Consider the following 288,358-nt stretch of genomic DNA (forward strand, 5'->3'; position numbering starts at 1 on the left):
AAAACAAAAACTTAAAAGTGACTACAGAAACATCAAGGAAAAGTGGAAGTGGTTCGACCAAATGGGCGTTATCTAAACCGGCGAGCAATGGGAGGGAGAGTGCCCTGGACTGAGCCACGACGGAGGATGGAACATTTTGTTACGTTAAATCTATACTTTGCTTGAAAGCTTTACTTTATTTAGTTGAATTTTTTATTTTTTTTAATTAGTCTAAAACAACCAGGCCAATTTAACTGTTACACTTGTGTAAAACCAGCATGCAACAACTGCTTTATGCAGCACAACGAGCTAGTAGCTAACAGCTAGCGGTTGTTATTGTTTTTGTCAGTTTGTGTCATGTTTAAGATGATGTCATGGCAGTAGAGGTGGCGCAATTATGACGATCATCCTATAATCCCACCCACGTTGAGGGGCACTAAACTGCAGTGGAAATGCAAGCTCAGAAAAGTAAAGCGAGTAGAGTTGAGTCGAACTATAACGTGCAGTGGAAAAGTGCCATAAGAGGTTTGTGTGTGAGTGTGTATTGTGTGTGTGATCTATGCCAGTGTGTAGTCAAACTGGCCCTTCTCGAGGCCGTCCAGGCCGTCAGCCCAGGTGGAGGTGGGCATGCTGCGGTAGGGGTCCAGCAGGATGCGGAAACAGCGCACGATCAGCATACAGAGGAAGACAAAGAGGAAAATGACGAAGGCAAAGGTGGTCTTCTGCTCCAGGGTCATGCCAGCTGCCGCGGGACCCCCCGTCTGGAGGGAGGAGGTGAACGACTCGGCCTCCATCAGCCAGGAGAACTGCATCGGCTCGTCCCACAGCAGACGCTCGCGCATCCTCACGTGCATGGGCCCCACATCCTCCACAGAGACCGTATCTGTACAGAGACACGCACACTTAACACTTCCAGTAGAACAGCAGCGACAGCGAATATCCAGTGTATGTGTGCAACAATGAATAAAGAGGAAATATAGACATTATTTTCAATACATTCTGAAGAAAAATGTATACAAATGTTCTGTGAAAAGTATTTTAGAAAGTAACTTAGAAATGAATTAGTAATGTAATAAACTTTTATACTAAGCAATCAGTAAAGTATCAAGATTAAATTTTTAAACAAGTATCCTGTCATTTGAAGTGGATTACTTCCTTGTTGTAACTTGATCAAAAGTATCAATCCTCACATAAAAATATAGATCCTATATTAAACTAGTGGTTTTATTATTAATTCACCATGAAAATGAATGTGTATAATATTCCTCAGAGTAAAAAAATTATCTTGGCAAACATTTACAACTTCTCCCATCAATCACAGGCAGTGCTCTTTTAAAACATCTTCTGGAGTTCTATCACACAAAGTAACGTTGATGTTACAGATATTAATGGGTCTGTGTGTTTGTTATAAGTTAATTTAAAAAGAATCTTTGACTCAACTGATTCGTTCACAACACTGAATCATTCAAAACACGATTGAGTATTGCTGTGAGATGCGCTATGGCTATGCTGTGATCTTTGTTTGGATTCATCGCATCTATTTTCGCTGCTAAAATAGACCAAAACAGTCATTATTTCGTCTAAAATGTAAGTGACTTAATATTATTAACTTGTTTGTTGAACTGTCATATGAAATCAGTGTCACATTTTCAATCGTGAGGTGATGGTAAATTAAGTGATGGTCAATTGTCAGCTCTCTTGGTCGTCAGGTCGTGTGATGTATGTTGCTGAACTGTATTCAAATGTTATAAATATAAAAACACCACATTTTGAAATTTAACTGCAGTATGTCAATTTAGTTTATTTCTGTGTGCTGCGCTCATAGACTTTAGAAAACGGCGCTCATTTGTTTGATTTCAACCTGTCTTTGCAAGGCCGTGAAACTCATATTTTGCTCCTTGCAGACAAAGTGCATGCCTTCACACAAAAACTAGACCTCTGGCATGGCCGCATCAGTCGAGGGAACTGCGCCATGTTCCCCAGCCTTGCAGACTTTGTCACTGATGCAGGCACGTCACACGATTTCTCCTCCCTATTTCAATCAGCGTCTGAGCACCTGTCAGCAATGAGAAAACAATTTGCGACGTATTTTAAAGAGGATTATCGCTCTTATGCGTGGGTTCGAGATCCGTTTGTGTGCAGCAAACAAGCTATCAATTGATATGCAGGAACAGCTTATTGAGCTGAAGAGTGACAGTAGACTGAAGGAACTCTTTAGCTCCTGCCCTCTTTCGTCATTCTGGGCAGCATTGATGCAGGAATAGCCTGAACTCTGTGACGTCGCCTTGAAGATTCTCCTTCCTTTCGCGTCGACATATTTGTGTGAGGCAGGATTCTCAAAAATGACTGCACTCAAAACGAAATACCGCAATCGTGCACAAATCGAGGATGATTTGAGGCTATGTTTATCAAACATTGAGCCAAGAATTGAGGATCTTTGCAAGGCAAAGCAGGCTCAGGTCTCACATTAACATCACCTACCAGCAAGCTTCTGTAAAAATGCAGATGATGCCTACTATTAGGCCTAGTAATAATAACAATAATAAAGCATAAATTAATATCAGAGGTCTGGTGCCAATTCCCAATTATAGCAATAGCCTAGTAATGATAATAGGCCTGCTGATGATAATAATAATAATAATAATAATAACAACAATAAAGCATGTAACCTCATATAATTATATAGCAATAGCCTAGTAATGATGATAGGCCTACTACTACTCATAATAATAATAATAATAATGCCTGCAAGCTTACATTAGATGTCTGGTGCTACTGCCAATTATAATAATAATAATAATAATAACAACAATAAAGCATGGGGCGGGGCGCGGGGCACTGGGGCCCCAACTGCAATGAACCAGCTTTGGGGGGGCCCAGCTTGCAAAAGGTTGAGAACCCCTGTGTTAAAAGATCAAGGAAAATTTGATTCCTTATGTTATGAGTCCTTTAAAAAGCAAATATCTTCAGTGAGACACTTACCTTTTGAGAAGTCAAAGGGCCAATCCGTAAATGTCCAAATATTCACTGTTTCAAAAGATGAAATATGTGTGCTAATATGATTATAGTGTGAATAAATCACTTACTAAACTTAAAGTAAAGTTATAGCCAATTTTATAATTTTGTTGCTATGATGACATAACACCATACAGCAAGCAACTTTAAACAGCTCAAATAATACATGAGATTTAATAGAAACATTTATGTAAGTCCTTTTCTAAAATTAAGCTTCACATTCTGCCAATAAATCCTCCAAGTATTGGGCCAATTCACTTCCCTTGTAAATGCCTGACTTTATGATTTTTTAAGGTTGAGTTTGAAATGACATGCTACCATACTGCTCTTACTATTTCTACTAAAGATAGTTGGAGTAGTATAGGTAAAATGCCCTTCCAAACTTAGCTTTAAAGAAAAGGAGGGATGAGTCGAAATAATTTTTTGTTGTAATCAATACAATGCCATAAATGTCACAGTAATACAACGGAAGCAAGGATGCAAGTCACTCTTTTAATGTGAGAGGTCAGAACACACGAAACAGTACAAAATAACGGGAGGGGCTGGAGAAGAGTGAAGGAGTGAATCCAGTGCAGGTGGAATCCGGATGAGACGAACTATGAAGACATCGAACAGGAACAGGGACACGAACCAGAAAGATAGCGGACAGGAATACAACCGAACAAACACTGAGGACATCAAACCAACGATCTGACAAAGAGAGGAGATAGAGATGAGTATAAATGCATGGTGGTAATAAGCAGCAGCTGGTGCAGGGAATGAGGTCAGCTGGCACGCTGATCAGTGGAACGAGTGGTAACACCCACTAACACATGCTCACACACACACAGAACAACAATAAAACGGGACATGAAGGAAACAGCGAATTCATGAATCGTGACAGTACCCCCCCTCCTAGGAATGCCTCCTGGCATCCCCAGACTCCCTTACCTGTCGATTGTAATCATCAATAAGGGAATGATCCAGGACGTCTCTAGCAGGCACCCAACTTCTCTCCTCCGGACCGTAACCTTCCCAGTCCACCAAGTACTGGATTCTGCGTCCCCTCCGCCTAGAGTCCAGAATACGGTCAACCGAATAAGTGGGTTCCCCTTCTACGAGTTGCGGCGGTGGGGGAACCGGGGCTGGCGGGTTAATGCGAGAATAAAAAACGAGTTTGATTTTGGATACATGAAACACGGGATGAATTCTCCTGTACACTGGAGGAAGATTGAGGCGGACTGCCACCGGACTAATGATCTTGGTGACAGCGAACGGGCCAATGAATTTAGGGGCAAGTTTATTAGAAACGGAGCGGAGAGGAATGTTCTTGGTAGAAAGCCACACTTTGGAACCGACGACGTATATGGGAGGTCTCGACCGGTGGCGATCGGCCTTGGCCTTGGTGCCCGCTCCCGCTTGGAGTAGAGTCTCACAAGCTCTAGTCCAAGTGTGACGACACCTCTGGACGAAAGCGTGAGCTGAGGGGACCGCGACTTCGGACTCCAGACTAGGAAAAATTGGTGGCTGGTAATCTAGACTACACTCAAACGGAGATAGGCCCGTGGATGATACTGGTAATGAATTGTGGGCGTACGCCACCATAGACAATTGTTGGCTCCATGAGGAAGGATTCTTGGAGACCAGACATCGCAACGCTCTTTCCAGATCCTGGTTGGCTCTCTCTGTTTGACCATTGCTCTGGGGATGAAACCCTGAGGACAGACTAACAGTCGCACCCAGTAATCTACAAAACTCTTGCCAAAATTTGGACACAAACTGGGGACCTCTGTCGGAAACCATGTCCATCGGGAGGCCATGTAGCCGAAAGACGTGGTTGACGACTGTAATCGCTGTCTCCTTGGCTGAGGGTAATTTGGGCAAGGGAATGAAGTGGGCCGCCTTCGAGAACCGGTTTCACCACGGTCAAAACTACCGTGTTACCCTGAGAGGGTGGGAGGGCGGTGACGAAATCTAGCGCGATATGAGACCAGGGTCTCGAAGGGACCGGCAGCGGTTGGAGGAGCCCGTCTGGTGGTCGATTGGAGGTCTTACCAGTGGCACAAACTGAGCAAGCCAAAACAAAACTGTGAACGTCGCGAGCCATACGAGGCCACCAAAATCGTTGTTTGACTAAAGATGTAGTGCGACTAACTCCTGGGTGACAGGCCACATTGGAACAATGCCCCCACTGAATGACGTCGGACCGTAATCCCTCCGGCACAAATAAACGGTTCGGTGGACAGCCGACCGGAGGCGTTACCCCTTGTAAGGCCGTCTTGACCTTCGATTCGACCTCCTATGTGAGTGTAGAGATAATTAAGGTCTCTGGAAAAATGCACTCGGGAGTAGACGGGCGATCGGAATGGTCAAAAATGCGCGATAAAGAATCAGGTTTGATGTTCTTGGAACCTGGGTGGTACGAGAGAGTAAAGTCAAAACGTCCGAAAAAAAGTGCCCACCGAGCCTGCCTAGAGTTCAATCTTTTAGCGGTTCTAATGTATTCCAGATTCTTATGGTTGGTCCAGACGATAAAGGGTACCCCCGACCCTTCTAACCAGTGACGCCATTCTTCCAACGCTAACTTGACTGCCAACAACTCTCTATTACCAATATCATAATTACGTTCGGCGGGTGACAGACGGTGAGAAAAAAACGCGCACGGATGCATTCTGTCGTCAGAAGGAAAACGTTGGGATAACACTGCACCTACCCCCACCTCTGACGCATCGACCTCCATCACGAACTGACATGATAAATCAGGGGTAACCAGGATGGGGGCCGAAACGAAGCGGCCTTTCAGTTTGGCAAACGCAGCCTCAGCTGCGTCTGACCACCTGAACGTGGTTCTGGGGGAGGTCAAGGCGATCAGAGGCGAGGCCAGTTGGCTGAAATAGCGAATAAACCGCCGGTAAAAATTAGCGAACCCCAGAAACCTCTGTAGGGCCTCACGGGAGTCCGGACTTGGCCAATCTACCACAGCCTTAACCTTCTCAGGATCCATACGCATTCCCTCAGATGACACAATATACCCTAAGAAGGGAACCGACTGTGCATGAAAAGCGCATTTGTCCACCTTGACAAAAAGCCCATTCTCTAGGAGCCTCTGAAGCACTCGTCGAACGTGCTGCACGTGTTCCTGGAGAGAAGAAGAAAAAATCAATATGTCATCCAGGTAGACATACATGAACTGGTCGAACATATCTCGCAGCACGTCATTGACGAGTGCCTGGAAGACTGCTGGGGAGTTGGACAAGCCGAAAGGCATGACCAAGTATTCAAAGTGCCCCCTGGGGGTATTAAAAGCAGTCTTCCATTCATCCCCCTTCCTAATGCGGACCAAATGATAAGCATTACGTAAATCCAATTTTGTGAAGACCGACGCTCCCTGCAACCTCTCGAAGGCTGAAGACATCAGTGGCAAAGGGTAAGTATTCTTTACCGTGATGCTGTTCAGCCCCCAGTAGTCAATACAAGGTCGCAGGGATCCGTCCTTCTTCCCCACAAAAAAGAACCCCGCTGGAGAAGAGGAAGGACGGATGAACCCCGCTGCTAGAGAATCAGAAATATATTTCTCCATAGCCTCTCTTTCTGGAACAGAAAGTGAATATAATTTGCCCTTAGGCGGAGACGTACCTGGCAGTAACTCTATAGCACAGTCATAGGGATGATGCGGAGGGAGGGAAGCAGCACGAGACTTACTGAACACTTCCTTCAGGTCTAGGTACTCTGTGGGCACATTTGACAAATCCACTGCTACCTCCTGAAATGAAGAGACAGAAACAAACGGACAAGCAGACACAAGACAGGACTCATGACATTTATTGCTCCACTCTGATACTGATCTCTGCCGCCAGTCTATCTTGGGATTGTGTTCAATGAGCCAGGGGTGTCCTAAGACAATAGATGCAAGGGGGGAGTCCAGAATATAAAAGGAGATGGTTTCAGTGTGGTTGCCAGATACGCAGAGTGTGATGGGTCCAGTGGTGAATGAGATAGTGGGAAGTGCTTGGCCGTTGAGAGCTTGAACTGCGATGGTGTGGGTGAGAGGCAGAAGGGGAACCTGATTCTTGATTGCAAAGGAGTAATCCATGAAATTACCTTCTGCCCCGGAGTCCAGTAGTGCTTGACAGTCGAGGGATTGGGCTGCCCATCGTAGTCTTACCGGGAGGAGCATAGATGTTGACGAGGTCTTCTCAGCGGAGAGGCTACTGTCGGGTGAGATCTCCGCTGAGAAGACCTCGTCAACATCTATGCTGGTCCAACACATATGGACGAAGCATCCAGGACCCCTTGGCGTCACTTATTGACACACTGGGTATACCTTTGGCGTCATTTTTCAAAGTGCAGGGTAGTCCAATAGAACCAGAGCCTGTAGCGTTGAAATTTGACGTCTTGGGCTGCGAATGGGTCGAGAGTCGAGACTGCAATAAATAAAAATAAAAAGGAATAGGCTACAATAAATGATCTATGCCAGGGCTAGTATAATGGTGGCCCCCAGATCATCTTTATCTGGCCCTCCAACTGTTTTTTTATGTTTAAAAACCCTCACAATCTGATATCAAAGTGCCCTCTCAGCAAAGGTTTAGCGCGTTCATAGGCAAACGCATTCATCGGTGAGTTTAACCGCATTCATCGGTGAGTTTAACAATATAGAAGTCTATCGGACTACCCTGCACGTTGAAAAATGATGCCAAAGGTATACCCAGTGCGTCAATAAGTGACGCCAAAGGGTCCTGGCCAAGCGTCCATATGTGACGAGTTGGGGTGTGAGAATGTGTTGTACATTTATCTCAGACAGATTGAAGAATTAAATTGCAAAATGGATTTCTTTGGACTAGGCAATATATTGCCTTCTAAAGTCACTTTTTGAATTGTCTTTGCAATGCTTTACTCATCTACCACAAGTATGTAATGCATTTTAATTATCTGAATAATCATATTTATTACATAATATATTTTAAATAATTACGTATATATATATTTATTTAATCAGTATTTATTTATTTTAATTTGGGGTCTTTCTCTGCAAATATTAACATATATACAATTAATTGCAATTAATTTGATTAATCCACACATCATGCAAATGAATTCAATCAAAACAATTAAAAATGTTAAACGACTGACAGCCCCAATATTAACATGAAGAAAGTTACTTTCGAGACTGTCATGAACTCAGTTCCCAGCAGGCACAGCATCATCCAAACACCCCGGACTCAAATTCCCATGCACCACCTCGATCCCAATCACCTGAGTTCTGATCAGCCTCACCTGCACATCATCACCACAGCTATCAACGCAAATGTGGCAGGGCGGAGGGCAGGGCCGGGTCGTGATCCTACACACCCGGTCCCGTATTAGGCTAATTATGCCTCCGTGAGGTTTAAAGGTCGACTGCAGAGGGCTGTGCGGGAGAGAGAGATCGTTAGCGGACATGTCCGTCATGTGTGTTTGTGTTGTCTTTTAAGTTTTCCATTAAACTATGATTTATATCGTCAAGCCGGTTCTCGCCTCCTCCTTTCCCATCCTTTAACTGTTTTACATTGGTGCTGAAACCCGGGAAGGAGGAGGGATACGCCGTAGTAGAGTTCTCGCCACTACCATCCACCCCAACGGAGCAGCCGCGGCCATCTGCCGGGGGACGAGGAGCCCAGCCACCTGAGCGAGGATGATGGCCGCCGACCGCGAGGGGAGGAGGGGCTCCTAGCCGACCGCCTGGAGCGAGAGAACCGCTGCCAGGGGTGGAGGAGTCGCCTACCGGCCGCTGAAACGCGGCGGGGTTTAAGACCGCCGACCGCGAGCGGGAGGGGCTCACTGCCGACCGCCTGGAGCGAGAGAACCGCTGCCAGGGGCGGGGAGACCCCTTCTAGTCCCCGAGAACGCGGCGGGTGTTCCGTCCGCCAGGGGCTGGAGGACTGCCTCGGATCCGCCCGAGAGGCGCGGCTGTCGTCCGACAAAGGGTGGAGGAGTGGCCGAGGAACAAGCTGCGGCGTATCTGAGAACTGGCGAGTAAGTTTTTTTTTTTGCATCTCTCTCTCTCTCTCTCTCTCACTGTCGCTCTGCGTTGGCCTTTATCCTCTTTTAAATTGTATAGTTTTTTTGGGGGTACTACACTGTTACAGGAGTACCCTCCCATTTTAATCATTTCTGTTTCCCTCCCTTGTCCCCTCCCTCGTCCAGGTAGATGGGGATGACCTGCCGGCAGTCAGCGGAAGGCGCCTCCCCCAGGGAAAGGGGGGTGTACGTCAGGCCGGGGCTCCCCAGCCTGAGAGAACGAGGGAGGAATGTGGCAGGGCGGAGGGCGGGCCGGGTCGTGATCCTACACACCCGGTCCCGTATTAGGCTAATTATGCCTCCGTGAGGTTTAAAGGTCGACTGCAGAGGGCTGTGCGGGAGAGAGAGATCGTTAGCGGACATGTCCGTCATGTGTGTTTGTGTTGTCTTTTAAGTTTTCCATTAAACTATGATTTATATCGTCAAGCCGGTTCTCGCCTCCTCCTTTCCCATCCTTTAACTGTTTTACAGCAAACTTTATAAGAGACTCTGTCACTTTCAGTAACTGCAAAGCATAAGCTCATTTCCCTTGTGTTTGACGTTACCAAGCTTACCATATTCTGCCTGATTCTCATATCATTCGCCTGTTTATTGACTATGAGATTGTCTCAAGCCTGTTTACCTCTGTTCGATGATCGCCTGATCTTCTGCCTGTACTCTTTATTGGATTTTGTCTGACTTCTGAATTGTACTGTTGCCTAATCTTCATTAAAACTGCATCCTACTCTCCTGTTGATAATTCCTGACAGAATTCTTCACAGATTCTCATAGATGCAGCAGGCAATATGGAGTGGAAACAAGCTTTCACACATCATGGATAGTTAATGGAACAACAACAGAAATACCTCACTGATCTCAATGCCAAGGTTGATCTCATCACACAAGCTATCTCTGCATTACCTCCACCCACATGGACCATGGGCCCGACAAATTCTCAGGTTATGTTTCTCAGTGCAAAGGCTTTTACAACAATGCTCATTGTATTTCTCCAGTCAAGAAGGAATGTCTGAGCCTAATAAGATTGCATGTTTTATTAACCTATGCCTTATTGTGGGCATCTGTCTTATGGGAAAGAGGAGGAGAATCTGTTTCCTCGTATCAACACTTCACTGAACTATTTAGACGTGTGCTTGATCAATCACCTGATGGCAGAGAAATGGGGGAGAAACTCTCACCGTGAGTCTGATAATGCCTTTAATTTCCGAACAATCACCGCTGGAAGTGGTTTTAATGACACTGCGCTAAAGTCCATATTTCGTCAAGGTTTAAACCCAGAGATCTTAACCGAGCTGTCATGCAGAGCTGAACAACTTTCCCTTGAATTACTCATTGCTCTATCCATTCGTCTTGATCTTTTGCTCTTAAATCGTCCTTTGCCTATTGTCAAGAAGACACTGCAACCTCCTAACGAAACCATGGAACCCATGAAAATCAGACAAGAAAGACTAAATGAAGCTGAAAGTGAAAGACGATGCAGGGAACACTGTTTTTACTGCGGAAAACCACATCATCTCATTGATAAGTGTGCTCTTCGCGCTTCCTCTGGCAAAACCATGGACAACATTCCCAATGCCCACTTAAAGCCGGTAAGTCTTTTCCATGTTACTGTCGACAGAACTTTTATGTTACCTGTTACTCTACGATATTCTGAAGGGTCTTCTGTTTAAACAGCGATGATCGACTCTTCATCAATCATGAGACTGTTCAGAAATTATACATACCTACGGAGCCATTGTTACAACCCAGAATTATTCAGACCATTGATGGAGGACCTATTGGAGATGGCGTCATAACTCTTCGCACTAAGCCACTCATGCTTCAGGTCAGCACTCTTCAAAATGAACACATCGCCTTATTAGTCACCGCCTCTCCGAACCATCCTGTTATTCTTGGTTGGAACTACATAATCCGCAGCTCTCTTGATCAGATTGACAACTTACCCATTGGTCTTCATATTGTCATGTCCATTGCTTTCAACTACCCAAGTTCACTATTTGAACCACGGGCATAGAAAGTCCAGAGTTTCAAATCCCCACTGAATATCAAGATCTGGGTGAGATTTTTTTTTCCAAGACTAAGGCCTCGGTTCTACCTCCACATCATTCCCATGACTGTGCCATAGAACTTCTTCCTGGAATGACTCCCCCTCATGGTCGAGTATACCCTTTTGCAGTGTCTGAACAGACACCCATGGAAGAATATATACGAGAAGCCCTCCAACAGGGATATATTCGGCCATCCACATCATCCTTTGTGGAAAAGAAGGGAGCTGGAATCAGGCTATGTATTGACTACAGGGGCCTCAACCAATGCACAGGATATACTGTTATCCTCTGCCCCTAGTACCTTCTGCCTTAGAGGCATTGCATTCTGTCCAATGGTTCACGAAGCTAGATCTCTGCAGTGCCGATAACCTGTTCCACATTAGACAAGGCGACGAGTGGAAGACCACTTTTAGCACCACCTAAGGTCACCATCAGTACTGCATGATGCCTTATGGAATCGCTAACACCCCCTCTGTCTTCCAGTGTCTCATCAATGATGTACTAAGGGACATGCTAGGAAAATTTGTAATAGCCTACATCAATTACATTTTTATATATTTACCATCCCTTGAGTCTTACGTTCACCATGTCTGCCAAGTTCTTCAATGCCTCTTGAAGCACCAACTCTACATTAAAGGAGAGAAATGTGAATTCCACAAACAAATTGTGTCCTTTTTGGTCTACGTCTTTAGTCCCAGTGGGATCTTCATGGATCCATCCAAGATCACTGCAGTAACCGAATGGCCAACTCCTCGAACTGCCAAAGACCTTCAAAGAATCCTAGGTTTTGCTCATTTTTATTGATGCTTCATTCATGGTTTTAGCTCCATCGCCAATCCCCTCACATCTCTACAACAAGGGAAATCTAAGCACCTAACTTGGAACCCCGCTGCTGATCACGCTTTGAGTCTACTAAAAGCTGCATGCACCACCCTCAAGCATCCTGACCCATCTAAACCCTTCATCATATAAGTTGATGCTTCTGAAACTGGAGTAGGTGCTGTGCTTTCTCAGCGATTCGGAGACAAACCCAAACTTCACCCAGTTGCTTTCTTCTCCAGGAAACTATCTTCAACAATGGGACTATGAAATCAGTAATCGAGAACTACTGGCTTTGAAACTAGCTCTAAAGGAGTGGCAATATATAGCTGAGCATCCTTTATGTGTACACTAGCCACAAGAACCTTGAATACTAACTGCCAAGCGTATGAACCCACGTCAAGCTAGATGGTCTCTTTTATTTGCATTTTACACAGTCCTATCACCCAGGCTCCAAGAATGGTAAGGCCAATGCCTTATCTTGCATGCATGCCTCTGAACCCCAAGTCACAAGTGAGGGATTTATCTTACCTCCCTCCTATGTAGTGGGTGCCATCGATTGGGAGTTAGATTAAGAAATATCTACAGTACCACATTATCAGAAACCTACCTCATGTCTGTCCAATAAGTTCTTTGTTCCACCCAGACTGATGGTTAAGGTTATCACTTGGGCACATGCCTTCATTGCCACTGGCCACCCAGGCATGCAGCAAACTTACCATCTACTGCAAGGAAAGTATTGGTGGCCTAATATGGTAGCAGACATTCGAGTTGTTTCTTCTTGCTCCACTTGTGCCTAAACTAAAGTGCCCAGAATCCTGTCTGTAGGTAAATTCCTACCATTGCCTGCACCTCAACATTCTTGGTCTCATATATCCATTGACTTTCTGACAGACCTACCTGCATCTCAGGGAAAAACCACAATCCTAGTTGTCATAGACACTTTTTCAAAGTCCCTTGGCCTTATTCCACTCCCTAACCTGCCATCTGCTTCGAGACAGCAGAGCTCCTCTTTGAGCACGTGTTCTGCTACTTCAGAATACCTGAACACATGGTCCACTGTTCACCTCTCATGTCTGGACTAGCTTCATGGAGAGGATGGGGGTCACCATAAATCTCACGTATCATCCTCTAGCTAATGGCCAGGTAGAATGTGCTAACCAACAGAATGTACAATTTCACTATTCCTTTTGCTCCTCAAGTCAAGGAGATTGGGCAAATTTCTTAATATGTGCGGAGTATGCCCAAAATTTCCTTTGCCACTAAACCACACAGCTCACCCCTTTCCAATGCATCCTAGGATACTAACCTCCCCTACTGCCCTGGAACAATGACCCATCTGACTCTCCTGCGGTGGATCATTGGTTCCAACGTAGCGAACAGGTATGGGAGACAACTCCTCAATGCCTAGAACAAGTTGCCCAAGTAAATAAATCTTTCGTTGACCAGCACTGTAGTTAGACCCCTCAATATCAGCCAGGAGACCAAGTGTGGTTGGCCACCTATGACATTTGACACCCCTATGCCTGTAAGAAACTCTGTCCCAGATATATTGGTCCCTATAAAAACCTGAAACAAATCAACAATGTAACCTACAGACTCGACCCACATCGACATTCCCGCCTTGCACCACCCTTACATGTTTTCCGGTTGAAACTGGTAGTCCCGGGTCCACTAGTGACTGACATCCCACCTGCCACCCCCCTTACACAAAGGCCAAACTGCATATTTAGTCAAGGCAACCGACTTGAATATCTGGTCGATTGGGAGGCATATGGACCAGAGGAACAGCCTTGGGTATCATCACAAGACATTTTTGAACCCAACCTCCACTGAGAATTACATGACAGACACCCTGAATGCCCTGGTCCTCGCCCTAGGGGGAGACCTAGGAGAAATAGTGCTCCCAGGAGATGCAGTCACAGCAGCACCCAAACATGGCCACCCCAGACTCAAATTCTCATGCACCATCTCGATCCCAATCTGATCAGCCTCACCTGCACATCATCACTACAGCTATCACCGCACCCTTTTTAAGAGACTATGTCACATTCAGTCACTGCGAAGTATACCCTAATTTCCCTTGTGTTTGACATTACCAAGCTTACTAAATTCTGCCTGATTCTCTGACATTATCCTTTGCCTGTTTATTGACTACGAGATTGTCTCAAGCCTATTTACCTCTATTCGAGGATCGCCTGAACTTCTGTCTGTACTCTCTGTTGGATTTAGCCTGATGTCTGAATTGTACTGTTGCCTAATCTTAATTAAAACTGCCCTACTGCACTTGCATCCTACTCTGATTGATAATTCCTGACAATAACTGCATTAATTAACCTTATTAAGAACTCAAAGCTGATTCAAGCTATGCATAATTCCAATATTTCTGTATTCTGGAAAAAAACTGATAAGAGACAGTTAATGAACTGTCATTTTTTCAAGTGACCGATTTGGAATGCAATAAAATGAGTGGAACAAAAATGGAACAATCATCTCTTGTGAAATTAATTGCTATGGTACCATTACAGTGATGAATCAAACATGAATGTCATTTAAAATCAACCCTCAATGGGAATTTCAGATCCTCAGATGTCTCTGGAAGTCAAAGCTTTGAAGCTGAAGGCCAAGGTCAAACAATAAACAACACAAGAGAAGAATTTTGACAGCACATCAGACAGCCCAACATTAAAGGAATATTCCATGTTCAATACAAGTGAAGCTCAATTGACAGCATTTGTGACATAATTAGATTAGATTCCTTTATTGTCATTGTTACATGTACAATTAAATTTTGTGTTGCTCAAAACAAAATACAAAATATACATAGAAAATGTGCCATTCAAGCACTATAAATAAATGTAAGTACAATAAATACACTATATATATATATATATATATATATATATATATATATATACACACACATATGGACCTATGTACACATATATATTCATGTACATACATATACACACACATACATCCATTCACCCACAAGCATTCACTCATGTATACATGTACATTTTCTTTATGTAATTGAGTTGAGGGAGGATATAGCTCTTAGAAAAAAATATTCCTCAATCTTTTTGTTCATGTGTGCAGTGTCCTATAACGTCTTCCAAATGGTAGAAGCTCAAACATGTAGTGTCCAGGGTTAGTTGGGTCCCCGACAATGCTTCTGGCTTTTTTCTGCAGCCTGTTAACACCGACCTCACCCAGGTTAGGGAGCTCAGATCCGATCACCTGCTGCGCCACATTCACCACATGCTGAATATCTCTTCAGTCAGCAGGCGTGCAGCTGGCATACCACACTGTGGCACAGTAGGAGAGAATATTTTCCACAATACAGTACAGCGGTAAAAGTTGATGACTAGTTGTTGAGGTAGTTGTGCTTTTTTCAGTTTCCATGAATGAACAGTCTCTGTGGTGGCAGCTTTTTTTTTAGCATTGCATATCTATCTGTTTTCAGCTTTTAATCTTTAATCTCTGCCGTTTTTCAGTGCGCATCTGTTTTTTTTCCGCATTCCACGATTTAACAGCATTTCTATTTTTATCATGATTAAACTGCGCGCACTTACAGTGCGAACCTGTTTTCTCCTCTGTGTTATACAGATTATTGCATCGATCTCAAAGCACCGCTTATCAAGAACAACCATAACAACAAACAATAGCGTGAGGGATTCACATCAATCTCAATCCCTCACCGCTCAGGATATTGCTTCCTGCATTACATGCCACATGTTCAATATAGTTTCTTCAATATAGTGATTTACATGTAATAAATGTAAGGAATCAGGCTATAGTCTCTATGAATGAGTAAGAGACATGCATCCGAACGCTAGTGGAGGTCAGTGAGAAAGAGAAGCCGCTACAGATGAAGTCGGATGTTTACATACACTTAGGTTTTTTAACCACTCCACAGATTTAATATTAGCAAACTATAGTTTTGGCAAGTTGTTTATGACATCTACTTGACATCTACTTGCATGACACAAGTAATTCTTCCAACAATTGTTTACAGACAGACTGTTTCACACTTAATTGACTATATCACAATTCCAGTGGGTCAGAAGTGCACAGTTACACTACATTAACTGTGCATTTAATTAGACTGAAAAATTCCAGAAAATGATGTCAAGCCATTAGACAATTAACCAATTACCTTCTGATAGGAGGTGTACTGAATTGGAGGTGTAATTGTGGCTGTATTTTAAGGCCTACCTTCAAAATCAGTGCCTCTTTGCTTGACATCATGGAAAATCAAAAGAAATCAGCCAAGACTTCAGAAAAAAAAATATGGACTTTCACAAGTCTAGTTCATCCTTGGGAGCAATTTTCAAACACCTAAAGGTACCATGTTCATCTGTACAAACATTAGTACACAAGTATAAACACCATGGGACACGCAGCCATCGTACCGCTCAGGAAGGAGACGCATTCTGTCTCCTAGAGATTAATGTTATTTGGTGCGAAAAGTGCAAATCAATCACAGAAAAACAGCAAAGGACCTTGTGAAGATGCTGGAGGAAACAGGTAGACTAGTATCTACATCCACAGTAAAATGAGTCCTATAGCGATATAACCTGAAAGGCTGCTCAGCAAGGAAGCCAATGCTCCAAAACTGCCATAAAAAAGCCAGACTACAGTTTGCACATGCACATGAGGACAAAGATTTGACTTTTTGTAGAAATGTCCTCTGGTCTAATGAAACAAATATTTAACTGTTTGGCCATCCCGAACACGAAGCATGTTGGTGGCAGAGTAATGTTGTGGGGGTGCTTTGCTGCAAGAGGGACTGGTGCACTTCACAAAATAGATGGCATAATGAGGAAGGAAAATTATATGGATATATTGAAGCAAAATCTCAAGACATCAGCCAGGAAATTAAAGCTTCTAAATGGACAATGACCCTAAGCATACCTCCAAAGTTGTGTCAAAATGTGCTTAAGGACAACAAAGTCAAGGTATTTGAGTGGTCATCACAAAAACCTGACCTCAATCCAATACAATATTTGTTGGCAGAACTGAAAAAGCATGTGTGAGCAAGGAGACCTACAAACCTGACTCAGTTACACCATATAATATGGCGCCACAGACGGCCGCCTCGGTGTGTGTTGTTTTGTTATGTTTTGTGTTTTAACTCTGTTTTTTCTTCTCCCTACACTGGAAATTTTGGACAGTCTGGTCAAAGGTGCGCTCACCTTTGCTCATGCATTGAAACGGCGAAGGAGAGGGAAACGGGCTGGTGCGCTTGTGCGTCTTCGCCAGCGAGGATTACACACACCGTTACCGGGAATATTTCTCTCTAAAGTGCGTTCACTGCCCAACAAACTGGATGAATTACAACTGCTGTTGGGGAAAAACAGGGACTTTTCTTCATCTACTGTTTTGTGCTTCACGGAGACGTGGCTTTGTGGATTAATACCGAACTCTGCGCTGCTGCTGGCAGGCTTCCAAATTTACAGAGCGGACAGAGACACAGAACTTTCTGGCAAAACTAAAGGTGGAGGAATCTGTTTATACATCGACAGTGGTTGGTGCAACGATGTGACAGTGATCCAGCAGCACTGTTCTCCTGACCTGGGATCTTTCTTCATAAACTGTAAGCCTTTTTATTCACCCCGTGAGTTTGCTTCATTCATTCTGGTCGGTGTTTACATTCCGCCGCGGGCCAACGTGCAGGTCGCACAGTGCATGCTCGCCGACCAGATACTGTGTGTGGAGATGACCAACCCGGACTCTTTAGTTATTGTCCTTGGTGACTTTAACAAAGGAAACCTCACTCATGAACTCCCTAAATTCAGACAGTTTATTAAATGCCCGACCAGAGAGGAGAACATTCTGGATCACTGTTACACCACAGTCAGGAATGCTTATCATGCCGTCCCCCGTGCTGCACTGGGACACTCTGACCATGTCATGTTCCACCTGATTCCTGCATACAGGCAGAAACTAAAACTCTGCAAACCTGTAATGAGGACATCAAGGAAGTGGACCAGTGAGGCTGTGGAGGATCTCCAGACGTGTTTGGACTCTACTGACTGGAATGTGTTCAGGACTGCTACAAACAGTCTGGATGAGTACACAGAGGCTGTGACGTCAAATATCAGCCTCTGTGAAGACTGTTGTATTCCATCACGCACCAGGGTGAGTTATAACAATGACAAACCCTAGTTTACAGCCAAACTCAGAAGGTTAAGGTTTGACAAGGAAGAGGCCTTCAGGAGTAGGGACAAAGACAGATTTAAAGGAGGCGAAGTACAAGTTTAGCAAGGCTAAACGACGGTACTCTGAGAAGCTCCAACACCAGCTCTCAGCCAACGACTCTGCGTCTGTCTGGAAAAGGCTCAGGCAAATCACCAACTACAAGCCTAAAGCCTCCCAGGCCATCAACGACCGACGCCTAGCCAACGACCTGAATGAGTTCTACTGCCGCTTTGAAAGACAAAGGGACAGTCCTGTAACCGTTCCCCATGACACCTCTCAACAAAGGGACAGTCCTGAAACCATCCCGCATGACACCTTCCAACAGCTCCAGCTACAATGCATCACCTCCACCTCCCCCACCTCAGCAGGGGCCTGGGCACCGCCACCGATGCCTACCTTAAAAGTACCCCCTCCACCCCCCCCACCCACCTCAGTGACGACTCTTTCCCTCCATGAGAGGGACGTCTACAAACTCTTCAGGAGAGAGGACAGAACCACCGGAAAGCTGCTGGACCGGATCCAGCTAGAAGCACTGCGCTGATCAGCTGTCTCCAGTGTTCACAGACATTTTCAACACCTCACTGGAGACATGTCATGTGCCAGCCTGCTTCAAGTCCTCAACTATCATCCCTGTTCATAAGAAGTCAAGGACCACATGACTTAACGACTTCAGAACCGTCACCCTGACCTCTGTGGTTATGAAGTCCTTTGAGCGCCTTGTGCTTTCACACCTCAAAGACATCACTGAGCCCCTCCTGGACCCCCTGCAGTTTGCATACAGAGCCAACAGGTCTGTAGACGATGCAGTCAACTTGGCCCTCCACTACATCCTCCAGCACCTGGACTCTGCAGGAACCTACGCCAGGATCCTGTTTGTGGATTTCAGCTCTGCCTTTAACACCATCATCCCGGCTCTGCTCCAGGATAAGCTCTCCCAGCTAAGTGTGCCTGACTCCACCTGCAGGTGGATCACTGACTTCCTGTCTGACAGGAAGCAGCATGTGAAACTTGGGAAACATGTCACGGACTCACAGACCATTAGCCCTGGATCCACCCAGAGCTGTGTTCTTTCTCCTCTGCTCTTCTCCCTGTACACTAACAGCTGCACCTCCAGTCACCAGTCCGTCAAGCTTCTGAAGTTTGCGGACGACACCTCCCTCATCGGACTCATCTCTGATGGTGATGAATCCGCCTACAGGTGGGAGGTTGACCACCTGGTGCAATCAAAACAACCTTGAGCTCAACACTCTAAAGACAGTGGAGATGGTTGTGGACTTCAGGAACAACTCAGCCTCAACTGCACCTGAACCCATCACCCTCTGCGACTCCACAATTCACACTGTGGAGTCTTTCTGCTTCCTGGGAACTATCATCTCCCAGGACCTCATGTGGGAGCTGAACATCAGCTCCCTCATCAAGAAAGCACAACAGAGAATGTACTTCCTGCAACAGCTGAAAAAATTCAACCTGCCAAAGACAATGACGGTGCACTTCTACACAGCCATTATCGAGTCCATCCTCACATCCTCCATCACTATCTGGTACGCTGCTACTACTGCCAAGGACAAGGGCAGACTGCAGCGTGTCATCCGGTCTGCAGAGAAAGTGATCCAGGACCCTGAAGCGTGCTGGAAAGATTGTGGCTGATCTCTCCCACCCCGGCCACAATCTCTTTGAGACACTCCCCTCTGGCAGAAGGCTGAGGTCCATCAGGACAAAAACCTCACGCCACAAGAACAGGTTTCTTCCCATCTGCCACTTGCCTTATCAACAAGGCCTGGTACCCACACTGACCCTCTCCACACTCCACCTCTGGCTCTACATGCCACTGTACTTACTCTGCTGTACTGCTCTCTTTTATTTTATTCTTACTTTTAACATATACTGTGTGGACATATTTATATTTATATTGCTTATATTTTAATACTTGTTTCCTATATTTAGAAATTGTGTGACACGCACCTACAACCCCAAAACAAATTCCTTGTATGCATAAAAAAACTTACTTGGTAATAAAGCTTTTTCTGATTCTGATTCAATTCTGTATGGAAGAATGGGCCATAATTCCAGCAACTTATTGTAAGAAGCTTGTGGAAGACTACCCAAATGTTTGACCCAAGTTAAACAATTTAAAGCCAATTTTACCAAATACTAACCAAGTGTATGTAAACTTCTTACCCACCGGGAATGTGATGAAAAAATTAAAAGCTGAAATAAATAATTCTCTCTACTTTTATCCTGACATTTCACATTCTTAAAATAAAGTAGTGATCCTAACTGACCTAAGACAATGTTTTCCTGGATTATTTTCTAGGGGGCAACCAAAAATGCTCTCAGCAGTCCGAACTGTCCTCTGTAGTCTTCTGATGTCTGATTTCATAGCCTTTTTCACAATGTGTGTCTCCTACTTCAGGTCCTGTGAGATGGTGGTGCCCAGGAACCTGAATGACTCAACTGCTGCCACAGAGCTGTTTAATGGTGAGGGGAGTCAGTGTTGGGGTGTTCCTCCTAAAGTCCACAATCATCTCCACTGTTTTGAGCATGTTCAGCTCCAGGTTGTTATGATTGCACCAGTGAGCCAGCCATTCAAACTCCTTTCTGTATGCAGACTCAATGTCATCTTGGATGAGGCCAATGACAGTGGTGTCATCTACAAACTTCAGGAGTTTGACAGAAGAGGGGTCCTTGGTGGTGCAGTCATTGGTGTAGAGGGAGAAGAGTAGTGTGGAGAGCACACATCCCTGGGGGGCACCAGTGCTGATTGTACAGGTGATGGAAGTGAATTTCCCCTGTCTCACAAGCTACTGCCTGTCCGTCAGAAAGCTGGAAATCCACTGACAGATAAACATGGGAAAATTGGAAATCGTGATATACGATTTCCAATTTTAATTCTGATTATTTTAATTTTATCAGTAAAGAAGGAATGTATGAAGTCATTATTATTGTAATGCGATGGAATATCTGGTTCAGTTGAGGCCTCATGCAGTGTATCATAATTTTCCTCATGAGCAGCTTCAATCCTTTGCTGTCATGAAGAGCTAACAAAACTTATCAAAACATCAAAAGCCAGAACATATCTGTTAGATCCCAGGGCTCCAGACTGCGACTAAAATGTGACCAAAAATAATTGACTGTGACAATAATTTGAAATCTAGATGCCATTGGCACCAGTTGGGTCGTGTGCATTCATAAGTGGTTTCCTCAGATATTATCTTGTGAGTTATTGAATACATTTTTAGAATGCGCACAACCAGTGTGTTTCGCACCACTTTTCACCCGTTCTGTTACTGAAGAGCTTGCTGCACCACATGCAACAAAAAACCCAGTGCGAGAGAGTAGAACAAATGACATTGAACCTTGAGTCTTTTTCATGAATCACCCGAAAAGTACTGAGGGTTTGCAGTTTGAATAAGATTCACTTCCTTAGCGAATCAGCCATCAGTGGACTCATAACTGGGAGTGCAGACATTTCAAAATAAGAGTCCCATGTGTATTTTGGGCTTCTTTATAATTAAAAGCAAAGTACTGTTTGTATACCAATTGTTTTCTTCTTCTTGTAATTATTGATTGGGATTAGAGTAGCACAATAAACTGCATCTGGGATTTCATTCAATTTGCACTCCTGTAGTCTCTGTGTCTGGGCCATCTAGTTACAGTAAATAAAGATTAAGGCAATACTCAGGGTTGAGGAGTAACGGAATACATGTAACAGGATTACATATTTAAAATACAAAATATAAGTAACTGTATTCCACTACAGTTACAATTTAAATAATTGGTAATTAGTATACAGTTACATTAAAAAAAAATTTGATTACTGAAGAGATTACTTTGCATTTTATTGTAATTTGTTTAATTTAATATTTAGTCCTTTCAGATGGAAAACATTTGAACACTTTCTTATGATGTATTATATTCAAAGGAGCAGACAGAGAAGTCATCACACTGGTCAAAACCCAATTCTTTACGTACTTATCCTCCAAATTTATGACCTCCCCATCTCCCAAAATACAGAGTCTGGAGCGCACTTTACGACACCCCCAAAAAACATGGGTTTTGTCTCCATCTTCTGAATAGCATCGCAGCAGGTGGATGTGTCTTTAAGACCAAGTCTATACAATTTAGAAAGGGTCCATTTAGCGAACTTCACACAGGGAGGGAAGGAGGACACAGAAAATTTGGGACTTGAACTCAAAGGTAAGACTTCACAGCACACTAGCGCTTACAATAACTAGTAGATTTTCAGCTTCACAATAACTAGTAGCTTTTCAGCTTCACAGATGCGATTATAGCTCCACAATGTCTGGACCCAGACTCTCTCACCGCTGGTGCTGGCATGGCCTGTTTTATGCTGCCCACCACAAGTTCACTACAATTAGAAACAGGTGTTAAACTATCATCTAGCTCAGGTGTATGCACCCTTACTGCTTTCTCTCTCTCCAGATGGATGCTCGACCACGTCCACACTGCCACAGTCCAATAAAATCTATGTAAAATTTTAAATTGCATAAGGCACACCCTTGCATCACTAGGTGCAGACTTGACGTTTTTTTAGAATCCTAGCCCACACTCCCTCCTCCAATAACAAATTTAAATCTTCCTCCCTTAATCTTTTGAGAGAATTTCAATCTCCGTCCCCTAGACTCTGAAAATAACTCATGACATTTTCCAAAAGCAGTAATCACCTCTCCCAGAGTATCTGCTGCTTTAGGTGGGGGTGTGCTACTCCCAAAAACAGTGCAGACCAGGTGGCGCTGCTGTAAAAACATATAGAATTGAGATCTGTGAATCCCAAAAAGTTTAATAAGATTTTCAAAAGATCTCAATACTCCAGTCTCATATAGGTCACCAAGTGTATTAACCCCCCTAACAATCCAGTCTGACCAACAGAAAGGGGACTTATTAATACATAGTTTAATACACAGGGTTCAGCCATATGCTCAAGGCAACGTTTAACCTTTACCAGCCGGAGCGTTCAAATTTGGGAACAATTATTCCCATGGTTCCTGTCTCAATATCTTTGCTGTCCAATCACCAATTTTATTTCGGAAAACTGCAAGATACTCATGACAATATAAGCTAAAAGCACACATGATTGGTTAAGGGGTTACTGGGCGTGAATAATAAATGTATCATCATCATCGTCATCCTTCATTTGCCTGGGCGGAGACAGAGAGGATGCCCCAGGAGATTACCTCCAGTGTTGGACTTACTGTTTCAAATTGAAAACTGAGGTGATCTTTCAAGGTAAGACAAGTTATTTAACATGTGTTGTCAAAATATAGTTATGAAATATAGTTACTAAACATTTAGTTATGAAACATTTGTTTGTAGGAGTAATGCTAGTAATTTCTGAAAAAAATAACATGACCATCAGCATTCATCGGACAGGCAGCTAGCCTCTATTTTTAAGCACATTTCTGTGAAACTTGCTAAATAAACATTAGTTAGCAATACTATGTACATTTTGGATGGATAGAGACTATGGCTCCCTGCTCAGCACCCTCAAGAGGAGGCAGCTGATGAGCTTAGGTTCATAGCAGAGGAGGTGTGGCATGAGGGCATGAGCACACAGGAGAAAGATCTGCTGGACCAGGATCAACTGCAGGAAGACCAGGACCACGAGTAGATGGAGGATGAGATGGAACCTCATCTCCAGCCAAGACCATCAACTGTGGGTGGGGTTCTAAATTATGGGTAACTGCAACATCAGACTCTGGGAATATTCTCAAAATTAATGTTTACACAGGTAGTCATGATGGGCGTGTCACTGACTTGGCCACCAAAGTAGTTGAATCATTAATGCAGCCATTCAAAGACCAGGGCCACAATGTTTGGTTTGACAACTTTTACACATCCCCAGCTCTTATGGTTTTGTTTTAAAAAGTTATTGTTAGAAATAGGAACTAATGCCTGTGGGACATGCAGGGTGAATCATAAACGGTTTCCTGCAGAATTTAAAGACATCAAAAGATGGGAACGCAAGGCAGCTCTTGGGGATATGAGATGGTATAGGATAGAGGGGAATATACTTGTAATTCAGTGGAAGGACAAGCGTTCAGTTACATGCCTCTTCAATTTCCACAATACGAATGGCTCAACCAAAATGACTAGGTTTGTAAAAACTTATGGTGACTGGACAAAAGAAGTAGCCCTCCAGCCCACTGTCATCAGCGATTACAACAAAAAAATGGGCAGTGTTGATATGTCAAACCAAATGATAAAATCTTACGATGTCCTAAAAAAACTCAGAAGTGGTGGAAGACTCTTTTTTTCACTTCATAGACATTGCCGTTGTCAATAGTTTAATATTGTTTGAGGAATGGCAACACATTCATGTGGCACCAGGGGATGAGCGTAGACCAGTAAACTTAACCCAGATAGATTACAGAGAAAAGCTGGCTCATCAGCTGGGAGGTATCGATTTTCAAGCAAGTTTCCCTTTGCATACACTAAAGCCTGTAGTCCCACCTTCGACATCACTACACACAGCCCATGTCCCTAAATTTGAAGAGTCCTCTAAGAGATGTTGGCTATGCTATTGGAAAAGTAGAACTGAAAATAAAACTAAAGTATCTTTTTTTTGCACGCCAGAAAGTAATGGTAAAAGACTTTGCTTTGTTCGCGATAGGAAATGTTTTCAGTCTTGGCACTCAGCCGAGTATGACCAGTTTCACGAAGAGGCCTAGGTTGGGCTGTGTTTACTGGTGTTATCATCCTCCCCTCTTTTCTCTCTCACTACAGGTATTGCAGTTGTTGAGTATTTATTAATTTATATATATTCTGTTCCTGCACTATTTAAAAACATGTATTTACTGTACATTTATTTAAGTTTGATTTTGTATGTTTTGCTGTGTAATTCTAATGTTCAAATTAAATAAAGTGTGTGTTTTATTGAACACATAAAATGTATATTTAAGTGTTTGTGTCTTCCAATTTGTTACGATCCCATGTTGTCTGCCCCGTGTTTTCTGTTTCACTCGTCACTGATCACGCTCCATGTCACGTTTTCCTTGTTGTCCGCCCCGTGTTTCACTGTCCTTGTATAAAATACACTTCCCTTCATTCCCGATCCTCTTCACTGCCGCCTCTGTGTTACTGTCCACACCTGTTTGTTATTTTGTTATCATCGTGTCTGGTTATTTAAACCCCGCTGTTTTTCCTTTCCTTTGTCGATTGTTGAATGTTGATGTTTTGTTCATGTTCGCTGCCCCTGTATCTTCTTGTTCGCTCGAGGTTTCCTTGTCCTTGGGGATGTTTTTGCCCCTCTATGTTCTCCCGTGTTTTAGTTTCCTTTTCCCATTGTGGACCTTTTATTTTGTTCCTGTGTTTGTATAGTTATTATTTGTTTGTTAATAAAGCCGCGATTGGATCCGCACCTCCCGTCTGCCTTCTCCTCCTTCCCACACACGCTGTTACGAATGGAGGCAGACGAGGAGAGCGGATCTAAATGCAAACTACTTTATTTAATTTAGACAATAAACAAACACAAAGGAAAAACCCTCAATGGGGAAATAAACACAAGACTGAGGAAAACGGGCAGGGAACACACAAACCAGGCTAACAACATTCAACGATAGACAGTGACTAACCAAACAGACAGGGTATAAATACGTGGACATGGGAAGACAGGAACCAATGAACAAACAGAACTCAAACAAGATAACTAGGTGATAAACTAAAACAAAAGACAACTAACGAGGGCAGGTGAAAACAATGAACAACGAACACGAACGCTAACAGGGAGACTGTGGAGCTAAACAAAGGACAAAAGTGAAAACTACGGAAAACAAAAGGGACAAAAATGGCAAACAAAAGGGCAACAATGAAACAAGACATGGTAACCCTAACATAGCCCCCCCTCAAGGATCGGATTCCAGACGATCAAAAATAACAGAACAAAAAACAGGAAGAACAAATGTCCATTGACTGGGGGGGAAGCTTGTGGTGGGCAGACAGACCAAGGGGAGCAACGAAGGGCAGACAGGCAGTCCAGAGGGCAACGAGGGGCAGACAGACAGTCCAGGGGGCAACGAGGGGCAGACAGGCAGTCCAGGGGGCAACAAGGGGCAGACAGGCAGTCCAGGGGGCAACAAGGGGCAGACAGGGAAAAGGGACCGGTTCGGGGGGCCTGGGAGGTGGCCACAGGACAGGGACAGGTCGAGGAGGCCTGGGAGACGGCCACAAGACGGGGACAGGTCGAGGAGGCCTGGGAGGCGGCCTTGGGACAGGGACAGGTCTAGGTGGTCTGGGAGCTGGCCACAGGGCAAGGGTAGGTTCAGGAGGCCTGGGAGCTGGCCACAGGGCAAGGACAGGTTGAGGAGGCCTGGGAGACGGCCACAAGACGGGGACAGGTCGAGGAGGCCTGGGGGCGGCCTTTGGACAGGGACAGGTCTAGGTGGTCTGGGAGATGGCCGCAGAGCAGGGGCCGGCCCAGGGGACCTGGGAGGAGGCCATCGGACAGGGACAGGTCCTGGAGGCGGAGCCGTAGGAGGCTCGGGAGGCGGAGCCGTAGGAGGCTCAGGAGGCGGAGCCGTGGGAGGCTCAGGAGGCGGAGCCATAGGAGGCGGAGCTGTAGGAGGCTCAGGAGGTGGAGCCAGGAGGCGGAGCCGGGAGAGGCTCGGGAGGTGGAGCCGGGAGAGGCTCAGGAGGCTCAGGAGGTGGAGCCGAGGGAGGAAATGGCCTAGGAGGCTCACTAGGCGGAGCTGAGGGAGGCTCAGGAGGCAGAGCCGTAGGACGCTCTAGAGGCGGAGCCCTAGTAGGCTCTGGAGTCCCTGGGCACTGAGCCGTAGGAGGCTCGAGATGCGGAGCCGTAGGAGGCTCGGGGGGCAGAGCCGTAGGAAGCTCGGGAGGCAGAGCCGTAGGAAGCTCGGGAGGCGGAGCCCTAGAAGGCTCGGGAGGCTCTGGGAGCAGAGCCGTAGGGGGCTCTAGGGGCGGAGACCTGGAAGGCTCTGGAGGCGGAGCCGAGGGAGGCTCGGGAGACGGAGCTGAGGAAGGCTCTACAGGCGGAGCCCTAGAAGGCTCTGGAGTCTCTGGGAGCAGAGCCGTAGGAGGCTCGGGAGGCGGAGCCGAAGGAGGCTCGGGAGGTGGAGCCAAAGGAGGCTCGAGAGGCGGAGCCCTAGAAAGCTCTGGAGTCTCTGGGAGCAGAGCCATAGGAGGCTCGGGAGTCGGAGCCGTAGGAGGCTCTGGAGGTGGAGCCGTAGGAGGCTCGGGGAGAAGGGCCGTGGAAGACTCGAGAGGCTCTGGAGGCGGAGCCCTGGAAGGCTCGAGAGGCTTGAGAGGCGGAGCCCTGGAAGGCCCGAGAGGCTTGAGAGGCGGAGCCCTGGAAGGCCCGAGAGGCTTGCGAGGCGGAGCCCTGGGAGGTTCGAGAGGCTTGAGGGGCAGAGCCCTGGGAGGCTCGAGAGGAGGAGTCCTGGAAGGCTCGAGAGGCTTGAGAGGTGGAGCCCTGGGAGGCTCGAGAGGAGGAGCCCTGGAAGGCTCAAGAGGAGGAGCCCTGGGAGGCTTGAGAGGTGGGGCCCTGGGAGGCCCGAGAGGAGCCCTGGGAGGCTCGAGAGACTTGAGAGGCAGAGCCCTGGAAGACTCGGGAGGTGGAGCTCTGGGAAGCTCGAGAGGAGCCCTGGAAGACTCGGTAGGCGGAGCTCTGGAAAGCTTGGAAGGCGAAGCTCTGGAAAGCTCGGGAGGCTCGGAAGGCGGAGCTCTGGAAAGCTCGGGAGGCTTGAGAGGCGGAGCCCTGGGAGGCTCGAGAGGCGGAGCTCAGAAGGCGGAGCTCTGGAAAGCTCGGGAGGCGGAGCTCTGGAACGCTTGGGAGGCGGAGCTCTGGAAAGCTCGGAAGGAGGAGCCCTGGGAGGCTCGAGGGGTGCTGGCTCTTGGACGGTCATGGCTACTGGCACTGGCTCTTGGACGGTCATGGCGACTGGCGCTGCCTCTTGGACGGTCATGGCTACTGGCACTGGGACGGACAAGACCACAGGCGCTGGCTCAGGGACGGTCGAGGCTACAGGCGCTGGCTCACTGACGTCGGAGGCTACATGCGCTGGCTCAGGGGCAGTCGAGGCTACAGGCGCTGGCTCACTGACGTCGGAGGCTACATGCGCTGGCTCACTGATGTCGGAGGCTACAGGCATTGGCTCGCTGATGTCGGAGGCTACTGGCGCTGGCTTGCTGACGTCGGAGACTACAGGTGCTGGCTCACTGACGTCAGAGGCTACAGGCGCTGGCTCACAGACATCGGAGGCTACTGCCGCTGGCTCGCTGACGGCTGAGGCGACAGGCGCTGGCTCACTGACATCGGGGGCTAACGGCTCGCCGACCGTGGCAGGCGTGGGCTCTGGCTCGCTGGCCGTGGCAGGCGTGGGCTCTGGCTCGCTGGCCATGGCAGGCATGGGCTCTGGCTCGCTGGCCGTGGCAGGTGTGGGCTCTGGCTCGCTGACCGTGGCAGGCGGAGACTGGGGAGCAGAAGCCTTTCCTCTTCTCCACCTCCTCCTCCGGGCGGACGAAGCTGGCAACGCTGGCTCTGGGAATGACGAGGCTGGCAAGGCTGGCTCGTTGGCCGTGGCAGGCACGGAAAGCCCAGAAGCGTAAACCGAGATCGAGAGAGGTGGTTCCCCGGCAACGAGTTCTTTCAAGACTAGACTCACATACTCCTTCCATGTGAGGTCTCCGGGGTCCAGCAATTCCCTCTGCCGGTGCCTTGGTAGCCCGATCCGGTAGATGGTCTTGAGGGATGTGTCGTCAAAGCCGGTGTGGATGGCAACAGTGGAAAAAAAGTGGGAGTACTCGCGGTAGGTCAGATCCGCCTGGGCCAGTTCCATAAAGAAAGCTGCTAGATCCATATTTGGGTGGTCTATCGTTCTGTTACGAATGGAGGCAGACGAGGAGAGCGGATCTAAATGCAAACTACTTTATTTAATTTAGACAATAAACAAACACAAAGGAAAAACCCTCAATGGGGAAATAAACACAAGACTGAGGAAAACGGGCAGGGAACACACAAACCAGGCTAACAACATTCAACGATAGACAGTGACTAACCAAACAGACAGGGTATAAATACGTGGACATGGGAAGACAGGAACCAATGAACAAACAGAACTCAAACAAGATAACTAGGTGATAAACTAAAACAAAAGACAACTAACGAGGGCAGGTGAAAACAATGAACAACGAACACGAACGCTAACAGGGAGACTGTGGAGCTAAACAATGGACAAAATTGAAAACTACGGAAAACAAAAGGGACAAAAATGGCAAACAAAAGGGCAACAGTGAAACAAGACATGGTAACCCTAACATAGCCCCCCCTCAAGGATCGGATTCCAGACGATCAAAAATAACAGAACAAAAAACAGGAAGAACAAATGTCCATTGACTGGGGGGGAAGCTTGTGGTGGGCAGACAGACCAAGGGGAGCAACGAAGGGCAGACAGGCAGTCCAGAGGGCAACGAGGGGCAGACAGACAGTCCAGGGGGCAACGAGGGGCAGACAAGCAGTCCAGGGGGCAACAAGGGGCAGGATGGCAGTCCAGGGGGCAACAAGGGGCAGACAGGGAAAAGGGACCGGTTCGGGGGGCCTGGGAGGTGGCCACAGGACAGGGACAGGTCGAGGAGGCCTGGGAGATGGCCACAAGACGGGGACAGGTCGAGGAGGCCTGGGAGGCGGCCTTGGGACAAGGACAGGTCTAGGTGGTCTGGGAGCTGGCCACAGGGCAAGGGTAGGTTCAGGAGGCCTGGGAGCTGGCCACAGGGCAAGGACAGGTTGAGGAGGCCTGGGAGACGGCCACAAGACGGGGACAGGTCGAGGAGGCCTGGGGGGGCGGCCTTTGGACAGAGACAGGTCTAGGTGGTCTGGGAGATGGCCGCCGAGCAGGGGCCGGCCCAGGGGACCTGGGAGGAGGCCATCGGACAGGGACAGGTCCCGGAGGCGGAGCCGTAGGAGGCTCGGGAGGCGGAGCCGTAGGAGGCTCAGGAGGCGGAGCCGTGGGAGGCTCGGGAGGCGGAGCCGTAGGAGGCTCAGGAGGCAGAGCTGTAGGAGGCTCAGGAGGCGGAGCCGGGAGAGGCTCGGGAGGCGGAGCCGGGAGAGGCTCGGGAGGCTCAGGAGGTGGAGCCGAGAGAGGCGATGGCCTAGGAGGCTCACTAGGCGGAGCTGAGGGAGGCTCAGGAGGCAGAGCCGTAGGACGCTCTAGAGGCGGAGCCCTAGTAGGCTCTGGAGTCCCTGGACGCTGAGCCGTAGGAGGCTCGGGTGGCGGAGCCGTAGGAGGCTCGGGAGGCAGAGCCGTAGGAATCTCGGAAGGCGGAGCCGTAGGAAAACAAAAGGGACAAAAATGGCAAACAAAAGGGCAACAGTGAAACAAGACAAGGTAACCCTAACACACGCATAACACAGATGCAATCTCAATTTATTATTAAAGGTGCTCAAAAGGAGAATTTGAGGAGTGGCTATATGAAATGTATCTTAACATTCTAAATATTGGTTTTATTCCGTTTTCCCACTAATCACTAGAATGGTCATAACTTTAAAACAATAGATTATATTTCTAATCTGTCTGCTACAGCCGTGGCCAAAAGTATTGGTAGTGACATACATTTTGTGTTTTGCAAAGTTTGCTGCTTCAGTATTTGTAGATTATTTTTTCACATGTTTCTATGGTATACTGGAAAACAATGATAAGCATTTCATAAGTTTTAAAGGTTTTTATTGGCAAAAACATTCAATATATGCAGAGAGTCAATATTTACAGTGTTGACCCTTGTTCTTCATAACCTCTGCATTTCACTCTGGCATGCTGGACATCAGCTTCTGGGCCAAATCCTGACTGATGGCGATCCATTGTTGCCTTATCAGTGCTCGGAGTTGATCACGATTTGTGGGCTTCTGCTTGTCCACTTGCCTTTTGAGGATTGACCACAGGTTCTCTATGGGATTAAGATCCGGGGAGTGGCCTGGCCACGGATCCAAAATTTAAATGTAACGATCTCTGAGACACTTCATTATCACTCTTGCCTTGTGACATGGTGCTCCATCATGCTGGAAAATGCACGGATCATCACAAAATTGCTCCTGGATCGTTGGGAGAAGTTGCTCTTGCAGGACGTTTTGATACCATTCTTTATTCATGGCCGTGTTTTTGGGCAGAATTGTGAGAGAGCCCACTTCCTTGGATGAAAAGCAACTTCACACATGGATGGTCTCAGGATGCATAACTGTTGGCATGACACAGGACTCATGGTAGCATTCACCTTTTCTTCTCCGGACTATCGACTTTCCAGATGTCCCAAATAGTCGGAAGGGGTCTCAATCAGAGCAAATAACTTTGCACCAGTCTTCTGCTGTCTAATCCTTGTACTACCTGCAGAATTTCAGTCCTTGATGTTTTTCTTGGAGAGAAGTGGCTTATTTGCTGCCTTTCTTGACACCAGGCCATTGTCCAATAGTCTTCACCACACTGTGCGCGCAGATGCACTCACACCAACCTGAGACTGAATTCATAATAATTAAACAAAATATTAAGTAGGCCTAGCCCACCTTTGTCAATTGGCCTGTGGAACTAACTGAAATGTAACCTGGGATGCTTACCATTTCAAATGAAGGACTTCGCTATGCTATCAAATTGCTTGAAATAAGAGAGGGGGACATCTACCGGGAAAGATTGTAACAGGTTGATCAATTTTGGAGTACGATTCATTTTTATAGCATTAACCTTCCCAATTACAGATAAATGTAATGAAGCCCACCAACCCACATTGCTAGAAAACCTTTTTATTAAGGGATCAAAATTAACTCTGACTAAATAAGACAAATTTGCTGGGAATAAATGCCCAAGTACTTAATGCCCTGTTTGGGCCACTGGAAGGCACCGGATGAAAAGCAGTTACTGGGCAGTACGCTGTCAGAGCCAAATCTGTTTAAAGCAAAAGCTTATGTTCCATACCCCTCCACCACCACCCCTGGAAAATCATCTTCCCTTCTTACTGTTGCTGCTAATGGTTCCAGGGCTAGACAGAACTATAATGGGGAAAGAAGGCAACCCTGTTAGGTGCCCCTATCCAGATTAAAATAATCTGAAATGAATCCATTTGTCTGTACCACTGCTACGGCATGTCTATAAAGTAACTTAATCCATCCAATAAAAGTATTCCATGAGATAGCAGTGACCAGAGTCTGATCATTCGCCACTGACCACATAATATTGATGAGACACCTAATGTTATCAGAAGAGCTGCAGCCCAAAACAAACTCTACCTGGTCTGTATGTATAAGAGATTTCATAACTTTTATTAATTGGTTAGCCAAAATGTTTGAAAATATTTTAACATCTAGCTGGATCAGGGAAATTGGACGTTAGCTCTTACACTCGCTTGGATCTTTGTCTTTTTTAAGAATCAGACTGATCCGGACATGTGTAATGGTTGGCGGAAGCTCCCCATTCTTTAATGATTCTGTATAAACTTTTAACAAATGTGGGGACAGTTCTGTAGCATAAGATCTAAAACACTCGGCGGCAAAGCCATCTGGCCCCAGAGCCTTGCCTATAGGCAAGGACTTAATTACTTCGTCAAGATCCTCCAAGGTTATCTCAGAATCAAGAGACATTTTTTGCTCTGTCGTCAATTTAGAGAGTTCAAATGGTTCCACAATGTTTCTAATATCTTCAAAAGTAGATGAAGACATGGAACTATAGAGATCAAGATAGAATTCTTTAAAAGTTTATTAATATCAATGGCTGAGGTAAATATTTCACCACCAGCAGATTTCACTGTGGGAATGGTTGAAAAAGACTCTCTGTTTTATATATCTAGCCAAAAGTTTCCCTGCATTGTCCCCCGACTCAAAGTATGACTGTCTTGCCCTGAATAGCCAAAACTCCACCTTCTGCGACAAAATAGTATTATATCTGTATTTCAATCGGGTCAATTCACTGAGGCCTTCAGACGTCATTTGGCGCTTCAGCTCTCCCTTAGCACTTTTAATATAACCTTTAAACTCCACAAGTTCTTGTGCGTTGAATGTTTTGTGAATGAAGCATACTGTATGATCTGGCCCCTAAGAACTGCCTTAAGTGCCTCCCAAGCCACGCCCACAGAGGATAATGTGGACCAGTTGGTCTCCATATAAACATTGATTCAGTTGTCAACATTTGATTGAATTCAGGATTTTGCAAAATGATACATTTAAGCACCTACTATATGATTTCTTTTTCTCTGTCTGTAGCAATACCTCTAAACTCATCAGAAAGTGATCTGAGACTAAAATGTTTTCTTTTCAGCAATCCACAACAGATGAAATGAGGGACTTAGATATATATAAAAAAAATCTATTCAAGAATAAATCTTATGGACTGATGAAAAAAAAATTATAGTCCCTACCAGATGGGTTCAATAGTCTCCAAAAATCTGTAAGACCAAGATTTTTTACACATCCTGTGAAGCGTCAATGTTGCTCTAGGGGACTTACACACTTCTGCTTCACTATGATCAAGGACCGAGTCCATCAAAAGATTAAAGTCTCCTGTCAATATTATATCATGAGTGGTGCCAGCGGCTTGCAATATCCCTTCAAGATCTATAAAAAAAACCCTGATCATCAGCGTTAAGTGCGTAAATATTAGCCAAAATCAACCTTTGCCCCTGAATTTCAGCTACAACAATTATGACTCTACCTAATTTATCTTTAATCAGTTTTAGACATTTTAATTGTAGATGTTTACTTATCAATGTAATGACTCCCCTGCTCTTACTTGAGCCAGCACTAAAGCAAACATGTCCACCCCATATCTTCCCAAAATGTTCAGCTTCCTGCAGGGAAAGATGCGTTTCTCTAAGAAACACTATATCATATTTCTTACGTTTAAGAAAAGAAATAACCATACTTCTATTTAAGGGGTGCCCAATACCCATTCTATGTGGAGAGAGACAATCCACTCATATTAACATTTGACATTTTGACATATTAGAAAAAATGTATTGGGTGTCAAAAAACAAATTCCATACACTAGCGGAACCAGCACAAAAAAAAAGTTTCCTCGGACAGTCAAACGAATGATCAGTGAGCCAGCTGTTCCAACAGCAGATGACGTAATCATTCCAATGGCAAAAATACTCTGCAAAACTAACTCTAGCCAATAGGAGGCATAAGCACAGAGAATGAGCAGATTCATCCACAACTGATCCGAATGAGTGTTATTTCACAAAACAAACTGCAACCGCTAAGCGGAACCAGCACAAAAAGAAACAATAAAGGCACCCAGCTTCCTCGAACGGCCAAAGGCATTCAGTGAGACAGTCCACTTGAGAATGAGAAACACACCATAACTTCCTCCATCCATTGATTTTATGAAAGACATCGCTAGATGTGGGCATAGAAATATTTTGAACAATTCTTAGAATCTATTCTCAATATAGCCGGAACTTCAGTATAAAAGCAACCCTTAGTTGATGCAAACGTTTCTTGAAGGAGTGTTATTCCACAAAAGATACTCTACTCTACTGATTTTGACTCTACTCACCCTAGCAACCAAGCCAATTGGTTGCTTAGGATGCCTGACTGGATTTACTCAGCACGCCCTGGATTAGAATTTGCGACTGTGTGTCTATACTTGCTGAGCTACCCAGGCCCCCGATCTTGTTTCTGAACAGCAATCTAAATCAAGCAATTCTGTGATTTGGTGACTAAAAACAGCCATTTGGCTCCTTAATGTTTCAGTTTAGGTTTAGGTCCTAAGTCATTTTTTTTTTGTCTGGAGCCCTGGATCCAATACCACCTAAGCTCTTAAAAGAGGTATTCCCTGTAATCTCAGAACCTCTTCTTAATATTATTAACCCCTCGCTATCTTTACAAAATGTCCCAAGAAACTTTAAAATGGCACTTATCAAACCACTTATTAAGAAGCATCAGCTTGATCCTGGAGAATTGGCCGATTTCAAATCTCCCATTTATGTCAAAAATACTGGAAAAGGTAGTGTCCTACCAACTATGTTCATTTCTACAAAGATAAAGTATATATGAGAAATTTTAGTCAGGATTTAAGCCCCACCACAATACAGAGACTGCACTTTAAGAGTTAATAATGACTTGCTCCCATCATCTGATCGCAGCTACATTTCTCTTCTAGTTCTTTTAGATCATAGTTCTGCCTCCGACACCATAGATCACAACATTCTCTTGAATAGGCTTGAGAATTATGTTGGCATTTGTGGCCTTGCATTAGAATGGTTTAGGTCCTATTTAGTAGACCACTACCACTTTGTCTATGCAAAAGAAGAATTGTGAAATCAAACAAAAGTTAAGTAAGGAGTGCCACAGGGATCAGTTTTAGGGCCTATGCTTTTCTCCTTATTTATGCTTCCCCTGGGAGATATTATCAGGAATCATGGAAAATGTTTCCACTGTGACCTAACTTAATATTTCTTAGAAACTCTATGAAATTTCACAATGCTCCAAATTAGCAGTGTATCAATGAAATCAAAGATATTAAGTGTTATATTTGATACCAATGTATCCTTTGAAATTCTAATTTCCAAAGTTTGTAGAACAGCATTCTTCCACCTCAGAAATATTGCTAAGTTACGTGCTATCTGTTGCTGATGCTGTAAAACTAATTCATGCATTCATGATCTCAAGACTAGATTATTGTAATACATTAGTGGGAGGATGTCCAGCAATTTCAACAAATAAACTTCAATTGGTTCAAAATGCAGCAGCTATAGTGCTGACTAGAATCAAGAAATATGATCATATTAGCACAATTTTATCATTGTTTATCATTTATATTAATTTTAAACTTTTGTTAACTATGTACAAAGCTTTGAATGGTCTAGCCCTTCTACCATACTATATTCCATCATGGTCATTATGATCGAATAATTCTGGCCTGTTTATAGTTCCTAGAATATAAAAATCCACAAAAGGAGATAGATCCTTTTCCAATTTGGCTACTAAACTATGGAATAGTCTCCCTAACACCGTTCAGGACACAGACACACTCACTGAGTTTAAGTCTAGACTAAAGGCTCATCTATTTAGCCAGGCATACACCTAATTTATTCATCAACTCATAATTAGGCCGTTTTAGTTAGGTCTGCCAGAACTAGAAACATTTATCATGATCTATAACTCTGCAAAAAATGTAATGGCATCTACGCTAATATTACTCTATTTGTATACCTGTCGCAACCTTGGTATTCCTATTCTGAGGTTACAAGAACTGGCCAGATCCAGCTCCATTTCTGCTTGGTGTCAGACTCCACTGCTATGTATCTGTGAGTGATGATGACTAAATGCAGCCAGTGCCAGCCAGACATCACTTCAGTCTATTACGCTGGACTTCAAAGGACGAACTAATGCCAACTCTAACCATAAGACACAGGATACATCATATGTCATTGCCTGAACCTTGGACTTAGGATAGACCTCACCAAAATGACCGGCTGGTTGAACTGCGATGCACCTCACTCATCTCTGCCTGCATCACCTTGGTCTAATCATGACATCCACTGCACATAAATAAGTAATATTGGCATTATAATCATGCTGTTAGCCAGAGGGGAACTGGTCCCCACAGTGAGCCTTGTTTCTCCCAAGGTTTTTTCTCCATTAACCAACATTTTATGGAGTTTTGTGTTCCTTGCCACAGTCGCCTTCGGCTTGCTCACTGAGGTTCTAAATACAAGATAGATAGATACTGCATTTTCATTTTCTGTTAATGCACGATTTTCTGTAAAGCTGTTTAGAAACTATGTGTTTTGTGAAAAACGCTATACAAATAAAAATGACTTGACTTCATAACTATAGGTGTAAGGGCAACCAGGCCTTGAGGAGTGTTCTGACCTCGTTGTTAAACCAAGGTTTCTGATTGGAGAATGCTATTACTGTCTTTTTTTGTTGTCACTATATCGGTGAAAAAGTTTATGTTTGCCAGAACTGATGAGGCATATTCTTCTCCATCCACTGTTTGTGCAAAAATTTCCCATTTTGTATTTTCAAAGCAGCCTAGTAAAGCTGAAATGCTTCCCTCATTCCATACTTGTCCTTATATCTGACTTAGCTCTGCTGCTTTGTCACCACTGCTGAACAATGGTTTGTAGGCTGGTATAAGAAACAGTGAAAGATGGTCTGTCAGTCCAAGATTTGGAGATGGTGAATCTTTGTAAGCGTATGGTATATACTTGATCCAAGATGTTTTCCCCTCTTTTAGCAAAATTCACATTATGATAGAATTTAGGTAAAACTATCCTCAGGTTTGCATGGTTAAAGTCCCCAGCTTCTATGATAATGCTGTCAGGGTATGCAGTTAATTGTTGATTTATGACATCATGCAGCTTCTCCAGAGCAAGCTTGGTCTTAGCTTGTGTGGGCACATATGCAGCAGTAATAATAACAGAAGTAAATTCCCTTGGCAGGAAGATCGGTCTGCATTTAAGCATTAAAAACTCAACATCCTGAGAGCAGTGTTTCCCAATTATTACTGAATCTGTAAACCAGTTGTAATTAATGTAAATGCAAACTCTCCAACCTGTTTTTTCCAGAGTCTGATGTTCTGTCTCTTCGGTAAACAGAGTGGCCTGCTAAAGCTATACCATATGGGATGCTTTCATCCAGTCAAGTCTCTGTAAAAATCATCACACAGCTGTCCACGTTCTCCGTTGAAATCCTCAGTCTTATTTCATACATCTTTTTAGATATTGACCAGGAATTTGTGAGGAAGAGACAAGGCACGGCTTTGATTAGCTTTAAGCTTAGCTTGTATACTGGTCTCCTCTCTCGGTGTGGCCTGCGCTGCCCCGCTGGGGGAATGGTAATAATCTCTCCGGTGGTATGGAGTTTGGTTTGTTAGCTGCAAAATTCAAACATAATTCTTTAAAGGATAGATATTCCGATCATTTGTAGATCTTCCAAGCCTCAAATCCGAGTACATTTAGACAGACAATTAAAAGTATACATACATACATATTTTTTTCCATTGTTAAATACAATTTTCCCTTTATCATTAAAATTTGCCTATTCTGTTACATGTCTCACAAAAAGCACCATGGTAATACACTGGTTTAATTATTTATCTTCATACATGGTCTGACATAACCCAATGTTTTTGACATGTGTCATAGTAAAACCATTGTATTTTTAAAAGTACCTTGACATACTATGACAGTATCATGAAATATGAACATGATCAATCATTCAGTATCATGGCATTACCCTGGTAACGTGGTGCACAGTGCGAAGGCACGATGAGAAAGTGCGATTGACTGTCTTCTGCAAATGCAACAGTGTCCTTGAATAACGTACAACATGTGAGTAAGAGCAGTCGGTGGAGTTTCTAGTGCTCCCCTAGGGTATGATGTTGCCCCTCTAGGGAGTTGATGTCCTACGCAGACTGCGTAATATGTGTATATGGAGCTGCGGTACTGTGGAAGCGTAATGGTATTTTTCTGAAATTGATTAGTCTAATGGCTCATTAGTTACAACAAAACCAAACTGCCTTTGGCTGAACCTGACAGCTCCTTCAGTTTATGTCAATTTTCTATAAAAGACTAATTAAACTTAACACTGCCCCAGGGGCTAAAGCGGTATGTGTCTCAGAGCATATAAACAAGTGTGACATTCATTTATATCCAGGAGAGGTCGCCAGAAGCCAGTTGTAAAAATAATTGTTTTCAGATGAACAGGGTGTAAAACAGTGAAAGAAATGTTTATTTTATTTAATCTACCCCCAACCAAAACCCAAATCTAACCCTAAATTAGTAGAGGCAATGTTAGGAATAAAAATGCAACCTCCTTTTCACGCTCGTGATTGTTTATACAAACGTGATTACTTCCTCGTTTGAATGGGGATTGAACGGTGGCCTCCCATGCAACTGACGAAACATGCAACCAGTCCTACCACGAGGGAAAGTAATTGTTGATGAGCCATTCATGTCCGATGTGAGATAGGGCATGTTAGTGAGTCAGCATACTGTTGCCGATCCTAGGGTACCGGAACTTTCAGAAACAGCATGCCGACATCCTGTGAGATCATGTTGCACAATACATGGAGTGTACTTCTTATCTGACCTGTTACTCGTCTCATGTAACAGCACTTCAGTGTTCCAGGGTGAATTCAAAACTGCATTTTTTTGCTTTCTTGAAGGGCACTACTGCGGGAGGTGATGCCAAGCGAAAGCAATATTTGAGAAAATTAATCTTTCCTCAGAGGGCCTTGCCAAAAATTGTTAGCAAATGGTACATAGCCTACATACAGAAATTCAGAGTTCCCACTTCAAGGGCTCTGCACTTCAGACTGAGTATAGGGCATAGGGAGGATCACTTGCGATTGTAATCCTGCACCCGATCTGCTGTAGCACTGTAAAGGGATTTAGACGGAGGGGATTTAAAAGGATTTAGGAGGTGAGAACCGGCAGATAGATAAAATCACTTACTAACTGCATCTGTGTAAAATGATAGCTAATTTTACAACTTCGTTGGTTGCCATGATGATGTAATTTTAACAAACCCTAAAAAGACCTTAAAAATTATGATTTAAAATCAAATAATTCATTAGTTTTAACAGAACAATTAATGCAAGTGCTTTTATAAAATGAAAAGCTTCACATTTCTGCCTTTAAACCCTCCCAAAATTTGCCACATTCACTTTCATTTGTAAGTGTCTCACTGTAACCTCAATTTGTACTTTTTTAAAAAAATTTAAGAGAGGGACGAGTCGAATTCTTTTTTTGTGGTAATCAATATTATTCCACAAATGCTGTTCATTGAGCTTAACTTGTCTTGAACCCGGAATATTCCTTTAACACCTGAAGTCATCCTTCACGGACACTGTCACCTTCTGAGTGTGTGTGGTCATCAAAGTTGACTAATGAGGTGCAAGTGTTCAGGCAACACTTTAATATGATGCCTAAAACATCATCACATACTGTATATACAAACCACCTCATGAGAGGTTATTTAAATCAAACTTCACTGTTAAATGTTAAAACATTTTCAGCATGTTAAATGTATAAATATTTTGTGTTTATATATATATATATATATATATATATATATATATATATATATATATATATATATATATATATATATATATTCTCTTGTGAATATACTTTTTTAAATACACTGGTTTATATACACAATTTAGAGATATGAGGATGACCTGATGAGATGCTCTGCAGTTTGTGAAAGTTACTGCAGCATGTTTTATAATGTTCATACACATTAACGCTAAAGATCGACCGCAAACCTGCATGAAATAAATAAAACAAATTGATCAAATGTCCATCACCCCGAATTCTAACCTGTAACCAATACCTGCTGTTATAGGCTGTGTGTGTGTGTGTGTGTGTGTGTGTGTGTGTGTGTGTGTGTGTGTGTGTGTGTGTTACAGATAAGGACATATTACAGATAAAACATGAACAGATCGAATGAACAGATATCACTTGTTCAACTGAATGAGAATATAGAATATAAATACAGACTGATAATAAAGCACAATGTGAACATGAACTTAATTGTGTTTGTGTGTGAGCCTACACCCTTTTACTGCAGTCCGATAGAGTGAAACAGTCTCATCTGTCTTCAGACTCATCTCCATCAGCAGCTGCATTATTCTGTGGGAATATGAGGATTATTGATCTATAATAATCCATCACATGAGCGCTGTCTGTCACTGCGGCATATCCTCATGATCACTCAACAAGTGAGACGACACACACCGACTGAACAGAAGAAATGTCAATTACATTTTTTTCACTCGTACCTTTGTCTCCTTGTGAGAACGTGGGATCCATTTCCACAGTTCCAGTCAGATCCAGCGGGATTCGCCCATTCTACCGTCACATCCACGGACACCGGTAAACCGACACCGAACGATTCTCTTTCGCAGCTGAAAATGATGACAGGAATATCCGGATTAGTGGAGAAGCGCGAACGCGACGCCTCAGCGGCGTGTGTGTGTGTGTGTGTGTGTGTGTGTGTGTGTGTGTGTGTGTGTGTGTGTGTGTGTGTGTGTGTGTGTGGCTTTGAATCGCTCGGACCGAATCATTCTGAACCAAACGATTCGATTGAATCAAATCAAACTCCAAACTAATTTTCTGTATTCATTTATGCACTTATTTACATAACCCATCCTAAAAACTACCAACACCTTTGAATTACGTGTGAAATGAATCACTGAATCACTTATCACGTTTGTGTGTGTGTGTGTGTGTGCGTGTCCCTCAAATGTCCCCATAAGGATAGTAAAACTCGAAATGTTTTATGTTGTGTGGACATTTTGTTGGTCCCCATGAGGAAAACAGCTTATAAATCATACTAAATTATGTTTTTGGAAAATGTAAAAATGCAGAAAATTTTCTGTGAGGGTTAGGTTTAGGGGTAGGGTTAGGTTTAGGGGATAGAATTTATAGTTTGTACAGTATAAAAACCATTATGTCTATGGAAAGTCCCCATAAAACATGGAAACACAACATGTGTGTGTGTGTGTGTGTGTGTGTGTGTGTGTGTGTGTGTGTGTGTGTGTGTGTACTGTGTGTGTGTGTGTGTGTGTGTGTGTATGTGTATGTGTATGTGTGTGTGTGTGTGTGTGTGTGTGTGTGTGTGTGTGTGTGTGTGTGTAAAATATTAATACATTTATGGTTTACAGAGTGTGGGCATGACCACTTCCAGTTTCGGCGGCTGCTGGTCCAGAGACCTCTAAAAAATTTATTTTTATATTAGGTGTTTACAGAAAAGAGATTTAAAATGTATTGTAGCATCGCAATAAAGACACACAAGGCAGATCTCATAAACAGTGTGTTTACTTAAGGCTGTTGTCGGCCACAGCCATGCCGTACACTCTGTAAATGTTTAGAGAAATACACTTAAAATGGTGAACTCTATTAGCCCAACGTCTCCTCCATGCACACATACACAAAACATTCTGGAATAGCGATCAATGTAAGACATTACAACCCAGTAAAATGTATAACACAAATTCCTCTTATTAGTTAGAATAAGACCATAAACAACATGTCAACAGGTTACAGTATGTATGCAGTTACATCAATGAATATGATGGTCAGAAAATATAATAAACATCAGAAACAACAAAAGCCCAACTAAGTTTCTGTGAAAATGCATTAATAAAGCTAAGGCTTGGATACAGATTTATTAAAGGGTTAGTTCACCCAAAATTAAAAATGATCCCATAATTTACTCACTCTCAAGCCATCCTAGGTGTAAATGACTTTCTTCTTTCAGCCAAACACAATCAGAGTTATATAAAAAAATATCCTGGCTCTTCCAAGCTTTATAATGGGAGTGAATGCTACCTTAGATTTTGAAGCCCAAAAAAGTGCATCCATCCATCAAAAAAGTAATCCATAGGGTTAATAAATGCCTTCTGGAGCAAAGCGATGCGTTTTGCACACCAACCAGGAACTCCGGGAGATGGAGGAGGCCGCAGCAGTGGCACAAACAAAAGAATCTGGTAGACGGAGAGTACGGGAGACATGGTGGTGCTCATGCAGGAAATACGAGGAAATGCCAACAGAGGCTGAGAGTTTTTGCTGGATGATTTTAATGACTGGATAGACGCATGAACGCACCATTTTAAGACTAATACGAATCTACAGTATAGCTAAAATAAATCACTTGTTTTCACCGTTTTCCTTTGCTGTAAATAACGCTTCCAATTCCAATTCGTCTCTTCTCACCGGAGCTTGCGCTATGCCTATGTCATACGCCGGAACTCGACACTCTTTTGAACACGCGGATGGCCGTAATTTGGTATAAGGAATTTACAGTGAGAACTATTTTAGAGCATTAATCTAGGTTAATGTTTCATTTAAATATACCCTTACAAAAATATCTGCATTATAATGAAGTACAACTGCATTATCACTACAGTACAGTGAAGTATTACTGTACATTTACATTATAATGAAGTATGAATGGAATATAACTGCAGATTAGTGTTGATACACTGAACTGCATAAATTCTGCACTTGTATCACATTGTACTGCAGTTATGCTGCATTGTGCAACACATATCTTGCAGTTACAGAACTATGAACAAGAGTCTGGTACGGTATTGAATTTTTACTGCAGAATAATGTAGTAACAGTGCAGTAAGAAAAAGCACATAGTTTTAAGGGACTTTATACATCTTACACATGTTTTGCAAAATGAACCAATTAGATTTGAAAGTAATATTCCTGGTTACTCTCAAGACAATAACTAGTCATTCCTAGATGTAGAACATCAGACTAAAAATGATGGCTTAAATATTGCAGTTAGTTGTAGTGAATGTGGAAAGTTGTAGTAAATGTAGGCAAATTATATTTCAAAGACTGAATTAGGTATCACATACTACCATACTACATTTAAAAATATGGCAGAAATAGCAGGCTAAGAATAGGATGGCAGTATGTGATTTTGCATTCAGTCCTTGTGTTTACTGAGTACTAAGCTAAAATAGCAACTCTTTCATGCCTCAGTAGGCTATATTATTTTAGAAATAACAGTTCATCATACTATTATGGAAAACCATGACATTAACATCACATAGTTTAATTCAAACAGACATTTTATTTTTCACATTACAAAATTAAATTTAAGAGATCTGCAGCCCTCTATGTACACAGAAATATTTGTGTGTGTGTGTGTGTGTGTGTGTGTGTGTTTGTGTGTGTGTGTGTGTGTGTGTGTGTACAGTATACATTCTTTCTTCACTTCAGGATTCAAACAGCACCAAATAAAAACCCATCAAACATCTCAAGCCTGTAAGTTGGTGGACATGGTCTCTCATTATACCTTGTGACAATACCTCAGCTTTTCACTAATGCCTTTGACATAACTGACCACCTCTCAAGTCCTCTCTCCACATCTTGAAACATGAATGGTGGCGAGGAAAACTCATGAAATCAAAAAAGATTTTTCCCAAAAGATTTATTTGATCCTCCTCACATTTACTGTGTCACACTAATTAGTATTTGTTAATCACATTCAAAAAGTATTTGGTAAGGGCAAAACGACAATACCATCTTTCCTTTTTGCAATTTCTATACTGTGACAGGGCGGAGGGCGGGGCCGGGTTGTGATTATACACACCTGATCCCTTATCAGGCTAATTAAGCCTCCGAGAGGGATAAATGCCGACTGCGGAAGGTGGTGCGACGAGAGAGAGATCGTTTGTGGTCAGCTGACCGCCGTGTGTGTTTGTGTCGTTTGTTTAAGTTTTTCATTAAACTGTTTTCCTTGCCCGTCTAAATCCTTTACACTGGTGCCGAATCCCGGGAAGGAGGAGGGATACGCCGTAGTAGAGCTCTCACCACTACCATCCACCCCAAAGGAGCAGCCGCGGGGGGAGAAGGAGCTCCTAACCGACTGCCTGGAGTGGTCAGGGCCGCTGCCAGGGGCGGAGGAGTCCCCTACCAGCCGCTGAAGCGGGGAGGGGCTCGCTGCCGACCGCCTGGAGCGGGAGAACTGCTGGCAGGGGCGGGGTAGAACCATTCTGTTCCCCGAGAACACGGCAGGGTGTTCCGTCCACCAGGGGCTGGAGGACTGCCTCCGATATGCCCAGGGAGGCACGGCTGTCATCTGTTAGAGGGTGGAGGAGTGGCCGAGGACCAAGCTACGCGTATCGGAGAACTGCGAGTGTTTTTTTTTTTCCATCTCTCTCTCCTCTCTCTCTCTCTCACTGCCGCTACGCGTTGGCCTTTTCCCTCTCTTTTAAATTTTACAGTGGTTTTTTTTTGGGGGGCTCCCCATTATGTTTTTCACATTTTCTGTGGTATACTGGAAAACAATGATAAACATGTCATGAGTTTTAAAGGTTTTTATTGGCAAAAACATTCAACATATGCAAAAAGTCAATATTTACAGTGTTGGCCCTTGTTCTTTATAACCTCTTCAATTCGCTCTTGCATGCTGGACATCAGCTTCTGGGCCAAATCCTGACTGATGGCGATCCATTCTTGCCTTATTAGTGCTTGGAGTTGATCACGATTTGTGGGCTTCTGCTGGTCCACTTGCCTTTTGAGGATTGACCACAGGTTCTCTATGGGATTAAGATCTGGGGAGTTGCCTGGCCACGGATCCAAAATTCAATGTAATGATCTCCGAGCCACTTCATTATTACTCTTGCCTTGTGACATGGTGCTCCATCATGCTGGAAAATGCACAGATCATTACCAAATTGCTCCTGGATCGTTGGGAGAAGTTGCGCTTGCAGGACATTTCGATACCATTCTTTATTCATGGCAGTGTTTTTGGGCAGAATTGTGAGAGTGCCCACTTCCTTGGATGAAATGCAACCCCACACATGGATGGTCTCAGGATGCTTCACTGTTGGAACGACACAGGACTCGTGGTAGTGCTCACCTTTTCTTCTCCAGATGTCCCAAACAGTCAGAACGGGTCTTCATCAGAGAAAATAACTTTGCACCAGTCTTCTGCTGTCCAATCCTTGTACCTCCTGCAGAATTTCAGTCTGTCCTTGATGTTTTTCTTGGAGAGAAGTGGCTTCTTTGCTGCCCGTCTTGACACCAGGCCATTGTCCAAAAGTCTTCGCCTCACTGTGCATGCAGATGCACTCACACCAACCTGCTACCAATATTGAGCAGGCCCTGCACTGTTGGAGACACTATTCCATAGCTGACTCCTCAGGAGGAGATGATCCTGACGCTTGCTGGACACTGTGGGACGTCCTGAAGCCTTCTTCACTGCAGTTGAACCTCTCTCCTTGAAGTTCTTGATGATCCGGTAAATGGTTCTTTCAGGTGCAATATTCTTTGCAGCAATTTCCTTGCACATAAGGACATTTTGATGCAAAGCGATGATGGCTGCACAATCTCTGTAGAGGTAAACATTGCGAACAAGAACACAATGATTGGAAGCAATTCTTCCCTCCTTTTATAGCAATGAGTCTGCTCTTATAATCCAATCAGAATGATAGAGTGATTTCACCTGACTAGTACACATTCACACTTTCCCAGGTGCTGCTGATATGATTAGTGAAATTATGTTTGCTGGTCATTTTGTGCCAGGGCCAAAAAACAGTGAAATTTGGGTTTTTATGATAAAGTTAATTCTTTTGGCCAATGAAGCATTTTGCACTTGCATCTGCATCTGATCACTCTGCACAATAATCTAGAAACAATGTGAATCAACACCACAACAACTGAAGCAGAAAACTTTGTGAATCACAAAATGTATGTCACTGCCAATACATTTGGCCACGGCTGTACATACTCTGTTCGATTTTTGAGAAATGGTAGGACTTCATTTGTTAACCTCACCAGTAAATCTGGTTGTTTGTGGATGGACAGTGTCTGAACAACAATGCTGTGTTAAATGTTTGCAACTTGTTGTCCAATGGTTACCAAGGAATTACATCTTGAATATTATCTTGAGTCAAACTCACTAGTGGAGTATAGTGTCCCATCACAAATAAACCTCTGGATGTATGTGGTTTGATTTTGTTCTGTACAAATTCCAGAATTCTGCAGTAAGATTTTATGAGACAATGGTAACTCTTTCACTTGACCATGACCAAAAAACATTGACCTGTGACATGTTTTTGCATAAGGAGTAACCCCAAAGTACTGATGAAACATATTGGTGTGCTGGGGAGTCTACTGAGGTGTAAACTTACGATAATGTTTTTAGCTCCTTCAGTCTTGTTAGATTTTGAGTTATTTGCAATGGTACATGTTGTGTTCCACTGAAAATGTTTTGCAATCTGCCATTAGGTCCTTCAAAGCCAAATGTTGATGTTAAGGACAAACGGCAATGCCTCCTGACACTCTCAGCTAAGTGGGTGAGGAGATGAATGTTGAAAGTTAGTAGCATCCAATGGTTGAAATAGTGTGTTGGTGTTAAACCCATCAATACAAATGGAGAGATTAGAAGAAATGTTCTCTGCTCACTCCCTTTCCACTATCTCACTAGTTTATCTCACTAGGTGGCCACACTGATTTTAAACATTTGTCTATATCTTCCATGACACTTGGACTTTTGACATTTACTGCTGGCACATTTTTGTGAAACCACATGCCTATTATTTGGCATACTACTCCAAGAATCACAGTGTGAACAGTCTGGAACAAAACATTCTGCCATGTCAAAACACTGTAATGTTGACAAAAGGTTCAGTCCTTTAACACCATTGACTGTGTTGTTTACAGAAGCCACTTCAGCATCATGAATCAAGCCTTCGTGTGTTCTCAGACTGGGTAAAGCTAGTTAGAGTGGATAGACATTGACTGACCAGCATTTACTGAAAAAATTCAACTTTATCATGGAGCGTGTCGTGGAATATCGCGATGAATCTCTCTAAGTTGCAAGAAAACTCTCGGAGTCTTGAGTTCCAGATGCCAAAATTGTAGTTTATTGAACACCAACAAACATGAGACCGGCCAGCTGTCCGTTCTGACCGTCTTAGTCCAAAACCTCCTCTTCTATACAGTTTGTTATCTGGCATTACCTCATTTATGTGCCCCTTTGTTATTTTTGTAACCAATGGATACTATTTGCCACCATTATCTCACAGAGCCTTTTGATATCTTTTTACTGGTAGAAACTTGGCTTTAGTCTATCTTCAAGGTCCTTAGTCTCATTATTTTGTTACAGCTGGGTGCTCTTTGTGGCCTCTGCAGCATCAACACTTTTAGTAACCTCATATGCTCTCTCCTGGGTCACACAAAGGCCAGGAAACTCATATAAGTATTTTGATATATAAGAAACATACTAGAATATTGAAAAATATACTATAAGCGGCAATCGGACACAATAAGCAGTGGATTGAGTGAGCTATATAAGAGTGAAAATGGAACTCTGATTTTTATAACTACATCAGTTTTTCGCTCATGCCTGACAAGCAATTTTGGGGGTCAAAATATGTCACTTGGGAAGGCACTGACCACTAATGGCCACCCCTGGTGACAGCCCTGAATCTTGAAACTATCCTGATTGAAAATAAGCGGCTGGCGTTGGGAATTGGAGTTGACTCCAAAAAACTTGAAATTGAACACCACTAATTGAATGACTCAACAAGACCAACGCTCCTGCTCTCCTGAGGGACTTTTCCTCCAGAGAACATACTCCTTCTCATTTGTTCCACTTGTGAATGGCTTTCGGGTTTAATTTTGACATATCTTTGTCTCTTATCTCTGATACTTCACATATATGAATGGTGTCGTCAGTGAAGAAATCAACCAATGTGTATTTTGTATCCATCCTGCAGGTTAGTGACGTACAAACTAGGGATGGGCAATTGTACCCGAGTACTTGAGTACTCGAACGTGACAGCAACCATCGATCATAAAAACAATGATTGTGTGAGTTTAAAAAAAGACATTTCTCTTTTTTCTGATTGGTTATAGCTAAATGTTGGGCGGCACCTTGAGCTCTGATTGGTTAGCGTTGCCAGAGCATGCGGTCCAAAGCCTACCACAAGTACAATGCGTTATCATCTAGTATTTGTACATAAAATGTCTTCCGATACCAGAGAGGCAACTCAGACGAGCATCGCATCTTTTACTGTCAGACAGAAATGCAACGCAGCCAGAGCTGAAAAGATTACACAACTAATCACCGAAATGGTAGCGAAAGATTTGCTGCCCATTAGTTTCGTCGAAGGAGAAGGGTTTAAAGAATTGATGCATTATGTTGAGCCCCAGTATAACGTCCCATCGCGCAAAACAGTCACGGGAAGAATAGATGCTCTATATGAAAAGACTGCTTCTTCACTGAAAGACAGACTGTCAAAGATAGCGAAGATGGCTATCACAACGGACTCATGGACCTCGCTGACCACGGAATCCTATATAACACTAACTTGCCATTACATTGCTGAATGGGAAATTCATAGTTCAGTGTTAGAGACGCGCAGTTTTGGCGAACGACACACCGCTGTGAACATAGCCAACTACCTTAAAGATGCAACAGAACAGTGGCTGTCAAGCTCGGAGAAGGTAATTGCGTGTGTTCATGATAACGCTAGTAACATGGTTTTGGCAAATCGAGATCTTTGGGAATCAGTGCCCTGCTTCGCACACACCCTGCAGCTAGCCAACGAAGGATTCAGCGTTGCTTCTGTAAAAAGCATGATAGCTGCCAGCAGCCGGTTGGTGGCACATTTTCACCACAGCACAGTAGCTACAGCGGCACTTCGTCTGAAACTTATCCAGTACTGTCGCACGCGGTGGAATTCTGTCTGCAACATGTTCAAGCGTCTTTTGGAACAGAGATGGACTGTGTGCACTGTTCTGTCAGATCGCAATATTACAAAACTTGCAGATGCGAAGACACTTGACTTGAAAGATGAGCACTGGCAGATTGTAGAAGAACTGATACCCGTTCTTCAGTCTCTGAAGTGCGCCACAACAACAATGTGCAGTGAGACGCATGTTTGCGTTTCGATGGTCTATCCGATCACACATAGCCTCATCAATAAACACCTAAACACACAGACCGGTGAGTCTCCAAGAGTGTCGGAGTTCAAGACAGCCGTGGCAGAATCTCCGAAACGGCGCATAGTCACTGTTGCCGAGGATGCTGAGAAAGTTGCTCTACCTCTGATTGCGGCAACATTGGATCCAAGACACAAACATCTGAGGTTTCTTGAGACAGAGCTTCGAGAGAGGGTAAAGGAGAATCTGAAACAGCTTTACGACACAGTTACAAATTCTGTCACACCCATTCAAAGTGACTCTCAGCCTGATCGAGAAGCAATTACGGCGCTCGACACACTTTTTGGTGAAGATTACGGCGTGAGTGATTTTTGTTCGCGCGACACCGAAATAGAAATCTTTTGATGAAAATATCCTTTAAATTTGATCCATAATTCATCAATAATCATCGTTTGTTGTTCAGTAATTTAAGTCAGTTTTACTCTGACTAAAATGTCGTAGTTTTAGCCTATAGGCTATATAGGCGATGTCAGCAATCACTTAATAAAGTAGATGAAAGTACTGTAATGTAATCAGCAATATACATAACATTATGAGAACACCATAGAATGTTGTGAATTATTTTTGCTTTGCTTGCCCGTGTTTCAGCGCACTGTTAGAAGAGCGCATCCACAACGGATTTACACTCTCCGGCTATAGCACGTAACTGCGTTTGCATCCTTTTGTGTAGATACAAGTTGTAATGTTACGTTTATGTTGTGTATCTAGTATGTCTGATTAATCTCATAGGATGTGTCATAGAATGGGCTTCAGTTTACTGGTGTTCATTTATTCTTCAGCTTCACCTCATGCAGCTATTCTATTTCAGATGTTTCTTTTTCTATAACATTGATGCGGCATAAGCAGTGTTATTTTTTATAGTCATATGTTCATGTTTTCAAAGACATTTTTCATGTCAATATTTGTCAACATGAATTTTCGTAACAATCTTAAAATATTTTCATTATCTCCATGACGGAAATACCCCCCCTCCCCCGAGTACTCGAGTACTCGTTTTTTGAAACATATCAATGATCGAAATAAGAATAGACAAAAATGCCCATCCCTAGTACAAACTGACAGCGGGCCGACCATTAGTATCACGGCACGAGCAAGATGCAGCAGGCCGTTTTCACACTTCTGCGTTTCTCTTCCGGGGTAAACTTACCTCAAAAACGACCATTGAAATCAAAGTCTTCACACAAATTGAATAGCGTGTAAATATTTGATGTGACTTTTTGCTTTGTTGTCGACTCTACAGAGCTCTAATTAGGATCATGATTAACTTTGAGGAAGACATAAAGTGACTGAATCCAGTCTATTCAGTGAGAAATTCAGGCTGGTACTAATCCTAGACTACATCAGTTATAAATAACTTGTGAATTTGCTATAATTTCATTCTCTGTGTCTGTTTAAAAATTATTCTACTGTAAAATTATTTCAGTATGTTTTAAATAGGGATGTGCTATGTTACTGTTTTTAATATTAGTTTAACCGCAAGGTTATTTGGTTTTTAGATGGGGGTCGGGACGCTGGGAAATGGGAATAAATAAGTTTTTGCAATGATATTTGTCAAAGACAACTCATAATAAAAGTAAATAAAGTGCACAGTGCAATCAGCCTATATAGCACAATACATGGATCTTCAAATGATAAAATCACTCATATTAAATTCAAACAAAAATAATCAAATGGTCACTGCCTGTATGCGCTCTGCCCAGTGAGGTTCACTTGTCCGCGAGGCAGCAAACTCCAGTTTTACCATGTGCGTGGAGTTACGCTGCTGCGGTTTAATAGTGTAAGTATGCATGCCAGAGCAAAATGGGAAAAACACCATCCCCGTCTTATCATTTATCAAGCGCTGAAACTTTGAAAAACAACCTGGAATCCTGTTTAACAGTGTAACAGTCACATGAAGTCTGCTCTCCAACATGTAGGCCTACTTCTTCAGAACGCAGCAGAATGAATGAAACATAACACAGGTGTCTCGAGATGTGTTTATAAAAACTTAAATTCTTTTTAATTTGACACTTGTATCATGCAGCGGTCCTGCACAAGATGCTGAAAGGATAAAAAACAGCAAGATGCAGCACAAAGATGAAAGATGATCATCCAGCATGTTTATAGTATAGAATAACAGCACAGATGCATGCCAAACAAGTATGAACAGCCCCTGAGTCGCCTTATACTTGAAAATCTGATGCAAAGAGCCTGAAACCCGATGGCTTGACGGGTCCCGTCAGGCTCGTGTCAGGATAATGGTGTTTAACTCTGTGCTTAACATGTGAATTCGCTGCTTGTGATAGAGTGTAAGTGGAGTTCTCATGGAGTGGAAGAAAACAACGACACTCTAACTTTCAAAAACTCCGTTCCTCACTCAAGGCAAAATCATGCCACTCCACTCACATACTCTGCTCCGGTATAAGCCATTTATATAAGGTACCAGATATTTTAGCGTTACAAAACTCCACATTATGCTGCTTTATTTTACAGGCTGGGAACATATGTCATCATGTTATTATCATTAATCATTATTTTCATAAGCACATAGTTTTACAGTTTATCGCATTTTGCCATCGTTTTATCACACACTATTCTCTGGGAAATGTTGCTTTAACTTATTATTTTCATCTTGAAAAAATTATAAACATGTTATTTCCTCTGTTCTTGTCAGAGAGCATTCTCTCTTTCTTAGTGGTGTATAGTAAATAAACGTTGTTTACACTGGAGACAAGAATCCCTGCATCTCATTACGCTGTCTGTAAAGTAAGAAGCAGATTGCATTATGTCTCTCCAATACAACACACAGTAGCAAGTGAATGATCCACTTACACTTTTAATATTACTGCTTACGTTAGAAAATTACCCAACATTGGGATATTATTCTGCTGCACATCCTGTGGTTGTGTGATTGTTTATAAACGGTCAATGACAGTGGAATTTTGTCACATTTGCCTGAAATCCCGCCTCCTGCTTACTTGCGGATTGAAAAATAAGGTGGACTGCTTCAGAAGAAAAACCAATGTAAACCAATGGAGTCTTATGAATTACTTTTATGTTTCTTTTATTTCATTTTTGGACCTTCTGAGTTTTCTCGACTTCCAGATGAGGTCTTCGTCTGTGCGCATCATTAGCGTATGTGCCTGTCATTGACTGTATTAAAAGAGTATCACAAACCTGTTGTTTTGGGCATGCATTGTATGTGTTTTTATATACTTGCGGTCAGAAGAGTATACTTTGAAAGGCAACATGGACTATCGGGTGCAAGCTGATCAGACAAAGACAAAAGTACAAAAGTACAAAGACAAAGTATACCCGGGCTTTTAGCTTCCTTCCTAGACTAGTCCTTCTGAGGCATAAGCGCCATCTCACCATTCAGCGCTAGAATGAGATGGTCTAGTAAGAGCACACGTCATAAAGGTTTCCGCCTCCACGGTCACAACAGAAAAACTTTGAAGATAGAACAAGTGGCATCAAAGATGTTACAGTTGCTCACTCTGACAAGCTCTGCAGAACTGTCCATAGGAATGAATGGAAGATTGCTGTGAAAGATGTGGTTTTTGGCAAAATATTCTCATAAACATAATGGATAATATTTTTATGTGGGCTGATATGAAGAGTGACATTGTAATGCATATTTATCAGAAGTTTTTTGGTAAAATAATTCTTAAATTACAATTTGATTAAAAACTGTGGAGACAGTGAATCAAGGGAAACGATTATTACAGTCACTTACGTTAGTGAATAGAGCTGTTTATAACGTCTCACACACTGTGTTTATAACACACTCGTTTTGATGCTGTGAACTGTTTATTAACTATCGCTTTTACTATGATTGAATCAATACATGAATTAATTAATGTTCAGTTATAGCTTTAATTTACCTTGGAGCAAATGTATTGGGCAAGTGCATAGGGTGGCATCGCTTCGGGGCCACCGATCTTCAGAGCCAATTTTAGCATGTGTTAAATCTGTGTCGGACAAAATGCGCTCTGTGCTTTCCTATAACGCTTTGTGGTGCCCCCCACGGAACATAGACTATTTACTAAATGCCTAACTACCATACTGCTCTTACTGTTTCTGTTAAACAACAGTTTGGCAAAAACAGTGAGATATTATGCCACTGTGAACCCGACCAAAGCGTGCAGGGCTTGTAAATCAGAGCGATGCCCGATGCATGAATTAATCAGTCTTTTGAGTCGGTTCTTCTCAATGAATTTGTCTAACGTGCGGGCTGAATCGTTTGAAGCTCTTTGTCATGCAGTAAAACAGTAAAGGGATGCTTTAGAAGTGGATATGTACTTACAATTCATTGAAAGAAAACCTGCTACTGCATTCCGTCATTTGCCAGTGATGAAGAAGGTCATGTGCAAGTTCAGTCTGTGATCGAGTGTCTATGTCAATTAAAGACATTTTTAAACTAAAAGTGTATCAAAATTTTCACATTACATGAAAGCACTTAAAAGTACCAAACAGTAATGTCTCGCCTAGGGTGCCAAATGGGGTAGGAACGGCACTGTTCATTTGGGAATGAGAGTGTAAAGGGTTTAATGGAAAGGAGGAGGCAAGATCTGGCTTGACAATATAAATAACAGTTTAATATAAAACTCAACCAAAAAGACAAACACACAAAGGTGTTGGACAGCTGTCCATAAATCTTTTTCTCTGTCCCACTGCAGTCTTCAGTCGGCCTTTATCCCTTGATTAGCCTGATTAGGGCCCGGGTGTGTGGAATCACGACACGCCCTCCGCCCTGCTACATTCCTCCCTCGTTCTCTCAGGCCGGGTACACCCCCCCTTCTTTCCCTGGGGAGGGGCGTGCCTTACGCCCCATCTGCCAGCAGGTTATCCCAGTCTACCTGGATGAGGGAGGGGACAAGGGGAGAGAAACACCATAACGGCGATCTTGCCAAATTAACAAAACATTTAAAAAAAGAGAAGGAAAGGCCAACATGGAGCTGCAGTGGGAGAGAGAGGAGAGAGAGAGAGAGAGAGAGAGAGAGAGAGAAACACTTACTCGCCGGTTCTCCGATACACCGTAACTTGCTCGGCCACTCCTCCAACCTCCAATGGACGACAGCCGCGCCTCCCCGAGCGGATCGGAGGCAGTCTTCCAGCCCCTTGTGGATGGAACACCCCGCCGCATTCTCAGGAAACCGAAGGGGTCTCCCCCGCCCCTGGTAGCTGTTCTCCCGCTCCAGGTGGTCGGCCAGGAACCCCTCCCCACTCGCGGTCACCGGTCTCATACCCCGTCGTGTTTCAACGGCTGGTAGGGGTCTCCTCCACCCCTGGCAACGGCCCAGTCCGCTCCTGTTGGTCGGTTAGGAGCTCCTTCTCCCTTCGCGGTCAGGGGCCATTCATCTGCTCTCAGGCGGCCGGGCTCTTCCGTACCCCAGCAGATGGCCGCGGCTGCTCCATTGGGGTGGATGGTAGTGGCGAGGACTCTACTACGGCGCATCCCTCCTCCTTCTCGGGTTTTGGCACAAGTGTAAAGGGGTTAATGGAAAGGAGGTGACGAGAACCAGCTTTACAATATAAATAATAGTTTAATATAAAACTCAACCAAAAAGAAAAACACACACACAAAGGTGTCAGACAGCTGTCCATAAATCTCTCTCTCTCTGTCCCACTGCAGTCCCCAGTCGGCCTTTATCCCTCTCTGAGGCTTGATTAGCATGATTAGGGTCTGGGTGTGTGGAATCATGACCCGGCCACGCCCTCTGCTCTGCTACAGAGAGCTGACACAGTTTAATCAATAACATGCCCTTCTTAAGATTTATTTAAAGATTATTTAAAAAAAGAAAGAAAAACACTGCTTGTATCCTCTCAGGGTAACTCATGTTAATATTAAAAATGACCCAGCAACAACGTGTTTTAAATTTTTTTAATTATTTTGATAAAATCCCACTCAAAAGTAATAAAACACTCATTACTTTCATAGGCTGTCATTGGAAAATAACAAACGCGTGTCAGAGTAATGGCGGCAGGGCAACAGTTGCTAAGACAGGATTGGTCAGAGGCACTTTTATGGTGGGACTTAGTGAAGGGTCATTTGTGCCAATCCTCTACTACGGTGGTTCTGAACCTTTTTTTTTTTTATGAAAGCGGAGACTTTGTTGTGCCAAATAATGCTTAATTTACTCAATGATTGCATAATTTTAAAGTGTTGTTAAACAATTCAGCAGGCTTATGCATCATGAATGTGAGACCATACCTTGCATTTTTTTATTCAAGCAGGTGGGGGGTTATATCTGGGGCCTATAAAATGAAAATCTATTTTTAAATCTATGTTAATCTATTCATTTTTTTATATAGTTTTAGCTGTGGTATTTGTAACAAGACCAGAGTAAACACATGGAAGAATGGATCTTCTTCACTACCATGTTAGATGTAACATGATTTCTATAAAGCAAACTATGGGATATTGTAATCAGAAACAGTAGACCTACTCTAAACACATGTAAAAACAATAAATACAAAATATAAATATTTATAAGTTGTAACAAAAAATTATTATAATCCCTCACTCCCCTAATGTAGCCAATGACAAATTGAATAGAGCTGAAGTAGTGATGTGATAATATTTTTATCAATATATTTCTGCCCAAAGTACAGTTAGTGTAACTATAGTAAATTCAAGGGTTGTGATGTAGAATTCTGTGTTGAATTCAAATGGTTTCCACATCTCGCGTCTAGCTTCTCATTGATACTCACAAAGCTGCGAGTTTAAGAGCTCGAGATTTAAGAGCTTTGTGCTCGTGCTGCTCTGTCCATTGAGCCGTATCCATCTACAGAGCCAAACAGGTGCATTAGTCGAGGTTGTCTCTGCCTGTGTATTTGACGCTGCTAAACCAGATACTTCAGATGTGTCACTAGACCTCAGAAAATCAGATGAACCACAGTACAAATGCGTACCAACCCGTTTAATTGAAAACCAACTGATATACTCCAAGTCTAGATAAACATTTTAATGCAAAGAGAAACTTAGATTTGATTATTATGACTGGTAATCGCCCCTCATTTGTAACCTAACACCCCACACTCTACTAATTTGTTCCCAGCGCCCCTTGTATCCTTTGAACACCCATGTTGAGAACCCCTGCTCTACAAGTTCTGTGCAGAAAAAACCAGGACAGAGCACAGTCGTGTAATAGCACGCAGAAGGACTCGTTTTCTGGCAAAACATTTATACAAAAATTGCAATTTGGACATGTGCAAGGGATTGTGGGTGATTGAAGTTTGCAAAGGATGCACTCCTCCAAAATATAGTGAATGAAGTGTGCTGAAGAGGCTGTCTTCCAAAGGTCCTCACAACTGAGACAGCCTTCGATGGTGCTTGATGACATGGCAGATATCCAGCCTATCTAGGCTGCAGCTTTCTGATTGAAAAGCATCGTTTCTTTGTGTGACTGAATGACTGCATTTTTGGCACCCAAATAGAGTTGACTATATCGCCAAGCATTCTGAAACACTTGGGACTTTAGTAGAATCCTGTTTATTATGTTGTGCATGAAGAATTGAGCAATGAAGTCAAGGGAAGTCTCTCTTGTGTGTAATGTATTTCAGAATAGATCTCAGGAAAGCTTCTACTCTGTAATCTATCAAAAACCTTTATAATTATCTTTAACATCTTATTTTATCATTTCATTTTCTCAAGTGTAGGTTATGTGAATCTATGTAATGTTTTAATGAGTGTTACGAGGAGCTGTAGCATCAGCTCTCAGTTGCAGATGATGAGAAATCAGCCTCATGCCTTGTTTATGTTCAGCTCTGGTTGTCAGGTGGAGATTCTTCTGCTCATCTGCACAGCTCAAGGCTGTCTGTGCTGTTATAGGCAGCAGGTATGAGACATGCATGCAGACAGACAGTAATTACATTTCCAGCCAGAGGCACACTGGCTTTGAGTACCAGACGGAGATGTGAACTGACTGGAAAAAACATTGCAATGCCTGTCCCAGAACAATATGTGAAGTTTCTCCATGATACATTGTTAAGCATCTGTTAACAGCAGGTGTCTTGCTAACATATTGGTAGTTTGTGTTCCTACATATTGCCATGTAGCTCTAGACTGGTTGCCCACTGATGCTAAGCAGGGTTGAGGCTGGTCAGTACCTGGATGGGAGACCTCCTGGGGAAAATTAAGATTACTGTTGGAAAAGATATTAGGGAGGCCAGCAGGGGATGCTCACCCTCCAGTCTTTGTGGGTCCTAATGCCCCAGTATAATGATGGGGACAGAATCCTCCCTGACCTTGCACAGCACCCATGCAAGAAGGCTCACTGGGGAAAATGTGTACTTGCGCAGCCCATGCATATCTTTGGTCTCAAGTCTGGGGCCACTGTTGAAGCGGTCTCATATGCATCAACCCCAGTGGCGCAACTGCCGCGGAGAACGCCATATGCCCCAGGAGCCTCTGGAAATGTTAGAGGAACTGCCGTGCCTGGCTTGAACAAGGTGTGGCATTTCAGCACTGACTGTGCGCACTCGTTAGTGAAGTGCGCTACCATTGAGACTGAGTCTATCTCTGAGAAAAGAGATGCTCTGAACCGGGGCGAGCTTGCTCTTTTCCCAGTTGACCTGAAGCCCTGGGCGGCTAAGGTGCCTGAGCACCTGGTCCCTGTGAGTGGGCCCGTTGAGTATGCGGATGCCCACTTCCTCTGGCGGGTGCAAGAGCTGCCTCTGCGACCTTCGTGAGGATGTGTGGGGACAGGGACACGCCGAAGGGGAGGACCTTGTGCTGATATGCCTGGCCATCGAACGTGAACCGTAGAAAGGGTCGGTGTCGGGGCAAGATAGAGACGTGGAAGTATGCATCCTTAAGGTCTACCGCTGCAAACTAATCTTGATGCCGGACACAAGTTAAGATCTATCTTTGCGTGAGCATTTTGAACAGGAGTTTGTGCAAGGCCCGGTTGAAAACTCACAAGTCCAAGATCGGTCGTAAGCCGCCGCCTTTCTTAGGTATGATGAAGTAAGGGCTGTAGAGACCCTTCTTCATCTCAGCTGGAGTGACAGGCTCTATCGCATCTTTAGGTAGAAGGATCGCGATCTCCGCATGCAGGGTTTTGGTGTCTTCGCCGTGCACCGAAGTAAAGTGGACGGCGGTGAAAAAGGGGGCGCGGGCCTGGCGAACTGAATCGCATAGCTGAGTCGGATGGTCCAGGCAGTGAAAGCCACGCGTCCAAGCTCCGTGCGAGGGGCACTAAGGGGATGATCATTTTCGACGTACCTGGTGAGGCTTCGCAGCAGGCGGGGCAGGTAATGTGGCATTGGGAGGCAAAAGAGCGTCCTGAGGCTCTGGTGCTGAGAGAAGACTCAAGCTCTTACCTTGCTCCGCACACCCGTCAGGGGGCGGGTAGTGATTGAGGAGGAGGTCCCATGTAGGCATCCTCTGGACTCATCAGAACCGGCCGGCCAGGGGGCAGCCGCCATGGGTCCGGAGGCGGTGGGGTCTGCATCCGGGGTACCGGGACTGCTGAAGTGATGCAACTAAAGAGTTTAAAAAATCATTTTATGTTAGCTAGCTAGTTATTAATTTATAGAAACGGCACTTCTGCATTTATAAAGTTAGAGATAGCTCAGCTAGTTTTGTAAGCTAGCAACCAAACACAGCCAGTTTAGCTACCAACGCTTACCTAGCAACCAACTCTCTGCTCATTCTGAGACCTTTCGTTGTAAAGCTGTTTCGTCTGAGGCCGTTTTGCCATACGTTGGATAATGCAATTGCATAGATTTGACAGAGGTTTTCCTGAGTCCTGATGGCTTTTCATCTGATGTCTGAGCTTTCCCTGGTTGGAATATTCTATATCTAGAGACGCAGCTTATCGTTTTTCATTTAGGATGTTTGGTAAAAACATGAAACATGACACCTTTGTTAGCACTGGCCTAAGCTCTGGAGAGCATGAGAAAACACCTGCCCATTTGAAAAAAAAAAATATATATATATATATATATATATATCTTAGCTCAGTAGGTCCTTAAAATGCAAGAGAATGGAGATTTCTCTTTGAAACTCCAAAAATTACAGACAGTCAGCATAAACGTCATCCATACGACTACAGCGGTTAAATGAATGTCTTCTAAAGTGACATGATCACTTTTGCTATGAAAAAGATCATTTTTAACTCTAAATCATGCTTCTGGTCAGGAGGAAGATCCAAAGTAAGATATGCCTATAATAATCATAATTCTATTGTCTGTAATCCACCAATTAACTCTTTTATACACCCATCTTTGCAGTTGTATCAGTGTCATCATAAAATACATTGACAGAGTGTAATTGGTGCATATTATAGCCATGTACAATGTGTTAGCAGATTATCACTATGTATTCAACAAGACAATTTACACATTATCTACAGCATATATATTACTTTAAATCAAGTAGTTAAAACACTGATCTCGTGTGAATTCTTCTCATAGAACGATGCAGGAAATCATTGAAAACACATTTTAATATCATATTAGTTAATGTTTTACAAGTAGTGTATTTAAATGCTGCTCTAAAATGCCTCCCACAGTGGTGGTGTGGTGGGTGTCTACATTTTTGCAAACAGTACGTTGTTGCTCAGCTGTTTCGAACTTCTTTGGCTCTGAGTGAAGAACAAAGAAGCACTTTGCTATGAGTGTGTGTTCTTTAAAAAAATTACCTAAACATTTCTTAAAGGGGTCCATATGCTTTATGCATAATATTCCAGGTTTTCTGGAGTCATACAGGGGGTTTTGGTGAGAAGTAATTTTTCAGTGAAAAACTTGACATCCATTGCATGTTCATGAGCATTATGAATCTTGTCCACTGTGACTCACATGTTTATGCAATAACTTGTGTTGTTATTCATTAAAACCCACTGTGCCCCTGTGAATGAGCTTCTCGTAAAGTGCTCATGAAACTGCTGAAAAGACGGACTGGACTATTCATTAAAATGTTTCCTTTCATATTCTGCATAAGAAAGAAAGTCACATGGGTTACAAGGGTGAGTGAATTATGACTGAAAATTAAAGTAAATTAGTGTGTGTGACTGTGTGTGTGTGTGTGTGTGTGTGTGTGTGTGTGTGTGTGTGTGTGTGTGTGTGTGTGTGTGTGTGTGTGTGTGTGCGCACTCCTGCAGGATCAGTGACAGGATGTGCTGCTGCTGTGATTATCTGTAGATTTGGGTTGTGACCTTCACACTTCTCAGCAGCTCTGAGTACATCTGTTCAGACCATCACAGATCAGCATTAGCACTACAGCCTCCTGTGAAAACACTGTTTGTTCTTACATTACACTGAAAAATAGCATGGGGATAACAGATATAATCCAAATTGAAAAGATATAATGCACATATAATGCAGACTTAGCTACACTGTAAAACATGGTCTCCTAAAATAGTACCTGTGGAGGCGAGTGTGGGGTCGAGCATTCGCCTGGGGAGAGAAGAAGCAGGAAGGGTTTTCACCTGAGATGAATTGCTGGTAATTGCTGATTCTTTTTTCACAAAGATGGGGAAATAAAAGGGGCCAGACCTCAGCGTGATGGAGAGAGAACCAGAGCTCAAAATTACTCCCGAAGTGTCAAGGGCCCTTTGAGGTCACATTAAGTCGATTATGAGGTAAATAGATGTTTAGGTGTGACTAATGTTACGTCCTAGGGCATACTTCCTTTATTTGTTTATTATAGGGGAGACTGGGTACAGTTGTAACACTTGCTTCAGCACCTGTAACTCACTCTTTAATTTTTGAACTAGAGGTCTCAGACTTTTATCCAAAGTACCAGTGGTGGAGAGAGTACTGATTTTTTTTTTTCACTTAAGTAATATTACTGCTACTGAAGAAATTATTCTCTTGAGTACAAGTAGAAGTACTAAAAAATATTATGACTGACGTAAGAGTAAATAAGTAGCTTGCAGAAAAACTACTCAACTACAGCTCCTACAAGTTACTTTACTTTTTTGAAAAAAAGAATCTCTAACCAGGATATGTAGGGAAGTGGACAGCCAGATGCACAACAAAAAGACAAGTAAATCACAGTCTCTAGTTTGAGAAACAGTCTCCTCACAGATCCTAAACTAGCAGATTCTAAATGCCAAAGACCTGCACTGCTGCAACAGAAGTCTTAGACAAACAGAATATTTTAAGAATACCATATTCTTTAAGTAGAAATGGCCATTTGTAACATTCTAAATGTCTCTAAATCATCTCTAAACTACATAATGTGCATTGTGACTGAAACACATTCTCATTATTATATACAGGTGAAACTCGAAAAATTAGAATATCGTGCAAAAGTTCATTAATTTCAGTAATTCAACTTAAAAGGTGAAACTAATATATTATATAGATTCATTACAAGAAAAGTAAGATATTTCAAGCCTTTATTTGATATAATTTTGATGATTATGGCTTACAGCTTATGAAAACCCCAAATTCAGAATCTCAGAAAATTAGAATATTGTGAAAAGGTTCAGTATTGTAGGCTCAAAGTGTCACACTCTAATCAGCTAAACACCTGCAAAGGGTTCCTGAGCCTTTAAATGGTCTCTCAGTCTGGTTCAGTTGAATTCACAATCATGGGGAAGACTGCTGACCTGACAGTTGTGCAGAAAACCATCATTGACACCCTCCACAAGGAGGGAAAGCCTCAAAAGGTAATTGCAAAAGAAGTTGGATGTTCTCAAAGTGCTGTATCAAAGCACATTAATAGAAAGTTAAGTGGAAGGGAAAAGTGTGGAAGAAAAAGGTGCACAAGCAGCAGGGATGACCGTAGCCTGGAGAGGATTGTCAGGAAAAGGCCATTCAAATGTGTGGGGAGCTTCACAAGGAGTGGACTGAGGCTGGAGTTACTGCATCAAGAGCCACCACACACAGACGGGTCCTGGACATGGGCTTCAAATGTCAAACGTCTTACCTGGGCTAAAGAAAAAAAGAACTGGTCTGTTGCTCAGTGGTCCAAAGTCCTCTTTTCTGATGAGAGCAAATCTTGCATCTCATTTGGAAACCAAGGTCCCAGAGTCTGGAGGAAGAATGGAGAGGCACACAATCCAAGATGCTTGAAGTCCAGTGTGAAGTTTCCACAGACTGTGTTGGTTTGGGGAGCCATGTCATCGGCTGGTGTTGGTCCACTGTGCTTTATTAAGTCCAGAGTCAACGCAGCCGTCTACGGGACATTTTAGAGCACTTCATGCTTCCTTCAGCAGACAAGCTTTATGGAGATGCTGACTTCATTTTCCAGCAGGACTTGGCACCTGCCCACACTGCCAAAAGTACCAAAACCTGGTTCAATGACCATGGTATTACTGTGCTTGATTGGCCAGCAAACTTCGCCTGACCTGAACCCCATAGAGAATCTATGGGGCATTATAAGAGAAAGATGAGAGACATGAGACCAAACAATGCAGAAGAGCTGAAGGCCGCTATTGAAGCATCTTGGTCTTCCATAACACCTCAGCAGTGCCACAGGCTGATAGCATCCATGCCACGCCGCATTGAGGCAGTAATTAATGCAAAAGGGGCCCAAACCAAGTACTGAGTACATATGCATGATTATACTTTTCAGAGGGCCGACATTTCTGTATTTTAAATCCTTTTTTTATTGATTTCATGTAATATTCTAATTTTCTGAGATTCTGAATTTGGGGTTTTCATAAGCTGTAAGCCATAATCATCAAAATTATATCAAATAAAGGCTTGAAATATCTTACTTTGCTTGTAATGAGTCTATATAATATATTAGTTTCACCTTTTAAGTTGAATTACTGAAATTAATGAACTTTTGCACGATATTCAAATTTTTCGAGTTTCACCTGTATATATTCTCATTCACTTATGTCCAAGTATTTTGGCTATTAAGTTAACATACTGTACAAAACTAACATATTGCAATATCATAGAGGAGGAAATGTATCCTCTATGATATTGCAGTAATTTTCCAGATATGGAATGATATTATTAAGCAAACTATTATCTACTCCTACATGCCAACTGAATAAAGCAAACATAAACATTTCACAGTGTTTAGTGAGAGATATGATTGATTCAAACACTAAAAGTGGCTGTTCTGTATATGTATTTATTGTATTACAGTTATAATAATAAAGTCTTAATTAACATGATGGTTATTTAGCATATTGAGATATTAATATTAAGTAAATTGTAGCATTTGTTTACATTATGTTTTGTGATTTCTCATACCTGTTGTAACACATGATGGGGTAAGTTGTAAAAATTTGATGAAAGAAGAAAAAACAGAGGCCACACCTTGCAATATGCTTCAAGAGAAAACCTGAGTACATAGTAATGAATTATCAAACCAAACAAAAGTAAAATATGGAGTGCCACAGGGATCAGTTTTAGGGCCTCTCCTTTTCTCCATGTATATGCTTCCCCTGGGAGATATTATCAGGAATCGTGGAATAAGTTTCCACTGCTATGCCGACGATACACAACTTTATATTACTTCAAAACCTGATGAGATTTCACAATTCTCAAAATTAGCAGAGTGTATTAATGAAATAAAAGATTGGATGGCCAGAAACTTCCTTCTACTCAATTCAGACATAACAGAGGTTCTAATTATTGGACCAAAAAACTCAAAAAAATAAGACACTAAATTATAATTTGACTCTTGATGGATGTAGTGTTAGGTATATCATCTTCAACAGCGAAGAACTTAGGTGTTATATTTGATACCAATCTGTCCTTTGAAAATCAAATTACAAATGTTTGTAGAACAGCATTCTTCCACCTAAGAAATATTGCTAAATTAAGGCATATGCTCTCGGTTGCTGATGCCGAAAAACTAATTCATGCGTTCATGACCTCAAGACTAGATTATTGTAATGCATTACTGGGAGGATGTCCAGCAAGATCAATAAATAAACTTCAATTGGTTCAAAATGCAGCAGCCAGATTGCTGACGAGAACCAAGAAATATGATCATATTAGCCCCATTTTATCATCGTTACATTGGCTACCTGTTAAATTTCATATTCATTTTAAAATTCTGTTAACTAAATACAAATCTTTGAATGGTCTAGCTCCGCAGTACTTAAGTGATCTTCTACCACGCTATATTCCAACACGTTCATTAAGATCGCAAAATTCTGGCCTATTAATAGTTCCAAGAATATCAAAATCCACTAAAGGAGGAAGATCCTTTTCATATTTGGCTCCTAAACTATGGAATAGTCACCCAAACACTGTTCGAGATGCAGACACACTCTCTCAGTTTAAGTCTAGACTAAAGACTCATCTATTTAGCCAGGCATACACCTAATTTATCCTCCAACCCACAATTAGGCTGCTTTAGTTTAGTCTGCCGGAACCAGAAACCAGAAACAGTGATCATGATCTCTAACTCTAAATTGAATGGCATCTATGCTTATATTATTTTATTTGTTTCCCTGTCTCAACCTCGGGACTCCTATCCTGAGGTCACCAGAACCGGTTGGATCCAGCACCATTGATGCTTCATGTTGGACTCCACTGCTACATGTCGCAGAATGATGATGACTGAATGCAGCCGGTGCCAGCCAAACATCACTTCAATCTATTATGACGGACTTCAGAGGATGAAATTATGCCAACTCCAACCTGCATCACCTCGGTCTATTGATGGACTACGATCTTGAAATGGAATGCATAGACTAACTATTGCCAACAAAAGCCAATTAACAAGGACAAATTCATGGAGTCAGTCCATAATACAGGTCTGCTGCCTGAGTCAAATATTCAGCTAACACTTCCTCCTGCACCTCAGAGAAAACTTTGTTGCTGCTCCAGTAACCTACAATGGACCCTTTCTGCAGTAATTTGCAGTATCTGCTCAGTGTTACATGGCAGCAGAGGTGGGTAGAGTAGCCAAAAACTGTACTCAAGTAAAAGTACAATTACTTCAAAAAAATAATTACTCAAGTAGAATTAAAAGTACTAACATAAATAATTACTTGAGTAAGAGTAAGAAAGTATCAGACACCCTTTCCACTGGCTTCCCATATAGTGTCAACTTCTCAACATCAATCTTTTTTCTTATTTGTAAAGATCATATAGCAGGACTTACTCATTGACAGCTTAAACCCCCATTTATATGACCATTTTTCCACAATCTTTATTGCTTCTCTTAATTTTCCTATTACATATTTCACATTTCTTCCCCTTATCCATATAGCCCCACCCTCAAGTAGTGAGTAACTCATTACTTTCACAAATGACATGATAGACATTTACTCCCCTATATTCCATTACATAATACACATTGAACATGTACTACAGAATTATTATTATTCATGGAAATTCTCTCATCATTCACCAAACCCATATGATTTTTTCTTCCATGCAACACAATAAGTAGATATTAGACAGAATGTTTGCCCGAGTCACTATTTACTTTCTGTGAATGTTTTTATTTCCTCCACATTTTGAAAGTGAATGGGGACTGAGACTGTCAGTCACTAACATTCTGTCTAACATATTTTGTGTTCCACATAATACAAAGCATCACACTGGTTTGGAACCACATGAGGGTAGAGAAATGTTGACAGAATATTACATTCTGGCTGAGCCATCTCTTTAAAGAGATAGTTTAACCAAAAATGAAAATTCTCTCATAATTGTCTCACCCTCATGCCACACCAGATGTGTATGACTTCCTTTCTTCTGCAGAAAACAAATTCAGATTTTAAAAGAATATTTTAGCTCTGTAGGCCAAAATGTTGATGCTCCAAAAAGCACATAAATGTAGAATAAAAGTTATCCATAAGACCCAGTGTTTAAATCCATATCTTCAGAAGTGCTATGATAGGTGTGGGTGAGAAACTGATCAATATTTGTCATTTCTTGCTAGAAAGCAGGGGTTGATATGCAGAGAATAATGTGATTCACTAAAAACAAAAGAAGAATGTGAAAGTGATCTGTTTCTCATCCACACCTATCACATTGCTTCTGAAGATATTGATTTAACCACACTTATTGGTTAAAGTCTTATTGATTATTTTTATGCTGACTTATGTGTGTTTGTTTAGCTTTAAAATGTTGCCACCCATTCACTTGCATTGTCTGGACCAAAAGAGCTGAGAAATTCTTCTAAAAATCTTCATTTCAGTTCATCAGATGAAAGAAAGTCATACACATCTGCGGTGACATGAGTAAATAATGAGAATTGTAATTTTGGGGTGAATTATCCCTTTTAGGGCTCTTGTCAAATCTGGATGAATTTGTCAATAAGAGGTTTGGAAACATTTCTAGTAATTATTACATTGAAAATGTGAAAATGTCCCACAAGGACATTATATATAATGCTGAAATATAAACCAAAGCAAGATCATGCTTTATTAATGCCTTCTTTCACTATTTCATAGCTTTTAAAGTCCTGTGTGGATTCTTATTTCAGTGTAGTTAAAGTTTTCAGTGTCATAAGTATTTAGATCATTAGTTCTGTACAGCAGTACCGCAGCTCTCTAAATGCAGAGTATGCAGCCTACGTAGGGCATCAACTCTGGTCACGGAACACTCGCTGTGTCTGAAACCGCCCCTTATCCACTATATAGTGCACTATTTCGAGTGTCCACTATTTTGTAGGAGTGTCTGAACTGTGAGCCACTCGTTCCCTACTTTTGTTCAGTCGTTCTTACCCACAATGCACTCTAATTTCAAGTATACATTTGATGTACACTCGATAATAGTTAATTTCCCACAATCCACCACTGGGAATATGTACGAGCTGGGAGTTTACTGCTTCCTTCATTCATGCTGAATGTAGTAAATTACTTTTTGACAAATCATTTCTTGATTAAAATAACATAATATCATATAGAGAGACAAAACATACAGATACATTTTAAAATGTACTCTTTATTTGATCAAATGTGTTTATTCTTTATATTAACACATAGTATATCATTTCAAATGTGACGTTGTTTCTGCGACAGCCCCAGAGCTCCGACATTCATGTCTGAATTCACTAATTTCGTTCACTTACTGCTGCGATATAGTGCACTAACTGCCATTCAATATAAAGGAAATAGTGAATGAGAGAACAATTATGGAACAGCCACTCTCTTCACCATATGTTTGCCTCGCACCCGCATATCTCGCTGTGCACGTGCAGAAATGCTGTCTGTTCACACTTAAGTTGTTGATCACGCGAATGGCAGTGATTTACACTTAACTTGGATGTTTACATGGATTTATACCGTTAATCCGCTTGAAGTAGCCGTAATAGTTTCCAGTACCCCCACAAGGGCATGGGGTAAATGCATAAATACTGCTTATGACATGCGGGACGTGGGACAAAGTGCACTGATATATTACTGCACTGATTTAAAAATGTACATTAAAAAACTGATGTCATAAGAGCCCAGTTACAGAATCCCCCTGAAAATGAAAATCTCATTACACAGAAAAGCCCGTGTTAGAATTAGAGCCAAAATTTACCTCAGCGTGCTGCTTTAAATTAGAGCTGTGATTTTAATCTTGAAATATCCGCTTGTCTTGGTGTTAAATGAAGGCATTGCATGACTAAACTATAAGTTTTTTCACTGTGCAGAGCGATGAAAGTGTTTCACTTTGAAGAGTTTGATGCTGCTGCAGTGACTGAGTGACAGTCTGTGACAGCATCTCAGCACGTGCAGCTGTGTGAACTACTGCTCTCGTAAAAGTTCCATTCAATAATCTCTCAATAAATTACACATTCATTCAAATTAAACCCAGTAATGTAACGACAGTAACGCCACACATTGTAAAGAAGTAAAAGTTAAATAATTTAATTAGAAATGTATTTGAGTGAGAGTAAAAAGTGCCCACTTTTAAACCTACTCTAAAAGTATTTTTTTCCCAAAAAGTTATTCAAGTAAATGTAATGGAGTAAATGAAGCACGTTACTACCCACCTCTGCATGGCAGATCCCATGTGCCTTCGCAACTGATCTGACTGACTTGCCCTTATTTGTGACCTCATCAAATGCTTTTTTAAAACATTGGCAGCACACCTGTCTGTCTTTTCCACTGCCTATGCATTCTGTGAAATAATTAAAAACAAGAAAATGTTATTAGTTGTTTGTAAGGGGATGGTTGTAACACTTTTTAAAGATGTATTACAACCCACCCCTGTCAGCCATTGTTTTGCTAGCTGAATTAGCATAGCTGTATGAAATTGTGAAGGGAAAAATGCAATACATTTTGCCTGAGAAACTACAATTTAATATAATGAAAGTCATATGATATTAAGTACTAAACAAAATATAGTCTTCGTCAAAAAATTTACTCTATTGAATCTGCATGTGCCTATTTCCAGCCTTGAAAACCACCTTGTGGGATCAGGTAGGAAGTTGGAAAACACTGAAATAATCATGAGTCCTATCTTATCCCTGACTGGTGGAATTGGTGGTGTTACAACCATAATAGTAATAGACTTTTCTAATGATAGTATATATGTGGTGGGTATTGTGTTAGTGTTTTGTTGTGTCTCTCTCTCTCTCTCTCTCTCTCTCTCTCTCTCTCATATATATATCTCATGCAAAGCTTAATGGACACCAGCTGACTCTGGTTACCATCAACTGCTGATTGGCTACTGCAGGGAAAGTCTGTAGACAAAGCTGCAGAGAAAACTCAGTTTGGAGAGGTAGCTTTGCAAGCCACTGGGTATTCAGCCCCAGGACCAGATTAATTAAGTTATGACATGTTTAGATAGATGCCTGTGGAATTGTTGAAGATCATACAGAGTGTTACGTTCCTGTGTTGTCTGCCCTTTGTTCTCGGTTTCACTATCACGATTATTTCACGTTTCCTTGTTGTCCGCTCCGTATTTTTCATCTCACCCGTCACCGATCGAGATCCATGTCACGTTTTCCCTGTTGTCCGCCCTGAGTCTCACTGTCCGTGTGTTAAACTACATTTCCCACAATTCCCGGCCTCCCTCACTGCCTGCACTCATCATTGTTTCCACCTGTGTCTCGTTCAGTCTCCACTCTGTCTGTGTATTTAAACCCCGGTTCTTTGTGTAGTCTCTCTCGATTGTTGTTCGTTTCTTGAATGTCGTCTAGCCTGGTCTGTGTCCCTTACCCGAGTTCTTAGTTTTGTTTGAATTTTGTTTCCTCGTGTTTAATCTGTTTCATTGTGTTTTAGTTTCCTGTTTTCCCATCGTGGACTTTCATTTGTGTTTACCTTTGATTTCTTATGTGTTTATCCCAATAAAACCGCATTTGGATCCGCACCTCTTGTCCTTCTTCAACACCCATCATAACACAGAGACTCTTTAATAAAATATGGAGTTCAGTTATACTGAACGTATAGAAAGTGGCAATAATATTACCATTCAACAAACCAGGGAAAGATCCTGCTAATCTGGGAAATTATAGGCCCATAGCTTTTACCTCACATTTATGTAAATGGATGGAGAAATAATAGTAAGTAGATTAACATATGTTCTGGAACAGAGAGTAATATTATGCAAGTATCAGTTTGGATTTAGAAAAGGAAGATCCCCAACTGACGCTCTTGTTCAAGTAATTCATGAAGTGGAAAAGTCTATGAAAATGAAAGAGTTAATGGCAATAGTTTATTTTGACATTGAAAAGGCATACGATTCCATGCAGAGGGAAGGGTGGCCCATTAAATTAAGTAATCTGGGTATGGGAGGGAGATTATATAATTGGATACTAGACTTTTTATCAGCCAGGAAAACTAAAGTCAAGGTTGGGGAGGAAGTGTCTAAGGACATTGAAATTGATAATGGTATCCCACAGGGTAGTGTAATCAGTCATATACTGTTTAATATCATGATAAATGACATTTTCTCAGATCTTGAAGGATGTATCAAATCTGCATTATATGCAGATGGTGGGGCTAAATGGATAAGGGGAAGAAATGTGAAATATGTAATAGGAAAATTAAGAGAAGCAATAAAGATTGTGGAAAAATGGTCATATAAATGGGGGTTTAAGCTGTCAATGAGTAAGTCCTGCTATATGATCTTTACAAATAAGAAAAAAGATTGATGTTGAGAAGTTGACACTATATGGGAAGCCAGTGGAGTGGGTGTCTGAGTTTAAGTACTTAGGACTTTGGCTAGATGATAAATACACATGGAAAGTGCATATTAAATATATAGAATCAAAACGTAAGAAAGTAATACATTTACCTAGAGTAGTGGCTGGATCTGATTGGGGGGCTGATAAGCAGTCACTAATGGATATATATACAGAGCTATTATGAGATCAAGAATTGATTATGGATATATAGTCTATGGAGCAGCATCTAAAACAATACTACTAAAAATAGACAGATTACAGTATAGAGCTCTACAGCTCTTTCTTGGAGCCATAAAGTCAACCCCCATTAATGCTGTTCTAATAGAAGCAGGTGAAATACCATTGAAGCTCAGAAGAGAAAAAATAATTAAAAGATCTGGAGAGGAAAACCCTCATAGATAACAATTAGAACTGTTGGGAATATGACAAATTTAAGAAAAGTGGATTTGGATGGTCAACGTAAGGAAGAGCTAGGGAATATGGCTTGGAGTCTATAGAGTTCACTAGCACTACCCCAATTAGTAATGTTCCACCATGGCTTTATCCAGCAACAGAAGTAGATATCAAAATATTAGAGAAGAAGAGAGAATGGCAAACTAATGAAGTGGGTTACAATGCAAGTTCATATGTAAGATATAAGTATTTAAACTACCTTAAAATTTACACAGATGGGTCAAAGAATAAGCAAGGGGGTGTGGGAATCTGGGTATACATTCCTGAGTTTAAAATATCCATAGCTAAAAGACTTTCTGATTGTTTATCAGTGTACACGGGAGAATTAGTGGCAATTATAATAGGGTTCCAATGGGTTGAAGAGGTTAAACCGGACAGGGTGGTAATATGCTCTGATTCAATTGCTGTTTTGGGAAGCATCCAATTGAGGAAAAGTGATAGAGAAGATCTTATCATAGAGATATTCCAAAATATGTTTAGGATCCATAGAGATGGTATTGATGTGCAGTTTTGTATGGTGCCAGCTCATGAGGGTCTGGAAGGAAATGAGGGAGCTGACTTGCTCGCAAAAAAAAAGCCTTACAAAAGGAAATTGCTGTATCAATTACTTTAGGAAAATGAGAAGGAAAAGCCCTGATTAAGAATAAAGGTATGGAAATTTGGCAGGAAAAGTGGTATGAAGATCTGAAAGGAAGGAGATATTATACAATTCAAACATCTGTTAAAATTAAGATCTATAAAGAAAGGAACAGAAGAGAGGAAATAATAATCACAAGACTTAGACTAGATCACTCAGGATTAAATAGTACGTTGGCTGTTCTAGGGAAAGGAAATAGTATTAAGTGTGATAACTGCGGAGATAAAGAAAATGTAGATCATGCCATCATGCATTGTTCCATATATGAATCTGACAGAAGAAACTTACACGACAAAGTAAGACAAACAGGACGGCCATGGGATCTAAAAGTGAATTGGGAACAGAAGGGGAGGAAGAAGGGGTAAGAGAGATCAGGAGGGCACTTTTTACATTTTTAAAATGCACTAGATTGAGTAATAGAACATGAGATAAATGACATGGTGATGCACACCCTTGTACAGTAGGTGGCGTTATGCACCTTTAAATGTTGGATGCGATCCACCAAAAAACGAAGAGAGATAGAGAGAGAAAGAGAGAGAGAGAGTTTGGAGAGGCACAAAGCACAGTAGGGATTGTAAGAAATAAGTGAGTAGGAGAGAGCAAGTAATAATAAGCAGGCCAAGAATGGTTCATTAATGGTACACATCACATCATGGGAAAACATCCAACAGGTCTGTGCAATCAGTGCCAGAAATATGAGACAGTGGAACATGATCTTATGTCATGTGTGAAATTCAATCAAGAAAGACAAGAATTGTTGATACAGCTACGGGAAATGGGACAGATAGAGGACAATGTTTAAGGTATACTAGAATGTGCAGACAGTAAACAAGAGGCAGTGTCTATTTAATTAAAAAAAAAGACTGGAATGGACAAGCAACTTAAAAAAACAAATGGTTCTAGATAAGAGGAGAACAGAAGATGGCAGTAATGCAACAGTCCGGATGCCAACTGCCATAAGAAGAAGTTTGGAGAGGCCTTTTTTTTTTTTTTTTGCCATTGCCAGACTTTAGCAAGTGTGCCATTGATGCCCCTGTTGTTGTTGTTGTTATCACTGTTAGTGTAAAAATTGTTGTTCACTTAAGCAGATTAAGTAAACTTGTTTCTATTTCCTGTTTTACTTGCTAAGCATATATTGTTACCCAGAAGTGAGAGATTAAGTTAGAATTGTTTTTGGAAGCAGTAGGTAGGTGGGTGCAATTTTTGTTAATGTTTAACTTTTTTTTTTTTTCTTGTTGTTTCTTGGTTAGAAAGGCAGTTGGGTAAGAGTTTTGTAATTTATCTTGAAAGCTTAAGTACTCCCTAAAAGTCAGAAGAACTTTAGCTGCCTTCATTTGCTTTTGGAATCATCGTAAATACGAGTTTCCCACTCGGAACTTGCACATGTACACTCAAAATATTTTAGCCTATTTTTAAGATTTATTCATTTCAAGTTAATAACAAATGTAATTGAATTGAATAGTCTTGAAGAAAATGTAATTAATAAAACTTGCATTTAAGATTTATACATTTTATTTTGTTAAAGATTAGGCAATTCAATTAGATGGAAATGTGTTATTAAATTGAAATGGATACATCTTAAAAATAGGCTAAAATATGTTTTTGAGTGAATGACTTCTCAAGTTGTAATTACGACTAGGAAATTCTGAAATGATTAAAAAAAATAATATTCCGAGATAGGAGTCCTAAGCTGTCAACATGGTGGAGGAGGGTACACTTTCTATAGTGAATGACCATAGACTGTAAAAGAAGATGGACGACGCCCCTTCGCTCTTTTCCATTGGTGAGAACTGAAGCCGCCAGTGTCCCGATATGGCGCTGACATCTTGGGACTTGAGTCTGCGCAGTTGCCATTTCGGGACCAGACCTGCGCAGTAGTGAGCAGGAAGTAAAGCTGCGAAATCAAGGCCCCGCCCTCACTTTTGAATTATGACAGTGTGAAATAATGAATTATAGAAATTTTGATATTAAATTTAAAGCTCCAATCTCCTCAGTCCTCCGAAGATTCCGAAAAAAAAGTCAGTTGGTGCTTCAGTGACTACTTCGCTCAGAGAACCTGTCAATCACAGCTGTCAATCATGATGTCACAGCACCGATTTTTATAGCATCAAATAACTAAAAACAAACTTATTTTGAAAACAAACACTTGAAATGACATCAACGTGATAGAAACGACAGTAAATGACAGAAACTATCTTTGGAAAAAAGATATGTGAAGTGTAATTGAATTGTTTAGTTGGCCTCACGTCCCGTTGAACAACATGGGGAGGCGGGGCTTATGACCTATACTAGGACCAGTCACCGGGGGGCTATCGAGATGTTTTGGCTTCACTTTTGAGGGCTTGTGCGGCACACTTGTGAATGACCGGTTTTGACCATTTGTCTAAATACAGCTAATTGTTAGTGTTTGCTGTTTTGGTCATATTCATTTATGTACATTCACAACCATTCTATGCATGTTGTGAGTGTGTGTGTGTGTGTGTGTGTGTGTATGTGTATATATATAGCTTGATTTTGACCAAAATTGCATTATCGTCAGCAAGCTAACTGAATGATATGTATTATGGTGTCAAAATAAGAGTTCCTCAAGAAATATGTATGAATGAACCTGGAGTCGTACATGATTTCTGCTCTTTCCGACTACAAATCATGTGAACGCAACATACACGTGATTACCAGGAGGACAATTCTGACAGCACATGAAGGCAGCATTAATGTTTGATATTTTGGCCTGGTGACCTTCTGAAGCCCTTTGGAAGCTTACCTTTTTTGTTGAACTTCAAATAAATCTTACTTTTGTATCTTTTTTAAAATTATATTTTATATATTTTGTACTTTTCCTTGTTACTCCTTCCCCAAAAATGCATTAAACAGCAGCAAAGACATTTAAAAACTAAAGATTCTAAATATAACATTGTATTATATTCCCTGACTTCTGTAATATAATGGGTGTCAGATAGCGGCAGAGGCTGAGCTGCAATATAAAAATGATGCGTCACTTAACAGACTGTTATAAATGTTCTTTGGAGCTGCTTTTATTTTCCTCCCCAGATGAGTCTTGGTTCCTCGAGGTTTCTTTCTCATCTATTTTTTTTCTAAGTATTTTCAATCCACATTTTCTCAAACTGTCTGAAAGTGTGAAAAAAAATCCACATTTATTATCTCAGAAATCACCCACTGTTCTGATCTCCACACACTATTCATGATAAACTGATAAATGATGAACTCTTCTGCCACAAGAATGTAAAGCATTTTAATTATCTGACTTTTTTTATTTATATATAATTTTTTTATATTTAAAGATAGCTATGTATAATTATTTCATCATTATATATTGAATTATTGTTATATGAGGGGCTTTCTCAGCAAAAATATGTATATGCGATTAATCGCGATTAATTAATCGGGACGCCATGTAATTAATTCGATTAAAAATGTTAAGCGATTGACAGCCCTAGATTAAACATAAAGCAGCAGTAGAACCAAATGCCTGGAATATTAAAGGAACAGTTCACCCAAAAATGAAAATTCTCTCTGTCTCCTAGAAATTAACAGTTTGCTGTAAAAAGTGCAAATTGGCCATAATGACTATTTTTATGTTTGGAGGAAAAAGGGTGAGGCTTGCAAGCTGAAGAACACCATCCCAACCATGAAGCATGGGGGTGGCATCATCATGTTGTGGGGGTGCTTTGTTGCAGGAGGGACTGGTGCATGAGGAACTAAAATTATGTGGATATATTGAAGCAACATCTCAAGTGTCAGCCTGAAAGTTAAAGCTTGGCCGCAAATGGGTCTTCCAGCCCTGGCCTCAATCCGATATGTAGGCAGAACTGAAAAAGCTAGTGTGAGCAAGGTGCACTATAAACCTGACTCAGTTACACCAGTTCTGTCTGGAAGAATGGGCCAAAATTCAAGCAACTTCTTGTGAAAAGTTCATGGAAGGCAACCCAAAATGTTTGGCCCAAGTTAAACAATTAAAAGGAAATGCTACCAAATACTAACAAAGTGTATATAAACTTCTGATCCACTGTGAATGTGATGAAAGAAATAAAAGCTGAATTAAATCATTCTCTCTACTATTATTCTGACATTTCACATTCTTAAAATAAAGTAGTGATCCTAACTGACCTAAGACAGGGAATGGGAAAAACTGAGTTTAAATGTATTTGGCTAAGGTGCATGTGAACTTCTGACTTCAACTGTATGTATCTGTTCTGAGTGTATTGCATGCAGCCCCCAGTGTGTCATTTGTTCTCTAATGAGGTGTTGATATGTTGTAAAACCTTGTAGATTTGCAGTTGTTTTCTTAATGTATCAATACATTGTTTTATTGTGTATGTATGCTCCTTTGTATTCTTTGTACCAATTTTCATTTTGCCTGAAGCTTGACATCATGTCTTATAACCACTTATTATATCATGATTGTTTAAATGAAGCTGGCTTTAATCACTTTATTTAAAGTAGACAAAGGCCACTCATAAGATGCTAAACAAAATCTATACAAGCCTGAAACACCCAACGAGTCAATACCATAAAACTGTCATTAGAGTGCACATCATACTACACAGAGCTTAAAACACAAAGGGACTTCTCCCAGAGCTCATGCAGAGAGATCGTGCACTATGCATGGCTGTGCTCATTGATAAGGGTTAGGGTTAGGGTGAATAAAATAAAATGGCATTATTAAAAGAGCAAAATGGCACGTTAAATGTTTCCCCAAACATTACTGTCCAGTAATAATACTTTTTCCAGAGCCCTTTCAAGAAGAGTTGTGTTCACACGATGCATCATCAAAAACTGTCCATTTAAATGAAAGACAGGAATGTCATATTTGTATCTGTCCAACCAGACACTGTTCTCTGGAAGAGTGATGTCAACCTGCTGTAAATGAAACTGATATAACAAACAATTACATAATGAAATGTGAATATTGGTCATTGAATTCTTTTTACATTAACTGATTTAATACATTAAACAAATATAACTTCTGTAAACCTGTACCTGTCTCACCTTGTGTTTATATGGCTCAAGCTCCTCTTTTGCTTCCTCACACAAAGGGCATGGATCCTGAAAACAGACAGATATTGTTTTATAACTGGATTCTGTATCACCCCTGTGGCTATGTTCAGAAGAAAAGAATACGTCAAAAGTAAAATTAGCGCTGTTAATAATTACTTGAGTAAGAGTAAAAAAAGTATCCAATTAAAACAATACTCAAGTAGCGAGTAACTAATTACTTTAATATGTAACATAACGGATGTTTCATCTCCAATATTACATTACATATGTTTGACATGTATTACATAATTATAATAACAATAACAAGTTAATAATAATAATAATAATGATTATTATTATTATTGTATTGTCAAGACAGAATGTTAACCTCAGTCATCATTTACTTTCACTGCATGTTTTTTCCCCCATTTTAAAAGGGAACGGTGACGGAGACCATCAGTCTCTAACATTTTGTCTAACATATTTTTGGTTCCATGAATACAGAAAGTCACACAGGTGTGGAACAACATGAGGGTGGGGAAATGATGATAGAACATAAATATATGGTTGAAATATCACTTGTCAGATTTGGATGATAATAAATTAGAAGAGAAATGTATAAATCTCTCAAGTAATTATTATGGTGAAAAACATGATCATACTTTATTAATGGCATCCTCAGCTATTTCAAAAGTCCTACCACTTTTTAATGTCCAGCATAGATTCTTAGTTCAGTTACAGTATTTTCAGTATAGAACGAATTTATATCATTAGTTTTGTACAGTAAGGGTAAACTGCACCTTATCTCTATATTTGGAAGCATGTCAAAGCCTTACTTAAGTTTGTTCTCTGTTGTCCATGAGAAAAACGTGCCGCATCTGTCAAACGCGTAGTAACTGTGCAGTACGCATGCGCAGAGATGCGCTCCAGGAGTCACGAAAAGAACATTGCCCACTGTACCGAAGTAAAATAAAACTACGAGTAAATAGTACCCACTATTAAACCTGCTTTAAATGTACTCAAGTACAGTGCTGTGATACTGCACACATATGATACTACACTGATCTCAGTCCATTGTATTTCAATAAAAGAACATCTTTTTTTGAATTATTATTTTATCAGTGACACAAGTTCAGAAGTTCTACACAAAACTGAATTAAATGCATTTTGTAGTATGCAGTATGTTAGTATTCCAGTCTTTTGGCAGCACACTGAAACATTGCCACATTTATTAGAAATGAGAATTAATTTTCATCTGTACCTTGGTGAAGAGTGTGAGGACGGGCAGCTGTCTGATGACATGACAAACCTTCTGAGTGTCTTTAAACAGCTTCTGCGACAGCAACATGACTGTAAGTGACATTGGGGATCAACACATAATTATTCAGTACTTTACACTTATGGACATTAAAGGTCACTACAGGCTGAAATGTAGTGCCCTAAATTACTGTCTTAAATTCTAGTGAGATGCCTGCCTAGACAGCACGTCTATATAATCAGCACACTAGTATTTGGGCCACAGCGAGTGTTTGTGAGTACGCATTAAATACCGCTCGTCAGTTACTCTTTATGAGATATATGTAGATGCTCTATTAAATTATGGTTATTACAAGGCACATGAACATATTAAAAACAAACTCTTACCGTCGTAATCACGCGACGGAAGCTGTTGAGAGGAAATGGGCGTGTCCAGGAGGAGAGTTTCCAGCTGAGTTCACGTTTGTGATTGGGCAACCAGTTGTCGATCAAATGTATCTGTGTAGATTGTTAAAGTTTATTTTTATATTTTTATTTTAATAATGCAAACAAAAATACAGAGGTACACTTCCGCGTTCGATAAATACATAAATACTAACACAAGAGGACAGGACTTACATGATCTTAATAAATTAATTTTTTTTTTGAAAAAACAAAAATCACTAAAGATATTTTAAGGCATTTGAATTGTTTTATAAATTACTTTTATCTCTGTCATTGTTTATATGACATGTACTGGTCTTTTGTGTTTTTGTCTTGACATTTAAATTGCTGCCATTTATAAAGAGGGAAGGGTTTAATGATGGCTTCTCTTTAACCCCAAATCATTTGAAGCTAAACTGAATGCAAGTAAACAATTAGGCCTATTTATTTATTTATTTTTATAAAAGGGTGGTGTGTGAAAAATGTGAGTATAACAAGATTACACTTAATGTTATGCATTTTAAAATTAAAATAGGCCTAGCTTTGTAATAGTTTCCAACACCATGAACCTTAAAACTAAATCTGTAAATAGATAGTCCAGAATCAGAGCACAGAATTTCTAACATGATTTTATTGTTTCCTGCAATTTTACACGACTGGATTAGTGTACAACCCAAACAATGATGCACTTATTAAAATATTGATTATTCTTTAAATATAATCTAGAAGCTAAATGTACCCAATCTTTAGGCATTTCCCGAAGTAATGTTAAAAATAGCTGTGTGTCTTGTTCTTTCCCCGTAACAACACTCAGAACAGAGCGCTTGAATTTCTACATCTGCTCTCTAGATGGCGCCTCTTCAACTCGCATGAAAACAAAGTTGAACGTGTTTATAGAGCACAACAACGCCATGTCATTATTTAATTTAATTGACTTAAACTTATGTACACTCGACAGCAGTTCATTAACAATCAGTGAATATAGCTCTTTTGGTCATTAGACGATAAATCACCAATTACACGATTATAAAACACTAATAAGCAGTGGATTTATTAACCGAATCTCAGGCGCGTTCTCCACAGAACAGCGGTTCCTATTGGCTGTCCGCCGATGACGTCAGGATAGCGGCAGCGTTCCAGACGCGTCGCGTTTCATGAGGATTTGAAGGTGCGCGATCGGAATCATTATTCTCTCACAGCAGCGGAAAAACTGCGAATTCGTTCAATAAATTACTTTTCTGTTCTGTGAAACTATTTTAAAGAAAGAGACGCTCACTTTAAGAGCATTCCATGTGTTTGGACCAGACGGACATTTTTGTTTAGAAGAGGTGAGTTTTTATTTTCATCACTTTAAAAGTGACTAAATCACTTTAATTCATATTCTAAACCTTTCTACTGCACGAACTCAAAATAACACAATTATTATCATACGATAAGATTAAATACATCGGATTTCATCGTACATATAATTTCAGGTGTTGTTTAAATTAGTTTACCTTATGAATGTTTTTAGGTGCATGTTTTAGGGTTATTATTATTATTTTATCTCATTATTACATTTCTGGAAGAATTTGATCTTATTTGTTCCTTGGCTGAAACATTGGCTTGTGTATCACATCAGTAAATCAATAAGGCTTAGGGAAATTTTGTGTATGTTTGTGGTTGTTTGTGTGTGTGTGTGTGTGCATGTGAGTTTTTGTGTGTGTGTGTGTGTGTGTGTGTGTGTGCATGTGAGTTTGTGTGTGTGAGTTTGTGTGTGTGCATGTGAGTTTGTGTGTGTGTGTGTGTGTGTGTGTGTGTGTATGAGAGTTTGTGTGTTATACAGTATGTAAATTGTAATTTCAGCTTGTAAGAAATTAATTGTAGAAATCCATAATAGTGTTTTGAACAGGAGTGAATGACAGATCATTGTGGAATTCTGCTAGTGAAAATGATATTAAAGATATCAAGAATTATGTTTTTTACTAGTTGAAATTCTATTTTAGATATCAAGAATGTGTATTTCTGCGAGCGACGTCACAATTTTTTTAATCAAGAATTAACATTTTTACTAGAGCAAATGTAATTATTGATATAAAAAATCAGCATTTTCACTAGAAGTGATTTCACTGCTGATCTCAAGAATAAGCGAAAATGTATTTATAGAAATCTATAATTCATTTCCTGCACATTACATTTTTCCAGAGGTCATGGGGTGTTTAAGGCACTATTCTTTATAAAGAAATATACATATTATGAAATGTGCCATACAAATACATTGAAAAGAAAAAAAGAAAAGAAATTATAGGTACAAGAGTCGAAAAATTAGGCTGGAATGCATGTGTGTGCTGCTGCATTCAGAGGCAGTCACATGAGTGTGACACACACACACACACACACACACACACACACACAAACAAACACACACACACACATATAAAGATAATGCATATCATAGTGGTGCCATCTACAAACTTGATTATGATGTTGGAATTATGGATGGGTTTGCAGTCGTACGTGAAGAGGACGTATTGAAGGGGGCCAAGGCCATGGCCGTAACTACCATTGAGGACACCGAGATCATGTCCTCTGTATTTTTTTCTTGAAGTGTCGTTTCATTGTGAAGTGAAAATAGCCGACGAGACAATTATCCTTGCATCAACGGAAAGTCCCGTAGGCCTACTTGCAGATACCGATGTCATGTCAAAACGAAAATAGTCGGCTGTAGCGGAGTGTTTCCTAAACCAATTAAAGAATTCAACGCAGTGTCTCGCACAGCTCACATAAACTCACATAAACTTGAACTTCAAATGTAAGTTTATGTGAGCTGTGCGAGACACTGCGTTGCGTTATCACAAAAGAGTCCTGCAAAGGTGGGATGCTTCTGGCCACAGAAGAATAGTTACTTGATTTGATAAAAGGTGAGACTGAATTACTGAACGCTAAAGGTATTCTTTATTATTTTATGTATTGTATGTATACATTGCAGTACAGGTGTTGTATCAACATGTGAGTCAACTGAACTGATAATGGAAATATTTTTCTATCACTTTGTCACGTTCCTGTGTTGTCTGCCCTATGTTCTCTGTTTCACCCATCACGTTTATGTCACGTTTCCTTGTTGTCTGCTCCGTGTTTTCCGTTTCACCCGTCACCGATCCCGTTCCATGTCACGCTTTCCCTGTTGTCCGCCCTGAGTCTCACTGTCCGTGTGTAAAACTACAATTCCCACAATTCCTGGCCTCTCACTGCCTGCACTCTTCATTGTTCTCACCTGTGTCTGGTTTAGTCTTCATTGTGTTTGTGTATTTAACCCTGTTTGTTTCTCCTTTCCCCTGTCGGTCTTTGTTGTATGTAGATGCCTGTTTCCCATGTTTCCATCGTTGTTTTCGCCACAGTTATCCCCGTGTATGCCTTCCGTGTTATGTTAACCCTTTGTTTGCCTTTCGTGTTTTGTTTACCTTTTCCCATCGTGGATGTTTCCTTTGTTCGTGTTCTTTTGTGTTGCATTTTATTTTTAATAAACCTTGCTGCGTTTAGATCCTCGTCCCGTGTCTACCTTCACCGTCATTCGTGACACACTTACAGTTAGTGGTGAGAACCCAAGTCCATTTCAGAGGATGCATACACACTAATATAGTATATTGTATAATATAATGTAGTGTACACTACAAATGGATCGCCACCATTTCAGAGGTTGCACAAGAAGCCACAACTACCTATAGGTAATATTTCAAACAGTTCACACCCAGATACAGGAAAACACACACACACACACACACACGGTGCACAGTTTGCACATGTTGTTATGGAAAATAAATATGTTGTCAGCCAAACGTATTTATCAAGTGTGTATTTATTTATTTTTATTTTTTGGGGGGCGCGTTATTTTTGACCTTGGTATTTGAAAAATCCTGGTTACGGCCTTGGCCAAGGGTTGACTGGGAAGAGAAATCGGCCCGGGATATTACATAGAAACTAGGGATGGGCATTTTGGTAATTTTGTCTACTCGAGTACTCAGACTAATTACTCGAGTACTTGTCAAGTACTTGAGGGTGATTACATGTTCATAACTGTATATATAATAACATGTCTGACAAACGTCTATGGCTGCCGCATTGTGACTTGTTGTCCCAGTGTATCGTCTGTTCATTATTATAGGCTGTTATAAAACAGTATGTTACAAAATGTACAAAAGATTGCATAATCGTATTTTGATTATGCAATAAAAATGTGGCTCTGTCTAGCTGTTTGAAACACTCGCCTGCTGTATATGCGTTGCTTCAGCACATTGAGTCATCTGCTACATGCGCTTGGTGTATGTCCAAATGTTTGCTCTTTGAGGAAAGCCGCAATCCTCTGTATTTTTGTTGCTGTGCCTAACCCTAGCTCAGAAAGTATGAATTTCCACCATTCAACTGGGGAAAGTGTGGAATGACACTTTATATTGGACATCTAACTTAAAAACTCATGCAGAAATCTTCAACTCCCATCTCGTTGAGATGCATGTGCGTGTTACTTCACGCAGCCAGGGAGGTTTACAGTCAGTGACAAACATTTACTTTTATTAAATAATATCCAGTAATGATTCAAAGTTCTTACATGAAATGAAAATTAAATGTGTTTAGCAAACGTTTTGCAGAGACAGGTGTTCAAAACACGGTTAATTACACTCTCTTTTGATTATCGTAATGATAGCATTGCAGTGTTGTCAGTTTGGTTGCTATGAGATGTTTCTGACAATGAATGTACCCCTCAAACCACAATGTAATCAATCGTAAAATTAAAAATAAGATCTGCATAACACAGTGGCTCATTTCAGCTTATTGTAGCCCATTCAGCTCGTTTCACGACCGGCCCAGTTTTCCCGATGGTCTCCCAATTGCACAGGTGTGTTGAGGCCAAGTTTGTTTAGTTTGATAGCCAGCTTGTTGGGGGGATGGTGTTAAAAGCAGAACTATAATCAATGAACAGAATCCAGACATAACTGTTATGCTGTTCCAAGTGTGACAGGGTAGTGTGAAGGACCAGTGAGACAGCCTCCTCAGTTGACCTGTTTGCCCTGTGAACAAACTGGTATTGATCAAGGGAAGGGGGTATGTTAGTTTTAAGTCTCTCTAAGCACTTCATATTTATGGGGGTCAAGGCCACTGGGTGATAATCATTCAGGGACCTGACTGCTATCTGTTTTGAACAGGGATGATTGTAGCAGATTTGGGGCAGGTAGGAACAGTGGCCTGTTCCAAAGAGATGTTAAACAGGCTGGTGAACTGCTGTCAGCTGTCCCACACAGTGCTTCAGGACCAGTCCAGGAGCCCCATCAGGCCCAGCGACTTTATTGTGGTTGATGTGGCTAAAGGCCGGTCTCAGCTCGTGGGAGTTCAGCACCAGTGCACATGATGGAACCTCTTGCAGTGTAGGCTTGGTGATGGGTTGGTGATGGGTTCACAAACCTTGTGAAGAAGAAGAGATTCAGATCATCAGGGAGGAAAGAGTTTGCTGTGTAGGTTGAACAGGTGTTGTTACTTTTATAGTCTGTGATGAACTTAATGCCCTGCCACATACGCCAGGAGCCTGAGTTATTAAAGTGCTCCTGTATTCACATTTTGTAGCAGCACTTCGCCTCCCTAATGCCTTTGCTCAGATTGGACCTAGCTGGTTTATAAGCATCTGGATCTCCTTCATGGAAAGAATTGTAACATACCTTCAACAGGTTTTTAACATCTCTGTTCATCAATGGTTTCTGGATGGGGATTGTACTCTTAACAGTGATAAAAATGTCCATACAGATGTTAAAGTAGGCTGAAATGGAGAGGCATATGTGTTTAGGTCCATGTGGTTGTTCTGAGTAGCTTCCCATTTGAAAAGATCCTTGTCTGTGTTGTCGAAGCAGTCCTGTACTTTAGTCATGGCACCCTCTGGCCATACTCTTAACAGTCTGCACAGTGGGCTTTGACCTGGTAATGAGAGTTTTGTATGCCGGTGTCAGGACAAAAATAATGTTATCAGACCGGCCGAGGTGGGGAGATGGTGACGCTTTGTAGGCATTCGTTACGTCGCAATAGATATGGTCCAGCGTGCTATTTCCTCTGGTTGGGAAGTCAACAAACTGATAGAATTTGGGTAGCACAGTCTTAAGTTTAGTGTGATTAAAGTCCCCCGCTATGATAAACCCAACGTCTGGTTGAGAGTTTTTGCAATCCGTTTGTAATATCTTGCAGTTTAGCCAGTGCTAACTTAGCATTAGCTTACAGAGGGGTGTAAACAGCAGTGAAACACTACTGTAAATTCTCTTGGCAGATGGAAAGGTCTACAATTCACCGTTATAAATTCTAAATCCAGGGAGCAAAATTGTTCAATAATATCTGTGGCGGTGCACCAAGCATTGCGTACATATATGCACACTCTGCTGCCTTTGTCCCTACTGGATTCAGTGGAATGAGCCGAACGATAAACAGTCCGGCCCCCTAGTTTGATAGCCGCATCAGGGATGTTAGCATTCAGCCAGGTCTCTGTGAAAAATTTGACAAAGCTGTTCATCCTGTTCTAAGGAATCCTCAGTCTTAAATCATCTGTCTTGTAGACTATGGACTGGGTGTTTGCAACGAACAGGCTGGGTAGAGTTAGCTTGTTCGGGGAGCACTTTAGCCTAGCAGAATGCCAGCTCACTTGCCCCGCTTCTGCTTCCTCTCTCGCCTCCACCTGCGGCGCCTACATTAGTTTATCATTAAACTATTATTTATATCGTCAAGCCGGTTCTCGCCTCCTCCTTTCCATTGAGCCTTTTACAGTTGTTTAAAGTAAAATAAAGGAAAAATAATGGCATCTAAGTGGAGAGTTCCGGGCCGCTGCATCCATGCGTGCCGCCATCAACTAGTAACCTAATGTGTTTACTTGTGAAAGCTACTTTTAGTAAATATAAGTTGTAGCTGGTTTCAGTGATTGGTGTTTGTGGTCATTATTCTGATTGTTAGTAAGCATATCAGTTTCTTGCGTGTATGTTGTGGTGCTGTGACTGACCATATGATGATGAGAATATCTCTGTTTGTTTAGGATTGTACTAGATTCTCCAGCTGCTTGCAATAAAGCAGCATTATTCCTGATCATAATTACAGGGTTTGTCATAAACCAATGTTTCCAAAAGACAAAAATAAAAGCCAGAAGCTGAGAAAGTAGAAACACTTCACATTCTTCTACTGTATGTTTGGATGTGTAGTTGTACTTCATATTGAAGTTGACCACGTATTGCAGTCGCTTTCCCTCTGAGCTAATGGAGATAAATTAATATCCATTAATGTTTGTACATTTCAAACATCACATTGATGTATTTTAATGAAGGGTTGATTTGTTGACTTTTAGACTCCAGAATCAGTTTGATTTGCTCTGTGAAGTGTTGTGAGTTTCTCATATTGTTGTGTTTGTTCATTGGCATTGATGCCGTCTTGTTGTTATTAAGAAAGAAGGCGATCGTTAAAACACCTGTTTTGGAGTAAAACCAAAGCACAAACTGAGCTGTGTTGATTGACAGTGACGTGTGTTTATTGGGCAGTTTGAGAGAAATGCTGTGACGTCAACAGGGCCGTATTAACACACGGGCTAACCTGGGTCAATCACGGTATTCTCCCCCGTCTACGTTCTCAGGAGAGCGTGTATGTAAATGCATTCAGCAGGAGACACTGATGTAAACACAGAGAAGGTACACAATGGCTGAACCCTTCCGTGTTGCGCATGGTCTTCGAGTGACAGCATTTACTTTTTTTTATTTTCTTAATACTTTGTTTTAAAGAACTTGTAATAAGTTGGTAATACTTGGTTAGTCATCATTTATTTGTAATTATTTAAATATGTAGGTAAAATTATCTTTTTAAAAAATTCAGATAGAGTTCATTATAATCATTTTTACTGGTACACGTATTAATCTTTGATGCAAGTATATGTATACATGCCACAAAATCAGTGGGCATGTTGTAATTACTATTTGGGGAAAATATCTGTTTTCCAGTGGACTTTTTTTAATAATAGGATCAAATGTGCAGATTCAATGAATATCAAACTTTTTTGGCAAGAGAAACTTAAGTGTACATTGTCAATGTATTATTAGACACTATACATACAGATATAAAACATATTGAATGCTGAAGTTTAACATCTCAAAATTTTTATTTTCTCTGGCTGCCATTCAGTCTCTACAAATATACCTGGCTGCAGCTTGATGAACAGGTCCTTCTCAGTCTCGTGCACATGCTGGGTCTCACTTTCACGCTTTCACTTTTGAAACTGGTTTAGATGAATGTGAGTGAGCAATTTTCATGCAATGCATAGAGATACAGTACCTTACAGTACCATATCTCTCGCTTTATGTCCAAATATTCCAGAGTTGTTGCTGTGCTTGCTTCCTTCACTATCCATCCATCCATCCATCCATCCATCTATCCACCTGCAGCTGAATTGGGATGCAATAGTGGGGTTTCCCTCTTACGTAAAACTCTGTAGTTCGATGTACAAGCGCATATACGTGAACGTTAGGGAAAGTCGATATTTTACATTTGTGTGTAGAAATGGGTATAGTTTATAGTGTATGTGATTTTACCATTGGACTCCCAGAAATGTTGAATTCTTTCAACTGTGTTGACTTCTTGTTGGGCTCCATCTTATGATGTTTATTATCCGGTCTGTTCACGCAAATGCACATCCTCAAACACACATCAGAACGGTGCTTATGCGTTTATATGACCACATTATGCCGTGTTCTCTGAGAGAAATCACTGTAAGGGATCTACGGTTTGGGGTATGGAAAATGAGGAGACAGGGAGCAGTGACATACTTCAGGTAGCTTTTATTCTCTCTTTTCAGTTCGTTTGAGTGCCGTCTTCTCACGGCTTTCTTATTCCTCAGTTTCAAAGCAACAAAAACTCTCAAATAGCTTTTCCAATAATTCAGCTTAACAACAATAGTAATATAATAATCATAAAACACACAAAAAGGCACGCCAGTCACTGCGCTCTGGTGTCATTCTCTCTCTGCCTTCCTCTGGCGTGTTTGGCTGTTTTAAGTTATCTCTCTGCTATCACTGTTATGAGAAACAGCTGTTAGAAATTATATGAACCAGCTTGATGAACCACACCACACCCTCTCCCACAGACAGACACGACCATGCCCCCATCACCACAATCAGAAGTTTTGACATGCCTTGACATTTGTGCTTTTTTCAGTTGCTTAAAGTATTTAATTTGTAACGTAGTTCAATGGAAAGGAGGAGGCGAGAATAAACTTAAACAGAAGACACAAACACACATGACGGACATGTCCGTAAACTAACTATCTCTCCCGCACAATCCTTTGCAGTCGGCCTTTATCCCTCTCGGAGGCTTGATTAGCCTGAAAAGGAACCGGGTGTACCCCTTCCACAATATGAATGGCTGATAACACTGTATTCAGCACAAACTGCGCTACAATAATATGTGAGCAACATATGTGTACATGTTTGTATTTTTGAGAAAATAATGTTTGTGCGTGGTTTTTAAAAAAAATTTAAGTAATTGAAATAAGACCATATAACACATACTAAACATTTGTCCACAAGCCTTTTGAGAACTGGATCTTGTAGCCTAGAGTTTTTGCTACAAAATGATGTGAAAACCATCCTGATCATTCATTCATACAAAACAATATAGTAATTGAACTTTTGTAAGACACTTTTAGTGTTAGAAAGGTCATATGCGAGGAGGGGTGAACTATCATGAATATTGATGTGTAAATCACACCTGAGGAGACAAAGACCCCTCCCCTGGGCCTATCAATGAGGAATGTGACAGAAAGAGAATGAATGTGAGGAGACTTAATGATCAAAATCAAGTTTTAAGTTAAAAGAAGTAATCTGACTATACATTTTCTTTACATAAAGACTTAATTATAGACCTACACTACTGTTTAAAAGAAGTCTCTTCTGCTCAACAAGACTGCATTTATTTGATCCAAAATACAGTAAAAACTGTGATATTGTGAACTCTTTTTTACAATTTAAAAGAACAGTTTTCTATTTGAATATATTGGAAAATGCAATTTGTGATCAAAGCTGAATTTTCAGCATTATTACTGCAGTCTTCAGTGTCACATGATCATTCAGAAATAATTATAATATGCAGATTTTCTAATATGGGCGTATTTAAAGTGCATTTTACTCATTTAACCTGAACACATATTTTCAAGCACAAGCTTTGTTGATGATGAGGCAGCATAAACACTAGATAAAATATAATCTAAACATTCATATTATTTTTATATCATATTACATATCATATTTATATCATACAGCATACAATTTAAATACCTGCTTTAACCGAAACAGCATTTAAATGTAACTAAAACTTGCTTATTTGGACATATTTAAATGTCAATACTCTGAATCCTGGCTGGCAAGTCTGGAAACAGTCCCACTAGTAAAATATGTATATGTTTATATAAAATAGCATGTCAACTAATGAAAACTAAATGACTTACTCATCCGAAATTTTATCCTCGGCTGGATCAAGTCTCTCTTCAAAATGCAAACGTTCATCCTGCTCTTCTTCTGAGGAAAATGTGGACTCTTCCTCACCTGTGTATCGTGCTGTCTTCCAAACGTGCAAAAAAGTGAATGAACTTGATGCTTTTTACGGCACAGTCGGGGGCGTTTACCATTTGCATTGATCTTCTCAGCACATTAGTGTATCAATAGCGCCCTCTGCTGGTGGGTGTGAACCAGGAGAAATTGTACATCGCTTTGTTTCATACAGATTACATTGCAGGCAGGGGCGAAAATTTCATCAAAATGTTGGGGGGGACAATAAACATAACAATTCTCAAGAGCGATTTTTGAAGGGGACACCAAGGGTTTTTTTGTTGTTGCCCCGTTTGCATTTGTATTATTTTATTTCTTAAGCAATTATTTTAAGAATAGATCATTATATTATTTACAATACACATATTTTAAGGATATTTTAGGGGGACAACCCTCAGATGGGGGGGGGACCCCCCCGTGATTTCCACCTATGATTGCAGGAGAATATTTGTTTGAATTGTTTTATTTAAAAGTGGACATTTGAAGCTTTCTTTAGACATATGTTTCATGTTTGTGTGATAAGTATTCGCAGAGTTTCAGTTCATTTTTGTGACGTGTTTCTGAAATATGCTCATGAACACAGAGACTGCTGAAAGCTCACCCTTTTTATTTTCTTTATTTTACAAAAGCACAATGTTTTGTTGTTATTGTGAGTGTACACAAATAAAAGTAGACCCTTTATAGTCTCTAATGATGTCTTACACTTATCTGTATGCCCCAAAATGACATAACCAGATACAGTATCACAAGCCTTTTCAACATTTAATAATGTGCAAGAGATGAATTTTGGATATCTATAATTCGTATTAAAATGTGTACATTTTCACTAGTTAAAATTCTAATTCCTGATATCAGCAATGGAATTTCAACTTGTAAAAAAAACATAATTTTTATATCTGTAACTGCATATTCACAATATCTGTCATTTACTCCTGTTCAAAATGCATTTACAGATATCTACATTTAATTTCTTGTTAAAAATTAAAAAATGTATTTACTAGTAAAAACAATTTTTTTTATATCAGTTACATTGTTACTGCTTCAAAAATCAATTCCTTATATAAACAATTCAACTAGAATAATTCTCATTTTTGATATCTGTAAATTTATTTCAATATGTTTCAATATGCTATTTTATATTTCAGATATCTGGAAATTGATTTTAGATATCACTAAACAGTAGAAAAGCAATTTAAGATATATTAAAAGACTTTCTTACTAGTTACAATCACATGACAGAGACTGTATCTGTAATTGACATCACCATTGGTGAAAGAAATTTGGATTAATAATCGATAGATACAGAGATTTATAAGAGATCTAGAGATCTGTCCACATTATAACTCAAATAAACTATTCAGATGCGATCACGCTTAAATCTCATGTATTTACTAGTTGCAATGAATAAAGGAGCAGCATTTACATTTAATTATTCAGATCGTTATCGCAGTGCATCATGTGTGTGAGTTTTGCTCTTTGGCTGAACTGGTTCCCTCACAGATAAAGCATGTCATGTTATATTTCCCTTTGAGTGTCTGAGAGCTCTTGAAGTGAATGTAGCAGACACAACACTCATTTCCTGCTTATGTCGTGTGCAGGGCTTATTATGCTCTTGATGTGTGGAGCTCAACATACACATGACACTCTGTACATCTGCAAAAACCATGAGCAATAAAACCTGAGCACATTACAATTTACAGAAATACAGGATGAATGACTCTGAATAAGTGTTCATGTGTTCATTTGAGCTGAAGGAGACAGATGCAGTGATCACTGAGGCCGTCTGAAGCTCAGGAACACCTGTTTCCATCAACTGTTCTGAAGAAAGTCTAGAGAGGACACACTTTATTGCTGTTGTGTGTTCATGAGCCCCTTGTGTAGTGTTACATTCTCCATACACTTACACACGCCATACAACATTATACAAGACTGTCATCTGCACATGTTGCTCATCACAGTGTACAGACTGCAGCCATGTAATAACATGCATGAATTAGCTTCTTTTAATTCTGTCAAATATTATTTTCTCAGCTGAATTTGTAGAGATCATCTAGTTGACATTGACAGATGTTTATGTGTGTTTATTCAACTTCAGGCACTTTTAGCCTTGTGGATTTCTAGACTGTCTCGTTAACACATTTTTCACACTCTCGCTCGTTTTTGTACATTCATAACAGGAGATTAATGGAATTCAAGTCATGAAAATTAATCTCTAGCATAACTCAAATTCTGTATTGTGTTTAATAGAATTACATGCTGGAAATGATGCTGATAGAAATTGTATTTTTAACAGGTGCGCGGGGTGCTCATCCCTTTTCAGCTACGATCACCAAACTTTGTACACATATAGATCTCATCAAGCCAGACAAATTTCACACTGACAGTCATAGGCTCTGCCCAACAGGAAGTTGGTAAATTTGGATTGTTTGAAAAATGCATGCTCTGGAATTTGAAATACTCTTCCTAGGGATTTCATGTTACAGGTACCAAATGTGGGCGACATCATGCCATACATTGACTATGCTAAATTGCAAACTGATTTTTGATATATTGAATGGTGTTGCCATGGCAACGTGATAAAATAATGTCAAAAAATCAAAATGGAGTCTGTCATTGCTGCTTGAAGTAATATTTTTTCTTAGTTTTGTCTCATATTTCATCTCACGCATGCTCTTCACTCACACCTTTGTCCACTTGACAAGTACACCAAATTTTGAACAAAACTTTATTATGGCTGAAAATACATTTTTGGAAAATGTATAGAAATTATTTTCAGGCAATAAACATTGAAATCAGTTTGATACTGTGTGTGAACAGAGTCGTAATATTAACGGTTTGAGCACGTATGAGGTCAGAATGCGCTGACATAAGACGGAGGTGATTCAGATACTCTGGAGTCGAAAAATATCATCAATTTGGACTGATAATGAAATAATTTGATTTAGTCAGAGGATATAAAAAATATTTGCTATTTTAGAATTTGATGGGGTCTGGGTAGCTCAGCGAGTATTGACGCTGACTACCACCCCTGGAGTCACGAGTTCGAATCCAGGGCGTGCTGAGTGACTCCAGCCAGGTCAACCAAATTGGCCCCCCTAGCCCAGTTGCTAGGGAGGGTAGAGTCACATGGGGTAATCTCCTCGTGGTCACTATAATATGTGGTTCTAAGCTCTCAGTGGGCGTGTGCGAGTTGTGCTTGGATGCCACGGAGAATAGCTTGAAGCCTCCACATGCGCTTTGTCTCCATGGTAACGCGCTCAACAAGCCACTTGATAAGATGCGCGGATTGACGGTCTCAGACACGGAGGCAACTGAGAATCGTTGTCCGCCACCTGGATTGAGGCGAGTCACTACGCCACCATGAGGACTTAGTGTGCATTGGGCATTCCAAATTGTGGAGAAAAGGGGAGAATTTGTTTTTATTTGAGGGGTCCGCATATATTTTTATTTTAGTAAAGATGACAAGTATGAATAAATAAAAATGCAAACATCCCTACATCACAAGACCGCTAAGCGCACCGTTTGTTGTCTCACGGGATGCATTCTTGTGTTCCATCGGCGCTATTTTTAATGGTCGGTCTACATATGTACATAGACATCAGATGGATGCTTTTAGTGCATCCTGCTGGTTTTCAGCATCATAAACAGTGTTTTTTTAGGAAGCTGTGTCAAGTTTTTAAGTCAGTTTTAACATGACCTTTAACAAAAGAAAAGTTTATTTGTTTAAATAAATATCAGCCCCTGGGCAGTTTTGGCTGTAATCAGATAACAAAGTAATTAGTTACTGTATTCTAATTATTTTTTAGTAAAACAAAAACACTTTACATTTTTTATTCTTGTAATCAGATTCTAATTACTCACTTTTAATTAGTGTGCAGCATTAAAAAATGAGGTGTTATAGACAATATTTAGAATTTGTTGTGTGGGAAAACAAACTATCCTATATGTTTTTTTAGAAAGTAACTTAAAAGTAAAGAAATTTGTAATATGATTATGTTCTCAATTAAATAATCAAGAAAGTAAACTGATTAAAATTTTGTAGAAGTAACTAGTAATTTGTTGTGGATTACTTATTTTGAGTAACTTACCCAACTTTGCCCTTGGGACATGATTCATGAACACTCCTATACTGTACATATGCTAGAGGCATGATTGTGATTGCCAACTCTGTCATTCATCAAGTTAGTCGTGTTGTAAGAGGAAAATTTGGGGACATACACTCTCTCCACTCTGGAATGACTTAAGAGGCTTGAGAGACTCTTGAGTTTTGGTTACCTAATGTTTAGTGCTGTAGAAATCCCCCCAAAGGCGCCTGAATGGCCGAGCCTCTTGTGTGTGTGTACGGCCGCAGTTGTTGCGAGTGCAGCTGTGTGGCATTAACTCTCACTGAAACTGATGTTGGATAGCACTGCTATTACCATTAAGTGCCTGCAAACACACTGGGTCACAGAGTCAACTTTCACAGAGGTCATCCTACACCCTCATTTACAGCTACACACAGATATTCCTACAGTGGTGCCAGGTTGTTAATACTACACTAGAGACACTAAATCAAGTGTCCTCTCATGTGAATGTTTGTTATCTGTTTTAGTTGTTGGTTAGGTGTTGTGAATACTGTATATTGTAGAAAAATGAAAATTCATTGTGTTGATGGTGTAGTGGAATAAGGACAAACAGGATATTGTGAATATGGATGCCCCTGACAGGTGTCCTGAAAGATCTTTAGCAGGGTGTGAATAACAAGGTCATAATTCCATCTTAAACTCCCCTTCAGGAAGTCCAAATAAATGGCTTTGGGGCCTTAAAAGGTAGTTCATATCTAATATTGAAATTGCATATTCACATTCAGAGAGTAACTTTGTTATAAATATGATCATTCTGATTTGACTTGAATGCATCATTTAAAGGGATGGTTCATTTAAAAATGAAAATTCTCTCATAATTTTCTCACCCTCTTTCGATCCAAGATGTGTATGACTGTAATGTTTTTTTCTGCAGAACACAAACAAAAAAAGATTTTCACAAGAATATTACTGTTATATGACTTTTAAAGCTCCAAAAAGCACATAAATGCAGCATAAGAGTAATCCATAAGACTCTAGTGGTTTCATCAATGTCTTCTGAATAGATCAAATTTGTTTTACGGTGAGAATAGACCAAAATAACTCCTTTTTGACTATAAATTTTGACATTAGCAGCCTAGATTTCAAGTTCTGTTACACTTCCTATAGCGCCACCTAGGGCTCCGCGCATGCCTCAAGCACTAGAAAGTGGAATCGAGCTTGAAATCATAATCGTGCCTAGAGATTGAAATGGCAAGATAAACAGAGAAAATTAGTGACAAAATGGTTTGTTTTCAAAGCCAAGAATTGTATCGAGGCACAGATCTGGGGAAGGGTACAGAAACATTTCTGCAGCATTGAAGGTCCCAAGGAGCACAGTGGCCTCCATCATCCGTAAATGGAAGAAGTTTGGAACCACCAGGACTCTTCCTAGAGCTGGCCGCCCAACCAAACTGAGCGATCGGGGAGAATGGCCTTAGTCAGGGAGGTGACCAAGAACCCGATGGTCAGTCTGACAGAGCTTCAGCATTTCTCTGTGTAGAGAGGAGAACCTTCCAGAAGAACAAACCATCTCTGCAGCACTCCACCAATCAGGCAGAGTGGCCAGACGGAAGCCACTCCTCAGTAAAAGGCACATGACAGCCCACCTGGAGTTTGCCTTAAGGCACCAGAAGGACTCTCAGACCATGAGAAACAAAATTCTCTGGTCTGATGAAACAAAGATTGAACTCTTTGGCCTGAATGGCAAGATTCATGTCTGGAGGAAACCAGGCACCGCTCATCACCTGGCCAATACCATCCCTACAGTGAAGTATGGTGGTGGCAGCATCATGCTGTGGGGATGTTTTTCAGTGGCAGGAACTGGGAGACTAGTCAGGAACGAGGGAAAGATGAATGCAGCAATGTACAGAGACATCATTGATGAAAACCTGCTCCAGAGCACTCTGGACCTCAGACAGGTGTGAAGGTTCATCTTCCAACAGGACAATGACCCTAAACACACAGCCAAGATAACAAAGGAGTGGCTACGGGACAACTCTGTGAATGTCCTTGAGTGGCCCAGCCAGAGCCCAGACTTGAACCCGATTGAACATCTCTGGAGAGATCTGAAAATGGCTGTGCACCGACGCTCCCCATCCAACCTGATGGAGCTTGAGATGTCCTGCAAAGAAGAATGGGAGAAACTGCCCAAAAATAGGTGTGCCAAGCTTGTAGCATCATACACAAAAAGACTTGAAGCTGTAATTGGTGCCAAAGGTGCTTCAACAAAGTATTGAGCAAAGTATTGAGCAAAGGCTGTGATTTTTTTTATTTTTTTATTTTTAATAAATTTGCATTATTGAATAAGGCTGTAACATAACAAAATGTGGAAAAAGTGGAGTGCTGTGAATACTTTCCGGATGCACTGTACCTGGATGTTCAATAAGTTAATCTGCTGATAACTGGTGTTATTGAAGAGGCTTGATTTAACTCCATTGAATATCCATTGCATATACATCGGCTTTTAGGAACATCATTTTGAAGCTGGACTCCTCAATGACATGCATCATTTAAACATTTATATAAGAGACATTTAAATAGCATAATCTTGCTCATTGGCCACATGCTGTGGCACATCTGTCAGTATGATGGAGATGATGGCTCAGTCTGTGCAGGTTTGTTTTACATGTGATGTATTTATATATATCAGTGTCAGCTGGTGCTTATCATAAGTAGGGAATCACAGAAGCTTCACAAACTGCTGCTCAAATGGTGCAATTTCTAAACAAATATCTTTAGGTTAAATAAGCTCAAAACTGTTTTTGCAACAAAACAAAAAATGTCTGCAAAGTATGACTCAAACCATCTTAGCGTATTTTCTTTGATGCCCAGGTCAGAGAGGGTGGAAATAAAATCTGGTGGTTCACTGTGTCGAAAGCAGCAGACAAGTCAAGGAGGATGAATACAGATCATTTGGAGTTCGCTCTCGCCAGTTGCAGGGTTTTAGCTACTGACAAGTGGGCAGTCTCTGTTGAGTGTACTTTTTACTTCTTTACCTCATAGAAATCTAATGGTACAGAAATGTGACATAGAATATTGTTGAAACATAGCTTCAGCAGCGCTCTATGGACCATGTGTCTACTGACTTCTATGGACATTTATTCATTTGGTAGACGCTTTTATCCAAAGTCAGTCAGACAAAATTGCCATTCTACAAAGTTTCACTAGCATCAGAATAGTATTCAAAAAAGATTAAAGTGCAACAAGAATTATTATTTTTTGTGACTGGTTAAGTGCTCTTGGAAAAGATGTGTTTTTAGCCATTTTTTGACAGAAAGTGAGTCAGATTCACGGATGGAGTTGGGAAGGTCATTCCACCAACGTGGTATGATGAAACTGAAAGTCCGGGAAAGTTCTTTAGCCGACTGCAGGCTTCTAGTGGGTGTGTAACTCTGATTTTAGGTATGCTGGAGCAGACCTAGTGACTGTTCTGTATGCCAGCATTAGAGCCTTGAATTTGAAATGTGCATCAACCAGCAGCCAGTGGAGAGAGACAAAGATTGGTGTAATATATGCTCTCTTTGGTTCATTAAAGACCAGACATGCTGCTGCATTCTGGATCATTTTCAGAGGACTAGTTGCACATGCAGGAAGGCCTGCAATGAGAGCATTACAGTAGTCCAGTCTAGTTATGACAAGTGACTGAACAAGCAGTTGTGTGGCATGTTCAGATAGTATGGGTCTTATCTTCCTGATATTGTAGAGTGTAAATCTACATGATCCTGCGGTCTTTGAGATGTGGTCTGTGAAATTTTGCTTGTCATCAATGGTTACCCCTAGATATCTGACCGTTTTGGAAGGCGATACTGTAGTTGCACCCAGCTACACGGTGAAGTTGTGTTCAACAGCATGGTTGGCTGGAAAGGCAAGGAGTTCGGTCTTGGCTGGGTTAAATTGCAGGTGGTGTTCCTTCGTCCAGGCCAAGATGTCTGCCAGGCAGGCAGACATTCGAGCAGTCATGGTGGTGTCGTTGGGCTGGAAAGATAAGTAGAGTTGCATGTCGTCAGCGTAGCAGTGGTAAGAGAAACTTTATGCTTGAATGATGGGTCCCAGTGATGTTGTGTATATAGAGAAGAGAAGTGGCCCAAGCACCGAACCCTGAAAGGTACCCCAGTAAGTAGCTGACGTGGCTTGGACACCTCACCTCTCCAGGCTACATTGAAAGGCCTACCTGAGATAAAGGAATTAATTAGGAATTATATCTGGTGGAGACACATTGATGTGGTCAAGTGTAAATGGAATGGGCTTATTCATCGGATCGCAATCCGATCAGTAAAAAGGTATTAAGTGACCAAATGTAAATACCCCCTTCATGTCCTGCTGCTCTACATGCTCAACAACATCACAATCAACATGACTGAATTCTGACATTTATTTATTTCAACCAATGTTAGATGGACATAAATATCATAATGTGTCTGTACTAAACACTCTGTACTTAGTTAGATTACAGCCCATGAACTTCTCACATATTTATGATGTTGCTGTGTTTGTGTGAAGGTGTTTGCTGTAATGATGTCAACCTGTACTCCTCTTTTATTGGCTGTCTCATGCTGTGTGATCGTGGTGACATCATCACTCAACCTCGACGACCCCAATGTCTGCAGTCACTGGGAGAGGTGACACACACACACACGCACACACAAACGTTGTATCGTTCACATGTGTGTGGTCCCATTACTGCAGCACAAATGTCTGAGAGCAGCAGTTGTGTGTATTTAAAAGTGTATCAATATGAACTTGTTCAGAATCTAAATAGCATCATATATTTGATGAGTATGTGTGTGGGCTCCTAATGCTCCAAATGACATATAGAAACACACACACACACACACACACACACACACACACACACAGAGTACTGACATTAAAGCAGCTCTGTATGTAGTGATGTAGACACCTGTCTGTCTGTCTTTGTGTATTTGTTTGATATTCATACAGTTCCAGAAATGATCTGCTGCTCAGTTACAGCCACAAAAGCTCATGTGTTATTACAGTGAGAACAGTTGTGTCTACCGGCTGTGTTTAGAGACATTTATATGCAAGAAGAGCATTACACGCTTATAAATGAGTAATATCGTTAGAAATAGCTACAACCAAATCAATTATTGCTTTATTATTATTATTATTATCATTAAGTGTGAAAAGCCGTATAGGCTCCCAGTGATGCCCGGCATCTGGGTGGGACCCAAAATTAGATATTTACAGCTTCTCGTCCAATGAACATCAATCATAGGTATGCTATAGACTCCCATTGAAGCATGGCTTCAGTAGCGATCTATGTGTGTCCACTGACTGCTTGTGTAGAAAAAAGTGGACTGCGTTACTTCAAGAACAGTATGCTAGTAATGTGTGATATTTGACAGTTTTACTCAGTAAAGTATTGAAATAACTAATGTTATTTAACTGAACATAAATTAAACATGTTATTGATGCATTTTTTATGATGTTTTAGGGGAAGCCATGCTTCATGTGCAGTCTTAAAGAAACCGCTACTGTGTATAATCTGCTAATAATACATTATTTAGTTAATTGTGGCATCTGCTATTTTAATCTCTATTATTTATTTAATGAATTGCAACCCTAATTCTACAGTAATCATTAGAGTAGATTAGTGTAAGAATAATAAACCATATTACTAGGCCGCTGAATAGTTTATTCTGATTTTATCAAAGCATGGATTTTACCATGGCTATTGGGATTTTACTCCATGTTGTGTCTAGAAGCACCCTTTGACCTGTGGTAAAAGCATTCTGGTTCAATGTTTAATGTCTTTTACTCCAACCGTCTGTGTGCTGAATCACAATGATGTACGAAAGCAGTATTACTACAGTTAAACAGCACCGGACTGTAAATATCTTGAGGAACACACACACACACACATTAGCTGTGTTGTACAGTCACACATTCTGTGCATTAGGAAACACTCTCAGCTAACAGCTGTTCCCACACGTTACTGTGTGAACGTGAATCTAGCTGGGAAACAAACCCACAGCTTTGTTCCTTTCAATCTGCTTTTATGGAGTTCTGAGCCGTTCCTTAATTTGGCCACGGACATCTCCTGCCTGTTAAAACTGTGTGTGTGTGTGTGTGTGTGTGTGTGTGTGTGTGTGTGTGTGTGTTTTTGCTCTTTTGAGGTGAAGGAACTTGCTTGTTGAAAGCTAATTCAATTAATCTAAAGGATAAGAACCCAGAGTTTGTTTTAAAATGTTTAAGAGCTGAGTTTGCAATGGTTACTGCAACAAAGTCTGAATCACAGTTTCAGTACATTTACCATCAGACTCAGCGATTACATTTTTAACAGAAAAGTATGATAGATCAATGGTTTGTTGGTACAATTTTATTGTACATTTTTTTAAATATTTGCTGTGATAATCAACCCCAAAACAATTTAAATGTAACAGGGGGAAATGTCTTTGCAAAATCATGTTTTGAAAAATAAATGTCAAGCGTCAATTATAATGTGTGATTTAAAACAGGACATTGGGATATTGATTGTTACTGCAAGAATTTACACCATTATCAATTAAAAATATATGAAATCCAAACAGACTGTGACAAAGTTGAATATGTTTCTTTTTTTATGTATAAATGCAGAAAGATTTCTATCTGGGACAGTGTTAAGGTTTGGGATTTAATTAATCTGGAGTACATGGAAAATAATTGAACAAAAGAATTCTATGGGATATCCTAATTTCCATGGAGAAATAAGCATGTTTGTGCGTGTGTGTGTGTGTGTGTGTGTGTGCGTGTGCGTGTGCGTGTGCGTGCGTGTGCGCGTGCGTGTGTGTGTGTGTGCGTGTGCGTGTGCGTGTGTGTGTGTGTGCGTGCGCGCGCATGTGCAGTTACTCTGTCACCGTGCAGGAGTCGTACATGCACCCATTTGATCAGGTCTTCTACACCAGCTGTGCAGACATCCTCAACTGGTTTAAATGCACTCAACACAGGTGTGTGAGCATGAAATCACTTCACTACACACATTTCATAAAGAGAAAGTTGTTAATAGTTTCACAAGTTGAGAATATTCAATGATTTGTAAATAATTAATCATATATTCTTGAAAAATAAATGTATTAATGACAAAGTTGCACAAAAGATAAATATTTGCATCTATCTGCGTTTGCCGGGTGTTTAAGGGTGAGCTACAGGATGGCGTACCGCAGGGGTGAGAAGACGATGCATCGACGCAAGTCTCAGTGCTGCTCGGGATTCTACGAGAGCAGAGACATATGTGTCCGTGAGTATTACTGCTGTGCTTACTGTATTTACACCTGCAATATACGCCAAACAGCACTGTCAATCCATCTCCTGTTCATCAGAATATAGTCAAATACATCTTTCATCCAAAGCAGTAATGATCTGAACCACAGCAGGAGTCTTCATGAGGTCGATGGATGGATGGATGGATGGATGGATAGATGTGGCTGTTAGATCTTTTATATGATGAAAAATCTTTTATTCAGTGAATATGAGAAGTGAGTAGTGCAGCAGCTGAAAGAGACGTTTATGGGGTCTGAAAGAATCTGTTGTATTTATAGTGTCTGTAATCACATGCTGCATCTCCACATCACTGAACTACTGTTAAAGAAAGGGAAACTTGAATGCCTTTCTAATGAGTATGTGATGAGGAGGAGGGTGTGGCTGGGCCGTGATGGGGCATGGCAGTATGAATCAGCTGATCAGCGGGAGATCGAGATAAGGGGCAGCCGGAGAAGCCGGTTCGAGTGAGATGCACGTGGCCGTGTTGTGTGTTTGTTTTATGTTGAGTTTTGCATTAAAACTTTGTTGACTGTTCAGCCAGTTCCTGCCTCACTTTTATCCAAAGTGACTGACGAAGACTTTCCTCATTGACTAACGCTTGGTCGACTATTAGGGGAAAGCCCTAGTTTGAATTTAGCTTTTAGAAATTTAAGTACTGGAATATCTGTAAAATCAGCATGTTTTGTTGAAAAGTGCTTAAAATTAACACAGTAAACTTCAGAAACTTGAGATGCCTGAGAAACGCATACATTTTCAGACTTGTAAATATTCTTCACGTCACTTGTAATGCAAGCCGTGAACAGAGAATTACTGTATATGAAAGCTCAGAATTCTTCTGTGAAAGTTGTGCTGGAAAAAGTACTTGAAAGTCCTTGATTTTCATTAATTGATGCCTGTATGAACCCTGGTTAGTGAATTTGCTGCTCACTTACAGAACACAATCATCAGGAGAGAAAATGGATTTGCAAAATTGAAAGATAGTTGAAGACCAAACATTTACAGAGGTTGCAAGATGCAGAAAGGCCAGCTAGAAGAGTATTGCAGTAGTCCAGTCTAGAGATGACAAGAGCCTAGACATGGAGTTGTGCAGCATGATCAGATAAGAAGGCGGATTCTCCTGATATTTTACAGTGCAAATCTGCATGACTGGGTGATCATTCCAATGTGGTCCATAAAGTTTAGCTGGTCATCAAACACTATACCCTGGTTTATGGCAAACCTGCTTTGATGTTGTCGGTATTGCAGTGTGTGTGATGAGGAGGAGGGCGTGAGGGTACACGGCCAGTGCTGAATCAGCTGATCAGCAGGAAACCTTGATAAAGGGGAGCCAGAGATGCCAGTTTTACCGTTAAACTCTATGTTGACTGTTCAGCCAGTTCTGCCTCCTCCTTGCCCGTCCTTTACCTGTTAAACAGTGGTAGGACAATCCATGTGCATTGATGATCCTGTATGTCCCAGTGATATTTTGGAATGAAAAAGAGGCACTGAACCCTGAGGTACCCCCTTGGTTAGTTGATGTGATTAAGACACTGCTCCCCTCCAAGATAGCCTGAGAGTTCTACATGTGAAGTGTCATGATGTTCAGAGGATAGGATGATCTGGTGAGTCAGGCAGCAGAATGAGAACACAATTTGAAGGCAGTTCACACCAGCCGCGGGTTTCAATTTAACAGGATTGACATTTACATAAAAGGCTCTGTTTCGTTGAGCAGATTGTTCATTTCTCAGAATGGTAACATGCTTTCAATGATTCCTGACATACTGATATCAGTTTGAATGTTTGTGAGTATTTGAGAGACAGTTCTGGTTCCAGTGTTTAGCAGCCTCCTTTCCAAATGATAACAGGTTCCAATTAAATAAAATAATGATTAAAAACTTTCTTTTTAAAATGGTAGTACTTGTACTAAGGATTGGTGATTAACAGTTGCAGTGTTGCCAGATCACACAAAGAAACAAGCGACCTGATAGACTAAACATCCCTTCAATGACACGAATGGTATAAAGCTCCGAGATCACATCTGATTTTCCACAACTCATGTGTCTGGAGTTCTTTGTATACTGAATGTTCATGTATGACAGACATTGTATCAATGTTTTGTCCGCGGAACAATCTGTAAACTCTTTAAACTGCAGAACAGCCCATAGAAGACACTGTAAGTCTATCCCTCAAAGCCTCATTGTCATTCCCATTAAAAATCAAAGATGGCGCTGCTGTGAATAAGGTCACACGTTTAATTGCAGCTGGTATTAATTAGCAACATGACACTGTCGTGCATGTTGGTGGTACACTGTAAAAAATGACCAGGATTTTACCAGATTTACCAGTAGTTTCTTACAATAAAATACTGTATTCAGAATTTTATTGTAAAAATGAATACAGGCTAGGTCATTTTAATTTTCGAACATTTCACACTGCATTGTGGGATAATGGTGTTTAATTTGAAGTCACTATTTTGGTGTTTAGTGTTCCCTTTGGATGGGAACTTTGACTTAATGGTTTCTAACTAATTTTCAAACAAAAAAGAACACAATATATTGCACTGAGATGCGTGGAAAATATCAGTTCAACTTAGTGATTGACTTCAGTTTTGGTCACAATTTGAAATCACCACTATTTGGTGCAATTAAAAGTGAAGCATTGTTAATGAGGGAGGAATGCATGCAACACTATAATTACTTTTGTCTCTCACAGATTTTGTTTGGGACCTGTCAATCAGCCATGCAAAGAAATCCACTCTTAGCATTCAAAACTCAACAATAGTGACAATTAGTGAACATTGCACTTTAGAAATATATATATTTAGTAATTGACATTCTACAGCACAACACTGCAAATTCCAGTAATTCCCTGGCACTGTTCACTGCAAAGTCACAGTATACAGTTGTCTATTAATTGTGATCAATTGTAGAAACACTGCTGTAAAATATACCATGAACGTCATGCAACTAGTAGCCAGGAATTTAGGAACAGCGGTGCTCCCTGGTTTTTACGTTTTAGTGCACTGGGACAGTTTTGCGGACGAGACAGCCCTTGAAACATCCGATTCCCTGATCAGTGCCCTGACTACTGAACTAGGGAGCTGATTGAGGTGTATCTTGTTCCCATGTGTTTGATTAGGGTTGGATTTAAACTCCTCATCACTTAAAGCCCTCCAGGAGCAGAGTTTCATATCCCTGTGTCTGTTCTGCTGTAAAACGTTTCGCCTTTATGAATGTGGTTCTTTTCCTGCTTTATTATGTTTGAAAATAGTCACCTCACTTTGTAGCTAAATTTGCTGGGCTCATTGATATCATGATCTCAGCAGCATGTGTGTGTGTGGTTTCAAGTGGTTTCTCCTCATGTTTGTTTTGTGTTCTCCTCATTGAAGGGCTGTAATGTGATCAGACTCTCTCTTGTTTTCGCTTCAGCTCACTGTGCTGAGAAATGTGTCAATGGCCGCTGCATGGCCCCCAACACCTGTCATTGTGAGCCGGGCTGGGGCGGAGCCGACTGCTCCAGTGGTGAGTACTGCAGCTGTGCCCGTCTGTCTCTAACACACACACAAACTCTCTCTCATCTAGTGAGCATCAGCTGGGTTTTTAAGCGTTTTGAAGAATATACTGTAGTTAATCAGTCTTGTTCCTCAAAACACTACAGTCTCTATTATTTTATTGATGAGTTCTTCATCTGTAGAGTTTTACATGTAAGATGTGCAGCGTTTGCTGAAAGACTGCACGAGAAGCACAGCTTTCCTTAAATTTCATAAGAAATAAAGCAATGACGAGCAATCTACTTAATTACACATGAATCTTTGTACATTTCCATATTTTAGCAAATAAAAGTGTCAGATATTGCACATCAGTATTACACTGTTTGATCAAGTAATGTCATTTTGACATTCCATTTTATTCCTTTATGAATATGTCCATAGAAGTCAGTGGACTCACGGCCCATAGAGAGTTTTTCAATGGGAGTCTATCTGCACCATTAAATTTCATTGAAATAAAGACTTTTCTTGCCCAGACGCCGTGCTTCTACGGGAACTTCATGAGCTCTATTTGCATTGGCTTTTCTCTTTGTCCAGATTTCAGCATTTTCAGCCCCATGAGCACAAACGAAACTGCCATTGCAAAGGGAATTTAACAGGGTACTAATGATGTCTTGGTATATAGGCTAATAAGTTATGGCAGCAAAATGAGCCATTATGCTTAGCATGTTCTTCCAATGCAGATGCTACAGACTTCTGCTTCGCAGCTTATTCCCATTACCAAGCACTGAAATATCAATAACAACGGTCAAAAACGAGTGAATAGTCTTTGTATTTAATTAACGTAAATCAGTTGCTCACTAAAGGCCGAGTGTTGACATTCCATTCCGATGGCAAACCCTGAATAGATAAGTACACAATCACACACATTTATGTTGAAGTTACTGGGCTCTAGCACTCGCTGCATGCACCCTTGTGTGTGTGTGTGTGTGTGTGTGTGTGTGTGTGTGTGTGCTGTGAGAGAGAGAGAGAGAGAGAGAGAGAGAGAATTCACGTATATGGTGCACTAGATTTAATTACGTATTTTGTTGAGCATTTCAATATGGATGTTTAGGGAATCTAGAAATCCACACTGGTCACTTTTTAAGGTTCAAAAAAAGGGGAAACATCCATGAAAAGAGGACGTATGGTCATAATAGGTTCCTTTTAAAACTCTTCAGTACCTTTGCATTATTTGTGCATTAATAAGTACCGCCTTCTCACACACTCTGCAGAGAATAACTTGGTCTCTCCCTCATTCACATACACACACTCACAGCACGACAAGAGATATTACCACACATGTGGTAAAAGGCCCCAGGTGGGTTATATTGATATTGTGTAGATACCGGGGCAATAGATATAGGGCGCAATTTGTCAACTTATTAGAATACTTTTAAGGCAGCGAGATGCTTTTTGAGGAACAAATGAAGATAATACTTACTCAAAATAACTACATTTGATATTTTATTACATACAAGTATTTTAAAACCAAATGAATCTCCATTGTGATTGGATAAGTCAATGTGAGCAAACTTTGAACATTTTTCATGACAAATCTATTCCACCACTTAATAAACACGGTGTGTTTAATAGGGACCGTTAGCAGCTGATCATTCCATGTCTTGTGTTTCGTGTGAGCGCACAGATCCGGTTAGTTACCACCGTGCACTCTTCGGTCGATCTTGTTCGTGTTTGTTTTGGTCAAAGTGTGTTTACGTTTCTCCCTCATGTGTGTCAGGTGCCGCTGGCACGCGGAATCAGCTTTTCCATGGGAACCCTGATTGTTGCCTCGTACGAAAGTGAATGACTTTAACTCCCATAGAGAAAACATAAACCAACAAACCATGTTATTATCACTTTTCATAATTTGAACTCCTTACCCAACCCCTAAACCTAATGATTAATTCATGATTTTAATAAGAAAATAGTGAACCACATAAGAAAGAAAATGTTGGGGTTTGGAACAATACAAGGGAAGCTGGTTGGAATGAAAGTTGTACATTTTCTCATCTCACTGTAGCAAGGCATACTCTGATGCTTGACGACACTAAAGCTCTGAATCCCAACATGTATAAATCCTCACCCATTGGATGGATTTTGCTGATTGTTTTTAATGTCACTTATGAGATTTCAAGTTGTTTTTGACTCTTTGGTTTATCAAAGTGTCTCGTGCAGTCAGCGCTGAAGTGACTTTAATTTCCTCTGAACACTCTTTGTATTTGGACTTTCTGGGCCACAGAACACCAACAAAACACCCTCACTGGATTGAGGTTGAAGGAATGATGAAGGAGAAAAGGCCTTTCTTCATCAAAACAAAGAGAGCTGCATGATTGGCCAGAGAGGCAGGAAATGACCTCAGGGCTCAGATCATGTGATGTGAGATATAGGCCAGAGCATGACAACAACACAACATCCTCAAATACACTTGACCGACCTTAAGCTCTTCCTTCAGCTTGTGCAGATTGAAGCATTCACCATCTCGTACCATCTGCATGATGAGTACATCTCAGTGTTCAACTCCTCCTTTACAAGCACATCTGTACACAACATCTCCATAACCATTGTCATTTATTGTAGGCTACATCACAGGCCTTTTTTATCTATCCTATAGCCATATTTCTACATCATAGCTCTCCTGGAGTAACAGCTGTCATATTAGATCAATGGCTAATGCATGACCGCATGTCGTGAAATAAGCACAACTTCTCATAGATTTGGCTTAACCAAACTTTTAATTATTTTTAACAATGTCCTGACTGTTTTAATATGTTAAGTACATTTTACATGGTGAAATCCATTTAGAACAGGCTGGGTTGCTCTATTGGTCCTGCACTATTCATTCAGTTGTTTTCAGTAAATAAACATGTATTCACTAAAGGTGAATGTGTGTCATGTTCTATATTTAATGTACAATGATCATAATGCAAGGTGATTTTCAGCATAATTTAGTGTCGGATTTGTAAAAAGTATTTTAAATTGGTCGTTTTTTTACTTATTTCTGAAGGTTGGTTTCTTTTTAGACTAGTCGACTTCAAAATTTGAAACACAGAAACACTTTGAAATTAGTCGTTCAGCACATCCGTACTGTGAACAAGCTTCTCCCAAAGCGCTCATGAACACACAATAGACGTCAAGATTTTCACTGGAAAATGATTAAATTTGGTTGTTTCTCACCAAAACTATATTGTATGTCTTCTATATTTGGAATCTGATGAGTCACATGGACTGTTTTTTTGTTTTTTTTAATACACTTTTGGGTCCTTTTTCAGGCTTTAAATTTAGTTTCTATCAACTTCCATTATGTTGAAAAGACTGGCCAAGAGCCATATAAAAAGTCATGAGGTTTTATAATAATGTACGGGTGAGTAAATTATGACAGAATTGTTCTTTTTCAGTGATCTATTGTCTGTTTTGTCTGTGTCAAGCTAGATTATGTCAGTCTCCACAGAACAAACACAATGTTTAATATTTCCCAATTGTATTGTCATACTGTATGTAATTAATCGTTTTTTGTCACGTTAGGCATTTTTATGTGTCTATGCTTTTCTATGATATACTGAAGAAGGCATAGCATTGGCTCAAAATTCAATAAAGTAAAGAAATAAAAGAAACAAAATGCACATCCTAAATACATAATAACAAAATGGGGTAGCTTTTTTTATGCCAAGTTTATTTAATGATTTCCCAGTTTTTGGTATTTTATTGACAGCATACCCTCAAGCTGGCATGAACAAAAACCTTATGATCATGTTGCCATAATGCAATAATGCAATTTGCTTACTTTTGATTAGTGACCTAGTCAACTTTTTTTCAAATACATCATGTTGATTTCAAGGTTTAAATGAAAAAAATAATGTGGCATCAGACTTTTGCCACCACTTTATATGAATGTATAAATCCACCCATCCATTAATTTCCATCACTTATCCATGTCTGAGTCATGGTGGCAGCAGGCTAAGCTGAGCAGCCCATGTGTTTTTTTTCTCTGGCCACATCCTCCAGCTCCTTCTGGGGGATCCCAAGTAATTCCCAGGCCATCCAAGTGATATAATCCTCCAGCGTGTTCTGGGTTTGCCATGGGGTCTGCTCCCAGTTAGACATGCAAGGAAAACCTCAACAGGGAAATGTCCAGGAGGCATCCCCACCAGATGACTGAACCACCTCAACTGGCTCCTTTCAAATTAAGGAGCAGCGGATAACTCTGAGCTTCTCCAGAACTTAGTTTAAACCCAGCAACCCTGCGAAGAAAGCTCATTTTAACCACTTGTATCTACATTCATATTCTTTCAATTAGCAGCTAAAGTTCATGACCATAGGTGAGGGTTGGAACAGATCAGCTGGTAAATGCTGAGAGGTGCTGACTCTCAGAAAAATGATGCCAACAGTGCAACATCATCTGCAAATAGCAGAGATGCAATCCTGAGGCCCCCAAAATGGACACACTCTGACAGCCTTAGCGAAGTCCAAAACCCACTCGGAAAAATCTTAACTTACTGCTGATAATGCGAACACAGCTCTTGCACTAGTTATACAAGGCCCGGCCGACATGCATTGGCGGCCCCGGTACCCCATACCCCACTTGACCTCCTGGGGAACGCAGCCATAAGCCTTTTCCAAGTCCGCAAAACACATGTACACTGAATGAGCAACCTTCCATGCCTTGCAAGGATAAAAACAGAATCCACAATGCTCTTCCTCAAGCTGAGGTTCGACAATTGTCCATAGTCTCCTTTACAGCTCCCTAGCAAAGGCTTTCCCAAGTAAGCTGAGAAGTGTGATCCCTCTGTAAATGTAAAACACTTTCCAGTCCCCCTTTTTAAAAATAGGACCCAACACACCTATTTGTCAATCACCAGGTACTGTCCCCGATTTCCCCATGATTCTTCAAAGGCATCACGTGGAGACATGTTCCACTGACAGACAATATCACCAGGCAAGGTCAGCACTTCCCCACACTGACTAATAACAGCCTGGTCAAAAATCTGCCTCCCTTGCTTAAGCCATCTGGGGCTGACCAAAAATCATCTAATCATCAATCATCTTCCCAAACTCCTTTCACACCCAAGTTTTCACTTCCGCAACTAACACAGCTTCTGGTGTGCCACTACCTGTTATCTGAATCAGGAGTCCCTCAGGCCAACCTATATGGAAAGGTCTCCTTCTTCAGCCTAAAGGCTTCCCTCACAGCTGGTGTCCACCATAGGGTTCTTGGGTTGCCGCAGACACCAACAACCTTCCAGCCACAGCTCCCAGCAGACGTTTCCATGAAGGAGGCTTTAAACAGGATCCATTCACTGGAAGTGGTACTTGAGACAAGATCCTCTACCAAAGGTTCTCAGTTCACTATCACAATCCTTTAGGTTTGCCAGGTCTGTCCGGCAGCCTCCACAGCATCTGACACAACCCACCACCAGGTGGTGATCATCTGACAGCTTTGTTCCTCTCTTTACCCAAGAGTCCAAAATCATACATCTGCATGTCTGATGATAAAACAATAAAGTTGAACATTGTCCTTTGGCCTAAGATGTTTTGGTACAGAGAACACTTCTGAACAACCTTATGTTTAAACATGGTGTTTGTTAAGGCCAATCCTTGATAAGCACAGAAGTCCAATAACTAGACATCGCTCTGGTTCAGATCAGGCAGACCATCCCTTACAACAACTCCTTTCTGGGATTCTCCTGTAGTCACCCACATGGGTGTTGAAGTTACCCACTGGTTGCACAGGTTTCCTACATCTCTCCTTGCAGCTGGTAAGCTTACAAGGACACAGCCCAACATTGTTTCTTTAGCCAACCAGGCGCTTGTCTTCGAGCTCCTCCCCTAGGCCTGGCTCCAGGAGAGGGTCCCGGTTTTCTTGATCCGGACGAGGAATCCGTCTTGCCTGTTGGCCACATCATAGGTGACTTTTAGATCACTCTTTGTCTGGTCTCTCCCCTGCGACCAATTTGTCAAGGAAGGCCCTACAAGAAATTAATGCTCCTGACAACACGGCTTCCAGGGTCACTGGGGTGCTCAAACATCTTCACCTCTGTAAGGTGGCGATCCACGTAGAGATGAATGTATGAATACAATTTTTTTAAATGCTGTAACTGGTCACCATTTCTTTTAACTTCCCCCCCCCACACCATTTTTAATCAACTTTTAGCTTTTTGCTGTTCACTTAAGTAGTGAAAAATGTATTTTTATAAAGTAGAAATATTCCATGTAGTCTCTCAATTAATATGAGCTCATGGAAACTGCATAATTAATAATTATAAAGAATTATCAACAAGCTGTTTAGAACATCTATAGATCAAGTATAGCTGTCATAGCGCAGGACATTTCATGTCAACTATCTATTTTCAGTGTAAAAATGGATTGATTTGGTTTATTATAATGTTTGTGTATCAGTACAGTGATAAATATGCAGTGCTGCAGATGTATTATTACAAATGCACTGTGATATTCTGTTGTATTTTGATGTGATACACTACATTAGCTTTTATCTAAATGTTTTGATTGTAGTCATACCTAAACATGTTTTTCACCCTCCAAGCATTTAATGTAGTAATCATTATGTGTTTGTGTAGCGTGTGACAGCAGCCACTGGGGTCCTCACTGCAGTAACCGCTGTCAGTGTCAGAACGGCGCGCTGTGTAATCCCATCACTGGAGCATGCATCTGTGCATCCGGGTACCGCGGATGGCGCTGCGAGCAGCTCTGTGATCACGGCACCTACGGTAACAACTGCCAACAGACGTGCCAGTGCCAGAACAATGCCACATGTCACCACATCACAGGGGAGTGTGTGTGCAGCCCAGGTTACACGGGAGCATTGTGAGTGTTACCTGCACACACACATAGAAACACATGACTGAAGTGTATCTGACTGACAGAAGTGTGTGTTGTTTTTGTGCAGCTGTGAGGATCTGTGTCCTCCAGGTAAACATGGGCTTCAGTGTGAGGAACGCTGCCCGTGTCAGAAAGGCGGTGTGTGTCATCATGTGACGGGAGAGTGTTCATGTCCTGCCGGCTGGATGGTACAAAACACACACCTTTAGGAATAGTATAACTGAAAAAAATTAAATAGTTTTGACCTGCTTTGTTTAAAATTTAACAATAACAATGTTGTGTTATATTATATAAGCTGTAAAAGTGCTTTTAGGCACAACACATAGTGGACTAAATATATTTACCATATAACATGCCCTCAAGCGCATTATTGATTTTTTAAAACAGTTACTACATAATCCTTTTGAAGTCTCCTATGTGTCATCCTTCCGCTTGAAGATACTGGGTTGTTTAATTCATTAAACAGTTGCTCCACTTTTGCCTGCAGTATCTCAGCGCATCTCTGTGTGTGTTCAGGGGACAGTGTGTGGTCAGCCGTGTCCTGCAGGGCGTTTTGGTAAAAACTGTTCACAGGAGTGTCAGTGTCATAATGGAGGAAGCTGCTCGCCATCCACTGGACACTGTGTTTGCACTGCAGGATACACTGGAGACAGGTCAGTAAACACACACACATTAGACTACGTCTCATAATTAGCCACTTTTAAGGGGGTCGCACACCGGACATGTCTGGCGGCGACATGGCGCTCTCTAAAATTCGAAATAACTGTTTTCAATGAAGGTACGCACACCGGACGGGTCTGGCGGCAACATTTTGCACTCTAAAATTCGAAAGAACTGTTTTCAATGAAGGTACGCACACAGGACGGGTCTGGCGGCAACATGGCGCTCTCTAAAATTCAAAAGAACTGTTTTCAATGAAGATACGCACACAGGACGGGTCTGGCGGCGACATGGTGCTCTCTAAAATTCGAAATAACTGTTTTCAATGAAGGTACGCACACCGGACGGGTCTGGCGGCAACATTTTGCACTCTAAAATTCGAAAGAACTGTTTTCAATGAAGGTACGCACACAGGACGGGTCTGGCGGCGACATGGCGCTCTTTAAAATTCGAAAGAACTGTTTTCAATGAAGGTACGCACACCGGACGGGTCTGGCGGCGATATGGCGCTCTCTAAAATTCGAAAGAACTGTTTTCAATGAAGGTACGCACACCGGACGGGTCTGGCGGCGACATGGCGCTCTTTAAAATTCGAAAGAACTGTTTTCAATGAAGGTACGCACACAGGACGGGTCTGGCGGCGACATGGCGCTCTTTAAAATTCGAAAGAACTGTTTTCAATGAAGGTACGCACACCGGACGGGTCTGGCGGCGACATTCCGCACTCTAAAATTCTAAAGAACTGTTTTCAATGAAGGTACGCACACCGGACGGGTCTGGCGGCGACATTCCGCACTCTAAAATTCTAAAGAACTGTTTTCAATGAAGGTACGCACACAGGACGGGTCTGGCGGCGACATTCCGCACTCTAAAATTCTAAAGAACTGTTTTCAATGAAGGTACGCACACAGGACCGGGTCTGGCGCGACATTTCGCACTATAAAATTCGAAAGAACTGTTTTCAATGAAGGTACGCACACAGGGCCGGGTCTGGCGGCGACATTCCGCACTCTAAAATTCTAAAGAACTGTTTTCAATGAAGGTACGCACACAGGACGGGTCTGGCGGCTGACATTTCGCACTATAAAATTCGAAAGAACTGTTTTCAATGAAGGTACGCATACAGGGCCGGGTCTGGCGCGACATTCCGCACTCTAAAATTCGAAAGAACTGTTTTCAATGAAGGTACGCACACAGGACGGGTCTGGCGGCGACATTCCGCACTCTAAAATTCGAAAGAATTATTTTCAATGAAGGTACGCACACAGGACGGGTCTGGCGGCGACATTTTGCACTCTAAAATTCTAAAGAACTGTTTTCAATGAAGGTACGCACACCGGACGGGTCTGGCGGCGACATGGTGCTCTCTAAAATTCTAAAGAACTGTTTTCAATGAAGGTACGCACACTGGACGGGCCTGGCGGTGACATTTTGCACTCTAAAATTCTAAAGAACTGTTTTCAATGAAGGTACGCACACCAGACGGGTCTGGCGGCGACATGGTGCTCTCTAAAATTAGAAAGAACTGTTTTCAATGAAGGTACGCACACCGGACAGGTCTGGCGGCGACATTCCGCACTCTAAAATTCTAAAGAACTGTTTTCAATGAAGGTACGCACACAGGACGAGTCTGGCGGCGACATTCCGCACTCTAAAATTCGAAAGAACTGTTTTCAATGAAGGTACGCACACAGGACAGGTCTGGCGGCAACATTTCGCACTCTAAAATTCTAAAGAACTGTTTTCAATGAAGGTACGCACACAGGACGAGTCTGGCGGCGACATTCCGCACTCTAAAATTCTAAAGAACTGTTTTCAATGAAGGTACGCACACAGGACGGGTCTGGCGGCAACATTTTGCACTCTAAAATTCTAAAGAACTGTTTTCAATGAAGGTACGCACACAGGACAGGTCTGGCGGCAACATGGCACTCTCTAAAATTCTAAAGAACTGTTTTCAATGAAGGTACGCACACAGGACGGGTCTGGCGGCGACATGGTGCTCTTTAAAATTCGAAAGAACTGTTTTCAATGAAGGTACGCACACCGGACGGGTCTGGCGGCGACATTCCGCACTCTAAAATTCTAAAGAACTGTTTTCAATGAAGGTACGCACACAGGACGGGTCTGGCGGCAACATTTCGCACTCTAAAATTCTAAAGAACTGTTTTCAATGAAGGTACGCACACAGGACGGGTCTGGCGGCAACATTCCGCACTCTAAAATTCTAAAGAACTGTTTTCAATGAAGGTACGCACACAGGACGGGTCTGGCGGCGACATTCCGCACTCTAAAATTCTAAAGAACTGTTTTCAATGAAGGTACGCACACAGGACGGGTCTGGCGGCGACATTCCGCACTCTAAAATTCTAAAGAACTGTTTTCAATGAAGGTACGCACACAGGACGGGTCTGGCGGCGACATTTTGCACTCTAAAATTCGAAAGAACTGTTTTCAATGAAGGTACGCACACAGGACGGGTCTGGCGGCGACATTTTGCACTCTAAAATTCGAAAGAACTGTTTTCAATGAAGGTACGCACACAGGACGGGTCTGGCGGCGACATTCCGCGACTCTAAAATTCGAAAGAACTGTTTTCAATGAAGGTACGCACACAGGACGGGTCTGGCGGCGACATTCCGCACTCTAAAATTCGAAAGAACTGTTTTCAATGAAGGTACGCACACAGGACGGGTCTGGCGGCGACATTCCGCACTCTAAAATTCGAAAGAACTGTTTTCAATGAAGGTACGCACACAGGACGGGTCTGGCGGCGACATTCCGCACTCTAAAATTCGAAAGAACTGTTTTCAATGAAGGTACGCACACAGGACGGGTCTGGCGGCAACATGGCGCTCTCTAAAATTCTAAAGATCTGTTTTCAATGAAGGTACGCACACAGGACGAGTCTGGCGGCGACATGGTGCTCTTTAAAATTCAAAAGAACTGTTTTCAATGAAGGTACGCACACCGGACGTGTCTGGCGGCGACATGGTGCTCTTTAAAATTCGAAAGAACTGTTTTCAATGAAGGTACGCACACAGGACGGGTCTGGCGGCGACATGGTGCTCTTTAAAATTCGAAAGAACTGTTTTCAATGAAGGTACGCACACGAGACGGGTCTGGCGGCGACATTCCGCACTCTAAAATTCTAAAGAACTGTTTTCAATGAAGGTACGCACACAGGACGGGTCTGGCGGCAACATTTTGCACTCTAAAATTCTAAAGAACTGTTTTCAATGAAGGTACGCACACAGGACGGGTCTGGCGGCGACATTCCGCACTCTAAAATTCGAAAGAATTATTTTCAATGAAGGTACGCACACAGGACGGGTCTGGCGGCGACATTCCGCACTCTAAAATTCTAAAGAACTGTTTTCAATGAAGGTACGCACACAGGACGGGTCTGGCGGCGACATTCCGCACTCTAAAATTCTAAAGAACTGTTTTCAATGAAGGTACGCACACAGGACGGGTCTGGCGGCGACATTCCGCACTCTAAAATTCTAAAGAACTGTTTTCAATGAATGTACGCACACAGGACGGGTCTGGCGGCGACATTTCGCACTCTAAAATTCTAAAGAACTGTTTTCAATGAAGGTACGCACACCGGACGGGCCTGGCGGCGACATTTTGCACTCTAAAATTCTAAAGAACTGTTTTCAATGAAGGTACGCACACCGGACGGGCCTGGCGGCGACATTTTGCACTCTAAAATTCTAAAGAACTGTTTTCAATGAAGGTACGCACACCGCCACCGCTGCTCGGCATCTGTCATCGGCGCCCAGCTACGACTCCGGAGGCTGATAACATTTCTGCCACGCCACAGAGCGCACCTCTCAAACTTATTTATAAGTTTTGTGAGAATCGGCCACACGGTGGTGCTATAATAAACTCCTGATCTCTATAAGCTAGAAAAAATGTTGTAGTTTCTCTGAATCCATCAGTGCAACCAAATCATATATTCACATGAATTTCTATTTCCTCGAAACTTTTTTGATTTCGATATTTTTGAAAAACCTACTTTTTCTAACTCGTCCTAGGCCGTCTCCCCAACTCACAAGAAATGTTGTATACATCATCTACGGACACCTCCCCCGACAAAATTTTAGGCTATATTTGTATATTTTTTATATGAGTGTAGCAGATAGTGAAGGAATGTAGATAGTGCTGAAATTGTTTAAACTCATATTCACTGAATGATGTAATGATGGTCACACACACATCATTAGTTCACAGAAACACCAACAACACTTGTGGCCTTCTGACCAACTGGAACAAGTGACATAGCATTATCAAATACACACATATCAGCCAGAAATAAAAGTTTTTTTGTTTTATCTAAAGTGCTGCATTTCTCTTTCTGGTATTGTTTAGCATTCTTCTGTGAAAGACAGAACTACTTCAGTCAGTGTAACAACCGGATGTAGACTCTTGATATTAACATTTCAAACTGACACGGATGCAGAATAAGTGTGTAGAATAAGAATGAGTGTGTTCTCTGGAGCAGCAATAGAAAGTTTATGTGTAATTACAGTATGAGTGAGTATGCAGCATATATTTAAACTGCAGGAATAGAAACTCAAGTGCACTTTTATGAGTTAATAAGAGCTTTGGCTTCAGCAGACGTCACTGTTACCTCCAATCTACCCTCATTTCACCACACCCTACCGCCCAGAAAATGATCACATCACAGCCGCAGGCAGGAGCCCACCAGACTGTGTGTGTGTGTGTGTGTGCTCTATAGATTTGTCTCCAGAAGTTAGCTAAATCTGTCAATTTAGGGACATTTGAAGTCCTCATTTAGGAAATCTATTCATGAATAAAGCAAATAATATTTAATAAAATTCTTAAAAAGTGTACTTTTACCAAAGAGTGTTTTCAAGCAATACTCGTGAGAAAAGAGCAAGTAACCCAAACTCATGTTGGGGTTCTTCAGTCTGTCGTCAGATTATTCATGTTTAAGTCATCTGCTAATGAACCAGATAACCCGGCCCACATTCATGAGCAGCATATTTCACAGGAGCCATCATACGGCACTCAATATATCAGGACATCTGCTCTGTAGAGACTGAGAGATCATCTAGAGAGAGTTCACAGAACATATAAACACACATACTTAATGCCACTACGAGGGAAAACTGCTTTTTTACTGTAACTATAGACAATATGTCCTCTGAATGCATTTTAAGGTTGAAATACTGTTTAAATTTATTCACAAATTCTAAATATATTACAATACATACGGTTAATTGCTATATGTACATATACATCGTGTTATAGAAATATATCTTAGTCAACAAACTACTTTTCATAATTACTGATCGGCAACAAATGGTGTGAAATGATATTATAACAACACAAATGATTTTAATAACTCTGGACATCACACTCTAACAGATGCAGTGACCATAAACTCAATGACGGTGTTGTATTTGATGAGTGGTTTAAGTGCACTTAACAGACTCTGAAGTACACTACACTGTCATTAAGTTTATGGTCACTGCATCTGTTAAAGTGTGATGTTCAGTGTTGTGTGATGAATGTTCTGGAAGATTCATAATCACTGAATCACTGACATTAGTGCTGTTGAGTGAGGATTTCCTAAAATACCAGTGGTTTACCTTCACACCCAAAAAATGATTTTTTGCATGTTGCTCAGTTTACATAATTCAAATGAAATAAAGCGGCACAATTCTAGAACATTTTGGCTTAACTTGATTTCATTTCGTGAATGAGTTTGCCAATCAAGAAAGCGGAAAGTGTGACTGGTAAACATTTAATTATGTGTTGAGAAACCCTTTCTGAATTATTCATTAAAAACCCAACCCTGTTTAGTTTTTTGTTTTTCCCATTTTTCTCCCCCAATTTGGAATGGCCAATTCCCAATGCATTTTAAGTCCTCGTGGGGGCATAGTGGCTCGCCTCATTCTGGGTGGCGGAGGATGAATCTCAGTTGCCTTCACGTCTAAGACAGTCAATCCGCGCATCTTATCACATGGCTTGTTGAGCGCATTACCGACGAGACATAGCACGTGTGGAGGCACAACTCACCACGCGCCCCACTGAGAGCGAACCACATTATAGGAACCACGAGGAGGTTACTCCATGTGACTCTACCCTCCCTAGCAACCGGGCCAATTTGGTTGCTTAGGAGACCTGGAGTCACTCAGCACACCCTGGATTCCAACTCGCGAACTCCAGGGGTGGTAGTTAGCATCAATACTTGCTGAGCTACCCAGACCCCATTTGTTGACCACTAGTCTGAAAATGTATCCAAGTACTTTGTATCTGAAGTTTGAAAATATGATTTCTTCAAAGTTTTGTTGTGTGTGTTTGCAGGTGTCAGGATCAGTGTCTGGTGGGCACGTATGGTGTGGGCTGCAGTCAGTCGTGTCACTGTGTGAATGGAGCGCAGTGTTATCACATAAGCGGCGAGTGTCTGTGTGAGGCGGGTTACACCGGCGAGAGCTGCGAGCAGCGCGTCTGTCCTGACGGACTGTATGGACTCAAGTGTGACAGGAAGTGCCCGTGTCACGCCAGTAACACACGCAGGTTACACGCACCTGTTCTCATCATACACTGATTACAGTTCACATGAAGAAAAGGGAATATTTACTGCACACTTCTGCTGATGTTTTTTCATGTACACAGACACAACTCAAAGATTGTCTAGGCTCAGTTCTGTGCATTTTTTCATTGAGTCATTGGCATTCTAGTGCACATGACTACATTCTATGTAAATAAGGCTTACTGTACATTGTGCTTTATTCACAAAACTCAGCACTATTTTTTTGTCTAGCATTATTTTTGCCTGCTAGAAACTGAATTTTGTTTCAAAGGGATGTTTTAACATATTTTCAAATGACCATAACAGCAGTAATCGATCAACTGATTGAACTAAGTGCTATAACAATACAGTATATCCACAAACATGGTGTACATAAAGAGCATTTTACACCCATTCAAACTTCTGAACACCTAAAACTCAGGGGCAGGGCTCATGTGGTACCATTTGAAAGTTTAGAATCAGAACTTTTCACAGAACTCAATCGCTTTTCCATTTATGTTTCATAAAATATCAACATAATACCTGAAAACCACTACATTGCAAATCAGTGCCCCCCTGTGTTGATGATGTAGAAATATGATTAGGAATATAAACTTTTTCAGATAGCACTAAAACAGTCATGTCATCTCTTACGTTAGTATTCTTTCTTCAAAATGACCCATTTTTCACTTGTCTGTGAGCTTGCTTGGGTAAATCGTCTAAAGTTATGTCTCAGTTGTTCAGAACATCAAAATCTGCAGTCCAGTAGAAAAAGCATGATAAACAAATCAATCATTAGCAAAATATTTAACAGACTCCAGATGGTGAAATAATATACATCTCTTGGTGTTCCAACAACACTCATATTAAGCTTCTAGTCCACTCAGAGGCCGAGATATTCAATGAAACATTGGGGAAGGTGCGTGGGATCACAAAATAGACTGAATGTCTATGGACAAGCACATGCTTGTACTCGGCTGCATTACAGAGCCATCTGCATTTCACATCTGTATATTGTGATGGAAGGTGATAGATGAAAAAATCTTTTTCCTAGTACTGACTGCCATCTAGTGGAAAGAACCAAGAATTTGTGCAGGCATAAGTGCAAATAGAGCCTGAATCACAAGCTTTCAATGACAGGATTAAAATAAATAAGGTATGTTTGTAATAAAATTGTAAACATGTACAATATTATTTATTATTTATTTTAATATGGCAGGTTTTCTGTAAATAGAGACCAATATTTGGGTGTAAACCATGCAGGCAGCAGACAATATATGAAATATAGCTGAAGAGGTTGAAAAGAAAATTCAGGATAACAGTGGAGCAACAGTGCAGGCAGCGCATGCGAATGAAGCATACTCGTGTTCTTCTGTGCATGCATTTGGGTGTTCATCATTTGAAATGAAGTGAAAGTGCTGATCAGAGAGGAGCTTGAGATCTGGGTTTGGGGGAAAGTTTGTGTGTGTGATGTGTGTGTGTTTAGAGACACACAGTTGCTCATTGTTTAGATCAGACAGACATGCACAGCTGACTCAGCGCATGTGTTGCATGTGACTGCAGCTGCTGCAGACGAACTGAAAGCGATTGCACAGCTGTGCTGCTGACAGGTATGGATATTCAGACCTATTCTGGACTTCAAAGCTAACAGACATGAACTAAAATCCACAAAACCACAATTTTGGGGTCTTTGAAAAAAAAAAAAACACAGTAAAGTTGAGGAAAAATGACAAATGTTTAAAGATTCTCTAAAGTCTTGAGGAAAAGTTACTCTTATGCTTTAAATAGTAAACACTCGATGGTAATTGACGGTTGAATAATGTGGTCTGTGTCTGTCTCTCAGCTGTCAGCCTATGTCGGGCGAGTGTTCATGTGAGTCGGGCTGGTCTGGTTTGTACTGTAATGAGACGTGTGCTCCTGGTTTCCATGGTGAGGCATGTCAGGAGGTGTGTCGCTGTCAGAACGGTGCCGACTGTCACAGTGTAACGGGGGAGTGTGTCTGTGCGCCGGGATTCAAGGTACACACACATCATCTCACATATATTGTATGGTAAAGTGAAGCGTTTATATACAGTAAGTGTGTGTGTTGACAGGGCACAGACTGCTCGTCGTCCTGCCCCGCCGGCACGTATGGCAGCAACTGCACTTCTGTGTGCTCCTGTAAGAACGCAGCCGTCTGCTCACCCATAGATGGATCATGCTCCTGTCAAGCAGGTAACTTTATGTGTTTGTAACAGTGATGTGTTACATTATTACATTACTGTGAATAATAAGTAACTAATTACTGTATGTTCCATAGTGATGAGGAGTAACTAACTAAAAGTAGCATCACTACTAACTTACTACATTTTAAGTAGTGTGACAGTAGCTTTTTTTAGTAAATTTTTACAATTGTGTCGTTTTTCCAATAGCGAGCTACATTTTCTAGCGAGTAGCGCATTCGTCACATTGTCTTGTGAACGCAGCAGTGGAGCAGAGGGAGTAATCAAACACACACAACTTAACCGTCCTCTCTCTCATGTAGCGCTAGGAAACACAAATCATTCAAGTGAATCACTTCTTTTGTACAGTTCAAGTAAAATGAACAGGTTAAAATAAATGATTCCCTTTTATTTAGTGTTGAGATCTCGTATCACTTTAGCCCCACACAGCCTTAAAGGGACTTTGCACTACTTTTTTAAGCATAATATTTAGTGAATTGCTGCTTTTCTATGAAATAGGGTGTTTTGTAGTTTATTAGTGGATGTCAAGTAGAGGTAGATTGATATAATCTGTGCAATAGATGCTGATGTTTTTAATTACAATTCCTCATTTATAAACCTCATATGTTGATATATATATATATATATATATATATATATATATATATATATATATATATATATATATATACACTGGCAGCCAAAAGTTTGGAATAATGTACAGATTTTGCCTTTTCAGAAGGAAACTGGAACTTTAATTCATCAAAGTGGCATTCAACTGTTCGCATTGTATAGTCAGGACATTACTGATGTAAAAATCAGCACCATCACTTTTTGAAAAAATACATTTTGTATCAAATCTAGACAGCAGCCATCACTCCAACACTTTATCCTTGAGTAATCATGCTAAATTGATAATTTGGTCGTAGAAAATCACTTGTCATTATTTCAAACACAGTTGAAAGATATTTGGTTCATTCAATGAAGCTCAACATTGTCTCTGTGTTTGTTATTGAGTTGCCACAGTGTGCAATAGACTGGCATGTCTTAAGGTCAATATTAGGTCAAAAATGGCAAAAAAAGAAACATGTGTCTCTAGAAACTCGTCAGTCAACCATTGTTTTGAGGAATGAAGGCTATACAATACTTGAAATTGCCAAAAACTGAAGATTTCATACAAAAGTGTACATTACAGTCTTCAAAGACAAAGCACAACTGTCTCTAACAAGGACAGAAAGAGATGTGTAATGTCAGATGTACAACTAAACAAGAGGAAACAAGTACATCAGAGTCTCTAGTTTGAGAAATAGACGCCTCACATGTCCTCCGCTGACAGCTTCATTGAATTCTACTCGCTCAACACCAGTTTCATGTACAACAGTAAAGGGAAGAATTGCAAAGAAAAAGCCACTTTTGAAACAGAAAAACAAAAAGAAAAGGTCAGAGTGGGCAAAGAAACACATTGGACAACAGATAATTGGAAACGAGTGTTATGGATCTTAGCCTCATTGTGATTTTGTGGGATCAGTTAGACTGTAAGGTGTGTGAGAAGTGCCCAACAAGACAGCCACATCTATGGCAAGAGCTACAGGAAGTGTGTGGTGAAATGTCACCTGAGTATCTGGACAAACTGACCACTAGAATAACAAGGATCTGTAAAGCTGTCATTGCTGCACGTGGAGGACGTTGATGAGAAATCTTTGAAGTAGTTTAAGGAGTTCTGGACATTTGTACATTTGTAATAGACATTTTTCACGTTATTGATGTCCTGAATATACATTGTGATCAGTTGAATGCCACTTTTGTGAATAAAATGACCAATTTCTTTCCATAACGGCAAAATCTGTACATTATTCCAAACTTTTGGCTGCCAGTGGGGGTTTAAAGCTGTTTAAAGAATAAACTCTTATTAATATATATAACTATCAGGTGATATTATTGTATTCTGCCATCTGGCAGAATTAATTAATATCATCTGATTGATGTTTATCTAAATATCTAATATCTAATAGTTTCTTCTTTAAACAGCTTCAATGTAATTAGCTACTTTTTGTTAGTAACTGTCTCATGATCTTTTCGCGGTGCTCTCACTCAGGTTGGCATGGGGTGGATTGCTCTATTAACTGCCCCAGTGGCACGTGGGGTTTAAGCTGTAACCTGACGTGTATGTGTGGTAACGGCGGTGCTTGTAGCGCTCTGGACGGCAGGTGTACATGTACTGCAGGCTGGAGAGGAGACCGCTGTCACCTGCACTGTCAGGTCAGATCATCCACAACATCACAAACATCACACCTGATCACATGCTGCATCATTTATATCAGTGCTTCTCAACCTTTTTAACTCACTGTCCAAGATGATGTTCCAAGGCCCCCCCCATCCTGCTGTAACTAGGAGTGTCACCAGTTATTTCAGGAACTGGGAGTTTATGTGTTATAGACCTAAATCAATTACTAGTTCATTAATTGGAGTCCCTATCAAATTACAAATGCTCATGAATTTATGATACAACTGCATTTCCACTGGAACCACATATTAACCATTTTGATACTGATTTTCCAACATAAAAAAAAAATATATATATATATATTTTTCATAATTCAACAAATTCTAAATGTTCCTATGCTTCACATGTTGAACCGGCAATTTGGACTAAACGTCAGCACATTTTTAAGTGTACCCATGGATGGACAATGCAAGCATATCCCATGTTATTCTGCTAATAAAGTCCTGTAGGCCTATCACATTTGTAACATTTGGATTAATACATTTGAAAGTGAAGATTAACACAATGTTTGGTCTAAATACAAATAAACTGTACAGAAAATTGTACTGTGGGGGGGCAGTGCTGCAAAACTCATGAATATTAATTATACTATGCACAGATAAATATTCTTTGAAATGACCTGTTTTATAAACAGTCATTCTTAATGACCGATTCAAGCACCCAAATAAATATTTCACATAATATGGTAATTTCATCACTCTTGGGATGTTTTTAATCAGTAGATTAATTCATAGATCAGCACTTTTTGACAAGTATTTGCCATTAGTTTTTAGAGGTTTTGAATTCTAATTTGCCCAAATATAAATTTTTATTGTAATAAAACAAGACTGCATCTTTATGTCAGTGGATAAAATGCAATAAAAGATGTGGGCCGACGAGAGTAGCGGAAACACAGACACTATTATAGACTGTTCTGTATATGAAAGAACAGCAAACTCCGAAATTCAGACAGCGACAACCACAAACTCTTCACTCCAGCAGCAGAAACCCAGAGAAAAAAGTCCATATGTGCCTGAGCGCCAGTGAATCAGACGACACAGTTCACAAACACCCGTCTCCCATTGCGCAATCCAAACATGGAACACAGTTTTTTAGGGAGGAATCACACTGCGCACCTGTGCACCCCATCAACTATCAGCTCACCTGGATTCTGCACACCTGAGAGCGTTTAAGAGAGAGGGAGAAAAGGAGAAAAAGACAACACATTCTACATACACACAAACAATATGGTCGAGAAGATCATCTCAATGGAGGACACTTAAAAGAGCAAAACTGCGGACACTAAACAACACTGGTAACGAACACTTCTCATAACATTCAAAATAACTCATTCCAGCACCGGATCACCAGTCAAAACACACACAGATGAAATTGAAACTCCAACTCAAGAACTGGAGATGTTTCATCTGGATTATAAACATACCTGACGAAGCTATTTCAAAAAGTGTCGAGAACACGTCTCATCTGTCTCAACCCATAACTGAGTGATGTATCTAATAATCATTCAGTGAATACTTGGAAACAACTGTGAAATTGATCTTTTACCACTTTTTTCCACGTATTTGTCCATGTGGTCATTGTTGTTGAGGAAATTAAGCTCATCAACCCGAGAGTGCCCAAACACAGGCTGTCTCGTTTGGAAGGCTGTGTGCTAGGTAGGATGCGTCCATGGTTGTCATGACAACACGCCACTCTTTAACAAGCGCAAGTGCTTTGAGTGAAAAGGGAAAAAGGCCCTTTGGAAGGGAATGTATGAGGTACATTTTAGGAGAGTTATAATGATGTGGAGAAAATAAAATAGATTTTACAGTTGTACTTTTAGTCTAATACTTTATTTTAATTATATATTAATATAATTATCCATATTATATACTATGCACCTATCTACTGAGGTACTTAAATTTGGGAATTAACATTCCTTGCATTTGAACATCATATTTACGAGCAAATTGGTGTCTTTTTTTTACATTTCCGATGAAGCAAAGAATTTTGGGTTATGAGTGCCCACGACAGATACACCTCATGCATCCTCTGAATTCGTCTGATGTTGATGACTCGTCTGGGCTGCCACCTTCAGGTCTGCTCACCCGGTCTGAGGCTGACGCGCAGATGTGCGCTATGCTTTCCCGGGCATTCATGAACACAAGGCTGAACTGGAAACCCCCCTCACAGTTACTTGATCGGTTCCTCTGGTCAGGGCGCCGCTCATAGCCACGCTCCACCCCCGGTTCCGTTCTTTCCAGAAGTACATGACGAGCTGACACGGTCGTGGAGGGCACCTTTTACTGCCCAGAACGGCCCCTTCGCTCGTCCGCTTTCTCAACGCCTCGTCTCCCAGCTTGGCCACTTCGCCCAACAGTTTTCGGTGGTGAAAAAGCAGATGGCACATCTTGCCGTGGCACCGCTAAACCAGCGCGCCCCACCTGCTCGCCGAGGGCATACCCTTGCAGCTAAAAAACAGGTAGCTCCGCCTCAACCCGGGCCCAGCTCTCAGCCCCAGCGTCGAGCACCTCGCAGGCAGCGTACGCCTCCCGTCTCCAGGACCACTTCCAGGACCAGTAAAGCTCCGAAGCGCTCCTGAGACGGGCAACCCAGGCAGTCAGACGTTCGCTCCGGAGCTGGTACCAAGACCAATAAAAAGCCATTTCCTCACTCCCTGGGTCATCCAGCCGGTGTGCGCCATTCTCACGGCACCCCGGCCCCAAAACTCTAGATTCCCGGCTCCCCGGACGCAGTTCCCTCGCCTCCAGACTCCCGTCCCTCCAGCCGAGATGGAGAAGGGTTTCTACAGACCTTACTTCATTGTACCCAAAAAAAGCGCCGGGTTGCGACCAATCTTGGACCTGCAAGTTCTCAACCGGGCCTTACACAGACTCCCGTTAAAAATGCTCACGCAGAAAAAGATTCTTACCTGCATTCAACAGCTAGATTGGTCGTGGCGGTAGACCTGAAGGAGGCGTACTTCCATGTCTCCATTCTGCCTCGACACTGACCCTTCTTACGGTTCGCGTTCGACAGCCTAGCGTATCAGTACAAGGTCGCAGAGGCTGCTCTTGCCCCGCTAAGGGAAGTGGGCATCCGCATACTCAACTACCTCAATGACTGGCTCATTCTTGCTCACTCTCGAGAGTTACTGTGTGCTCACAGAGACCAGGTGCTCAGGCACCTCAGCCGTCTAGGGCTTCAGGTCAACTGGGAAAAGAGCAAGCTCGTACCGGTTCAGAGTATCTCTTTTCTCGGCATGGAGTTGTTGGACTCACGAACGCTTCAAGACGTGCCTGTCACAGCGGTTCCTCTAAAACTATTCCAGAGGCTCTTGGGGCATATGGCATCCTTAGCCACGGCCGCGCCGCTTGGGTTGATGCATATCAACTGCCTAGAGTTGTTGGCTGTACGGAGGTTTCTCCAACTAATCCGGGGAAAGCACATCTTGATCCGTTCAGACAACACCGCGACGGTGGCGTACAGAAATCGTCATGGCGGCGTGCGCTCTCGTTATGTCTCACCTCACCTGCCATCTCCTCCTTTGGAGTCAGCCACGACTCAGGTCGCTGCACGTCACTAACATCCCTGGCAACCGCAACACAACGGCGGACACACTGTGCAAATTGGTGTTCTTCTCGAGCTGTCCCCCTCCACCTTGAAGGTGAATCTTACACATCTTGAAGCTTATCACACCCAGGCCGTGCCCGCCCCCTTGTGTGTTCGAGCACACTCTGAAAAGGGTGGCATCCTCGTGGGCACTGGCCCATGGCACCACTTTAGCAGACATCTGCAGAGCAGTGGGCTGGGCAACACCCAATATCTTTGGCAGATTTTAAAATCTCAGGGTTGAGTCGGTCTCGTCCCGTGTTTTGTCAGGTCCGAGCCGGTTGAACTCGGTAACGCGGCACAACCGACCGGGTGTTCACTGGGTGAAGGGCGCACACAGCACCTTTCACCCAGTGCGCCTTCTATCACAGGTTAGCCACTAAGCGTTGCACCCTGGATGTTCTCCCCCTAGCCTTCTGGTCGGCGAATTCAGCAGAGCAATTTGCGGCCAGACCCACTACGAGTCACAGGTGCTCTATACTGGGGTCGGGCTCCACGGGCTTAGTTCCCTTTTCAGGCAAACTCCCCGTGATGTATTTCCCACGGTACGGCCCCCCTGTCGGCGGACCCGTCTTTTCCCCCTGAAAGAATAGGACCAGGAAAGACCGCCTTCCCCGACGCATTTCATAGCGTTAAGATAGCCCCAGCCGCTTCACGTCCTATGTGAGAGACATGGTGAGAGAAAAGACGCGGCTGCCGGGCTTGCTCCCATGCAAGTCATGTAGCAACTGTTCCCCCCCTCAGGGGTCCGGGGAACCTAAGGTCTGTATGTGACACCTCCTTGGAGGGCGTTGGGGAGGGCTACGTGCAGCCGACACAGTTGCCTCTAGCATGCAGTAGCTTGCTTGCACCTGTGTCAGCAGTTCACGTAACACGGTCAGTGCGTGGCGTTTTTATATGGGACCCCTTGTGTCACTTCATTCGACACAACGTCGAGTGAGTGACAGAAGGGGAACGTCATGGTTACTGTTGTAACCTTCGTTCCCTGAGGGGACGTAGTGTCTCTCCTGCCACAGCGCTAGACCTACCACTGTAAACGGCCGTACCTTATTTTCGGCTCCTCAGTGCAAAATCCTGACTTGCACTCGCTGCCCTGCTTCCCTTATATACCCGTATGTCCGGGGCGGGGCATGCAAATTCTGAGGTTCAGAGGTACATTTGGCATCCCAGGAAGACCCCTTGTGTCACTTAATTCGACACAATGTCACATTCCTTCCCTCGGGGAACGGAGGTTACAACAGTAACCATGACGTTTTTATACATGATTTCTTGATATATTTTTGTGTTCATCCAAATCAAAATCTCCCAAACAGAATAGACATTCAGACTCTAATGAAGGATTTAATCTGCTGTAATCCGGGGCACAAGTCCATCTTCCGTGTACTGTATGTAGGCACACATATTTTATAGTTTATTTTATAATTATTTATTTTTGTTTATTTCCTATTGCTGTGCTGCCCATTTTTAAATAGCACAATTTGTGTTATCCTGACTTCCCTTGTCAAGGTAGAGAATTACGTTACAAGTGCTAGCAGTTTTCAGTCAGAAATTTAACACACAATGTTCTGTATAATCAAATGTACTAGCGTGCATGCTTCAGTTTAAATGAGTGTTCTGGGGCGATATGTTTGTTTGTTCTGCGTCATGGTGTTTTGACGTGTTTTAGATATGTTTTTTACAATATGATGAATATGACATGCCCCCAAGACCCCCCACAGCAAACAAAATGAAAATTAAGTAAAGTGTCGATTAAACGATTACAGAATTGTAATATTTTAACGTTTAGCCTTGGTTAAAAGTCCGGCCTGTATTGGCCATTGGTCTCTAAAGTTGTTGATGTGTAAAAGAACCACACTCTTGATAGATATTTTCCATAGAAATACAAACAAATACAAAACCTATGAATAACACAAACCTCATCAATTATAAAACAAACAATATTTATTTAACTCTAAACCATGACCACAACACTCAACACAAGTGTTTTCCTGTGAATTTTGTGTTTGTGTTCAAATACATTTAAATGACAATGTAATAAAATGTTACCAAAAAAAATCCTTGTGCAAAATCTCCTATTTTTGTTGACAGAAGAGTCCCTGTATGGAATGTATGTTGTTATAGTGTGAGTATAGTATATGATGTATGTAATATTGTGTGCAGGATGGTACGTATGGATTGGACTGTCGTGAGCGCTGTGACTGCAGTCATGCAGATGGTTGTCACCCGGAAACCGGACACTGCCGCTGTCTGACGGGCTGGACAGGTAAACAAATGATAAAGCTCAGTCATTCTCACCAAACTGTGCAAAGAACAAATTCTAATGTATCATTACTAGCCATAAGCCTAAAGCACTACATTCTTTCAACTCTGGTTGTAGCTCTGTTTCACTCAGTTTTGCCAGTTTCACTCAGTAATTTGATTTAAGCCTATATAATGAATACAGTATGTAATAGTGATAAATGAGGACATGCAGATCAGCTCATATTCATGTTTTATTTAAAATGTTGTTTTGCATTACACACTGCACAAAGTTACATCTATCAAAACTCCTGTAAGTTCAGTATAAATTGTACATCCTGTATATGGCAGTGTCCTGGAAATTAGCAGCATCCAATAATGCCTGAATCCATTCTATGTAAAAACCGGAATTGAGCAGATTAAGACAAGAAGTATAAACTCTGTGTTTACCCCCACATTCCTGTGCTGTGTGCTCTACAAGGGCAGCATACTGATGCTCTCTTGAGCATCTCCTAAGGGCTGCTGTACTAGATTGATCTCCAGTGCTCTCTCGTCGTCTAGCAACGTGCTGAGGCTCTCAAAAGAGCTATTGTCTGTGTTCTGGCTCGATGCTCTAACAGAATGCTTCTGAACACACTCACGCACAGACAGTCAGAGACAGGGCTAATAATCTGCCTTCATAGCAGGATTGTACAAAATAACACGACAGTGAGTGTTTATAAAGGTCTCATAATGTGTGAAATAAGTTGAAGTAATGAACATGGAGATTTTATTATTATAATTATGATATATTATTATTAATATTGGTGGGGGGGGGGGGGTTTCTCCCCTTTTCTCCCCAATTTGGAATGCCCAATTCCCAATGCGCTTTAAGTCCTCGTGGCGGCGTAGTGACTTGCCTCAATCTGGGTGGCAGAGGACGAATCTCAGTTGCCTCCACGTCTGAGACCATCCCTTGTGTTTCATCACAAATTGGCAAGTGATCAGTTTTCTGTGGCAGTAAGCAGTAGTATGGTGCTGTGCGATACAGATCCCATAGCATCAGCTACTGACGCAGGATCGAATTGACCTTAATTAAATATAATGTCTGGGTTATGTATATAACCTTGATTCCCTGAATGAAGAAACAAGTGTGCTTTCCCTGGTAGTGTACATGCATTGCTAAACTATGTTTGTCTGTGTCTGTGTTTGTGTGTGTGTGTGTGTGTGTGTGTGTGTGTGTGCAGGCATTCATTGTGACAGTGTGTGTGCTGAGGGCCGCTGGGGGCCCAACTGCTCTCTGTCCTGTAACTGTATGAACGGAGCATCGTGTTCACCTGACGAGGGCGCGTGTGAGTGTGCACCTGGATTCAGAGGAAACACCTGTCAGCGCAGTGAGTATCGCATCTTTGTCCACGTGTGTTCATGGTTCCCTTAAAACATCTTTTGTCTCATTTCTCATGTTGTCCTTTTGTCGTCTTAGTTTGTTCTCCGGGTTTCTTTGGTCATCGCTGTAGTCAGGCGTGTCCTCAGTGTGTCCATAGCAACGGTCCCTGTCACCATGTGATCGGCCAGTGTGACTGTCTACCGGGGTTTAAAGGGGTGCTCTGCAACGAAGGCAAGACAGATTTGTCTAATTTACTCTCACAGCTGTCTGTCTCACTAACAACAATGACACCCGCTTAGGTATCTTTCATATCAGGGTGCTGCAGGTATTACACTGCGTCTTAACCAGATGCATTGTGATAAGTATTTTTCTGTCCACAACGCAAAACTGCTGCACGACATGGCACCACCAAAGACAATCATAACATATTTGATGTTTAACATACAGTTAAGTGGAGCAGGATATTAGCCCAATAAGAGTTTACCATGGGTGGGGCTACCCAGCTTGATGCTACAGAAATATAAACCAACTGATTGGGTCCATTCCAAAGCCGACTGATCTCTCTCAGAGCCTACTTCTTGCCTTCAAAGACATACTATGTTAAATAGATTTTCTGATGTGTTCCATATATGCCCTTTTTTCTTTCAGTTGTTTTTGTTGCATTTTTCATTTTCTCCATCCTTCCACTAATAACAGATCACACTCACAGCTGTGTAAATCAGACTTCACAGTGTACATGTTAGCTATGCTTTTGTAGTGATATCATGATCTGTCCATCTGATCTCTCTTGCGTTTATATGTGCAGTGTGTCCTAGCGGCAGGTTTGGGAAGAATTGTGCGTGGAGCTGCAGCTGCACTAATAACGGCACATGCAGCCCCATTGATGGCTCGTGTCAGTGTTACCCCGGCTGGATCGGCAGTGACTGCTCACAGCGTGAGTTTACCACACTTACACTGATGCTCTTCCCTAACGCCTAACCCTAACCTAACCCAAACCAAACCCAAAGACTCAACTTCAGCTCAACTCATCAGACTACAAAACAATCTTTTCAGCTTTCAGGTCATCAAACTCCAGGTGTGACTCAATGTTGACTTTTCAAGAGGTTGTTTCTGAGGAAATGGTTGATGTTTGAACAGTTTCTCTCATTAAATCCTTCTGTTCCTAACAACCATTCTGTTTGGGGGGGGGCAGTAGAGTACAGTAGCTAACTAGCTTAAACATGAACATTCCAATGGGCTGGTTTTTCTCACTGAACATGAGCTTTTATAGTTGCATTTCATTTGGAAAGAGTGCCACCTGTTTGTAAGTGGTGGTACTATTCTTTTGAGTATACTTTAAACCCTTGTATCTGTTTGAAACAAAATAAGAATCATGGTTTATCATCTAAAATAGTTTTATTTCGGATATAAATGTCTGCCCGCCAAATAAAACATTTGCAAACAATCTCATAGACCTCCTTTGAAAAGGTCCCCAGTATGAGCATCCATGCATCATAGAGACTTGATGATGGTCTCTTTTGACTTGGGCCAGTAAGCAATCATCTAGTAACCACCGAAAACACATATACATAACATGCATGTAATGCATATAATCAAGTATCATAAAAAAATTATTTGTTTTACTTATTCATTGAATTACGAAATACAAGGTTAAAGTTGTAGTATGTAAATTTTGCGCCACCAAACAGAATTGCAAAAATAAACTTTGTTTGCCACTCGTCTGCCATTGATCAAACAAACAGGTAGTCCCACCCCAAACTCACACCATTGGTCGAGTCAGTGTTGTTGTGTCGGGCTGGACGGGTCGCTCAAATCAGAAGTTCCGTAATGCCACAGAGACACAATGTTTACAGTTTTCAAGAAAAGAACGAAGAAAAGCCAAAGTACACTTCAGTTGTCCGTGTTGCTAAGTCTGGGAATCTGTCCCAGATTTCTCGACACACTGACAGTTCTCGTCTGTGCATATCGTCGCCGCATAAGAAGTGTGCATGCATTGAACGCTTTTGTAAATAAACGTAGTATATTTGGGCCTTTATAATTGTCTCTGCATATTAGGTTGGTATTGGAGAAAGTATTTTAACACAGAAGAATTAACGAACATCAGCTTTAAGATTCGTTTCTCACAGTTTTTAAACTCTTAAAAAGGTCAATAATCAGCTATGAACTTTAAGTGTTTTCTGAAGACTCTGAATTTAAAACTTAAAGACTCTTTTTATCGCTGATTTATCGCTCATTGACATTGTGAACTGACGGAAGTCTCCGATTTCTGCTGAAGACTTTGCTAGATAAGAAAGAGGTGCTCATTGAACATTTGGGATGCACTGGCTTAGATGAATCTTTGAAACTGATGCAAATAGATTTTAGAGATGAAAGTATATATATATATGTGTCTATATGTTTCTGTGTAGCGTGTCCTCCTGGTCAGTGGGGTCCAAACTGCATCCATACGTGTAACTGTCACAACGGAGCGTTTTGCAGCGCGTATGATGGCGAGTGCAAGTGTACCGCCGGTTGGACGGGTCTGTACTGCACACAACGTGAGTATGATATCATCTCTCCATGTCGGGCTTGTGTTATTGGTTATATGTGCTGGTTGGTTGTGTCTCTCATGACTGTACAGTTTATTGTACCCTTGTCTTCATTATGTTGATGTTGGTGGTGTTGTGTTTGGCGACTGCAGGCTGTCCGTTGGGTTTCTACGGTAAAGACTGCCTTCAGGCATGTAAGTGTAAGAACGGCGCTGACTGTGATCATATCTCCGGTCGGTGCACGTGTCGCACCGGCTTCATGGGACGACAATGCGAACAGAGTGAGTTCACCAAAGCGTTTACAACGCTGTTTACTGCAGACACTGCGAGTCACAGTATATTTAATCAAGTGTAATCTACACGCTTTCAGAATGTCCCGCCAGCTCATACGGTTACGGCTGTCGTCAAGTGTGTGATTGTCTTAATAACTCCACCTGTGATCACATGACTGGCACCTGTTACTGTAACCCCGGCTGGAAAGGCACTCGCTGTGATCAGGGTAAGAGCAGGGGTATTTTACTATTTATATATGGGTGTTTCTTTGGGCAGTTTCAGCACTGTGGACTTCTAGCAAGTAAAGTCTCAGTAAAACATTTTTACACTCTCAGATTGGAAATGATGCCCAATAAAATGAATATGCCCCCCAAAGGATATAACTATTGATTTATTATTGAATTATATACTATTGAAACTGCTTTATCACTCTAAACTAAAGTATGACGAATTCATGACAGATATCAATATATGCAATATTTTGAGTCAGCACCAAAGTCCAGCAAATGTTTCCACACACTTCATGTGAGATCATTGTGTGATATAAGTGTTTCCTGTCTCTCTCAGCAGGTGTGATCATTGTAGGTAATCTGAACAGTCTGACGAGCGCTGCTCATCCTATGGACTCGTATCAGATTGGAGCAATCTCTGGTATCATCGTGCTGGTGCTGCTCGTGCTCATCCTCCTCCTCCTCTTTATCATTTACCGTAAGAAACAGAAAGGCAAAGAATCCACCATGCCCGCGGTCACCTACACGCCCACCATGAGAGCCAATGCCGACTACGCCATCACAGGTGATGAAGTACCTCAACTGCTGGACTAACATTATGTCCTCCCTTAAAAATCATAACCATGTCATGCTGTTATCATTTATTTCTTATCATTCTAATTAGGCTGAGAAACGTGTCTGCAATTCTGTGCGTTTGTTAAACTATGCCAGAATCGACTCTTAAGTTTTATTAAACTGGTCTCTTCACAGCAGCTGTAATTGTGTCTGTTTCCTGTTTCTAGAGTCACTGCCGCAGACTAATGACGTCCTTCCCAACAGTAACTATTTCTCCAACCCCAGTTATCACACATTGACCCAGTGCACCAGCCCAACTCACGTCAACAACCTGCCCTATGGAAAGGTGAGACCACTGCATCTAAACCTGCTTTAAAATTATCAAAAGTAATACTGTGTGTGTGACAACGTATACATGAAGGGCCAGTGGTGGCTCAGCGGTTGAGGCTCTGGGTTACTGACCAAAAGGTCGGGGTTTCAAGCCCCAGCACTGCCAAGATACCACTGTTGGGCGCTTGAACAAGGCTCTTGACCCTATTTGCTCCAGGGACACTGTTTCGTGGCTGACCCTGTGCTCTGAACCCAACTTAGTTGGGATATGTGAAAACATCTGCATTTCATTGGCTCTGTAACTGTACTCTGTCAATGACAATAAAGTTGAATCTTAATCTTAATGATAAAGCACATGATTTGGCTTGTCTGTAATGAAAATGTCCTTTCCCTGTTTCTTTTTTGGCCTGTGTGTTAGTTGATTAACAGCCGTGGGAACTATGGGACATATTTTGGGCTGCTTGTATTGATGGGGGACAATGTGTTCATGTGTACATTGTTCAAAGGTGCTTTATTTGTTAACGATATTAACTCTTTCCTTTGTTCCTTCTGGCAGCCGAAGAATAACCAGTTTTTTGTGAACCAGAAGAACGCTGAGCCAAGAAAACGGCTTTCATTGCTGGATCACACAGGAACTCTACCGGCTGACTGGAAACAGGGCGGATCTTTCAATGAGCTCGGTGAGACTTCTGTCGCACCTGAAAACAGGGCTGCCTCAAAAGTTCTCGGGGCCTGGGAAACATTATTTAGGTGTTTTACTGAACATTAAAACAGAATACCTGAAAACTATGAATGCAAAAATCTGAACAAATATAAAAATACTTCTACAAAATGTGCATTGAGCTCCCTCTTGTGCGCAGTCTGTGTATGTTTGCTACGGTTCTGCTAAATATGGAGTCTAACATCTCTAGACATCCAATGAGGATTATCAAACACATCTATGACATGAAGGATCATGTTCCAGTGAATCGATCCCAGAGAAACCATCTTTAGCCTCATTTATAAAGACGTTCATAAAATGATCTTAAATGTGAAATTAAGACAATTTCCTAAATGTTACTTCGAGTGATTTATACAACGTCCGTATGGTCAAAAACATTTTCATAAATGCATCCCACTTTATAAATTGCAATCCAACTTAAAAACATGAATGTGAATGAGAACATAGAATTTATATAGACTCCACCTACAGAACGCCCACAAATATTCTAATACGGTGAGACAGAATACAATAACAGTGCATGGGTAAGTTATTCATTCCTTCATTCATTCATTCATATGGAATGTTCTTGTGCGGTTGACCAACGTTTAAAAGTTGTTGGTGTCTTCCCATATAATGCAGCATATTCAACAACTCATCATCAGTTATTCATGTTCATTATCAATAATAAATACATTAATTAACTACATTTACTGTAAATCCACACCATTCTTCAACCAATGTCCAGGATCTTGCTAAACCTTTATTCCAAAAAGAGCTTGTTTACATATAATTAAATATGCATAGTCTAGCGACATTACAATTGTTTTCTTCTGTTTAAGCTACATGCTCATTTTTTCCCCACTGTTCTCTTCTGTTCACTCTTGCCATTGATTATGCTGCATTTTAGTCAAACTTATGTCAACAACAACAGCAGACAAGAGGCTGAAGAATTCAATGAAAAAACAAGTAGACAAGTAGCTTTTTAAATCTGTAAATTGATTTAGCTATATTTAACTATCTCTCCTCCTCCTCGCTTCAAAATGTGCTGAACATATTACACCTGGCTGTTATCTCGTAGCTCTTAAAATTAATTTATTACAGAAACGTGCAGATAGGGCTAAATAAATGGTCTGTTGCAGTGGATTTCCAAAATAAAACATTTCTGTTATCCATAATCTGTAACACCACATTCTGAGTCATTTCAGAATATTCTTGTACATGTAAACGTGCTCACTCACTCATTTATTTATTTTATCCCCTTTTCTACCAATTTGGAATGCCCAATTACCTCTACTTAGTAGGTCTTCGTGGTGGTGCGGTTACTCACCACAATCCGGGTGGAGGAGGACAAGTCTCAGTTGCCTCCACTTCTGACACATTCAATCCGCACATCTAATCATGTGACTCATCATGCATGACATCGTGGAGACTCACAGCATGTGGAGGCTCATGCTACTCTCCGCATCCTGACCATGAGGAGGTTACCCCATGTGACTCTAACATCCCTAGAAACCGGGCCAATTTGGTTGCTTAGGAGACTCTACTGGAGTCACTCAGCACGCCCTGGATTCAAACTCACGACTCCAGTGGTGATAGTCAGCATCAAAACTCGCTATACAATTTATAAACCAAAATGTGACGCCTGTTTATTATACACATTTATCTGTTTATTATACAAGTGGATTTCACATGCTCTAATTGTTGTCTGGGTGAATTTGCTTATTATATTCTTCTAATCAAGGCCTTTCCAAAGATATATGACACATGGCTGTGTGATCTTTTTTTTTTTTTACTTTTATTGGTATTAAATATGATTGTTGTGATCGCAAATTTGCAAATTCTGAAAATGGAACAGTTCTAATTCATCAGCAAATTTAAAAGCATTATTTTAGAATTGGTCAGATCAAGTATATTCATTGTAAAGATTCTAAGCTATGAATTTATCAGAAAGGGAGCACTAATGTCTGTGGCATCTGTGCTTTAAAGGGGATGAATTTAAAGATACAACTTCTCTTAAGAGTTTACTGACAGTTCAACAGCACTAAAGCACAACCAGGGCTGCAGTTAGACATTCTTGGGCCCGGTAAAAAATATATTTAGCGGGCTTCCCTCCAGTTAGTTGTCTGATGGGTTGCTGACAGTTCTTCCATGTATGCGTGCTGCCCTGCTGTCTCCGTGTTTATATCTGCGTCTCCTGCTGAATGCGCTAACGTGCTTAGATGTGCAATACAATATGGAACAGCCTTTCTGTGCCACCTCCCCCTCAAGCCCAGGCCTGGGATAAAAGGTCCAGTTGTCCCCCCTTATTGCCGACCCTGAGCACAACACACTAGAAAACAAGCTTGAGAAACTGGTCAGCCTCAATAATTGATTGGTCGGTTGGTGAATGCTAATCCCTAATTTTTCCAACGATTTTGTGTTAAGTTAGCATTTTTAAATGTGCTATATTGCTGTCTTCTGTCACCCAGGGCATTTCCAGGGCTATATCATTTTTCTTTCTCTCTTATTCTGTTAGGAGCATATGGTGTTGACAGGCCTTACATGGGAAAATCACTTCGAGGTAAAATGTCACTTTGCAAAGAAATCGTTTTTAAACTTGTTTCTGATTTTGGATCATGACAATAACAAATCTCTGACTCTGTAGACCTCGTGAAGAATGTGCCCTATCACGCCAGTTCCTGCTCTCTCAATAGTTCAGAGAACCCGTATGCCACAATCAAAGACCCTCCTCTGCTGCTGGCCAAGAGCTCTGAGTGCGGTTACATGGAGATGAAGTCTCCCGCTCACAGAGACTCACCGTATGCTGAGATACATGGCTCGAATCCTGCCAACAAAAACGTCTATGAAGTTGGTAAGAGGTTTATAGATCCACCAACACCAAGATGGTTTTCTCAACCATCTATCAACTCTTGTAGAATTTGTCTGTTTTTATTTACACTTCGTACCATGTTACTACAGAGAAGAATAGTTATTTTTCACTGATAAGACTATACCTAATCACAATACTCTTGGATATACTGTACTTAAACACCATGGCAGAAAACATTGAGATAATCAGAGCAACTGTGCACAAGTATGCATTATCCCTTTGTTAAATACCTGAATGCATCACATTACTTCCTTCCGATAGCTAACAAGAGAACAAATTGTCTTTAATCATGAATTACTGTTTTGATTATAGGGAATTATTTGGGAGTTTTGTGGGAATCTCTACCTGGGTGAAGCTTGCTCCTTCCAAGAGAATCCTGCAGTTTTTTGTTGATTTTTTGTTTTCAATACTGATGGCTGGGGAACAGGTTGTAACCTGCTCAAAGTGCAAGGCTTCCACTGCTGTTCTTTACTGATTATGGATCCTATTTCAGTCATGGAATACATATTGGTGTTATAATGGATATAACATACTGGTAGGTTTGGTCTTGGCAGAACGGATCTGCTTACGTTTCTGCAGAGCAAATACGAAGACTTGATGCTGGTAGAACATACATAGACATGCTTCTGCACAATTAGACATACACTACCGTTCAGAAGTTTGGGGTCACTTGACTGAAATGTTTCTCATGATCTTGAAAACCTTTTGATCTGAAGGCATATGCATAAATGTTTGAAATTAGTTTTGTAGACAAAAATATAATTGTGCCAACATGTTAATTTATTTCATTACAAACGAAAATTTTATAAAAAAATTAAAAAAAGTTTTTGATATGGATGACTTGGACCGAATAATTAAGAAAAGCAGCCAATAAGTCATAAGCATAGCATAGATGGGAACTCCTTCAATTCTAGGCAAAGTGTGACAACTTTGAAGATGCTAAAATATAACACAGTTTTGGTTTATTTTGGATTTTGTTTAGTCACAACATAATTCCCATAGTTCCATTTATGTTATTCCATAGTTGTGGTGACTTTACTACAGTATTATTCTAAAATGTGAAAAAAAGAAAGAAAGAGTAAGTGACCCTAAACATGTATACGTAGTGTACGTATAATTCCTGTGAAGCAGATCTCGACAAGTGATGCTGAGGAGGAGGATGGTTTGAAGCAACTGAAATGTTAGACAAAGAGACGATATGCTAGTTAATTGGCAGATTTCAAGTCACAGAACCATTGCGCCATGGAGTTTGTGAGCCGATTGGCTAACACATTACATGTTTTTAGACCTATCAGCTTGCGCCATGTAGAGTTTCATGACTGAACTTAAAATAATGTATACTGATCCAGGAAACAATCAACATTGATGTCACGTCAATTGATGCTGGTCAGGACCTGGATGAGGACCCAGCCTATGTCTCACATCCAGCTCACCATGTCTCAGATGACCTCTCAGAGCATGTTGTGAGTGAAGCACCAACTGTATCAGGAGTTCCTCAAGCAAAATCTGCACTCTTTGCATTGATCCTGATACTGTCTGCATTCCTAGTGCCCCAGTGCCCTGAGTTTTTACAAGCTCTGACTAAGATTGGGCAAAAGTGAATACCTTGTTTCGAGCTGTTGCAACCTTTGACCATGTAAGAAAACAGACTCCAGTTCCAATGCTGGCTACCTGTCTTCAGGGGCAACGGCGTGAACTCTGCTCTGTGACCATGCCCAAGATGGAACAGGCCTTTCTCATTGAGACTGCACCTTTATTGGACAAGAATTAATTTTTATGAAACATGTTTTTTCTGATCCTCAAGAAAGATAGCGGGCACTTCTGCTGCCTAAAGTGCCTACTTTTCAAGTTGCTATCCACATACGTAATGTGTCTCAGCCCATGTGAGTGGTTTACCACCCTGGACTTGGATGAGCAGAGAACATGCAGTATCAGATGTGGTTCTTAATGCCAAGTCCCCCAGTGTAATTTTAGCTGGACGCCTTCACCTACAAGTGACAAAGGTTTAGACTGTATGCCTTCCACTCTAGACAGGGTTCAGAAAGCAGGGTTACAGCTGCTGCTGATTGTCTCAAGATTGCAAGAATTGTGTTGCTCATAGCAGGTTTTCCATGGAAGCTTCCCCATCTTCAAGATCTCCTGTCCTGGGCATGAGGCACACTACTGCACATAGACCCTGCCCGCAGTTGTAGACAAATGGGACAAGTTAGAACTTCAGCCTGCTGTAGTAAGTGTCTTAGAAAGCTCTAGAGCTCCATCCACCAGGTCACCAAGCGATGGCAGCTGTTCTGTCAGTGGTGTAGTTTTCAGGGCTTGACTCCTGAATCTTGCAGTATTGCTGCAGTTCTTTACTTTCTGTTGTCATTTAGCACTTTTCCACAATTGGGCCGAACGGTTCTTCGGAGCATGGTCAGTTCCAGTAGCATTTTCACTTGAGCATGGTTTGATACAGTTTAATTACAAACCACTCCCAGCCAGGTTAGCTAGTTATATCTGCATGCCATGATGAGGGCCTGATGGCCAATGGCAAGTATCCTCTACTCACAAAGGCTGAGTTTGGAATGGCATGCTACCTTACTACTTTACTACTAGTATTTCGGCCGAACATAGATATAAGAACCCAGCCATGGTTTCTTAAGGGTGTCAATAAATGGTTTCCACAGAGGTGACCTTAAGTTTGGACCTCGCTTTTTTAAATGTGTACATGAGACATTTAACTGTTTATTATTGCAAATATCTTCAACCTGTTTGTTGTCCCTTTCAGAGCCGACCATCAGTTCTGTCCACACACTCTCTAACAACAACTACAATGGACCATTTTGTCAAGATCCATATGACCTACCAAAGAACAGCCACATTCCATGTCATTATGACCTACTGCCCACGAAAGACAGCACCCCCTCGCCCCATGAGGACATGGACAGAAAATAATTAAAGGACCATTAAAGGACCATAAACCTGTGACATGATCCTCTGATACATGTCTTCAGAGCACTATATTAATTGTTTTAATGCTGTTTAGTCATTCATTGTTATAATCATTCCTAATTTCTTCTGAATTACAAACATTGAAATGTTTGAAAAGCTATATACAAAACAAGTTTACTTAGACTTATACAGACTCTGGGGGAATACAAGGGCGAGTCTTTTGGTGGATGAGACAAACATTCATATTTACAGCATTAACTAGATTCATTTGAACAAAAGCAAATCATTCCATTCTTCAGCACATCACACAAATACAGAACAATCCTCAGCATTTCTGTAACAAAGTGTTTATTCCATATTAGGCAAATCTGTTCTTTTCACTCTGTATTTCAGGATTAAGGATAATAGCACTATTTATTGAGACCGACTCTGAACTGTTGGCTCAATGTTTCTGTTATTGAAAATGTTCTTTTTTTTGTCCGAAAGCATTTCAGGTTTACCAAAGATTGATGTGCTGTGATAAAGCACCATTTGTATTGTATTTATATTGACAGCTGTCCATCGAGAAGAGATTACTCACCTTTTCTAAAATCAACATTTTTTATTAGATTTTTTGGCTTGTACTGTTTGAATTTAGTCCTATATAAACTCTTAATGATCACTGAACTGAAGATCAAATACTTTGTAACTTGTAGTTAGTGAGCTGAAGCTGGACTTTTGCGAAGAAATCTGTAAGGTCATGTGACATGAGGTCAGTTGGTTATGGATAAGAGTGTTTAGGATGTACATTCGTGTGTTAAAAAGTCATATGTAAGTCTTAAAGCACTCGGAGCCTTTAGAAGAACTTTGTGTAAATCTGTACATAGTGCCAACTCTTGTATGAATTGCAAGTATTTTCTTTGAAAATTCCTCTGTAACTTGACCTGTACTTTTTAAAGCAGGACCTTTACTGACTAAACTCATTGTACTGTTTTCCTTTGAAATTTTGTATTTTTACTTTACTAAATATGCCACAATAAGAAGTGGTTAATAATACTAGTTCCAAAAGGCAAGTTCAGACTTGGAACCACAGCAGAATACGCGTGTATGTTTGTATCTTGCTAACTGTATCATTTGTTTTGTGATTTTTTTTAAAGAAATAAATGAAGTTGCACAGTTGTTGTTATTTCCCTTCCCAAAGAGCTCCAAGACAATTAACCTATATTTGTACACTGCAACCATGTTTTTTTCACATCCTTTGAATGTTGTATTTCACTTCTTTCTTTCTTTTTTAGCTGAAATATACTGTATATGCAATTGTGCTTTACAATAAATGATAACAAATGTGTCAAGTTGGCAATAGGGTGGTGTGAGTTTTAGTTATAAATAATCACAATTTTGTAAATATAATTAATGTCATTTTAGTAGATGGGCAACTGTAAAATTATTTAATGAAACAATACTTTACCTTTCATAAACTATTGTAAATGGTCTGTCCTCTGAGAGTAGTTAATGTGTTGTGACTCCATCAATGCTTACAATACTATTCAAATCCAGGGTTTGAATCGGTTCATTGATGAATGAATCGCACACACTGAACACAACCAGCAGAGAGTATTGTAGAATAATCATTTTTTAGATGGTATAATAATCATTCTTAGATATCAAAATACTTATATGAGTTTCTAGGCCTTTGTGTGACCCAGGAGAGAGCATATGAGGTTACTAAAAGTGTTGATGCTGCAGAGGCCACAAAGAGCACCCAGCTGTAACAAAATAATGAGACTAAGGACCTTGAAGATAGACTAAAGCCAAGTTTCTACCAGTAAAAAGATATCAAAAGGCTCTGTGAGATAATGGTGGCAAATAGTATCCATTGGTTACAAAAATAACAAAGGGGCACAGAAATGAGGTAATGCCAGATAACAAACTGTATAGAAGAGGAGGTTTTGGACTAAGACAGTCAGAACGGACAGCTGGCCGGTCTCATGTTTGTTGGTGTTCAATAAACTACAATTTTGGCATCTGGAAGTCAAGACTCCGAGAGTTTTCTTGCAACTTAGAGAGATTCATCGCGATATTCCACGACAAGAGAAGAAAGATGCTGGGAACATTCTGCTTCAACTTTCTTTGCACCAAATCTGCATCTTGTTTCATCTTAAACGCATTTTACTCTCCGTTCTTGTCAGAGAGCATTCTCTCTTTCATAGGAGTGTATAGTAAACATAGTAAACAGACACGCAGATTTCCATTAAGCATGACTTATGAAACATCGCCTTTGGAAATAAATAAATAAATATAGGTATTATCGGAGGTTATGCAGGTACATATGAACGAAGGTTTACATGTTGACAAGAAAGACTGCATTGTCACAATCTCGGTAAAGAAATTGTATTATGTCTCTTCAATACAAAAACACGCAACAACAAGCAATGATCTACTTACTCCTTTACTATAAATGCTGATGTTAGAAAATTATCTGACATTGGCACATAGTTCTGCTGTACATCCTGTGCTTGTGTGATCACTAACTGTAGTATTATAACCTTCTGGTTATTTATTCTGCGGTCAATGCTAGCTGAACTTTCTCACATTCGCTGGCAGCCGCTGCTTACTACCAAAATCATTCATTTCAGTGGCATTCAGTTAACTACATTTGTTGATAGCATTTAAAAGCGCTCTGGGTGTGTGCCGTTCAGAAGTGATCCTCCCTAATATCCCCTTTTCCCTTCAAAAATACTTTACTTTCCACTGTGAGAGCTTTAGTTGGCTGAAAGGTGTAGGGCTCAAAAGTAACGCTCGTTCGGGAAACATTTCTAAAGTTATTGTATGAAAAATCGTTTGGAACGACCATACTTTCTTGTTTTCGCTTCGAAGTGCACTACGAAGGTTTCTTTTGTGCCGTTCATCACGCAGCTCTCTCGCAAGTTCAGACGTGGCACAGTGTGACGTCATCAGCGCGCGGCAGTGTTTACTGATCTCGCGCTCCATCAGATCTCATATAAACATTTGAGTGAGTTTGAGCTGGAGACGATCACCTCAGGTAAGAAATATAATTTATGAACAAACATTAAGTGATCTTCTGTGGGAACGCGGGACTGTATGAACGAATGACTGCCGGATGTCGCTGTTAGCCTGAAGCTAAACTCGCATTAAATATAAAACGTCAAATCACTGATATTTCATCACGAAGGAGAAATAAGTGACATCATGATTGCAATCAGATTGAAATGTGTGGCGATACTTGTAGTGTGAGTGTGTAAGAGAATAGAGACCGCAGGTCATAGTGTGTGTTTGTTTGAGTAATCATCGATATGAACACTGTATGAATGGACAGCTGCTGTCGTCGATGTGAACGAATGAATCGATGAGTGAGATTATGAGCTCGTGCAGACGTGGCATCAAAACATCCTCCCGAGGAAAATAATTTTAGTGTAATGATGCATGGAAATTAACATACTACAAAAACGTATGTGCTTCAAGACGAAACATATTACAAAGATTACAAAGCATGTAATAGTTTGGATTTTTTGAATAATATATTTATAAAGATCCGGATATCCTCGTCTGTTGTATGATTGATCATAAATCACAGGCTGACGTCATCACGTTGTGTTTATTCAGTTCTGTTACACACGTTTTCATGGGTGAAATCACGCAGCAGTCTGTAAAAGACATTTACCACCCTCCAAGACCTGTACATCTCCAGAGTGAGGAAACGTGCAGGTAGAATCACTGGACCCAACACACCCTGTCTACTCTCTCTTTGAACTGTTGCCCTCTGGCTGGCACTGAAGAGCACTGAGTGTCAGGACATCCAGGCACAAGAACAGTTTTTACTCTCAAACCATTTTCCACATGAACACTTAAACTGCATTCAGGAATCCTCCATAGTGCAATAATTTAAATACAAATCTCATGTACATACAGTATGTAAATTCACAAATTTAATTCAATAACGGTCCATAACCCTACATTGTAGGTAAGGACATATTGTCACCCTAAGCAGATATGACCGCTTTTCCTACTTGCATTACAACTTGTGGACAGTTTTGCCACTTTCTTTAGTGATCATTGTGCTGCACTGATTGACTGAACACTTTCTGACATCAGGATATGTGTATATTGTCTCCCTCGTAATGAATATTATCCATAACAGCTAATTAAACATTAAACATGATTGTTACTAAAGGGCAAAATGCAGCTGTCGTATCTACAGGTCTTATACGGTGAAACGGGGGTGCTTTCTCCTGTCAGTCATTGACGCTTTATGAGAGGTTGCGCATACTAACATGGCCGCTCGAACACTTCCAGTGGCTTCACCTCCTGCTGGCAGTTTTACGTTGCGTCAGCAATCCAGTTGTGTGAATAAATGTGTGTGTGTGTGTGTGTATGTATATATATATATATATCAATGATAAAATGTATCATGAAGTCTGATGGCTGCTGCGTGTTCTTCATTACAGGCTGTTCCAGTGAAGATGATGGAAGAGAGTGGAATCGAGAGCACACCGCCCACCACCCCTCCACCACCCCCCACAGCGGCTGTTAGCCCACCGCCACCTGCCGCCGGTAACTCATGAAGCTCGTGAGATGTTAATAAGTGCAACTCTTTAATAAAGGATTTTATGGAAGAAATGAATGAAAAAAATCACTTCTGAAGTTCTGATTGTTGTGTTCAGGTATGTGCAGTCCTCTGACACTCCCGAGCTCCTCTGGTGTGTCCGGGTTTGCACCTGGAAGTTTCTCCAGTCCTGTTCCTCCAGTGCCGCCCTTGCAGTCATCCGCTCCTCCTCTCGCTCTCGGCTCCGTAACATCTCCTCTGGGTCTGAGTGCTCAGTACAGCAGCCCTGTCGCCCCGTACGCTGCCTCTGCGGCCCCTCCCCTCAGCACCACGGCCCCACCTGGCGCCGTACTGTCTTTCCCACCCATCGGCCCACCCACCACTGGCTTCTCTGTGAGCGCAGGATACGACATAACACGTGGCCACGCTGGCCGCACGCCTCAGACACCGCTGATGCCCAGTTTCTCCAGCACCTCACCCATGCCAGGTACCACTGATCATTCTTAATGTGTTTTTGACCATGATTACACCTGGTGTAAATGCATATTACTGTTGCCATGATACAGGCGTAATCTTACTTCCTCCGCTCTGTTGAGACATCCAGGATAAGTACACAAATGCACCATGCCTAAATCCGCCGCTGGATACAGTATAATATTCTGCTGATATGATGTGTTCTGATCGATGGCATGTGATGTGATTGTCTCTCTGTAGGCATTGTGTCTAATCCCATGATGCAGCAGCCGGTGTCTGGAGGTTTAGACGTCAGCTCTCCCATCACATTCCCTGAAGACAATGAAGATCCCAGAGTGACTCTGGACAGCAGCTCCGCTGGAGGATTATGGGGCTTCATCAAGGTACAACGGTTGAAAACACACTCTCACTCTGTTCCTCTGGATGAGGTTTTATCCTGACTGAGGTGTGTGCTTGTGTGTTGTCTCAGGGTGTAGCTGGTAACCCGATGGTCAAGACGGTACTAGATAAAACCAAACACTCTGTGGAGTCCATGATCACCACACTGGATCCTGGAATGGCTCCTTACATCAGTGAGTACACACACACACACGACTGTGTGATTTATCAAACATTTACCAGATATTCAATATTTCTGTCTTGGTGATTTAAAATAGAAATGTTATCAAAAAACTTTATGACGATCATTTTAATGCACTATTTATTTGTCCATAAATTTCTTAATGAGAGAAATATTTTAATAGTGTCTCTGATTTAAACTTCAGTTGCAAAACGAACAATGTTTTTAAAGTTTGATTCATTTCTGCTAGTAAACCGTACGTTTCATTGGTTCAGAACTCGGATTCAATGATTTGTTTACGTGATCATATCAAGTCTCCGCATGGCATATTTCATGTATTAAAATGTTTACGCAAATATATACAGTATGTATATTAATATTGATCAATTGGTGCATATAAATTAAAATGATTATTAATCATTGATTAAAAGTCATTATTCCTTGTGTTCATTTATTGAAAACAATGTGGAAAGCATGCCTTGAATCATTTGATAAAAATAGTTTTTTACATTAGCTGCTTGATTGACGTGATAGTTCCTCTGATTAAAAACAAATATTGAGATGTACTGTGTGCCTGTTTATATATATTTACAGTGGATATAAAAGTCTACACACCCTTGTTAAAACAGAAGGTTTTTGTAATGTAAAAAATGAAAAAAAGAGAAATCATATCAGAATTGTTCACATTTAATGTAAAATTACAACCTATGCAATTGAAAACCAAAGTGACTCATTTCAGAGAAAAATATAAAAACAAATAATCTTAGAATAATTATATTAGAAACAATAGCCTATCTGCATAAGTGTGCACATCCCTGAACTACTACTTAATGCTGTAATAAAATCAAAGGGTGCTTCAACTGTTTGGATAAGAGTCTATTAGCACGGCACATCTTGACTCAGGAATATTTTCCCACTCTTCTTTGCAAAAACGTCCCAGATCTGTAAAATTGCGAGGACATCTCCTGTGTATGGCCCTCTTTAAATCCCCCCCACAGGTTTTCTATAGGATTCAGGTCTGGGCCATTCCAAAACATCAATCTTTTTCTTTTGTTGATTTGGATCATTGTCATGCTGAAAGTTGAAAGATCTCTTCATTTTCAGCTTTCTAGCAGGCGCCACAAGGTTCTGTGCCACAGTTGCCCCAAAGCATGATGCTGCCACCACCATGCTTCACTGTGGGTATGGGGTTCTTTTGCTTATGTGCTGTGTTATGCTGTTTTTGCGCCAATCATACCTTTTACAATTTTGTAAAATTCTCATCAAACCATAACACATTTTTCCACATGGTTTTGGCAGACTGGAATGTTTTTTTTTTTTTTTTCCTTTCATCAGAAAAGGCTTGCGTCTTGCCACCCTGCCCCATAGCCCAGACAGATGAAGAATACAGGAGATTGTTTTCACATGTAGGGAGCGACCGGTACTTGCCAGAAAGAGCTGAAGCTCCTTTAATGTTGCTGTAGGCCTCTTGACAGCCTCCCAGACCAGTCTTCTCATCAGTTTTGGAGGGACGTCCTGTTCTCGATAATGTCACTGTTCTGCTATACTTTCGCCACTTGTTGATGACCGTCTTCACTGTGTACATGGTCTAATGCCTTGGAGAAAATTGTGTAGCCCTCACCTGAGCGATACCTATCAACAATGAGATCACATTGATGCTTTGTAAGCTCTTTGTGGCTCATGGCTCTTGTAGTACCATGCAACAAAGATGATGTCAGAAAAATCCTACAAGAACAGCTGAGGTTTAGGAGTTAATCAGAGTCACGTCAGGTGAAGATAGGTGTGCACTATTTCACATGAGCTTGATGATTGGTTGATCTGAACACCGCCACATACCCAATTATACAAGGGTGCGCACACTTATACATTAGTTAGAAGTTTTTTATTTTTCTCTCTGAAATGTGTCACTGGTTTTCAGTGGCATTGAATAGGTTGTAATTTTTACATTAAAGGTGCAATAAAGTCTGATATGATTTATCTTTTTCATTTTTTACATCACAAAAACCTGCTGTTTTAACAGGGTGAGTAGACTTTTATATCCACTGTAAATATATATATCAGATACCATGAAAGACTGAATAATATTGACAGATAGTTTTTAGTAGGGCTGTCAATCAATAGAACATTTTAATGAAATGAATGACATGATATACCCATTAATGGAGTTAATGTGTACATTTGCTGAGAAAGGCCATCACATAACAATAAATCAATATAATGATTATATAATTAGAAACAATTCTATTTATATAATTATTAATTTAATACAGTATATATTATGGATATGATAAATCGATCATTAAAATGCATAACATTATTGTGGCAGATGAGTCAAATCAAAATCAAAAAGTGTCTTCAGAAGGCAATGTATTGTTTATTTCCATATTGAACGTAAGGCCTTCAGTCCACAACAATCCAGTTTACAATTGATTTCTTCAATCTGTCAAGATGGGTTTACAGTGCATTCGTAAAGTTTATTTCATTTTTTCACATTTTGTTATGTTGCAGCCTTATGCTAAAATGTTTTAAATTATGTGTTTTTTCACATCAATCTACACTCCATACCCCATAATGACAAAGCAAAAAGCAGATTTTTTATAATTTAGCAAATGTATTAAAAGGAAAAACCTTAAATATCACATTCACATAAGTATTCAGACCCTTTGCTGTGACACTTGAAATTTAGCTCAGGTAAATCCCATTTCTCTTTATCATCTTTGAGATGTTTCTACACTTTCATTGGAGTCCAGCTGTGGCAAATTCAATTGATTGGGCCTGATTTGGAAAGGCACACACCTGTCTATATTAGGGATGAGCATTTTGGTCATTTTAATTACTCAAGTACAAGGAGGTGGTGGCGCATAGACATGTACAAATACAGTATGTTATATGTGTTTGGCTGCTGCATTGTGTCTCATTGCTCCAACATCTCTTCATTAACATAGGCTGTTATAATGTAGTCTATTACAGGAAGTTCAAAAGAGGGCAGAATATAAATATAATGCATAATATTTTGTCATTATGGGGTATGGAGTGTAGATTGATGTGAGTAAAAAAAGTTATTTAACACATTCTAGAATAAGGCTGCAACATAACAAAACTATTCGAGTTTTTGTAAGTACACATGCATCAGACGCTTCTGTATCATCTCACTTTGGTTGTGTCGTGCCATGAACACAGCATTTTTAGGTTACTATATCAAGTTAAACATAGTTTGAAACTTAGAAAAACACATCTTGAGATCCGTTCAGTTGTTTTGAATGCAAGAACGAAAAAACAGGTGGTACTTCAAACTTGATGGTAGGAATATCACATGATTAAAATGACAGTTTTTAGCTATATGGCCCAGAATTGCTCTTCTGTGAGAGTCTATATGTGTGTACAGTCATGCACACTGAGTGCTTTGCGATATACAACAAGTGATGCTGTGGTGTGTGTGTGTGTGTGTGTGTGTGTGTGTGTGTGTGTGTGTGTGTGTGTGTGTGTGTGTGTGTGTGTGTGTGTGTGTGTGTGTGTGTGTGTGTGTGTGTGTGTGTGTGTGTGTGTGTGTGTGTGTGTGTGTGTGTGTGTGTCAGAGTCAGGGGGTGACGTGGACATTGTGGTGACATCAGATAAAGAAGTGAAGGTGGCAGCGGTGCGGGAGGCGTTTCAAGAAGTGTTTGGGATGGCGATGGTGACCGGCGAGGCCGGTCAGTCAAACATCGCCCCACAGCCGGTGGGCTACGCTGCAGGACTCAAGGTGAACTCTGCACATGTGACTGTCTGACCACTGAACACTGCTGCTTTGGAGTGACAATCCAAAAAAAACACACAAAATAATTTCACCTCTATATAACCACCAGTCCATAATGACTGTATGATCATTGTCTTGATTGTGTGTGTTTGTGTGAAGGGAGCTCAAGAGCGCATTGACAGTCTGCGTCGTTCTGCGGTCATTCATGAGAAGCAGCCTGTGGTGTCTGTGGAGAATTTCATTGCTGAACTCTTTCCAGATAAGTAAGGAACATCATCACATCAGTACTCCACTCTCTGTTTGTCCTGGGGGGTTATCATGCTATAATCAGTCTTTACAGGAATGAAAAGTGGGTGACATATTCCTGATGCCTCGTCTCATTCTGCTAATAAATGTCATGTACTGAAGCCATGACAGTTTCAGTTTTCCAAATGACAAGTATAAGAAAAAGCTGTTCAGCCCTGAAAACTCCAGTGTGTCAGTCTTGCTGCTACAGATCTGTGTTTATTACTGTCCTAATGCATTCAGTGAAGCTCCACCCACTCACCTGTCAATCAATCACTGCGCTAAAAGAAGTGTTCTGAAATAACCGTTCATGTGTGCGCTCTGCTCTCTCTGTCAGGTGGTTTGATATTGGCTGTGTGATATTAGATGATCCTGGCAATGGCGTTCACATTGAAATATTCACTCAAGCGACACCTGTGGCCCTGGAACACGTTCAACAGGTAAAACACTCTCATTTCTCAAACCGCCTTACCTTCAAACAACTGAGGCAATATAATATAATATGTATACAGATGCCCCAAAAGCATTTGGACACTTAAACATTTAAAAATGTGATTGCTATTAATAAACAAAATATGAGGCAAGTATAATGTGCATGTCTGAAATGCTGTAGGATCTTTTCTGAGAACTGAGTGATTTTTGCTCGGTGATTTTTAGTGGATGTATGTCACACAGGTGGAGTTTAGCACATTCACTGTTAGGACTGGGTAAAAATATAGATTTTAATCACGTCTTCATTTGAACAATCCTGAATTCGATTCTTAAAATGACAAGATCGATCTTTTCATCTATGTGCAATTCTTTGCAAAGCCAGTTTGTGCTATGCGACTAACAATGTCTGTGATTCTCCACTGGCTGGAAAATTTTCATATTTCAAATCAAATCAAATCAAATCAGTTTATTGTCACACTACCATGTACACAAGTGTAACAGTAGGTGAAATTCTTGTGTGCAGTTCCGAGCAACATAGCAGTCATGACAGTGACGAGACATATACCAATTACAATAAACAACATACTTACACAACACAATTTACAAATCAAATGTACACATACTTACACAACACAATATTTATATACAATGTACAGTAAACAATACACATACAGATATAGAATACACATACAATAAAAATAAATAAATAAGAGTATATAAAAAATATATATACAGTAGTTATATTGTGGAGAATATAATTATGACAGTCCAGTGTGAGATAATAATATTAATAAAGTGCAGTGCTGATTGTGTTCAAAAGTCTGATTGCTTGGGGGAAGAAGCTGTCATGTAGTCGGCCGGTGCGGGTCCTGATGCTGTGATACCGCCTGCCTGATGGTAGCAGTGAGAACAGACCATGACTCAGGTGGCTGGAGTCTCTGATGATACTCCAAGCTTTTTTCACAAACCGCCTGTTATAGATGTCCTGGAGGGAGGGAAGCTCACCTCCGATGATGTGTCTGGCAGTTCGCACCAGAAGGAAGAAGAGGTGATCTCTCGTTGGAAAGAGATCCGCGCTCGCAGAGCTTATTGTCCAGAGACTGAACATTTGCCAGTAGAATACTGGGTAGCGGGGGTCGATTTGCGCGATGCCTTACTCTGATGAGAACGCCGGCTCTTTTTCCCCTTTTCCTTCTGTGTTTCTGCGGCCGGACTGCGCAGACAAAGGGCTCCGCTGGCATGTTTGTAAACAGCGGGTCGGCATTGAGGAATTTGAAGTCTGGTTTTCAATGTGTAATTGCAGAACCAATGTCCAAAAGCATTTGTCTGTCGTATACAATAAGGCAGACAACATCCAAGACAAAAAACAGTAAACAAACAATAAACTGCAGTGTTGTGTCGGAGCTCGCAACGCAGCAGCCATGCTCGGCGCCATCTTGAGCCAACACTCGGCAGTGATTGAGTAGTATAGTGGTGAAGAAGTTCAGTAGCGAGATCCTTTCACTGTATGTTGAGAGGAAAAGTTTGATTTGACTTGTTCTGTGTAATGTGTGTCCAAAGACGAGTTCAACACAATCCATTTGCCATTAAATAATTTCTCTTTTAATATCCTTTCTGTTCTTTACAAAAAAATTACATTTAATTCTAATCACATAAAGCACTGATGTGGTAAAGAAGCCATTTGACTCCTCTTGTTAATGTGCACTCAACAAAGTGAGTCAACTTCTGTGAGACACTCGCTGAACTGATGCTATTCTTAAAGAGACAGAACCGTTTTAGCACTTGTTCTGCAAAACAATCGAAATACTTCTAAAAAGTGCTAATCCTATATATTGATGGAATATATAGTTTTTAAAAGCTAAAATGTGACCAAAATGATGAAAAACTAATGATAAATTAATATTTGTAAAATGAATATTTTCTTAATGTACCTAGATAGAAGGTCCATGTCTAACAGACCGTATAACCTGAGAATGTATTTTATATTCAAAATATACCCATAGAAATCAAAATCCAACTGAATCAAGCCATCTGTATGAACACCAGCCCTATTAACTGTGAACATGTTCCACTAATGTTAACAAACACAAGAGTCTTCATTTTCAAATGACTGTTGTTTTAGCGTTTCAAGCCTAACAAACGGGTTTTGGTCTCCTGTAGGCTCAGTCTCTGACTCCTCCAGACTATCCTCTGCTTTGGTCTGGTCTGCTGGTGACCGTCGGGGAAGTTCTGGAGAGAAATGTGCCAAACGTCAGCCGCACAGACTGGCATCAGTCCTTCACTGGCGTGTCCCGCAGACAGATGATCTACTGCACTGCTAAAGCTTTGGCTGGCATGTACAAACTGCGGCTGCCCGCTAGGACTGTGTGAATGCATCAGGACGCAATCTCCCATAATGCACCGGGAGTCTCGCCCTGTGTGTTTTCACTTACTTCACATGAGATCTCTACATGCCAACAAGAACTTAAAACCAGCTGATGAAAAGGAACATTTGGTTTATTTCTGCAGCAGGCTTCAAATAAACCAAATTACAGGGAAGAATAATACACAGCTATTGATGAATCTTTTAAATTATTGATATGACGTTTCTTCTAGATTATACAAATTTGAATGATGTTAATAATTGACAACTTCCCTTTTCTTAAGCACAATCTGTATGATGTAAATACAGTAAAACTAAAAAACAAACGTCAGATGAGCAAAATACATCTGAAATCCTGCTGTGGGACATTCTGCATGGCTCATTTAAAATCATCAAAACTTGCCAGGAAGAAATTCTTTTTTGTTGAGCAGATTTCTGTTCTCTTGTGTCCTAACCAAGCATGACGAGCAATAACATCTGTCTCTTCCTAATCGGATGTGAGCACTTCAAACGACAGGACTTTTTGAAAATTGCGCCGAGTAGCCCCACCCACTGTGCCCACCCAACTCTCATTAATCTAAACTCGCGCTCATAATGGCATGTATTAAACATTAGAAATGTTCTGATTGGCTGATTGTGCCACATCTCACAGCAGTCACATGCTCAGTGTGACTAGATTGATGTTGGAAGCTTTTTGGATCTGGTTAGGACACAGTGTTTGTTGTGTTCTTATTTTTAATGTAAACATTAAATATTGAGGAAAATCTAATTCATCACCCTTTTTGATCTGGAGATTTTTATATTAATCCATTTAAATTTATGTTAATGTTGTGATATCATTTTGAAGTTTTGTCTTTTGATTTTTCGTTTTCTTTTTTTTTAAATCAGATCGTTAGTATCTTTGCTCTGAACTATACACACAAACCAATTATTATAAATGTTACATAAAACATTCGTCATAAATGTCAGTTTGTTTCAATATGGCCAATAGACTGTCATTAATAATGTGCAGCAGTTTAACTAAGTCAAAGCCCAAAATCAGATGTTTCACCCCGAGTGAAACAGAACATATGATGATCTGAGCATGACCTCTGAGTGACCTCTGATGTGTAGCACATGATGTCGAAGCCAAAGCTATGCTGGACTGTAAGACTTAAGGAATATTTCCAAAATCTAGAACTGCCTTTAACGTGTCTTTATCTGTTTGTAATAGTTCTCCAGAACAACTGTGGATGATTTTATTGCATTTTACAATGTGCCTTTAGACAGCAGAAGAGTATCTTTAATAAAAAGCTTAATGTTCCTCTGTTTTGTTTGCGTGCTTTTTGGTTTGTATTTTCAGAAATGAATTGCCCCAGCAGGTGTTGACAGAAGTCTATTTCAAATGTTTGTCATTTTCTATGATTGCTTATTTAAAATGTAAATTAGGTTTTTTTTAACCTAAATTGGGTGAGGTGTTCAATAAGCCTCATTGTTCATTTCAGATTCACTTCATTAATATAGTTTTATATTCATTTTGGGATGTTGCATAAAAAAAATTAAATACAATTTCAAAAATGTGCATTAAAAACTGAGTGCAAATGCTCCTTTGAAGTGAGACACATTATTTTTGAAAAGTCGTGCTTAAACTGCGATGAAAAAACTATTTACTGAATGTATTTAGAATAGGACTATAGATCCAAAAAAGTCATGTGACTACCTCAACAAAGTCATGTGATTACATAACTCACTCAGCAAATATCATCAATATCATGTCATGGCATCTGAAATGTTGCTCTGGTTATGGCAAAATGTCAAATCAAAATAAAATTCTACTGTTTGGCTACTGGTGTATTGGCTCCCTAAAAGTGACTATTTTGTTTTCCTGAACACATGGTTTGTTGACCCCCTGGGCCATATACATACTTTGTTAGAGTAAATTAAATTATTACAGATTAATGTTTAGATGCACTCATTGGTCAAGGAGGAAGTGTTGCTACAATTTTTTGATGTTCCACAGAGATCCGGATACAAACCGAATTCTTTCTTATATGGCAAAGCGGGCCAAATCAAAGGTCATCATGGGCCAGCTTTGGCCCGTGGGCCCTGGTTTTGGCATCTCTGCACTAGACTTTGAGTTGATGTAGATAATATAGCAAATCTAAGCGATGACATCTCAGATCATTACCTCATCTCTTGTGTGTTGTGCTTAGCCAAGGTCACTCTGTGTACACCACGTTATCATTCAGGTAGAATTATTCTTCTGACCACTAAAGATAGCTTAAATAATAATCTTCTAGATATGCCCCAACCAATTAGTATGGTTTAGGCCCTATGTATCTGACTGCTATCACTTTGTGTAGATGAGGAATATTTAAATCAAGTAGAAGTAAATTATGGAGTGCTGCAGGGCTCAGTATTAGGTCCCCTGCTATTCTCCTTATATATGCTTCACCTTGGAGACATTATCAGGAATCGTGGAATTCATTTTCACTGTTATGCCGACAGTACCCAACTTTATATTTCTTCAAGACTGCATCAAATTTCTCAGTTCTCCAAGTTAGCAGAGTGTATAAATGTTATCAAATATTGGATGCCTCGAAATTTACTTCTCAGTTCTGGCAAAACCTATTATTGGACCAAAAACCTCTAACTGCTAAAAATATAATTTGACTCATGATGAATGTACTGTTATGTTGTCTTCTACAATTAAAAACTTAGGTGTTATATTTGGTAACAATCTGTCCTTTTGAAAGTCGCATTTCCAATGTTTGTAGAACAGCATTCTTCCACCTCGGAAATATTGCCAATTTACAACACTAACAAGTTCTTTGGGGAATGGAGGAGACAGGAGGCAACAAAGCCGTGCAGGCAAGGTTTTTTAATTTCTTTTCGACTCAGATTCACAGTATTTTAAACCAGTCTTTTCACTCAATCAGGTCACACAAATATCCTTTTCTTGGAACACACACTCAGATCATCAGAAAGCGTCAAGCTAATACTCTCTCACTCTCCATCTGTGGTGAGCTGGTGGCCTTTAAGTCTGCCTGTGCCATCACTATAACAAGAGACAGGTGTTAGAAATAATTACAACCCAGGTGATGAGCCTTACCGCTCCCACAGACAAACACACAACCACGCCCCCATCCGCACAGACACATTTTCTTTTTCTGATGTTGAAAAACGAATGAATGCGTTCATGTCCTCAAGACTATATTATAGTAATGCATTAGTGGGAGGATGTTCTGCAGGTTCAATAAATAAACTTCAATTGGTTACAATGCAGCAGCCAGAGTACTGACTAAAACCAAGAAACATGATCATATAGCCCTGATTTTTATCGTCATTACATTGGTTACATACATTGGTTGCTCCAGACACTCACAACTGTACTGCTACTAAATCTAACATCACTACAACAGCATATATGGGTTCTGTATCGGTAAGCAAAATTTATGTTACCCACCTATCGAGATGAAAAAGAGCAATTTCTACATCTGTCTTCAAGCCTTTTACCTCTTGGAGGTCTCTCCACCGCTGAAAAGCCTCGCCGATATTGACAGCTCCTAGCCCTCGACTTTTCATAATACTACTTTTTTAGTTTATATTCATCTGACCTTTTTCCTCTTGGTCTGTTTCTCAGCCATTCGTCTACCTTGGAGTTTAGAAAGTTTGCATCAGCTAGATTTGCCATTGCTCTTCTAATGAGTTTCCCTCTCGCTCTTCCCCCCCCATCCTGTGCACGTGCAAGAACCACCCCATTGCTGATTAGCTGGAGTAGTGTTGCGTGGATCGATCGGATCCACTTTGGTTTTGTCCCATTTACAGAGCCAGGGCTGTGTACAAATACTACACTTTTTTTCAACCCACACAGAGAATGGACAGCTAGCAGACTATGAGTTATTTGCAGAATTTGACAAAACGTTAATTGGATTAGAATTACTGAGTGCACCTTTAAGGCTTCACTATGTAACTTTTGGCCCTCTAGTGGTTGAAGCATAAAACTGCAAGTTACTTTAGATCAGTGACTGTGTCCGAATTCATCGTTTGAGTGGCTGTTAGTTGAATTGTAATTTGAATAACTACTAACCTTTTCATCAAAACCAGATTGAGCTGACATAAAATTATGAATTAAATGTGTTAAAATTCTTCTAAAACTCCATCCACTTTATTTTGTTTTACATAAAATAATGTCATGGTTACTGTTGTAACCTCCATTCCCTGATGGAGGGAACGAGACGTTGTGTCGAATGTAGTGACACAAGGGGTCTTTCTTGAGAGCCTTGCATACCTCTGGATTTGAGAAAAGGCCAATGAGAAATTGGCAGACAGAAATTGCATGTCCCACCCCAGACATACAGGTATAAAGGGAAGCGGACTTGTGTCTGTCAGTCAGGTTTATCACTGAGGAGCCGAGAGTAAGGTTCGGCCATTTACAGTGGTAGGTCTAGTGTCGTGGCAAGGGGGACACAACGCATCGTTTCCTCCGTCAGGGAACAGAGGTTACAACAGAACCATGACGTTATTTTATGTAAAACAAAATAAAGTGGATGGAGTTTTAGAAGAATTTTAACACATTTAATTCATAATTTTATGTCAGCTCAATCTGGTTTTGATGAAAAGGTTAGTAGTTATTTAAATAACTACTGGCCGTTGGCCAGTGCTCACGAGGATGCCACACTTCTCGTCACGTGGGCTCAAATCCACAAGGAGCCGAAGCAGACAAAAAGCTGCTCAGAACATCTAAAGCTCGACGTGCGGTCCAGATAGATACGTAAAGCACATACCGAACCTTTGGCACGTAGCCCGGTCACGGTCTTAGGATGACGTATCTGCAGGACCGAAATCCAGGCAAGTGTCGCTGACAGAGAACGCTTGCAGGTCCCCAACCCTCTTGATGGAAGCTAGAGCTATCAGGAGGGCCGTCGTCAAGGAGAGGGCCATGAGCTCAACTGAGTCAAGCAGCTTGAAGGGGGTCTCTGAGGATTCAGCCTCCGGGCACCTCTAATGAAACTGATAATCAAGTCGTGCTTACCCAAGGACTTGCTGCCCACTGCTTTGTGGTGGGCCACGTTAGCGACTATATACACCTTCAAGGTGGAGGGAGACAGCTTCCCCTCCAATCTCTCTCGCAGAAATGAATGCACTGACAGACGTGTACATCCGAGTGGGCCAGTAAGGAGCCACTAAGGTGAATTGTTCCTCGTCATGTATTAAGGCACTCCCATATGCGTTAATAAACGCAGTGTCAAGTGGACTGAGTCATTTTTAAAGGCAACCTAAGTGTTACTTCTAGTGAGCAAACATACTTCCTTGTTTCACTTATTTTCTTACATGTTTGTCCATTATATATATATATCGATTTTTACTTATCTTTTTATGTAGTTTTTGCTCTTGCTATGTATAATTTCTTTGTAATCTTACGTGTGCTGAGAGAATTCATTCAAGGTCTTACCTTCACGGGATGATGTTGTACAGCAGTAATTCTCCATTGCCTTTGTTTGACTAGCACAAGTTCAACGAGTGTTATTATACCAAAGTTAGACGGAGCATTGAGAGATGCAATGGCTAATTTTTACCATCACTTCGTCTCCTGCTTTATCGACTGGTTTTGTTTATCTGATATTTGGATACATTTACCATCTTCTAACTGAGAAAGCGGTCTACAGAAGACTGCATCTAACACAGGACATCATTTCGAAAACATTGTGTCAATGCAGCAGCTTGAGGGCTTAGAATCATTTCTGAAAAGAAAATGTGTCGCAAAAATATTCTGTTCAAAGTTTTATAAAGATTAGCTTCTCCCATCACTTCTGTCCCTTTCTACTCATTTTGTAAATCACTGTGTAAGAAAAAGAAAAAGCAACAATACACTGAAAACATTTAAATCAATACTTTATTTGATCAATGCAAATATAAAGGTTGCATGCAAGTGACAATCCACAATTCTTAAAATAAAAGGTTAAGATGAAAATGTATGCATAAGGCTAGTGTTAGACATTTCAAACAAAACTGGTACAATTTCAGCAATCCAATCTGGTGATCTGATCAAATATATAGAAGCAAAAACACAAGTAACAAATCAAGATACAGTACTGACATCCCATGAAGTTTATTAGCTTTCTGTAATGGCTCGAACATACGAGCCAACTGATCATAAGGGCTGGCAGTGTTTTCAATGCCCACTGGCATTTTCAATAGCTTGATCAATGCAATCAGTGTCTGTGGAGGAGACAATCGCAATGAAAAGAAAAACACACTTGAAGACTCCAAAACTACTCCTCTTAGCATAAATGACAGCGGTTTGAGATTTAGCTGTTCACAATCCTCAAATCACATCCATAATACATTCACTGCTCCCGCATTGGGTTTAAAAATAAAGTCACTTCACATACTTGGCTAAATTTCCCAACACAAGGGTGTTAAAAGTGAGATGCTTCTGTCACATATGTTGGAAATATTCAGGTTAGTCAAGTCTCAGACCGTCTGTCACCATGTCCTGCTGAAAAGATGTTTTGGGATCATTCTGTGATCATGTAGTGAATTACATTAAATAAAATGACACTTTAATATTTCCAAACTACCATGCAAAGGTGTCTACATTCAACTATTTGTAATAACCTTTTACTAAAAACTATTAGCCATTATAAAAACTGTTCGTCTATAAAGAGACCAAAAATGTCATCTTATAAAATAGAAACATGATAAAAAAAAAGGTCACAGTACCTGAAGTAAACAAGCCTATAAAAGCGTTCACCCTCACAGAACTCATTTATACAGGAAAAAACATTTCAAAAGTTGATACAATAAATTCAAACAAAATTAAATCTAAAAAAGAAAGAGAAACAATCTTCACTCAGAAAATAGTTTAGAAGCAGGAAGTTGAGCGTGGTTCAACTGGCAGCTCTGATTGTCTGTAGTGTTGATCACATGATGGAACATCCTCTCTTGGCAGCACGGGGACTGCCCTGAGCAAACACACAGTAAAACAGGAAGAGTCAACACATACTCTAATCTATTACATACTCCAATCTATTACAGTCGGATCAAATGAATGATGAGACCTGCTGGTGAAAGAGATGCTCCTCAAAGACTTCCTGCTCATCTTCCTTGTCTTCCTCCTCCACTGCAGTCTTGAACACAGTGCTCCTCATGGCCACTTCCTGCAAGAACCACCACCACACTTCAGACCTCATTTCAATGGCAGAACACCAATTCACATATTTCTGAGTTAGAAAACTTATTTCAGTTGTGTGTTTGTAGTGATGGTGGGATCTCACCTCTCCGCCTGGACTCATGAGAATCACTTTAATGTTCTCTCCGGTGCCCCACGAGCTCTGGTTCTTCCAAATCAGATCAGATGGAGGACTGGAGCTTACACCTGCGTTACACGCCCAGATCTGAAACAAAACCAAAACAATACTCACAAAATTAAAAGAACCATTCAAACCTTCATCTGATATATACGCACTATCACATGCATCGATTCATATGATTACATGGAGACAGTGGGTCTTTCAAGTCAGGTCACTCTTTGGCTATCTTTGGAATGCTCCCGGGGAGCTATTTTTCTATGTAAACAAGAGTCATGCCAGCGCAGCTCCTATCTGCTTGAATGGGGAAAGACAGAACTCTCAAAAACGGTTGGTCAAGATTACGATAAAAGAACATTTTAAATTAGCAATAAAATCTGACAATTCTGGTTTTATAAATTGTGATTCTTTACCTCATATTATGCTAACAAACTTAAGACAGCATTTCCCAGCTTGTACAGCGAATGAGCATTATCAAGTTGATTGACTCTTAACTGTAGGCGGGACTTTTTCCACATCCGCCATATTTCAATTTCTCCCATTGATTTTTTCACAGAAGTGGTCACTGTCTGCTAAAAACTGTCTCTGACGAGCTTTGCATAACATCCCATAGGAATGAATGGGAGATTGTTGTAAATGGTGTGGATTTTGGCAAAATATTCTCATAAAAAAAGGAAATTATAATATTCTTACTTGGACTGGAATGAAAAGTGACACTGTAAAGTATATTTATCTTTTTTGCTAAATAAATTATAAAATTAAATTACTCCGTAATTTGACAGAAAACAGTTTGGGAAAAATAAAAAATAAAACACATTACTCTCATATGCTCTCATTGGAAAAAAGCAAGTGCTTGCCAGAGAAATGGTGGACGGCAACAGTTGCTAAAATAGGATTGGTCAGAAACGCTTAGTTTGAACAGTTCACCCAGAAATGAAAATTCTCTCATCATTTCTTCACCCCTATGCCATTCTGTGTATGACTTTCTTCAGCAAAGATGTTTAGATGAATATTTCAGCTATGTTGGTCCATACAATGCAAGATTTTGATGCTCCAAAAAGCACATAAAGGCAGCATAAAATAAATTCATACGACTCCAGTGGTTTAATCCATAGGTGTGGGTGAGAAACAGTTCAATATTCAAGTCCTTTTTCCTATGAAGTCTCTATAAAGGCATTCTTCATGCATATCGCCCCCTACTGCACAGAAAGTATTTATGTAAAAAAACTAAAGACTTAAATATTGATCTGTTTCTCACCCAAACCCATCACATCACTTCTGAAGACATGGATTAAACCACTGGAGTCATATGGGTTACTTTTAAAATGTCTTGGTGCCTTTTGGAGTGTCAAAATGTTGGCACCCATTCACTTCCATTGTAAGGACTCAGAGCTGAAATATTCTTCTAAAAATCTCAAAGAAAATAACACACATCTGAGATGGCATGAGGGCGAGTAAAATTTGCATATATATATAGAAGATTATATATAAAATAGTGTATAGTCTAAACACACTTTACATACTGTATTACAGACATGCCCCAAAGCGGCTACTCTCTCGGACGTTGTGAGTGTCATTGAGCAGATTTCTTCCGCACCAGACACACACACACACACACATTCAATGAGCATTTCAGTCGGGCAAAATATGCAATATTATTGGCAATTGCATTTTAGTAATATAATAACAACAACAACAACAACTTATTAGTTTCTGTCTTTATTATATTTTATAGGCCGCAGACCCCCGCAACAGTGCTACCAAATGAGGTGCTGGTACCACCAACTGTAGAACTTAGTGGATCCGATGCCACCGCTCTCATATGTTAGTCTGGAGCCCTGCAGGGCTTAGCGAAGGGTCAATTTGTATTAAAGAAGGGGAGTAGCTCAGAGAGTACTGACGCTGACTACCACCCTTGGAGTCATGAGTGTGAATCCAGAGCATGCGGAGTGACTCCAGCCAGGTCTCCTAAGCAACCAAATTGGCCAGTTGCTAGGGTGGGTAGAGTCACATGGGGTAACCTCCTCATGGTCGCTATAAAGTGGTTCTCGCTCTCGGTGGGGCGTGTGGTGAGTTGTGCATGGATGGCGCAGAAAATAAAGCCTCCACATGTGCCATGTCTCCGTGGTAATGCGCTCAAGCCACGTGATGAGATGCGCAGATTGACGCTCTCAAAAACAAAGGCAACTGAGATTTGTCCTCTGCCACCTGGATTGAGGGGAGTCACTACGCCACCTCAACGATTTAAAGTACATTGGGAATTGGGCATTCCAATTTGGGGAGAAGGTCATAAAATTAAACTAAACAAAACCTCTAAGTTTAAATCCCCAGAAACATGGAACAATTCATGGACAAACTTAAACTTTTCCACCATTGGGTAAATTTATGGCACTTGTACAAGACCAGGAGCTCCCATCCTTTTGACCAATTCATTTCCAGACTTTTTATTTCTTGATTTTTAATAATCATATTGATTCAGACACGAATCAGTCACACCGACATCTGAACTATTTTGATCAAATATCTTAACAACCGAGACAAAGAGCAGGATTTAATCACGAGTCAGTTGTACTCTACACAAGCAATAACCAAGAGTCAGACTGATGAGCTGATGAAATGTGTAACTAGAAAATAAATATATTAACTAGAAATTGACATGACTTTGCCATGACTTAAGATATTCATATGTTTTTCTCTTATGATAATAACTTTATTCATCATTAAATAAAGATGACTAACTTTAACTTTGCCATTCTTGTAACTGACAGAGTCTGAGGGCATATATGTTATCTTCATCATTGAAATGAGTCGATCGTACCGTCACTTTCTGTCCAGCTTTCAGGACATATTTGGCTGTGAATTTGTATGTTGCAGAAACATCTGCGCTAGTTCTGATGAGCTGAAATCCGGCCATCGGCTGATCCTGAAATAAATCACAGACACACAGTGAAGTTTCATTCAAACGATAATCACATGCAGAAGAAGCTCATAGCAAACAAAAACGTTAAAACATTGCTTCACATATGAGCTCTATTCTAAAACCCAGTGAGTTCGCTTGCCCCCTACGACCTATAAACAGTGAAATACAGTAGTTCATTAATTAGATACTTCAATTAAATATAATTGGAAGCATTACTTATGTATTAAAAAATACATTATTATACAAGTATTATAATAAATACACACGCACACAAAATAATGATTAATATTTAATTTGATACAAATTTATATTTTTATACTTCAAATATACTTCATTCATTACTGAAAGTATAAATAAAGATTAACAATATTCTGCATTTCTTACGGTTTTTCACCATCTAGGATGGATTTTTCCACTGATCTCGTTGCAATGCATTCAGGGATTGTCTTTACCACAACACATGCATGAGGATGTCTTAGAAACTGACTGTGAAGTGCATCATGTTTTGAAACAGTCCTCAGATCAGGAGTGTGACTATGACCCCTTATGATGCGGACTAGGTAGGGAGCTCACTAGGGTTTGGCTCAGAGCTTACAGACAGCGTGTCGTCATGATCGTCACACCTGTTCAGAGTTGTTGTGCAAGCGGATGAATTTCCCATCCACATCGAGTTCATCGATACAGACGTTTCCAGTAGCGGACGCCGAGTGAGCGATACTGACACTGCTGCTCGCCTCAGACTCCTCCACATCCACACGCTTTCTCTTCCCACGCGTGGTTCGAACGCTGCGACTTGAGGACGCGCGAGACACCGTTACACGAGACGAGGGGCTGGGAGACAGCTTCAACCTGACACACAACACAATGGGTGAATGTGTGTGTTTGATCAGCCAGTAAACATCAACACGTGAGACTGATGATCAACTCCTGACGAACAACAGACTACTACTAGATCAATGACTATCAACTAATGGGTCGCAGGAAACAAAATGCTAAAATGCAAATGAGTTAATGGTTAATTTAAATGGTCAAGTTCACAGAATTGTAATTGTGTGTCCATGTTGTTTTCATAAAAAAGAAAGACTTTAATACTACTCTAAACATGACTGCTGTAACAGTGTTCAGTTTACACTTGATGTCAAGTGTAAATACCCATTCAGAAGCAGTGCTCTCTATACGGTCACATTGATAATGAGGGTGACGCCTCCTCTTTATGAGGTCAGATTGTCATTATGAATGAATGGATTACCTCTCTTCCTCTCCCTCCAGCATTTTCCTGTAAGCATTGATCTCCATGTCCAGAGCCAGTTTCACATCCAGCAGTTGCTCGTAGTCATCCAGCTGCTGCTGCATTCTCGCTCGGATCTCAGCGATTTCTCTCTCTTTCTCAGCCAGTATCCTGCGGCTCAAATCTTTCTCATGAGTGAGAGCTGCTTCCAGTTCACTGATGCGATCCTGCCAACCACGAGCCTGAAGAGAGAAAACCACTGCCGTTACAGACGAAATGGCACCGCAAAACCAGTGAACACTTACCGTAATTTCCGGACTATAAGCTGCAACTTTTTTCCCACACTTTGAATCTCGCGGCTTAAACAACGACGCGGCTAATATATGGATTTTTCAAAAAAAAAAACACATTCTGTGACGTGCTCAGTTTTTTGGCGGCATGAAGCTTTCATTAGACCAATGAAATTGCCGAACGGGTTAAGGTCAAAACAACTTTTTTTGTTTACTGTTTAGATTAAATCGAGCGCGCTCAAACTTCCCATCATTCTGATTACGGTAGTCATTTTGTCACCCTCAAGACACGGAGAATTGCATATGATGCAGCTTTCAAGTTGAAGGCGATTGATCTGGCTGTTGGAAAAGGAAATAGAGCTGCTGCACGGGAGACGTTGGAAACAGCAGCGTGATGAATTGACTAAAGCGGAGTCTATTCAACTCCGACACCGAAGGAGATGACTTCAGTGGTTTCATGTGCACAAGAGGAAGATAGTGAACAATGACTTTCTTGCTAGGCTACCGTTTACTGCTAATTTTTTTTTTTTTGTTACAAGCCGTGTGTGGCAGCGGGGGCGTGGTCAAGCGACCGTCCGGGAGAGAAAAGTGGTAAGGGCGCTTACACCTGAGCTAATGTCTAACACCTGTGTCTAATTTCAGTAAGCATGGGGAGAGCGGCATAAAAAGGCAGCAGCCACAGAGCTGAGAGAGTGACACACGTCAGTCTAGTGTTGGCGCATAGAAGACCAAGAATTGAGAAACTTTATAAAATTGATTGTAAACATTGCTGTGGCCATTAAAAGCCTTACCTGGAACGTCAAGTGCCCTGCTTCACGTGTAGTATATACTGTATACGTTACTGTCCAGTGTTTCCCATTAATTACCAAGACAAATACTCAAACCAGCCCAACTGGCACCAACAATCACGGCACGCTCCAAATGACAAATCCCCCATTCTGATGGTTGACGTGAAGATTAACTGAAGCTCCTGACCTGTATCGGCATATTTTTAATATACTGTTGCTATTTGAATGATAATCGCATGGCATGATTGTTGGTGCCAGACGGGCTGGTTTGAGTATTTCTGTAACTGTTGATCTCCTGGGATTTCCACACACAACAGTCTCTAGAATTTACTCAGAATGGTGCCAAAAACAAAAAACATCCAGTGAGCGGCAGTTCTGCAGACGGAAACGCCTTGTTGATGAGAGAGATCAACAGAGAATGACCAGACTGGTTCGAACTGACAAAGTCTACAGTAACTCAGATAACCACTCTGTACAATTGTGTTGAGAACAATATCATATCCCAATAATATTCTGAGATGGGGGTTGGCGCCGTTTTGGCGGCACGAAGGGAACCTACACAATATTAGACATTTAATTTTAATGTTGTGGCTGCTTTCAGTGTTTTCAGTCTAATGGTGTAGTACAGTGCTGTGGTACTGTGGTAAACGAGAGTAACGTACCTCTTTCTGCAGGTTCATCAGTTGTGAGGCGAGACTCTCAACTCTGAGCGAGGACTCGCGAAGCTCCTCACGGGCCATGCTCGCAGAAGAACTGTTCATCTCTGATGACAGACGCACATTCTCCAGCTGCAACAATCAAGAGAAACACTGAGACACTTCCACAAAGAGGAAGTGAAGAACGGAGTTCACAGGAAGTAAAAGAGGAAACACAGATGTCTTCTCACATGCACAGTGTTCACAGAAACACTCAAACGAATGATCTGTGCTGTTTGTACGTGTATATTGTCAAATGATTGTGCTGCAGTGAATGTGATGCTTTACCTTGGCAACGTATGTCTGCTCCATCTCCTCCTTGTACAGTTTGACCTGCTCGTCGTGTTGTTGTCTCATGTCAGTGAGCGCTTGAGCCAGTTTAAATTCATACTCCATCTGTCGACCTGAGTCCACCTCCACCAGACGGGTCTCATGTCTGTGCCGAGTGTCTTTGATCTCCTATCGACATAGAATTCAGAACACCAGTCAGTCTGAAGTAAGTTTCATTTCACTGATGCCCCCCCCCCACCCACAGTCCACAAACATTTGGGGAACAGCAGCTGATCTGGAGTCTGACACTGATTGTCTTGAAGCTACATGAAGTTACTATAAGTATAATCAATCAGACTGATCAAATAATCACAATTTATCTCTTGAATGCTTGATTGTGATTGGTCAGTGGCAGCATTTAGCAGTTGTCCTGGCAACTGATTTCCTGAGGTATCGGTGTTAGTTTCATGTCTCTCGTAATCTAGGTGTACAATGCGTTTACAATAAATAATACACTTTATTTGTAAAGTCCTTTTTGTAAATCAGGGTTGTTTTCATGTGTGCTTTAGGCATCTAGTCCTGGAAAGAAACACCTACAATTAAACTGAATAATGAATCAATGATGACTATAATAAATGAAGTCTGAAGAGATGGAGCATAATTTACGTACGTACCATGTCCGTTTAGTTTCAATAGGTTTGTTTACAATCAAACTAAATTACTAGAGCAAAATTGAATGAGTTTCTGAACGGTTAACTTGGGCAGTCATTATCAATTTTGTTTTGAATATTATTCACAGTGCACGTTTTTCCTCTGACCTTTTATGTACCGTTACAGCGCTCATGTTCAGTGAGACATGAATGAGACTGACCTCCTCAAACATGTTCTTCCTGAAGTCCAGCTCCTCCATGAGGCTTTGACATCGGTTCTCCAGATCCACTCGCAGTAATGTTTCATCTGACAGCTGCTTCTTAGCAGAACTCAAACCCGCCTCCAGCTAAACAACACAAAACACAACATTGCTTCATGTACTGCCTTTCAGAGAGAACTTATTTGCTTATAGGTACCAAAATTTCACTAGCCAAAACCATTGAAATTTCACGGTACTCGAAACCATTTTCGGTACCAAAGCAAAAACAGGTTACTAAAAAACACTCTTATTAAAGTCTACAAAACATCAGCAGCAGAACTAAGAACAGAAATATGCCATTGAGCAACACTTTAAATATATTATTTTTGAATTATAACAAAACTGAACAATGTGCTTTTAGTGTTTTTGAACAGTTATTTAAGATTTGCTTCAACTTTTGCAACTTTTACTTTATTTAAGTATAAATAAACAAGCGTACAATAGAATGAATAAAAACTCAGATAACCACTCTGTACAATTGTGTTGAGAATAATATCACATCACAATTATATTCTGAAAAGGGGGTTGGCACTGTATTTGCGGCATGAAGGGAACCTACACAATATTTGGCAGTGTACAAGCATATGCATCTAACAATTAGCAATTTTTCAGCTTGGCAGAATTATTTCTATTCTGGGGTCACCATTGCCCTCTGCTGGGCTGATTTATTGTCCCACTCCATCCCTGATGGATCATTTTACTCTTTTAATAAACAGTACTTTTTGTTCTACAAAGTTTTACAAGTAATGAAAGGAACGGATTTGCATATGTCCTTAAAGTAACTTTTAAAGCTTCAGGCTTTGTTTTAAGTTTTGTGAGAGCATAAAATCAGGAATTCAGTACTGTAAATTGAACCAAATCCTTATGCCCTTTATAAATTCGGTTTAAAAAAAATTAAAATAATAAAACAATCATATTTTAATAAAATACAGGAAATCAAATTTCATTTTTATCAGATTAATGAAATAAATATTCAATTATCAAAATAATAGTTAGTTGCAGCCCTACCATCAGACAACGGTTATAATGACACATTGTGGTACTGCCAGTATTTTAACCAGAATACAGTGGCACTGGTTTACTGTACAACAACTTAATATAGAACTGTCTAAAGAAACATTTCTTGACTCACTTTCAGATTTGAAAACATGAACTGTCTTTTTATTTGATTTTTTTATCCGCTTTAAATGGAATGCACTTCGGTTAATAACCAGGTCTCAGTTCTTTGTGTTTACTTTATTTGTTCCAACCTCTAGTGGACATAAGACAACGTCCATTTAAAAATGGACAAAGTTGGCTTTTCCCCCAAACTGAAATAATGTCTTAAATATTTTAAGAATTTTGGAAAAAAAATAAATAAATATATATATATAAAAAATTCTAATTTAGTTTTACGTTCTCACACAGAGATGTTTGATGTGTTTGTACCTCTTGTATTTGTATCTGTAGATCAGAGAGTATGTTCTCCAGTGATTTCCTCTCAGATCCAGCTGTGTTCAGTGCAGCATCTTTAGTGTTTAGCAGAGCTTCTAAATCCTTCATTCGAGCCTGAGTGCCAGACAGATCTGCATCCTTCTTAGCATAACTGACAAACACACAGAGCAACATCTAGAGATCATCAGATGGATGTCTAAACACAGAACATGAGTAAACCTGTAGGAGCTCAGCTGAATAAACAGATTAATCAGGACAGGACTGTGGTATGGTGAAACACTAATAGATGTGAGCTCCTTATTGACAAGCAGGTGTTTAAGATTTAATTGATCAATAATTAAGAACAGGATTGCACAACTAATCGAAATAAAATCAATTCAGGCTGTGATTTAATTTAATAAATAAATAGTCTAGCGCTTCACTGTCCTGTCTGTATTGTGCATTATTACTGTTTTCAGATCGGTTCTGTACTTCACAACAAAATCGAGCACAGAGTAACACGTGCTCAAGAGTTCGGTTCTGTTTGCTTACGTGCACTGAGCACATTGTATTTGAAGCGCTCCAGATTTACTTTTCATTTTATGTCATTTCAAATATGCTTGGCCACTACAATTTAACAAACAAATAAACAGCAAACACAAAAATTTAACACTAACCCACTTTGCAAACAGTGACAGCTTCTATATTATGCAATCTTATGACATCACATACATCGATATCAAAGTTCTGCATTCCAAAGCAAAATGTAATTCAAATAATGAAAAGCTACATATGAAATCAAATACACACGCACATACTATATAGCAGAGTTCTCTTTTTATCATTCATTCGGTATCTCACCATGGATAACGCCTTGGGTGTGGCCAAACCTGGAAGTACCAATAACACTCAATCTGTCAGTTGACAGACCAATCACATCAGTCCTATCTCCCTATATAAACCACTGTCATAGGTGCCTACTTCATTCTTGTTTTCTTCCCAGTGAAGTTCTTTGGAAGCGATCCTCAGCAGGACTCGAAATAAGGTGGCAGCTTAATAGTTCACAAGGTACATTGCAGAGAGCAGATATTCTTTTTCTAAGTATATTCACTGTCAAAGTGAATATATTTTCTGCTGTATTATATTGTTTTCTCCGGGTGGCATGAACCAGCACGTAGAGGCGGGTTTGAGTTTCGAGCTTGTTATAGCTTCTACCCTACGGCAAAAGGATTAAAACAGAATCAAGTGGCACATTGTGGTGAACGAAGTTTGGGTCTTGTCATGGCAACTAGGAGCTCATAGAGCAGTGGAGCGAAGGATCACCGAAGGCTATGTATCGCACAGGCCAGGCATGCACAGGCCACATTCGCTAATCCTGTGTGTTACCCGCATTGTTCCCGTATCGTATGGAGAGTTTTGGAAAGCAGGGTGCAGGTCACAGTGTCGAATGAGGAGGATCCCTATTTGCCCATGGACAAAGTATCCCCCGATCTTGCTCCCTTTGAATTTGCACCTTTGGTGGGGGACAGGGAAAAGGAGAATGATGCTGATGATCTTCTTTTAGGAGGACAATGGTGAGGAGGATGAAGACTAGGCCATTCTCCCAGCTCTCCTGTCTAAGGAGAGCTGGACCTTATTGAGATGTGTAGGAGGGCAGCAGCCAAGCTCTCAATCGACTGGGCATCACAGAGACTGGCCAAGGTACAGAGAGGGGTCTGTATGATGGAAAATGGTTGCAGTCTCATGCTTGCCCAGTAAAGCAATTTATTCCAGCAATCTCAGAGATGCGCCGGTTTTGGGACAAGAATGCACAGTGCCTGTTAAAGGTTACTGGATGTGCACAAAATGGAGGATCCGAGGATGTCCATCCCCCCCTCCAGTTGAGGCATCGTTGGCTAAATAACCTTCACCCCGATCTTCAGGCATTTTTTCCGTATGCTCCCACTTCATTGCTGGGACAGACCTAGAGATTGTCGGCCTCCATTTACCAAAAAAGTTCTACTGATCTTCAGCTCTAGCTGTAAGGGCTCTTAATGCCACCTCGCTCCTCGCAGCATATCAGACAGAGTTGGAGGAGATGGGCCAACAAATTGATGCGGCGTAGTGGGAAGATATTTGCATAATTGCAGATCTCAACCCATGCATGTCAAGAAGTGGATCTCCAGTCTCAACTGTGGGTGACATTCCTTACATTCCTGCAGCATTCCAGGGATTGAGCGTTCACTTCAGAGCCGTCTGTTCAACTGTTACACTTGTGTATTTGTGCCTTTAAACACAGTCATAATGCGACTCACACATGTGAAGTTGCACATCAAATATGCACATTCAGGTTATGTCTACGCCTATAGGGTCTTTTTTCCTAATGTATACAGGATTCACACAAGGTCCTTGAAGTGCAACTTCACACGTAAAAGGCACAAATACACACAAGAGCACACAGTGTAAAACACAGTTGAACAGATGGCTCTGAGGTGAACGCTCAATCCCTGGAATGCTGCAGGAATGTCACACACAGTTGAGACTGGAGGTCCACTGAATTACGTGATCACACAGAATAGACCTGATTCACATTGACGCTATCTTTGATTTTCGATGGGAATGAAAACGAGGCTGTGAGGGATAGACTTACCATCTCTTCAAAAAGCACCAAGATCACATCTCATTGAATTGCTCTCAACAGAAATTTCTTGGAAAGATATTTAATTCCAATATTTCATCTGAATCAGAATGAGCTTTAATGCCAAGTATGTTTACACATACACACAAGGAATTTGTCATGGTGACAGAAGCTTCCAGTGCAAATGCAACCATACATACATGCATACAACCATACACATGTAAACATTTATACATATGGTGACATAAAAATAAAGATACAACCGATAAATAAAAAGAAAATGTACAATAGAGCAATTTGTTTGAATATTTTATATACAGATATACATTTATGTGCAGGTGATGTAATGTATTGAAGTAGTATGATATGTTATATATAAATGAAATTTAGATACAAGTAGGGATGGATGGATTGAATATTGCACATGGTTGTATTGACAAAAAGGAAAGTAGTTTTAACTGTTCATGAGTTGGAAGTGGAACAAGCTGGAAAAGTGGATCAACCCTAAACACAGACCAAAATAAATAAGTACAACCCATTGAAGAGACTGCAAGTCCCTCAATCTCATTGACATTTCAGTCAAAAAAAGAGGTCATCACCGTGAATGAGATCTATTGATCCTCATGATCAACCAAGTCCAAATTCTGTCACTACTGTACACTCACATGTTTAAATTACAGCAGGGCTGCATATGGGATCAAAATCCTGTCAAAAGTATTGTGTTCATGAATCCAAAAATAATAAGTGCAGATAAAAAAAAATAACAAGCATGAATCATAAAACATTTAAAACATGCTGCAAAAAAAACAACAAAAAAAACTTTTTTGTGCCCTGACAATTTTGCTAATATTTTCATTTTTTTGTATGCTTATGATGTATTTTTCTTTGCTTTTTGTTTCCAAGTTCTGCACTTGGTTTTCCAAAACTTGTGAGTAGAGTTTCATGTAAATCAGGGGGCATTTTGCTTCCCATTGTTCCACTAGTTCTTGATCGACCGTTCTTCCTCTAGCCATTCATTCGAAGAGGGGAGGTGACGTCACTCTAATACAACTCTGACGGCTGCTGCTCAATCACACAATGCTAGATGAAGATTGATAACCGTCAGTTGACAAATCCTGGACAATAACAGGTAATTGAATCAAACTGTATCTATCGACCACAAATGATACGCTGCTTGTGTATGTTTTCAGTATGTTCTGCCAGCTCTAGGAAACAATGTGTTGTCCGAGTAGGGCATTATCATAGTCCATTAACACATTTAGCAGAATCTGGTTATCAGAGTCTTTAGTTTAGGCATTATTTAAGACTTCATTATTTGTAGGTTATTGGTTGCATATCTAACAAAAACAAGGCTGGGTTGGTGTGGATGTTTGATGCATGTTTTGCTTTTCCATGTTGCTGAATGTGCCGTTACGTACTGATCCTACATTGGTATTGTTGGGACGGCTACATGTAGTTTCTTTATCCACGATTATGCAGCGAAATCAGTGACTGAAGTGACCAAGCATCTTCACGTCAATAAAAAAATGCAATAAAGTGTGCATGTGTCAGCAATAATGCACACCTTTTAGATCTTTGATATAATTATTTTTTTACATTTCAATTACATGTTAACATTTCTATATTCATCTGTATTGTAATAAGCATCCACACCACACCAACCCGGCCTTGTTTTTTTTATCAAGCCAATAACCTACAAACAAGTATGTCTTAAATAATGTCTAAACTAAAGACTCTGCCAACTATATTCAGCTGACTCAACACGTTTTAACAGACTATGACAATGGCCTACTCGGACCACACATTGTTTCCTAGAGCTGGCAGAATATACACAAAGACACAAGCAGAATTTTCCCCTTTTCGAATTATTGGCTAGAGGAAGAGCTGTTGATCAAGTGGACCGGAGGGCCTGGGTAACTCAGCGAGTATTGACACTGACCCCTGTAGTTGCTTGTTCGAATACAGGGCGTGCTGAGTGACTCCACTCAGTTGTTTAGGAGACAACCAAATTGCCCGGTTGCTAGGGAGTGTAGTCTCACATGGGGTAACCTCTTTGTGGTCACTAGAATGTGGTTCGCTCTCGGTGGGGCTCGTGGGGAGTTGTGCGTGGATGCCGCAGAGAGTAGCGTGAAGCCCCCAACACGTGCCATGTCTCCGCGGTAATGCGCTCAAGACACTTGATAAAATGCACGGATTGACTGTCTCAGATGCGGAGGCAACTGAGATTCATCCTTCACCACCTGGATTGAGTCACTTGAGTCATTGGGAATTCCAAATTGGGGAGAGAAAAAATAAATAAACTTAAGAACAATTATGAATTTCACATTTACCTGCAATATTTTTCCTGATCGCAGTCCATGTTTTCATTATTGCCATAAACGAACAATCGGAGAAACTATAAAGTTGAAAAGATTGTGTTTTTCTGGGTCGGTTGTGTCACTCAGTTCCAGTTTAAACTGCAAAGCCTGAATTTTCTATTACTTCTACAGACATGTTTGATGACTTGCTTAAAGTAAATAAAGAAAAAAATAATTTAGAACTGAATTTTTTTAAGGCATTATTTAAAGATGTTCAATGACATGTGCTAACAGAGAAATATTTGACTGATTACAAATGATAAGGAAGGTCTGGTAGACCCGATTATCTAACAGCCGTTGTAAACCAGTCCAAAATAAGCAGTGAGAATTTATATAGGCTACTAAAACGCAACAATACAAATCACATAATTTCAGATGTGTACGTTACTAAGCATTTGATAATTTAATAAATGTCGGCCTATAGTCTATATTGCACCCAGAGGGGCACCTCAGCCCATGTGGGCAAAGGGGCAGTTTCTCAGGCCACTGTAGCTACCCCTTGTATACATGCTTGGAACCAAGTATACTACAGAGAAATTTCATGTCGGGGATGGATTTGAGCAAACACTTTTTTACCAATGTGCGTGAGCGGTACTTGAGCGGTTGAGTGGAGCACACCTACATGGAGCGAATTATTGAACAGTGTCACACCGCTCCGGTCACATGCTCTGATGGGTTACCAGCTGTCTTTTTTTTGGCTGTCTATTTTGTTTCTGAACAGCAATCCAAGTCGAGCAATTCTGTGATTTGGCGACTAAAAACAGTTAGTGTTTATTTAAAAAAAAAAAAAAAAAACTTAAGGTTTCAGTTTAGGAGGTTCATAAATAATTATTTTTATAAATTTTTTTAAGTCTGGAGCAGGTTTATTTCAAATATTTCAATCCAGACAAACAAATCAGAAACACAGAGTACCTTTCACACAGACACACGATAGCAGCTGCTGGTCAACTGAACATCATACAGCTGTTCAACAGCGCGCGCGCGCACACACACACACATCACTGAACAAAGGATTCTCACATTTAACTGGACAAATCTGACACAAACACTGAACCAAAAACTCAAATCACTCATGAACTGCATGTGACAAACACACACAGGCCTGACTGTGAATGTGTGAACTACAAAAATACTATACAACTATAAAACTGGTAAGACTTTACAATAAGGTTCCATTTGTTAATATTAGTAAATGCATTAGTTATCATGAATAAACAATTAACAATGTATTTGTTATAGCATGAATTAATCTTTGTTAAAGTTAGTTAATAAAAATTTAATTTTTCATTGTTAACTCATTTGAACCAAATGTAAACATAAGAAACCTTATTGTAAAGTGTTACCAAAAGACTACCGGTAATTATTGTGAAGTCCCACACACACACACAATATGGATCCTTCTGGTCTTCAACAGCTCTCAAGCTGTATCTCACTCAAGTAACACACACACATTTTAAACATGTATTCATAGCCACTCATCATAGACTTACAAAAAGAACAAATAGTTCAGACTTCAAAATAATATTCATATTGCGAAACACATTTTAATCGAGATTTCTGTTCGGTTCACTCACGGTACTTTAAATGCTGATTGGCCAGATCTCGTCAGTGTGGAACCGAGGTGAACCAATCAGACAGGGGCGAACATTTCATCAAAATGTTGGGGGGGACAATAAACAACAATTCTCAAGAGCAATTTTTGAAGGGGACACCAAGGGGTTTTTTGTTGTTGCCCCGTTTGCATTTGTATTATTTTATTTCTTAAACAATTATTTTAAGAATATATCATATTATTTACAATACACATATTTTAATGATATTTTAGGGGGGACAACCCTCAGATGGGGGGGGTCCTGACCCCCCGAGATTTCCGCCTATGCAATCAGAATGGTGAATTAAACATCACAGAATAAGGAGTACAATCAATAAATACAACTGCTGTGATTTAAAAAACTGCACACTCCTATGGTGATAGTAGGTCCAGTACGCAGCCTTAGTTCACATGTTTACAAGTCACAAATGACAAGTACACACACGTTGGTTTTACTATACTTGTAAGGACATCTCAGACATTCATGTATTTTACAGCAGGCTAAATATACATTCTATCCCCTACCCCTCACAGAAACCTGTGCACTTCATTTTTGCTTGTGAGGACCAGCTAAAAGGTCCTCACAAATGGGATCTATAGCACTTTTACTATACTTGTGAGGACATTTAAAAAAATGTGTTCCTCACAAGAATAGCAAAACCTGTACACACACACATACCATCCACACACGCATAACCTACAAATACTCTTCATTTTAAGGCTCGTGCACGAGCATGGAGTACTAACCCTCACAAGAACAGCCTGCATTCGTTAATTACCGTTAACATCAGCTCAATGTTTTATGGGAGATGACTTAAAATCAGTACGAGTTCATTTGGCGGGCAATATTGAAATACTGAATCAAACAATTAAGAGGCCAGAAGACAAATCGACCACGAGAGAGAGGCGTGTCACATATACAACAGCGCTCTCGCGCACACACAGTTCAAACGACTTTATCAAATACTAAACATTTGAACAAAAGTACACTCACTTGTGCAGCAGTTGCTCGTGCTCGCCTTTAATCTTGCCCAACTCTATCTGCAGCCGCGCGCGCTCCCGCGCCGTGTCATCCAGCGACCTGCGGGCGTCCGCCAGCTCGGTCTCGTAGAGCGCTTTGAGTCCGGTGAGCTCGCGGCTCCGCACATCCTCGCGTTCGCTGATCTGCAGCTGCAGCACGCTGTTCTCAGACTCCAGACTGCGCACTTTATCGATGTACGCGGCCAGACGGTCGTTGAGCTGCTGCAGCTCCGCTTTCTCCTGCAGCCGGGAGATCCGCGCCGGGCTCAGAGGAGTACTCATGCGGGACACGGGCTGCTGCCCGGCCGGAGTGGACGCCATGCTCGCCATTCTTCCGCTGAAGGAGCGATTACAAGGGTGTTGAACGAGTAATTATCAAATGAATCAATGATTCTGAACACGACTGCACTGAGGGAAGAGTGTGTGTTACCGTGAGTTGAGCCGCATGAAAGAATGGCTTGAACAAATATGGCCGGTCATTAGGGCGACACTGACATGTGACCACAAACACCCAATTCCCGCCCGTTACGTCATCAGATGTTTTTAACCGTGCAGCTGAGACGAAATTCAAACTGCTCAAAACGCACTGAAATGTCACACATCAGAGTTGCCAGATCCGCGGGCTCTTTTTAAACCTGTCGCGGGTTGCTTTTTTCATCAGTATTGTTAGTTATACATTTAAATAATATTTAGGACCTACATTAGGGCTGCACAATTAATCCAGAAAGTAACTGAGATTACAATTTACTATTGCTACAAAGCATTTCCAGTAGGTGTGTGCTCTATTTGCAATATATTTTTGGTCTGTTGTGTGCATGAATGCAATGGCAAATGAAATGTTTAAATTAGCCTAAAGGTATATCGATAATGCTATATTACTGTATACAATTTATGAAAATTTTTTATAACACTTTTGTTTTTCATGCAATTAAATTAAAGCAATTTAGGAACAAAGTTTTCATCTTGTTTTTGTTATTTATACATAAAGAATGTTGCATGAAGTTCCCCCACACAAAATAAGTATATTAATGTTGTTTTCATAAAAGGGAAATTATATTTTCCATCTCCCATGTAACAAAAATGGCCTCGCTAATCAGTTTCACTATAGATTAAAAAAAAAAAAAACATTAAAAGGCATTTGGCCCTCTCAAATAAAGCTAAACCTTTACACAAACACATTACATATTGGTTTTGGGATGTCTTTGGCAACACAATCACACACTTGATGCCTCTGCTGTTGCAGCAAATATAAACAGGATCACTTTATTTTGTTCCTGTATTATAAACTTTTTGTCGAACCCAATCAATAAGTATTTCATTTAGTTTTGTGTTGTTCTTTTATGAAATTGTTGAACGTTATATGACCCTAATCAGTCAATATAAACTACCCACCAATCAACACTTATTTCATGATCATCAGTCCCCTGATGGACAAACAATTCAAGAGATAATCTTTGATATTTCACTGTTTGATTTATGTGTACATGCTGGTTTTGCTGACAGTTTTCTTTGTTGTAACAGTATTTTTTTGTATAAAGCTAAGCTCATACAAAGCATATTTGCTTTGACAGCATGATTAGGTTTAGTTATTAATCTTGTCTGGAGTTAATAGCGATTCAGTAACAATAGAGATATGACTGCTAGTTTAGCAGCAAAACAGTGGGTGGATGCAGTTTGGAATGTGGTGGAGGTGGTGATGATAGAGCAGGACCAGCCTGTACTATAAGCACTATGTACAGGTGCCTGGGGCACCGAAAGAGAATGCATATTTCAAGAGACAAATTACGGCTCATTCCTACAAGACTTCGAAGTTCCCGGTACAAGTTATGATATTCATATTTTCTATTTCATCTGATTACAATGTGAATAGGCTTGTTAAAAAGAATAAAGACTATTTAGTGTTTCACATTTAGTATTAATTAAAAAATTCTGTTAATTACTTATAAAGCTTTGAATGGTTTAGCTCCACAGTACTTAAGAAACCTTCTATCACAAAATCCCAGCCTGTTAATAGTACCTAGAATAACAAAATCCACAAAAGGAGGTAAATCATTTTCCTATTTGTCTCCTAAACTATGGAATAGTCTTCCTAATATTCTTCGGGAGTCAGACACACTCTCTCAGTTTAAGTCTAGACTAAAAACTCGTCTTTTCAGCCAGGCATGCACCTAATTTACTCTGCTATAAAGTGAATGGCGTCTACGCTAAAATTATACAATTTGTTTCCGCGTCTCAACTTCGTGATACATATTGTTAGGATACCAGAGCCTGCCAGGTATCCCACTCCCACCGATGTGTCGCTGAGTGATGACTACTAACTGCAGTCCGTGCCAGCCAGAAATCACTTCAGACTACAAAGATGGACTTCACAGAGGATGAATTGATGCCAACTCTAACCGTAAAACATAGGACACTTCACTGGCACATGCCTAAACCTTGGACTTAGGTTGGACTTTACAAGAAATGAACTGCCACAAGCTTCCAGCCGGAATGTGATGCTTCTCTCTGATCTCTGCCTGCATAATCTTTGACTCAATCTTTGAACATGTTATCTGATAATTACAGAGCCATAGTGCGTTTATTTTATTGGTACTTTTTCCTTTTTTAATGTTATTACACATTTTACACCACTGGGCCCCATCTTCATAAAAGCAGAATAAGAGGCACAAACAAAAAGTTATGAATATACCTACTGTTCCCAGGAGGAAAATGAGGAACAATACATTGACCACGGGACATCGCACTCTCGCGTACACACACTGAAGACACTCTATTCAGGCCTAAAAGGCAATTGGCGCTGGCTAGCCCTGCACACCTTGCCTGGATATACTGTAAATACTGTTGCCTGTGTCATACCTGTTGTTCAAATAGGCTCTACAAGACAACACATTTAAGCGCTCAGATCCCAGCCGAAAGGACAGAATGAGCCACAGAGGTTGCTGTGATGTCAAAACGATAATTGCACACACAAGTGTGTGACGAAGCCCACATGGCTGAAGCACAAATATCCTCCACTGAAACCCCTTAAAACAGTGCCCACAGAGTTCAAGTAGCCATGCCATGAGTTCAGTGCACACACACTCCCTCAGTCTAATCTACAACCCTGCTGCTGTATGCCAAGGAAATAGCTTCCACAATCCAATGAGCAAGACATTGATTAGACAATGTTCTACCACAAGGCGGTTTGGCAAAGCAAATAAACAGCTGATTGCACAAATGAAATGGCTCAGTCTTGGACATGTAAGTGCATGAAGCACACACAGGACACAAAGCATATAATCGCCGCTGCACTCTTGTTGGATAAAATGTTACTAATCTACACTAATCCCTTTTGGAATTGAACACATGACAATGCACGTTTTGCCAAACTGATCCCAGATCTGAGAAACCACCTCGGGGTGAATACGCCATTCCCTGATGTGGGGTCCTCCCCTGGAGAGGAGATATGCCCCGTCGTTCAGGTGACCCGTAACAGGCAAATGTCTTTCGTACCACATCAAAAGAGAGACATAATTGATGTTATTGACTTAGGGACCGCATCCGCCCTTGTCTTTTTATCTATGACGCAACCGTTGTGTTGTCCATTCATATCAGAACAAGATGGCCTCTCAGTATAGAGATAAAATGCTTTAGGGCTTGAAAATAAGCCAGTAACTCCCGATAGTTTATGTGTAATAGCTTGTGTGGCTGACCACAACCCTCACACTGAAACTCCATAGAACAGGGCTCCCAACCCAGTAATAATGCGTCTGACATCACTGTTAGGCAAGAGAGAATCCTGCCCAGGGGAACCCCTTGCGTGAGCAGGAGGGAATCCCTTCATGTTATCAGAGCACTTAGGCATGACAGAGTCACTTCCACCAAATATCGTCTATAAGGAATAATATCCTCCCAAGTTTTACAACAGTCAACAACAAAACTCCCCAAAAGTTTGAGGGTCTGCGTGCAAACGTAGCCCGTCTACACTGTATGCAACACCCACTGTGATACTGTGTATGTGCCACTTGGGGAGAATGGCAGAGAGTTTCCTGATGAGCCATCTGAGGGGGCAAACAACCCCTTGTAGACAAACAGGGAGTGTAGTGTTTTGAAGTCTTTCCTCTTTTTATTTGAAAATGACATGCCTCTCTCAACAAACTGACTGTAGCAGAACACGTTTTATTTAACATTTCAATAAATGGGGGGTGGGAGTGTTTGGAACAAGTGCTTTTGAGACACATGAAGAATGAAAACACGTTTGGCAGGCAATGTCACAAGTGGCAGGGCTGCCTTCTTTTTCAGCACCCTGAGTGAGAGGACCTGAATGAAAACTGTCCTGAATTAAAGGCCTTTCACGTGAAGCATCCGTGCTAGGATTTCACCTTCCTTGTTTCACCTTCACAGAGGAAGATCTATTCGGAACTGGTGGCTAACGTCTCCACGCAGACTGCCATTGCTTCATTGGCTGAGGAGGCTTTTGGACAGCATTGTTAATTGTGTTTCAGAATGGGGAGGGTTAATTTCATGTAAAAGAGATGGGAAAACTGTGTATAAATAGGCCCATCTCCACTAGAGGTGCTAGACAAATGGCTGAATTATTGTGTTTGGAGCACTGCTTGGGTGCTTCTCATTTCCAAAATTTTGTCCTCGAGCCTGTGACCTGGAAACTGGTCAAAGTCCGCCATCATGAAGGACGTATCAATTCGCTAAATGCACCACGAGGAGGTGAGGATCGAGGAAGCTTACCAAGGATGCTTGAGTGAGGAAGCACAGCAGCTTCCTACGCGGAAGACTTTTTGGAAAAACCTGATGCACGCAAGGACGTGCTGGCCTAGCCACAATTACTATGCTAACCAATGCGAGTGTGAGGTGTTCTCACAGCGTGCAGTGTTTAGAGGTTTCTTCAGTGTGTATGCGAGGGCGCAATGTCCCACAGTTAGTGTTGTACTGATTGACTGAACAATGTGTATGTGAGCTCATTTACCAATGTTTTACAGTGCAAATGTTACTGCTGCTTGTAGCAATTTAAGGATCTGAAGAATTGGTTTGCAAAGACATGTGCATGTATGTGTTGGTTATCTGAGTTATATTGTGGGTAGGTTTTGCTTCCAGACAGTAGATACAACGGTGTTATATTGCATTCAACATTTTTATATTGATATTTGCCTTACTCTGTGTGGTTATGTTTAGTTGTAATAAGCATCCTGTTGTTCCGGTTTCATCGTTGCGTGTACCTCTCAGTTAGTATCAGTTATTCTCAAGGTCAGCTGATAGTTTCTGTAATACACTGAAGTCTCAGATTCATGTGCTGTAATGCGAGTGTTTTAAGATGTTAAGGGTACTCCTCTAACTACACTACAAATGACTGCTAGATTTCTTTGATAATAAAGATGCTTCGCAACATCAGTCGGTGTGGAAAGTTGAATGTTTTTCTAGGACAGTATTCACTGTGTTCTCATGCGAGTACTGATCACTACAAATCCCTCCAGAGCCAAAGTGCAGTAACTACACCAACACTGAACCCGACAAACTCCTGCAGTTCTGCTGAAGTGTATATGACCAGTGTTGGGTAAGTTAATCAAAAACATATTTCAATACAAAATGACATCTCTAAATTTTAATCAGATTACTTTACTGTTTACTTTGCTGAAAACATGATCATGTAACTAATTCCTTATTAAAACAGTAATATTGTCAAAATGAGTGGAGGTTTTTACTCTTAAAATCTACACAATGTGAAAATAAATGTACACGTAAGACCAGGTGAATAAGTGCATCCTCATGATGGCTAAAATGCAAGTTTATTCTTTGATAGTCTGAGAACATAAATCATTTTTCATGCTACAATCAGATATCTCAAAGAATAAATTCATCAACAGCTTGCTAAATATTCACACAATAAGATCAATTACAACTGATGAACCAGCCAAAACTCACTGTAGTAAATTGGTACATGCTTCCTTGGAACCTTTACTCTTGCTCATCTTTTAAAGAGTTAAAGTGTACTTAAAAAACTGGGGGAACTTATGTGTTGTACATGAAGTCTAGGACAAAATCAAACATCACCAATCAGGACTAATTCATAACAAATGAGAACTCTTCCGTCCGACCACTGCTGAACTGTTTTAGGGCATTCACTGGAGACCCACTAATGTGGTTCAAAACACCTCCAGATCCTGCGAGTTGTACACTACAGCGTTATCGTCCGGAGGGCCATCAGCCGTCTCCTCCAGCGACACCAGTGCCTCTTCAGTGTCACTAGCGAACGTTTCTCGTGACACGTCATCATCTTCCTGTAGATTCAGTGTGCTGATCACCTGCTTCATCTTCTTTGCTACGATATGGTTGCGTCGCTTCTTCGCCGCCTTTTTGTTGCTGTATTCTTTCTGGTTCTCCTCATAAAAGATCTCCTGTTACAAGACAACATGCAAACAAACATGTGTGAAATATGTCTGTCATGAAAAGGACAACATCCTGTAATGTTTAAGAAAATTAAGTGTAACTAGACAACTGAATTTGGTCACATTTTGATGTAAATAAAAACTAGAATACATTTTATCAGAATAAAAACAACAAACATTTCCTAAAATGTCCAAATACTTTGATATTTACTATTTATATATGCGTGTGTGTATATATATATATTTTATATAAGTGCACAAGTCCCTCCTGCAACAAAGCACACCCTCAACATGATGTTGCCACCCCCATGCTTCACGGTTGGGATGGTAGTTTCGTTTTTCTTCAGGCGTTTGGAAATTGCTCCCAAGAATGAACCAGACTTGTGGAGGTCCACAATTTTTGAGGTCTTGGCTGATTTCTTTTGATTTTCCCATGATGTCAAGCAAAGAGGCACTGAGTTTGAAGGTAGGCCTAAAAATACATCCACTGGTACACCTCCAATTCAAAACACCCCTATCAGAAGCTAACTGGATAATTGTCTAATGGCTTGACATAATTTTCTGGAATTTTAAGCAGCTTAAAAGGCACAGTTAACTTAATTATGATAGTCAATTAAAAATGAAACAATCTGTCTGTAAAGAATTATTGGAAAAATGATGTGTCATGCACAAAGTAGATGTCCTAAACGACTTGCTAAAACTATACCGCCCTACTAAAAAGCATCATTAAGCAGTAATATTGCATGTGTCAAACGCACATGTATGCTCTCATGGTCAAAAGACCATACTCTGAAAGGCTGACCGCTTGATCGTGCTCGAGACAGAACGGCAGGCAGAACCACCAAGTATCAAGGAGCCTTCGGTCAGAATAAAATGTAAAATGAACCAGACTGTATGCTGTCTACTTTTGTGAAAGACAAACCACAAATGTCAGAATGTCAAATGTGTGCAGCCTACGCACCTTCACCTGTCTGTTAGAGATACTGGGTGTATTCTTCAGTAAGTTCAGATAAACTCCTCCAGGTGTGCGTCTCCTGCTGCCGTCCTGCAGACCAAACAAACAATGTGCCGCTGGGGGAATTTATTTTGTGATAATGACTGCCTGACTGAACATTGTCACTTATTCTGCATTAAAAACCATTAATAAAACCCAAACAGATCAGGTCATTTAATACATGACCATATCATTGAACTACAGTTGTTTGTTTGTATGCTGTAGATGTGTCAGTGTGTTCATACCACAGTATAGAGTCCTCCGTTCTGTTCAACAGTCGTCGTCTCTGACAGCAGTTCAATGGCTTTCTTCACTCCGATCACTCGCACCACACGCTCGATCAGATCCTTCTTTGGCTCCATTAGTCTTCAACAGAGAGAAGACACATTGCATTGGGACAACACTGTCATACCACGTAGCACATTTTAACCTGGAATTCTAATCCACTCCGCATCAGCTGTTGCATCTCTGACAGTGATGGCATTTAATAATTAAGCAATAAGCTCTTCTCTAGAGTTCGTTTTTTCAAGTCAAGTAATGGTCTGATTAGGACTGTAACCTTTGTCCCCAGAAAGGAGGGAATGAGACGCTGCATCAGTAGACGCCACTATGGGAACACCCCACTGGAGTGACGATCTCTGAAGCCCTTTAAATCACACCAAATCTTTGGCAGATGCCACTTGACTCTGTGCCCCCCATGTATTCGTCATGGCGAGCATTTAAAGCAGGAGCACAGCACCATTTCATCTGGACTGCCTCCAAGGGAGGACAGCGCATCTCTCAGTCCCTTAACAGAGAGAAATCAGTAGTGCAGCAAGCATATGCAACATCGCATTCGCTCCGTTCACAGAGTTTGTACAGATGATTCAAAGTGAATTCAAGGACATTTCAAGACTATTTTTAATTGTTAACAAGGACTATGCATGAGATGTAATTAAAACAAATTCTTAATTTGTTAATTTAAATACAAATATTTTATTAATTATTTTTTATAAAAATGGCACCTTAAGTACAACATCTCTCAATGTGCTTCTTTAACTACACACTCACAATAACAATTCTTGGTTCATTCATGATGAAATGTATATGTAATTGTAGTGTGCATATTTGAAAAGTGAATAACTGGGTCAGCCTCTGAACTTTGACCTTAAACACCTTCGGTTCGTTTCATTCTTTGCGCTTTGTCTAGATTGTTGAATCTTCATGACAACTGCGCTAAAAACATTCTGAACAACTTCAGGCAGCATTGAGAGGACTGCTGCAGTGAATCATATTATTCCAGATTGTTCTGCACCAAGTGAAGTTACAGCAAATAAAGAGTAAGGCAATTCTTTCGGTTCCCTTTTGCTGAAGGTTTGAAACACCGCATTTAAAAACAAAAAAAACAAAATTTATAGTTTGAAGTTTATGATAACATTGACATCATTTGAAATCTGGGACAATCCCCTCCCCCAAAAAAAAGAAAAAAAAAAGTAAATATTCAAGTTTCAACATTTTCCAAAAATGACCCATTGTGACTTTTGACATATTTTGATGGAGCACGTCACAAATTAAGAATTAATTAGGGTTGCCCCCGATCAAAGATTTTCCTAGTCAACTAGGAGTTAATTTAAGCCATTAGTCGACTAGTCGCACGTTTATGATATTCATTTAATTACATATATATATATTTTTTTGGGGGGCATCAGAAAATGGTTTGAATTCCAGGGCTGAGACAGAATATAAGTAACTCTGCTAACACTGTTCTGTATTACAGAGAAATACTAAACCGTAATAATGAGCCTTTAAAATATAGATTTTATAAGCACACGCACGAAGTGAACCGCAGTGACACCGGCAAAAGTGTTAATGATACTGAATGTGTCGGAAAAACCAGTAAGGAGAATTTGATCGCCAATAGCTGATGCCTTTGACGATGTCAAGATGATATTCGGCTTGTTTTCCCATTAATGTATTAAATTATTAATATTAGGCCATTATTAGTATCAAATTAATATTACAAATAATTTGCAACAGACACGTGCTAGAAGAAACACACTTTATTATATTATTAAGTACAGATGACAGACAAGCCGTCTATGCGCATGTTTATATGCAGCATGCAATCTCCTGGAACACGCGCATGTAATAGGATCTTACTCTTTCTTTGTTTCGGTCTTCTGATTTTATTTTGTTTTTTGCAATAACAGTATAGTCTATGAGTACTGCAAATGACCTCAGACATCTCAGCTCAGGAGGTTCTTAAGAGTTCAGTTCACTTTATTTCCACAGAGCAGTTTATTGTGATCGCAGCTCTGCAGCCTGTAAAATAATTTATTATTCTTTTACCACTTAATTATTTTAATTGATTTTTCATTTCGTTTGGGAGTTCAATTTGAATTTAGAAATGTATTTGATAAGTTTTTATATATATTATATATAAAATCACTGATGCAGCATCTCATTCCCTCCTTTCTGAGGACCAAGGTTACAGTCATCGACTAATGCTTGGTTGACTATTAGGGGGGAGCCCTAGTATTGATATATACTGGTTAGGGCGGTCACAATTAAGAAATTTGGCTGACGATTGTCAAACAAATAATTGCAATTACGAAGATGGTCTCTTTTAGGGCTTTCACGATTAACGGTGCGCTTCATACACCTGAAGTTATTTTTACATATTTAACTATAACCCTAACCCATATTTAAATATAAATAAAATAATAAAATAGGGAAATATGATTACTTTTTAAGGCTTTAAAACTTATGACAAAGAAATTTAATATAAAAATATTTCTAAATACTTAATGTCTGTCTTTTTGATCATCATTAGTTTTGGTCAATTTTACATTTACACTTTTTTGATCTCATATATTTTATATTATATCTTTAAAAAATATATATATTTATATTATATAATACTATATTATGCAACGGTTATATTTCTATCCTAATTCCACAAGTTTTTTAATGCTCTTTGATTAAACCATCGAGCCCTTATTTGTCATGTAGTAAAACCTTTAAGATTTAGTTTCATCATTTCATCACTCCACTAAAGAGTAAGCTTGCATCTCATCCTCTGTATCACTGTGTGTATGAACCTGGAATATTTGCCATTACACAATCTTTTGAAATTAAACAGGAGTGCTTTGCATTCACAATCACAGTTAATATTGGTTCCTTTACATTTTCGTGGGAGCTTGGCGTGAGTCTCTGCTGATGGTGCACTTATTAGAGCGCTTGAGAATCGGTTCTCGTGCTCTTCCAGACAGGAGCTGAACTGGGATGAGTCTCGTTTGGAAGGCTGCGTGCTAGGTAGGATGCGTCCTTGAAGGCTGCAGTATACCGAGTGTTCTCCTTTAAACAAACGTTGTTTAAAAAGACGGCCTACGTAGGACAAACGGAAACTAAACGTAACATGGTTGCCATGACAGCACGCCACTCTTTAACAATGAGTGAAAAGGGAACAAAGACGGGAATGAGGTACATTTTGTTATAATGACGTAGAGAAAATAAAATGGATTTTACAGTTGTACTTTTAGTCCAATACTTTATTTTAATTATAAATTAATATAATTATCCATATTATATACTAGTATGCACATCTACTGTGGTACTTCAACTTGGGAATTAACATTCCTTATGTTTGAACATCATATTTGTGGGCAAATTGGCATAATTTTTTTTTACATTTCTGTTGAAGCAAAGAATTGTGGTTTGTGAGTGCCCAGACGATACACCTCATCAGTGGCACGCCTGGTCACATTCTTGTGTGACACTCTTTTTCAGTTAGCGCAGCATTCAAAAATGTTATGAGTATGTTTAGAGTTCTTCAACAACAAAAAATCTAAACCACCAACACCAGAGACATCAACAGAAACCGAACCAGACTCTTCTGTAGTTCTGAATGTTACCAGCAACGAGAGTGATGGTACCATTTCAAACGCTCAGTTTAGTGTGGGTGCAACTGTCGAGTCTGTCGTTAAAAGAGACCCTTGCCTTGGACTTGAAGCTTTGGAATATATTGAAGGCGGCCCGTATCAGCCAGTAATTGATTTTCCAGTCAGTGCATGTGGGATCAAAACCAGAAAATTCAGGCAAGTGTGGTACAATGAGTATAAATGGCTTGAATACAGTGAACGTGATAACAGAGCTTTCTGCTTTTGCTGTCAAGCATTTGGCAATGGGCCAAACAGTGACCTGGTATTTCGAGTTACTGGTTTTAAAACATGAAAGAAAGAAAATGAAAGATTTCGGGAACATTCAAAGTGTGAAGCTCATCTAGAGGCCGTTGCTAAATGGAAGGGTAGGCTGCAGTCCTGTAAAACAGGGAGTGTTGCATCCCAGCTTGATAGTCAAAAGAAAAAAACAGTGGTGGACAACAGAGCATATTTAGAAACTGTAATAGAGTATTTTATTTTGCACTTGTCAGCGTATACCTTTGAGGAGACACTAAGAGGGAATGGATTCCACAAATTAAGGAAATTTGCAGGAATTGATGAGACTGCATAGTACAGACAACTAACTGATTAAACTGATTATGTTAACTGAGAAATACTACACCTACCTACACAGCTCGTGTTAGAATGAAATAATCTAAATCATGGCTTCACAAGTAATAGATTCAATCGTAAATGAAGTAAAAAAAAAAAAACTGAAGTGCTTTCCATCATTGCAAATGAAACAATGCATCTGTCAAGACACGAGCAAGTTGCTCTCTTAGTGCGCTACATAAACCAGTCATTTGAAATACATGAGCGGTTTATTGTCTTCTACAGGATACCACAGACAGATGGAGCTTCACTTGCCACACTGATCAAGAGTACATTATCAACCTTGGGACTTGATATTTCAGCTCTAAGAGGACAATGTTATGATAGACGCCAACATGAGCGGACCCAACAAAGGTGTGGCCACACGGATACTTAGCAAAACTCTTCTAGCTTCACTGTTATGCTCATATTAAATCTGTGCATAGTGGACATGGTTTCCTGCATTCCAGTTGTCCGAAATGCTTTCAGAATTCTCCAGACTCTACGAAATATCATTGAAGTAAGCTCAAAGAGACATGCGGTGTTTGAAAAATGTACGTCACAAAAAAACTTATTCTGCAGGGCCAGCTACTCTGAAATCACTCAGCGACACTCGTTGAACTGTCAAGTTGAGGCTATCAGAGCTGTATTGGAAAATTGATGAAATTGTTCAAGCTCTGAACGAAATTGCACATGGGGGTTCAAAAGCTGGAACTGAAGCTTATGCACTTCTCACAAATGTGCAAGACTTCAACTTTCTGTACTGCATGATTTTTATGCAAACAAATCACCTGTCCAAATTTCTTCAATCAAAAGACTTTACATATCAAACAGCAATGGCGATGGCTAAATCTATAGAGTCTGTACTAAAGGAAAAGAGAAGTGATGATTTTGCATCCCAAACATTTAATCATGTCAATGAACTGTACCAAAGAAAACGGTAATTCTGGCCGTTGTGATCCACGTAAATGGGTTATTCCCACAAAACTGGGAGGAGGGGTAAAGTCCTCTTTTGAAAAGCCTGAGGACTGCTACAGGACAGTACAGCACTCTGGATACCCTTTTTGAGGAGGTAGAAGACCGCTTTTCTGAGAATTACCTGTTCATTTTCAAGTTCCTTGCAGAGCACATCAGATGAAAGTGTTGGTGCTTTTTCCACCACGTACAGTATTGCTCAAGAAGATCTGAACTCTGAAATCAATTTGTTTTCCCAGATGTTCAAAGATGGCATTGCTGACAAGAGTAATGCACCCGGCTGGAAAAAAAGACTGCAATTCTTTCGTGAAATGGCACTGTGTGACACCCTTCCAAATCTGTCCAAACTGTACGTGCTTTCCTTAACTATCCCAGTGACTACAGCATCGGCTGAGAGAAGCTTTTCTTCTTTGCGGCAACTGAAAACATACCCGAGGATGACAACGACAGATGCTCCTGTTTCTAACCTCGCAATACTACAGATTGAAAAAGGACATGCTGTTAACATACTGGATGTTGTAACAAGGTTTGAAAGTAGAAAGGACTGATGCCTACAATTCTTTTGACAAGGTAAGGTTTTTAAAGCATGTACATTTGTTATTGTCATTTACTTTTGTTATTTTTTAGCTAATGGTTAGCGGTCACAAAAATAGGATAAGGTCATATGTTTAAGCATTTCGTATTGGGAGCTGCAAGTTGGCATGGATATGTTTATGAAATGGTGCAGTTGTCACAGTGTTAATTTTCAGAAAAATTTCTATGTGGTTAACAAATACCGGATAGATTTGGGGTAATTAAAACTACTTTGTCTACTGACCCTGAACATTGCATACCACAACGAACTTTAAATTGAATTACTGGAATCGTTACTGGAACCGGATTCGTTAAATTGCTTACGATTCCCATCCCTAATTGTAAGTGTCTCACAGTAACACAGATTTTTGCTTTTTTTTTAAAGAAAAAGGAGAGAGGAGTCGAAATTGATTTTTGTGCTAATAAACATTATGACACAAATGCTTTCGATTGAGCTCAACTTGTACTGAACCCCGAATATTTCTTTAACTTAAGAAAATGGAACAATGCAATTTAATGTTTCAAAAATATGCTTAATTGTCTTTATGGAAAATCTTTGATTTTGGGGTGAAACATGAGCTGCACATTTTCCATATGATATCAGATATTAACCATCTTAAGAGGATAGATGTGTTTTGAAACATGGTAGCTGGTCATGAGCTAGTCAACAATCTACCATGATTTCACTACTGCTGATTTGCTGCAGTAAACATGAGTGGTTGTACGAGAGCATTTCTCCTGACCTGTATGCTATTTCATCGATCACTCTGACTTCAGGCTCGTCTTCTGTCAGCTCATATCGTCCCTTAAAGTCCATCTCTGCTCGCGGGCCGAGTCTCTCTTTAGCCGGACGCTTCCTCTTCAGACTGCTGTCATTCTGCATGTCTTTCTTCTGCATGTAGCCGTCCAGCTGCACATCCAGCGCGCTCTTAATAACCTCCTCCTGCTCCTCACGCTCTTTCTCCATCATCTTGCGCGCGAGGATGTAATTATACGTCTCGCTCTGACGGCTGCTCATGCTGACGCTCCCCTCCATACCCATGATGCCAAGTTCGGCGGCGACCACCTCCTGACTCTGCTCCTGCACCACGCTGCCCCAGATGTTGTTGACCTTTCGAGTGCTGGCACCGCTCACAGGCACTGTCCGGACCGGAGCGGGGATATTGGAGCACTTCTGACGTTTGTGTCTCCAGGACACAGCTGCTTCATCGGAGTCAGAGCCACTGTCGCTGGAGTCACTGTTGGTTCGGTTGCGGTACGATGCGACTGATGCAATGCTCACTGGATCCGCTCTCCTCTGGAAGGACGATACCTGCAATTTGCAAAAACTGCAGTAAATACCAACTCAGACACTCACAAAAATTAAGAAATGCAATTGTTGTTAATGGTGCTTGTCAGTTTTTGCATACCTATAGCCTCTAAAATGTGTAAATACATGCGGTCTGTGTGGGTCCTAATGCCCCAGTATAGTGATGGGGACACTATACTGTAAAAAGCACCGTCCTTCGAATGAGACATTAAACTGAGGTCCTGCCTCTGTGGTTATTAAAAAGGGCACTTTTTGTAAATAGTAATGGTTTAACCCTGGTTTGCTGGCCAAATTCTCCCCATTGGCCCTAATCTATCATGGCCTCCTAATACTCTCCATCCCTGAATTTGCTACATCACCGGTGGTAGCCGTGTGTGGCCAACAGTTGAGACACTTCCTGAGAGAATTTTTCGTTTCACTAATCGCTAACGAGTGGACCGCCTGCACCTCGTTTGTGCACAGCTATTTCTTTGTTCACAATTCAAAAGTCATGTGAACAAATTATACTGTTATCACCGTTGCTAACTTTAAAACTAGCGGGTTGACGTCACGTGTCGGAAATTCAGTGGCGCTGGTAGTGACGATTCTCCCTGACCAATCAGTGATCTGCAGGATTTTGACATTTAGTATCGGCTTGGCTGGAACCTCGTCTGAGGTGGTACTAAAAAAAATACCAGGTACTATCCACAGTGGAAAAACCCAAAAAGCGAGCAGAGTGAGTTGTACCGTGCAGTGGAATAGCCCCATATGTAAAGCGCTTTGAGTGCCTAGAAAAGCACTATATAAATGTAAGGAATTATAACTTTTTTTTTTTAATTATTAAAAAAGTTATATTAAATTGAGATTTTTTTTTTTTCTTTAAAAAAAAAAAATTTCATTGTGTTAAATTGGGCCGGTACGGTCCAGAACGATTCCAAAAAAATGTAAATGCTGGTTTGTCAATCCATCCCAGTTACTGTATTCTCTGATGTGGATTTTGTTTGATCCCATTTACACATTCCATCTCTATTTAGTGAAATATTTTAAGTTCATTATGCTTCGCTCTGATCAGTTGTAGACACTGGTAGAGGCAGCATATATGAGAGCGGCACCAGACTGCGCTTCACGGTTCTCCGATTCATAGAAATCGCGTAATATGGAATCAACTGTTCAACCGTTTCGTAGATCCACTGATATGCAGTAGTGATTTGCTTACCGGTAGTTTTGTTAAAAAGCTGAATATCGCAAGGGGTTTTGAATCAGGAATCAATCACATCGTAAGCGACATCAAATCAAAATATCATATGCCTACAACTTGAGAACAAAAGACCACTCGAAAGGTAAAAGGTTTCACTGTTATTTGTATATTGATGTGTTTTGTTTTTTTTTCCCCCCCAAGCAAATATACAGTGGGATTCATTATAGTGAAAATGCTTCTTCACAAAGCAGTGAAGTCTTATAATTTAATGCAAATGTTTTCATTTCCAGTTATGTTATCAGTATAACAATGAGTAAAGGGTAGTTGTGTAGGTGTTTGTTTCCCCCGTTAAGTAAATGTGCATTTACTTTTAAAATGTAACATTAGATATAAATTTAGGCAGTTTTATAAGATGACTCCAATTGGGCAAGAAGGTAACTTATCCCAGCTGTCAAATGATTTTTATAAAATTTCTTCTTTGTCAACTACTAAACCAAATTTTCCATGTAATTAATTTTCACAATTAAGTTGAATATTTACCGTTTTTATCATTAATACATTTTTTGCAATGTTTATCATCGTTTACATGCATAAACAAATCATTAAAACAGAATCCCAGTCAAATAGCTTTATCTGAAAAACTTCTATGAATTATATATACACAATTATATACAAACTGGGACATAACCCCATTTTAGAGTTCCCCCACCTCTGAAATCCCAATTTAACCCTGACACTAATAACCTCAGGCCACAATTAACCCAGGGTTATAAAGCTCAGCTCCACTTCAGTGTCAAAGGTACATCAGTGTGCATTACCCAGAATTATGAACCGTTTAATACATGAGACAAGATGAGTCAGGATTAACTGAACCAAATATTGAAGATTAAACACGAGTCTTGTGTGCTAAATATACAGTACTGTAGCATCATACACAGTGACACGTGCAGTTAAATCACCATTCAGAGTGTGTGACAGACAGACAGACAGACAGACAGACAGACAGACAGACAGACAGACAGACAGAGAGAGAGAGAGAGAGAGACACACACAGACAGACACAGACACACACACACACAGACACACAGACACAGACAGACAGACACAGACACACACACACACACACACACACACACACACACACACACACACACACACACACACACACACACACACACACACACTTCTACCGAGCATATGTTTGACCAAATACAGACTAGAGAGTGTTTCACCTGGACTCGCTCCGCTGCAGACTCTCTCATCATGTCACACTCGATCTCTCCTTCTTCCAGATCCTCCATTCTCACTCCATCACCCGCCATTTCTCCAGCCGGAAGTACGCGCGCTTTTTACAACGGCGTCATCGGCGTGCACTCTCATTGGACACATTTTTACTGTGGGGACCTGATAATGGGCGCGGTTTAACGGTCCAGACGTCCTCTCTTATTGGTCAAGAATTGCATGTTTTCTTTAACAATTCTTCTTTTCTCTGTATTTACTGTATTATTTCGGTTACATAACCGTTAAAGTTCGTCAGTATTCATTCTTCAAGCGTAAACTGTTACCCAGACAGTTGAAGCCACACATAGGCGGTACTGTCACGTGATACACAAACATTTTCTCAGCGCTGCTCAGGATGGACCAATCACAGTAATTTGTGAATCATGTATTTTACGCCAACAATTAAAAGAGGCTGACTAAATTTATATTAGTACATCAAGTAGCAATTCCCTTAATATTTAAACGATAATAAAATTATTAAAAAAAATGAGATATTAACTGACAAGAGATTTGAATGTTCAATGGAATATTGTAGTGTTCAAGTGCCCACTGGAGGAAGAATCAATTTAATTTTGAATGGAATCTGTGTTTAGAGTATTAATTATGACACAAAATGTATCCCATAATAACAAAAATTAGTGGCGTTAAACAATGAAGCGTAATACAGTATGTTGACTGTTTTATGTGGGTATATGTTACGTATATTTATCATTCTTTTAATTTATTCTTTTATGTATTTATACATTTTTAATACATTTTTGTCACAATTGTAATCATTATAACGAATGAAAACCATTTATCGAGAGAGGAATCGCATTACAAATGTTTTGTAGACGATGGTTTCGATCCTTCGATCTCTGGTTTATGGGCCAAACAAGCTTCCGCTGCGCCATTATAATACGTCAAACCTTAATTTGAACCTTATAAATCCTAGGTGGATAATAACAGTGTGTCAACCTATAGGAAATTAAAATACAATACAATACAAAAATGAAATATATTAAGAGAAACATAAACCATGTAATGTGCAATAATAAGAATGAATAAGGTAAGAAGGTTTGAAGAATTAGACGTAACATAAAGTTACATTTTCGATATGTTTTTCTGCATAAAGAAATGTGATTTTTCTTAAGGGGGTGAGTCTCAGTCTGACCAATCGGATAAGACGTATATCACGTGACACTGGACGTGCTCGTGCAGATGTCATTCATGATCATGCAACGTATGCTGACGCTGAGATTCGCGCGACTCTTCACTGTAAGGAGTAAACTCGCGCTGAGTTGTCGACCCGCCGCCGTGAACATGTCCACACTGCTCATTAATCAAACACAGTACAACTGGTTAAAAGAACTAGGCCTTAACGAGGACAATGACGGCGTTTATAACGGCTCGTGGGGAGGACAAGGAGAGGTAAGAGGATCTCACGCGCATGGCGCGCGCTAAATATAGTTCAACCGTACGAACTTCATTACTGCATGATGCAAAATGCACGTGTATTCGTTTATTGTCATTCATAGTCGTGTAAAGGGTCAGTTTAAACCTATTTATGCCTAAAAAGTAAACGTTTAGTAAATTAGCGGCAACAAGTAAAATGTTCTGACAGCAGTTTCCTCATGAATGATGAGCGAGTTCAGACGGTTCACATCGCTGATAATAGTTTACACTTTAAAGTGATGCAATCAAACATTGACTAACTGTGCGAATGTAAAACATGCTCATGTGGTGTTAGATTGACATTTGGGTTGTTTTAAACGACTAGAGAGTGCAGTTGAATATGTTTTCTTTCCTTCAGGTGATCACTTCATTCTGCCCCGCCAACAATGAGCCCATCGCCAGAGTACGCCAGGTAAAGATTACTGTGTACTTCACTAAAAACCACTTTATTAAAGCGAAAACTCATATTGAGAGTCATACTGATCTCTGAAGTTGAGCATGTTCTCTTTAAACAGGCTACAATGGCAGAATATGAAGAAACCGTACAGAAAGCAAGAGAGGCCTGGAAAGTTTGGGCTGATGTAAGTTTTCACAAGATAATCAATAAATCTTTTACATACTACCAGCCAAAGGTTTGACACACATTGTCATTATTATTATTATTATTATTATTATTATTATTATTACAAATGATAGAATAATGATTATGTCAATGACTTGAATTTGTTTTGTTTTGTCCGGATCTATTTAATTATTCAAAAATACATTATAAATGTTATAATACATTTTATAATTCATAAAGACATCTTTATGAAATGGCAAATGTTGTTCAGGTCATGTGGTGTTCTAAGCTCAAATTCATGATGTTTGTAAAAAACATGTTTTACCTTGAAATGTTTTTTTTTTGTTTTAAATGAATTTAATAAAACGTATTTAAGGATTGTATTTTATACCTTTTGCTTGATGGTAACACCACATGACATTTTAAAGTCATTTAATATTTTCTAAAAAGTTTAAATATTCTACAAACTCGACAGATGTGTTTTAAACTAGATTTTGAAAAGATTTCTTGCTTATCTCCTTGGACCGCCTTATTTTGCAAAGATGCTTAACACAAATGCAAGTAATTATGTTCTGACTAAAACATGTGAAAAACATTAACACACTTCACAGTGAAGAAATGCATACATTGGCACAATGAGGGTTACGTGAATGTTTTTGAGGTCAGAAGATATTAAACATGATGAGAAACAATTCAGTCAAGTGTGTATTTCAATACTGTACATGCACCATTGAACATTTGTCCTATTTTCCAAATGTGTAATTCAGATTCCTGCTCCGAAGCGAGGTGAAATCGTCCGTCAAATCGGTGATGCTTTGAGGAGGAAGATTAAAGCTCTGGGTAGTTTGGTAAGACTGTGAACAACACACTGATGAATGTGTGAAAGTGCAGCACTGTGACGCGTGTGTGTGTATACAGGTGTCTCTAGAGATGGGCAAGATCTATGTGGAGGGTGTCGGTGAGGTGCAAGAGTATGTGGACGTGTGTGATTATGCTGTGGGACTGTCACGCATGATCGGAGGACCAATTTTACCCTCTGAGAGTGAGTGACACCTGTTCAACCATTCAGTTCTGTCCGAAGATGCAGTAATGAACTCTGATAAACCGTGCCGTGTAAGTAAAGTGAATGTTTCTGTGTGTTTGTAGGGCCGGGTCACGCGCTCCTCGAGCAGTGGAATCCTGTAGGATTGGTGGGAATCATCACAGCGTTCAACTTCCCGGTGGCAGTTTACGGCTGGAATAACGCTATCGCGCTCATCTGCGGCAACGTCTGTCTCTGGTTGGAGCTCGATAGACACCTCACTTTTCTGATCGCTTTTAACGGTTTAAACTTGTACACAGAGTAACAGTCTAGTGTTTGTTAATGACTAATACTTTCTTCTTGACAGGAAAGGCGCTCCGACCACACCGCTCACCAGTGTCGCTGTCACAAAGTAAATGTTATTCATTAATATTTTTATCCAAAGTGACTTATTAGGGAGACGGGAACATGACAATCAAAAGAAAAAATACAATTATATGTTGTACAAAGAAAATGAAACCCTGTTTTAGGACCTTTAGGTGTTTTGAATTGTGATGTTGTTTTCATCACAATTCAGCAAATTACTGTCCAAAATTCTCATTGCTGTGACGTATCCGGCTGTTTAACTTTTGATGATTCTCATTACTGTAATTCAATTTTACCATACTAGTGTGCTTACTAGGGGTGAACGATTAATCGAATGTGAAATCATGATATAATGTGCTATAGTCAGACGGCACAGGCTGTGATGTAATTAAATAAATAGTATGCACATGCTGCTCTACCTGTATGTGGTCAGCTCCGTTCTCTGTAGTGTTACACTTAATCAAAGCACGCATGAGGCTAATGAGCTGTGTGCGTTATATTTACAGCACTCTAGATTCACTATTGGCACAGTTGTAAAACTCTAAATATGCTTGGCTGCTAAGTTACTTTCCAAATCTACAGTAACGTCATAGCAGCGGACAGAAGAGTGAATGAGAGCATTTCTCTGCAGTAAAAGGCCATTGTCAACTCAACTACCTCATTTAGTTTAGTACAAATTGCAATCATAATATTAAAAGAAATTCGTTTTTTTTTTTCTTTTTTTTTTTTTCAAATTGTTCAGTACTAATGCCAGTGACCAGATGATTTGTGAAATATGTTGCTAGCTATAGCACTGTTAACATTAAATGTAATCACAATTTTAGGTTTTAAAATAATTTTTGATAATGTTTGTAATAAACTCGGCAAAAAAAAAGAAACATCCCTTTTTCAGGACACTGTATTGTAAAGAAAGATGCCCAGGGTCCCTTTTCATCTGAGTGAACGTGTCTTACCATGCGTTCAGAACAGAGGCGGCGAGAGCATCAAAATTAGCTCTGGCTGCCTTGCCAACAACGCAATGGAAGATTTGTGGCCGCTCTGACGTTCGTTCAGAATGCTTTGCTTTGTGAACTAGATTTAAAGGGGCCGCAAAACATCCAGACATGTCACAAGTAGCGTATATCCTCATGAAATCTTTTAATATATAATTTTATAATATCCACTTCAACTCACCTGGCACACCAACAATTTCAGACACCAATTGTAAGCAAACAGGGACTGATCATATATTACGGGAAAACCTGCCACGGCAATAATACGTTTCTCCTCTTTGTCTTCGGAACAAATGTTTGGTGGGAATCAAAAATTACATGGAGTGGTGGTGGCGTAGTGGGCTAAAGCACATAACTGTTAATCAGAAGGTTGCTGGTTTGATCCCCACAGCCACCACATTGTGTCCTTGAGTAAGGCACTTAACTCCAGGTTGCTCCGGGGGGGATTGTCCCTGTAATGAGTGCTCTGTAACACTGCAATGTGTTAGGATAAAAGCGTCTGCCAAATGCGTTAATGTATTACATGGTTGTGTTCTCTAGACTTCGCTAGAGCAGAGCACTTCTATACTCCAATAGGTACACAGTGCTACAGGGAGACAGGAAGGACAGCTGATCGTCCTCGCAGTGGCAGACCACATGTAACAACATCTGCACAGGATTGGTACATCCGAATATCACACCTGTGGGACAGGTAAAGGATGGCAACAACAACTGTCCGAGTTACACCAGGAACACACAATCCCTCCATCAGTGCTCAATCTGCCTGCAATAGGCTGAGAGAGGCTGGACTGAGGGATTTGAGGCCTGTTGTAAGGCAGGTTCTTACCAGACATCACCGGCAAATATGTCGACATGGGCACAAACCCACCTTCGCTGGAACAGACAGGACTGGCAAAAACGAGTCTCTGACGAATCGCGGTTTTGTCTTTCCAGAGGTGATGGTCGGACTCGTGTTTATTGTCGAAAGAATGAGCGTTACACCGAGGCCTTTACTCTGGAGCGGGATCGATTTGGAGGTCGAGGGTCATGGCCTGGGGCGGTGTGTCACCGCATCATCGGACTGTGCTTGTCATTGCAGGCAATCTAAATGCTGTGTGTTACAGGGAAAACATCCTCATCCCTCATGTGATGCTCATCCTGACATGACCTCCAGCACGACAGTGCCACCAGCCATACTGCTCGTTCTGTGCGTGATTTCCTGCAAGACAGAAATGTCAGTGTTTTGCCATGGCCAGCGAAGAGCCCGGATCTCAATCCCTTTGGGCATGTCTGGGACCTGTTGGATCGGAGGGTGAGGGCTAGAGCCATTCTCCCCAGAAATGTCTGGGAACTTGCAAGTGTCTTGGTGGAAGAGATGGGTAACATCTCACAGCAAGAACTGGCAAATCTGGTGCAGTCCATGAGGAGGAGATGCACTGCAGGACTTAATGCAGCTGGTGGCCACACCAGATACTGACTGTTACTTTGATTTTGACCCCCCCTTTGTTCAGGGACACATTATTTACACATGTTAAGTTTTTGTTGAAAATAAAAGCACTTGAAATTGAGAGGGGGTTTCTTTTTTTGCTGAGTTTATAAGATGGTCATTTATATAACTGGATAAGCATTGTTTGTGACCGTCTTTAGTTTATCTAGGATTTGTAGTCTCTGTGCTTGTGTTTGTCAGGTCTGCTGTCAGATGTTCATAAAGTGTGTGATTTTGTTGTAGAATTGTTGCTGAAGTGTTGGAGCAGAACAATCTTCCTGGTGCCATCTGTTCAATGACGTGTGGTGGTGCAGACATCGGGTATGATTTAAAAAATGAAAGGGTGTGATTTCACTTCATCTCTAGTAAATGCACATCAAACCAAAGCCAATCTTACCCCTCTCTCTCTCTCTGTCTGTCTGCAGCACGGCCATGGCTAAAGATGAGCGGGTGGGTCTTCTGTCATTCACTGGCAGCACTCACGTGGGCAAAGAGGTGGCCATGATGGTACAGGAGCGCTTTGGTGAGTTTTACTTGCATGATCTTGCATTTACAAGCATCACACAACATAATCGCAACATAGATTGTCTTTATCAGTAATCAATCATGTCAGTATTTTCATTTATGGTTTCGGAGGATATAAGCAGCGATTCGTCTGCTCCTCTGCATGTGAAAATGATTTGACTCCTGAGTATAAAGTGTTTGTTTATATGACCGCAGTGTTTAATGGTTAAGCCAGGATTTTGTGGTTTCAAAGTTTTTTTTCAGGGATTCAAACTGAACGAATTAATGAATGTTACACTTGTATATAATTGAAGTCAGAAGTTTACATACACTTAGCTTGATGTCATAAACTGATTTCTTAACCACTTCATAGATTTCATATTAGCAAACTATATTTTTGGCAAGTTTTTTTAGGACATCAACTTTAAGTAATTTTTCCAACAATTGTTTACAGACAGATTGTTTAATTTTTAATTGACTATCACAATACCAGTGGGTCAGAAGTTAACTGTGCCTTTTAAGCAGCTTGGAATATCCCAGAAAATGATGTCAAGTCTTTATGCAGTTAGCTTCTGATAGGATAATTGGAGTCAATTGAAGGTGTACCTGTGGATGTATTTTAAGGCCTACCTTCAAACTCCATGCTTCTTTGCTTGACATCATGGGAAAATCAAAAAAAATCTGCCTGTGGATAGAAGTGTGGACATCCACAAGTCTGGTTCAAACTTGGGGGGCAATTTCTAAATGCCTGAAGGTACCACGTTCATCCGTACAAACAATTGTACGCAAGTATAAACACCATGGGACCACGCAGCCATCTTATGGCTCAGGAAGGAGATGCATGTTTCTTGGAGATGAACATAGTTTGGTGTAAAAAGTGCAGATCAATCCCAGAACAACAGCAAAGGACCTTGTGAAGCTGTTTGAGGAAATGAGTAGATGAGTATCTATATCCACAGTAAAATGAGTCCGAGCATACCTCAAGTTGTGGCAAAATGGCTTATGGACAACAAAATCAAGGTGTAACAAAGGTTCAGGTTGGGCAGATAAAGGTGGAAGCGGGAACTGATTTCCACAGTTCACGAGAGTCAGTTTTATTCACAAATAACCAGCAATCACTGTACAGCTTCACTCAAAACATAAGATTGCTTTTCAGCATCACTCAAACAGTCCGCTTTTCAGCTTCACACAAGACTCTCTCTTAGGGAACAGACACAAAGACTGTGGTCTGCCTGTCTCTATCCCCACTCTGTGAACTGGTCGTCTTTTTATCTCCCCCGACTCGCTGTGAACACAGAGATGGTAATTGGTCACATTTCATCTCCGGTGGATGTCCTTACCACTTTCTCCTCAGTCGGGTGCTCCACCATGCCCTCACCTCCACACAAAGTATTGGAGTGGCCATCACAAAGCACTGACCTCAAATTTGTGAGCAGAACTGAAAAAGCATGTGTGAGCAAGACGGCGTACAAACATAACTAGGTTGCACCAGTTCTGTCTGGTGGAATGGGCCAAAATTCCAGCAACTTCTTGTGGAAGGCTACCCAAAACATTTGATCCAAGTTAAACAATTTAAATGAAATGCTACCAAATACTAACAAAGTGTATGTAAACTTCTGACCCACTGGGAATGTGATGAAAGAGATAAAAGCTGATATAAATAATTCTCTCTATTTTAAGAATGTGAAGTGTCAGGATAATATTAAAGTAGTTACCGAAGACAGGGAATGTTTTCTATGATTAAATGTCAGGACTTGTGAAAAACTGAGTTTAAATGTGTTTGGCTAAGATGCAAACCTTTAGGCGAAATTCACTATTTAAATCGGTCGCTTTTGTTATTAATGTCGGTCCGGAGAGTTTTTTAGGGGGTGATTTTTATTACAGTAATGGCAGATTGCGCGCTTCTGCAGTGGAATGGACTGTTTATTCTGAAGAAGCGACACTTATGAAACATTGTGTTTGTTTACACAACTGGCACAAATCATTTGTGAATAAGAAACTATTGACCGACTGAACATGAGTACATTTAAACTATGTTGCAAAAGAGTTATGATTCTGTAAATGTGATCGACATCCATACATTACAGTGAAGTGAGGATGTTATTGTAACTATTGCGTTTTATTTATTTTTTGTTTTTGTTGTTGTTGTTCTGCTCTGTTCAAAAACGGAAGTAAAATTATTGATCGCTTTATCAAACACTGCATAAAGTTCTATATAGGAAAAACCAGTTTAGCTTGTGAACTGTGTGTTTTGACGAATTGGTTGAATCAAAATGATTCAAAGGACTATAAATGCTCATTTGACGCCACCAGCTGGCATCTCCAGAAATGGAGGCAGGTCTCGAGCCACTTGGATAAAATCCCCACTAATAAAAAAATGAAAAAATTAAGTTGTGCGCAATTATGATAAATGTGTTTTTTTATTTTTTTCCCTTCAAAGAAGACCAGCTTGTGCTCCTTTTTTTTGTTTTCATGTGTGAAACGGCAAGTACTCCACACCAAGATGGCTTTTATTTTTGCAAAATTGTGCCGTTAATTTGCTGTACTTCATTCGGTCTTTTGAAATGGGTGCTTTTAGCTTTATTCTTTACAAATATCCCTAAAACCACGCACATGGGCCTATTATTGTCTCTTGAGTTTGAATCCCTGTTTTTTTTTTTTTTTTTAAATCTGTTGTCATGTAAAATGCAAATAGTAATTTTGTATACTTTTTATTTTTTTTGCAGGTCGTCAGCTGCTGGAGTTGGGGGGAAACAACGCCATCATAGGTGCATTTAATGAGTCTTGATATTTTGAATCATTCATAGCATGAGAAACTGTGTTTAAGGGTTTTAACGCTGTTGTGTTTTAGTGTTTGAGGATGCTGATCTGAATCTGGTCGTGCCGTCTGCTGTCTTTGCCTCTGTGGGAACTGCTGGTCAGCGCTGCACTACTACCAGAAGACTGGTTAGTGTAGTGTACTAATAATAAAGCACTCAGTGGCTGCATTACACTCATAGGAATATTCCTCAGTTTCTTGTTATTTACTCATTGATAATGTAATCCTGCATCTATGTCCTGTTGAATTAGATGCTGCATGAGAGTGTTCATGACGTGGTGGTGGAGAGAATCAGTAAAGCGTACAAGCAGATTCGTATTGGTGACCCCTGGGACCGTAAGTTCATTCATCAGTAATGTGATGTGTGTCTGTATTAAAAGTGTGTGTGTGCGTGCATTAACTCTTGTGTGTTCAACAGCAAGCACTCTGTATGGTCCACTGCACACCAAACAGGCTGTTGAACAGTATCTGTCTGCAGTAGAGCAAGCCAAGAAGCAGGGTGGCACTGTTGTGTGTGGAGGAAAGGTAACAAACAGAATTCACTGTTTAAGTGTGTGTGTGTGTGTGTGTGTGTGTGTGTGTGTGTGTGTGTGTGTGTGTGTGTGTGTGTGTGTGTGTGTGTGTGTGTGTGTGTGTGTGTGTGTGTGTGTGTGTGTGTGTGTGTGTGTGTGTGTGTGTGTGTGTGTGTGTGTGTGTGTGTGTGTGTGTGTGTGTGTGTGTTCAAGTCTCTGCTGCTCCCTCTATGTTTGAGAATTGTTCCACCGGCTCAGTGTTTCTCAATAGAGATGAGTGATGTACCTAAAATACTCGCAGTAATTTCCATTTATGATATTCAACATTTGCTGTCAAATCCCTTTTTTAAAGGGGGGGGGCGGCAATTGTTTTCATTAAATATTTTTGAATAATTGAATTATTCACGTGCATCGTCATTTTCCCTAATGAAATGAAGTAAAAATCTATAATTATCAGGTTATGTTTTTCACACCATTTTGTAAAACCATGTTTGCAAGATTTGAGTTTTCAATGTTCTGGATTGATGACTGATTGTGATTGGCAGATCATGGATCGCCCGGGTAACTATGTGGAACCTACAATCATCACTGGACTGCCACACGATGCTCCTATAGTGCATACAGAGACATTTGTGCCCATCCTATATGTGCTCAAGTTCAAGGTAAACCTCTCCACACTGGTCTTATCTGCACACACAGTCAAATGACATGATCAATAATACTTGTGTGCTTTCAGACGGAGGACGAGGCATTTTCCTGGAATAACGAGGTGAAGCAAGGGCTCTCCAGCAGCATCTTCACTAAAGACATGGGCCGAGTGTTCCGCTGGCTCGGGTATATCTCTATACACCAACTGTTTGACTGTCAAACTGAATCTTATTTTGGAAGTGTCCTTGATCACATGGTGTGTTTTTCTAACTGCAGACCAAAAGGCTCTGACTGCGGCATTGTGAACGTCAACATTCCCACCAGTGGTGCTGAGATTGGAGGAGCGTTTGGTGTGTATACATTGCATTCTGTAGCAGAAATGTACTTCAAGTAAAATCAAAGAACAAATGAATGTGAGGTCATTTAGAACAAAATCCATCCAAAACAAAGTTTTTTTTAGTTTGTTTTGGTGATTCGAAACTGCTTGTCGGTGAACTTTCAAGAAAACTTCTTACCAGCTGCTAAACGCCTTAATACTGCCATTGTTCCACAACATTGGTGGGTGTGACCTAGAGCGCCATCTGCTTTGGCATCAGCATTTTTAAGTTTCCTTCTTACTCCGTCGAGATCAGTCAACTGCAACACAGCGAGTGGTATGCAGAGTTGTTGAGCTGGTGCAAACATACATGCATGTGCAATCATTTGCGTAGAGATAATTCCCCTGAGCACTCATTCGCTCTGTTTCACTCCACCCAGCAAGATCAAGAGTGCAAAAATGCATATAAAACATGAAAAAAAAAAAACTGAATATCTTATATTTCTCAGTTGTAACTAGTAGTAAAATAATAATGGGCTACTGCGTCTCTCGCTCGAGTTTGCAACATTCCGCTGCTTATTGGACACTTGATGGCTACACAGTGAGCCAAGGAAGTGCATTTCTACAGCGCATCTCTAAAAGTGATGCGATAAAAAAAAAGAAAAAAGGCTTCTGTTAATAATCCACGAAGCTGTCCACATTGCAAGCTTGCAATATTGGAGCGATCTAAATTCTGCTGTGACTATCATCGAATGAATTGAGGATTCTATTGTCACTGATAACACATGGTTATGTAAAATGTTTGTGTTTTCCATGTTGTCTGTGCATCTCATATTAAAATGCTCCTCTAAACATCTTGCCAGCAGCACCGCGGGTGTCCAAATGTTTGCAAACTATACTGTTGCTCGGCTGTTTCGATGCTAAACGAGAACGCATGGGCTGTTCACACAAGACAAGTCCTTTCATTCAGAAACATTTAGATGCTAGATAATAAATAAACTTTGTACAGTCTTAAAAGTGGCACTCTTGCCATAGGTACACAAATACAAGATTGCCCACAAGTCTACCTCAGGCATATAGGAATAAACAAAATATTGACCTCTAATGAAGCCAGTTTTTGTCTTTTGAATGCTTTAATAGTCTGCCATATTAACTGAATTCTTATTCTCATCTCATTCTTCGTTTACGGGCTTTGATCAGCAAATATAGATGTATCGTGATATAATGTAATCAGTTGACTACTCTTATACACCATTATTAATCTAAAAGCCAATAAAAATGTTTGAAAACCAATAAGCCATTTTTTCAACATCTGGCCAAATGTGTAGTTCTGTTCCGGACCAATCTGGCTTATTTGACACTGTTACTGTTGCTTTTTTCAATTGTGGTGCAACAAAGTTGGAATGGACTGAGCAAGTGACCAATCGTGAATCGCCATTCCACCAGCACAGATGGCAGGCAATGGTTTTATGGTACAAGTGTAAATGCTACTGGAACAGTTACTCATCATATTTAGAAGTGTTCGACATGGTGGAAAAGATCCTTCTCTGTTACTATTCATTGACAAGACTGTTGGTAGATTCTGTAACTGACACCTAACGGTCACTTCGGTTAACTGTGTGTACACACAGGTGGTGAGAAGCACACAGGAGGAGGCCGTGAGTCCGGCAGTGACTCGTGGAAACAGTACATGAGGAGATCCACATGGTGAGTTTCAGTGTCATAAGTGTTCAAACTCTTTGTATTGAGTCGATGATCTGACATGCCTCTGTCTTCTGCAGCACAATCAACTACAGCAAAGATCTGCCATTGGCCCAGGGAATCAAGTTTGAATGAAATTCTCCATGTGAATGGAGTCAAACACTAACTGTTTATGTGTAGCTTTAGTTCTAATTCTGTTTCATCCATTTGTACTTGCATATAAAATAAAACATAGTCTGAGAAGCTCTTTGACCATTTTATAAGCACTTACCCATATTGCCCTGCAACAAACAGTTTTTTTTGTTGATGTTTTTTTAACCAATAAATCAGGCTTCAGTAAGACCAGGACTGGCCGAGTCTACATCTGTCCACTTTTTATGAAACGATCTCATTAGTGCTCCACATAATTCATAATCTCTTTGTATAATGAACTGCTCCACTATAGTTTGGCTTAAAGGGGAGCTAGATGTGACAGCCTCTTTTTGGTGACACTTTTTTTTAGGGTTTGTGGTAAGGATTCGGTTAGCCTGTAACCATTATTTAAATACAAACAACATCCTTTCTGCAAAAACTGGGCCGACGTAAACCACTGCCTCTTCAAGCCATTCTGATTTACCTAGAGCTGCAGATTAGACTGAACTTGCAACACTTTTGACCTCCACTGTTCCCAGATTCGGGGTTGAAAACAACACAGTAGCACACACACTATACACACTTTACAGTGTGAATATTAAATGATATAATGACATGCACACTATGACATACAATTAAGTATTTACATGATAGGCTTATGCAGTTGTTTAGCTTGAGGGCTACTTTTAGAAAGTGCAGGGTTACCAGATCGAATGCAGCACTATGATCTGAAAGCACTAGAAGAGAAATGCAGCTGTGATCAGATGATAAGAGTAAGTCATTTGTAACTGATACGTTTTTTGTTTTGTTTGTAAAACCAATCATCATTGCATACCGGTGTAATTTGTCAATGACAGTGTACAGTAAATGCTATTACATGTGAATATTTTAGTCCACAATTACTGAATATGCAGTAAGCAAACATATACACTCACCTAAAGGATTATTAGGAACACATACTAATACTGTGTTTGACCCCCTTTCGCCTTCAGAACTGCCTTAATTCTACGTGGCATTGATTCAACAAGGTGCTGAAAGCATTCTTTAGAAATGTTGGCCCATATTGTTAGGATAGCATCTTGCAGTTGATGGAGATTTGTGGGATGCACATCCAGGGCACGAAGCTCCCGTTCCACCACATCCCAAAGATGCTCTATTGGGTTGAGATCTGGTGAGTGTGGGGGCCATTTTAGTACAGTGAACTCATTGTCATGTTCAAGAAACCAATTTGAAATGATTCGAGCTTTGTGACATGGTGCATTATCCTGCTGGAAGTAGCCATCAGAGGATGGGTACATGGTGGCCGTAAAGGGATGGACATGGTCAGAAACAATGCTCAGGTAGGCCGTGGCATTTAATCGATGCCCAATTGGCACTAAGGGGCCTAAAGTGTGCCAAGAAAACATCCCCCACACATTACACCACCACCACCAGCCTGCACAGTGGTAACAAGGCATGATGGATCCATGTTCTCATTCTGTTTACGCCAAATTCTGACTCTACCATCTGAATGTCTCAACAGAAATCGAGACTCATCAGACCAGGCAACATTTTTCCAGTCTTCAACTGTCCAATTTTGGTGAGCTCTTGCAAATTGTAGCCTCTTTTTCCTATTTGTAGTGGAGATGAGTGGTACCCGGTGGGGTCTTCTGCTGTTGTAGCCCATCCGCCTCAAGGTTGTGCGTGTTGTGGCTTCACAAATGCTTTGCTGCATACCTCGGTTGTAACGAGTGGTTATTTCAGGCAAAGTTGCTCTTCTATCAGCTTGAATCAGTCGGCCCATTCTCCTCTGACCTCTAGCATCAACAAGGCATTTTCAGCCCACAGGACTGCCGCATACTGGATGTTTTTCCCTTTTCACACCATTCTTTGTAAACCCTAGAAATGGTTGTGCGTGAAAATCCCAGTAACTGAGCAGATTGTGAAATACTCAGACCGGCCCGTCTGGCACCAACAACCATGCCACGCTCAAAATTGCTTAAATCACCTTTCTTTCCCATTCTGACATTCAGTTTGGAGTTCAGGAGATTGTCTTGACCAGGACCACACCCCTAAATGCATTGAAGCAACTGCCATGTGATTGGTTGATTAGATAATTGCATTAATGAGAAATTGAACAGATGTTCCTAATAATCTTTTAGGTGAGTGTATATACACACACTGTTGGTCAAAAGTTTGGAATAATGTACAGATTTTGCTGTTTTGGAAGGAAATTGGTACTTTAATTCACCAAAGTTGCGTTCAACTGATCACAAAGTATAGTCAGGACATTACTGATGTAAAATCAGCACCGTCACTAATTGAAATAAGTAATTTTTGATCAAATCCAGACCCATTTCCAGCAGCATCACTCCAGCACCTTATCCTTGAGTAATAATGCAAAATTGATAATTTTGTACTAGAAAATCACTCGCCGTTATATCAAACACAGTTGAAAATTATTTGTTCCATTAAGTCAGTGTTTCCCAACCTTTTTTCTGCCATGGCACACTTAGGCTCCTCACGTAGGCTAACCATCGTCAATATATTTCTTTATCAAGAACATTGTTTCAGATCCATGTTTTCTGTCTGTCTTAGTAGCATGTTGTAATGTTTGAAATTCAGCTATGCAAAACACGTCACAGAGGTCGGCTACACTGTGTGAGGTCAGAGGTGGAGAGTGTTAAATGGGTCATGAAAAACAACAAATTAGCTTCTTTTCTAATTTGTAGATTTGTTCTTGCAATGCCACAATAATTTACAGGGATACAAACTCATGAAGCATTTTTCTGGGGATTTTCTTTTTTAATAATAAGCTAAAAGCACCAATTCCTGCTATTTTAGTGATTCAAGTTTATTCAACTTTACAATTGTGCAGAATTAGCTGCAGAATAAGGAGTATTTTGGTGAGGTTTGCTTAGTTGATTAGTGATTATTTCAGCGACCCCTGCTGGAAATGTCACTAGGTGGCGACAAATGAGCGTCTTATGTGCTGTGAGTGAGTCAGTGAATCATTTTGAGTCGTTTATAGTGTTTAAGCATTAAAAGAACAAAGCAGATCTAGAGTCTTCCTTCAGTCTGAGCATTATTTTTCATCCAAAAAGACAACAATAATAATCTAATAATAGTGAGTTTCAATAACGTCCTTCTCCTTTATTAAAACTTGCATGAGTACAAATCTCCTGAGTTCAGTATAGAATTATAAACACAAAGCAGATCTACGGGATCATTTTCCTACAGTAGCTTATTTACAGTAGCTTATTTAATGCTGCTGAGCATTACTTTTATCAGAAAAGATCACAATAATAGACAAATAATAATCATTTTGAGTTGTAAAATGCATTTCACATGAGTTGAGGCGTCAACGCTCCGTTCAACACCAGCGTAAAGTGCCGCATCGCTCTCCACATAATAAGAGTTGCAGAAAGCGTCACAGAGGGGCGATTTTATGAGTTTGCCACGTAAAAAAGCTGGAGGTGTGCACATTAAACATTGAAAACATATATTTGATCACAATCACAAAATTGATCGATTATTGTTTCAAAACGGCAAATTTTGCCAAAAGGTGAAGAGTTTGGATCCCTGAAATTATTTAATTTTTTCATGCATTTATTTATTTTGTTGAATTTGCTAAGTTTCCATGGCACACCTGACAATCTTTCATGGCACACTAGTGTTCTGTGGCAGTGTTTGGGAAACATTACATTAAATGAAGCTCTACATTGTCTCTGTGTTTGTTTTTGTTGCCACAGTATGGCAGACTGGCAAGTCTTAAGGTCAATATTAGGTCAAAAATGGCAAAAAAGAAAGAAACAGCTTTCCCTAGAAACTTTTCAGTCAATCATTGTTTTGAGGAATGAAAGCTATACAATACATGAAATTATTGTATAGTAACTGAAGATTTCATACAAAAGGTATACATTACAGTCTTCAAAGACAAAGCACAACTGACTCTAACAAGGACAGAAAGAGATGTGTAATGTCAGATGTACAACTAAACAAGAGGAAACAAGTACATCAGAGTCTCTAGTTTGAGAAATAGACGCCTCACATGTCCTCCGCTGACAGCTTCATTGAATTCTACTCGCTCAACACCAGTTTCATGTACAACAGTAAAGAGAAGAAGTGCAAAGAAAAAGCCACTTTTGAAACAGAAAAACAAAAAGAAAAGGTCAGAGTGGGCAAAGAAACACAGACATTGGACAACAGATCATTGGAGAAGAGTGTTATGGATCTTAACCTCATTGTGATTTTGTGGGATCAGCTAGACTTTAAGGTGCGTGAGAAGTGCCTGACAAGACAGCCACATCTATGGCAAGAGCTACAGGAAGTGTGTGGTGAAATGTCACCTGAGTATCTGGACAAACTGACCACTAGAATAACAAGGATCTGTAAAGCTGTCATTGCTGCACATGGAGGATTTTTTGATGAGAACTCTTTGAAGTAGTTTAAGGAGATCTGGACATTTGTACATTTGTAATACCGGTAGTAATTTTTCACGTTATTGATGTTCTGACTATACATTGTGATCAGTTGAATGCCACTTTTGTGAATAAAATGACCAATTTCTTTTCATAAGAACAAAATCTGTACATTATTCCAAACTTTTAGCTGCGAGAGTAGACACACACACACAATACATTTAAATCAAAGTAATTGATATTTGAAAATGGCAATTTTTGTAATGTTTTGAAATATTTGCTGCTTACATGTACATACTGTACAGTAATGAGCAAAAGTTTTAGGCACTTGTGAAAAATGTTGCATAGTGAGGATGTCTTCAAAAATAATGCCATAACTAGTTTTCATGTATTAATTATCATCATACAAAGTCCTGTAAACATAAAAAAAGCTAAATCAATATTTGGTGTGACCACCTTTGCCTTTAAAACAGCATCAATTCTCCTAGGTACAGCTGGACAATGATTTTCTTGGTTGTTGGCAGACAGGATGTTCCAAGCTTTGTGGAGAATTCACCACAGTTCTTCTATCTATTTAGGATACTACTTCTATCTATTGGCTTCTGAACAAAGTAGGATTTAGGTTTACAACTAATTACTATTTTGATCTCAAAGGCCTAATTTTATTGTATTTAATTGAAGAAACATGCTTTTCCTATCTATAGCCTGATGTTCTTCTCAGGTGTGCAAAATAAAACATGTAATGGCCAAATGTATTCTATATATTGTGTGCAGAAAATATTAAATAGTTAAAAATGCAAATGTTCGGGGCCTGGGTATCTCAGCGAGTATTGACGCTGACTATCCCCCCTGGAGTTCCGAGTTTGAATCCAGGGTGTGCTGAGTGACTCCAGCCAGGTCTCCTAAGTAACCAAATTCGCCCGGTTGCTTAGGAGAGTAGAGTCATATGGGGTAACCTCCTTGTGGTCACGATTAGTGGTTCTTGTTCTCAATGGGGCGTGTGGTAAGCTGTATGTGGATCGCGGAGAGTAGAATGAGCCTCCACATGTGGAGTCTCCGCGGTGTCAAGCACGATGAGCCACGTGATAAGATGCGTGGATTGATGGTCTCAGAAACGGAGACAACTGAGATTTATCCTCTGCCACCCAGATTGAGGTGAGTAACCACCTACTAAATAGTGGGAATTGAACATTCCAAATTGGGAGTAAAGGGGATACATTTTAAAATTATATAAAAAAAGAAAAAAAAAGCAAATTCTCTTGCACAGAAGTAGACCGATTAATTATGATGAGCTGCTTGTTCTCTCACACATGCCTCTGTCGTCATAGGAAAACACACATACCAGAAGCATGCCAACTATATTCAGCTCTCTGCATCATCATAAACTTTATCATGCAGCCCAACTGACCACCATGTGCCAAGTGACAACACCATTTATGCTCTGCAGAAGAGGTAGGACAGCAATTTACACATGAATAATGATACTAAGAAACTTTAATAGTTGTAAAGAAAGATTCGTCCCCACTATCCCTACCTAAATCTACTCCTAAGGAATTAATTATTATAGCTTAATAGAGGTTAATAGAACATTATAAATATAGGCTACAGGCCTCAACATGATAACATTAAACAAAAACATGGCAAAAATTAAACCAGAACAAAGTAAATAAATTAAAATTTCCACCTTTCTACACTTCTGAAATAAAGTCTGGTGTTCGTGGTGTTCTACACAAAAGTGTTTTTCTGTGTGACATTACAGACTTTAGCCAGAAGGTGTCGACAAAAGACCATTTTTATGTGTAAAAGAGCCTGCTGAAATGACAAACATTTAGTGCGTGCTGTCAGTCAGTATTTTCAGTATTTTCAGTATTTTCAGTATTCTCAACTGTTAACCCACAACCCCCCTCCCCAACCCCATCTCCCTAAAAACAATCGTGTTGGTCACACATAAGTAGGTTTTGGCACCAGTGTAACACTCTCAAAGGTTCGTGGATGAGAAGAAGATGGAAGCAATGATCCAGTCAGATAAGGCAGTGTGCACACTCTTCTCTGGTGCTTTCACTCAGCGCAACAAATTAGCACTCTCAAAATAAACGCAAACTTCTCAACAACACTCAGATAGGTTAAACACTCAACAGATAACACACGCCAACACTGCACACTCAACTCGAACTCTCGCTCCCCCAGTCTGCTGGTGGTGTGGCTCTTTTATGCCGCTCTCCCCGTGCTCACTGTAATTAGAGACAGTTGTAAGACATATTTTAGCTTAGGTGCAAGCGCTCTTACTGCTTTCTCTCTCTCTCCGGACAGATGCTTCACCACGCCCCCACCATTGACATTCAGAGTGGCTGACTCTAGGTTACTTGCTTTAGGTTTCTGAAACATCTGCTGAACATCTCTAGAGTAGATGACAATATCATCAATATACACAAAGCAACACTTTTCAATAAGATTGTGTAAAACCTTGTTCATCGGCCTTTGATACCCACTACATAAGTCCAAAATACTGATAACTTATGCTCCAAATAAGGACTCGAGGATGTCCTGAATCTGAGGCATGGGAAGGCCATCCAGATGAGTTTTTGCATTCAATGCCCTGTAATTTACACAGAAATTAATACTTCAACTCTTCTTGGGCACTAGAACAACAGGAGCAGCCCAAGGAGATGTGGATGGTTGTATAATCCTTCTTTAGCATATTTGTTACCTCGTCATTGATATTTGCTTGTTCACTGTACCGAGTACGCTCTCTTTCTAACAGGTATGGGGTCTGTGGTAATAACTGGTGTTTAATGTTGGGGGTATGCCCTAAAGCATCAGTACAGATGGTTGGCCAGTCTAGAAGTAGGCCTTCCTAGGTCTTTGCTCAGTCTGTGTTCCATTGGCACAACTCACCAATTCTTTAATTACTGTTAAAGCTGCACTAGACGTTTGGACAGGAGGTAATGCAAGATGAAGGTTGAGGTGGTTTACGAAAAGAGAATAACCGAAAGGTCGAGAAACTGTTTCCTCTTCTGGTAAGGTGTAAGTGGCCGTGTTGAGATCCAGCTTTATTCTACTTATCAGAAGGAACTCAAGAGCCAAGATGATCGGAAAAGTTAAGTCTTGATCTTTCATGACAAACAGCTTCAAAGCATAGTTGTAGCCGTTTATCATGCAGTTCCAGTTAACCTGGCCTAATGCTGCCTGAACATGTCCGTTGGCTAACAGAAAAGTTTGTCCCCGGCAAGATTGCCAAAACTCTCCTTTAAATTTGATCTTCCTTCATTATGACTCCTGGATTAAGGAATAGGTGCATCCTGTGTCTAACATAGCTTCGCTGTGATAGTTCTTAATTTGCATGGTTAGGGTCAAATGTTTGATGGGTTTTTCAGTACTGTCCGAGAGAACTCCGATATAAGGGTGGCGAGGCTGCCCAAGAGTGGGCTTCTTTGAACCCCCTCCTCTAGGAGGTTGTTCAGCATGGTGTTGCTTCCAAAAAGCTCTCTTATTGGAGATATATCTTTCTACCAAACTGCCTGTACGAACCAACTTGTCTATGGTTGTCACTGTTCCTCTCAGAATGCTGGTGATTCGGGGGTTGCAATTTCTCAGGGGGGTCTACAGAATTTATTTTTCAGTCATTGTTGGTCTCAACCTAAATATAATGCTCTATACTGAAAGGCAAAGATATGTATACTCTCATCCAAACCTATCTTTAGTTCTATAATCCTTCTTTCTGCTTCCACTTCATGATCGTCAGGTAAAAATTGGTGTAGAAATATCTCTTTAAACTGGCTCCATGTTTTTACTTAGGCTTGTTCGGCTATCCAGTATGGGCTAATACTAATTGTAAAGATGCTAAAATCTCTCTATCATTCATAGGCCAAACTGCTAGATACTCTTCACAATTCTCCAGATAAGCAATCGGATCCTCACCTTCCAAACTTCCGAATTTTAGTTACTCCAACTTAATTGCTTTGTGAGGAAATTAATGTTGGCAGTTACTGTACCTGAAATGTGAGTAGCAGTCGGGGTGAAGACAAATGTGTCATAGGAGTAGATGTAAAGTTTGGATTAGTGGCTTTAACCCTCTGGGGTCTGAGGGTGTTTTGGGACCTGGAGAAGTTTTGACATGCCTTGATATTTGTGCTTTTTTCAGTTGATTAAAAACACATTAATGGCTAAAGTCTGATAACACTGTATTCAACACAAACTGCGCTACAATAACATGTGAGCAACATGTGTACATGTTTGTATTTTTGAGAAAATAATGTTTATGCGTGGTTTTTAAAAAAACTAAAATTTTAAGTCATTGAAATAAGACCATATAACACATACTAAACATTTGTCCACAAGACTTTTGAGAACTGGATCTAATAGCCTTGTGTTTTTGCTACAAAATGATGTGAAAAACATCCTGATCACTCCTTCATACAAAACAATATAGTACTTTAACGTTTGTAAGACACTTTTAGTGTTAGAAAGGTCATATGCGAGGAGGAACTATCATGAATATTGATGTGTTTCACACTGAGGAGACAGAGACCCCAAAAAGACTGAAAAATGTGACAGAAAGACTTGATGATCAAAATCAAGTTTTAAGTTAAAAGAAGTAATCTGACCAATCATTTTCTTTACATAAAACTTTACTTAATTTTAGACCTACCCTACCATTTAAAAGAAGTATCTTCTGCCTACCAAGACTGGATTTATTTGATCCAAATACAGTAAAAACATTGATATTGTGAACTCGTTTTACAATTTAAAAGAACAGTTTTCTATTTGAATATATTGTAAAATGCTATTTGTGATCAAAGCTGAATTTTCAGCATCATTACTGCAGTCTTCAGTGTCACATGATCCTTCAGAAATCATTATAATATGCTGTTTTTCTAATATGGACATATTTAATGTGTATTTTACTCATTTAACCTGAACACATATTTGCAAGCACAAGCTTTGTTGATGATAATGAAGCAGCATAAACACAAGATAAAATACAATCTAACCATTCATATTATTTTTATATCATATCATATTACATACCATATTTATACCATACAGCATACAATATAAATACCTGCTTTAGCCGAAACAGCATTTAAATGTAACTAAAACTTGCTTATTAGGAGTCATATTTCAAATGTCAATACTCTGAATCCTGGCTGGTAAAATATGTACATGTTTATATAAAATATCATGACAACTAATGAAAACTCAATGACTTACTCGTCTGAAATTGTATCCTCAGCTGGATCAAGTCTCTCTTCAAAATGCAAACGTTCATCGGAGTCCCGCTCTTTTTCTGAGGAAAATGTTAACTCTTCGTCACTATCCAGGAGTTTCCTCACTTATGTATCGCGCTATCTTACAAACGTGCAGAAAAGTGAATGAACTTTGTTTTTAAGGCACAGTCAGGGGCATTTACCATTTGCATTGATCGTCTCAGCACATTACTGTATGAAAAGGGCCCTCTGCCCGTGGGTGTGATCACCATCCATCCATCCATCGTCAACCGCTTATCCTGTGTACAGGGTCGCGGGGGGCTGGAGCCTATCCCAGCTAACATTGGGCGAAAGGCGGGGGACACCCTGGACAGGTCGCCAGTCCATCACAGGGCCGGGTGTGATCACATTAGGGATAATTAGCTGAGCAAGGAGAAATTGTACATTGCTTTGTTTCATACAGATTACATTGCAGGAGAATATTTGTTTTAAATTTGAATTGGTTTATTTAAAAGTAGACATTTTAAGCTTTCTTTAGACATATGTTTCATGTTTGTGTGAGAAGTATTCGCAGATTTTCAGTTTTCATAATTATGCTCGTGAACGTAGAGACTGCTGTGAGCTCACCCTTTTTATTTTCTTTATTTTACAAAAGCACAAGGATTTGTTGTTATTGTGAGGGTGCACAAATAAAAGTAGACCCTTTATAGTCTCTAATGATGTCTTACACGTATCTGTATGCCCCAAAATTATGGAGTATTTTATGTTGTTTCCTCTATAATGAAAAATCCAGCAGGACGCGACGACGCGTCCGTCGACCACAGAGGGTTAATTGAGCATCCCTTCTCTGTAAACAATACATAATTGCTTCCCCTAGTTCTTTCATGTGAATCTCTTGAATCCGTTTAACAGTGTTGGATTTCTTCTCTACCATTTCTATCAGCCTTTCTACTAGTTCTCTCTCTCTTTGTTCATACTGCATATTTGTGTTTGTAATGCTTGTTGTTCTTCCATCTTGTTAATCTGATCTTTTAATGCACATAGTTGACTCTGCATCTGTTGAGTGACTCTCTGTACACACTTCAGTATCTCTGATATGTTTAAAATGATCTCTTTTAAAATCTGATAACCTAGCCTCCAAAGCACTTACTTTTGAAGCAATGCCCAGACTAATGAGGCTCTCATCTTCATCTGAAAGAGGAGGAGGTGGAGGAGGAAAAAGCTCAAAATGTGCACTCTCTTCATGGGCTTCAACATCTATTTTTGACTATGTGAAAGTTGGGGTCTCTGGGACTTCTGGGCACACTGCCAGGGCGTATCCCATTATTCCATGACTCAAATTTGAAATCTATAGCTTCTCATGGGCCCCTTAGTAAGTGTGCAAAGTTTGAATGACTTTGTAAAGTACTTAATTGGCTGTCTTGTGAATGAAAAGTGAGTTATTTTTTCTATAATATTTTTCTTGTTTTTTACTTACCAAACTCTTACCAAACTTTTTAATATGTTGTTTGTAAGGGCCCTACGATTAAGCATTCAAAGGCCCTAGGACTTAGCACCAATTTTTTGTACTGTGCATAATGACAATAAAGTCAAAGCAAATCTATTTATTGTCACTCAACCATATACACAAGTGCAGTGACAGTGGGTGAAAGACTTGAGTGCCGTTCCAAGTAACATAGCAGTATGTCAATTACAATAAAAATCTGATTTACACATAAGAAAGTTTGAACATCCTGTTACACAACACAATATACAATATATACCTAATAATATGCAATATACAGTATACACAATATAAGAAGACTATACAATAAAAATAATATACAATATACAGTATACACAAAATAAGAAGACTGTATACAAAATAAAAACACTGAATCCATTGATGGTGATGGGGCTGTGTTCTTTGTCTTTTCTCCTGAAATCCACCACAAGCTCCCTGGTCTTACTGTCATTGAGGGAGAGTTTGTGCTCCTGACGCCAGCATGTCAGAGTGTGCACCTCCTCTCTGTAGGCTGTTTCATCATTGTCAGTTATCAGACCTACCACCGTTTTATCATCAGTGAACTTAATTGCTATTGCACCCACTTTCAAGTCATAAATATATTAACATTGTCAAAGTGGACAAATAATTAGCTTTTGGGCAGACCCACCGCCTCCTGGACACACACAGAGGATCCTCGAAACAGTGAGGAAGTTGTTCAATTTAGTGGTTAAATGGACAAATAGTTGTTTTGTGGTCAGCCCCATCCCCTACTGGATACACTCCAGGGGTCTGTAGTCCCCCAGGGACAAAGTCTTGTAATATATTGGGAAGGTGGAAAAATAGTGTGTTCGTGGTCCCAAATGAATGTAAAAGCTATTGTCCAATCTCCCTGATCCAGTTAGATGTTAAAATATTGTCTAAAATTCTGGCTAATTGATTAAGCAGAGTCTATTATTATAGTCTATCTATTATACATCTAGATCAAGTGGTGTTAAACGTGTTGTAGTTCTTCTGATAATGTTAGATGTTTTATAAATATTATGTGGTCAGTAGTGAATGATCAGACCCTGATCGCTGCCATCTCACTTGACTCCGAGAAGGCATTTCAAAGGGTGGAATGGGACTATCTTTGTAAGATAATTGTGTGGATTAAGTTATTTTACAAACAACTGGTAGCAGCAGTGCATACGAATGAATTAATTTAGGATTATTTTTTCTTGGTAGGGGAAACTGGCAAGGCTGTCCTCTCTCCCATTTATTGTTCTGCCTTGCCCTGGAACCATTAGCAGCCACAATTGCTTTTTATGTTATTGTAACAGGAGGTGTGGTGCATAAACTTCTACTCTACATAGATGATATATTATTATTTGTCTCCAACCCTATTAGATCTATGCCTAACCTCCATATAATTATTAAATCTTTCACCAAATTTTCAGGTTATAGGGTGAATTGGTCTAAATCAGAAGCTCTTGTTCTAACAGCATATTGCCATGCCACGGCTTTCCAACATGTCGCCTTCCAATGGCCCAAGCAAGGCATTAGGTATTTAGGCATTTTATTTCCAGCAAATTTGAGAGATTTAGTTAAGAGTTAATTTTGACCGATTAATGATAAGGTGGGCTTCACTACACTTGTCTATGGCATAGAAGGTCAGTGTTATAAAAATAAATTGTATCCCCAAATTCAATTATCTACTAGAGTCTCTCCCTCTAGAAGCTCCTCTTTCTTATTTTAAACAATTTGATGGAATATCTAAGTCTTTTATTTTGAATGGTAAATGACCTTGGTTGCATTTCAGTAAGTTACATAGATTACTTGACAAAAGAGGTTATAGGCCTCCCCAAAATTGTTTTATTACTATGCTTTTAATCTGGTCTTTTAATCTATGCTTTTAACCTGGCCCAATGGTCTCTTCTACCTGAGAGAGCCCCTCCCTTGCCCCAATCTCACCATTGCAAAGTCTTTCTCTCAAATTGCCTAGAGTAAAAATGCATCCCATTATTTCACACTTACATGCAGTATGGATAAAGGTGTACCATATGTTACATTTTGATACTTACCAAAATGTTTCCTCAAGCATATGGCTGAACCCAGGGGTGCCGCCAGGAATTTTGGGCCCCATGACAAAAAAATGTAATTGGGCCCCTTCTGCGCAGCTGTTGTCACCACATCTCTAGGGCCTAACTTTGCCATCAAAAGCTTTACATAACTCTAATCAACGGCTTGCAACTGTCTTGTTTCTTGTAGTTCAATACTAGTACTACATGCAGGTTGAGGTAAGCTACTCATTGTTTGTAACTGCATCCAGTACAGACAGGAGGTTGTTTTTTTTTTATTTATGTCATAATGGTCATTATGTGAGAAAATAATTTGTCATTAATAAATATTTCATTTTCTTTTTTGTTATGGTAAAAAGAGCAAGAGAGACAGAGAACCCCACACAGACTCCCTGGAATGATGCTAAGTCATTTACACGATGTTGCTCACCTTCTTCACAGGGACAGGGAGGGGTGCAGTTATGGGGAAACTGGGGTGCTGCTGACTCATCTGCTAAAAGGGGCATGGACAATGATTTAATATGAATATCTTGCTAAAAGTTTCCCTGCACTGATTAAATGTTGATGAGATGTAGGCTAACACCTGCAGCTAGCTAACTTATTATTATTTTTTTTTAGCTAGCTAGTTTATTTCACTACAGAGACTGAGCGCAACGCGTCATAATCTGAAGACCACGCCCACCGGGAGGGAAGACAATCCAACCGTCTCCGTTGACTTTGCATTGCGAGAGGTTGCCTCCTTGTCATTTATGACATATAACAAAAGACAGAAAATGCCTAACTAAACCCAGAAATACATTTTTATAAGCTTCAGAACCATAAAAGCCAGCCTTTAAGGAGACAAAAGTAGATGCAGGCAATAAGACGTGAAGCATCAGAAGGAAGAATTTGTAAATTGAATATATCTCCTCCTCTCAGGTTCACATAGGGTGGTGAAATAAGCAAACGACATGGTTAAAATTATGAATGTTTTTTTCTTTTTACAATATCATGTCGCGTTCCAGTGGGCGTAGTTCTCAGAGTAGTTCGGGTAGTAGTCTCCTTTTATGTCCTGAAACAAACCGTTTTTTGGTGTCGACAGCTTATAAAAAAATATTTCTGGGTTATTTAGCTTGTTTGCTGTATACCTTGTCACACAGCAGCTTTTAGACATTGTTTTGTTTTTTTGTTATAAGTCATAAATGACAAGGAGGCAGTCTCTCGCAATGCAAAGTCAATGGAGACGGTTGGATTGTTCCGTGGCCTAAATACGCTCTGTCTCTATGGGCAACAGGTTAATACCACTCACAGACTAAAGGCTACCCACCTTTCTTGGTGAAAAACTGGGTTACAGATTGACACCCTTTCCTTTGTCTTTCCTCTCTCTCTTTTCTCTCTTTCCTTTTTTGAAAACCAGATTTTCTTATACTGCTCAACATTGTAATCTGTGTTTCTGACGCATCGACTAACTGTCTGCAACTAAACATCGTCATTCACTCACTGATGAGCGCGCTAAGGCAGGACCAAACCATTTCATACAGATACAGGGGGGTGGTCGGTCAATATGGATGTTTACTTTATGGTCAATGGGGATATTTAACTTTTATTGCCAAAATAAGTAAAATCAAAGACATAATTAATTTTATTATTATTTGAAATATACTCAATGATGATGGTTTATATAGTGTATAATATAATAAAAATTAATTAAATTAGTTTTTACCTATTTGTTGGGGCCCCTTGTCATTCAGGGGCCCTTGGAATGGTCCTAACTTTTCCCCCCTATACGGCGCCCCTGGCTGAACCTCAAATTATGCAATGTGCTGTGGAAAAGTATTAGACTTCATTCCAATTTCTTCAGTTTTTGTGTATTTTTCATACTATATTGTTTTAGATTTTCAAATGAGATATACTGTAACATTAAACTGAGTCAACCTGAGTAAACACAAAATATTTATATATATATATATATTCAATGAAGCAAAAAGTTATCAAACACCTACAGTATACACTCACCTAAAGGATTATTAGGAACACCTGTTCAATTTCTCATTAATGCAATTATCTAATCAACCAATCACATGGCAGTTGCTTCAATGCATTTAGGGGTGTGGTCCTGGTCAAGACAATCTCCTGAACTCCAAACTGAATGTCAGAATGGGAAAGAAAGGTGATTTAAGCAATTTTGAGCGTGGCATGGTTGTTGGTGCCAGACGGGCCGGTCTGAGTATTTCACAATCTGCTCACTTACTGGGATTTTCACGCACAACCATTTCTAGGGTTTACAAAGAATGGTGTGAAAAGGGAAAAAGATCCAGTATGCGGCAGTCCTGTGGGCTGAAAATGCCTTGTTGATGCTAGAGGTCAGAGGAGAATGGGCCGACTGATTCAAGCTGATAGAAGAGCAACTTTGCCTGAAATAACCACTCGCTACAACCGAGGTATGCAGCAAAGCATTTGTGAAGCCACAACATGCACAACCTTGAGGCGGATGGGCTACAACAGCAGAAGACCCCACCGGGTACCACTCATCTCCACTACAAATAGGAAAAAGAGGCTACAATTTGCAAGAGCTCACCAAAATTGGACAGTTGAAGACTGGAAAAATGTTGCCTGGTCTGATGAGTCTCGATTTCTGTTGAGACATTCAGATGGTAGAGTCAGAATTTGGCGTAAACAGAATGAGAACATAGATCCATCATGCCTTGTTACCACTGTGCAGGCTGGTGGTGGTGGTGTAATGGTGTGGGGGATGTTTTCTTGGCACACTTTAGGCCCCTTAGTGCCAACTGGGCATCGTTTAAATGCCACGGCCTACCTGAGCATTGTTTCTGACCATGTCCATCCCTTTATGGCCACCATGTACCCATCCTCTGATGGCTACTTCCAGCAGGATAATGCACCATGTCACAAAGCTCGAATCATTTCAAATTGGTTTCTTGAACATGACAATGAGTTCACTGTACTAAAATGGCCCCCACAGTCACCAGATCTCAACCCAATAGAGCATCTTTGGGATGTGGTGGGACGGGAGCTTCGTGCCCTGGATGTGCATCCCACAAATCTCCATCAACTGCAAGATGCTATCCTATCAATATGGGCCAACATTTCTAAAGAATGCTTTCAGCACCTTGTTGAATCAATGCCACGTAGAATTAAGGCAGTTCTGAAGGCGAAAGGGGGTCAAACACAGTATTAGTATGGTGTTCCTAATAATCCTTTAGGTGAGTGTATAACCCATGTGAAAACTGCCCGTTAAACTTAATAGCTGGTTGTGCCACCTTAAGCAGCAAAAACTGCAACCAAACGCTTCCGATAACTGGAGATCAGTCTTTCACAACGCTGTGTTGTTTTGCTGCATAATCCAGCTGTGCTTGAGCTTCAACTTGTGGACTGATAACCAGACGTTCTCCTTTAGAATTTTCTGGTAGAGAGCAGAATTCATTTTCCCCTCAATTATTGCAAGTTGCCCTGATCCTGAAGCAGCAAAGCATCTCACACACCATCACACTACCACCACCATGGTGGTAAAATATGATGTTCTTTTTGTGGAATTCTGTATTTGATTTACACCAGATCTGTCTACCAATCAGTTCCACTTTTGACACATCAGTCCACAGAACATTCTCCCAAAAGGTTTGAGGATCATCAAGGTGTGTTTGGCAAAATTCAGATGAGCCTTAATGTTCTTCTGGGTTAGAAGTGGTTTTCACCTCACCATACTTCCAAGGATGGAATTTTTGGCCAGTGTCTTTCTGATAGTAGAGTCATGAACAATGACCTTTACTGAGGTGAGAGAGGCCTGCAGTAACTTGGATCTTGTACTTAGCTTTTTTGTGACTTACTGGGTGAGTCGTCGCTGTACTCTTGGAGGAATTTTGGAAGGTCGGCTACGTCTGGGAAGGTTCACTACTGTGCCAAGTATTCTCCATTTGGAGATAATGGCTCTCACTGTGGTTTTTTGGAGTCTCAGAGCATTTGAAATTGCTTTGTAACCCTTCCCAGACTGATATATTTCAATCACCTTTTTCATTTATTATGAGATTTTTTCCTTTTGATGGAAGGAATGGATTGAGAGTGTTCTTACACTTGGTGTAAGCTTTGAGATAAATTAAAATTATAACTCAGCAATTTGGGATTTCTAGGTCTCATTTTTTCAGGTATTTACTGTTGCTTCATCTACTTTGTACTACTTTTAGTGGTAGTACACAGCCCCCCCAAAGCTGTAAGACACCCTCTGTATGGTGCTCACTGCCTTTGGAAAGGGTTATGAAACGTCAGTGTATTATTCCTCGTTGAGTCTTGGTGACGGGGCCTTAACAGCTCTTAAGAGGTTATAGGAAAGAGATTTTAACTTGGTATTGGAGGATGGGGAGGGAGAAATAATTACATTTGTTTTAAAAACTACGTCTAAGGATGCCATATTCAGTTTAAGATTTTGCATTGGTTCTACTGAATTCCCTCTAAATTGTTTAGGCTTAGTTTAAAAGACACACCTACCTGCTGGCAATGTCAGTTGGAGGATGGTGACATAGACCATGCTCTGTAGTTCTGTGCTAAGATCCAAGAATTTTGGTAAAGAGTCCAGAATTTTATCAGCAAAGTTTTAGATACCCAAATTACATTCTGCCCCAGACTATGTACAGTTGAAGTCAGAAGTTTACATACACCTTAGCCAAATACATTTAAACAAATTTTTTTCACAATTCGTGACATTTAATCATAGAAAACGTTCCCTGTCTTAGGTCAGTTAAGATCACTACTTTATTTTAAGAATGTGAAATGTCAGAATAATAGTAGAGAGGATTATTTATTTCAGCTTTTATTTCTTTCATCACAGAGCAGGGACAGGGTCAGGAGGCCTTGGAGGTGGAGATTCTGGGGTTGAGGGCGGAGCCGTGGAAGACTCTGAGGGCAGAGCCGTGGAAGGCTCGACAAAGGCAAATTGGAGAAGGAATTATCCGGTCGGAGTATGTTATGGTGTACTTTTCATGCAGCCTTCGATTGAATTGTCTCTGCAGGATATTGGAATGATTACGTCATTGGCTGCATTCATAAGCATCTGGTTCACCGTACATTTGTTTGACTGTTTGAGGACACTAAATGGCTTTAAATCGGCTGGAATTTTGTTTTATGGAGGAACACACAGAGTTATTTCTGTGAATGAATCTACATGTTTCATGTGTTTATTCTGCATATTGGCAGGGGTTTGTTTTACAAAGTATTTTTGTAAGTAATTTTGCTTCACTAATTGTGAGGCAAAATTGAGCAATCCGATGGCAAAGTTGTATCGGGGGCTCTTGTTGGCGTCCATGGACCTTTTCAGTTTAGAGGGATTGACACCGGTTGGCGCTGTCGTGCACTGGTTTAATGCACATGTTTTCTTTTTTTCTGTTTGTTTTGTTCGGGGGTGAATTCAGGGTTTGATTGTTGTACTAATGGGAAATGTGGTCTGTATAGTCTTGTTGGTTTTGCTGCTGAATATTTTAAATATTATGCTACAGAATTGGCTCCACATTTTCTAGAAGTTTATACAGAAGCATTAAAGAATAGAAAGCTTCCCCCAACCTTGACACAAGCCAGGATCAGTCTGATTCTTAAAAAGGACAAAGATCCAAGCGAATGTAAGATTTACTGTCCAACTTCCCTGATCAGCTAGATGTAAAAATGTTGTCAAAACATTTGGCTAACCGATTAAGTAAAGTAATGACATCTCTCATACATATAGATCAGGTGGGGTCTATTCGGGGCCGCAGCTCTTCTGATAACATTAGGTATTTCATCAACATTATGTGTTCAGTGACAGATAAGACTTTTAAGACTTTGGAAATGTATGTGTTCAAGAGTACATTTATTTTTTTGTATTAAGTTACTTTATAGACACACAGTAGCAGCGGTACAAACAAATTGATCAATTTCAGATTATTTTACTCTGAATGCCCTTTTTCCCATTATTGTTCTTGTCTTGCATTGGAGCAATTAGCAGCAGCGATATGAAAGAAGGATGATTTTCCAGGGGTGATTGCGGGAGGTGTGGCGTATAAGCTTCTGCTTTATTAAGATGATATTTTGTTATTTGTCTCTGACCCTACTATATCTATGCCTTGCCTCCACAGAATTATTAATTCCTTTTCCAAGTTCTCAGGATACAAAGTCAATTGTGCTTAATCCGAAGCTTTGGATCTGACAGCGTACTGTCCTGTAGCAGCCTTCCAGTCGGGCGCCTTCCAGTGGCCCAAACAGGGCATTAAATATTTGGGTATTTTATCACTCAGCGCACCCTGAATTCAATCTCACGACTCCAGGGTGGTAGTTAACAAATTTGTCTGATTTAGTTAATTTCTACACTTTAATAAAAGGTTTTTGAGCAATGTGGTCAGCTGGGCTTCATTACATTTATCGATAATTGGAGAGGTTAATGTTATTAAAATGAAATGTATTCCAAAATTCAACTACCTGCTACAGTCACTCCCTATAGATGTCCCCCTTTCTTATTTCAAGCAATTTGAGAGCATAGTGAAGTCCTTCATTTTGAATGGTAAGTGTCCCATGTTACATTTCAATAAATTGCATAGGCCAATTGACAAAGGTGGGCTAGGCCTACACAAGATTTTGTTTTAATATTACCATTCGGTATCAGACATTTGGCTCATTGGTCGCTTCCACCTGAGAGAGCCCCTCCCTGGTTTTGTATTGAACAAGAAGTTCTTGCCCCTATTTCACCATTGCCGGGCCTGTCTATCAAACTAATCGGTGAATTTAAGTTACACCCCGTTATCTCGCATTTGCATTTGTATGGGCAAAAGTGTCTAGAGTGTTTAATTCAGACATTTATTTGAATGCTGCCTCGAGCATATGGCTGAACCCAAATTATGTATTATTAAGTCCCCCTTCTGTTGGTCAGTGAGGATTTTGAGGGGGGTTATTACACTCTGTGACCTATATGAGAAAGTAGTGTTGAGATCCTTTGGGAATTTGGCTCAACATTTTGGGCATATTCCCATATCTCAGTTTTTTAGGTATTTACAGTTGCGCCACCTGCTCTGTTCTGGGTGCAACTTATACAATTCAAGATCCCACATAGATTCTGTTGGACCACCTCTAGACTATATAGACTTGGCCTTAAAGACACACCCACCTGCTGGTGTTGCCAATCGGAGGATGGAAACATGGCCCATATTTTTTGGTGGTGCAGTTAGATTCAGGAATTTTGGTCGAAAGTACAGAGTTTCGTGTGATGTGTTGGGTACTCGGGTTTCGTTTTGTCTCAAATGTTGTGTCCTGGGTGATGGGGGTGGCCATTAGCGCAGGCAACAAGTACATAAAAGATTGGGTCCTCACCAGTGTGATGACTGGCAGGCAGATTATTTTAAGGGGTTGGAAGTCAGTGGGAGCAATCTCAATTCACACTGGAACTGATAGTCATGAAAACTTCTTTAAGAAGGCGCAGAGAAAGAATATTCAGCTTGTAACTGGAACACTTCATCTGCTAACTGTGCTGACGTAACTTGCTCAAAGTGAGTCAGGGAGCTGGATGGGGAAGGAATTAATGGTTGATCGAATTGTGCAGGGACAATTGCACCTTTATTCTGATTAATGTTGTGAGTAAAGAAGTTTAAATATGGTTGACAGGTCTCTTGGATGGCGTCCAGAAAACAGAATCAAATGTTTTTAACAACACTTTTGGTCGATTTGCATTTTCAGAGATGAATGTAGAGAAAAACTTGTCTTTCGCTTCCTTTACACCTCTGTGATAGTTACACTCCTTTAAAAGATCATAAGAGTCCTGAAGCTTGTCTCGTTTCCACTTGCGCTCAGCTTTCCTGCACTCTTGTTTGAGAGCGTGGATGATGTCATTTAACCAAGGCTTTGAAACACCCTTAATTCTCCTTGGCTGAAGCGGCGCGACATTATCAAGTGTAAACTTACAAGATTTATTAAAAGCTTCAACCAATGATTCAGTGTCGAGTCCAGCTAAGACATCATCTGTGAAATGAGTTAGATAAAATTCTGAAAACATACTGGCAGTAGACGAGTGAATGGACCGGGAGTGATGTAAGGGCTGAGAAAAAGTAGGGAGAGGACAAGTAGATATAGACTCAAACATTATTGAATCATGGTCAGAAATGCCAATATCTAAGACCTCTAAGTTGGATACTGAAAGAGCATAAGATAACACGAGATCTATGTCCCATATTGTGAGTAGGACCAGTGACATGTCGTACAAACTTTAAAGACTTATTGAGGGAGCTAAATTCAATTACCAGAGATTTTGATGGACAGCATGCGTGAATGTTAAAATCCCCAACAATCACGAGACTTTAGTCCAGAGAGAAGGTCCGAATGTTGATGGAGGAAAGCAGGACCCAAGACGTCAATCTTTAATAATTGGACCTCAAAACTGAGTTTCCAATAAAAATAAAAACGTCATAATCAACTAAATTAAACTCGTAACATGAAGTTTAGCTTCATACCAAACTGTCAATGAATAATACATTTATTTTATAGTCTATAATTAAATTATAAACAAAACATTTCATTTCCCAAAATATCCTAATATTTTGTTGTGCATGGTTGATTGTTGGACAAATGCTGTAAAAGAGTGTATTTTAAGCAGCTCGTAAATGCTTTGAAAATAGTCAATAAATAATAAATCTGTTTAGAGTTGCTTTCTGCTTTAGCAAGAACGCTTTTTTCCCCCCGACTATTAAAAAAGTTTTAAAAAAGGACCGGTTCAAGCTGACAACACTGCGTGGACCACAAGAGACTACAGAAGCCCACATGTGTAGATACATTATGCCTAAAAAGACTTGATATCCAATATTAATGCTATTTTGATGCATTTTTATTTCAATATGCTGTTTTTAGTAAACTGTGAGAGACATGATGTGGGTGATTTGACTCAAATTAAGTTCTTGATTTAAAGTTTTTAAACACGAGGAAACCGCAATTCGAGCACCATCTTGGCTGCACAAGCGCCACACACAGCTTTACCTGTTGTCAGGTGCTGTGAAACTGCTTTGTTTAGTTTCTATTACTTTGGTTTGTTATTTATTAATGTATTTTTTTAATTGCATTACAAATGTCAAGTCCGTGACAAGTCCAAGTCCATTAAAATTGGACTCGTGTCCAAACTCGAGTACCCCAACTCGAAAAGTTATTTAAAGCATTTTAGCTGAAGTCTGCAACATAACAAAATGTTAAAAAAAAATAATGAAGGGGTCTGAATACTTTCTGAATGCACTGTACATTTATTGATTTAGCAGATGCTTTTATCCAAAGCGACTTTTCTTGACAATGTATAATTTACATGTATGCTTATTCTACAATAAACAGTTATTATCATAGTGTTAACAACAGCACCCCATTATATTTTAAGCATCACATTACTTCTAAATCTACACATGATGTGTTAGAGTAACTGAGAAGGGCAAGACGAACCATTCAGATACACGAGACAGATTGAACGATCAAGTGCATTCACACGTTCCATTTAACAACAGGTTACACATGAAAATCTATTAGTGTGTTTAAGTCAGCATATACATTAAATAATCACAGAACATGATATTGATTAATTCAAAAACATTGTGAAATGTTTAAGACAGCAATATGTACAGTGAGCATGAGTAACACAAACAAATAATGGATATATACAAGACAATTATTGTTGTAAATTGAGCTTTTGTTTCAAATACATAAACATTTGACTTCAATATACAATTTGACAGTGACGCAAACTAATTTGTAGAGATGTAGACTCGCCGTATGTAACCTATATATTCTGTCGAACAATCTCAACTGAATGAATGAGCAGTTTTTCATTACGAATTCCATCCAGATTGAGACCCTATAAAGTATACAGCACATACAAAAAACAAATAAAGCAAAAACAATTACAAAAGGTAACACAAAATGCCATGCTTTTAAAAAAAAATAATAATATGAAAATTCAACGTTCATTTACAGCGGGACTCAAAAGAACTAATCTGCTTTGGAAGACTAGGATATGTTAATGCTATTTCACAGAAAAATAAAATAGTATGATTCACAAATCTGTTTTCAAAATATCAGTTAAAGATGTCATTTAAGTAAAATCAGTGAAAACTTCAGTCAAAGAATGAAAGAAATCAAGCTTTCTGACAAAGGAAGTCAAATAAAATGCGCAACTGCATCTATCAAGAGATAAATGTCCATCCAAATACAAAGAATGAACAAAATCATGTGCCTAAAAACATGACAACGTAAAAACGGCACGGCATCCGCAATTTCACTCGACTTTATGGGGGGTCAATTGATTTGTCACATTCAGTCTGGAGTGAGAAGAGTTCATTTATCCAGATAGAAACACTTTTCCTTTGGCTAAATGACTGAAATGAGAACTGAAAATGTCAAAGCTAGCACAATATATGACAACAGTCAGCCAGAACTGAATATCAAATAATAAATAAGCACATTGCATAGTGTACACGCTCGTCTCTGTGTTCCGTGATAGCATGCGTAATGTTTAGTGTCATTAGGGAGTGTAGTTGAAGTAACATCTACTACATTCATCTAGTGCTTATGATAGTTATGATAATCTAATTTTGAAAAGTCACATTCATACACTGTAATCCGTTTTACAGTAAACTCATCAGAGAACAAACAAAACCACTTGTGAAAAAGCAACTGAAATCTGTGTAACTGCAACTGTAGTGTGCGATAAGGGAATATCTAGTGACAGACCTCGAGTGTCATCTTGTTCAAATCCAGTTATCTGCAGATAAAGTGTGAATGACACTGCTCTCATATGGGAACCCAGAAAATATTACCTGAACTCATGAGAAAAAAGTGATTCGGCATGTCTTTGCAAACCATCAAACAAGTTGCTGCAAATCACAAGCCCTTTTATAATTCATTCACATGCAGGGTATGAAATATAGAGATCTACAATTGAATCTTCACCATTTAAAACTTTTTTTAAAATTTGGAATGGCCAATTCCCAATGTGCTCCAGTCCTCGTGGTGGTGTAGTGACTCGCCTCAATCTGGCCTACAGAGGATGAATCTCAGTTGCCGCCACGTCTGAGACAGTCAATCCGCGCATTTTGTCATGTGGCTTGTTGAGCGTGTTAATGCGGAGAAGTAGCACATCTACACACAACTCGCCACGCGCCCCACTGAGAACCATATTATAGTGACCATGAGGAGGTTACCCCATGTGACTCTACCCTCCCTAGCAACCGGGCCAATATGTTTGCTTAGGAGACCTGGCTGAAGTCACTCAGCGCACCCTGAATTCAATCTCATGACTCCAGGGTGGTAGTCAGCGTCTTTAGAGTTACCCAGGCCCCCTAAAATGTGAATTCTTGAGATCAGCAATTACATCTGCACTAGTAAAAACATTCATTCTTGATATAAAACATGATGTCATTATTCAAGGAAATATTCATTCTGGAATTTCAAATACTAAAAAAACTATTCTTGATATCTTTAACATCATTTTCACAAGTAGAATTCCACAATGATCTGTCATTCAATCCGGTTCAAAACACAATTCTGGATTTCTATAAATAATTTCATACTAGTCAGAATTCCAATTTCAAATAAAAGCTGATAAATGCTGACTTTTTAATATCAATTATAACATTGATACTAGTGAAAAATGTCCTGAAATCCAAAATGTATTTAATTATCTTTAATTAATCTTCAATTTTATGAAATCTGCAATCCATTTTCAGATTAATGATGTCATTTTCATATCAAGAATGAACGTTTCTACTAATGCAAACATAATTACTGATATTAAAAATGTGCATTTTCACTATCAGTAATTCCATTGCTGATTTTTCATTGCATTTATTGAAAATGTAATTCTAGGTAACCAAATTTCACATCCTGCACTTAATTAAATGTCGAAGGGGCTTGTGATGTGCTGCATGTTCACTTGACTGCAGTTTCCAGGTGAAATGTCCATTGAGTCCATTGAGACTTCCTCTCTCTTTGAGTAGAGGGGAAGGTTATTAGTTAACAAAGAGTTAAAATTTGATCCGTTCCTCACACAATGCTAATATATGACTTCAAAACGTGGGAAAACAGCAGCCTGAGCGGGAACACATAATAGCAGATTTGTACTTTTGTGTCAAGCATCCCAATGCAAATAATTAATGGTACACATATTTTAAGGATTTCCTGTACCTGTTCTGGTCGAGCATGGTACAAGTCATGGGTTCAACTCCCAGGGAACACTTGGATCTGAAGTGATATTTAATGGTGTATGTTTAGAAAATAAAGGCATTCCTGCTGTGTTGGCTGATTTCCCACTATATCAAAGTCTCATTTGTATTAGAGAAAACAAAACTTTCATCAAGGTGGTATTTCTCAGATTTCACTTAAAAGTAAGTAGACTCACAACTTCCCCCATGAGATCATGATGTAAAGACAATGACACAAGGTGATACATGTTGATAGTGAGCACTATTGAGGGAAGGTTTCTTGTCTACTCAAGGCGTCTGAGATCCAGATCTCTTGAAGTTGCCCAGCAGACTCTGAACACCCTTCTTCACACTGGAGCCCACCCGACGGGCGACCGAATCAGCGGGCGGCCCAGGCAGACACGAGCCGCTGCTGCTGCTGTTACTGCTGCTGGGCGGACGGGCATCCAAACATTTCTGATACCTCAACTGTGAAGGAGCAGAGGTATACATTCAGCTCAAGACTCACATAATAAAAAACTCAATACAAGTCATCTAATTAATGGAATGTTCTGGGTTCAATACAAGTCAAGCTCAATTGACAGCATCGTGGCATAATGTTGATTACCACAAATTTCAATTTCACCTTGTCCCTCCTTATAGAGTACTAAAATACTCAAAGTATTTCCTGTGCTACTATTCAGCGGCAGCTCAAAACATACAGCGAGACCAGTGTAGACCGATTCCTGAACCAATGACTTGTAGAATCTGACTAGCCAGGCAGAAGGAAATGAAGAAGAATTAAGACAGAATTACACCAAGATGGCCTATAATTCCAGGACATTCCTCTAAGTATTAAGAAGCCAGGAATTCAGACAGGTGCCAAGGAGTCTGAGCTGACCAGCATCTGGCCAATTTAACCGTCACAAAATAAGAGAGGGTGTCCAGAAAAACCAAACCTTTACCCTAAACACCCACAACTGGCAGACACATTCCAGAGAAAGAACTGTGACCATGGAAGCCTGAGGTTTCCAAAATGCAAAAGAATTTCCATTGTTCTGTTCATTCAACACACGAACACTTAAAATTAGATATTGAATGACTATCATGTGACAGTCATCCATTATACCATCACATGCTTAAAACTCACTGAGTTCAAGACAGAGAGATTGAGCAGACATGCACTGAATCTGAACAAACTTTAGTTTTCTTATCTCTTCAAAATACAATTTGACATTTTCACAATGCATATGCTTTACATATAGTATGAACTCAAACACTATCAAAAGACTCTTGTATCATCATTCTACACTGCACAATGCACAGTAAAAATGTATCTTACACAAATGATTATAGCCTGATGTAACCTTTAAAATAGGTGTAGTGACTTCTAATCACTTTTATTACTGATAAATTGTGATTATGAATTTTAATCTTGTATTATCCATGTTAGAATAGTTAGTTAACTATTTTTCAGAGCAAATATATCGGGTCTGGTATGTGAAGGTTTGTTTTCCCATGAGGAGAGCAATGGGTGAATTCATTTTATTGTTAAAATGTGTTTTATTTAAGCCCTTTGTTGCCTTTTATCTAAGGCGCTTTGAAAAGCCACCTCTGATTGGCTAAGAGCCTCTTCGGGGTGTGACCAAACAGAAAGGTATAGAAGGACCAGCCTGGACATCCACTCTGGGCTCTTCTCTCTTCTCTGTGCAACGACTTGCACACATATGATGGGAAGTCATGTGTCTCCCTTGCAGGAGGCCTCGATTTATGCCCTGCCTGATCACTCCAGTACCTAACTATCTGGCATCCACAAACATCGACAGAGAACAACCAGAACTTTTTATGGACCCAGACAAAGAGCCCAAGCATTGCAATAAAACGCAAGTACACCTCCAGACTTTTGCTAGAAAGTGCTGGTGTTTTATTTAAATATTTTGGATAACCCGATTGAAAATGAAGTATCGATGGTTCAGGGCATGGTCTATAGACTCCATAAAGTTCATTTTCATTCATCATGCTGGCAGTTGTAAATGTATCCTGCCACAAAGTCGCTAATTTCCTACACTCTTATCAGCCAGTTCTTTTTAATAAATGAAAAACGTACTGAACGCAAGTCATTAATTCTGTCATGTCTGACTTCAAATGAACCCAGAACTGTTAATGTGTTGCATGTCATTTACGACTTATGAGACCGAAATCAGAGGAATTACCAAAATATTGTTCATGGAACCGTTAAGAAACTAAAACCGTTGAGAGGAATCATAATGATTAAATTCCTTACGATTCCAGTCCCATCAACCTACCAAATTGAACATTAAAATGATACAAATAAGTATTTTAAAAGGTGTCACAGTCAGCCAGCCGGTTGTTAGCGCAAAATAAGCCCTGATGCAAAAAGGAGGTTTATTTTGTGATAACATCCGGCTGACTATATTATCCAGCAACAGTTAATTACACGTTAATCCCAGGATGTGCAGTTGCTACTCAGAAATATCAGACCAGTAGATGGCGCCATTGACCAATCAGAATCGAGTATTCTAGAGCACTGTGTAATAAGTGTGAAAACGCAGACGTGAAACTGCCAAAACTGTTCAACGTGCAGAGTGAGAATGAATTTCAAACTGAACTTTCTGAGAGGAGAAGTTTTGTGTGTGTTTTCTCACCATACATGCAGCCTGCACTGCTTCACTCAGGCTGGCTGCGTTGGGATCACACCAGAACATGTGACAGATGAAATCTCCCGGCCCCTCTGCCATGATGAATGCAAAGGTGTGCACGTCCTTCCCCACGCCCATAAACGACAGGAAACGCACGCGACACTCCGAGAGAACTTCCTCCATCTGTAAGCAGGACAGTGAGCGTAACGATTTACTCCAGCAGATCAAAACATACCTGATGAAAACAGGCACACTGTAATACTGACGGCCAGCCGCATGTATGTGTAGGATCAGTACTGCACCTCAGACTTCAGAACGGTGAGTGTCGCAGACGCCACATTCACAGTCACCGGTGTCCACTCATCTGGGTCTTTAGCCAGAGCTTCCTCCAGCGCAACATTAATGACATCCATACCTGCAAGAGATGTCCAAACACACACATCAGCCAATCACATGACTGGATTTCAAACAGTTATCAGCGCATATTCACATCAAATAATTCAATAGATTTTGAAGCATGAGAGTACATTTATGAAGTCTGGATTTCTTACCAACTGGTTTTGCGACCGGCACATGTCCAAGGTATCGCACCTGGAAGCGCTGGACCAGCTCGTTTTTGGGAACTGGAAACTCTGGAGGGAAACGTTCATAATGAACACGATGTGAGTTTTTCTCCATTCAACACTCAATTACATATGTGATGGATTTAAACATGAATAAAGTGTCGTTATGCTACTATATAACTGATCACATCAATCACAAGTTTAACACAGCATGTGGTGTGTTACCCTGAAAGGGGATGTCTGTGAGTCTGCAGGGGTCAGAGGTCAATCTGGGGTTTAATTTCCTCTGGGCCATAATCTGAACACACACACACACACACACACACACACACACACACACACACACACACACACACATACACACAAAGTAAACAAATACACTATAAAACACACCGTTTTTGTTGAAACGTGTCAGATTGAATATACTTTATAAGGCACAATAGGGCCCAAATAATGAGAGCACAATATTTGCCATTTGTGCAATATTGTGTTAATGTTAAACTATATACACTATTAAAATGAAAAGTCCTTTGCAATATTTACTGCATTGAATGAAACTTGTTTGAAATTGTAAACATGTAAAGACAGGCAAGATTAAACGACATGAACATGACATGATTAATCGTGATCTTCACTTGAACGATCCCATTATGAATTCCTCTCTGTACAACCCTCTACAATATGTGAAAATCACCTGTATATGTTACCATATTTCATGTTATGTGACTAAAAATGTCTGTGATCAGTCACTGACTGGTGAATTTTCAGATTTCAGCATTTCATTCGAATCACACATAACACGGATGCAAAAAAGAAGCCACACGATTCCCCTCTTGTTATTATGTGCTTAACCAAAACACTTCTGTGAGACGCTCACTGAAATGATGCTATTCTTAAAAAGACAGTACCACTTTAGCACTTATTCTACATATCAATGTAAATACTTGTAATTAGTATTTCAGTGTAAAATACTAATTAAGTATTTAATACATAATATATAAATACTCAAACCAGCCCATCTGGCACCAACAATCATGCCACGGTCCAAATCACTGATATCAATTTTTTCCCCATCTGATGCTTGATGTGAATATAAACTGAAGCTCCTGACCCATATCTGCATGATTGTATACACTTCACTGCATACACAGAATGCATGATTGTTGGTGCCAGACGGGCTGGTTTGAGTATTTCTGTAACTGCTGATCTCCTGGAATTTTCACACACAACAGTCTCTAGAATTTACTCAGAATGGTGCCAAAAATAAAAAAAACATCCAGTGAGCGGCAGTTCTGTGGGCGGAAATGCCTTATTGATGAGAGGTCAACAGAGAATGGCCAGACTGGTTCGAACTGACAAAGTCTACAGTAACTCAGATAACCACTCTGTACAACTGTGGTGAGAAGAATATCATCTGCTATTCTGAGATGCGGGTTGGCACTGTTTTGGCGGCACGAGAGGGATCTCCACAATATTAGGCAAGAGGTTTTAATGTTGTGGCTGATCGATGTATATTTGCATATACTTTATAACAGTGGTTCTCAAACCTGTCCTGAGGCACCCAACACTAAACATTTTGGATGTCTCCTTAAATAAACACACCTGATCCAACTCATCAGCTCTGTTAGCGGAGACTCCAAGACTTAAGTTGGGTGTGTCAGAAAAGGGTGACATACAAACTGTGCAGTGTTGGGGGGCCTGCAGGACTGGACTGAGGATAATAAATGCAATTTTAGGACATATAATTTAGTTAAGGAATGCATGAAATTTGTACCATTTTAAAAGCTAAAATATAACAAAAACGAATGAAAAACAAATGATAAAATATTTGTAAAATTAATATTTTCTTAATTTACCAAGTAAGAACTAAAAGCATTAGCTGAGAGTGAATTTCTTTCATAAGTAAGCAAAACAGACATTATAACTGATATTTGTCCATATGAATCAGAATGGAAAATCTGTATTAATACTGAGCCCAACTTTAAATCATAAATCTTTAGAGAGAATAAGACTAGGAGTATTTGAACTCCCCTCACCTTAGCGCAGATGTCGTGCATGCTCGTGGCGATGTTCTTTGCAGGCGTGTCACAACGAAACACGTGACACTTCAGCACATGAGACAACTTATCTCGAGCCACATATGCAAAATCCCTGCCATGAGACACACATATACAAATATAAACACATGCAGTATTTACATCTCCACCAATAAACCTCCTCATATGTGCACAATCAACACAGCCCTTACAAAAACAATCGAAACTTGCAGCAAATTTGCTGCCTGTTATTTTAACATGCAAAAGAGCTTTTGATTCACTGCAAATGTTTGCAGCTCTTCGCTGGTAGTGGTGAACCGTTGGGAACAATGTCAAATTAGCCGCAAGTTTGTTGCAAAACTCGTTTGCATGTGAAAAATGTCAGTGGTGAATTTGCCGCATGTTTGCAACTGAAACACAAATATCCATTTTAATAATACATGATCGTTTACAATGAAAGCTGTCATTATCTGTTCATTTCAACAGCTGACACTTTAGTGAAAGAACGACAAATGTTTCATACATCACAACTGTGTGAAATGAAGATGTATATACAGCCACACAACACATGGTGATACAATACCTCTCCCTGAGATCCACAAAGCAGCAGGACAGAGGGAATCAAAAACAACAAAAATAAGACAACATCATATGAAAAATATATTAAAATATTGATTAATTGGGAGCATTACTGTCACTAAAGCAACCATTAAACAATTAAAGCTCCTCTGTTACAGTCGGTCTGTGTATGAATCTACCAGTGTACATGACACATGAATTCAAATGTTTGGCTGCTTCTACTTGATTGTGTGTGTGCTGGTTGTGCTGGTTTGCATTGGTCACCTGCCGTCGTCGCGACCGACTCCCCACACACGTATGCTGACAATTGGCTGAGAGTGCAGAAGCGTTCCATCGTGAGGTTCAATCAGACTCAACGTCTCGTTCTCCAACAACAGCAGCATCTCCTTCCCCTACACACACACACACACACACATTGCCATACTAGTACTGAAGTATGCAGTATACTGGAATACCGGATGACCAACTACAATGTGCAGTATTCAACCACAGCAAAGTCTCTTGCATTACTTGGTGGATAAAAGTTCAGATATTTAAACGCAAAATTGGAATATGACAAAATAAACAGTCAAAAGACAGGGTATGGTGCAAAACTAAAAAGATCATCATACTGTGACCATTAGATCAAATTGTGGTCACCCACCCAATCAAACACAGCCAATGAGTCTTTCACTTGCTTATTGAAATAGGATGTAATGATTTTCAGTCACCTCGCCCCAGATGCCCGCTGTGTCATCGAGGTTTTGTTTCTGGTAAGACAGCTGTCTGATACAGTTATTAACAGCAACTGAACTCCTGCCAGGAGCCATTTCCTCCTCGGAGATCTCCACCCATCCCAGAGAACGCACTGCAAAACACTGCAAACACACACAACCCAGTGAGAAATCACCACAAACTGAGGTCTAAGTCAAGTCTCAAGTCTCTGGTCACAATATGGCAATATTTCTTTATCTGCATCTGGATAGTTTAATAAACCCTGTATAAGGCTAATTCAATTTTGAAATATGAAAACTGACTACTTGAAGGGATTGCCCTGTTTATTTATTTATAACTTGTCTAATAAAGTACATGAGGTTTTAATTGAATCATGTATTTTAGTTTTATTCAGGAAACAATCAATAAACTATTCTTTTTTTTGCATTAAAGACGACAGATTTTGCACAGAATGAAAACTAGTTTGTCCATAAATCTTTATGTCTATGAGTCTATGATTTCGAGTACAAAGTCAATTGCTTATGAGTCTGAGTCGAGTCACAAGTACATTTTATTTTGCGAATTAAGTGCGAATCAGACTCGAGTTTCCATCTCTGGAAAAATGCGTTATGCGACAAGTTCCGGTAAATGCGATGTGCGATATAATAATCATATGATGACATCATAAGAGTGCACAGAACATTGGAACCCCTACCGCTCAAATAAACTGACATTTATTGGACTAAAAAAGGACCATCTATCCCAGAGATCATAAGCATAGTCGTCTTTTATTCCAAATTGCATACAGACTGCGTGTAATATATACAGTTTTACCATTAGCTATGTAGCAGATATTAAAATTCATATTTTTTTCAATTTGTTTTGGTAAAAAGCATATGAATAGTTGCATCATATATTATGGGATATCCTAATTGAAACTGTTGTAATATATATATATATATATATATATATATATATATTTTTTTTTACACTAATTGATTTTTTGTATTAATTTCATAATGTGTTCATTGAATGTAGGACTTTTATTTTGAAGATGATGTCCAGAAGAGCTTGCAGTAGAACGTACACGATTCGTACCTGCTCTCAGTCCGTGCTGAACTTGAGACAGAGGAATGATTTGCGGGAAAATGCAATAATTGAAACCCATCCTTTGATATATCCACACAGATCCACAGCGTCCAATAAACAAGCCAAGTCTGAGTTTGTACACCGCAGTCTGGTGTCATATTGTCGGTCAATTACTTGTAGCAGTTACTGGTTACTAATGTCGAGAATTGTGTGAATGCTTGAACATGCAGCACTTTTCTTTCACAATGCATGTGAACGAGCCCATGAGCCACTGGGCATGCCAAGAATAACATGTCCTCCGGTTATTCTGATTAATAATCACATTATAATCTTATCCCCATTTATATATTCTTTTAATTAATTGTGCAGCCTTGAAGGATCATGAAATTAGTCTACTGATGCACACTTTATGAAACTTAAAAAGCACATTTAAATTATTGCGATATTCACAATATTGCTTAGTTTAAAATCATCAGCAAAATCAACACGATTATATTGTGAATATTCAATTTATCACCTGCCCTACTGCAAACATACACAATCCAGTGAGACAAAGACACACAATACAGAGCGAAAATGCATAAACAGCGAGAAAATACTCAAATTAGGGAGAAAAAACACAAACAAAAGCACAAAAATACATGAGAAAACACAATGATTGTGTGTGTGTCACCTTTGCCCGCTCATCACTGCTCATATGAGTCTGCTCCTCTTCACATTCAGCCAGAGAGCTGCTGCTCAACACAAAATCAAACAGATAGCAGACTGAATGAGGTGCAGTTCAGTTGTGTGTCATCACGCTCAAAGTGTTTGTCACGTATGTTTGATCGAGTACCTGAGGTTGATGGACGCGTAACGCAAAGTCGCTCCCTCAAACTCTTTCAGACTGTCATCAGACGTCACATCCTCCTTCTGAATGACACAAAAAACATTATAGACTACAAATTTCAAAACAAAAAAGGTATGTTTGTACCATGGAAACTAACAGATGTTTGAATGACACTGCAGTAGAGAAGACAATTTGAAAGCTGAGTGTCTCAAACACTGTAGGATCTTTTCTCAGAACTAACGTTCACTGTTCGGAGTGATTTTTCTCAATGACTTTGAATGAACTGCTGTTGTGGTGATTTTTAGTGGATGTATGAAGTCACACTGGTGTCCTAACAGAGGAACCACATTCACCATCACCACAATGACAAACACAAAGTGGCTTCACTTTAAGCATTTCAAGCTAACAAACATGTTTTTGTGAATTGTTTGTCTGGAAATTGTGCTTGTGCTATCTTTTAGATAAATGACACTTGCTATGATATTTTCTTATGCAATGGCATTCAGACCTTTGTAAATGTAACTGAAATGTCTGTATCTGTGTTGTGCCTCATATCACACATTGAACGCACCTGCCAGAGTTCTTCATCATTAAGTCTGTCTGGACGTGAAACGCTGTCCCATGTCATCTAAACACAAACATGTTCATGTTTAATATATATTTATATTGACTCGAGATGTGCAGACATCAACAGTCATATGGACTGCAATAATGCTTCTGTTTAATAATGTTATCATACACCGATCAGCCACAACATTAAAACCACCTGCCTAATATTGTGCAGGTCCCCCTTGTGCCACCAAAACAGTGCCAACCCCCATCTCAAATAGTATTCTGGGATGCTTTTCTTCTCATCACAACTGTAAGGCATTTCAGTCCACAGAACTGCCACTCACTGGATGTGTTTTTGGCACCATTCTGAGTCAATTCTAGAGACTGTTGTGCGTGAAAATTCCAGAAACACTCAAACCAGCCCATCTGGCACCAACAATCATGCCACGTTCCAATTCATTGAGATCAAAATAATATCTCCATTCTGATGGTTGATGTGAACATTTACTGAAGCTCCTGACCCATATCTGCATGATTTTATGTACTGCTGCCACACGAATGGCCGATTAGATAATCGCATGGATGATTGTTGGTGCCAGACGGGCTGGTTTGAGTATTTCTGGGATTTTCACACACAACAGTCTCTAGAATTTACTCAGAATGGTGCCAAAAACAAAAAACATCCAGTGAGCGGCAGTTCTGCAGACGGAAACGCCTTGTTGATGAGAGAGGTCAACAGAGAATGCCAGACAGGTTCAAACTGACAAAGTCTACAGTAACTCAGATAACCACTCTGTACAATTGTGGTGAGAACAATATCATCTTCTGAGATGCGGGTTGGCATGGTTTTGTTGGCACGAGGGGGACCTACACAATATTAGACAGGTGGTTTTTAATGTTGTGGCTGATTGGTGTAAAAGTAGTGCACATGACTCTACAGTCCAAGTTTTCTGAAGTCATATGAGTTTTGTGTGAGGAACAGATTCATATTTCGGTCATTATTCACAAAAAGTCTTTATGCTTGCATTAAATAAAAAAATGGCATCTTTGGACACATTCTACCAGGTTTGACGTCACTGGCGCCATGTGTCACATAAAAAAAAAAACACAAATTTGAGAGCTGTTGTGGAGGGGAAGATTTTCAGTGAATACATTTGGGTCTGTTCCTCATAAAATCTATCACATGACTTCAGAATACTTTAAATATAATTTTATAGTCCTTTTTTGAGCTTGACAGAAAAATCATTATTCAATTTAATTGAATGGAAAAAGAGCAGCGTAATCCTTAATATAATCATCTTTCAGTTTAGAACACCATGAGGGTGAGTAAATGATGAGAGAATTTTTGGTGAATAATCCCTGTAAGAATTACAATCAATCTGCACAATTTCATTTTGTTTAATGAATATTTATGTGTTATCTAGGCTAGTGTGTGTGTGTGTACCGGTGTCTCATCAGATGGTGTGTGTGCAGGTGATGCGCTGGCATCTCTGTCCTCCAGTGGCCCCGGCGGCTCCCACTGTGTGGTTCCTGTGGGAATGTGCCAGTAGTAGGTGCCTGAGGTGTCCTGCACCCGCATCCAGCCGGCGGGCAGATCTGCATCCGTTTCAAATGCACTGCCGTCCCAATACGACTCTACAAGCAAAAATCATACATGTGATTCAGTGTTCACACTGCAGTTAAATCAGGTGTCACTTCTCTTCTGAGTGCTTCATCCCATTCTGTTCACACACAATTCAATTATTTACATGAAAACCTCATCCAGGGATGGAAGTGTAAATGTAAGTATACATTTAATTAAGTTAGTTTCAAAACTTAAACATTAATTGGACATGATAATGGAGTTTGATATGAAAAGAAGCAAGATCACTATGGCTATTAGGCTATTTTTATAAGAGCTGTTCAGCTGCAGGGTGAAGATGAATATTTGAAACAGTCTACTTCATATCATCCTCATAACACCTGTTACATGTGTCATTTCTGGACCATACAGGTACTTTTGTTTTTGTGCTTTGTTCATTAGTCAGTGTTGGTCTTGTTTGGGTTGTCTGGGCATTGTCTTAAAAACATAATATATGTTAAAAATAATTATCTTTGGACACATTTTTAAAGGCAACTCACATAAGCGACCAAATTTTGTGCTATGTGACTGAAATATTAATTTTATTAGCCACTGGCGAGTAAATATTCAGATTTGACTTGCCAGAGCTTGAGCTGTGTAGTGACGAAGAAGAACTTGATCACCGTGATCCTTTTACTGAATAAGAAGCTGGAGATTATGAAGCTGGATTTACTCTCCTCCTTTACAGTATGTTGTGTCTAGTGAGTGTCCTGAAGGAAATTGACCTTATTTGGGGTCTGGATCTGTCACGGTCTCCATCGCTTTAGTTCAGCTGTGAAATGGCACTGACATTGCATTTAACCATGTCAACTCTGATTTGAGGTAAACTGTTCCATGGACTGTTTTCACAACATTCTCAGTTTTAAAGCAAGCCCACAGACCAGTTATGTGCCTGTTGGATGTCTGTAATAAGGTAAAAGTGTTGCAAAACCGGAGAGCTTGTAGATTTGAATTTGAGAATGTGCACAATAAGTATTTGTACAAGCAAGTCAATACACAATATACAAGTACAATTTCCGTTTGCAACGTTCTGGGTATTTTGTTTCCAAAGATGAGACCCAGGTACCTCATTTTCATTACATGTCTCTTTTAAAATCCTTTCTGCTATTTACAGTCAGTTGGTGATCACAAAAATAAACATTATTTCTAATCATACATTGCACAGATGAGGGAAAAACAACCATGCAACTTTTCTCTCGTAAATGTGTGCTGCGCTCATTCATCCGTAAACATAATTTACTTGCAGAGCATATGCTTGTTATACCTATTAATGTAAACTCAAGGCAAATTGCTCAAGTGCATATAAAAAAACATGTTAAAAATTGTACAATGTAGTAAATACATAAATATTTAAAAGGCGCAATCATACATTCTAAAATATTTTCAGAAAACACTGTAAATATGAAAGAATTTAACAAATAGGCTTATGCCGCATCTATACAAGGGTTTGATTTTTAATTTTTTTTTTTGCATAGTAGCACTTAAATTATTATTTTTATAATATAAATATTAAATACATTTTCATTAGGTTCAAACCTTGTGAATGGTTTGTAATTTTTTTTAATGAAATTTCAAACTTTCATTTGCATTGTCGTCAAAATGTTCATTGTTGAATAGAATTTGATCTCATTCAATGTAACACGACGCACGAGAGGAGCACCACAGCTCGTGGCTGATTGAAGAGAGGAAGAAAGAACAGGTCACAGTCCAGACGCACTCCAAAATTTCCAAAAAGCTTCAGGTGATGGAGATCGCAAAGTATGAGGATATTATAATACAAAAATACAAAATAGATAAATACAGAAGCAGTGCTGTCGTGACGTTCCGCTTGAGCAAAACTCAGAGCGTCTAAAAGTTTGCCAGAGCATCTAAAAATAAAACAGCCCGCCGTTATATGTTTAATGCATCCAGGGTAGAGTCGCATGGGTTAACCTCCTCGTGGTCACCATAATGTGTTTCGCTCTCAGTGGGGGCGCATGGTGAGTTGTGCGCGGATGCAGTGGAGAATAGCGTGAAGCCTCCACGTGTAGTATGGCTCCGCGGTAACACTCAACAACCCACGATGCATGGATTGACGGTCTCAGACGAGGAGCCAACTGAGATTCGTCCTCCGCCACCTGGATTGAGGTGAGTCAGTATGCCACAATGAGGACCTAGAGCGCATTGGGAATTGGGCATTACAAATGGGGGTAAAAAAAAAAGCACAAACTCCAAAACTGGCATTTCTCTGTGTAGGGAGTCGTGTGAAAAATCAGTCATCTCATGTGGAGACACTCGTCCTTTGCTTGCTCTCACTGCAACTAGATTATAACGTGATGGCACGCGAATCATAATATCATAATATATGTGTCACGTGTGTATCTTATCGTGAAGAAAGTCTTAGCCCATTATATAATGCAAAATAAATTGGTTATTGATTGGCCTTTTTTGGATTGTATTGCAATATAAAAATATAAAACTAATTTACAATTACATTTACTTTTGGAGCTATACTGCAGAAGAAAACATTTATATCGGAGAATGTTGAACTTGAATATAGTATTAAATATTTCAAAATATCTAAATCCTTAAAACAAGATAAATTCACCTGAGAAGCAACATATAAGATATTTAGACTTGCTTTCAGTGAATGTATTTTGTATATAAGTGTATCTTCTCACTTGCTCATATTACTGCCAGTGCAGTAAAGACAAAATATTCTTATATTCAAGATACATTATATTGGCCAGGTGATGAGCCAATATTTCTTCAGACATGACGCTTGTCATTCAGATTAAGCTTTGTTTCATCAGACCAGAGAATTTTGTTTCTCATGGTCTGAGAGTCTTTCAGGTGCACTTTGGCAAACTCCAGGCAGGCTGTCATGTGCCTTTTACTGAGGAGTGGCTTCCATCTGGCCTCTCTACTATACAGGCCTGATTGGTGGAGTGCTGCAGAGATGGTTGTTCTTCTGGAAGGTTCTCCTCTCTCCATAGAGAAACGCTGGAGCTTTGTCAGAGTGACCATCAGGTTCTTGGTCACCTCCCTGACTAAGGCCCTTCTCCCCCGATCGCTCAGTTTGGTTGGGCGGCCAGCTCTAGGAAGAGTCCTGGTGGTGCACTGTGCTCATTGGGACCTTCAATGCAGCAGAAATGTTTCTGTACCCTTCCCCAGATCTTTGCCTCGATACAATCCTGTCTCGGAGGTCTACAGACAATTCCTTGGACTTCATGTCTTGGTTTGTGCTCTGTTAACTGTGGGACCTTATATAGACAGGTGTGTGCCTTTCCAAATCATGTCCAATCAACTGAATTTACAACAGGTGGACTCCAATCAAGTTGTAGAAACATTTCAAGGATGATCAGTGGAAACAGGATGCACCTGAGCTCAATTTTGAGTGTCATGGCAAAGGCTGTGAATACTTATGTACATGTGATTAATTCACTAATTAATACATTTGCAAAGATTTCAAACAAACTTCTTTCACGTTGTCATTTATGGGGTATTGTTTGTAGAATTTCGAAAATAATGGATTTAATCCATTGTGGAATAAGGTTGTAACATAACAAAATGTGGAAAAAGTTAAGCGCTGTGAATACTTTCCGGATGCACTGTATATATATATATATATATATATTTTTTTAATACAAATATCATAAACAAATTTCTTGCATGTTGCCCAGCCCTAGGAGGGAACAAAACAAATGTATTCACACACATTCAAAGTCATTACCCTTCCAAAGCAGCTAAACAGGGTTCTGGGATGAAAGGAAATAAAACACCAACATTAAACCTGCATCAACCCACAGTAAGTGATGTATTTGCCCGGACAACAAAATACCTGACCGGTCGCCCATGATGGAGAGAATGCACGGATAAAGTTGGTTCATTGCCAAAGAGATGTTGCCCTTCACAACTGTTGAAAAGCCATCTTTCAAAAAGTTGAACATCACATTTTAATAGCAATTAATTATTTTTAGTTAAAATAAATACAAAATAATGTTCAAAGTTTGAAATCAAGCTGCCTTACATTACTGTGCAGTTTATTGCTTAACAAAAATTACCCTATAGTACCACTTAGCGTCCAACCAGCGGTAATAACAGTCTATAGCCTAGATATACAACAGTTGTGATCGGTCTGATTTATCATTGTACTAGGACTGGCCGTTTTTGTTGTTTCGATTCATTAAAATTTTCATTTTGACACGATTGTAATTCGTTTTTTTAATTGAGGAATGAAGATTTTGCATAGAAACTTTGCCAATGCTATATATAGATATATTGTAAATCCACCAAAGGCTGATCTGAGATAATATTCAGCATTCTCAGACAACATTATTCTTGCAAACAGTTTTCAGATGAAACAGAGAAAAAATCTGCAAAACGCTTTACATGCACTTGTTCCATGAGACAGGCTTGTGCTGCATGCCTCTGAACAAACTCTGAATCAGACACAAGCATTGGCAACATTTCTGTTGTCTGTTCTTAAAAATATAATAAAGCATGTGTCTTTGTGACTAACAGCATTTTTAACAACATCTTACAGGTCGCCCGGCTTGGACAAGGACGAGGAGCTTGACAGCTGTATTCAGCCTCGTAGTATTTTGAGGTAGCCGGGTGCTAGCTTCACACCCTGGCTACTGTTTAATATATTTGCCGACTTCCCAGATCCATAGTTTTGCCATTTGCCGATATTGCCGATCATTGTCTGCTTGCAATTGGCATCGGGATCTTTGTAAGACATAGTCGATATCAGATTACATCGGCCAGCCCTACAGTGTACCCTTGTGTTATATTATCCAGGCACTCCCAAAGTTGGGTTTGGGAGTTCGTTTGGAATATACAGTGGATATCGGTCATATTAAAGGTGGAAAAAGTTCTGACATGATTAATCTTTGTCTCATTCTTTTACATCACATGAACCTGGCATTTTAACAGGGGTGTGTAGACTTTTTATATCCACTGTACATACATTAATATAAAGACAAAGGACCTATACTTATGCAAAAGCCCTCTTTACTCTTCTTACTTGCACAAAAAAAACCCCCAGTTATGCCAAATTAGTAAATGACAATCTCATGCATCGACACAGCTGAATACTGAAATGTCCATGCTACTGTACAGGGGTCAAATAGTTTTTTATGGCATTAGTATGTCTCATGTGAATAAACTTTTCATCTGCGGTTCGTCTCACAAATTTGTAACAGATTTGGTGTGAACAGGCCTTGACTTTAAAGCCATTTTCTGAGTTTAATTGCTAGCGTAGTTTTGTGTTTGCAGGGTTTTGCAGATATGTCACCTGACTCACCTGGCTCTCCATCTGGCGTGCTGCTGGCCGTGCTGCCCTGAGACACAGACATGCAGCTGGAGTCTTCATCACTGGGAACAGCGTTCTTACTGAAGAGCAAACACGTGTTTTTGCTGCCACCATCATCTGGTCTCCTCTGAACCTCACATGAATCGGAGCCCTCAGGAACATTCTCCTCCACTTCCTCCTCTTGCTTCTCCTGACCGCTCTCCTTAAGGTCCTCTGATGAGTAAATGAGAAGCGGTTCAGAGCAGAGTGCTTTAAGGGTTTTGTTCTTCTCCTCGTTTCGCCGCTGTGAGTTCTGGTTTGGGTTTCTATCGGTCGACTCGTTCTCGTTCTCATTCTCGACCAAGTTCAGATTCTGGTCCTGCTGCTGCTCGGCTAACTTGCAGATCTGGTTGCGGTCGTCCTTCATCCACTTGGTGTCAGAGTCCGGATGATTCCTGCTCCAGTCGTTCCCTGGCGCGTCGTCGTCCAGTTCTCCCATGATGCCTGCGAGACGCTGGATGGAGGTTGTGTTGCTGTAGTGTTGCCGGTTCTCTGGAGGAGAAGAGTTGGATCCGTCCGTTGTGTCTTTCAGGCTGAACTCTTGTAATAAGCAGAGGTCAATGTTCAGTGACGGTGAGATGTATGTGTTCTCATTGAGTAGATCTGAAGAGCTCTTCACAGACATCACATACAACTGCAACAACACACACACACACACACACACACACACACGAAACATACTGTCACTGTAACGGCATTTCACACACAATCACATAAAAACGAACTGTGATTATCACATGTTTTAAATGTCAATACATCACTGATAACTCGCATCGGAACTGTACCTAATGCAAATTGACATGTCCAGTTTCATGATATACTACATGGTGAAAACTTTGTGACCAGTTACTGGAAATAAACACACACACACACACACACACACGTTGGTGCAGCTATTCTTATGAGGACTCTCCATAGACAATGATTGTTATACTGTACAAACTATAGATTGTACCCCCTAATCCTTAACCTAACCCTCACAAAAAAATTTCTACATTTTACATTTTCAAACAAATATAATTTAGTATGTTTTTTAAGTGATTTTAATTATGGGGACACTAAAAATGTCCTCATAAACCACATTTATAGCATAATACTAGGGCTTGGCGATAAAACAATATCGATATTTATCACGATAAAGAAAATCCAAGATAAGCTTTTGAGAAATGTTCGATATTTACTGCGTGTTGCTAAAACACAAGCAGTTTGGCTTTCTCAGAATACGTTCCACTGGGGCAGACGAAATGTGCTCAAAGGCGCTCACAGCGCTATTCTACGATCCATCTTGCGAGCATGACGCTCGGCTTTCATAGAAATGAATTGAAAAAGCTCTCAGCTTCGCTCACAACGTGCCAGTGGTAACGTAGGGTCAGACTGGATGAACTTGCTAATGCTAGCTGCCTTGCTAACGATTAGGCTATGTCGGACACCGGACATCTTGACAAAGGTTGCGCCCTCTCATCGTCTCTAGTGAAGACCACGACAGAACAACAGTGATGTGGACAACAGCTCTGATCTTTCTGCGTTGTAATCTTGAATATTGTTCTCTAGCACCAAACATGCATAATTTCTGCCCTGTCCCGCTCCGCACGCGTCGCCTCTTTTCCCAGCATGTGTGTAGACATGAAGCGCCGCATGAGTTAACGTGGTTTCAAAGCTCTTTTTAGACCAAAACTTTTTCTTTCTAAATGTATCTTTATTAATCAGCATGTTACAAGCCTTTAATAATAAAAAAATCGAATAAACAAAACAATTTCTGTTCTAATTTTGTGAAAATTAATTAGATGTCTGGAATGGATAAGGAAAGACTAAAATTACTAGTTGGTCGACTAGTCTCTCAGTTTAATGAAAATATATAAAAATGTTTTCTATATTTTCTCTCAGGACACCCCTGAACCCACATTCAGCATCATTCCACAGTCACAAGGGCTTCTATGCCCCCTTCTTGGGTATCTGAATCTAAAGAAATATAAAAAATATTTCATTTTAATGTAAAAATATCCCAACAAATACTGGACTGCTGTCACTATGCTTCAGAACAAACAGATGATCTTTTAACATTAATTTTCAATTGATAAACGGTAAAAGACGGTAAAATTGGTGAAAGATCCCGCAGACCCCTCTGCTTTGGTCGTCTCTGGACCCCCTGTGCAGTTTTGTAGAGACTATTTTGACTGTTTAGAATGAATTTTTTCTTCTTTTCTTCTGTCAACTTTGAAATAAAAAAAAGAAAGTGCAATGTGTAAATGTATATCGTGATAAATCTCGATATCGAACAATATGAAAAAGAGTATCGTGATTAAAATTTTGCCCATATCGCCCAGCCCTACATACCCTTGTAATTACTAGTTTGTAACCTAAAAAAGTCCTTGTAACCACCCAAACCCGCCCACTAACACTCACAAACACACAGACACAAAAACACACTCACAAACACAAAAACAAGACACACAAACACGTATACACAAACACACACACACACACACACACACACACACATATATGTTGGTACTCCTATCATTACAAGGACTCTCCAAAAACATAATTATTTTTATTTTGTACAAACTATATATTTTATCCCCTAAACATACTCCTCACATAAACCTTTTGGCATGTTTACACTTTAAAAAAATACATCGATTAATATGTTTTTAATTACATAAACCACATTTATGCCATAATACCATCGTAACTACTAGTGTATAATACCCTAAAACAATTTCCTCTTAAACCACCAAAACCAAATCACACACTACACTATACTTATAGCATATTAACATTATATCATTTATTCATATATAGGCCTAAGTAAGCCTTGAAAAATACAGTTCATGGACACGTTATGTGTCATCCCCAAATAAAAATGAATATCTTTTAGATCTTATGAAAAACCTCACCTGATTTCTAGTAAATGTATCAATCGAATCGAAACCATCGATTATTAACTGTATATGATGAACTCAAAAAATGAAACAGATCATATCAAACTATGTATTTGATATTAAACGCTTAAATGTATTTGATGATTTATTACCGGGATCAAACGGGCCTTATTTATCTTGACGCCCATGTACGCATACAACAGCGACAGATATTATTATTATAATCATAACTATTATTATTGATATTGTATGCACATGAAACACAGCAGTATACAAGTATAATGTAGTTTGTATCGGTGTATGTTTGTGTTTATTTGTGTCTCACACTCAATCACATTCACTCACTCATCACCACAAATATACACAAGATAAACACACTGCACGTTGTAACACACTCGTTCAGCGTTATAAATCCCTCACTCACCGTTATTAATCTATTCTCATGAGTGTCGATCAGTGTTGAACAAATGAATTGATCGTGACTCTCACTCCACCATCACCGTTATTCGGCTAATGCTGCTAACGCTAGCCCACGTAACACCACTGACGTCACTGTGACGTATATGGAGCGCAGCGTCCTCATAAAGCCTCATAAGGGGAAAGTGATTTACTGACGATATTATTTTCTCATGTGAAATGCTAAAATAACATAACAAATACAGTCATTTAAATTTTGTAATTTCTTAAAAATTAATCATATTGGAATAGAAAAACTATAAAATTGTTACATTAATCGTTAAATCACCATTTAAAGGGTAACTAAACCCTAAACCAACTTTTTTTAGTTAATGATCTGTAAGAATGGGGCTTTATTAGTACTGGTCATTGATTCAAGTAATTTTTTTGACATTTGTGTATAAAGTGTTTTAATTCTACAATATATGGTGTAAAAACGTCTGAGTGCTGCCCTCTTCAGGTTGAACGGTGGCTACTGCAGTTGAATTTTCCTATTGGCTGTTTGCGGTACTTCGTGAGGTAACCGGTGACAGCTGACGTAAGCAGGTTCCAGCTCACCACGCCCTTGGTACGAGCTACCACGCCCATGGCAGTATAAAAACCATCTCCTTTCGTCAAAACCACTGTAGCGAGTCAGGAGTTGGAATTGCGAGTATTGAAAACGTTCAGGATAGAGCATTTTAGCATCTATTTAGCATAGCATTTATATAGTTATTTAGATTATTTAGTGTAGTCTAGGTAGTTAATTAGCATATTTGTAAGTGTAGTATTGTTAGAAGCATAGTTAGTTAGTAGCATAGTATTGCGTCAGTTAGGATAGCTTCAAGTTAGCGTAGATTATCTGTATTTAGTACAGTGGTCCGGATGGTACGTAAGTGTAATGTTGCTGGTTGCAACAGCACTGCTGGACTGTATAGCTTTCCAGCAGACTTGGAAATTAGGCGCCAGTGGTTGCATGTCCTTGGCCTGGAAGACCGCGAGTTCCCGCCTAGAGCTGTAGGAGTGTGCAAACTGCATTTTACGCGGGATTGCTTCTCCAACGCAATGGAGGTGGAAATGGGCTTCTCCAAACAGCTCGCGCTGAAAAGCGCCGCAGTGCCAAACGCTGCTCCTCCTGCATGGACTCCACCACCGCAGCGGCGTCTTGAGGTGAGTGATCATATATATTTGAATCACAATTTATGGTTAGGCTAAAGTTAATCCTCTGGGGTAGACAAACGCGCTGGCGCATTTGCTGGATTTTTTCACATAGCGGCAAAATATGAATATGCCTACAGAGCGCGCGCTATTGACATCAACTCGATAAAACTCATCAGATTCATGTACATGTCGTCTTGTGACCGTGTGAGGAATAATAATAACATAATAGTAATACTCCTGGAGAAAATTACCACTCCAGTCACTCTCCATTTTAGAGTCTGACAGCAGCTGTCAATTAATCCGTCACTACGGGTCTCAGGTGCACGCCCCCCCGCTCAGCCCCGCCCTCGTTTCGTCCCCTCTATCCCCGCTGGTGTCTGCCCACTTTTCCAGCATTTTTCAAATATTGCTACTGGGTGGAGTCAGACTCTGAGCAGGGGTTTAGTTACCCTTTAAACAATTATTGTCCCTTGTTTTTCATTTAGCATTATATTTGGGTTAATTTTTCACTTATCCTCAAGCTCTGTCACTTTTCAATAGGCTCGTTGGAAAGGCCAAACGCCTCACCTTTAAAGCAGAGGATCTAAGCAAGCAATGAAATGATAAATAAAACTAGATAAAGTTCAAAGTTTATGTTTTAACAATCAGATCAAAGTAAACTGGTCAATGAAAACCTCATTGGATTGGTTACTAGAAGCAGCTAGACGCAGAATCCCTCTTGCACTTACCCTTGCTCTTTTCAGTGAGAAAGCCTTGCCAAAAGTGAGAGCACAACAAAAGAGAAGACATATCAGATTTTTCTGGAAAATATTTTCGCCACCAACAGAAGTCTCTTTTGGCTTTAGAGCTAGTTTTTACACACACAGACTGATTCCATTCAAGGCAGTGTCAGTGCTATGAGGGGCTTCAGTGACCCATAGCCCTCACTTTGAACACTCCTGCTTCAGCAAAAATGTTCTAAACTGTTATATTGATACCTTGTCTTTTTGTTCAAGACATGTAGCTCCAGTATGAATTGAATGAATCTGTACACCAACTAAATTGTTGCTTGATGTTGCTATTTTCTCTACTCTGTGTCGCTGTTCCTACTGCTGTCGCTCTAACTTTATTGAAGGTTAAAACATTAGGGGTGTATCACTCCTAATTTTAGGATAATTTTTTCATCTAAGAGTAATTTATCAAGCATTTTAACACTAACAGTAGCTCCTAACCCATGACAGCTTATGGGGATATGGGGTAACGTTATATTTACCAGAGTTTCTCAGTAATTTCAATCCCCTGCGAATCGGTCATGTCAGTCATTTTTCAGGACCTTTTAGGGAGTGCGGGCTCCCGCGCCGGTAAAAATTACAATGTGTTTTACCTAAAATAAAATAAAAACACCCTGCAAAAATAAACTCTGGTTATACTAACCCTGTGCAAATTGATATGAGGTTAAATATTCCAATCTCCTGTGGGAAAAGATTTTTCCCAGTCTTTAAGCAATGTATTAAAGATGGAGGTCATCCTGGATGCAGTTTTATAATCTTTTACCCAAAGTTCATAATGTGGTAACATTGTGTGGAGATGCAGAGCCCAATAATGTGTTGTGAAAACATCAAGAAAGTACAAATCACTTATCAGAGGTTTGTGGCAACATTAGGTAAAATGTATTCTGTAGTAGCTAGCCTAGCCTAGCATATCCATCTTTCAATACGTAAAAGACATTTTGCTCATATATAATAACCCAATTGCTGCAGCAAAAATAAACATTGTTTTTGTGTTTTTGTCACAACTGTTACTGTAAACACCACAGTTTTATTACATAGAAGGGAGAGTTCACCAATATATAAAAATGATGTAATCATATACTCACCTTTGTTGTTCTAAACCCATATGACTTTCCTAAAAGATGTTAGGCTGAATAACAACCTCAGTCACTGTTCATATTATAATCGGATGTAAGTTTTGCTGCATAACAGTAGTCTTTGCTTTAGAAACATTTTCTCATTGTTAAAATTTAAAATGTATCAATCTTCTGTATTAAAGATATTGTAACAGAACCACAGACTCGAAGATAGTGTTAAACCCGGAGGTGTAGTTTATTGAAGGATAAAGGGGAGCTGGTGAATCTGAGTGCACACCGCAGTGCAATGGCGATCACGGGAACTTGAAAGAGCACTGGAGTTAGGAGCTTTGAACACGCCGGAGCGTTGGAGAGGAGAATCTCGTAGAACGTTGCTGGAGCGTGGAGCGTGGAGCGTGGAGCGTGGAGCGTGGAGCGTGGAGCGTGGAGCGTGGAGCGTGGAGCGTGGAGCGTGGAGCGTGGAGCGTGGAGCTCTGGATGAAAACCAAGACACGTCTAGGAGTTGAAGCAGGTAAGTGAGTCTATGTTCAACGTGTGAGACCAGACAAAGAGTGAATGGAGAGTGGAGCTTATATTGTGTGAGGCAGATTGATGTGGGAACAGGTTTCAGGTGCGGGTGATTAGTACTCTGGAGAGAGGGAACGTGGAGTGTAAGTGCTGGGAGTGTCAGGCGGAACTGTTACAGATATAGCTAGAATTATTGTGTTATAGTAACACAAACCTGATTGGTAAAACACTGGAATCCTAAACTATATTTTTTGTAAAACTTTTGTTCATCATCTTTAAAGTGACAGCGTTATTTTACAAGTCTAAATATAATATGTCCTTATTCGGCTTTGGGATGAGGATAATTAAGCCATGTTTCATTGATGGAGATAATTCAGATTTATCTATACACTCATTTAATGCTTCAAAAACTAAGAATCTTATTTCGGCCCAGAAATGTTTATGTAGTTCTACTGTAATACCATCAATACCTGGGGACTTTTCATTAGGCGTTTGTGAAATAGCAATATCTAATTTTGAAATATCAATCTCATCCTCCATATTGCTTTTAAAATCACTATCTATAATAGGTACTTTGTCCTTTAAGAAGGAGAAGAAAAAATCACAATCTTGATTTATATAAATGACCATAAAAGGAGTATACACAATCATCAATCAGTGTTTGCTCTTCGCTTATACTGTTAATAATACTGAGTTTATTGATTGTTTTAGTGATAGGCGATAATTTTGCTGTCCAATTGATTAAACAAAAAGGTGACCCCTGCTGAGTGGGAAGTTCAATGGGAGAATAAGGCATCTCCATCCCATTGTGACTTCCAGAATCAAACATCCACATCAGTTGAATGAGTCTCTCTTTACTTGCTCCCTGCAAAAAAGAAAAAGCGCCTTACGTTTAACATTACACTTTATACTTCGAACATTTAACGATAACAGAGAAAAATACATATATTTAAAGAAAAGGAAAGGGGGAAAAAACAGATAGCTTTCAAATATCGTTTCTTTTACACAGGCATATATAATAACATATTGCCTTATGAACATAAGCATGCTCACTCGCAGTTATAGCCTACCATGAAAAAAATTAAAATACAAAAAATAAACTTTCAGATAATAATTTCGCTATAACCTTCTTAAAGCTTAGGAAGCTGGATAAAGTACCTGGTTTCAGATCATTATGGAATCTTGATTAAGATGCTTATGTGCATTAATTTATAGTACTGTCATAAAAAAGAACTAACAAAAAACAGTCACATGTCACCATGTTCGCCAGTTTACTCCGTTACCCTCTGACCATTTATCGCTGCATATCCGTCGTGTAGGTATGCTTTCAAGTTCTTCTTCCTTGCCTCTTCAACTTTTGGCCATAGTCGAGCATGTGCCTCCCTGTCGTCCTTGCAAGAAGTCCTCTCTGAAGCGGATTGTTTTCTCCATATAGAGCGGAAACAGTTCTCATGCCAAATTGAATCATGATTTGCCGTGGTCTTGCGCCCTTGACTTTTTTGCCGATACAATGAACTGTATCCACAGTGTTCTGTAGCTGGTCGGGCGAGTGAGGGACAATCTGTGACAAAATCTCAATCACAGTGCTTCTGGCATCCTCGTCTTCTCTTTCAGGAACCCCGTTAAGCCGCAAGGACCAGCTGTGCTTGTATCGGTCATGTTCCACACATCTCTGTTTCAAAAAGTAATGTGTCACTTGGGTCTTCAACTATTGCACATCCTCTTAACACCTTTCATCACCAATGAATTTGCATCCAGAGACTCAATGATTTTCACAATCGCATCAGTGTTTTCTTTAAGTTGAAATTCAAAAGCGTGGATATATTCTGAATTTTCATCAAACTTACTGCTAAGGCTTTGGATGGCAGTGTAAAGAACGCTAGTGGAAACTTCATCTTTTTCCTGTCCCGCTTTCACATTTTTGTGCCCAGGACTCTTGAGAGGTGTGTGAGACATCGTCTGCTGTCGCATGTCTTTAGGAGAGGACACTTCAAGCTCCATCAAATCTGTACTTTCCTCTCCTGCTGCAACTGTAGCGGTCGCCACATAAGTATGTTCACCCATCTTCTCCACATGACGCTTCAGAAAGTATCCCACTGAAAAAAGACAGAAGTTCTCGCTTGAGTAAAAAAAAAAACATTTAGGTATGATTCCTATATGTTGCATCAAACCTAACCCATCAAAAATGGTCTTTTGCTAAAAGAAAACTGCCTGTAAAAAGTTCGACTTATCACTCCGCCATCTTGACATACCCCCGGGGAGTAATACACTGATGCCTCATGACCTTTTCCAAAAGCATTAATCACCATTCCTAGAGCATCTGCTGCTTTAGGAAGGTGTACGCTACTCCCAAAAATAGTACAGAGCAAGTGGCGCACCTGTAAATATCTAAAACTGAGATCTGTGAATCCTAAAATGTTGAACCATATTATCAAAAGATCTCAACACTCCAATCTCATATAGGTCACTGACTGTAGTAACCCCCCTCACAATTCACTCTGACCAGCAGAAAGGGGACTTATTAACACATCATTTTGGATTCTGCCATATGCTCAAGGCAACATTTAAAACAATGTCAGAATTAAACTTTTAACAAAAAAGTTAACAAAATTAACGTTTGTCCATACCAGGTGCAAATGTGACATAACGGGGTGTAACTTAACTTCTCTGATTAGTTTGATAGAAAGGCTTTGCAATGGCAAAATAGGGAAAAGAACTTCCTGTTCAATAACAAACCAGGGAAGGGCTCTCTCAGGTGGAAGCGACCAATGAGCAAAATGTCTGAGATTGAACGCATAGTAATAAAACAAAATCTTGGGTAGGCCTAGCCCACCTTTGTCAATTGGTCTATGTAACTTTAATTGTCACTTTATACCTGGCTGCTACCTCAATAACTGCTATGTGCATAGAACACTATATTATAGTATGTGTCACGATTCCCTTGTTGTCTGCCTTGTGTTTCACCAGTTTTTTTGTCTAAAACTACACTTCCCACAATTCCTGGCCCTAATCACTGCCAGCCCTGTGTCATTGTTCTCAACTGATTGTCGTTTGTTATCATCATGTCTCCTGTGTATTTAAACCCTGCTGTTTCTCCACTCCTTGTCGATCGTTGTATGTTTCACTGCTTGAATGTTCTCATGTGTTTAATGTTTCGCCGCTTGGATTTTTGATGTTCCAATGTTTACCCGTCCAGCCGTGTTCATCCTGCCGTGTATTCCCAGTTCCGTGTTCCTCCGATGTGTTCGTGTTTTAGTTTCAGTTTTCCCCCCATGGATGTTTTCTTTTGTTCCTGCTTGTTTTGTGTTCACTCACTTCAGTAAATAAAGAACCCGCATTTAGATCCCACTTCTTGTCTGCCCTCGTCTGCATGCATAACAGAATGTTATGTTTACGTTTTTAGAAACTGTCATCTTTTTGCACTACTGGGACTCTTATCATTCCAAATGAAGGACTTCACTATGCTCTCAAATTGCTTGAAATAAGAGAGGGGGACATCTATAGCAGGTAGTTCAATTTTGGAATACAATTAATTTTAATAACATTAACTTTCCCAATCACAGATAAATGTAATGAAGCCCACCTACCCACATCGCTCAAATTTTATTTATTAAGGGGTAAAATGAACTAAATCTTTTTTTGGGAAATTTGCTGGGAATAAAATGCCCAAATATTGAATACCCTGTTTGGGCCACTGGAAGGCACCCAGCTGAAAAGCTGTTACTGGGCAGTACGCTGTCAGATCCAAAGCTTCGGATTCAGACCAATTGTATACTGAGAATTTAGAGAAGGAATTTATAATCCTGTGGAGGCAATGCCTAGATCTAATGGGGTCGGAGACGAATAATAAAATATCATCAGTGTAAAGCAAAACCTTATGCGCCCCACCTCCCGCCACCATCCCTGGAAAATCATCCTCCTGTCTTTTTGCGGCAGAACAATAATGCGGAAAGTGGGCAACCCAGATGGTCCTAATGCCCCAGTATAGTGCTGGGGACACTATACTGTAAAAAGGCACCGTCTTTCGGATGAGACGTTAAACCGAGGTCCTGAAAAAAATTCGTACTTGTAAAAGAGTAGGGGTGTAACCCCAGTGTCCTGGCCAAATTACCCCCATAGGCACTTCTCAATCATAGCCTCCTAATTATCCCCATCCATTAATTGGCTGTATCACTCTACTCTCTCCTCTCCACCAATAGCTAGTGTGTGTTCAGCATACTGGCACACTATGGCTGCCGTCGCATCATCCAGGTGGATGCTGCACATTGGTGGTGGTTGAGGAGAGTCCCCCTATACTGTGTAAAGTGCTTTGAGTGCATAGAAAAGAGCTATAGTATTTTAGTAAGGCATTATTCGTATTATTATAAAAAAAAAAAAAAGACATTAATAAATAAATAATTGAGCTGTTTGTAGGCTGTTGAGTTGAGTATGGTGGTTCTGTTGACAGAGAGCTTGTCGATACGGATGGCCTATCATCTTTGGTCCTGATGTTATTGGCACATTCTGCTTTTAGCCGTTTGACAAACTCATTTCATTTCATTCTGGATGAGGAAACCCAAGGTTTTAAACCTTGAGTCCAGCAAAGTTGCCATGGTCATTATGCTCAGCGACTAACCCGATGAGGTTATCAGTACATTCTTTTGAAATGTCCATTGTTAACCTACGAAATAGAAAATGGGTTACTCAAAGTTGCAATAAAAACATACAGTATAATCATATAAACAATATTATATTTCTAAAATATACTGTATTTAATTATTTAAATATAACAGTCTAATATAAAACAACATTCTAAGTCAGCCCCAAAACATTGATTACTATTGTTAACGAATAGGCTATATAAATACCAGATTTACAGTCACTGTTTTTACTAAGACATCTCTACTGTGGTCTGGTGGAATGGGGAGAGAACACACAGAATTTGCTCTATGGCTCCTGCGGATGAAGCGGAGTGATGTCAGTTTTAAGCGAGGCAAGAGATGCCCCCACAGTCTGTCTGACCTGAACTTGTATTGAACCCACAATATTCCTTTGAGGGAGTTTTACATATTACCTGCAATAAAAAGTGCTAACTAAGATAAATTGTTTTCACCTGGATAATTGAAGAGCCCTGGTATAGACAATATTTTAAAAGTATCCTGATGCAAATCTTAACATTTCTGCAAAGTTCACAATTCACAATATGTCTTCATGAGGTCGACTCAGACAAATTTCTTGCTGAATCCAGTGATGACTTGGCTCTCATGTAACAATAAGAGAATCAGATGAAATTATCTTTATGCCCATTAATGTCTAGTTAAATATTTATTTTGTTGTGTATTATGATGATGATGATCAGCATTACTGGTCTCCCATTGTATTTATTTATTTTACCAATAATGCCATTCAAAATGTGAAAAGGCATTTTCAAGTAACATATCACCTGAAAATCAATTCCAAGGAGCAAATATATTTGTAAAGGATTAATGGAAAGGAGGAGGCGAGAACCGGCTTGACGATATAAATAATATTTTAATATCAAACTGAACCAAAAGACAAACACACACACAAAGGTGTTGGACAGCTGTCCGTAAATCTCTCTCTCTCTCGTACTGCAGTCTCCAGTCGTCCTTTATCTCTCTCTGAGGCTTGATTAGCCTGATTAGGGGCCGTGTGGAATCACGACCCGTCCCGGCCTCTGCCCTGTCACATTCCTCCGTCGTTCTCTTAGGCCGGGGGGCCCCCTTTCCCTGGGGAGGGGCGTGCTTTCCGCACCGTCTGCCAGCAGGTCATCCCCATCAACCTGGATGAGGGAGGGGACAGGGGAGGCGGGGGGGTTTTGGACAAAAAAAAGTGTGGCACCTACATGCCGTAACGTTCTCCGATACGCCATAGCTTGGTCCTCGGCCACTCCAACCTCCAACGGATGACAGCTGCCCCTCCCCAGAAGGATCGGAGGCAGTCTTCCGGCCCATGGCAGACGGAACACCCCACTGTTTTCTCAGGAAACAGAAGGGGTCTACCCCGACCCTGGCAGCGGTTCTCCCACTCCAGGCAGTCAGCCTGGAGCCCCTCCCCGCTTGCGGTCATCGGTCTCATACATCGCCGTGTTTCAGTGGCTGGTAGGGGTCTCCTCCGCCCCTGGCAGCGGCCCTGACTCCTCCAGGCAGTCGGTTAGGAGCTCCTTCTCCCTTTGCGGTCCACTCTCAGGCGGCCGGGCTCCTCCATCCTCCAGCGGATGGCTGCAGCTGGTCTGTTGGGGTGGATGGTAGTGGCGAGGACTCTACTACGACGCATCCCTCCTCCGTCCCGGATTTCGGCACAAGTGTAAAGGGATTAATGGAAAGGAGGTGGCGAGAACCGGCTTGACAATATAAATAATAGTTTAATGAAGAACTAAACAAAAGACAAACACACACACAAAGGTGTCGGACAGGTGTCCGTAAATCTCTCTCTCTCTCGCACTGCAGCTTCCAGTCGGCCTTTATCCCTCTCTGAGTTTTGATTAGCCTGATTAGGGGCCGGGTGTGCGGAATCACGACCCGCCCTCCGTCCTGTCACAATATTATTTAATGTTATTAAAATCTATTTTATACAGCTTGAACTTCAGATACTGAATTGTGTTACTAAGCAGGATGTCTGAAAAAATACAATACAATTATCTTATACAAGCTCAGAATATAAGGAATATTGAACACATTAAATTTGACCAGATCCTTTAGTAAATAGTATATTGGGCTCTACTCATATACAACAGAAAGCTGCAAAAAAAAAAAAAGAAAGAAAAAAAAACTGTAAACTTGTTATACTTGTTCACATGACTGTAATAAACACCATGCTGTGTTGCTGATTGGTCTGCCTAGAGGCTTGTAGGTGTGTTTTTCCAGCTTTCTTTGAAGCTTTATTTAAGGCAGCAGTCTGGCAGACAGGTACTGTGTCTCCCAGGCTGATAGCAGAAGAGCTTCAGATCACTGCTGTAGTCTTCAGTTGTCCAGGTAAGTATAATTCTAATATAGAGCACCCATGAGTTCATAGGACAGCTGGACAGACATACAAGAGAGGACAGATGTTATAAAGGTTCAGCCAAGATTTATTTTGTATTACTGAATATAGTGTAGACATACTAAATAAGCCTTATAACATTTACATTTATTCATTTGGCAGACGCTTTGATCCACAGCGACTTACAGAAGAGGAAAACATAAGCGAATCATCTTAAGGAGACATTTGTACGAAAAGTGCCATTCTACAAAGTTTTACTAGCATTAGAACAGCATTCAAAACAGATTTATGTGCAACAAGAATGTATTTTTATTTTTTTAGTGACTGGTTAAGTGCTCTTGGAAAAGATGTGTTTTTAGCCGTTTTTAAAGACAATTATAATTAATCAAATACAACAGTAATGGTCCCAGACTGCAAACCATTTCTGGTGGAGTGGTTGCGTTCCTTATCGGTATATTTAAGTGACTACAAGACATTGAATATAAAATACAAGACTAATGAAAGCTTAAATATCTGTATATATTTTAATATAAACAATATATTATTTATGTTATTTTATCACATATATGGATGTGAATATTGTGAGAAAATATACTGATTTATTAGTTTTACATATCTATTATTATTAGTAGTAGTAGTATTGTTGTTGTTGTTGTTGGGGAAGTAAAATAACTAAAGGGTTTAAGTGAGTTACATAAAGGAAATAAAAGGGTACAGTAGTGCTCTGGCGAAATGGAGAAAAACAAAAATAGCTCTCCTTGTCTTCATTTGTAACCTTGACTAATTTCCAGAGTGTTAAAAAATACAAGTGACTTGCCCATAACCATCTTCCTTGTCTTGTAAAAGTGAATATGTCTAAAACATGTCAAAACCTGTCTATAAAGTTCCTTAGAAACACACATAAAAACAGTTTGCAGTCTGCTCTACAAGCAGTCATTATGATATTTGTGTCATGATTTATTATTCTATTATTACTGTTATTATTATTATATTTATATTTACACTTGTATTTATGATCTTATCTTATTAATTTCCCACCTGTTGTTGATATTCAAGTCACTAAAAACAGGGTCAGTGGAGGAATTGGAGGTAAAATGTCTGGATTTGGAGGTGTTTATAAACGAATTTTTGACCACTTCGTTATTTTAATTATTTTTTAGTTTTGTTTGAAGTGTGACTTGAATTTAGAAATATTTTTTGATTAGGTTTTTCTTGTTGTAGTAAACTAGTTTCATTTTTAATGCATCGAGGGATCATCAATCCACGGCCCAACCCTAAAAACACAATCACTGTTAAAACATAATATTATGTTTTGCATGATTTGCATGATTTGCGTGTCAGTAGAGCAGTATGATTAATTTTACTTAAATACTCTATAGTTTAATGGAGGCTACATAGTACTGACAGGCACATTTTCTGTGCATATACTGCATAAGGAGCATGTCACTGTCATAGAGATTTGCCATTCTGATGAATGTGCTGTCTTTATTTATATTGCTGATGCTTGATGGAATAATTGAATTCAGATTGTGCAGTAACCATGCCCACTGACTTTGCACTTATGACGTATCGCTTAGCGCTGAGCTAATGCTCTTAAAATAGGGCCCATAATGTTTTGGTAAACAGTGAGCTAATAACAACAGCACCAATTTAGATCTGGACATTGAACATCTGTGTTATTCTGTGTTGCAGGTTAAGGCAAAATGAAAGGCATCATTCCCAAGAGCAAAACAAAATATATAGATTTCTGTGGAACGAGCTACTACTATTATATAATCCGCTCTGATCTTGGCTGCTATATGCAGTCAAGTAACTTCAATAAAGGTTCAGATCTCACTATTTTGAGTCTGCACCCTTCCTGCCAAAATGGAGACCATTACCTTGGTGATGGGGGTGACTACTTTTACATCATTAAGGGCAAGTCACAGACAGCAGTGCTGCAGTTTACAGCCTTCATCCCAACTGCCAGGGTGGAGACCACTACCTCTCAGCCTTCGGCAAGTTTTACATCATCTTCCAAAGAAAGGGCACTTACCGAAGAACAACAAACATGAATTGTGACTCAGATGCTGTAGAATACACCCTGCATGCCAATTGCAGAAATGGTCTCTACTACTGGGGCTTGCCAAAGCACTTCTACTTCCTCAAGCCAGTCTCAGAGTGGGGAGTTGAATACTACAAAGGTACCAACTTCAACAAAGATGAGTGTGTTAATGTCTATTCTGTTCACCCAGATGTTCTTAACTTCTTGCCTGGTGGGCTGTCAATAACTAAAGGCCCAGCAATTGGCATTTGGGAGAACATTAAAACTATAACTAATGATAGCAATACACCAGTGACATGGCAAAAGAAAATCATTAAAAGGGTTGGATACAATAAGGAGAAGATGTCCCAGATCACGCACAACTGGAAGATTTCCATGTCTACCTCGGTTGAATCTACAGACATCACAGCGTTAATTGCGAAGTGCCAGTTCTCCTTATCAACAGAATATGGAGGTTCACATGTCAGCACTGAAAATGGAAGCTGGAGCGAAGCGACTGAAGTGGAAGAAGCACTAACATTTGAGCTGAAGCCAAATGAGCGCTTGTACATATGGCAATACAAACTGAATCTTGGTCAAGAGCCAGTGTTGTTCTGCCGTGATTTAAAGATTGATGATGAGCCTAAACCTCCAAGTGAAGTCCCACTGCCACCTGCAAATACATAAAAAAAATCAGGACAGTTTAACTCCAAGAATAACAATATGCTTCAGTTAAATACATTAATTCTGACATCTCAAGCAATTACTCTAAAGCATTGCTTAAAATGTGGGCAGAGAGGAGATTTGTACTGTACTGTTTAATACAACAGAGAGATTTTTCAATTACAGTGCATGCAGAACTACAAAATAAAACACTATCCATTATGGAATTCATAAAACTTTGCCTTTATAATTAAAAACAAATAGCAAAATCCTGCTTTATACTGTGAATCTCACACATGCAAACTGCAGACAAATCTTTCACATTGTGGCTATGCTCAGTTACTAGAAAAAAAATATATATATATACTCACAATTATATACAGTATATATATATGCATAAGCACTGTATTCTTTTCACCTTTTAAAACTCAGGTTAGGTTTCACCTGTATCCAGTATAATCTAATAATCTGCTTAATCTTATTCATCATCTTAAGTTTTTTTTCTGTCTTACTACACTTACTTCCACTCTATATTTCACTTTATAGCATTTGGATTTTCCTTTTAATATGTCAAATAAATTTGGGTACTGCATTTTAAGTCTTAGAGTTTTCATTACCAATTCAATTCAATAACTTTATTTTTCTGTTAGAAACTTTAAATATGAAAGTTGTCAATGCAAACTACACAATCAAACATAAATACATAAAACAGAGGTCAGCACATTCGCCACATACATTAAAATAAATAATTAAATAGTAAAAAATGGGTGAAGAATCTAATTTCTTGTCCTTAAAGAGCTAGTGCTTCATAATGAGTTCTAGACTAACGAAGAGTTTCTTTCCACAAGCCATCATCCTCATGAATAATTGGACTCTGCACATTACATTAATAAAGTTACACTACATAGTCTGAACATACATTGCACTATATTACAGAATATTTAGCACATTTTTGGCATTTAATTAATGGACTAATTCTTACAACCAATTGTGTATATATAAATAATTGTGTATTTAATACAATGGTTAACAAATGTGTTATTTTAAATTTCTGAGGTAATTTACTCCATCGTTTCTCCCTCCATGCTTTGTGGCAAAACAGATGCTAAAGGAAAGCTTGACAGAGTTAGCAACAGTAACTAAAGGTGTGTTCAAGCTCTCTCTCACTGTGTGCTTGCATGTGCACATGAGATAGAGCACAAAGGTCATGAGAAATGTAAAAATTCTGAAGAAGTTTAAAGAATAAAAACATAATATGATTATTAATTATCTAATATTTTTTGGAATGCATGGTCCCTGCCATGCGGCTGGATTTTGCATAACTGCGATAGAAACAATAGTCGAACATTTCTAACAGTTTACATTTAGCTGCTCTACGTTCTTGTAATAAAGTGTTAATATGCCAACAAGTTGTATTGTTTAAAGAGGTTTTTACAGACTTTCAGTGCATGGATAAGATGCAGAAATTCCATGAATTGTTTAGTTCCATGAAAAACAAACTCACACTCACTTGGCCATGTGCCAGTCAGTCTGAACACCACACCTCCATTGAGAAGCAGAATATTTTCACTCTCATGCAGTTGTGCAAAGAGGCTCTAGTTGGTACTCTACTGTCTCCAGGGTGCCAACGTTTTTGGAGATTTTTTTAATATTGAGATTTTGCTCCTTTGCGTCCTTTCATTATACAAGGATGCTGACATGCTGTCTTACTGTTATTACACAATTTATGAATCTTTGAGGGCCTCAAAGTATGTGTGTTTTCCCTAAAGGGGACACCAGGTTGGGAACCACTGGACTATAGGAACAAAGCTATCGGATAAAGTAGTTAGAGGGAGAGAGATGAGCATGCGCCAGTTGTGAGCTCACATGAGCATGGTGGAAAATACAACATGGCTGTGCATATTGGAATATCTGCAATCCTGCACATACAGGGAAACTTCTGGATAAATCCCAACCGTGGATAACATTTTATTGACCATTTCTACCATCACATGATGTTTTATCCTGCCCTGTTTCTTTTAGAAATCTCTCATCCAGAGGAGGAGCAGCAAATTTGGAGGAAATTAATAGGAGATTGAAGGATAAAAGATGGTGGACAGGGATGTGAGAACAGAACAGAATGAGTGGAGTATTGCCAGAGAGTGTGATTCGGAAGTCGCATGAATACTCAATGCCACAAGGTCCATGGGTTTTCAGGACATAATGGTATCTTTGCAAACCTTTAGTTAATGATTCATTAAAACAAATGCTAATACAGCCAAGGTACTGCCTAAAAAGGCATGACTTGATAACTAATTTATCAGTAATGAACATTATTGGACTTTATAAAAGCTGTTTATTTAACATCGGTTTCCAAAAACATTGCCTCACTAAAGAAAAAAAAACAGAGGGATGCAGAGATAAAAAAAGAGATATACAAAATATCACACATATGATATTTTGATAAATTAGTTCTCAAGTCATGACTTTTTAGACAGTACATTTGTTTAAATTAATCATTAACTAATGGTTTGCAAAGATATCATTATGTTCAGACTTTACTTGTTGAGGCACATGAATATTAACTCATCATTAAGTAATTGTTGTAATTAACACATGAATTTGCAGTAATAATGCAATAATTAAGCATGTATTAATGCATATTAGTGCACCCGTATTGGGTGGAAGTTCAAATTCATGGCTTTAGCTCATTGTGGTAATTAACACATTAATTAACACTATTACTTCATATAATAAGTTGTTAGGGAATGAATCCATGATGACACATTTAATTAATAGCAAATCATATATGACTTAATATATTAATCAGACTTATTTATAATCATGAGTCATACATTAACTCAGTAATATCTGTGTATTAGTTACTCATGAGTCATACATTAACTCAATAATATCTGTGCATTAGTTACTCAAGAGTCATACATTAACTCAGTAATATCTGTGCATTAGTTACTCATGAGTCATACTTTAACTCAATAATATCTGTGCATTAGTTACTCATGAGTCATACATTAACTCAATAATATCTGTGCATTAGTTACTCATGAGTCATACATTAACTCAATAATATCTGTGCATTAGTTACTCAAGAGTCATACATTAACTCAATAATATCTGTGCATTAGTTACTCAAGAGTCATACATTAACTCAATAATATCTGTGCATTAGTTACTCATGAGTCATACATTAACTCAATAATATCTGTGCATTAGTTACTCATGAGTCATACATTAACTCAATAATATTTGTGCATTAGTTACTCAAGAGTCATACATTAACTCAATAATATCTGTGCATTAGTTACTCAAGAGTCATACATTAACTCAGTAATATCTGTGCATTAGTTACTCATGAGTCATACTTTAACTCAATAATATCTGTGCATTAGTTACTCATGAGTCATACATTAACTCAATAATATCTGTGCATTAGTTACTCATGAGTCATACATTAACTCAATAATATCTGTGCATTAGTTACTCATGAGTCATACATTAACTCAATAATATCTGTGCATTAGTTACTCATGAGTCATACTTTAACTCAATAATATCTGTGCATTAGTTACTCATGAGTCATACATTAACTCAATAATATCTGTGAATTAGTTACTCAAGAGTCATACATTAACTCAGTAATATCTGTGCATTAGTTACTCATGAGTCATACATTAACTCAATAATATCTGTGGATTAGTTACTCATGAGTCATACATTAACTCAATAATATCTGTGCATTAGTTACTCAAGAGTCATACATTAACTCAATAATATCTGTGCATTAGTTACTCAAGAGTCATACATTAACTCAGTAATATCTGTGCATTAGTTACTCATGAGTCATACATTAACTCAATAATATCTGTGCATTAGTTACTCATGAGTCATACATTAACTCAATAATATCTGTGCATTAGTTACTCAAGAGTCATACATTAACTCAATAATATCTGTGCATTAGTTACTCAAGAGTCATACATTAACTCAATAATATCTGTGCATTAGTTACTCATGAGTCATACATTAACTCAATAATATCTGTGCATTAGTTACTCATGAGTCATACATTAACTCAATAATATCTGTGCATTAGTTACTCAAGAGTCATACGTTAACTCAATAATATCTGTGCATTAGTTACGCAAGAGTCATACATTAACTCAGTAATATCTGTGCATTAGTTACTCATGAGTCATACATTAACTCAATAATATCTGTGCATTAGTTACTAATGAGTCATACATTAACCCAATAATATCTGTGCATTAGTTAATCATGAGTCATACATTAACTCAAAATGATCTGTGCATTAGTTACTCATGAGTCATACGTTAACTCAATAATATCTGTGCATTAGTTACTCAAGAGTCATACATTAACTCAATAATATCTGTGCATTAGTTACTCATGAGTCATACATTAACTCAATAATATCTGTGCATTAGTTACTCATGAGTCATACATTAACTCAATAATATCTGTGCATTAGTTACTCATGAGTCATACATTAACTCAATAATATCTGTGCATTAGTTACTCAAGAGTCATACGTTAACTCAATAATATCTGTGCATTAGTTACTCAAGAGTCATACGTTAACTCAATAATATCTGTGCATTAGTTACTCAAGAGTCATACGTTAACTCAATAATATCTGTGCATTAGTTACTCATGAGTCATACGTTAACTCAATAATATCTGTGCATTAGTTACTCATGAGTCATACATTAACTCAATAATATCTGTGCATTAGTTACTCAAGAGTCATACGTTAACTCAATAATATCTGTGCATTAGTTACTCAAGAGTCATACGTTAACTCAATAATATCTGTGCATTAGTTACTCAAGAGTCATACGTTAACTCAATAATATCTGTGCATTAGTTACGCAAGAGTCATACGTTAACTCAATAATATCTGTGCATTAGTTACGCAAGAGTCATACATTAACTCAGTAATATCTGTGCATTAGTTACTCATGAGTCATACATTAACTCAATAATATCTGTGCATTAGTTACTAATGAGTCATACATTAACTCAATAATATCTGTGCATTAGTTAATCATGAGTCATACATTAACTCAAAATGATCTGTGCATTAGTTACTCATGAGTCATACGTTAACTCAATAATATCTGTGCATTAGTTACTCAAGAGTCATACATTAACTCAATAATATCTGTGCATTAGTTACTCAAGAGTCATACATTAACTCAATAATATCTGTGCATTAGTTACTCAAGAGTCATACATTAACTCAAAAATGTCTGTGAATTAGTTACTCAAGAGTCATACATTAACTCAATAATATCTGTGCATTAGTTACTCAAGAGTCATACATTAACTCAATAATATCTGTGCATTAGTTACTCATGAGTCATACATTAACTCAATAATATCTGTGCATTAGTTACTCAAGAGTCATACATTAACTCAATAATATCTGTGCATTAGTTACTCATGAGTCATACATTAACTCAATAATATCTGTGCATTAGTTACTCAAGAGTCATACATTAACTCAATAATATCTGTGCATTAGTTACTCATGAGTCATACGTTAACTCAATAATATCTGTGCATTAGTTACTCATGAGTCATACGTTAACTCAATCATATCTGTGCATTAGTTACGCAAGAGTCATACATTAACTCAATAATATCTGTGCATTAGTTACTCATGAGTCATACATTAACTCAATAATATCTGTGCATTAGTTACTCATGAGTCATACGTTAACTCAATAATATCTGTGCATTAGTTACTCATGAGTCATACATTAACTCAATAATATCTGTGCATTAGTTACTCATGAGTCATACGTTAACTCAATAATATCTGTGCATTAGTTACTCAAGAGTCATACATTAACTCAATAATATCTGTGCATTAGTTACTCATGAGTCATACATTAACTCAATAATATCTGTGGTGTTTCATCCACTTGGCCTCTAGATGCTTTGAAAAATACATACAGAGAAACAAAGGCAAAAGTTTTACACTCTAAATAGACTATTTTAGATTTAAAATATCACTGATATTTTTACAAAGATATAACCACAGCTGTTGTGGTCTACAACAATAACAAGGCCATTAGTATATTTGGTTCCTTTATAAACAACCCCTGATACCCCTGAAGTAGTCTGAGTGACACAGTTAACGTATTGCATTTTGTATTTTTGTATTGTATAACTGGCCATTCAATTCAATTCAATTCAATTCAGTTTTATTTGTATAGCGCCTTTCACAACACACATCGTTTCAAAGCAGCTTCACAGAACATCAGCATTAACAGACGACAAAAACTGCAACGTCCATAAAGTCGATTAATCATCATTGTGTAATTTAGACAAAATTTGATTTTAATGGTTTAAAAATAATTAAATGATAATTATATTAACTCTTTCCCTTCCAAACACGGAATTTTCCGGGTTTTATGAAAAAAGCTTCCGCCAAACACGGAATTTTCCTGGTATCCGTATTTTAGGTGGAATACGGTAAGAAAGACCACGACGCATGTTTTGAAAGAGTACGCAACTCTTTGATCAAAGAAACAGACTGCGATCGTCTTCAACGTAAAGTGGAGTTTTGAGAATGTAGCTCAAAATGTAGATAGAATTGCCTTTTTCTCAGCTTTTTGTCCGAAATGTTGTTTTTGACAAAGCCTACCTTTAATGCCTTAATGGCATTAAAAATAACAAATGAAGATAAAATAAAATCGTTTTTTATTTGCCTAAAAGCAGAGGCTCAGATCTTTATTTTGATATATAGCATCTTCATATATTCATGGAATTAAATATTCTATGGGCCATTAAATTTTTGCGAAAATCGTCAAAAACCCTGGCGGTGGCTGGCAACTTTTTTTTTTTAAAACGCTGGCGGGAAAGAGTTAATAACCCCAGTGAGCAAGCCGTAGGCTGACTGTGGCAAGGAACACAAAACTCCATAAGATGTAGATTAATGGAGAAAAATAACCTTGGGAGAAACCAGACTCACTGTGGGGGCCAGTTCCCCTCTGGCTAACATTATGAATGTAATGTAAATATTAATTATGTATAGGTAAAATCATGTTTTAAAATTATTAAACTAAGTGTTAAGGTGTCAGTGAGTAAAAATCGATTGTGTTTGAACTGTAAGATTAATGACCAAAGTCTTTGAAGTCCATCTAGATTAATTGTAGAGGTTCACATAGATGCAAGTGTCCCTGTCAATTGGCCGACGAAGGCTTTTGTGGGCAATAGTTAGTCTATGCATTCCATTTCACGATCGTAGTCCATCAATCGACCGCGATTTAGTCATCATCATTCAGCAACATGTAGCAGTGGAGTCCAACATGAAGCAGGAATGGTGCTGGATCCAGCCGGTTCTGGTGACCTCAGGATAGGAGTCCCGAGGTTGAGACAGGGAAACAAATAAAAAGATGTAAGCGTAGATGCCATTCAATTTATTGCAGATTTTGAGATCATGCTCAATGTTTCTAGTTCCGCAGACTCAACTAAAGCAGCCTAAGTGTGGGATAAATTAGGTGTATGCCTGGCTAAATAGATGAGTCTTTAGTCTAGACTTAAACTGAGAGAGTGTGTCTGCATCTCGAACAGTGTTTGGGAGATTATTCCATAGTTTAGGAGCCAAATATGAAAAGGATCTTCCTCCTTTTGTGGATTTTGATATTCTAGGAACTATTAATAGGCCAGAATTTTGTGATCTTAATGAACGTGTTGGAATATAGCGTGTTAGAAGGTCACTAAAGCACTGTGGAGCTAGACCATTCAAAGCTTTGTACGTAGATAACAGAATTTTAAAATCAATACGAAATTTAACAGGTAGCCAATGTAGCGATGATAAAATGGGGCTAATATGATCATATTTCTTGGTTCTCGTCAGCACTCTGGCTGCTGCATTTTGAACCAATTGAAGTTTATTTATTGATCTTGCTGGACATCCTCCCAGTAATGCATTACAATAATCTAGTCTTGAGGTCATGAACGCATGAACGCATTGTGTTCATGTTTTTCACTGATTGAGTGTTAGGAGGAAACAACTGGCCACAAGCTAGATGGGACTGGAGCAACTGGTGCCTTTCTGCCAAAGTTTTACAAAGATGCACAAAATTGTGCAGTTTTCTTGCACAGTTCTTAAAATATGAATGTTTACTTTCAAACCTGAGGGTCCACAAGCGAATCAATGGTCCAAACCGTAACATAAGGTCTGCAAAGTGCAACAAGTAATGATGCTTTGCTTTCAGACTCTCATCAGGAAACAAGGTACTTCTTACAGAGACATATTCTTGTGTTAAAAACTTGAGGTAGCCAATCTCATTATGACAAATTTTGGGAGCACAAATCCGCTCAACCATTTCCTTCAGTTTAAGGCACAATTGCCAAACCTCACTATCCATGGGAGTTTTAATGTTACTTCCAATATAAATTGGTAACAGCTTCAAGACACCAATTCTGTGCAGCAGAACCACCAAGTCGTCGGCCATCTGCTTTAACTGCACATGGTGCATTGTGAGAGTCACTTCCTAAATGCCTGAATTGTGCAACGCCTCTATTCAGCTCACTGTAGGTGAAGTGCTTTTCAACTGTAACCAAAGGTTTAATGTAAACTGCCAAGTCATTAGCCACAATACCTTCAAATAAATCACATCCTAAGCATGGAGGGAATCCACCACACACATGAAAAAATTTAAGGGAATTGAAAACTGAATTGAATTTTATGCCATCTCCTATACATTGATCAGTAGTTGTGAGCTGATCAACACTATGTGCATAATTTCTGTTGGTTCTTTTTAGGCCAAGATTTAAAGGATGTTGGCAAAATGTTTCTCTATCAATTAGACAGTATTGACAGAAATACTTATTGGTACTGAACATTTCAGAAAATCCACCTATACAATGAGACCCTAGATTATCCCCACAAATGCCAGTCAGCCCTGCTCTAAGAATAGTGCCATCTACAGACTGAAATCCACAACCCTCTAAATATTTCAGATCAGCAACAAGGCTGGAAAAGTCCTTCTCCTGACCAAACTGTTTAAATCCTCATCTCTACACAGTAAAACAAGATGCATTGGGTCAACTAAGGAGCGGCTGTGTGGCAGAATCTAATCTAGGGTCATGTACACAGCCTGGGATTTATGTTTCTTTTTACCCAAGCCAAGTGGATTTACAACTTCAAATGCATCCTGGTACAGGGATAATGGATTATGATGATGGATGCTCATGAAAGATGCATTTTGCTTGATGCATGTGCCCTCCTTTATATCCTCCATCACTTTGTCACCAGAATCAAGCATTTTTGACTGGTTGTACTGTTCCCTCACTGATGTCTACCTAAACAGAAATGCAAGGGTTTCTTTAACTGGCACATACTGACAAAATCGTTCTTTACCAGCTGTGTCAGTGCCGAGATATATCTGTTTTGGGTCAACAAAGTTTAACTTTTTTTTGAAGAAGGTTTTTCTGGTTTTGTTGGATCTTAACTGATCTTCATTGTACAAAGTTGATAGATCTTGTGTAACCAGTTCATCAATAAGTTTGTCTATGTCACATGATGGTATATCTGATGATGATAACATCTTTTCTTTTAGTCTAACAAGCATGGCCTGCATTCCATCAACATGAACTGCTTGAAATTCCTCTATGATTGCTTGAATTGGACTGGCAGGTAACAACATTTTGCCCTGCATCTTCAGGTAAAACTGAGCCAAGATATGTAAAAAGGCCTTTTCATGTGTTGTATTTCTATGACTTTCAAAAGACGATTTAGACGGTACCTCACTATTAAGAGACAGATCTGTAGGATCTGTAGGATGTGCTGTCTGACACTGTTTGTGGAGACAAGACTGCTGCACTGGACCTGGCTGCTTATGCTTCTGTGATAAATGAGTGGTGAATGATGTTCTCACTCTAAAATATTTCAAGCACTTTTCAACTGAACAGCAAACTTTTCTACCATCTCTAATATGAATTTGCAGGTGGAAGCACAGGTCTGAAAAATTACTAGCCACAGATACACACCCTTGGACCTGACAGTGGAGGTTTTTCATATTTTTGTGACTGCCTGTGATTTCTGTGCATATGTGACCTTAATGAGGAGAATTTCTTAAATGTACAAGGGCACTGCTGCATTCCACAGGCAAATTTAAAATTTGCTCGATGTTGTTGTCTTTTTATATGTGTATAAAAAATGCTTAATTGGCAGCAAGTCACATCGCACAGTTTACATCTGTACATTGTGGGAAATGTTTACTAATCAATAAAAAAGAAAAACTAAATAAATAAACAAGTTGAGTTGGTCAATTGTTTGATAAATGCAGTTTCTGAAAGTTGTGAGGAGAAGCTAAAAACTAGCTAACCATGCAGCTTTCTGGAACCGAGCGAGTCCTAGACCACATTATAACGATTTCACTTTACAAAATATATTTTAGAAACCCTCAACAATATTTGAACAATCGACTTTGTTGGTTCCATTTTAAGGCTTAAAATATGAAAACACTGCAACTGACTCGGAGCACACTCAAAAGTAAACCAACTATAACTTAATCACCTAACTGCCTTGAAGGGGAAACACCTTCGCATTTAGGATAAGGCAGTGTAGGGTTTCTTGGTTCAGGTTTGGGGAATGTACAATTAATATTAATGATTGTAATCAATGATTAATCATACGGTTTGAACCAGGTAACAATACATTCTAAATTGCCCCAAAACAGGGGTTATATAGCCCAAAAGTCTGCTTCAGATATATATAGATAATTAAACACAACGAATTATAATTAATTAGGAATATACATCATAGGCAGACAGGCTGTATTCATTTTCAGAACACCTTAATGGAATTAACCCGTACCGCAACCAATCAGTTCGTCCACCGAACCACTTTGCTCGATACTCTTGATCAATTCTCCAGAAGGTTTATTCTTAGTATAAGCTTACTTAATCAAAGCACGTTAACTTACTTTGATAATATCAGCTCGTAGCTTTAGATCGCACATTAAAGAGGCTTTGTTTTATGACCAACAAACACAGACAATCAAGCGTATAATTGGGTTTAATACAAGGAACTAGGATATATCACAAACTTAACAAACGTAGAACACATTTAACAACAAACATTTAACATAGAACAAACAAAGTAAAACAGTCAGGAAAATAAAGAGATTACAGGGATAGCACACTTGTTACAACAGTTAAACCTTAAGAGCCAGCAAGGGAATTACACACTTTAACGCATTTTAATTTAGATGGAATAATACTTGCAAAATGGACCTTTGTGTCGCTGAACAAGACTGCGTGTGTGCGTGAATGTCCTCCTTGCATCTGTGAGATGGAGGATTTCTCTTGGTGCTTCTCGAGCGTGGATCGCTCGCGGGAAGTTCAAAGCATCTTAGGAGTAATGGTTGAAACTGAGGGAGAGTCCTTTCACCCGGAGGATATCGGACTGCTCCAAAAACGTAGAGTGTTGAGCTTTGTCCGAAGACAAGAAAAAGACTGAGATAAACGCCAAATAAAACAAAAGACATGTCTGACGAGAGTTTGAAGAGAAGTTGAAGAAAACTTGAAGAGGTTCAGAAGAGAAAGTAAGAGAGAAGTGTAAGAGAGACAAGAGAGCAAGAGAGGACAAAGAGAGAGTGATTCCACACCAGATCCTGACTTTTAAGGTATGAAGGTCACGCCTCCTTTGGGAGGAATGACCCAATGAGGCTCCTCAGTTTTGGCGCGAGAAGGTTCCCTTTGTCTTGTCAAGGCTCGCCATTTGCCTAATTTACAACAGGGTCTGGATGTGGTTTGAATCACTCAAAAGATGGTAAAACATAGCAGAATACATTTTAATGTAACCATATATATATATATATTCAGCTAGGGCGAGTCGTAAGGTTTAATTTGATACCAAGAAACTTGTATTTGGTACACTTAAAAGTGAATATATACTCTTAGACTCTTTATATAAGCCCTCAGAGTTTAACTACACAACTAAACAATCTTAACTAGTTTGATATAACAGCAGAAATACCCAAGCATACGGGAATAAAACATATTTCCCCAAAATTAAGCCATTTCTGGGTTTTAAATGAAAGGAACGTGTGTGTCTAAGAATTTCAGTGTGTAGATGGCGATATCACGAGTGTCTCTGGAGAGGCTCTTTGGGTTGTAAAAACGTCAAGAAAGCATTCTAACTCCCAGACTCGCTGGCGCTACCTGGTGATTTAGATGGGGAGTCACAGGGTGTGGGGGTTTTAGGACCGTTTGTAAAAATGTGTGTTCATGAGTTCATGATTTTCCGTTCATACTCTACAGCAGTCAGCCCATGTGTGCGTGTGTTAATGCCTAAATTCTTGTTTTCTGCCTGAAGACGTATACACTTTGCAATATATAGTGACGTAATGCGTCGGAGTAGTTTCGAAAGACAGTAATTTACGTATAATGTTACAGTTGGTACCTGTAATGGGTACATAGATTATTTTACTGTAATTTATTTATTTGCACTACATATATTCCTAAATATGCACCTAATATTACAGCAAAATACTGTTCCCCAATGTTACAGCAAAACACTGGCTATTTTACAGTTATTTACCCTGTAATTTACAGCAAGGTTTAACAGTGTAGGTATTGGAGCAATGGAAATGCTGATGTCCTGACTTTCAGAAAAAAAATGCTCCTCCTGGCAAATCTCACGATTTCGCTTCTATTCCACAACGCTCCCATAACGTGAGTCACATTCACTGATCAGGACGATTGGGACCATATTCTGCTATGATGTGTATCATATAGTCTGACATAATGTTGCACAGTGTGCCGCGGCAAAATCAATGTTTTCATATTGTACAGTCTGTCAAGCAACAATCTTTAAGGACTTAAAAATCCTACATTGTGTATAGCGGGCTTTAGATGTCCTAGTCTGACTTGTGGATTTATTTCTCAGACCTCTAAAGTTAGTCCAGTCAGCAAGGAAGTTAGTGGATTTAGCCTTGTCCCAGGAGATGTTCCTTTTCCTGATCAGGTTACATAATTCAACTGTGAACCAAGGGTTGTCCTTCCCAGAGATCCTACATTTCTTTATAGGGGCATTCTTATTGCAAATCAACATGAAAGAATTATAAAAATGTTCCCATGCACACTCCACATCATGGATTAAACTGACTCTGCCAATATCACTATTGTACAGATCATGCAAAAATGCTTGTTCTTCAAATCTTTTTTTAAATACCCTTTAAAAACATAACAAGGTTTGAACTTGGGCAATTGCATAAATGTCTTACACAGGGAATGGCACAGTGATCACTGACATAATTATATAATACTGCAGTTGACGTATGTTTGTTGGGCACATTTGTAGTAATGAGATCCAGTAATGTAGATTTATTTAGATCTTTTGGGTTGAGCCTAGTAGGTGTATGTAAAGGGGTTATAAGGGAAGGAAGGAGGTGAGAACCGGCTTGACAATATTAATAAAGTTTAATAATAAACTTAAACAAAAACACACAAAAATAAACACACACAGGACAGCTGCCTGTAATTCTCTCTCTTGAACTGCCATCTCCAGTTGCCTTTATCCCTCGCTCGCCTCATCAGGCTGATTGGGGTCCGGGCGTGCGTCATTCCAGCCTGGCCCTGCCCTCCTCCATGCTACAGTGTATTAATAAACAGCTTCTCTGTTTCACGTTATGTGAACATGGTTATTGTTTTGTGCATTAATAAAAAGAGACATTCTTGAGTTGGAATCGCCATCTCCCGCTTCCACATTCCATCGAACTGTTACACTGGTGCCGAAACCTGGGAATTGAGGAAGATGGATACGCTGCCATGGAGTCATCGCCTCTGGAGGAGGTCTTAAGATCCTTGGCCAGCATCTACCAGGGCCAGCACCAAGCCCTTCTGGACCTATGCATGGAGCAGCAGCAGCACTTTTAGGTGCTTCTTCTGGCCCAGGAGGATGACCGGTGGATGCTGCTAAGCCTAGAACCACAGGAGGGGGCATCCACTGATGATCTTGATGAAGGCCTACCTCATGCTCTTTGAGCACATGGCCAAAACCCTGAGATGGCCGTTTGAGCAATGGGTGGTGCATCTTCTGCAGCTGTTGACCGGGGAAGCCGTGATCATGGCACAACAACTTCCAGTCGCCGACCCCCTGGATTATGCTTTGTTGAAGAAGTCAACTAGCTGCAACCTAGAGGAAAATTGCCAGTGTGATAATGAGATAACAAACACATTCACCTCAACGACCACCAACACTCACCTACTATGATGAGGACACTCACTCTACCTTATCTCTATCCTAAGCATGTGTACTAAGACAAAGGACATTCATTGGGTTTGTCCAAGCAACACCTTTATCAGAGAGGTGACTAACTACCTCTGTGGCCTAAGAGACAAATCCCCTGAACAAAAGTGTCAAGGTAGCATGTCTTTTAAAAATGAAGGAACTGAGACAAAGGTAGGATAAGCAGGCAATTGCTGGCTTGTTAACACACTAGCAACTGAAATTCTAATGTCAAACAACCGCCATGATACTGCCACTGAAGAAATGCTACCAAACCAGACAGTGTTCTTAATGGTTCCCCAAGGAGCCACCATCCACATTGATGATATTGTCTTCCATCATCTCAGCGTCTACAAACATGACGCGGAAATTGAGATCATGGACATATTTAGAGGTCACAACCTCACCATTGATGACAGCCATCAACAGCAGCTTCAGGCTGAAGGGATAAAATGAGTGAAGTTCAAGTTCAAAAATTTGTCCAAGTATGGAGAAAGGTCACCCCGTAGAGTCCTCCCAGCTGGCGGAGGTCCTCCAGTCCCTCGCTACGCTTCATCAGAGCCACCAACAATCCCTGCTTGAGCTCCGACAGGACCAGGATCGACGATTCTTCGAGATCATGCGGGCTCAAGCAGAGGACCGGCACACCATCCGGAGCCTCCTTAGCCAGGAGGCCGCTTCAGCCGCAGCCGCGACCCCCCGCCCGCGTTACAGAAGATGGGGCGGCAGACGATCCAGAGGCATTGCTAAATCTTTTTGAACGCACAGCGGAAATTTGGGGTTGGCCGCATGACCAATGGGCAGCCCGCCTATTCGCTCTCTTGTCCGGGGAAGCTCAACTCGCGGCCCAACGACTGCCGGCAACAAACCTCCTGGCTTATGCGGATTTGAAGAAAGCCATCTTGCAACGGGTTGGTAGAAGCCCGGAAGAAAATCGCCAGCTCTTCCGGGGTATGAAACTGGAAAAGTCCGACCGCCCGTTTGCATTTGTCCAACGGCTCCGGGACGCCTGACGGAGGTGGCTGCTTGTGGGGGACCGTGACATCGAGGGACTTGTCGACCGGGTAGTACTGGAGCAATTCGTCCTACGCTTACCCCGGAGAACGGCGGAGTGGGTGCAGTGCCACCGCCTGGCGTCGCTGGAGGCAGCTGTCCAACTTGCGGAGGACCACATGGCTGCGATACCGAGGACGGATGAGTCCTCTCTCTCTCTCTCTCTCCCTCCCCTGTGTTTTCCCCTGTTCTCTCCCCCTCCCCTATGCCCTCTCGCTCTGCTCTCTCCCCAAGGCCCATTCCTGCCCTGCCCAGGCGAGGAGTATTCCAGAGACCAGCTCCCCGGCCGTGGGAGAACGCACCTGCCCCTTCCCCTTCCTTCAGTCGCTCTCCCCCTCAGGTGGGGGTGCCCGCCAACACGGGTACAGGTGTGACGCCTGGGCCGGTCTTCCGGGATCAGTGTCCGCTGATGGAGGTGGGGGCGGTGGTGCGGGTCCCCGATGTTCCGCAGGCTGCCCCCGATCGGGCTGGAGCATACCGGATTCCGGTAAGGATCAAGGGGGGTACTTACCAAGCTTTGTTGGATACGGGCTGTAATCAGACCACCATCCACCAACGCTTGGTTCAACCCGGGGCTTTGGGTTCAGCTAAATTGGTGAGGGTGAGGTGTGTGCACGGGGATGTTCACATGTATCCCATGGTGAATTTGCAAATTCCCAGAGGGAGACTTCCCTTTAGAACAGTCACGGGATGAAACCCTTAAGCACGCTTTTGACCAGGTGAGAGCAATCGATGGTCAACAACTCCGGCCGGACATTGCAATCTCTTATCCGTACTTTGCTATGATAAAAGACAGATTATACAGAGTGACGCAGGATGCTCAAACTAAGGAGGAAGTTACACAGTTGTTGATCCCACGGAACCGCCGGGAAATGATTTTCCAGGCGCCTCACTATAATCCTATGGCCGGTCACCTAGGGGAAAGGAAGACACTTCTCCGTCTAATAGCCCGTTTCTATTGGCCGGGCATTGGCGGCGACGTCCGCAGGTGGTGTGCGGCGTTCCGCGAATGTCAGCCGGTAAACCCCAAAAGTGCCATTGCGCCCTCTGCCATTGATTGAGGTCCCCTTCGAAAGAATTGGGATGGACCTTGTCGGGCCATTAGAACGGACAGCACGCGGACATCGCTTTGTGTTAGTCCTAGTGGATTACGCAACGTAGTGTTGCTGGGGCACTCTTCAAGATAATCTCCCGGGTGGGGATTCCGAAAGAAATCCTCACCGTTCAAGGCACGACGTTTATGTCACGGACACTTCGTGAACTTTACGAACTGCTGGGCATTAAGTCGATCCGCACTAGTGTGTACCATCCACAGACAGATGGCCTAGTGGAGCTATTTAATAAAACGCTCAAAAATATGATTCGTAAATTCGTGCACGAAGACGCTAGGAATTGGGATAAGTGGCTCGACCCTTGTTGTTTGCAGTACGAGAGGTCCCGCAAGCCTCCACAGGGTTCTCCCCATTTGAGCTGCTGTACGGGCGACGCCCACGCGGGGTCCTTGACGTCATCTGCGAAGCTTGGGAGGAGGGACCTTCTAATAGTAAAAATGAAATTCAGTACGTTCTCGATCTTCGAGCAAATCTCCACACACTGGGGCGACTAACACAGGAGAATTTGCTCCAGGCTCAAGAACGCCAACGCCGGCTGTATGACAGGGGTGCTCAGCTATGGGAATTTGCACCGGGAGATAAGGTGCTTGTATTACTCCCAACATCGAAGCTCTAAATTACTTGCCAAGTGGCAAGGACCCTTTGAGGTCACACGACGAGTAGGAGATCTCGACTATGAGGTTAAACGTACCAATAGAGGGGGCGCACGTCAAATTTACCACCTCAACCTCCTGAAATTGTGGAGGGAAGAAGCGGCCTCTGTGACGTTGGCTACAGTAGTCCCGGAGAGGGCGGAGCTCGGGCCGGAGGTAAACAAAAACCCCAATCTTAACATCCCGGTTACGTGTGGTGATCACCTCTCACCGTGCCAACTTGCAGAGGTTTCAGAATTACAAAAAGAATTTGCAAATGTGTTTTCCCCTCTACCGGGCCGTACAGATCTCATACAGCACCACATCGAGACCGAGCCGGGGGTGGTGGTTCGTAGCCACCCCTATCGCTTACCGGAACATAAAAAAAAATAGTTTGGGAAGAATTGGTTGCAATGCTTGAATTTGGAGTAATAGAAGAGTCCCACAGTGATTGGTCCAGCCCGGTTGTTCTTGTTCCCAAGAGAGATGGGTCTGTTCGATTCTGTGTGGATTACAGAAAAGTCAACGCGGTGTCTAAATTTGATGCGTACCCAATGCCCCGTGTTGATGAACTGCTCGATCGGTTAGGTACTGTTCGTTTTTATTCAACCTTGGATTTAACGAAGGGTTATTGGCAGATCCCCTTGACACCAATGTCCCGTGAGAAAACAGCCTTCACTACGCCGTTTGGATTACACCAATTTGTAACGCTTCCTTTCGGTTTGTTTGTAGCACCGGCCACATTTCAGCGTCTCATGGATCGGATCCTCAGACCTCACACCACTTACGCCGCTGCCTATTTAGATGATATCATCATTTATAGCAATGACTGGCAGCGGCACATGCAACATCTGAGGGCCGTCCTGAGATCGCTGTGGCGGGCGGGGCTCACAGCAAATCCTAAGAAGTGCGCGATTGGGCGTGTGGAGGTACGGTATCTGGGGTTCCACTTGGGTCATGGCCAGGTGCGTCCCCAAATTGACAAAACCGCGGCGATTGCGACTTGCCCTAGACCCAAGACCAAAAAGGGGGTGAGGCAGTTCCTGGGGCTGGCTGGCTATTATAGGAGGTTTGTGCCTAATTATTCGGATGTCACCAGCCCGCTGACTGACCTCACTAAAAAGGGGGCTCCAGATTCGGTCCAATGGTCGGAGCAGTGCCAACAGGCGTTTACACAGGTTAAAGCTGCACTTTGTGGGGGGCCGCTTCTGCATGCACCTGACTTCTCTCTCCCTTTTGTATTGCAGACGGACGCTTCAGACAGAGGGCTGGGGGCCGTACTCTCGCAGGTGGTGGAGGGGGAGGAGCTCCCGGTGCTGTACATCAGCCGGAAGCTCTCCTTAAGGGAGACCAAGTACAGCACCGTAGAGAAGGAGTGTCTGGCCATCAAGTGGGCGGTCCTCATGCTCCGATACTACCTGCTGGGGCGGGCCTTCACCCTCTGCTCGGATCACGCCCCACTCCAGTGGCTTCACCGCATGAAGGATACTAACGCCCAGATCACCCGTTGGTATCTGGCCCTCCAGCCTTTTAAGTTCAAGGTGGTCCACAGACCGGGGGTGTAGATGGTTGCCGCTGACTTTCTCTCCAGAAATGGGGGGGGAGTGGTAGGCAGGCCGGATGACGCCCCGGCCTGAGTCGGGCGGTGGGGGTATGTGGCAGCGGGGGCGTTGTCAAGCGCCCGTTCGGGAGAGAAAGCGGTAAGAGCTTACACCTGAGCTAAATTATGTCTAACACCTGTGTCTAATTTCAGTAAGCATGGGGAGAGCGGCATATAAAGCAGCAGCCACAGAGCCTCGAGAGAGAGAGAGTGCCTACACCAGCCAAACGTTAGTTTAATGAGAGTGCTGTAAACATATATATATATATATATATATATATATATATATATATATATATATATATATATATATACTGTGTGAATTAAAAGAGGATTACCTTGAAGCCAAGAAGCTGTTTCTCGTGTCTTCCTTGGGGCAAACCCTTACAGTCTCCCCTTCAAGGAACTTCTTGGTTAAATATTGGTTAAATAAAAAATAAAAGTAGAACATGGAAGAGAGAAGATATAAAGTTCTGCATAGGTGTATCTTTTAAGCCCAGGAGTATTAGTGCACTCAATGAATGATTTTTTTGAAATTTTCTGAAGTGCATACTGATGGGACCATTCTGCAATAGCTTGACATTTTGCTGCTACTTTTCTAACATGTGTTAGTAAAACTGAATAAAGGCTGAAATTATTAATTGTTTATTTTACCAAACTTCAATGCAGTGGCTACTTATTCAATTTAACACTACATCAGGAGCCTGGTTTAATAGTAAAATTAAATATTCAGAAATTATAGATTCTAAATCTTATTTTAATGTTTGCCGCAAAGTGGACAAAGTTGTTTTATTCTCAAAGCATTATCAATCTCATACACGCTCATGGGTCATGATGTGGGGTCACGTCAGTGGTTTGTTTGGCATCCCATAGCTTAACTACGATCGGAAGTACTACAAACCAAAACAGGAAGTTGACGACAAACCGAGCAGTAGTGAAAAATAGAAAATGGAACGTCTTCAGAACTGTTAACAATTCTAAAATATTATGGGACCCCAGCATAAAACCAAAGGGCTTATTTGGTGGTCATCTGAATGTATGTAGTCTCATGTCTAAAAATGAACAAATCCGACATTTGTTAATGGACTCTAATTTGGATTTCTTATGTCTGTCCTAAACCTGGCTTCATGCCTTATGCAGCTATCACCATACCAGGTTATCAAATTTATAGAAATGATAGAGTGAGATCTAAAGGTGGTGGTGTTTTGGTGTATATAAATAATAGCATTCAATGTGAGGAAATTCATTTGTCAAATAGGGACTTGGAATGTATTGGATTGAAAATTATATTATCACCACAAATGTTTTTTAGTTTGATTGTAATCTATCGCCCTCCCTCGACCAAAGTTGATTTTTATGAAAATTTTCGTAGTATGCTTCTAAGTTGCAACTTTGAAAAAGAGGTATTATTAATGGGGGATTTTAATGTTAATTGGGAAGACAGAGTAGCCAGAAAAAATCTTAAACAAATATGTGATCATTTTGATTTAACACAGGTAGTCAAGGGTCCAATAAGAAAAACTCATAATACTGAAACGCAGATTGACTTAATCTTTTGCAATAAACCAGAAAGAATTACAAAATCCTTTAATATGATCACAGGACTATCGGACCATAATTTAGTTCTGGTGACTATAAAGTTAACTAGCAGAACGTTTTGTGTTTCAACTGTTAAGGAGAAAGAAGTATCTAGAATACAATACACATACAATGCACGGGATCTTTTTATAGATACAATAAACAGGTTTAACTGGAGTAATTTGCTAGATGGGAAAGATGTACATGATGGAAGTACAGTGCTTACAAGTAGATTACAGTATTTTGTTAAGGAGTTTACCCAAAAATTTAGAAACAGAAATTATAAGAATAGTCTCCCATGGATTAATGCTGAAATTTTTTATATGTTGAAAGAACGTGATCTTGCAAAAAAAAGGGCAAATAATTCAAAATGAAGTACTGATAAACACCGTTTTGCAATGTTGAGGAATAAAGTTACATCTCAGTTAAGAAAGTCAAGGGCTGACTTTTTTCTGACCATTATAAACAATGCAGGGGGCAATTCAAAATTGATTTGGGATCAATTAAACAAATGGCTGGGGCAGGAACAAAAGAAAGAAAACCTGTTGAACTTTTGTTGGATGGGAAATGTATTTCTGATCCAACTGTGGTTGCTACAGCTTTTAACAACTATTTTGTAGACTCTGTTGCATCTATTACACAGGGTTTCTCACACATAGATATTAGTAAGTGCCCTATCATGTCGTCACAGCACAGCCTTGTGTTTTCCAAGCTTCTGAAAGAAATATAGAATCCTTTATCAATTAACTTAATACTTCTAAAGCTGAAAGATGTTTTTGCTATGGATAATATACAATGTTGAAAGAATTAGGTTCGTCATTGATTATCCCCATCACAAAAATTATAAATCAATCGATCTCTGTGGGGAATTCCCAAACGCTTGGAAATTAGCTATTGTTTCCCCTTTATTTAAATCAGGAGACAGACAAATTATTTCCAATTATAGACCTATTAGCATTTTGCCAGTAATAACGAAGGTTTTAGAAAAATGGGTGTCTCAACAGATTAGGGATCACTTGAATAACTCAGTATTTTCCCTTCATCCATTACAATTTGGATTTAGGTCAAATCACTCCACTGAGACAGCGAACTGTTTTTTTATCGAAAACGTTAAATCTTTGCTTGATAGGAACAAGGTTGTTGGAGCAATTTTTTTAGATCTTAGGAAAGCCTTTGACACTGTTAATCACAATATTTTATTGTCTAAATTATCTCAATTTAATTTTTCAGATAATGCTCTAAAGTGGGTAGCATCTTATCTTTGTCAACGATCACAAACTGTACGTATTGGCAGCTATCAATCTGAACCTCTTCAGTTGTCCACTGGAGTGCCTCAAGGGTCTATATTGGGCCCTCTTTTGTTTTGCATGTATATTAATGATTTTCCGCGTGCGTGCCCAGAAGTGAGAGTTCAAATGTATGCAGACGACACTGTTTTATATATACATGGAACATCAAAAGCAGCAGTGGCAGCCAAACTTACAAATGCTATGGTTAAAATTAGTGAATGGTTAAACCACTGTAGTCTTCAGTTAAATCTTTCCAAAATCGAGTTGCTATGTTTTTTTAGTAAAACCACCAACTCTGCAGTTGATCCGGACATTTTTATTACCGGTGAAAAAATTGTAATTGTTTCAGAATTTAAATATCTTGGTATTATCATTGACTCCAAACTTAAGTTTAATTGTCAGATTTCAAAAACTGTTAAGAAAATAAAACAAAATTTATCTAATTTTTGACATGGAATTCAATGTCTACCCAAGCTGCCAAAATGTTTATGCACTCTATGATTTTTTCACATATGAATTATTGTCTAACTACTTGGTCTCAGGCCAACTACTCCGCCTTGCTACCAATACAGACTATATATAAACAAACACTAAACATTTTTGATAAGAAACCACGTCATTTTCATCATTGTAAGATTTTATCAAAATATAAATTGTTGAGTTTTCAAATGGCTGTTTAGCTTATAAAATTCTTAATGGCCTGGCCCCACCTCTTAGTGAGTCTCTGAGTTTAAGATCGGATAACAGTCGTCTCACTAGAGGTACACTTAGAAGGGACTGTGTTATTAATTTCAGGAAAACTGCTTTTAGTCAGTCTGCCTTCTCTATTAAAGCCTCAAAAGAATGGAATGACATCCCAACGTCAGTTAGAGAATTAAATAGTTATAATGGATTTCGTTCTTCTTTTAAAACTTGGCTTTTTAGCATGCAAATATGTCAACATTGATTTTTTTTTGTTTTTTTTTTTTGATTTTCTGTGGTTTTGGAAATTGTAAGATTTGTTGATTTTTGTTATGTTTTGATAAAATTATTGTATTTACATTGTATTTTAAGGTTGCCTATTGTACATCTGGCCTAGGACTGCAGATGAAAACTAGCCTTTTGGCTAAATCTGGCATATTTTGACTTGTCATGTTAATATGCATTGTCCTTATAATAAAAAAATTAAAAAATTAAAAATTCAGCATACATCTGAATAAAACAGGCTGCATGACACTGATAAATTATTACTGCCAGAGTACCATTCGCATACAGGTGTGAGGGACTTCAGCATTTTTCAAATAACACAAGAACAAACATTCCTGTCATGCTTGCTTTTGCTCACGTGTCCCCTCCGTGTGTGATTGATCCCCTGACATAAGGCGAAATATTTTCAATAAATCTCTGATTGGGGTGTTGCATTTATTATCTGGCAAACCTGAGCATATTAAAAGCTTGTGGATGTACAATAGGTCCCAAAGCCATATAAATGAATGATCTAAAGATCCGCTTCTCTGTGATGGGCAGTAGCTTCGCTACAAATAGCGAAGCTATTATCTTAACTACATTTCTGTGTAGCGAGATAGTAGCTTCACTAGTTTTTAATCAAGTAGCTTTTTAGTGGTGAAGCTATACTTTTTTATTGTTTATAGTGTTTACTATCGCCAGTTTTGAATCAAAACTAAAGATGTCTGACTCACAAATGTATCGCTCATCTTAGTCGGTTCTTTACAATGAATTGATCACACGTTATAGCAAAGCGGTCTGAATCTGTTCGCTTTTAAATCTGATTCAATCATGTGAATGACCCACAAAGCTTACACGTGTGATGTTGAATCACTTGGTGCATGCTATCACTTACCAACATGATCATGGAATATAAATTAAAACGGAAAATAAAGATAATGCTGGTTCCAGTGGATCTACAATCAATGGAAACCAAACCTGCAAATGCATCCTATCGTTTGCCAGTGATGAAAAAGGTCTTTATTAAGTTCAACACGTGTACAGCTTGAATTGGACTGTAGGTAAAGATTTTACAAAGGAAAGAGTATTAAAGACTTAGTACGAAAACCACGAAAACATCTAAAAAGTACCATGGCATTAAATAGTTTATTTGACATGTGCCATTACCTAGGAGCACCCTTTTAATACAGTGGTAATCGAAGGTAGTTATATAGTGAAGTACCATAGTAGTACCATGGTATTCTTTGAATTACCTTGAAGCATGTACATTCTGTTGTGTGTTAATGTGGTAATCATATGTCGAATTACCATAGTATTTTTTGAAGTACTTTGAAGCACCAAAATATACAGAATATACAGAATACAGAAACATAAATATGGTAATATCTCAAAGTGTCATGGTATTACCATCAAAGACAATCAGATATATATTTTTTATTGACCAAATGTGCTCACACACACACACAGAAGACATTTGGCCTCTGTTGAGGGGCAGGTTGCATAAACATAACCATTAACTTAAGTCTTTGCCTAACAATTAGTCTGACTATCTAAGGATGCCATAGAAAGTCAGCTGCGTGAAAAAAAGTGAGAAAAAAACTCACTTGTCTTTAGTAAGATATATAATCCTATTATATTGGATTGTGGGAAAAGTAAGACACTGACAACCTTAAAAAAATGACTGTGGCGCTCAATAAAGTTTTCATTCACTGAAAATATTTGCTTATTAGAGAAATACAATGCTTCCAAATAGATTCTAATGAACATATTTTGTGACATTTACCCAAATAATAATAACAAAAAAATACACAAGACATTTTGTAACTATCGTAGATGTCAAAGTTTTCAACAAAATCTCAACTCAAGCCCCTTTCAGCCCTCAAATCAAGCCCCCACTGGCTCAGCTGACAGTTATTTTCCATAGAATGTCAATTAAATTTAGCCTAGGGGTCTGCTGCCTAACATTTCAAATTTAAATTATGACAAAAAATATCATTTAAAATTACACATTTTATCCCAAGATATCGAAAAAAGTTATAATGCAGCTGACTGAAAAAGATAACTAACTAGAAAGACTAGTTAAAACATTTAAAGACTATTAAAACAATTTTATGCAACTGGCCCCAGAAGCCTCCAGTACATACAGAAATACAACAGCAATTCACAGAATTCAAGATAAGATGAATAGTATATGAGTTTTTATACAGGAAAGTACAAAGGAAATGATGTTCAAATGAGTATGGGTTTTTAGAGGTAGCAGTATAAATATGAAAAATAAAATGTATAAATAGTGATTTTAGTTGTTGAACACATGGGTTTGTATAGGTAGCATGTCTAAACATGAATTTATGTTAAAAATTAATGTTTGTTACATTGTACACATTCTGTACGTTTTGTGCCATACTGGATAGTTGTATACTGCATTGAACTAAACTGTAACATACTGTACATGGCGTTGATAAACGTCATGTGAATACGTCTTTTAGATGCCCTGTATAAGACAGTATTGTCTGTGAATCTGGTTGAATAAAATATGAAGTAGCTTAAATGTAGCAAGCTACTTTTGGTGTGTAGCTTGTAGTGTGACTTGCTACTTTCCCCGCAGTGTGGCTTTTAGTTTAGATTAAAAAATGCTTATCTTGAGTAGCGGGTAGCTTAACTTGTTCAAATTTTTTAGTTGCTTGCCCAACAGTGTTGCTTATACAGTCCATGTAAACAGGAACAAAGCTTTCTCAAAATAAGCTGTGTTCTTGCAATACGCTGCTTTCTGGTATCCATGTAAACACACTCAGTGTCTGG

At 40.2% G+C, this 288,358-nt stretch overlaps 8 protein-coding genes across 12 annotated transcripts; 3 read left to right on the top strand and 5 right to left on the bottom strand.

Annotated features, from left to right (window-relative positions):
* Positions 1–451: 451 nt before the first annotated feature.
* Positions 452–40,957, bottom strand: LOC127636050 (cortexin-3). 2 transcript variants are annotated; one of them, XM_052116419.1, is made up of 2 exons: positions 40,841–40,957; positions 452–862 (listed from the first exon to the last, which is right to left on the bottom strand). In XM_052116419.1, exons 1-2 carry the CDS (start codon positions 40,869–40,871, stop codon positions 537–539), a joined length of 357 nt encoding a protein of 118 aa, XP_051972379.1. In that variant the 5' UTR covers positions 40,872–40,957; the 3' UTR covers positions 452–536. The 2 variants fall into 2 exon arrangements, 1 of the variants encoding a protein (XP_051972379.1); XR_007969544.1 differs by lacking the exon at positions 452–862 and adding an exon at positions 40,571–40,691 and having other exon boundaries at positions 40,841–40,951.
* Positions 40,958–75,932: 34,975 nt separating this feature from the next.
* On the bottom strand, positions 75,933–78,280 carry c43h5orf63 (chromosome 43 C5orf63 homolog). The gene is made up of 4 exons (XM_052116579.1): positions 78,245–78,280; positions 77,862–77,950; positions 76,613–76,669; positions 75,933–76,495 (listed from the first exon to the last, which is right to left on the bottom strand). The coding sequence occupies exons 2-4, from the start codon at positions 77,946–77,948 to the stop codon at positions 76,307–76,309; spliced, it is 333 nt and encodes a 110-aa protein (XP_051972539.1). The 5' UTR covers positions 77,949–77,950; positions 78,245–78,280; the 3' UTR covers positions 75,933–76,306.
* A 1,162-nt stretch (positions 78,281–79,442) lies between these two features.
* On the top strand, positions 79,443–141,201 carry megf10 (multiple EGF-like-domains 10). Of its 3 annotated transcripts, none has more exons than XM_052116484.1 (25): positions 79,443–79,608; positions 97,464–97,582; positions 99,809–99,910; positions 100,100–100,200; positions 103,631–103,723; positions 110,304–110,550; positions 110,633–110,753; positions 111,082–111,218; positions 117,568–117,780; positions 119,619–119,793; positions 119,869–119,989; positions 122,072–122,235; positions 128,012–128,114; positions 129,316–129,462; positions 129,552–129,686; positions 130,261–130,389; positions 131,864–131,992; positions 132,136–132,264; positions 132,354–132,482; positions 132,824–133,051; positions 133,269–133,387; positions 133,928–134,051; positions 136,590–136,634; positions 136,719–136,925; positions 139,708–141,201. In XM_052116484.1, the coding sequence occupies exons 2-25, from the start codon at positions 97,476–97,478 to the stop codon at positions 139,872–139,874; spliced, it is 3,372 nt and encodes a 1,123-aa protein (XP_051972444.1). In that variant the 5' UTR covers positions 79,443–79,608; positions 97,464–97,475; the 3' UTR covers positions 139,875–141,201. The 3 variants fall into 3 exon arrangements, with proteins under 3 accessions (XP_051972444.1, XP_051972445.1, XP_051972446.1); XM_052116485.1 differs by having other exon boundaries at positions 132,827–133,051; XM_052116486.1 differs by lacking the exon at positions 97,464–97,582.
* Positions 141,202–142,763: 1,562 nt separating this feature from the next.
* Positions 142,764–153,560, top strand: prrc1 (proline-rich coiled-coil 1). The gene is made up of 9 exons (XM_052116481.1): positions 142,764–142,893; positions 144,317–144,422; positions 144,533–144,901; positions 145,129–145,271; positions 145,358–145,460; positions 149,023–149,186; positions 149,340–149,443; positions 149,803–149,905; positions 152,058–153,560. The coding sequence occupies exons 2-9, from the start codon at positions 144,332–144,334 to the stop codon at positions 152,265–152,267; spliced, it is 1,287 nt and encodes a 428-aa protein (XP_051972441.1). The 5' UTR covers positions 142,764–142,893; positions 144,317–144,331; the 3' UTR covers positions 152,268–153,560.
* Positions 153,561–158,148: 4,588 nt separating this feature from the next.
* Positions 158,149–176,191, bottom strand: lmnb1 (lamin B1). Its single transcript, XM_052116239.1, has 11 exons — positions 175,625–176,191; positions 168,081–168,237; positions 166,614–166,739; positions 165,761–165,931; positions 165,440–165,565; positions 163,721–163,941; positions 163,095–163,320; positions 162,370–162,474; positions 159,519–159,638; positions 159,303–159,401; positions 158,149–159,206 (listed from the first exon to the last, which is right to left on the bottom strand). The coding sequence occupies exons 1-11, from the start codon at positions 175,978–175,980 to the stop codon at positions 159,165–159,167; spliced, it is 1,749 nt and encodes a 582-aa protein (XP_051972199.1). The 5' UTR covers positions 175,981–176,191; the 3' UTR covers positions 158,149–159,164.
* A 5,185-nt stretch (positions 176,192–181,376) lies between these two features.
* On the bottom strand, positions 181,377–192,914 carry phax (phosphorylated adaptor for RNA export). The gene is made up of 5 exons (XM_052116240.1): positions 192,802–192,914; positions 189,827–190,395; positions 183,270–183,390; positions 182,992–183,075; positions 181,377–182,039 (listed from the first exon to the last, which is right to left on the bottom strand). The coding sequence occupies exons 1-5, from the start codon at positions 192,889–192,891 to the stop codon at positions 181,788–181,790; spliced, it is 1,116 nt and encodes a 371-aa protein (XP_051972200.1). The 5' UTR covers positions 192,892–192,914; the 3' UTR covers positions 181,377–181,787.
* A 1,132-nt stretch (positions 192,915–194,046) lies between these two features.
* Positions 194,047–205,540, top strand: aldh7a1 (aldehyde dehydrogenase 7 family, member A1). The gene is made up of 18 exons (XM_052116035.1): positions 194,047–194,260; positions 194,643–194,696; positions 194,800–194,865; positions 195,614–195,694; positions 195,765–195,888; positions 195,993–196,125; positions 196,235–196,279; positions 198,934–199,011; positions 199,116–199,213; positions 201,921–201,962; positions 202,046–202,140; positions 202,264–202,348; positions 202,431–202,537; positions 203,070–203,186; positions 203,261–203,358; positions 203,449–203,522; positions 205,120–205,195; positions 205,270–205,540. The coding sequence occupies exons 1-18, from the start codon at positions 194,051–194,053 to the stop codon at positions 205,322–205,324; spliced, it is 1,638 nt and encodes a 545-aa protein (XP_051971995.1). The 5' UTR covers positions 194,047–194,050; the 3' UTR covers positions 205,325–205,540.
* A 22,146-nt stretch (positions 205,541–227,686) lies between these two features.
* Positions 227,687–249,997, bottom strand: apbb1 (amyloid beta (A4) precursor protein-binding, family B, member 1 (Fe65)). 2 transcript variants are annotated; one of them, XM_052116150.1, is made up of 14 exons: positions 249,887–249,997; positions 246,533–247,120; positions 241,069–241,259; positions 239,644–239,700; positions 239,079–239,155; positions 238,917–238,977; positions 237,172–237,318; positions 236,726–236,853; positions 235,883–235,997; positions 234,072–234,144; positions 233,835–233,915; positions 233,586–233,698; positions 233,290–233,466; positions 227,687–231,112 (listed from the first exon to the last, which is right to left on the bottom strand). In XM_052116150.1, the coding sequence occupies exons 2-14, from the start codon at positions 247,017–247,019 to the stop codon at positions 230,933–230,935; spliced, it is 1,887 nt and encodes a 628-aa protein (XP_051972110.1). In that variant the 5' UTR covers positions 247,020–247,120; positions 249,887–249,997; the 3' UTR covers positions 227,687–230,932. The 2 variants fall into 2 exon arrangements, with proteins under 2 accessions (XP_051972110.1, XP_051972109.1); XM_052116149.1 differs by having other exon boundaries at positions 246,533–247,214; positions 249,887–249,996.
* Between the last annotated feature and the right edge of the window lie 38,361 nt (positions 249,998–288,358).

The sequence above is a fragment of the Xyrauchen texanus genome, chromosome 43, assembly GCF_025860055.1.
Source record: "Xyrauchen texanus isolate HMW12.3.18 chromosome 43, RBS_HiC_50CHRs, whole genome shotgun sequence".
Classification (NCBI taxonomy): Eukaryota; Metazoa; Chordata; class Actinopteri; order Cypriniformes; family Catostomidae; genus Xyrauchen; species Xyrauchen texanus.

Excerpts from the sequence above, each read along its gene's own strand:
- LOC127636050 (XM_052116419.1), bottom strand. The coding sequence starts at position 40,871 with ATGGATCCCACGTTCTCACAAGGAGACAAAG. Across the intron at positions 863-40,840 it reads GTTCTCACAAGGAGACAAAG|ATACGGTCTCTGTGGAGGAT; the intron begins GTACGAGTGAAA and ends GTCTCTGTACAG.
- c43h5orf63 (XM_052116579.1), bottom strand. The coding sequence starts at position 77,948 with ATGTTGCTGTCGCAGAAGCTGTTTAAAGACACTCAGAAGGTTTGTCAT. Across the intron at positions 76,670-77,861 it reads TCCTCACACTCTTCACCAAG|GATCCATGCCCTTTGTGTGA; the intron begins GTACAGATGAAA and ends GTCTGTTTTCAG. Across the intron at positions 76,496-76,612 it reads TTGAGCCATATAAACACAAG|TTTCATTTACAGCAGGTTGA; the intron begins GTGAGACAGGTA and ends TTGTTATATCAG.
- megf10 (XM_052116484.1), top strand. The coding sequence starts at position 97,476 with ATGATGTCAACCTGTACTCCTCTTTTATTGGCTGTCTCATGCTGTGTG. Across the intron at positions 110,551-110,632 it reads CCAGGTTACACGGGAGCATT|CTGTGAGGATCTGTGTCCTC; the intron begins GTGAGTGTTACC and ends GTTTTTGTGCAG. Across the intron at positions 130,390-131,863 it reads CGGCAGTGACTGCTCACAGC|CGTGTCCTCCTGGTCAGTGG; the intron begins GTGAGTTTACCA and ends GTTTCTGTGTAG.
- prrc1 (XM_052116481.1), top strand. The coding sequence starts at position 144,332 with ATGATGGAAGAGAGTGGAATCGAGAGCACACCGCCCACCACCCCTCCA. Across the intron at positions 144,902-145,128 it reads CAGCACCTCACCCATGCCAG|GCATTGTGTCTAATCCCATG; the intron begins GTACCACTGATC and ends GTCTCTCTGTAG. Across the intron at positions 149,906-152,057 it reads CCCTGGAACACGTTCAACAG|GCTCAGTCTCTGACTCCTCC; the intron begins GTAAAACACTCT and ends GGTCTCCTGTAG.
- lmnb1 (XM_052116239.1), bottom strand. The coding sequence starts at position 175,980 with ATGGCGAGCATGGCGTCCACTCCGGCCGGGCAGCAGCCCGTGTCCCGC. Across the intron at positions 159,402-159,518 it reads TCATGAGTCCAGGCGGAGAG|GAAGTGGCCATGAGGAGCAC; the intron begins GTGAGATCCCAC and ends TGGTTCTTGCAG. Across the intron at positions 159,207-159,302 it reads AGCATCTCTTTCACCAGCAG|GGCAGTCCCCGTGCTGCCAA; the intron begins GTCTCATCATTC and ends GTGTTTGCTCAG.
- phax (XM_052116240.1), bottom strand. The coding sequence starts at position 192,891 with ATGGCGGGTGATGGAGTGAGAATGGAGGATCTGGAAGAAGGAGAGATC. Across the intron at positions 190,396-192,801 it reads CTGCAGCGGAGCGAGTCCAG|GTATCGTCCTTCCAGAGGAG; the intron begins GTGAAACACTCT and ends TGCAAATTGCAG. Across the intron at positions 182,040-182,991 it reads TCTCTAACAGACAGGTGAAG|GAGATCTTTTATGAGGAGAA; the intron begins GTGCGTAGGCTG and ends GTCTTGTAACAG.
- aldh7a1 (XM_052116035.1), top strand. The coding sequence starts at position 194,051 with ATGTCATTCATGATCATGCAACGTATGCTGACGCTGAGATTCGCGCGA. Across the intron at positions 196,126-196,234 it reads TGCGGCAACGTCTGTCTCTG|GAAAGGCGCTCCGACCACAC; the intron begins GTTGGAGCTCGA and ends TCTTCTTGACAG. Across the intron at positions 202,538-203,069 it reads CTGTTGTGTGTGGAGGAAAG|ATCATGGATCGCCCGGGTAA; the intron begins GTAACAAACAGA and ends TGTGATTGGCAG.
- apbb1 (XM_052116149.1), bottom strand. The coding sequence starts at position 247,205 with ATGTCTGTGAAGAGCTCTTCAGATCTACTCAATGAGAACACATACATC. Across the intron at positions 234,145-235,882 it reads TGCACGACATCTGCGCTAAG|ATTATGGCCCAGAGGAAATT; the intron begins GTGAGGGGAGTT and ends GTGTGTGTTCAG. Across the intron at positions 233,699-233,834 it reads GCCGGTCGCAAAACCAGTTG|GTATGGATGTCATTAATGTT; the intron begins GTAAGAAATCCA and ends CATCTCTTGCAG.